Below are 288,358 nucleotides of genomic sequence, written 5' to 3'. Positions count from 1 at the left end.
TGGTCAGCACAGTGTGTGGGCGCCATCTGGGGCACGCCTTAAAAATCCGGGGCTGCCCTGGTCGCCGTCTCAGAGTGACACGCAGCAGTGGCTGCAGATCGACCTGAAGAGGGAGAAGAGGATCACAGGTACACAAAGACTACACAAAGACACACACTCTCTGTAGTTCACACACTCGTCTATTGGCTGCTGCACCCCCCCCCCCCCCCCCCTTCAGAATAAAATCACAGAAAGATTACACTAGGGCTTTCACTTTTCTCTTACTAGCAATGTCCCTTAGCTTCTGATAGCTAAGCATCCTAGCGCTTTGAGGCTAACATTAGTCAGTATGCTACTGATGATGGACAATGATGCTGACACTTTCCCATTTGATCAAGGGGGGTGGTCACTTTAATATGACGAAATAAATGCACATCGTGTGTGTGTGTGTGTGTGTGTGTGTGTGTGTGTGTGTGTGCCAACTGGTATTTTCAAATGTTGCAATGAGATTAGAGAGAAGCAAATCTGTGAAATTGTCTGTGTGATGCAACATGATGTGAAACCCGGTGAGTATTCTGTAACACCCCCCCCCCCCCCCCGTGCTGCTGCCTCTGTCTCCAGGTATCGTCACCACCGGCTCCACCTTAAGGGAATACCAGTACTATGTTTCAGCGTACCGGCTTCTGTACAGCAACGATGGACAGCAGTGGAGCGTTTACAAAGGAGCTAGTTCTGCACAGGACAAGGTAACGCAACAACCCCCCCCCCCCCAATGACATCACTGGCTTTTATGTTTCCCTTTCCTTCAAATTAGTGCAAATGGCTAGAAATGTCACCCGAGAAGACTGCAGGGACAGATACTCAGACCAGTTTCCATGGCAACTGGTATCGATGAAGAGACATTTATGGCAGGAAGTGAGGCCAGTCAGTGGTTTGAGTTGAGTGCTGTGGTAGTCATTAATAATGAATGGCTATGGATTGGCAGCCGGGGTCGTTCCACTGGAGACGCTGCCTGCGATTCTCCCAGGATCTTATCACGGGAAGGAAAATCGTTATTAGCAGGCCCGGCTGGAATGTAATCCGCTTCTGGGCTGCTAATGCATTTGTAGGGTCTGAAAGGAGAATGGCTCTGGTGACGTTTTCCCTTCTGAACCACTGCTGCTGGGCTAATGGTTTTCATTTTGTGACAGGTTTTCCAAGGCAACATCCACTACACGAATGAGGTGAGGAATAACTTTATTCCTCCAATCGAGGCCCGCTTCCTAAGGATTAATCCAACACTATGGCAACAGAGGATCGCACTCAAGTTGGAGTTACTTGGCTGTCAGATTGCAGGTCGGTATTTTCAAATCTAGGATTGCATACATTCCGTAAAATAGAGCGGCTCTTGTAGAAAATGTGCTTTTTTTGTTTTTGACAGCGAGGCGGCGACCAGAGCCGAGGCCCAGGATGTTACCCCCCCCTCGTCAGACTCCACCTCCTGCAGGTACAAAACGTCCACCCCACCTTGGCCAAACTACTCACACCCCAGACATCCGGAACACGACTATGCCTCCTCACACTGGCAAAGGTACTTCGGCGTTTCTGTTCCAAGATAATTGAATCCGTAACGATTGCCGCTCGTCCTCCGGTGCTTATGGCGCTGTCTTTGATCCTAGATGTGGCTCTGGCAGCTGCTCTGGTGCCGGTGCTGGTCATTGTTCTGACTGGCCTCATCCTGCTCGTGGTTTGCACCTGGCACCGGAGGAACAGGTATGAGCCCTTTGCACCACGTGGGAAAATAAACAAAAAAATAAAATGTCCTATTTTCATCGTCTTTTTGTCTGTTGCAGGAACAAGAGCTCCGACGGGACGTACGATCTGCCCCAATGGGACCGTCCAGGTACGAGGTCTCCTGCTGCGTGTGCTCTGAGAGGATTATCGCTGCATCTCTTTGTGCGTTCCGTTTTCTGCTGCAGACTGGTGGAAGAACATGAAACAGCTGCTGCCCTCCAAGATGGTGGAGGCAGAGGACTCTGTTCGCTACAGCAGCAGCGAGGTGGGCCGGCTAGCAGGGCGAGGCGCCGTACCCAGACTGCATGCCGAACCTGCAGGTAGCAATCGTCCAAATCGAAAGATTTACAACAAGAATGAGGAGCATTTTTTGTGAAACTGTGAAATGCTCTTTTCAGAATATGCTCAGCCCCTGGTGAGCGGCGTCACGACGCTAGGCGCCCGGTCAACCTTCAAACCAGATGAGGGTCCTGAGCCGGGATATTCCGATCCGGACCTGTACGACGCTCCCATCTCACCGGATGTATACCACGCCTATGCAGAACCCTTGCCAGCTTCGGGAGCTGAATATGCCACACCCATTGTTGTTGATATGGGCTGCCACCCATCAGGGGGCTCCAACCTCAACCAGACCGCCGCGGTAAGCGGCTTCATGGGGGCCGGGCCGGCCTCTGTGCTCACGCAGACAGACGGGAGCCCTTCAGCGTACGATACCCCCAAGAACGCCACTGGCCAGGCCACGCCCACTGAGGATCAGACCTATCAGGTGCCTCAGACTAATACTCAGAAGCCAGCGGAGCAAAGCTGAAGCGTGTGGACTCACACGGCCTTCATCTTCCTCTCACTTTCAACGAGATGAGACGGGGAGGTGTGCCGAGGCGGCGTTTGTGCTCCGAGGACCGGGCTGGAGTCTCGAACGAACGCGACCTTAGCTTTAGATGAATCTGGAGATGTCTGTATTGCCTAAATGTTTCTGCATGGCTGCGATCTGCTTGCGTAGTGCCATTACAGTCCTATCACTGAAACCACAACAATGAATGTGCGCGTGCCAGACGTGAAAGCTGGAGACGAATGGGAGGATGGAACGCCGACTACTATTTGATAAAGACTTTGTCCCGGTTCCGTGATCCTTAGTAGTTCTTGCAAACTGTGATTTCCATTATTTGTTGTGTTCTGTTACATACCACCAGGTCCAACTGAAATGCACCTGATGATTCGGAGCTCTCCGGGTTCTCTGGCTTGAATCATCCACATCCAAGGTCAAAGGATCCCTGCTTCCTCGAGAAGCTCTCGTTTACCGCGGTACGTTTAGTCTTTGTTTGAACGCGTGACTTGAAACTGTATAGTTCTGGTAAGTCCATTACTGCTAACCTGTTTAAAAACCTTCCGATGATTTACTGATATTTATTTTTTTCCAAACCTGCTGATGAGAATCTTTAAAAATAAATTGCCCGCCGTGAACCACCACCGATTACACGCCAAAGGAGGCGACCACTGAACGTAGTTTGATGATCAGACATGTCGCACGTTAACTTGAAAGGGTCAATCGGGAGAATCGATCCGGTTGACTCGGACCAAAATCCGCCTTTTTTCTTCTTTTAAAGTACGACTGTGATTTGAATTCACAACCGAGCCAGATTTTACAGTTGTGACGAAAACTCGAGACGGAAATGAAAGCAAGTCTTAATGTAGGGATTCCGAGTTCGATGTTCTCCTGGCCAAAAGGTACAGACGAACAGGTTTGGACGGGCGAATCTGTCCCAGATGGGTTCAGAGTTTCCTGCGTGTGTCTCGCGTTGTTTTGATTTGTGCATTATGGGGACTGTCTCGTGTTGAAATGGGTGTTTGATCTCTCTTAATGTATTCCAGTGTGATTTGTGTCTCCCTCATCTGGATGTGTCGTATGTGTTGGGACACTTCAGACCTCTGCATCCATCTTTTTTGTTTTTTTGGGGGGATTTGATGATCCTGATGTAGTGAGATGAGGTTAGTTATTGTTTGTAGCACCAGTAGAAGGCATTCCTCTTCTGCACAAACGTGGTACTGAGCTGAGCAAATACAGGACAGACAGACGGGGGGGTTATTCAAACGCCTGAGCCACCAATCAAGTTTTAATTATACTCAAACAATGCAATCTACATAGAGATTTGGTGCTCACTGATCACACAGCGACTGTGGCTCTCACTGATTGTATATAGGAAAATAAAGTTTTCAAAGAATTCTACTACAGTCTCCAGTTTTCATTGAAGTAACGTCGATGCAAAGGAACAAAGATGGTACCAAATGTCTTGGTCTTTTAACAATCGGCTCATAGTTACGCTTCAAACACAGGAACATACTGCATGAAGCATCTTTAGCCATGTTAGCACACATTTAGCATCTGTGGCTCGGAGTGTAAGGATATCAAAGGATACCGATGGCACCCCCGAGAGTCTCGGCCGCACTTTCTGTTTGCAGGATTCAGTAAATATTAGTGTGCCGACCTGGTGAATAGGAGTACGGTAGCATACAGATGCTAACATGTACTTTTCAGCCTTGCAAGCTTCTCATCTTGCTACATGGCAATTTTCACTGCCAAGTCTCCACGTAAGAGCAAATCATTGTTTGTTTCGAAGAAGGCGCCCACATTACACCTTCATGCAACCCTATGAATTAACATAACACCTGAGCATAGCTCTCAGTGCGTTGGCACAATAAAAGCTGCAACACATTGAGTCACGGTCTTTCTCCATATGTTTAAACGAATCGTTTGCCGCCGCCCCAGTTAAGGTCATTCCTCCATGTTCTTCCCAAACTTCAACCAGACCACGGTGAGAACGACGGCCGTCAGCAGGATCAAGCTGCTGGTTACGAGGTAAGCGATGGGCAGGAAATGGTTCTGACCTCCAAACCAGGTCAGGGTGGTCAGCACCACTTCCTTTCTGCCTTGGAAGTGCTGCACAGGGAAGTCTGGAACGCCAGAAGTCAAGGCAATCACAAAGAAGAAGCTGAGACGAAAACTGCCGTCCTGCAGTCTTAAAATATCCCCGGTCCATGCGCTTGTGTTTGACAGATACGACCAAGCAAAGAAATTAAGACAACAGTGAAAGGATACTGTAGGAAATGTCGATGCTGTAGTCCCCTGCAGGCAGACCCTGGGTAAAGGGCTCGTTGGCTCGGTTCAACACCCCATAGAGCTTCTTGAAGTTGGGGAACGCCGCCTCCCTCATCCATATGATCAGGTCATCATTGAGGAAGCCGTTGTTGCTCGGCTCAGACAGATCGAGGCTGTAAACGGGCTTCTGCCAGTACAGAGGCTTAGCTGTACCTAGGGAGCGACCACCAATCAGATGCCATGAATATACCGGTATGTGGAGTACTGCAGGACCCATTCCGTGTCTCTGGTGCGCTCTTACCTTCGAACACCTGAGCCAGCGTCAAGTTTCCCGTTTTTGGGTTGCGGAACTTGACGTTTTTGTCTGTGTACCAGGTGATGCCCGTCTGGAGGAGAGGGGCCCGAACCGGACGACCAACGGAGCCGTGGTAGGTCAGGATGAAGGTGTCTGAGGGGCAGGCGCGAGGTAGAAGGCCAGTGAGAGGAAGGTGGAGGGCAGCCATCAGACAGGCTGTGAGTGGTGCTTACCGTTAAAGATGCTGTTGGCCACGGCGCCACAGGGAGCAATGGGGCGGCCATCCTGGTCTTTATCGAAAGGCTTGCAGTACGTACTGGGCTTCTGATGTCAGGACAAAGTTAATCAGTGTGATCATTTTATACATAAGAATAAATGTATCTGTTTTTAGTTAATGCTTTCAGTGGAAATATTTAATTCTGTTCACCCTGTAATACCACCAAACAGTATATTAGGGGGTTAAAAGACCCCCACCATCTAAAACCATGAAAACAAAAACTGATGAAGCTCCACAGAAACAAAATAGAAAAGCACTCAGAACGCAGACCTCCTCCAAGGATAAAAGGATAAAAATAAAACAAGCCTCCATTACAAGTAAATGGGAAAATCCAGATTCTTTTTTTTTTAATCCCGATCCGGATCGCTGTCAGAATTTAGTGGGATCCAAGTAAGACCCAGACCCATTGTCAGATTTTTTTCCATCAAGATCCATCCAGCAGTTTTTCCATAATCTTGCTGACAGACAGACAAACAAACAAAAACAGCGTTATAAACATAACCTCCTTGTTGGAATTGACTCCCAAGTCAACGCTTGTCAGAAATCTCCAATATTAAAATGCACGGTCGGCCAAAACGCAGTGCGTACCCCCAATTTTGAAAAATCTCGACAATATCCGCAATCCAGATCCGATCCGGATGGAATTCAGTGGTGAGATAGAGATACCCACCCTACACGACTGTGTCAAATTCCATAAATATCAGAAAAGTAAGAAGAATCTGAGTACTTCATTATTTGTCAGAGTAGTTTTACATTGTGTTTAAACCACCGACATTTTGACCATCACAAGGTGAACACAGCAGAGATCCATTTCATTTTCAAATAACCATCCAGAGACAAATAGAGTCATAGCAGTGCTGCTGTCAGAAATGAATCTGAAATATTGTGGAACAACCTTCAAGCTTTTGTTCCTGCCAACCATCTGCGCATCATCTCTGGAGTTCATGTATCTGCGGAGGTTTTGGTGGAAGTTTCGGAGGCCATAGTAGAAAAAGACATCTCCCTAGAAGAGCAGCAGGAAATATCTCAACACAGGTGCCGGAACAGAGACTTTACAGCAAGGACAGGAAATCACAAGTCATAACGGGGCACGTCCAAGTTCTGGAATGAAGTAACCGTAACTGGAGGTGCACCTTATGCGTCTTACAGGCGTCGGCAGGATAACTTTAGTTTTTCAGTGTTGTTACCTTGAACGCTTTCCCGATGGAAAGCACCACAATGCAGCTGCAGTTTAGAGCTGCGTTGGCCACATCTTTACGCTTTTCGAAACATCTGTCACACGTCCCGGCCTCTGTGTAGTCCAGCTGAGAAGACAGGACATTTAACTCCCTTTTTTTTTAATTGCACCCAAGGCCATCTGATCCCTCGATCCCCTTTGTGCTTTTCAGAATCAATTTTGATGCATAAAAAGAGACTAAATAAGAAGAACAATCAGGATCCCTCACCTTTATTTCCTGCGTACTTTGCACAGTGAGAAGCAGCCACACTCCCAGCAGCATGCATATCAGAGCCATCAGGTAAAAGAACGGCAACACAGTGCTAGCTGTTAGCATGGGAGACCAGGCAGGTAGCCGCTGCTGTTTGAAAGCAGAGTTGTCCGGCCGCCGAGCCGAGGGCCCGATCTTGGCCTGCGCTTCACCCATCAGACGGATCCTCGGTTGGGGGCACACGAAGAATGAAGGAAGCTGGAGAGCCGGAAGGTCCTCTCAGAGAGTTCTCTATGTCAGCGCTAACTCTTTGTCGGCACACTGTCTGCTCGATAAGAGGGATTCCCAGCAGACCTTGCAGGGCTAGGTCTGCCGTGTCGGTTACTTATTAACCACAATCCTTTGCCTAACTACCTCTTTCTGTTTCCTGCAACTTCTCTTTTCAGGTTTTCTTCAATTACACCAAAATGGATCAGAAGTGTTTTTGGCTTACTGACGTAGATTTTCTGCAGAATTTATTCTGTTAGTTCTGCGGCCCCCTCCGTACTGCTTTAAACTGAGTCGTCACAAGGATGTTATGATAGATGGGACTTCCTAGTGGACGCACACACTCATGACCTCGGATTCTCAGTGAGAGGGACTTCCCTGGGTCGGACTAAACAAACAGAAGGATGCCGGTTTCATTCCGAGTCCGTTTATTCAATCCGTCACACAGGAACGCTGCACTGGTCAAAGGGTGCACATATAACTCGGGCCCCAATAAGAGTAAAAGCACAGACACAAAGGGAAAACTAGCAGGATGAGGCCCGGGTAGCGGAGCATCAGTGTGGCTTCAGACATCAGAGCATCGTGGGGATTATCAGCACAGAAATCTGGACGTTAATGTGCAGTTAAAAAAGCCCGAGTTTGACTTTGTCTTCTTTGCAACCTTTCAGGATGCCACTCTGCAGCAGCTTCATCAAGTCCAGTTTGACCTGGAATAGAGATTAGTGCATTATTTAGAACCAAACTGTGACACTCGCCAGACAATTATTAAATACAAACTTAAAGAAATTATTTTTAAAGAAATGTAAAGAAAAACAGAAGGCAAACTGAAACATAAAAGTATTCAAATGTCCCACTTCACTGCAAAGTTTAACAGTTTATTTTGACATTCACCCACTGCTGGTCTCCAACTGATGCCGTAACCCTTTCCTTATGCAAACGTGCATTATTGAATTGAGAGGTGAGCTCAGAAAAAAACGGACTCATGATTCACATGATTGGTTCTGCACAGCGAGCATTCGAGTGCAGCAAGCTTGACCTGAGGATGTCTTTAATCATCCTTAAAAATATTAAGTATGTGATTAAAAACCATGAAGCTGAAACAAGAAAATTCTTCTCAAACCCAGCAGGGGGCACTAGCTCACCTCAGGAATGTCCACCATCCTCCGAAGCTTCTGGTCCCTCCAGTTCCAGTCCAGAACCACATATTTCAACGGCCGCAAGTTGAGACCCTCTGGAAAAAAAAATCATGACTTTCAAATAAAAGCCTCACGTACTGTAAAATGAAAGAATATAAATGCTCCAGCCCACCTTTCTCCACAAGAGCACTGATCCTGCCAGGAGTTCCCACTCCTATGTGGGCGACGCCCTTCTGCAGCAGCTTCACCTGCTCCTCCATCTGCACAGGGAAGATGTTCATTGACAAAACCTGGCAATGTGCACACACATCGCAATGTGAATCCTAACCATCAATCCTATTACCTTGATGTGCTTTGCAAAGAGTTTCATTACTTTGGCTGCACCCTTGAAGGTCGTCAGCTGCCTGGGGATATCGAACAAAAAAAAAAAGCACTCGCACACAAAAATAAAGCTTCAAACACGAGAGCCGGAACAAAAGCCAGCGCCGTTTCTCTTACTTGATAAGCTCAATGGTTCGCAGAGCGGAGCCGCAGACGAGGAGCAGAACGACGGAACTCTTTTCTGTGTGCTGCTTTTGAACCTTGGCCCATTTGGGACAAACTAGGAATAAGAGGAGAAACGGGGGGGATGAAGATGTGTTCAAAAGCAACGAACTGGGAGAAAACGTTGGGTCAGCATGCAGTTCACCTTGTTTCAGATAGGAGGAGAGGGTGTGTGTCATGTCATTACTGGACAGGAAGCAGGAGTCTGGTAGAATGCAGGAGGAGATGATGAACCCATCAGCGGATTAGGAATAAACCTGTGACTTATGGGCGCGGGGGGGTCATGTATCCGGACTCACCCTCCAATCTGAGCTCCTCCTGCTCAATCACAGACAGCCTGTCTGAGAAGTATTGGGCCACCAGGTTCTGAAAGTCCGCCGGACAGCCAGGCTTGGGCTCCGAAGACGACAAGACATCTGTAATCGTCTTCTTCTTCTGGTCAACAAAATGCAGTCGTGTGAATATTCAGGCTTGCTGTACCTCTCATGACCAGCGGGTGTCACCGCACTCACCTTCCTCTTTTTCTTCGGTTTAGTTGCCTTGTCGTTCTCGGCCTCCTCCTGAGGAAGAACACGCTGAGAACACCGAACACAAACTGTTAGAGACAATTCTATACAATCACAAGTACTTACGTGGGATGTATTGATACTAATGTTTAATACGAACACGAGCCAATCGATAAATATTGTATTCGTTAATCACTTTATGAAACACACAGATGCCATTTTTTCCGACCGACAGTCCAAACATCAAAAGCTATTTTGATTAAAACCAGAAAACGTCAGTAAATCATTGAAATGGACAGGCTGGGAGGCTTTTATTTTCTGCTCGGGATGATTCAAATAATAATTAAAAGGGCCGTCATGAAGCAAACACAACATTTTGGTGAGCGTCTCATCGATGGATGTTCTTACTGGTGACACTCAGCATTACAGGAAGACTTTGTGGCGTCACTTTGATGCATGTCCTGATCTATTTCATCTAACAGAACAACATCCTTGTAGCTTTATCAGAGCCGCAGGAAACAGCTTTCACATCTTGTTTAATTGAACACCCCCCCCCCCCGAAGGCCGCAACATTAAATTACCTGCTCACTCTTGCTCTTCTTTCTGGCCTTGAGTGTTTTCTCTGTTACAGCTTTCCTCTTTGTCTGTGTGTTCGCTTTTTCTGTTGGCTGCTTCGCTTGAGTCTCCTCTCCTTCAGATGGATCTGGGGGGGGGGGGGGGGAGGTGGAATTATCCTCATGAGTTGATAACACATTTCAGATTAGCCATAATCAGTCTTCCGAAGCATCGTGCAGCCTCAGACCTCAGAGTCTGCTCCTACAGTGTGACAGTGTGAACCACAGAACCGATGTGTGCGTGACCTCGCCGCCTGAGGCAGGTCGGAGTCAGGTGTGTGCGTGGCCTCGCCGCCTGAGGCAGGTAGGAGTCAGGTGTGGGAGTGGCCGGCCGCTGATGTCGGTCCACACAGAAAGAAAACACACAGACATTCCCTGAGATAACAAGAACGCAGCAGGGCTCAATCCTCGCAGCTCTGCATAACTCCACTCCGGCTTTGAGGTCACGCTCAGACCACAGCAGAGAAGCGAGACGACTCAAGAGGCCGACGACAAAGAGAACTTGACGGAACATCTAGTTTCATGACAGAGTGCTTTCAGAAAGCACATTCAGAAAGGACTCTGTCATGAAACTAGATGTTCCGTCAAGTTCTCTTTTTTGTTCAGTAGACTTTCAGTTTTTTTTAAACACAGAGGCTGACATTTCTGTTTCATTTATTAAAGCACGGTGCATATTTGCGAGTTAATTATTGCACAAATCATTCCAAATCAGCCCCTCCTCCCCGGCTCACATGCTGACAGAGAGCATTAATGCAGAGCGAGCAGGCGGCTCTTTATCCTGTCCTGCTTCGCCCTGCTAACTGTTACTGCCACGAACATCCACAAACACCGAAACACAGCGGGGACGTAACACAAACACAGGCCGAGAGCAGGTATCGCCACTGGGCTTGTTTGGGCGAGCCTGCGGAGTATCAGCTTAACAGTTATCACCAGCATCTACGCAGCTGAAGTTAGAACGGTGGCTTCTGATGAGAACGGCAGCTCATCTTATCTCGCATAACGTCAGGCAGAAATCTCAAACGCGATGTAACGCGCTCCCTCGCTCCTCTCCGGCGTCAGTCAGACCGTCTGTGCAATAATGCCATCGCTGGCAGGGGGGAAATGAAAATAGACACTTTCAATAGCTTAGCACGTACGCTAGCGCTTCCTGGCCACGTCTGCAGTGCACCTCGTGTTGTAGCCACCAGTATCAGCCCCTGTGTTGCTTGGGGTCGCCTATAGAACCTGGACCTCAGTGGCCCGTTGGTAACGGACACACCAGTAAAGTCATAGAATCCTGCTGACCGTTGTCTTTGCACTAACAGAGAAACACCGACATTTATTTGGTCAGCAGTCACACCATGAGCACAGTAACTTCTGCGTGTGCCCTAAAACGTAAGCGTGCTAAACAACCTAAAAGTAAGGATGAGGCATCCGGTGAGCCCGATTACTGGGCTCCAGTTAAAGAATGTAATAATCCAGAGGCACAAGAGGGATTTCAAACGACATTAAAAGCTCATTTTATTGATTCGGATCAAAGACGGGTCAGCGGCACCGTCACTTACAAAGTAGGACGAAGCAAGCATTGACGTGTACCAGAGCTAAAAGCTGCCGTCGGTTCAAAAGGACATGAAACCAAGAACGCGAGCGACACGCTGCTCAGACCTCGTTTCCACTTCACCAGTTTGCTCAACTGATAAATAAAAAAAATGTCTCTGATGGAATCGGAGGGTTTAGAAACAGCCCGAACCTCGAATGTCGGCCTAGTTTAAAATGACAGTAAAGGCTTTGTGATTCTGTACAGGCGGTCTGAAGGACCACCCCCCCCACCACCAATGGACCAGAGCAACCTTTCCCTCCCTCCCTCCATCCATCCCTCCCTCCATCCATCCCTCCCTCCCTCCCCCCTCTGCCTGCACTCAACCCATCCTCACATCATGCCGGAGGAAAGCGAGGACACACCGGAGCCGAAGACGCGGAACCAGAACGCGAGGACAAGACTCCTTTCAAAAGGTGAGGTTATCACACAGTGATGTCAGAGAGGCGTAGATGCTCATCAAAGCAGGCTGCAGCTCATGTGAGCTTCTTCCCCGTTGGTGTTTTATCAGTAGGACCTAGCTCTGTGTTTCTGTGTTCACCAATGAGGAACGAGGAAGTCACCTGAAACCGTTTTCACTTCACAGATCAGCTGTGTCAAGGCTGATCTGTGACCCTTCTAAATGGGACTCGACCCCATTAAGAAGGCGAGGAAACCTTTGAATGAGAAGGTGTGTCCAGAGAGAGAGAGAGAGAGAGAGAACGTGAAACAGATCGACACCACAAGACCAGACGTTACGAGGAGTGAAATATGCTAACGGTTCCCTGCGAACATTTTCTTCTGAAATAACTGAAGAGGACTTCAGGAATTAGATTCCTGTTAAAGAGTCAGACGACTGAAGGAAGCGTCAAAGCTAATTATCTACAGCTAGCAGCACTAAAGCAACAATCAGGAACTAAACCTTCCTTCATGGAGGTCATAATGTTCCGTTGAGTTATATTGAGAAGTGTCTCTAATACACAACGTAGCCTGATATATAATCCGCCTGGGCTTCATATTAGAAACATCTCTCAGTATGATGCAGCATAATTTAACAGGAGCGGAAATTATAGCCTCCAAAATGACCATAAAGTTGAATTAACACCTTGCTAAAATGGGAACAAGCCAAAACCGAGCTTTAGGACTGTTCCGGGGGGGGGGGGGGGTAGTGTTTGATACAACATGTTCAGTGGATCATCAACAGCAATGAGGATGTTGCTTCTAATAAAACAAATACTGCTAATTCATTTTTAGAATGACAGTTTCCTGTGTTGTGAGGCAAATGAACAAAAATTCCATTAACTCTGCTTATAATGGAGAAGCAAACATGAGAATCTGGCCAGATTAAAACTATTTTCTGCAATTTGTCATCCCCTTCCAGTGATGCATGAAATCACTGGAAGGTGCATTCAGTGCAGTCGGTACTCTCGATGCGTGGGAAAGATAATATTATGCACCTCATAATACTTTGCAATATCCTGTAATTTTGCATTCACAGATTGATGCAAAATGAGATACCTCTGGCAATGTAAAAATCAATGCGCTCCATTTGAAGCTCAATATGAAGGACTAACGGGGATTTTAGTCATTCTTAGTGCTACTAAGCAAAGAAAAGAACCCGGCATACATTGCATTAGCTGAGAATAGCTATGTGACAGAGGTTGATTCGGTGCATGCCAGACGCACGGCCATCTCTGTAAGGAGTGTTTCTACAGCGAGTTGTTTCAGCATCTTTGATGAATTTGCATCAGCTTCCTCGTGAAGACGCAAAGCAGCGTGGCGCTTCCTCTGACACAATATTAATCATCTTCCAAACTAGTTTAGAACCTGATTATACAAAAGATAATCTGTGAGAAAAAATACAATTATTCTTGTGAATATTTTAGGTGACCGTGATCCAATTCGACTGCAAAAAGTCTGTTAGGGATGGAAAAAGTCCTTTAGCCCCCCCCCCAGTAACTCCAGATGGCGGCGTCTGGAGGAGGGAGAGGGTATGCTTTCAGACACACACAGGTCAATGATCTTAAGGATCAAATAACTAACGATCAATGAATGTCAGCAGCTCTGCAGCTCAGGACTCGGATCCAGGGAAATGGGGCTGGGCGGTCATCTTTAATTTGTGATCAATAAAAGGTGACTGGCTTTAATGGCTGCTGACTGGACGTAATGGGGATCAATCGACTGATTCCAGGAAACACTAGATTGCTACACTTGCAGACAAAGGGCACTCCTTTTAAGTTATTGGTTGCTAAGGGCGATGTGCTCACTCATGTATCCTGGCGCCGTTCCTGCAGAACTGCTTAAAACTAAATCTGCAGAGACCTCGGGAGAGGTCTTCATTAGCATCACTTCACTCCATCAGTGTGATCAAAGACAACGTTTCGGCCCGTTAAGAGGATGACAAACCAATTAGGCTTAAATCTACTACAAGTAAGATGTGCTTCTTGTGTACTTCTATAAAAGCAGTGGTATTTTTCTGCAAAAATCTATTTGATGCTTGGTTATACAATCAATACCTCATCTCAAGACGTGGATTATTTTTACCTGATTATAGTGGGGGTGGGTGGGTGGGTGCGTGTAGCAGTTATTGGTTTTGGAAGCCTGAAGCTTCCTCTCTAAAGCCACAATTTGAGCATGTTATTGTTAAATCAATGGGGACTTAAGGCTGAACAAGGAGTCTACGGAGCAGAACGAAATACCGGTCTGATTACAAATACGTTGGCTTTCAACACTTGGCCTGCAAACCAATTCACATCATCGCTCCTATATTTCAGATTAGTCTTCTAGCACTTGTTTCTAACCGGGTTGCTGTGGCGCTAATCCAGAAACCTTTTGATGGCTTCATCTTTCACAAACTCATTTAAGGGGGGGGGGGGGATAAAGCAATACAAAGTTTTTCTAAAAGATTGTTCAGACATTGAACCTTTTTAAATTAAACAAATCTTAATTTGAGGTATGACAGTTAGCGGGATTAAACTACTCTCACTGAAGGAAATTGGTCTGATTTAATGTTAACTCAATCTTTCCCAAACTATTGATATAATCTGATCTGCTGCTTCGGTTGGTGCTCATGTTCAAACCAGATTATCTGATAGTTTGTTTACAGATTTTATAATTCTGATCTGTTTGCAGATAATTGGAGCATTTTCTTATTTTAGCATACTACTGTTGACAGATATCAAACTAAATCCCGCATCCAGTTCTCAAAAAGATGGACTGCCCAGGCTCCCAAATAATTTCCTCAGTTGCACTCCCTTGCTTTCAGAGAACACAGATTGCTATGGCAACGGATTCTGTCATCTAGTTCACGTTCACTAAGCTGCTTGATTAGAGCTCACATGAGATCAGATGCATTCACGTCCCCCTCCGATGTTTGAAATTGAAGAGAACGATCCGTGGAGATTCTTGTCATGCTGATGGCAGCAGATTTAAAAATCGGTTTGAACTTTAAAACTCCTGCATCCGGAGCACAGCATTAGAGTGTGACCTAAAGGAGTGGGGTCGATTCCTACAACCATGAGATGAGTAGATGTAACACTAAATCAAGTTCGCCGCAGGAACACAGCCCCACTCCTACAGTCCTGCTCTCCCTCCGTGCATTTTATTTCCAGACCTTCCCTTCATTATGTTCATTCCTCTCTTACTCTCCAAAACACTCACAGATATTTGCAGTACTGATCCCATCCTTTGTCTCATTGACCAATATGAGCCTCTGAGTCAGTTTGTGTGGAATGTACCACCTGTTATCAGAGTGAGATGGGGGGGGGGGGGGTCCAAATGCACATCAGGAATACGAGGAGAAAAAAAAACACTCAAATGACTTGAGGAATTCTTGCTCAACAAACAAAAGTTCTAAGGAAAGAAGCTAACATCATAACAAAACAATGTAGGCCACATTTAATTACATCACTGGCCGCAAAATGCTTGTTCTTTTCCACAGCTTGCTTGCTGTAAATATGGTTACGATTTCATTTACAGGCAGGGGAAGAAAAAAGAAAACGTTTCTGGATCTGCTGCTTTATCGGAATCTCCTCCAAATGTTAATGGGTTCTTGCCTTTCACATGCCCAACCATCCGTTCCAGGTCTCCTGAAAATCCATCCATGCAGTCTTTCAAACAGAAAGACAAGGAAAACAACAGCAGCAAAGACACGACTACCTTGGAAGAGCGCGAGAGAGAAAACTGTACAGTACTGCTCGCGTGCTTAGGATTGGAGAAAATAATACCCAATAATTAAACGTTTTGGGTGACGATCAATAATAAAAAATATATTTTCTTTCAATAAGCAGCAGTGACTTATGTCTGGCTTCACAGACATATTGTAATATATGGCACTAAAATGAGCTCTTCCAGAATGAAAATGTTCAAGCATAAATAATTCCACAGCAATCTCAATCACGCAAAATAAAATAAAAATAAAATAATCTGTTTGTCATCAACCCTAAACCAACATCCAATAGTCCTGAAAGTGCTGAGCACTTAAAGCAGCCCAAACAGCAGGAACAGCGCCGCATCTGGGCCTTAAAACGTATCAATGGCAGTAAAAAGGGAAAGGGAGCCATGCTGGAACATTTAGCACCTTCTGTCAGGCACTTTAAACGAAGCACACAAATAACAAAAGGGAATTAAGTTTAAGGCAGGGGAAAAAAAACAACAACTTGGAGAGTGTACCTTTCCATTCTTTTTACTGACGGTGCTAAACAAATTCCTTTAATTCCAATGTTACATACCCAAAGGTGAAAGTTCTTAGTTTTTGTTAGTGCTATCTTTTTTACCTTTGGGGGAATTGTCTGAAAGACATTCACGACTGCAAAGAAGTTCTAGAAGCAGTAGTTTTTACATACTTTTTCTGGTAACAGCGGTTAAGGGTGTTTTAAAACTGTACAAGAATTAAAGCATTGTGGTAAAACATAAGTTGCGTTGTCATAGAGACACACGGGTCCTACTTTTCGCTTCCTGATACCACCAGCCAATCAAGTTGCAACATCTTCTCTTTGTGCGGTTGAGTCCATTGTTGTGATGGTCCATTAGTCTGGAGAATGGTATTTCAGGAAGTTGCGTTAAAACAACAAGGATGACCGTTTCCTTAACTATCTTTAAGGTAAACTCCCAGTGTGAAGCACTAGAGCCTAAACACACTGAGAATGATCCAGAACAGCCTGGAAAACGATATTTTTTGGCTGTGTAATACTTATCGCTGGCTCTGTCTGGCTCGTGAACGATGTCATTTTCTCCATTACAACACTCTTAACACTCTCGTGCCAAAACATACATCAGTCATGTAGAATGCAGAACACAGAGTGCAGTGCCAAATGTTAAGCTGCAGACTATAGGACTCTATAGCAAAGATTGAACTGGCCGCCCAGGACAAGGGGGATACAAAAAGGATACGAGCTGCTTTTGGGAACAAATAACACAAGCAGTGGGGGCTCAGATTAAATTACCTGGGGAGGAAAGAAGACGTTCTACTGCTCGGTATGTTGAGCATATGTTGAGCATATCGCTGAAGAGGTGGCTATAATTAGGTTTTCCGCTACCGGTATATCGCGGGATTCTGTGCTATTTATAAATGTTAACATTTCCATTATTTTATTGATAAAAATAAGCATTTTAGTCTATTCATTGTCTCTATTCATTCATTTTCTTCCACTTTTCCGCTTTGTGGGTCACAGGCTTGCCTATCCCAGCTTGCTATGAGCGAGAGGCGGGGTACACCCCAGATGCATCGCCAGTGCATCGCGGCGCCACACAAACTAACTTTTTGAGTTATTTCTAACAGACAAACAGACACAACAACGCCGGTGATTACATAACCCCCCATAAGTTTTGTTAAGTAAAGTAAAATATACACTACTGTTACTGTATTAAAATACAAAAAGCATTTGTAGGTGTGTGGGAAAGGGAACTACAGTAGTACATTTCCTGCTAAGACACCACCTACTGGTGGAAACCAGCTTCAACTGGGAGGAAGTCCAGTGAGCAAGATTATTTTTGGAAAGCATAATGGTTTATTCTCTGGACAGCCAGTGCCTTTTGAGTCGACATGCAGGAAGGCTGCAGACTTGCTCCCCCCTGGCTAGTGTTCATTTAAGCAAAGGCAGCCAAGCCACGTGCACGACTGCCAACCTGCCAGTCCTCAGTGGGGCAACCCTGGCAACAATTAGCACACTTTAACTTTAGAGGTATTTTCACACGCCTGCCATCATGTGGGAGTGTGCGCGCGCGTGTGCTCGTTTGCATACCGTGAGCAAACTAAAGAACACACTTTGAGTGGTATCCAGTGTGCGGCTGTGAGTGGGAAACACCGTGACTGATTAGACACAAAGGCACAGGAGAACGCGTCTTAGTTTGACTGTTCGCATTAATAACATTAGATGAGCAAAGAAAATAAATATATAGCATTCCAATGAAAACAGGCTCCAGGCCACTGCAGCAAATATGAGCCAAAGATCACTAACTAGCAACAGAACCGCTGCATGTTGCCATCTTGGAAAAAAACAAAAAACCTTGGGCTAAAGCTTTTCAAGCCGATAAATGCTCTCTTACAGCAAAACCTCAACCATTTTTATTTATTTATTTAACTATGGGCTGAGTTCTAATCCAAAACCCCACTGAAACAGACATTTAGAACATCTCAATGACTTACCGGTAATCTTTCTCACGTGGATTCTTTTGATTAATATTGTCACGAGAAAAAAGAAAAAAGCTTTACGTTTAAGTCGTGCGGCTCCACCCTGTTAAACTAACTGCGTCTGTCATCTGCTGAAACGGAGCAAACGAAGAAGCCTCAATGACAGGCTTATTGTTAAAAAGAACGTTGTGCCCATCATCTAGGCAAGTCTTCAATGAACGCTGAACAAGTGTCCTAGCTTTAATAGTTCAGCGTATTTACAACGCAGACCCGGTCAGAGTGTAGAAATGTTTCTTATAATAATACCAGTAATCATAAAAAAAAAAAAAAACTTTAATCACAATGATGGCGACTTGGAGAAATGTTTCCCAGCCCTGACTGCGCATATAAACTTAGTAAAGTCTTGACATTTTCAAAGTGATCTAATGAAAAAAACCATCATAATTTCCTGTTGTTGGAAACGGGACGGCAGGCACAGTTGAGAGATTCATCCATCTTCCTGATTGATATTCGGGGGGGTATGGAGTGGGAATAGGGAGTTCGAGATGTTCACTCTTTCCACACAAAGGCCCAGAGAAATACTTCTATGCAGGCAGCTATTAAGGGCATCCTAAGCCTGGGAAAAATATTCAGTATAGGGAACATGCCTTGGGCTCCACTTTGCATCAGCTTAAAGTGCTTGCTTTCCGTTTTGTGCTTTCTGACTCAGTTCATCGTCTCTTCTCTTTTCATCATTATTTAGAGAAAGTTAAGGCTGCTTTCAGGTCTTGGTGACAACAATCAGATGCTCTCTCTTTGTGCGTTTGTGTTAAAGACAGTACAACTGTGGAAAAATACAGAGGGGGTGAAGAGCGACTCACTGCTGTTCTGTTCAACAGCACACACACACACAAAAAGCGCTACCAGTAAAAAGGCCTGAAGAGTCCTTAATCACAGTCTTAAGATGACTGCAGAGATGAAAAACAGACTTCTAGATATATTTTATAATTCAAGTGCTTTTTAACATTTCAGAGATGCAAAATATAGGCCTTTAGTCTCTTACAATAAAACACTTTGATGAACAACTAGGGAACAACAGGCGTTCCTGGTCGCTGTGACAGCTTGGACCAGAGAGGCAAAGCAGAAGAACTGAATCCCATCATCTTTCTGTAATATAAACATTCCCGTTTACCATAAGATTAGCTTCAATAACCTGTTGAAATACACACACTGTAGCACGTCTCACTCATTTGGCCTGCAATACAGAGGCTTCCATCTGCCAAGCTGACGGACTGGTGTCAGCGTGCTCAGAGAAAGGATTTATTTTACAGGAAGGAATATGTACAACCAGCATACAAGCCATTCTGTATAAAGAAAGCATAATTCACAATGAATAACTCCCTGTTATTCATGTCACATCATTGTCAGTTTAGTGGCAGGAAATGGGCTACTAGTGTTAGCAATCTGCAGGTTTTCCATCTATGAAAAAAATATATTTCATGATTTACAACAACTTGAGATTAGGTGCTGCTCGCAGCGAGACAGGCAAGGGAGCAAGACGCGACACATCATGCACTGTGCACTCAATGACTTATACACCACGTAGGTGATTAGACACGATAGCTGCGCATCCTCCCTTACACACAATTAGTTTGGTACAAATGCTTCACTGTGCTGATCCAGCATTTTTAAATGCAAAATCAAAATTTTCCAAGGAATCAACTAAACCAAAATCTCTGCACAATTCCATCAGAATCGGTGTCTCGGAACAGGTCCTAGTTTGGAACAGTTTATCGATGCCCTATCCTGCTTGTGACGCCAAGACACAATATAAGACCTCATTTAACCTCCTGTATAACACTCCCCATGCCCTTTTGTTCCCATGCTTAACTGCCACATCCAGTAATTTCTTATTCTGTTGTTAACCCAAGGTCGATTTCAAGCCATGCACCCCACTTGGTAAAACTGGCAGACGTGCTTCTTTAGATCATCTTCCAAGAAAGCAAACTCCAATCCACCCTATCCAGCTGCCAACCTCCCCTAATGGGAGCCAACATGCGGATCAAGAAAAAGGAGAGGGAGGGCAGACACAAAGGAGGAGACCTGTCCCGTGATGACTTGTTGTTTCTGCTCAGTATTCTGGAAGGAGAGCTCCAGGTACAATTTTGCTCACATCATGTGTACACATTCATTTTTATATTGGATCCAGGTCAAGTCAGATCCTATGATGTACTGTGACTGTGATAAACTATCATAAGGTACTGAGGTTCAAAGCAGCACGCCGCTGCAATGTTTGTCACACTAGGCCAGAGATGAAGTAATCGCCGTGCTGAAATCAGAGAAGACAGATTCGACACTGCTGGGTGCCAAATACGGGTTCAGAAGACCAGAAGAAGTGCTTCGTGCACTGCATAGAGACTCTCTCTGGGACCAGCAACATGACCTGGAGAATGTGCACGGTGATCCACTTGCTGAGGTACCAAAAGCCAGTGTGAGAAACCGCACACCACATGGAGCTGATAACGAAATGCAACTACGTGAAAGCATTACTGTCTGACTTTGGAGGGGTCGCTTGAGCTAGATTTATTCTCAAGTTCCATAAACCGAAGAATAAATAAAAAATATAATCGGTATGCTGTTTTCATTTAATTCAATCAGCCCCAAGAAAATATTTTAATTCTGAATTCTCATAACAATAAAAATAAATTAAGGTGGCTATGCACCTCTGTGGTTCAATGAGAGAAATCAATCCACCAGAAAGTACTACAATACCCAAGCATGTTATGTAGGCTTATTCCTCACTATTGTCAAACCTTTTGCAGGTTAAAGAACACCAATTCCTTGTGTTGTTTTCTTCACATCATCTCAGCTCAACCACATGGTGGAGGCCCAGAAGCGCTCACTGGAACAGATCCAGGAGCAGCTCCTGCAGGAGTCCCAGTCGCACAACGGTGCTCTACACAGACTAGAGCAACAGGAGAGGAGCCACCAGGCCTTTATCCATCAAAGCAACTGTCTTACCACTCTACTGGAGCAGGACAGAGAGAGGTTCGTGTACCAAACATTCATATAACTACACTTTGCATTAAATTGGTGTTCTGTGCTGGAGCTACTTGTTGAAACATCGTCTTAAGACGAGGATTTACAGTTATCGTAAAAAAGGCCAAGGGATTTAAATATACTGGAACACGCCAAATCAGAGCTCTGTGATGTATACGCTTAGATCCCTTCAGTCTTTGTTGGCCTGCAATGCTCTTCATGGCTGAGTAAAAGAGCAAAGGCGCTGTTGGCTGCCATATTCCTACCACCCCAGTATGTGTGACCTCAAGATTGTACATAAAAGTTGCTCCACTCAGACACAGTCCATTACATCTTGAAAACGGTTAGACCTTGTGGACAGTCTGGCTCGGTTCATTCTCCCTTAAGCACATAAACATGCACTCACATGTAATTACATGTACAAATCGGCATGTATAAACTGGCATCATGTTGCCCGATTCCACAGTCCCAACTGGATGGATAAAGTCTTAAAGTAAATGGGTTCAGGCTTTTCTGGTCCACCCGCCACACCCCCAAACTGGCACAAATCAGACCACAACACCACATAAGATTTTTTTATTATTATTACAGAGAGTGTATGAAACTGTAATAAGGGCACAAGAACTGAAACAAAGACATTTGTTTGTGTCTGAGGGTACAGATACACCCGCTAACGGAAAAACTCAGCTTGTGCTGATCAACGATACTCTACATCATCTGAATATGAGTAATCTGACGTCTAAATAGCCCAAACTCAGATATGTGGAAAAATAAGTACCAAAAAAAAAAAAAAAAGTATTATGAGATGCATGTCTTTAAGACTTGCCCAGTGGTGTTTCAGGGGATGCAGACAGATTGGGTCCTGTTACATACTACTGGACAAGGAAACCCTACATGCCGCAGTTGGCAGGGGTATAAACAAACTAACTTCATTATTTATGGATGAATTATAGGGGAAAAAGTTATTCCTTAGTCATTTTATGGCGGACACTCAGGAACCCCCTCAAGGGCGTCCCCTGACCACATGATGAAATTCAGCCTGCTGACGGGCAGAGTATTTCCCTTCTCAAATAGATGTAGCCTGTGGTTCTAACTCTGTCCAACATGAGGACAGAGACTGGTTCTCCGCTGGCCCATGACAGGCTGGGTCGTTGGTCTCTGGTTGTACCATCCACTCTGTAATCTAGCTGCGAAAAAACTTGGCTGGCACTGGGCTCGTAGATTTTTGAGGAGGCTAGTTGTCTGCATTTGTGTGCCAAAGTAAAAACACACTACTAATCCACCACAGGCTTACGTACAATTAAAGATCAGAGTCAACCCAGTAGAGCAAAATTAACTTCTCTAGAATTTTGTCCGTTCCATTGAATTGTGGAAACCCCAAATGTACAAACATGAAATCCTTGCAGCTCTTCTTGGGTTAACGATGATTAATGCATATGTCGTATGTGGTCGAGTGTGAACCCTGAGTGGCCTGAAATCCTCAGATTGCTTAAGCATAGATCATTTTATGTCTCTTCTAGCCTTTCTTTCTGGATTCCTTCTCAGAAGAAGGATCTAAAATATCACATCAAATGAAGTGTGCATGATAAAACTGTGATGATTCAATGTTAGCGTGGACATTTTTTATCCTTTCTCATCAATCTTTTGGTGACCTTTTATCAAGGCTTGAAATAATTAGATTATAAAAGCATTAGCTGATCATCAGGACAGACACTTTGCCTGGCTGGGTGCCATGTGCTGAACAGATGAGTAGTTTCAGCTGGGAACTACAGTAATACCTAAACATAGGAGTATAATTCGTTCCTGGACCGAGCTTGTACCCCAAATCTCTTTGGAAGGCGTTGTGTTCTTGATAGCATCCTTCTGTGTGAGGATTGTACAGATCGTCGATGGACTCCGCTCGTGCTGGCGGCTGTGGCTCAGTTGGTAGAGTGGGTCGTCCAGTGATCAGAAGGTCGGTGGTTCGAATCCCAGCTCTGACTGTCTGCATGTCGAAGTGTCCTTGGGCAAGACGCTGAACCCCAAATTGCTCCCAGTGGGTCTGGCAGCACCTTGCATGGCAGCAGTCGCCCACTGGTGTGTGAATGTGTGTGTGAATGGGTGAATGTGAGGCCTCATGTAAAGCGCTTTGAGCACCGCGAAGCGGTGGAAAAAGCGCTATATAAGTGCAGTCCATTTACCATTTACCAAAAAACTTACGGACACCACGGTCATGTTAATCGATGATTTAATGCTTCATCTCCATCGTCATCATCATGCATCTATTCTTCTCACTGCCATCCTTACCAATTATAAAGAATATTCACAGATACAGCCAAAATCACGGAACCGAGTGAAGCGCGCTCGGAGCGATCGGCCACCTAACATCAGTATCTGGAGGCGTGCTCGTGTCTCAAGTTTATACTCGCATCTCAAAGCAAAACTGTGCTCGCATGTCGGTTCGTATCTCGGAATGCTGGTATGCCAAAGCGCTCGTATCTCGAGGTATTAATGTATGTGGTAAATTCTACCGACAGGATCGTTATATGTCAGTATGATCACAATGTGGACACCTGATGCTCCCACCATAAGCCATCACAGAATGTATGTGTCCTACGGTCTGTCAGTGGGCCATTCAGAAACATCTCAGTGGTTCGACACAACATTCACACTTTTCAACTTAACCATGTTGTTCCTCCCCAATTCATGGGGGCTGCAGCTCATCCCAGCAGACGGTGCGTGAGGCAGGGTCCCACCCTGTGATTGGCATACCGTTTCATTTTGCCCACCGCCCCCCCCCCCCCCCCCCCCCCCCCCAAGTTATTTTTAAAGCAGAAGTGCAGCAGAGATGAGTCTCAGTGTGAACATTAGCTGCAAGCCGACTTGCTCGACTGACAGATTATTTTCTCAACAGACTCTACACGCAACATTCGACATCCAGCAGCTGAAAGACAATCTTGTGGCACAGATGTTGCACCCCCCCGCCCGAGGAAGTTGCCTTCATGCCAGCGCAGCTTTAGAAAAGGCAGCTTAGCCAGCCTTCATTCACCTTCTCTCACGACAGGTAGCGCTGTAGTGGCGGCTGAGCCAGACCAATGTAGCTCACCTTCGCCAAACGACTCCCTGCAAAGCCTTTTGTTTGTTTACACTGAACAAGACAACAAACAAAATGACGCACCTCTGGAAGCAACAGAGAAGGTGACATTCAACAAATCACTATGTCCTACATGTGAATTGGAGTAGCTCCCAGACGTTGTACCGACTCCCCAATTTTGTACGAACCTCTGAGTTGGAACAAAATAGACCTCACACCTTCGTGGGGTTTATGCAGAATGTCAGCCCCACCTTGAAAAGGCTGTAAAAATAAGGCTAGAATCCCACAAGCTGTCAGAGCCAGGTGTCGCTTTAAGAATGATCACTTTAGTCATTTCCATAATTTCAGTAAAGGGACAATAAATGAAGATCAGGACAAACTACATGTTCAGCTCCTTTTTTTTCTTTAAGCTTCTTCTATTTGCATTCAACATGCTCCAATATGGCGCTCAGTCCAACTGGAGGATTTGTCAAAGGCAGCTGCTTAAAATGTTTTTTTTTTTTCTTAATTTCACCCCTGGATGAAAATAAGCGAAATGTCAACAGAGTACTTGCTCCTCTAACATAAATGATTGAGGGTTTTCTTGGAAAAGTCTTTGAGGGAATGGATCATGCTTGTAATTGAGGACAGACGATGCAATGCCAACCCCTCCTCTAAGAGAAACAAGAACTCTGAACTCTGGTTTGGGAGTTGGTCTCCGAATAGGAATGGCAAAGAATGCAGAATAATTATCTCGACCGTTCCACAGAAAGAAAGAAAAAAGTTTCATCTTACTGAGGCAATATTGTGTTTAGAGCCGCAATTAAAAAAAGGGACATGGGCCTTCGTAGAGGCAAGGGCTCTGCAAAGTGCCCTTCTCTAGTAGTACGAAATGAAAAAGAGCAGTCACACCCGATAGAGCGATGCAATAAAAGATGAGAATCTTTATGTTACAAATGGTTCAAAAGTGTTCTATATAGAGCTGCTGGAGCTGGCAGACACTTGCAATAACCATTGTGACATTGTTTAATATGAGGAAATCTACAAGAATTGCTACACAGATGCTCGGCACGCGGGCTGCCACGGTAACTACATTCATTACTGCACTAATTGTAGTCGTGTGTGCCTCCACTGAGTAAGGTTCATTACCTTCATCGCCATTGCTTTGTGTTTCTTTGCTGGTGAAAGCTACAGGAGTGCATATGATGTGTTATTGGAAAGCTGAACGCAGTCATTGTTGTTTTGTCGTTTCCATTAACTGCCTTCCATCCTGAGTTCAAGGTGAAAGCAAAACTTCTCAGTTGCTGGTCTCCTCAGATTGACAAGTCGGGTGGAAAACAGCCCATTAAACAGACCTACGGGAGATTTTTTTTTGTTTGTTCAAATTATTTCTAGGCTTGTGAAAACTACAGTCAAGACTAAATTAATTATTTAAACGCATGCTATACAGACTTAAAGGTCATAGAGAATACAGCTGATGGTAGACTTCAGTTACATGAACAGACATGGTTAATGTAGCCTCATAGGTAGCACGGGTAGCACGCTTAGATTAGTGTCTATATCGGTAGAAGGATGCTGAGGATGGAACTGCCGGGGAACAAGGCTAGAGGACGACCCAGGAGAAGATACATGGACGTAGCGAGGGAGGACATGAGAGTGGCTGGTGTTGGGGAGGACGATGCAAAGGACAGGGTGAAGTGGAGAAAGTTTGCTGTTGCAACCACTCATGGGATGAGCCCAAACTACAGTAGTAGTAGTAGTAACAGACATCGTTATTTCCACACGGTAAACAAACCGTACACTGACAATATGGGTACATTTTGGGCTCCAGCCCAATGAAAAGGCGGAGACGGTGAACCTGAACAAGGCACTATGCTCCGTTTGAGTAGGAAGTAGATGATCTACAATACTAGGAAATTCATCTCATTATAGATCACAGCTTAAAATGATTCATCGTGCCCCAGGCTTTAGATAAGACCTAACCCAAACCCATCTCCTCCGTGATAAAGCAACTTGAGTCCTGCTCCTAAGCTTCTCGCCTTGCTTCCCTTCCACCTGGTCTCCTGGACACACATCAAGCTTTCTCCTCATCACCATGTCCACCAGCTCTCCAGCTTTTCCTGTCATCGTCCCAACGTTCAAAGTCCCTAGTCTCAGTCCGAAACTCTTCTTTCCCTCTTCTTCATCTCTGTCTTCGACACAGTGCTTTTCTAGTTCAACACTGTTATTTTATAGGCATTTATAGTATTATAAATGTGCAATTAATTGTGATTAATCACAACCTATTTTCTATTACAAAGAAATGCAACTTTCGCCTTCTTTTTTTTATTAATTAACAACACTATAATCGATTTAACTGGAACAGCTTAACTGTTTGGAGGTAAGACAAATCCATACCACCACAACCCTCATCTGCTCTGCTGCACAAACCTTCACTGCTTTTTTGGAAATACGACCATCGGCATGGATATTCATGCCTCCTGTAATAAAGTTTGAAAACATAAATGTCTAAGTTTAAGTGCATCTTTAAGGCTGTAAATTCTTGTTCGATGACAACATGACACAAGGAAAATAGTTCTCCTTTAATTGGAAACTTGACAGAAATACCACCAAATGTATATTTCCAAAGCGACAGCTGGAATCAAGAGCCATCATGCTACTTATTACTCCTGAAAGGGAACGTGCATCACATACTGGAGCTATATGTTTGTTTTATCCTTCAGAACTAGGAGCATTATCATCGAGACATCTAGCAAGGTAAAATGTGATTCATATTCCATTATGATGTTGTCACATATTGTGACAGTTGAGACTAGCAGTGACAATAATGAGTTATAATATATCATCCCTGCCTGCTCTACTGAGCGTGGGGATTTGACTTGAATAATAGCGTAAGACAACACAGGGATGCTGAAGGAAGTGATGATGACAAGATCAAGGAAAAACACTGCAATTATGCCTGAATGAAATCAGGTAAGAGGCAGAATAAAATTATCGAAAAAGAAAGATGCAGCAGAGGTGGAGAGGAGAAAGAGAGCGAGAAGAGAGGGGAGAAGAGGGACGAACATATGGATGCAATTGAGGGCCGATGAGCTGATGATGTCATCTCACAGTTGGGTTATCAGGCCCCAGGCAAAGCAGCTACAATTCACAAAACATGCCTGTCTCCTAAAAACATATGGCAACAAAACACACAACATCCATCCATCCACTTCCTTCACCGCTTTTATCCATAACCGGGGCGCGGGGCCGCGCTGGAGCCCATCAACAAATAACAAATTATGCTAGCTTCTCAGCAAAGCAAAGTTCGCTGCAGCACTTTTGTTTCATTGTTAAGCCTTTTCAGCTTTAGATTCCGCTTTCTTCATGCAGGCATATAAAGCACAGCTACACAATGACCTCATCTATTGAGGGCTGAACTCCAATCATAACACAGTCACACAAACTCGCGCACACATGAGCATGGACTCGCCCACACACCCGCCCACACACACACACACACACACAGTAGACCCTGCACAGTCCCATATAAGGACTTGCGGATGAGGTAATGGGCGGCACTGACGGCGAGCAAGCCTCAGTGTGCAAAGCACTTCTCATAATGTTTGGTTTTCCGGATGGAACACGCACATTACTGGGATCTCCGGGAAAGGAAGAAATGACAGCACGGAGGCATTTTAGTCTCTGAGGATTTTACAGGCGAGAGAGTAGCAGCACAGCACAGGTAGGAACAGTCAAAAGACGGCCTATAGATGTTATTTACCGTTTGAAATATCTGTCGCTTCTAACCTTACTTTTTAGACTTAAGATGATCCCAATACATTTCTTCACTGGCAGACAATTTCAAATTATTGATGTTGTGCATAAAACGTTGCTCTGAAACTTTCACAATGAAAATCTGTGCCATTTAATTGCACCCGTCAAACTTGGTATGAATGTCACAACTTGTGACATTCATTTTTCAGAAGAGCTGTTAATTTCATCTGGAACACCATGTCTTTGTTAATTAATTCCACCTCACATACACGAAAACATCATGGACAGTGACATGCATGTTAATAATGAAAATACAAAAGTTGTAAATGTGGTGTTATCATTTGATGTTTTTAATGAAATAAAGCACACTGTCATATTTTGAATTTCACATTAACCACCTTAAAATATGTTAGACCAACAAAATCCTCCATGTGCTAACAAATGAAAAGGAAATAGCTTGGGAACATTTTCAACATGGTCACATCATTAAGCCATTCATCCACACATTCTGAAAAAACTAAAGTCAAGTCAGAGAGACCACTTTGAAGAATTATGGCACTTGCAATAACATATGATATAATGTACTAAACCTTTTGTATATTATTATGCATTTGGAGAAATATGAGCAATAACTTATGAAATCAGGACAAATGTGCTCCTCTTTCAGCAGGATATGTAGTAGCATTCAATGTGCACATAAGGAGGGTAATTGTGCCTCGTGTTGAGGGTACTCAAGGGTAGAGCAACTTCTTAATTAACTAATACTTCCTGACAAGGGACCATCTGCTATAATAGGCAATGTCCTAAACAAATCACGCTCCCTGGAGAGAGGGGAAAACAACATGGAAACCATGGATACAGCTACATGTTTTTGGATTTAATGCTACACACACATGGAAACAAATTAGACATATGCAAACATTTTACATTTGGTATTTTGCATCCAGTCCTACTATTCTCTTCGATATTGGACTTCTGTTCTCTCTGTAATGAAAGGAATACTTCAGTTCAAAACTCCCTCAGAGGATAAAAGGAGCCGTTGGGTACCGGTACCGAATTCTAGATACCAGGACTGCTCCACATGTGAAATGTTATCTTTTCCCATGTAGAACTCATTTCAATTGATGTTTTCCATTCTGCTTCATTAAATAATGCATATTTAGGTGCCTTCATAGCACAAAACAATGTACAGTAATAGTAATGATGTGATGTTTTTACAGACTCAAGCTCCTCAGTGTTAAAGAGAGAGAATACCAAGAGATAAAGGAGAAGAAACATGAAAAAGAAGTATCAACTCTAAAGGACGAGCTGACAAAGCTGAACTCTTTTGCACAGCTAGTTGTAAAGGAGCAAAATTTACTGAGCGAGCTGCTGGACGAACAGAGACATCGTATGAAAGAACTGACCGCCTTCACCGACCAAATTAAGCAGGACATCAGTGCAGCTCACCCCAGTGCAGAAAAGGAGGAGCTCACATACCTGCATCTTGACGTGGGGCACCACAAAGTTTCCATCTTCAACCAAAACAAGAACTCCATGACTGCCCCAAGCCTGCTATCAGAGGTTGAGGTGCTGAGGAGACAGGTTGTGGAAATGGAGGGAAAAGATGAGGAATTGCTACGGATGTGGGACCAGTGTAGAGACCTGGAGCACAGACTAGCACATAGCACCAGGCAATGTCATAGTTTAAGGGCTGAGGTAGATAAGATCAATCGGAGAATTAGTGATTTGGACAAGATAGAACAAGCTTTGGGCAAGAGCAAGCAGGACTGTAGTATTCTGAAGGGAAGCTTTGAGCAAGAGAGAGAAGTTAACAAAACTCTGTCTAGTGAGCTTGACACTTTGAAAGTTAGAGTGAGAGAGCTTGAGGCAAGCGAAAGCCAACTTGAACAGAGTGAAGCAGTGATTAGACAAAGCCTGGCCAAGCTCAGGTCATTGACTGCAGTTTTGGTGGAGGACAGAAAGACTATGGCCGAGCGGCTTCAACAGGCAGAAGAGAAACTCAACAGAAAGGAGGAAAAAATAAATGAGCAGAGCTATTTGGCAAAAATGACAGAAAGACTGAGAGAAGACAGGCAGCAAACACTGAGGTCGAAGGCAAATTTAGCAGAACGGATTAAGGGGATAGCAAAGGAAAAAGAAGAACTTCAAGACAGATTGCAAAAAGAGGAGGAAAGGAATAGAGAGCTACATAGCAAAATAACCACAATGAAAAAAAGATTACAGGTTTTGGAAAACCAAGAAGAAAAAGAGGGCAAACTCACAAACACTTCTACTCCAAGCAACCCCAACCATCGCTGGCAAACAGAGGACAACAAAGTCAAAGAACTGACCAAGGAGTTGGATAGGCTGCAAAAGAGACTACAAGACAAAGGTGTGGTAGAGATAGAACTAATGAAAGTAGAAGAGGATCTCAAGTCCCTGGAAAAGAGGTTCGAGGATGAACAGAAGAGGTCCAAGGCTCTAACAGAGGAACTAGAAATGGCAAAGCGGGAGCTTTCCAGGTATGACCAGGCAGAGAAGCAGGAAGTCAACCAGGAACACCTTCTCCTTTGCCATCTTCAGAAAGAACAGGTCAAGTCCAGACTGTTAAGCAGAGAGATAGATACCTTGAAGGAAAAGCTACAGAAGTTGATGGGAACTGAGGAATCTATCAGCAGGGTTCAAACCGATCACTCAACATTGCAGAGGAAATTGGCCCATCAGGAAGCCAGGAATAGAGAACTGGCAAGGGAGATGAAAGAACTGAATTGTGAGCTACACAGCTATAAACAAACCCCAAATCATACAACTGGTGTAACAGGACAACGCTTTTCAGACCATCACCAAAGCTCCAAACAGGTTCAGACTGAGAAGGGTTGTCTGCTTGCTGACAATAGTGAGCGCAGTGTGAAACTAGATGACGAATATCAGCACAATGCAGTAGTCAAAAACAGAATAGTCTCTCCTGTAAACAATCTTAACTGCTTGAACAATGCAAATAACAACATGAGCCAATACAGCAGGCATTCAACCAACGGCATGGATATGCACCAAACAGTTAACGGAGAGGTGATGATGCTAACACACACATCAGGGCAGCCTTTGCATATCAAAGTAACTCCACACCATATGCTCAACACAGCCACGCTTGAGATTAGCAGCGCCACTGGAGATGCCGCTACATCCTACACCAGTGCAGCCGCCATTCCAGCAAGCGGAGCTTCACCTAAACAGAGAATTACCATCATCCAGAATTCAGCATTATCGACAGTCAATAAAACCCCTCCTTCAAGCCCTGACCGTACCATTTCCCCACTTAATGGAACACTCTCTCGTGTGTTCAGTCCAAATTCATCACGCTCTGGGACGCCTGATGACAACAACCCCTCCATTCAGACTGGAACAGTCAGGACCTGCTCCCCAGAGCCAACAGAGTTTGCAAATCAGACCATCTTCTGCAAGTCTTTGGAGCATCAGAATGTTTGGCAAAATCAGAAGTTCAACAACACAGAAACAAGCCCCAGCATCATCACCACAGAGGATAGCAAGATCCATATACATGTCGGAAGCCCATATATCCAGTCTCTGAATGGAATGACCCAAAGCATCCCACAGCCTGCAGGGGCATACTACCTCCGACATGAGCAAAGAACTCAAGTCCTAGGCAATAGTTGTCATGTAAAAGGTATTGGCAAGATTACAAGTAGCATTACTATATCACCTGATGCCTCTTCAGTTTCACATTCCTCAAATATTACAGTGAGCGGACTCTGTGATTAGGATCAGATGAAAATATTCAAAATGAAGACTATGATGTTGTCAGTAACATTCCTCGACTGCACAACTCAAAACACTACACTTCTCATGAGCACCTGGCTTGTTGTACAGTATTTTGAAACAATCAACAAATAAATCATTTTATGGTATTTGTCCCAAAAGGGTATTTGTAAAGCACCCTCAATGCAGTTAGTCTGTCCCAACCATTATGAAGGTGAAACAAGTGTGTTTAGTGCCTGTAGTAAAAATTAAATCACATCTAACTGCAAACAAATATGATGATAACATGTTTCATACATATATTAATTTACGATACAATGTGTTTCTTTCTTTTCAATAAAAATGTTATGTTTTTTATTTCTTTTCTTTTATTCCTTTTTTGGGATGGGGGGATAAACAGATTCATGTGTTTACTGAATTAGAATTGTGAATAGAACCATCCATGCATTTGTCAGTGTAACATGTTTCAAATGGGCATAATTACATTAAAACATTGCCTTGGCTTTTTCCTCATTCACTATAAAAACTTTATTAGTAACCTTTTTACACTCAAAAGGTGAACCAACTGTAGTATTGGCGTACGAATGCTGTTCAATTCCATTCGAGCATACATATATCGGCCCTGTAAAATAATCCCAATGCAATTAAAGGAGTTTCTTGAAGCAACATCATCACTTCGTACAGCTGTCAGAAACATCTGAATATATTTTACCAAATGTATGAACATTTCCTGTTTTCTGTGTGACCAGTGTTGGTCAGTGGTAAGTACTGTATCACCAAAATGGTTTTCCCATACAAACACTCAATTGTCTTTTAGACAGATTTATTGGGATATATGTTTCCATTGCTCAAGCTGCTCTGCGAGGCATGCAGAGGAAAAAAATGACCTATTTTGAATATTTAAAAAGCATGTTGTCACATGGGTTTACATCACTGAATGTTTAATGTACCGGTATTCTCCCTCTCTCTCTCTCAACGACAGAATATATTTGTAGTTTAGTAGCTGTCCAGCTACTATAATTTGTAATGGAATTATATTAATTTACTTGTATCCGGATAATTTATGTGGTTTCAGTTCTTTCTAATAATCAATAAAAGAATGACAACCCTTTCTAAAGCATTGCTTAAATTTGTTAACCTTGTTTTTAAAAGCGCCCCAATTATTAACTTGACAAAAAGCGCTGCTTAGGAGAGCTCCTTCTTTTACATACACTGGATACCGTAAAATGTTAATCACAGTAACCATGGCTGCAAGTAAACACAAAAAGCATCAGAATTGCAATCTTAACATAACAAAATATTTGGTCACATAGCGGCTTTGATTCCATCTGTTTAATTTATTTAAGTTGGGATGAGTTATGTCTTAAAACTAGCCTCCTGTGGCAGGAGAGGCTGCTATTGGACTTCCACTACTTCACTGGTCGTCACGGCGGCAACCATTTAATGAGACTATTGTGTGTCAGGAGTCTCATGAGAGTGTTAGTCAGTTGTGTGAGTATTAAGCCACAAGACACAACACCATAAGTCACAGTGCTACTCACGAGTCCCCTGTTCATTCTTAATCCCATGTTTCTGTGTTTGCTGCACAGCCTTTTATCTCAAACGTCTCTGTGCTACATTCGACAAAGAATAAAAAGTCATTCAGAGCAGAGCAGCCAAACAACAAAAACAAAAAGCCCTTTAAAACAGAACCCCCACTGTTCCGCTATAAAGAAGGTCTTTTTTTATATCTAGAACTAACAGTATCGTACAGCATGTCCCACCCTGCCGGCTCATGTTGAAATGGATCTTTGACTACCTCGACTGTGGGTCTTAACAGTGGCCCTGCTAAAAACCTGCAACGGTGCAGTAAAATGCAAGCATGCTGCAACACCATAGCTGGTACATGGGAGACCTTCTATTGACTAGGATGTGTGATTTATTTTAATCACTGTTCCCTCCCATATAAACACGCACAGATACTGAGATACGCGAGTACCGGTAATGATTGTGAATGTGTTTGCGTGCGCAAATGAGACGAAGAAGGACTGGGATTTATGAGATGTACACATGTATGCCTGACCTAAAAACGCTTCACTTTGATGCCTCCTACAACATTCTTTTTTCTTCTAAGCAACGCATAACGCACGGCTGCCCTTATCAATCAGGTCATTATCCGTGACTGCCCTCTATTGGTCATCAGGGTGCATGAAAGCTATGCTAGGAAGCGGCTAGCTGAGGGTGTCTACTCTACACTGATAATACGTGAGGACGGGACAAGCAGAAGGAACGTGGACAGATATGTGTTGAAGATACCTAAACGTCAAGATGAAAGGAAGGCAGCGTGACAATTTCAGGTGAACCTAAACGCACCACACGCGCTGTCTCTGCGCCCGCACGCACGCACACACACGTGTTCACACGCTTTCTGTTTGCAACACTACCTTCCCCTGACTAAACAAGGTCAGGCTCAAGGGCTATAGAAACGAAATGGTACTATCATCCCCTGGTCGTTATGGCAACTGGCGGTGCTGTTCACAGAATGGAGCCAAAGCAACCCGCGCACCATTGCTGGCTCGCTAACTTTAGCTTAGCTTGAGCAACTGCGTAAGTTACAAGCTAACGCCAAGAGTTGCCGAAACATCCCGGACTGCAACTCTCGCGAACTTTAAGAGTTAAGCATACTGGAGTTGAACAGGACGTTACCTGAATTAGCGCCGTGCGCCCACCACTCGTCTCCCAAATCGTCCCCCATGTTCCTCGCCTATCCGAAATCTACCGCTGGGAGAACACGCTGTGGTGTGTTCAAAGACAGCATGTAAAAAAGAAATATAAACAAATGGACAAAAGCGAATAAAAGGAAGAAACTCGCCGCGTCATCATTTAACCTCAGGCTATGCTCGATGTGGTGTTGTCACAAAATAAATACTATTCGTTGTTTTTATGATATGTTGAAGGAGTGCATTTATTTATGCATTTATTTGGCTTCTGCTCTCCATTGAACGCTTCTCCTGAACTGTCACGTGATCGCAAAGACGACGTGTTCGTGAGGAAGATGAATTCAAAAGATACGTGCGGAACTAATTATTTTATTTGAAAGGGACGCCATGAGCAGTTGCATATTACAGATCATTATGTGGCTCCATAATATTTTCGATTGAATTGGACTGGATTTATAGGGTAGAAATTCATAAGCATGATAAGTGGAGAATAACACAAAGTGCAACACTTATTTCCAATAAGAACCAGTAAGACATATGTCTTATGTCTTATTGTGGACATTTTTTTGTTTGTATTTTTGCTTATTTGTGTGTTTCTGATTAATTTTGATAGTAATTCATCTTCAGGCAAGAAGACCGCATCCGTCTTGTCTTCAGGACGATTACAATCGTCTTCAGTGGATGTAACCATGGTTTTCTCATGACGCAACCTTGTTAATGTTTTTTTCCAATGCACAAAAGAAAGGACAGGATGAGACAGAGAGAAAGAAAGAAGAGGATGTGTTTGGAACAGTGTCCTCCTTTCTGCAGCTGTAGCAGAAAGGAGGGACAGGTCCTCTGGGTGTAATTGCATGCTTTTTTGTGTTTCTATCCAAATAACACATTTCTGGCTGCAGGGTCTATGAAATGTTTGATTAAAGCCGTGTTACAAAAAATAGAACAAACTGATTATGGTGGCAATTACAACAAGTTCAAAATGGTTATTCTGTGTAACCCTCAAAATGGGGAGAACAACAAATCAGGAAAGAGAAAGAAATGATGCTGTCAACACATTGTGGCGAGGTCTGCCAGCAGTCAGGCAGCACAATGGACTCTAAATGGCAGCTTTGTTTGTAATTGAGCATCGTCCCTGTATAGCGCAGGCCTATTCCTTATTTGTCATTTTCTCTGTTCATTGTTTAGCTGCATTTTCACTGGGAACAATATGCGGCACAAAAACACAATCATTTTCTCAAGACCCAACAGGAAAGTTGGGAAATTATGAACCATAAAGAGGATGTAATGAGAAGGTGAAGATCTTTTGTTGAGGGGGTTGTCGTTGGGGGATGCAATGATGTGCATTTACTGATAGAAAATAAAATATGGAATATGACAGCGTTTTTGTTTTTTTTCAAATATACTTTGAAATTTGGTTTTACAAACACAGGATATGGTGTTATCACCCAAAGTGCACTGGACTCTGCACGGCAGGGGCATCCTCATCCCTGAGCCAAACTTGTCTGACTGCATACCGGAATGGGACTGGATGTTACAATCCTTTTTTACCTTGATAAATGGGTAGGGATTATAGTCATCACAGGGCAGGATAGAAGGGGCTAAGGGTTTCATTGGGGTCATCAGGTGGGCACCCTCCATCATAGGTGTTTCACTGAACAGGCCCACGACACCTCAAGAGGGTTCAGCAGCAACACCTGGCGTCCCGGGTGTGCCCCCCTCTGCCTTACCCCCTTCTATACCCCCTGATGTTGTCTCTGTCATTTTGGGGCCCAGCTGTTGTCTCTTCTCCTGATCCAGAGCCACTGGCTTGCTCGTTCAGCAGCACTGGACAGGGCTTTGATGATTTGCCGTTGGGCCTGGCCCCGGATTCCCATGCCCCTGAGGAGACTAGTAGCAGTCCTGCCTACAAAGCCTCTGCAGCCCACTTCTACAGGGAGGACTGTGGTCTTCCAGCCCCGTTGTTCAGCATCCGCTGCCAGCTCAGCATACCGAAGCTTCTTCCGCTCAAAGGCCTCGCCTATATTATCCTCCCATGGCACTGTGAGCTCTATGATGTAAACACTTCGAATTGAGGTAGACCACAACACAAGATCTGGCCTGAGGTTGGTCGTGGCGATCTCCACTGGAAAGCAGAGTCTCTGCTCCAGATCAACAAGGAGCTCCCAGTCCCGTGCTGCTCCCATCTGTCCTACCTCTGATTTTGGAATACATCTTTTTTGTTGTTTTTCCCCTTCACGGACAAAATGTCCTAATGATGTAAGATGGGAGGAAAGGGGGGGCAGGGCATTGACGACCATTCTTCTATTCTCCAGTGCAGCTGCCAGACACTTCAGGACTTGATTGTGCCGCCAGGTGTAACGGCCTTGTGTAAGGCTTGTCTTGCAGCCAACTAGAATGTGCTTCAAGTTTGCTGGAGATGGACAGAGGGGGCATGTAGGATCTTCTCCGTACCATTGGTTGAGGTTCTGTGGTGATGGTAGCACATCATATGTCGCTCGCAGGATAAAGCTGGTTCGATAAGCTTCCATGTCCCACATCTCTCTCCAAGAGAGCTTGCGCTTCTCGACATCTTCCCAACGCATCCATTGACCTTGCTTTCCTTGTGAGACAGCCTTTGCACACCTTGCAGCCTGCTCCTCTCGGCGAACCTCCTCGACCACCAGCCCACGTCGCTGAGCTGGAGATGCCTTGCACCAGGATGGTTTACCCTCCTCTAGGCCAATGCCTCCTCTTCCCATTTGCACGTGGCCGACAATATCCCGGTGCTTAAGGGCTGATTTAGCCTGGTGTATAGCTACAGTTGGAGTCCACTTCCTCCCAGTTGCAATTGCAGGAGCGGTTTGAGCTACACAGGGGTCTCGAGAATCTGTCAGCATCATCTCCAGCCTGACTTTGCTGCTCTTGTATTCCTCTGTGAGGCTACATAGAGGAAGCTCCAGGATGCCTTTACCATACAGTGCTATGTTGGTAAGGCACCTGGGAAGCCCAAGCCATTTCCTGGCAAAAGAGCTGACGACCCTCTCCAGCTTCTCAACCTTCGAGCACGGTACCTCATAAATGGTCAGAGGCCACATCAGCCGAGGTATGAGACCAAACTGAAGACACCAAAGCTTCAGCCTCCCAGGGAGCATGGTCCTGTCAATGCTCTGAAGACCGCTGATGGCATCCCGTCTAAGCTGCTCCACTTGAACCATATCCTTAAGGGTTGCATCGTACCAACGCCCGAGGCTCTTGATTGGCTTCTCTAACACAGTTGGTATGGGCTCCTCGCCGATGTTAAAGCGCTGGTCTGATAGCTTCCCTTTCACCACAGATAAGCTCCTGGACTTGCTCGGTTTAAACCTCATCCGGGCCCATTCGATGTTCTCCTGCAACTTCTTCAGCAGCCGTCTTGTGCATGGAATGGTTGAGGTTAGAGTGGTCATATCATCCATGTATGCCCTAATGGGAGGGAGGCGCAAGCCTGGTTTTAGCCGCTCTCCTCCCACCACCCATCGAGATGCACGGATAATGACTTCCATGGCCATGGTGAAGACAAGTGGGGAAATGGTGCATCCTGCCATGATGCCCACCTCCAGATGCTGCCAAGCCGTGGTGTACTCTGCTGTTGACAGGCATATCTGCACATCTCGGAAGTAGGCCCTGACGAGGGCAGTGATAGCATCTGGAACTTGAAAATAGCTAAATGCCGACCATAAGATGTTGTGTGGAACCGAGCCAAAGGCATTGGCCAAATCAAGGAAAACAACATGGAGGTCTCTTCCATCCCTTTTTGCAGCCTGGACTTGGTGCCATATCATGCTCAGGTGCTCCATGCACCCGGGAAAGCCTGGCATCCCCGCTTTCTGCACTGATGTGTCAATGAAGTTGTTCACTTCCAGATAGTTAGTCAGCCTGTGAGCCACTACACTGAAGAAGATTTTACCCTCTACATTCAGGAGACTGATTTGGCGGAACTGGCTAATATCAGTAGAGTCCTTTTCCTTTGGGATCAGGATGCTCCCTGCCCTTCGCCAGGCTGTTGGTATCGTCTGCTTCAGCCATACCAGCCTCATCAGTCGCCATAGGAAACGCAGGACATCTGGTGCATACTTATAGAGTTTGTATGGCACCCCGTTGATCCCGGGGGAGGATGCTGCTCTTGCTCGGCGTACAGTTCTTTCTACTTCACTCCACTTGGGAGGGCTGACGTCTAGCTGATGTTTTGGAGGATGTAACGGTGGCATGTCATGTGGTAGTGAGACCTGTTCATGTCGGCGGCTGTCGGAGTATATTTGTGATAGGTGGGCTTCGAGGTCTTCCCTTGTTGTTTGGAGATTTCCATTTTTCTCCTTCGTGAACAGACCCTTTACAAACTTGAAAGGGTCTTTGAAGAAGTTAGCTCTTGCCCATTCCTTCTTTCTACGCCTCTTTCTCAGGTTTTCAGCTCTTCTCAGTACTGATAGCCGGTTCTTAATTTCTGCCTGCAGCACGTTTATGCCCTCCTTCTCTTCCTCTGTGGTTTTCCTCCACTGTTTCTTCAGCTGCCTTCTTTCTTTGACCAGTTGAATTATTTCCTGCTGTCTCCTGGATTGAATAGGGACGGATGGTGTTTTCTTCCTTTTGCTTGCAGCGCCGAAGCGTTCAGCTCCATAGTTGTAAATGAGCTCTCCCATTCTATCCAGTTTCTTCACTGCATTTCCACGAAGCTGCTCCAACAGCAATATGAGGTCTGTGTTGACTGTTTCCCATACCTTTTTGTCACAGGATTTTGGCCAGTTAATGGGTGACTTCCGCTCCTGGGTCTTCGTTTCTGTTGCATGATGTTGTATGCTAGGCTCATGGTACTCTGCTGTGCTTGATTCCTCCTCCTCTTGGACAGGGGGATTGATGTCCTGCGGACTATGGTTTACGTCCTGCCGCTGAACTTCACTTGACTGACTCGACTTGCTTCTTAAGAAGTAGTGGTCGATGCGAGATCCCTGCGCCACTTTCTTCAAACATTTTTTCCTGCCTTGATGTATCTTTAGGCCTGCAGCAGATGTAACCTTCGCCCAGCCACAAATGCAACTCTGGAGCGTTTTTCCTGGAGTTGATGTTGTTTTCTCAGGTAAAGTGCTGATCATCATGTTCATTGTCGAGTTCGTTCCAGGGTCAATTACCGTGTGGTCTGCCATTGAATCATCATAGATATGTTAGATACGTTCACCTTATTGCCAAACATTAGATAGGAAGACCATTCTTTAACTCTGAGGTCAACCATCTAATATTTTGGGCAGGAATATAGAGCAATGCTTAAAATAAACTGTCTGAGATGCAGATCCGACTGCATCTGTGTGCCTCATTTGAAAATTCTTTCCATATAAATGAAACAATTATGTGTATTACACTATGGCAACTCAGGATAATCAGCAGCCTCATAAGAATATTGAAGAAAGATGTGAGAATACTCACAGAGAAGATGAGAGCAATTGTCATGAAAGCTGGACATCTGTCTCTCTGGGTCTCCGTCATTGCATGCTGCGGAGCATTGGTGGTAATGTGTTTATTTTTGTGTAAGCAGCTGTTCATTTTAATGATCGCAAAAGTGTTTTTTTTGTAAATTGCGATTCTCTTTTTTTCTCCTTTGAACATGCAGGAAGATGCAGACGATAAAGGAAGTGGGAAGGGACACAGACCAATTATGTCTTTAGAAAATTCCACTGCTAATTACGACACATCCACCAGAGAAACAATCCGCCTCTTGTCTTCTGCTGCACCGTAAGAAACTTTTTTGTTTTTTCTACTGAGATCTAGACAATTACCCTCTGAATTTGTCTCTGTTGTTTTACTTATTGATGAAGATAGAAATTTCTGGGCAGCTTTCATAGTGTTAGCCTTGTTCTTTCTAAATCTGCGAGCAGATTGCAGTTATCGAAGGACTGAGGAAGACCAGTCGCACTGTATTCTCAGTCTGTAAGGATTAAACAATTAATTAGATGCCAGTAAAGGATTTTATTATCTGCCTAATTGTGCGACAGTTTTGTCTAATTAGTGGACTACAATGGAAGTAGAATTCACCATTTTGAGTTCACTTGAATAAATAGCCCTCTCAACGTTAATCAGGGCTGGGAACTGAAATGCTGTCGTGTTGATATGTGGCAGCTAGGATACAGGGTCGGGGGAATAATCAGCAGCTTGACAGCAAGTGTGTGTCCAAGAGCAAAGAAACACAAAGTGACCCTAAGCCTAAACTTCACCACACGCAAACTTTCCATGCAGGTAGAACTGTATTCATGAGCATCTGGCTGAGCCTGACCTAATTGGAGATGTGCTGCATGTTAAACATTAAAACGAATTTTCACAAATTGTAATTTGTTGTCATTGCTTTCTATCATTTTAGGCACAAAAATATTCATATATACACCAATTTTATATATACTGTATATATATATATAAAGCAGCACGCTGACGCAGTGGTAAGCGCTGTTCCATCACAGCGAGAAGGTCACAGGTTCGAATTCAACATGCAGCCCTTCTGTGAGGGGTTTGCATGTTCTCCCCGTGTCTGCGTGGGTTCTCTGGCTTCCTCCCACCACCAAAATCATGCAACTTAGGTGAAGTGGTTGCCCTAAATTGTGTGAATGATCGTCTGTCTTTGTGTGACCCTGCGATGAACTGGCGGCTTGTCCAGGGTGTTAGCTGCTGGGATAGGCTCCAGCACGACCCGCGACCCGGTAACAGACAAAGCGGTCCAGAAGATGGATGAATGAATATATATATATATAACAATAATTTGGGTCTAGCATTCATTATAAACATCAGTCTGTGGCAGTGTGTACCTAGCGTGTAGCGTGACCACAGATGACATGGATGAGTAAATGTATTCCTGTAGATGTATCATAAGGTTGAGGTAAGGCAGAGGGTACGACAGAGCAGACATCACTATGGCGAAGGTCTGAGCTACTGTCAACCTCGCCAACTGTCCAACCACATGGGTAAGGCTGCACCTTTATGACATTAACAACATGTCGTAAAGCATCCTCTCAGCTGTCAAGAGGTTACATCATAACATGTGGTGCAGTCAAAGCTCAAACTAATGCACTAGCCTTTCCATTTATCATAGGGTTAGTTTTAGCTTGGTATGATTCATTTATCTAAATATATGAACGTGCTGAACATGAAATACATAAACAGAATTTTCTTATCAGATAAATTCTGCTTTTTCTCAGATATGAGGCCTGATGCAATGTTGATGGGGCAAATGGGGCAAGCATGAAGGTGCAGCAAGTTTACCTAAATCTTGTACAAAGTACATTTAACATTTTGTCAGGCTCCTGGAGAAAAGGGAACAATATGTCTTTGTGGAGAGCTGCTGTATTGTAAAGCTTTTTGAGGCTTCATGGACAGCTGAGCAAAAATCTGATAATCTGCCATTATTATTCTATGGAAAAATAACATTCCCGACTTGTGGCCTGGCATGCATACTGCAGCATTTTCAACCAGTGTTGTGATCCATGAGCCGAAGGATCATTTTCACAACTGTTTTTTTTTTTTTTCACAACTAGTCTAACAACTGTAGGGCTTCAGTGCTCATGCAAACATTATAGATGATGAAAACGGACTAGACTGGCATCATATATTTGAACATTTAATCTGTCTTCTTAGTCGCCACATCTCTTTCAGCAGATGGAAAAGAATATACTGTGTGTTGTGATCAATGCTAAGACCTGACCAAACACCGTTAAAGCTGCAACAATCTGCCAGAGAATGACTGGAGAGCCGGGATATTTGAACTGAGTGGATGATTAGGTGACCTGCTATGCGTCTTGCAGCTACTGCCTGCACTGTTTCTAGTAATGAGAAGCATGAAGGAGGGGGAACAAACACAGCACCTCCAGGGTGCATATCACACTGCATGGCCCCATGTAGGAGACACTCTGAATTCAGGGACAGCTTGGACAGGAGAGATTTTGCAGTGTGGGCAGGGAGACATGACATCCCGTCACCTCTCTAATTATGGTTAGTGACAAGAGTGATTGTTGGTTAGCTGCAGACGTCACGTCATTTAAGGGCTGAGAGCCACCCACACAGCTGCGAGCTGAGTGGCCCATACAGATATTTTGGCTCAACCTGCACAGACATGGGTCAAATCAAGGTTGAAGGTTCTTTCTGAGTAATGCCCCCCATCATGTAGGACCCTCCTGTTAATGCGCCATTCTGTGATCCTGCAGAGGAAGGCTAGGAAAGTTGGACAACGAATGAACAGCAATGGTATTGCCTAAGTGAGATGTGCATTCTATAATACACACTGCTTGTGAAGTGGCGGCAACTTCTTTAAATGCAGACAAGCGTAATCTAATTGATTAATGATTGACTAAGGTTGAATCTGAAAATGCAAAGATGCGCATCTTTTCTGATAAGGTGGGACTTTCTGCTGCAAGGCTGCAAGGCAGCAAACAGGAGCATCTATGACTCTAAAATGCCTGTAGGTGTGAATGTGAGGGCGAACGGTTGCTTTCAGCACCCTTTCCAAGGTGCACTCATCCGATGTCAGCAGGGATGGGATCCAGCCCTCCACAGCCACGCAAAGGATGAGTGGTTCTAGGAAATGAATGAAGGATACAATGCCCAGCCAAAACCCACGCTTTATTAACAGCCCACAATAACAAAGCCAGTAATAAACTCGTGGCCTTCATCCATAATTACCACCTCTGATGACAGCCATCAAATATCGCAGTGAAAACAAAGCCGTGACCTTTTATTTAAATGTTTGAGTGCATGCCCAATGCAACCTCAATAAAGCAGCACACTTACTATATTCCATTCAATTACACTAACAACATCTACTGACAAAAATGATGTACCGTAATAATAAGCAACCTAAAACAACAACTGCGTTATTGATTTGCTTGAGGAGCAACAAATCTACAGATGAGTCCAATGCGAGCCTTTTGTCAGGCTATCAGTAGCCATTGATAGCACATACTGCTGGAACTCAGTGTGAACATTATTGAAGTACACTTAGGCCTTGACAAACGCTCATGCCTGCATTTATTGATTGCCTGTCAGCAACAGAAGGTTGACATTTAGCTAAATGTATCTGATTTACTTTGAATTCACCTTTTCTGCTATGAGCCGAGCCTACCCATGCACTGCAGCAGGATAAATAGGACATGCTGCAGCTCATAATCGGAGTCTGATGTTATTTTAATGGACCAAATAAATGGAAAAACGGGTGATTACACGGACACGCTCTCGTCATCGCATTTCCTCTTCAGTGTCGACCTTGTTTGCCTATACAGAGGAAATTTGATGGGTGTTTCAGGGAATGCTGTGAAATCTGAGCCGAGCAAAATGGTCTATGAAGTCTGCCGAGATGCTTGCCTTAAAGCGTCGTACATCAATCCCATCATTTCATAGGGAGGAACGCTCTAAAGTTCATGGCCATTCATTAAACATAACACTGAGAATAAAATATAATGGCAAAAAAAGGAACAGAATCACTTGTGAGAAAAGTGGCACTTTTGGCAGCGTGCTGTTCAGCAGGCCAGCTGTGAGCTCAGGACTCCTGGAGGGCTTTCACTGTGATCATACTGCTGACAGTTCACATTCAAATGTGTCATTTCTTTCGTATAATATATGCTCGAAGGATGTGTAAGGTACGGAGGCAGGGATGTACAGATAACTTTGAACCACCCACAGCGCCAGATCGATCGTTTGATAGCAAGGAAAGGAAGCAATCAGCTGTCTGTTACTAACAGCACAGCTCTCTGTCAGTGAGGGCTTTTGTTATTTATGTTGTATGGCCACGCGATGCGCTGGCGACGCATCCGAGGTGTACCCAGACTCTCGCCCATAGCAAGTTGGGACAGGCTCCAGCAACCCCCCCCCCCCCCCCCGGAACCCGCAAAGCGGAAAAGCGGCTGCAGATGAGACGATAGTTTCATCTACGAGAAAACGGATGGATGGATGTTGATCTAAAAGCGTCTCCATATGGTCATATGACTTTTAAATGAGAGTAAATGGTTGATATAGTTCACGCAATGACTCCATGGGCCATTGATTGTTGATTTTAACTTGATAGCTGTGCATAAAACACACGTGTGCAAATAAATTAGCATGAAAAATACAACATTTCAGGTTTTAAGTGTAGCCTAGATGTCAAAATGTCCTGAAAATGAGCAATAAAGAAGATCCTTTGCGGAGGAAGTTTGGAAAAGCCCTGGGTTTGAAACGAGTTTGAAGGCTAAACTTGGCGAGACCTGACTAAATATGTTTCCATGGTAACGAATGTTAGGCCACCACACCTAAATTGTTGAAGTTTCCCCAAATAGCCCAAAAGTCGGTTCATTGTCTGACTAATTTTTAATCCCAAGGTCAAGTAGGTCAAGTATATCAAGTACATCAGGAATGCATTAGAGTCCAGTTCAAATTTACCAATGCCATTACAAAATGTCCCAGTATGAATGGTTGTGTGGGGCGTCAAGTTCAACTTAAACTCACACAAAGAGGCAGTCATGTCATGTGATCGGAGTTGCCCCTTCTATTCATGAAATAAATAAATAAAAAATCACTGGAAACCATCATCATTTAAAAACAGACCATGCGGGTGCTGCTCTTTACCCTTATCCACAACACTGCTCTAATTCTTTTCTGTAATCATCTCTAACAGATGCAGGCTGTAGTGAGATGCCTGATCATACATGGAGATGACAAGACGGCTGATGAAAGGATGAGGAAAATGCAGGAGAGGAGAGGAGAGGAGAGGATAGGGATCCAGTTTGACAGGTGAACCTGTTAAGAGGGTGAGTCGGGATGTCCCACCGGGAGTTAATAACATGAAAAGAATGTTCTGGGAATTTTGCTGCCTGCAGAATGTCACGGTTTGGATATCAATGAGACTTAGTCTCGTCTCTCTCCTTCTTTCGTACACAGTTTTTTTTATTGTTCTCTTTTTTCTTTGCACACACACACACAGACACACACACACACACACAGCATGCATACGCTGTTATTTCCCCCCCCTGAAGTCACAGGCACACATTAAAGATACACATATTTAAATGGCTTTCTTGCAGGTGCAGTTCCACTGGGAATTTGCACGCTGAAAAAAACCCCATACCCATTTGCACATAAATAAACTTACTCCGACAAGCACAATACGCTGGAATGAACATTGGTGCCTGTTGTGTTGTAGCTCTATATTTCATTCAGAACAAAGACGACAAGTATGCTGCTTTACACCTTTACAGCAGCAATTCATTTCCTGATCTAGCTGGAGATAGTGGCGACGAAGGGCCGTGTTGTGGTTTCTAAAAAGATGTCCCGAAGAGGAAGATTTGTCGTGTCACTGTTCTCTGCAGGTCCGCGCAGCTTATTACCATTTTGCAATCAGTCCTTGAGCAGCTGTTCCCGTTGATAACAAAATGATGGATTTGTCTGTAATTGCAGGATGATGGGAGAATCTTAATTCACGCAGACACAGAGCGACCATTATATGCTGATTCAGGGAGTTATCTTTACCTGTATAAATCCATGAATACCGTGCAATATTTTACCACATCGACTAAAATCTTAATGTTAGGAAATGGCCCACGAGCTCCTGCTGTTGGGAGCGGAATTTTACTAATAACTACATAATGGAATAAATTACTGTGGTGCTCTGCAACGATAAGAATAGGAAAAGCACACCACCAACAGAATCCAAGCAGAACTGGTCCTACAGCTGCACAGTGTTGATGCAGCCACGTAGCATTGCTTAGTCTAAAGTGCATTTAGCGCATTGATCGCTTAAATGGCAATAATCAATTTATGTGATCTCCGATGCCATTTCAAGATCACTTTACGACCTCTCCTCAAAGACTGTCACTAAATGTTTAGAATTTCAGACATGATTATATTGACCTCATAGTGAACAGTAAAAAACTAATACATTTGTTTGGATTAATTAAGTTGAGCCAGCGTTATCGTCGTCTTCAAGGGCACGTTACAGTGATTTTCACTTGAAATAATACTTTAATATATAACTGTGTGTGCATTACCTTTACAAAAACATTATTCAGATTTAGTTAGTTTCTGTGCTTTCTTGTCTCTAGATGGATGATAATGCTGCACTTTACCTGCTGGAAGTGTCATACAATAAGATATACGTAAAAGATCCTGAAGCAATAAGGACCCATCGAGTTTTTGGAGAGGCGTAGGTGAAAACAGGAGGAGAAGATTCGCAAAGATGGAAACTGAGTAGCTCGTTCACTAGGCCACCAGTAGATGTCGCTGAAATCCTCACAATGCTCCAGGGGTAGCTCTTGAGCGTGTGTGTAGGTGTGTGTGATGACTAACACCATTATTTTGGAGAGGTCTGGGTTGTGTTGTTTCTTTGTTCCAATGGGCTGTCTGTCTTCTCACTGGAATGGGCGTGGCTCTCGTCTTTGAGCTGTTTCCTTCGTTGGAGTTCAGCGTGGGGCGGGACCTGATGCTCAGAAGCAGGCTACTTAGAGCGGCATCTCTGCAGGGCCCTGCGGTTAGCTGGCACTTCAGACGCTGGGTTCTGGGCCTGAGTTAAGGGGTTAGTTCTGCACAGTGGGACCCGAGATGGCTTCTGGGGCAGGCTAAGCGTGCCTCGCTTCCCTTTGCCTCGCCCTCATTTTATCTTCCTCTCTCGTGGTTGCCCTCATGCATCTTCTGAACTCTTTATGCCCCTCTTAAGTTTGCCTATTAGCCCTCTGGGCCCCAAGGAGCATCTGCACCCCTCCTCATGCCCCGTATGGCATATGCCTTTAAGCATCGTCCCCAATGCCAGAGCCAATCACTTATTCATCAGCAACATGAATTAACAATCCACTATTTTCCATCGAACCCACAACCTGATGGCGCATCTTTTACTGCTGACCTGCTTCCGGTTTTCCTCTTCGTTCACATAAACACGGACGGAACATAGAAGTGAGACCTCAGCCTGAGAGACGTGCCATCAGTAGGCTTGGATACGGCTCGATTGAAGGCGATCAACCAAAGTTGTGCTGCTTACATCTTATAAAAAACATACAGTAAACGTCCCACTGGATCAGCTGACTGACGTTTTACTTTCTCCCCCCCATGTTGCTGTCAGTCTAAATCTGATCGCTGGCTTGCTGCTGCTGCCTGCCTTTTCACTGTCACGACCCTGAAACCCAATTTCCGACCAGAACCAGCTGTATAACGGATCCATCCATCCGTATCTGCTCACTTGTTTTCTTCACTCTTTCACCACCACCCTTGACTCGATTCCCCGGGAAGCAACTTGTGCGGCTCTTAGCGCGGATCCCCACTTTAGTTTGAAGCACCAAGTTGAAGCAGACACTCGGGGAACTGGTTTCATGCGTCCCACGTGCGCGGCTTTGAATAAACGGGAGGCTGTAACCTAGAAAAATGTGATAATGATAATTGGCTGATTGCCCTCCTCGGTATCGCAATGATCTTGCTGACGATTGCAACATGTTGCCAGGAGGAAGTTATTGCTCATTTGGAAGAAGATAAGATCCTTGTTACTCCCATTAGTCCTGCTGTAGCTGCAGTAGAGAAGAGTATGTGTGTGTGTTGGTTCCATCTGAGTACATTGTGATATGTAAGGTTTCTACGTGGAGTGATTGCCTTTCTGTATGACGGACCAAGAACATGGAGTTTATCAAAGTATCGCCATAATTGCATTCAGCAGCTCAACTTGACTTCTGTTAAGGGCGAGGGGACATTTCATGTCTCGTGTTTCGGATTCAACCTTCAACAATTGCCACTCACTGAATGAATGAGGATCCAGATCAACACACTGAAGACGATCGCTGTTGAATCATGTTGCACAACTCAGACTTTGCTGCACCAGGACTACGTGTTCCAGGAGTCCATCCGCACTGACTGAATGGTTGTAAAGAGTTAAAGAGCTGTCTGACATTTTGGCGTCGATCTGCATTACCTGTGGAGCTGACAGATTATGTCTTATAACACAACAGTGGAAGTCCACGTTCATTAGACAAAGTGCTGTAACCGTTTCAGAATATTTGCTGATTGGCCACGTGTCATGTCCAGGAAAATGTGCTAGGTCACGTTTATTTTTTGTCTTGTGTCTGTGTTTTTCCCCACTTCCCGTTTTATTTTGGCACTCACCCCTCCTCTCTCCTTTCTGACCTTGACTTCCTGCCTTTGTGTGATTGTCAATCCCGTTCTTGATTTGTTACTTTGTTTTTTATCACGGTCGTAATTGTATTTCTCGGGGAGAGTGATTTCTGTTGCATTAAAACGTCGTTGAATTGGACATTGCTTCTGGAGTCGTGCATTTGGGTTCAATTCATCGTTCGGGTCGTGACACCACGGGCCTGGCGTTAGTCCAATCCTTTTTCCTCCTCCACCATTCTCAGTGATTGGAAAGAGGAGAATAGGAGCAGGTTGCTTGGGCGTTGTTTGCATTTGGCTATTCATTGAGCAGTGTCTTATCTCGCTGGAAATTAAACAGCTGCTCTTACATCTCGCAGCCTCTCTCTGCCCAATCCTTCATACAAACCATGCAATGTGCTATTAACCTCTGAAAACAACGCCCGTTTCCCTCTAGCGCCCCACAAAGCACTCCACACACCTCCATCACAGCACTTTAAGGGACGGGTAGTGGCGCCTCGAGTCACATTAGCATGGCAAACTCAGCGTGACAGCAGTTTTGCTACAGTGCTGTTATGATGGAGTGAATATGCTCACAGTTTTGGCTGCTCTGGGGGAAAGTGGTTCCCTCCAAAGTGTGTTATCATGTAGCCCCGAGTAGAGCTGGAGGGGGGGGGGGTTATAAGTTTGGGAAGAGGGTGGGGGGGGGGAGTGGGAAAGGACTGAAGGGTGGAGGCTGGAGGTGAGCTGATTTGAAGTTCAAAGCAACAAAATGTGACTGGGAGCCGTGGAGGAGCCGTGATGCAGACAGAGAGGGAGGTTGGCTGTGTGAGATCTGGAGTGAATGTGTGTTGGTGGGCCGGTGGTCACTCCACACATGAATGTGATTCAAAGGGGAGTGGACAGCGCTTATAGGACAAGAGAGGGACAATTAGCTCATCCCCTCCTGTGTGTGTGTGTGTGTGTGTGTGTGTGGGGGGGGGGGGGGGGGGTGCAGTTTCCCATGAAACAAATAGAGAGCGTTAAAAATGATGCCACAGGAGGTTTCATTCCTGTGAAATCATTACACAGAATACCCGCTACTCCTGTAGCATAATTTATGTTATTTAGCATAACTGACACACATTCGTCCAGGTTTTTACTTATTTATTTAAAAGTTTCTTGGAATATGACTACCGGTAATTGGATTTCAGCCTTCGATGATAGAATTAGCTTTTTTTTCTTCTTTAATTGTTAGTTAAAAGTAGGACACACTATTCGGATGTGTGTGTGTGTAGGTGTGTGTGTGTGTGTGTGTGTGCCAGCAGGTATAGAGGGATGCACATGAAGAAAACTCATTCTGTTTCTGCCCAAACTATTGTAAAAAATGATCAGCCATTTCTCGTATTGGCTTGTTTATCATTCTCCCTCTGAAGTACAGCAGCTCCAAAAGTTTCAGTAATAAAATCCGGCCTGCTTGTCTTTCCACACTGAAAGCATAATTAGATTTTCCCTTTTTGCTTTCTGTGGCTGCAAACAAGTATACACAGCAAAATTAAATCCTCAGCAATATTATGTGTGGAATTTTATGGGTCTCACTAGGAGGGGGAGGGGGGGAGGGGGGGGGGGATTCTATTATTTCAACTTTCCTTCAAATGTTATCCACTCTATCCCCAAACCACACTAGAAATATGGCATGGCTGTGTAATTACCACCTAAAATAGCCACTATAATGTCTTTAATTAAATATGTCATCCCTTTATGGCCATGCAGGAGATTTACAAGATTATAAAGTCTACCAGCACTAACTAGTCTATGAAATGTAGTTCACGTAGACGATTAATTTCTCCAATCCTGAAATAATGATTTTCTCCTGAAGCATACTGATAGCATTCATTTAGTTTCATTTACTATTCTGTAATTATTTCCTCAACGTAGAAGTGCAGAGGGGAAAATGGCACCCTTCCACAGATGGAAGACGAGGAAGGAGACGCATCCAATAAACTGTCTAATCAATTTCAGCAATTAAAGACGGTTGTAGCCTTTAGAAGATATTTATTAATTTGTGGGCTAAATACAGCTCCAGTACAGCTGCGGCCTTATTTTAATCTCTTGGTTATTATAGCAACAAGCAAAGAGCCAGGTGTTCATTCTCTCAGGGAGCAGGAGTAAGAGGCTTCGCAGCAATAAAGAATAATTACTAGCAGCTCCACTCAACTTCAAAGTTCTCTCTACATCATTAAAAGAGATGGTGCAATCTGCATTTAATATTGTGAGCTACCGGGGTGAAGGTGAGCCCTATTCTCTCCTTGGTTTACATGGCCCGCTGTCGTTTGGTAGTGGTAGTTTATTTGTAGCTCGCACTACCTTGGAGAACATTGTATGAACTTAAAAGAATCAACTATTTCATTATTTTATCTGCTGCATGTCTAAAATGTAGAGCGGCACGGTGGCGCTGTGGGTAGCGCTGCTGCTGCCTCATTGAAAGAAGGTTCCGGGTATGATTCCTTTCTGTCCGGAGTTTGTATGTTCTCCCCTTTTCTGCATGGGTTCTTCCCGGGTTCTCCGGCTTCTTCCCACTTCCATAAACATGCAGCTTAGGGGAATTGATCACTTCAAGTTGTCCGTAGGCGCGAGTGTCTGTTTGTCTTTCATATGGCCCCGTGATGAGCTGGCGTCTCATCCGGGGTGTACACCGCCTCTATCCCGTAGTCAGCTGGAATAGGCTCCAGCAACACCCGTGACCCACAAGGAGGATAGAACGGCTTTAGACGAGGCGATTGAGGTCGTGGATGGATGGACGAATAAAATGTTGTCTTGGAAATGCAATTTAAATGAATGCTTGAAACTTTTTTTTCAGTCTAGCCTGAATAAATGGCAAAAATAATTCTCACCTGCAAATCATTAAAAAAAAAAAACACCTGCTATGTTGTTAATAGCTGAACTACAATATGTGACGATATGTTATGTATTTCCCAAAGCATGTGCCAGAACTAGTTTCAGACTAGTGTTGTAGAGCTGAAGAACTTTCACACGTATGTTCACGCAGACCTTCATACGTTGAAAGAGATGGATGCCAACTTCTGATGACTTCAGTGGAATCCAGAGAAACCCTTTATCAATGAACAATCCATAACAGCAAATGTTTAATTCTTCTCAGGGGATGTCCCTTTGGAATGTGTTCTGAAATAGTGTAACCAGTAATTCGCAATTCTAGGTAACCAAGACCGCCAAAAAAAAAACCCACCCCCAAAAAAAGATTCTCTCAGACTATCTGGTGCTTGGACTCTAGAGCGATTGAGATTAGCAGCAGCTAATCCTTGGAGTCCAGATGCTAGTGGCGGTGGCCGATGACCCTGTGAAGCCGATGAATGGAAGAAGCTGGTGAATCTTTGCAGGCTCGGTGGTGATGGGAAGGAGGAGGAGGAGGGTAGCATGGAAGAGACTAAGAGAGACGGTCATATATAAATACATGGCAGCAAGATGATAGGCTGACAATGACATGTCCTGCTGCTATGGGTCCTTGTGGTTGATTGATGAAATCAGCTGATAGCTCAATTGGCAGCCTTGGATTTTGATAGTAGGAGAAAAAAAAGTCATTAAATAAAGTGTGAAAATGTTTTTTTCTGATTGAACATACACTCGAGCTTCAATTCACAAAATGATTAGGTTTAATCTAAACTTTACGGCACTGACAATCAAAAAAAATAACAATGCATGATGTCTTAGTATCAAAACGTATTCCGGTAATGGGAGGCAACCGATTAATACAGTGTTAAAATATGATAGTGCCATGATAAAATAAGATGATGATAAAGGATTATTGATGGTGTTTCTACTGAGGACCCGATGGACCTAGATAAACAACACACCATTCCACTGGAGTTATGAAGTGACCCCTCAGGGGTCACATTTTTTGCCCTTCTGTATCATAATTGTTTACTGTGACCATTCACATAAAAAATGAAAATAAACTCATAATAAAATGCCAGACAGACAGATGGGCAGTGAAATAGAAAATTTGGTTATGCACAATTCTAAGTCTTCAAATATCTTTTTTTTTTTGGACACCAGTTTTAATGAAGCCTTCTCAGAAGGGAGCAAGCAGTGAGACTCTCTTTATTAAAGCGTAGCCGCTAAGAGCCCCCAATGGACCAACATAACAAAGTGTGTCATTAAAAATTAACTCTGGGTGGAAGAAGCTTAGTCACCGAGGAGGGAAGGAGCACAAGCTGAGATCAGCAAGGCCTGCAGTTCTCAGGCCTGGGGAGTGACCAGTGCGGCATGAATAAAGCTCTCGCTTCTATGACACCACTTTCTTGCCCTTTTCCTGCCGCGGCAGTTCCAGCACTCATTAGGAGGCCAGTGTCTAAAAGGAACCTGCTTGTAGTGCTCAAAAGGTGAACATCATATCAATTGAATTAGTATTTTTGCATGTGGCCGAGCAGGTAAGAACAGGCTGCCTGGATTGCAGTGTTAGAACCGGTTAGCTTACTTTGATTACTCATTACTGCCATAGTGCCAACAGAATAAGAGCTACATTTTAAATAATTTGAATGAAAGTGTGTAACTACATTATGATTTGTAAACGTTTCTTTTTTGGTGACATTGCATTGCTTTACTCTCTAATTTCCACCATGAAGAGTTTATACTAATAATAATACAAAAGAGACGATTGTACTGTATTGTTTTCTATTCTATTTCTCATAGTCTATATAGCATATGTTACATTTTGAGTTATAACGTATGCAGAGTAAATCCTGGAGATGCATCACATGAACATTGCATGAGCAGAATCATTGTTTCCAGCGATGCATTATAGGCGTAGAGCTGACTGCTCTTTCTGTCCTAAAATGTTGGACAAAAAATATATTTTGGCTGCAATTTCTTTTTATATTTCTGGACGTCCAGCCAGAAGTCCAGAGTTTTGTGTTGTTATAAAAAACTTTGAACTTTTATTTGCCTCCATTGCCGCATATTGGGGTCCTCTTGCCTGCCAGCCCCTTTTTGAAACCTGATATGAAATATCAAATATTTTGTTGTTCTACTTCATCCGTTGATGACGTACAACGCATTGAGATGTGTCATAAATTGGCTTGAGTATATTTTTTTCCAATGAGATATCTAGGCACAAAATGAATAAAATTAAGGCAATTATCTTTTACAAATAAATTAATATAGTTTGAAAACCTGACATAGAAGGAAAACGGTTTCTGTTTGATAATTTAAGAACTCTGGAATAATATTAAGATATTTGTAGTATTAACTGAACTATATAATCTCCACATATGCTGAAAAGCTACCGTCTCCCATGCGGTTTTCTCCCGCTGACACAGCTCCTTCTTTCTCACTGAAGCACATCTTTTTATGCATATATTGCTCGAAGACAACCCTTTCAACAACAAGCGTCCAACCGGAGGCAGAAGCATGCCCTCCTGTGTATGCCTCACCGTTGGTACAATATTGCACAGATCTGGAATCAACTCTATCTGATCCTGCAGGAAAAATAAATTCTGATTGACTAAGACGTGTCTTTATCAAAGTTCTCATCACAGAAAAGTACATAATTTTGCACAAAATACATAGAAAATATAGATTATAAATATATTCTTTCAGGCGTCTGTGTGGGTTCTCTCCGGGTTCTCCGGCTGTCACGGGGCGGGGCAGGAGAGAACCCAAGCGCACGACAGATCTGAAGGGGCAGGCAGAGGGAAGGTCCAAACAACAGGCGGGGGTCAACAACCAGGAAATCCAAACAGGCCAGCAGACAGATCCCAAGGGGCAGGCAGAGAGGCAGGGTCCAGGAAACAAGCAGGGTCGGTATACGGGAAGTCGGTTTGGAGTGCTGGAAAGTAGGACGCATCGCTGACAATCTGGCAGGGGTGTGGTGTGTGAGTAGAGTAGAAGTAGTGTCCGGGCTGATTGCTGATGTGGTGCAGGTGGTGGTGGGAGCACAGGTGATGGGAATGAGTTGATTAGCAGGAGCACAGGAGAGGAGAAGACAGGGAGAGATTGTGGGGAGTGAGGCCGGCCCGCCTCAAGGTGTGTCACCGGCTTTTTCCCAAGACCATCTGCATAAGTATTTTATTTTCAATAGTGATGTCTGGATCCCCAAAGCCACTCAGTGAGCTCTGACTGGTCAAGTGTTTCTGCAGCTACTGAGAAAAGGCGTCTCTTCCTAGCGGCTGCCAAACCTCTTTCAATTGCTGCACCAATCTGAGCAATCAGTGGATATTCAGAGGCCTGAAGGAGAATGCATCAAGCCCCCACCAGGGGGTTTAATCATCTCCAGTGTTTACACTTCTGTTTGGACTGAGACAGTAGGCAGACTAGCAGATGTGTTCCCATGTCACCTCTACCAAATCAAAGTCAGGCATGGCCTCTCACACTGTCACTTCAGACCACGGGGGACCAAACAAAGAGGGCCGCTTGGCTGGATGGAGGCCATGCATAGGCGAAGGATGATGATATGCTGCTTGCTCTCTTTGCTGTCATCCTCATACATTTCTCATCCACGCAATGACAATGAGGAGGAAGGGTTAGAACACCTGTCACTTTGATGTCTCCATGCCTTATCATGAGGAGCTCATAATGATTCTCTCTCTCTCTCTCTCTCTCTCTCTCTCTCTCTCTCTGTCAAGCAGGCCGGTCTTCATCAGCCACATGTGGGATTGCTGGTAAACAGATACACTAAGGCTGAGGGGAAACTGTAATGGGCTTTTACAAGTGTTACAAGTGTTTCCTAACGTTATTACATGGATTTGTAATCCCGTTCCCTTAACCCTTTTGCTACCCCTGGATGTTTTTGTCCATTTCAGAAATTCACAAACTCCCTCACCGACAATCACCCTCCTCACGGGAGTTGATTTTTGGTGAGGCGGTGTCATTCTGGGTGAAATTTCAAAAATCTCAACTTTCAGCACAAAAATCCTTTATTTGTCCACATCATCCATGTCAATGACCCTTTGGACAAAAATGTCCACTTCTTCTAGAAAGTGTCCAACAGAAGGTCACGGAGGGGTGATTTTTTTGGGTTCAATTTGAAAATCCTATCTTTCAGCATGAAGATCCATAATTTGACCCTGTAATGCATTTTTTTATTTTATCCATGACCCATCAGCACCCAGATGCGTGAAAAATGGCAAAGAATGGTAGGTTAAAATCCTGAAACCAAAGTCAAAGGTGATGTAGTGGAACTCCAGATGAGTCACCTCAAATATCTTGAGAATAATAAGTTCAAAGAGTGACATTTATAAATGGCTAAATGGCCAGGTTGGCCACTTGAAGGGTAATGAATGGAAGTTTGTTTTGAAGGGTAACATCAGGGTTAAAAGTGAATGTCCTAAACAAACTTATTTCAGTATGTAAATGATCCTTGCCCCTTGCGGCTCTAGCTGGATTCAAAAGCTGAACGGTCATCTATTTAACCCTTCGCTGATCTGCATCATCTGCTGCCTAACATATAGAGCTCTTTTCCTGACATTCCAAGACAGATGAGCAGAGTGACGTGTTTAACTTTATCATTTTTACACACAATGATTTCACTCAAATTCATTCCTCTGGATCTGCACATATATTGGAACCATTACAGGCAAAACAAGAAATAAAGTCAGACGTTATGGGTAGCATTAAGGTCGCTGAAGATAGCATAAGCCTAAAGGATTCCTTATTCTGCCAAACAGATGTGGCTTCTTGGTCTATCGCAGAGAGAGCGCTGGTTTGTCACAAACAGACAATTGGAGAGAAAGAGGCTATTTGGATCCTCATTAAATTTTCAAAGTCCTGATGGTCCTCTGAAAATTGAACCAACTGTTCCAATGCAACCCTAATTTTATGCTAGAGTAAGTGCAAATTAGCTTCACAAAAATAATTTTAATCACACTGTGTTGGGCTAATATGCTGTGTGGTAATTTTCCATGCTCCCTGTTAGCATCTCGCATAGCGATCAGCCTCGATGACTTGTAAGATCAATACTCAGACCAGCCTTTGCTTTATGGTGTTTTCACAATGACTTCATTCGGTCTGGATTTTCAGACTTTTCATCTGGAGCCAAATTAAATGTCAGATCCCCCCATTGGACAAAGTTCTGGATCAAACAGCTGGACTTTAGTCTTACAAAAAGGGTCTGGATCTAATTGAACCATGATTATTTTTCGTTTACAGTGTAAAAGCACTTATTTGGATGTCAAGAAGAGCAAAAAAGAATCAACTGGACTTATTTAAGTTTGTTTGAAGACATTTCACGTCTCATTTATGAGGATTATTCTGTTCGAACTAACTGGTGGAGAGTCCTGAAAAGAAACAAAAGACCAAAACCACCAGGACAATAAGACTCCCCAGGACTTCTGACTGAATTTATTCTTTCCATTACTAGAAAATGTCTTTACCACATAATAATTAGCCACAGAATTAGCATGGTAATATGATCTGTCCTCAGCTGGCTTGCAAAATGTGCATTAAATGTAATGTTATTCTTGCTGCTGCAGTGGAAGTCCATCATAGTTTATTAATGCTTATAAACCAGATATTTGATCACCATCAGGAGATTTTCATGAAGAAATAATACAGCACAATACTGTTAGAACTCGAAAATGCAGCTCTGCGTTATTCTCATTATTACCGTTGCAGGTATCTGGCAGCAATCTGAGACTTTCAGCTTCATCTTTCTGGGAATTAAACCAAAATGTGAGGATGTGGACAAATACAAAAAAAACTACAACACAAACAAAAATGCATTAAATCCTCCTCGGCTGCTGTATAGAATTGCCTTACCTGCTGACAGACAGTACGCTAATTTTTCATAAGCCTTCCTTTGTGCTGCATCACTTCTCGGGGTTCAGGTGTAAAACCATGCCAACAATAATTGGCGGCAACAGAGGAGATTGTGTTGTATCCTGTGTTATGAAGGCAATGAATCCAAGCTTGTCCATTAAAACAGAAGGGCCGACGGAACAATAAATATGCCATATTTCAAAAGTTGGCCCTTTTATATGAGATTTTTCTCATCCTCCTCAAAGCACATATGTTCCCCGGGGCAAGTTGGTTGGCTCTGCCTGGGAGAATAGCGAGGAAGGGAGGTAGAGAGAACACACGTCCATCTGTGTGTGGTTCTGGGGGACAAACAGAATGCTAGGTCTCCCCTTGGACAAGAAGTGGGTCTTAGCAGATAGCACAGATTCCATTTCTCAGTTTCCTGGCCTTGCGCTCCACGGCGACAGTCGGCGTATGCCAATGATGGGGACGCCCAAGAAAACCCACAAAAGTGCCACAAAAGACACATTAGCTTAAATTAATTTACATGGCTACTCCAATCAGCAGCTAGACTGGACATACTTTACCTACGCTTTACTACTTGGTCAGTGCACCTTTTGCTAAGCATGTTTAACACAGAAGTGTTATGTGTGTGTGTGTGTGTGTGTGCTATTCACATGTTAATCAGGGGGATTGTGATCTCCCTGGCATACACTGGCCATCTGGCCATGGGCTTTGGAGACAGACGTGGTCTGTTCTAAACCATGACCCTCATCTTCATGCCATGTCTCCATGCCCCTGCCACTCTCCTGGGTCTCCCGTCACACTGGACCCACAAGACCCACTCCGAAATGGGCAACAGATGACAGATGGCAGACGTACAGCACGGATTGGGATTAAAGAGAAAGTGAGAAAGGGCCAAATCACTGTTGGCCAAACTAAGCAGACACATGTCATCGCTCTGGTTAGTGAGAATCCAAATCGATATCTTGTCAGTGACAAAGCTTGTAGGGCCGATCTGTGCTGCTGTTGCTTGATCGCACTTCACCGTCGTTTGTGAGGTGTGAGCATCCACGGAAACATTAGAGGTGACAAAGTGAGTCCGGCGGGGCTAGGAATGTGTGCCGCTTCACTGACTGTAGGGATCCACCCTTTGGAATCAAAATAAGGCAGGTTGCGTCGGAGATGTGGAGATGCTGTATTGGCTTGGATTACGCATTTGGTGCAGAGATATTAGAGCAATATCTATAAAGAGACTACAGAAGGATGCTAAACTTTGTTGATGAAAATGAGGAATAAAAAAAACCCCACATTGGTCAGATTTGGAAAGAGCACAAGCCCTGCAAATTCAATATAAATACAGGGCTGCAGGACTATTGTGTGCCGTCGTGTGGCTTGGCCAGTAAATATCTCCAAACTGTGGGTGGGCAGCTTGTTAAACCACAGCGTGCTGTTTTCTCTTTGTTTAGATGTTAGACATAAAGATGTGCTGTGTGGGCGCAGAAACTTTAGATTTCATGTGAAATACCTGTGGAAAGAAACGCGACTGTGTTATATAATTATAACGAGCAACTTATTGTTTCTGCTGTTTAGTAATTTGCATACAGCAAGTATCACCTGCAGCTGTAAATTCAAAGTTACACATCCTGCTTGTTGCACCGATGCGACCTCTGTCGCCTCTGAAATCCTCCACTCCATCCACTCTAATGCTGAAATCCAAAGAATAGACTCATGCACAATGAATGCTCTTCTGTTCAACAATCTCAGTGCAATGATTTCCAAATCCTCTTTAAAGTAAAAGCAAGCCGAATACGATCTAAAAACGAGATATTCATATACTTTCAAGCTGCTCAACTTTATTGTTCCTTACAAATAGACAGTCATTCTGACTATGACGCCTGCAGCGCCGCGCCAGATTTACCACTGTGTTACATCACATTTTCTTTTATCAACACTCAGTGAGCTTTTGGGAAATGAGGACACTAATTGTTGAAGTTTTAAAGTAGAATTCTATGGCAGTCTTAGTTGGAATATGACTGATCCGTGTTTCCGATGCTGTAGTTGGCGCTCCATGGTGCGCCACACCTTTTGGCTCAGCCTTGCCTCCTTGGAATAAGCAGAGGAAGAATAGAAAAAGATGTCATCCGGTTTCACAATCCTTGCTTGTCAGGATTCCCCCATCATCCTCACTCATGATACTGTCATCTTTTGCTATCCATGTCCCAGCGTTAATGAAATATATTGTTGACGCAAAAATTAGAATAATCATTCATTTACAAAATTAATGAATGTGATGAGGCACACCTTAAAGATCCCATAACATGAAAAACTCACTTTTCCAATGTTTCTACATGACTAAGTTGGTCAGTTTGGGTCATTATCAACCCCAAAACAGCTAAATAAACCATCCAGTCAATCCTGCATAGATTGTGTAGTTCTGTAATCAAGTACAGAAACGCTTCTGGAAGAAATCTCTCTTACTGTGACGTCACAGTATGAAAACGTGCACAAGATTTGTGTGCACATGCAATTAGTTTTGTCTTTGTTTTCAGAGGCTTTTCTGACAGAGCTCTTTGAGACAGAAAAGAGGGGCGCTGTCCTGCAGCATCTGTTTGCTATTTTGACCAAAGACTGACACAGATATTTCATATAAGTGTCTGGGAAATGCGTTAACTTGTGGAAAAAGGGGATACAATATGGGGCCTTTAAGACATACTGTTTTCTTACTGTCAGCCTCGATAAGGAAATGATGAGAGTGTCCTGTCTGTTTGGAATCAGCGTAATTCAGGTAATAAATCCGCTTTACAACAGCAGTTACAGATCCAAAGGTCATGTTAGCGAATTACATTACACACACACACACACACAGTCCAGGAGGTCCACCCACACATCATCCTGTAATAATAAGGCAGCAGAGTTCTTTCTGTTTGCCCATAAGTGTGAGTGTGCATATGACTAAGCCCACCTGTATGAACCTTAGGCATATAACAGACTCTGTGCACGACCCTCTCTGAATTAATCTCTGACTTGTTCTGTGCCTAAAAGTGAATAAAAGTTCGGCTTAAATTTTTAAACGCACAGTGGGAGGGGACGAAGATACGAGATGTTGAACAGACAGAAGGTATCAGAGTGTATAATTGATGACTCAGGAAAGAATAGGGACGTCGGCTCCTTCCCTTTGAATCACACATTTCATCTGAGCTGCATGTTGGCCGTGATTTCCCAGCCCTGACTGCGACAGAACTCATAAACCTCAGGCAGCTCCGTACATGGAAACACGCTGCCCAGAATAAGTCGCTGCTGTGTCAGCTGGCAAGAGCTTGAGAGCATCAGCTTCAAGAACACACTGTTATTAATAACTCGTACGCATGGGCATGGCGCCGTGGAGCTGCGTCGCCTAAAACAACACTGCACACACAAAGGCTAGTGTTTTGAATATCACTCTGACATGCTGAAGTGAACGTTCTATTGCAGAGTGCTCTCTGTCTCCAGTATAGATCACCTATCAGTCCTTGTGGGCGGAGAGTGAACATGCTGCCCACTCTGCAGTAGAACTCGTCCGGAGGCTGCAGCAGAATATGAATGTATGGGGTTTTAATGCAGTAGCCATTTTATTTTTTTTGTAGATAATATGTCAACAACTGTGAAAAATTACTGTTTAAAGACTAACTTAATTGCTCCATCTTCTGGTGTAGGAATTAAAAATGTATTAATTCCAGATCATTGTTTGGATTAAATCAAATGGTGGAAAATGTATCCAGAGTCACAATACATGTTAAAGATCAGAAATAAGAATGTTTTTCCAATAAAGGAGTCATGCAACAGGTAATTGGGAAAGGTAAAACAAAATCAACATTAGGATCTTTATATATATATATATATAGTATATAATGTACATGACCTGAAAGGTTCAGTAAATAGGAAGACGTTACACAGATGATGGAGATGATGTAATGATGATGGAGTTTTCTTTTTAGCTTTACATTATTAATGCGATCAGAATGCTAAAATGAACCTTGCATGCTACAAGTCGAGGTTTTCCAGGACTGAACTTGACAAACCTTTTGTGGCTTGGCCGAGACATTACTTATCATTTTGTTGATAAACTCAGGCTCCATTATTTTCTGATGCTCCCATGGGCTGCGTGCAGCTGCAATGAAGTGTAGACGCCCTGCTGCGTCTTTCTATTGTAAGTAATTAATTATTAGTCCAGCTTTTTGGTGGACAATACTGTCAATACTGCGTCTACTTGCAGCAATCAATGATCACATTATTTATTATTTTATATCTAACAGACCCTCCCCAACCCCCTCCCTTACAGTGAGCAGTCCATTAGTAAATGCCGATGAGCCCTCTGTTGCATGACAGCATGTTCTCAAACAAATTAGAAGTCTAAAGACAACAGGAATATTATTCTTTCCAATCCTCCATCACGTGTTCATTTATCTTCATTTGGACTAGATGAGGGTGGCAATCAAATGAAATTATATCCTTTTTTTTTGGCCTCTTGTGGATACCCCCCCCCCCCCCCCACACACACACAGAGACGCTCCTGTCTAGCAGATTCCCACAAGCTACTGGAACGTAACGAAACTTCCAAATGACTTTAGATTAATTTGATCTGATTAGCAGCTAAACATATCACCAAGCTCTTTCAAGTCATTAACAGTGACAACAGCAGCAGCAAAACAGAGTCAACGCACAAGCAGATTTAGGACCTCGACTCATCGGAGGATACACATCATACAGAAGCTTGATTATGCAGAAATGCTAAACCTGCTGTGGTTGCAGGGGAATCTGAGCTCTTGCCTGATAATTAGAAGGTATATGGTCAGAGCCTGGGTTTATCGCTTTAAATCACTGTAATTGCCCCTGATCTCCTCTTAAAACATCACCATTCTCTCCCCGTAATTACCGGCACATCTGTGAGTGCACACGTGTCTCTGTCTTTCTGACATCACTCTGCAGTGTGCCTGGACTGCATGAGTCGAGCCATCTGTCAGGGGTCTGTTAGTGTGGAGCAAAAACACCATTACATGACATGGCCTTTTGATTAAAACGTTAGGACTTTATGACCCATACTTCACTCCTTCCTTGGCTCCTTAAGTCTGCACATTACTGTTCAGCAGCGGTGTCGCCTTTTCAACGAAATCAGCTACGCACCCCGCTGCTCTGGTGCCGCAGTCGATTTCAAACCACTATTTTATTATATAAATGTCACAAAATGTGAGAAAAAAGGGTGATGACAAAATTTCAGAGCTCCAGTGGAGTTTTTGATGGGACTCAGCAGTGTGTTTTTAGTTAATTAGTCTGGAGTGCTTACCGGTTTCTTTGAAAATGGACGTTTTTTAGCCTCCAGAACTATTCAGCTACAAAATGAATGTTAAGCGCCGTTTGTATGTTCGCTCCCGTTGGTCTGCATTTTACAGACAATCTTAGAATAACGCCGACTGAAGAAACGTTTGTGCATAGTTTGATTCTTCCCTTTCCATGATCCCTGGCGTTGTGGCCTATTTTCCGTTCACAACACCCATTAGCCTCTGGATGATATCTGGTAGGAAAGCATCCAGAGCTGCCGGGAGTATAGCTGCTGAGTCTGAGGAGGATCTTCCTGCTGTTGCACTCAGTCAGGCAGCAAACAATCCTGGAGATGGTTTCCGTCAGAGCAGTTCAGTAGCCAGGCTGCATCATGCCTCAGATGATTTGTTGCTGTGGTGTGGTGAAGCCTGTCACCTCTGCCAGTGCTGCTGCAGCAGGGGCCGGTCAGAACCTCGTCCTGAAGTGCAGCAGACGATGCTGACTCCGTTGTTGTTGTTCTTCTTCTTGCCCTTTCAGCCCACCTCCAGCGTGGCTTTGACCCCGATCACGTTGCCTCAGACTTCTTGCAGATGTCATTTTCTGCAAAAATGCCCTACCTTTTTGTAGTGGTGATAAATGGCTTTTAAAAAAAACTCAAAACTCAAATGTGACTCAACCTTGTAGAGGAGAGAACGATCACAAAAAAATGAATACAAAATATATGTATTGGTATATGAATACGAATACATGCACATAGAAAACACTGGCATGACTACATCCTCCATGTGCAGTATATACTATATAAAGTATACAGTAGCAGTTGCTGTGGTATATCACAGACAACAGTTTACTTTTTTTTTTTACTATGAGGATTTTAAATGTAGGACATTTTCCTAAGTATTTTTTGGGGGGTGGGGGGTATGTAATCTGACATACTCGGACGCAACTGTCATTGCGCATCAAAAGCGCAGTACGTACAGCAGAAATGCCAATGAATTTCCAGCGATTGCATCCAATAACTTCTAACAAATGTGATTCAACATTCGTCTTGAGCAAAGGACGCGCCTATAATGGACGCCACAGGAGAATAGAATACATCACACCTTCCCTGATGAAACAGAGGAACATTTCGGCTTTGTGTCATCGTACTCATTATGAAATATCCATTTTTAGATCTTAGAAGGTGTCCTCACATCCTTAGAATAGCCATGAGGTCAAATTGAGAAGGGTTTTATTTTTAACAGAAGTGTGCCAGGCTTCACACAGTATTCGGAATACACTGTCTTTTCTTTTTGTACCATCCTTTGATACCTTTTTCTCCACTTCCTGAAGGTACTTTGACGTGTGTCTCCTGGATCTGTGAATGCAACCAGCTGTATTGTTTAAACTCACAATCTATTATTGCAACGCAAAACCACCTGCTTTGTTCGTCTTAAAGAAAAACACAACTTCAAAAATGTGAATTAACATTCGTTTCACTATTTTATATGATTGGAATAAGAATAAATCTGAAGTTCGGATGAAGCAAACTATTTGGAGAGAGAAGCAGCTGATCCCCCCCATATGGACAACATTTGATTGGCAAAGCAATTAAGAGGGAAATTATTTCAAGAAGAGACAGAATCCATTGGACTTCTTTGCAGTGGCGAGATGTGTAGCGCAGACACATGAAAACTCAAGGAATAAAGTATCTACTTATTGTGCCACTGTCTTCATGTGTAAAAGATCAAACCATTTATAGCCAACCATAAGGCTTCATCTTCGCAAAGAGAAGTGTTTCGCTGCATTCGTTCAGACATGCTCTCAGTAGTCAGTACGAGATGTAGTCTGAACACAACTTAAATCAGACGAGGGATGAAATATTAATTGCAGCTGAGTAGATGTATAAAACAAGAGCTTTTCCGAAGCTACAAAGAAACGTTAACATTAAAGGGAAGTGAGAAGCGAGTGTCCGGTGAAACAATGTCTGCATGTAGAACACACTCGCTCTCCTGGGGTGTCTGGATCTCTGCCGAGAGAATAATAACACGATCCGGCATTTAAAAAGCGTGCCGGATCGTGCACTAGTGTCAAAGGGGCCGTTCATCCACCCGCTGGGCAGTCACCCAACTGCCTTCTCTAACCCTTACGAAGACCAGGAAGCCCGTTCCTCACTCATTCCAAAGTGGATATAAGTATTCCTGTATTAGTGTGGAAGAATACATTAACCGGTGCGCGTGCAATGGGCTCATTTCAAGGAGGGCAGATGAGGTGATTGGAGATGGCCCTGCCGTCATGTGTCACATGACCTCTGCATTAGACTCCTCGGTGACAGATGGATCGCATAGATAGGATAGATCAACACATTTTCTCTTCTGACTGTGTCCTTGGCTACAGCAGAAATATTCATGGGACTGAAAAAATGATGCCGGGAAGAATTGTTTGGTATTTAGAAAAGACAACATGGACCAGAGGATCCGTCGACACTGCTGATAATCTGTGCAAATATGCAATAGCGTGTGAACAAGCTGCTAAAGTATCACTCTGTCAAGCTGGCTGAGGAGGTGGAAGCAATCCCTTTGCAACCAGTTATTCAGTCAAAATGTTATTCTGAGAGAGAGAGAGATAGATAGAGAGAGAGAGGGCAAGCTTATGTGGTTTAGAAGGAGTGCGAGAATATTCACAGGCATGTGACAAAAACTCTTACTTTACTCATGAAGCCTAATTTTACGCCGTTCTCTGCTTTATCAGTCGAGTGTGTTCGGGTTCTAAGAGCCCAAACACAGCTTCTGTTCTATCATCTCTGAACCGTCTGGATCCTCCCTGAGCCTCGCTGGTTTCTGAGCTCGGAACTGGTTTTTAAACATCTCCTGCCTGTGTCCACTCGTCGGTTCCTGCTTGGTGACAGGGACGTTACTGTGGCAACATGCAGTATGAACTGAATCACAAATTACAGTGTAAATAATAATAATAATAATAATAATAGGGATAATTAAACATTTTCTTGATTTATCGCTCTCAGTTCTAAACCAACTCTGTGAAAACTAGTTAAATTACTTAGTGATGTAACAATACTGATACATTTTTAGTAGGTTCACATTTGGAATGTGTGGCATTTTATAATGGAGCACATTTTATTTGTCGATTTAGAGCAGTACGGCTTGCTTTTGTATGCTTTAGGGTGTATTAAAAACACACCCAGTGCAGGCATTCCAAGCAGTGAAAAAGAGAGAGGCTCTGAAGGATGGAGACTGTTCATCCAGTCACTATCATCCCAGTGACGGATTATGATAAAGCTTGCAGGCATTAAAGGACTTATTAAGCATATGGCAACCCTCAAAGGACTCTTTGAAATCCATTCCTTCCATTCTCCCCTGAAGCATTGCCCAGTTTATATTCGCAGCACAGAGCTGTGTGGGTCTCAGCCTCTGCTTGGCTGGATGGACCCAGCAGGGTGATCGGTTTGGGTCGAGCCACTATTTAACCCTCCGTAGCCCCAGGTGCCTTTCTTCATCCCCGACACCTGTTGTTCTTTCTGGCACAAGAGATGTGGGAGAGATGTGTCTGGAAAAAAGAAGAGAGAGACAAAAAAGAGAAAAGTCAGACCAATCAGGACCCTCGGGATTGGAAGCTGCTTCACTGCGAACACGGATCTCCTTCACACGTGCACATTTAGATGCTGCATGAAATGCTTGTGAGTGTTGAGGAGCATCTGTGCTTGTGTCTCTGAACAATAGGAACTGGTTGTACAGAAACATATACGTGTATGTATAAGGAGCCAGTCCTCTGCCAGGAAGACAGACTGAGAGAAAACAGCAGTGGGAGCCAAGAGGGAGGGTCCAATAGGATTTGGGTCATAGATTGCCAAGAGGGACTTGCATTGTGCATGTTGCCGTGTTTGTGCGTGTGTGTGTGTGTGTTTGAATATGTATATTTTTCTCTCTGTATCTATGCGTTGTGGTGAATGTCTGTAAGTCACACTCTGCAGGAAGTAAATGTGGGTTCATGTTTAAACACCATAGCTGACATTTTAGCGTGTTAGAATTTAGCTTCAATTGCAGCATTTTGGTTGTTTATTACCGGCAAAGAATAATTTTGTGCATTCTTGAATTTTCTGGTGAATCAAGTAGCACAGCAACCCGAGGAAGCAATGATATCTCAGCACGCACACTGCTTCTGAATCGCATGCTACATGGACACTGTGCACAGGGTCAGCCAAAAACCACTGTGACTGGACCGCGGATCTGTCGCTCCTCAGGGCTGGGGACAAAGGACCGCTTTTGGCAGAGGCTCTAGGTGTTGTGGGTAAAATGCCGGCCTGTCTCTGAGCCCTGGCCTCCATCCAACAAACACTCTCCCATGAGGCTGTGGGTGATTGGACCATTGACCTCCAGAGCGATGATCGGCCTTAAACTACGCAGCTAATGAGGCATCTATTTGCAAATAATATTCTGTGCACATTGAACCCAATTAAGTAATAACTAATGTCTGCAGCTTTTAGGATATATTCATGTGTTCGATGAAGAGTTTCATGTTTTAGCGACAGTTATTAATCAACCGGTAGCCTCCATCGTTTCACTAACGGGTCATCACATGACCTCACGGTGACATCATTCAGGGAGATACGCCTGCATGCTCAGCATATCTGCACCCATCTCCCATCAATCTTATCAACTGGGAGGGGGATGCGTAAATGGTTTGTCTGTCAGCGGAGCTGCTGAATGATGTAAATATTGTTTTCACACGACAAGAGAACATTTGAGTCGTTTAGCGGTCGAGATGAATCAAGGATTCTTCACTCCCTCATATATTTCAAGGGAAGAAAGCAGATTAATCTCAGATAATAGCTTGTAAAAAGCACATCAGCAAAGCTTATTTGCCCCCAGAGGACTGTTTAAGACCTGTAGAGATTTTAAAAAGAATGTTGTGCTTCCTGGAGCGATGGTGTCAGAGGACCTTTCGTTGTGAAAGAAACCTCATATCAGAGTTTATTAACGGGAAGAATAAAGCATGAGACTAAACTAAAACTTTCAGCAATTCAGTTTCACTTCTTTGATCAGTTAGCAGATGGTAATCTGCGGATCATCCTGACTTGAACTTTCTTCCTCTCTCCCTAGCAATGTGTTGGAATGATTGGAATCTGGGAATTATTTGCATGTAATTGCTGAATTGCGTTGGAGATTTAGGGGAGAAGATTGAGGAGCCGACTCTTCGAAGTCCGACATTATCCAGACATTTCCCAGGCTGAGATTTGGTTACGGACGGGCTTGTGCTTCATTAGCACAGAATGAAGCTGCTGATCAGATTCTGGGACAGAAAAGGGATTGGGAGAAAGTGTGTGTTTGGATTTTGAACTGAAGTGCATTCACTGGGCTTAAGCTTAAACAAAGGATGAAAAAGAAATGCAGAAGAACCTATAAAGTGTCGCATGCATACCGGCTGCAGCGAATCGCTCTTGCTCAGGGTTTCGCAGCGCTATTCAGGCCTACCTTGTGATTTTTGATTGTTCGGAACGCAACAGTCATGGCTGCGAATCAGCATCTGAGAGTTTAGGCTAATGTTTTAATTGGTTCCTGAGAACAGAGGGCGAACCAATTTGCTTTAATGTCCCAGAGGCTTTCTCCCTTAATGAGATACCCTTCCCTCTCAGGATCAGAGGGGGGAGGGGGGGGTCCTGATCCGCGTGTCGTCACCGGGATATTGTTGCAGCATATCTCTCCTCCCTCTAATGGAGCACAGTTAATGACAGTAGAGTCAAACAGGCATCTTTAAATGGAAAGGAAGTACCGCAACCCAGTGTTGTACAAGAGCATAGAGAGACAGATTATATCGCTTTCTTTTTGCAAACAAAGTCTAAAGTATTTTGGGTTCTTTTCAAAGCCGACAAGAACACAAAATTAGACTTCAAATGAAGGTTTTAGAAGATCAGTTAATAAGAAAGAAGAAAAAGAAGCTGCGATGTGTGTGGACCATGGATGCAGAGTATTTATATTTTTTGGTTGTTTTTTTTTGGACACTTCACAGTGTCAACCATAATGAAAGAAAAGAAAAGAGAATGAGAAGAAAGGAAGAAGGTGGTTAAATGGCCTTTGGGACATTTTAGTATTTTTTTTTTTATAACACAGAGATATCAGCGATACGGGAGCAGTCCTCCTGATAACAGCATAGCACCTTCCTCCTTCCCGCCAGGGAGGCAGAGATATAGCAGATACCCAGCGCTGTGATCTCACTCTGTCTGCTTCAGGCCCCACAGTGTCACCTCTTTCTTGTTCAGTCTTACCTGAATCAATCTGATACGCCTCCCCAGCCCCCTTTAGGCTCCGTGAGGTTAGGAGTCAGCTGGGAGGCATCCAATCCAAGGTTTTAATCCAATGATTACCTAATGCCACAGTTAGAAAGTAGATGCTGCTGCTATTTACAGCAACAACAGTTACTGGATTTGACCGTCACCATTCAGAATGCTGTGTGTGTGTGCAGTTTGATACAAGATACTTTCATTATACTTACATCGTATACTTCTGTTCAATCAAGGACCCTGAACATATCATTAATGACCAGCTCGAGCTGTTCATTTTGTTTGCCAACCTTTATTGTGTCTAATCAATATTTGAAATTCTTTGTGTTCGACCCACCTGACTGTGAAGATGGACACGATCCTCGTTTATGCATTTACTGTTTTCATTCCAGTCAGGCAACTCACGAGTCTGAAACATTTATCATCGCAGCAGCAGAACATATAGAGCAGGAATATGTTAACGTCAAGGAATGAAGGGAGGGAACGTCTTGAACCGGAGCCGAAAGGCAGCAGGAACACACGTGGAGCAGCAGCAGCTCTGGAGAGGCAGATGGAGAGTTCAAATGGTCCAGCAAACTGAGAGGATGCGTTGAGGAGATGAGGACTGTAGTGAGACTTGTGAATGCAGACCAGCTCATGTTTTCCACCTGAACCAGCATGAAAAGCTGTGTTGCATTTACATCATAATAAAGACCTGGATGAGAATTGTTCTTATTCAGTGTGTAACAACTTCATAACTAGTCTGGAAGTCTGGAAGTTAAACCTTCCTCGCACACATATTTGGGTATTGGATTGGAATGAATGAATGATGCATTCTTTTTCATCCTTTCCGCTCCAACACTTGTGCTGCTCTCTTTGCTGTTGTAGCGGAGCTCGCTGTGCCTGAGCAGCGGCAGGTCCCCACTTTGACTGACAGGCTGATCTGCTGCATTCTCCATTGTGGTTCCTCTCCAGCAAGCTGAGAAAATTAGATCTATAGTCGGCGCGCTAATGTCTGTCAAACTTCCCTGTTACCTCAATTACACCGCTGAGGCTGTGTTTGTGTGTCGCGATTCTTTGCGACGTGTTTGTGTGCAAGCGTTGAGAAGAAAGGCAGAAAGGGGTGCAGTGACCTGCAAAGGCGAAGCCTTTCTGAAGCCTGCTCTGCTACAATGCGGTTTAGAGACGGCTGTTTTGGTTACTTCCCCATGCTACTAATCGAATAGAGTTTATTCATGCCGAGTCTGATTGAGAGGTGAAACCTGAGGGGAAGAAGGAATCATTGTTGTTGCTGACTCTGAGAATTCTTCTTGTGGTATTTGAGGGAAACAAATCCGACGTGCAGAGAGGGAGTAAACGCAGATCGTCATGGCTGCGGCAGCGTCAGCTAGCCTGATTGCTGTCTCCTAACCTGGCGTGGCTTCGTGCCTAATTGGCTGCATATTCCAGCGTTTCATGGCGAGAGGTGAGTGTGTGCATTGATGAGCGAGTTTAAATTATTTTCTAAATTTGTAGGACTTTTAAGCGAGACTCTTATCGTCGAATAGATCCTTGTTTGAGTCTTACTTGAATTACTGTAATCTTATTTGGAATAGTACTTACCTTACTTATGCTACACAATGTTTGATATTACAAAAGAAGAAAAGAAAGGTACAATGTGTTTATATTTGTTTATTTATTTTTTGGCTGTATGAGCTATTTTGGTGTAGCAGGCTGGTGACGGTCGGACGGTGTTTTTACGCTTTCAGCTTCCTTTGTGTGTCCATATCCACAATGGGACATGTGCAGTACATGATGTAATCAAGTACTTCATTGATCTCACAGATGGTCAAACGATTACATGCATAATTGTGAAACGAACAAACAAACAAACTTGGGAGTGCGCGTGACAGATTATTCTAATCCTGATTGCTGCACGTGGCTCCTTCATGTGTCACACTTTGCCAAATAGATGGTAGCCTATCTCGTGATACCGTGGGAACAGCGAGCAGCACAGAACCACAGAGAAACGCTCGGTGCTGCAACACACAGCTTTGACCCAGATCCCAGACGGAGCTGGTTTTCATCTGCTTTCTCTCTCTCTTTAGAACAAAGGCTCAGCTCGCCCTCAGATATGAGCCTCCATCACACCATCTTATGCATCCGGTTTTAGCGTGCTCCCTAATTAAGAAAAAGTTACATGGCCAAACTAATTAAAAATAAATAAATATGCTTTTTTAGTGTGGCTTTAGAACCTGAAGTTTCTTAACCTGAAAGTTTTCATCCTTCTGTAACTTTTACCTGCTTTGCTAGTGTAAAGCTGCACTGTGTGAACCCCACAGTGAATTCTAACAGTGCTGACCCGGCACAGATTCTACACAGAGACGCGATTCCGGCAACGCCATTGGAAGGTCTTTATAAATAATCCTATAACAAGAAGAAACAGCAGAGGAATTTAGCTGTTTTCTACAATGTTGGATCCATTTTTCTGAGGTGTTTCTATCGTAGCTCTATCGTAGCTCTTCCTGCAGACTCGCAGGAGCTCTGCATTGAACTGCACGATGCCTCTCAGTGTGACATGATGTGATTGTCTGTTCTCACGTGGGCCAGGATGGAATCAAACAGTTTTTCTTATATTTCTCCCCATATATAGCTCTCCATATTTGCTTTGCCATAATATTTTACTTGTTTGTCGCCGGTTTATTTTACTAATTACAACAGGTGTAGTTTATTCAAATCTATTATTTTCACACTGCAATAAAACATTTATTCAGGTAGTAGTTGTAGTAGTAAATAAATAATTTCTGCATAAAGCATGTTCCATTTTTAAATTTCTAATTTCTTTTTAAAATAAAATCTCAAAGAATGTCAACATTATTATTGTATACAGTACATTGATATCACACCCATACCACGAGGTGAGCCCTCCAAATCACCCCCGATTTATTCTGTCAAGATCCTTTTCAGTTCTTGGAAAATTAATTTAACATAAAACCAATTAATTAATGCATTAATTAGTCTTCTTTAATTACACTAACTGTGGAGTAGTTTTTGCTTTTAATAATTTATTCCATAATTAATAGGCTGTAATTAGTGCAGCTGATATCAATTTTAAAGGGGATGATAATCCCACTGAGTGAAGTGGACATCTGAGGCTCATTAACAAATTGTCTGCACCAATTGGAGATCTGGCGACTCCTTGCGAAGCCAATACTATGACAAAGGCTTCACTTTGAAATCTTCTGCTAATAAGGGGCACGGCCTGTCATTTTCCGTACAGTCTGCTGTGTGATGATTTTTAGCAGGATAATCATGTAATCATTTTACATTCTTGTGAAAAGAGATTTTCTTCAATTTATTGTGAATCTGGAAGAAAATAACTGTGCAAATGTCTCATTATAGACACGTTGAGCTAAAGTCAAAATCATGGTTGAAGACATGAAGTTACTAACATTATTAAAGGTTAGGCCAGGATGATCAGAATTGGAGGCATTGTTCCATTCCCTGTCTCCGCTGCTGGGGCTGCAGCTCAAGGTGTTATGGCAGCCAATTAGCAGAATTATCAGTGACCCCATTAACAAGCTTGTCATTTGAACGTGTGCCTCCCCTCTGAGAGTCCAACACGTCCGCCTGGAGCACAGAGGGCTGCGGCGTAACAGAGACCTCCACAGACACAGAGACGGAATGACAAACCCGCAGAGAAAGATGTGAAAAATAGTCGGCACATGGAGATGTGATGGATGGTAGGGAGAGGCTAGGAGGAGAAAGACGTGGCACGGAGATGCAGAAGCAGCTGTGACTTGACGTTTGACGGGTTGAATACCGTGCCAAGAGGACGGAGGGGTGTTGAGACACCGTAGAAGAGAAAGAGCAGTTTAGAGTTGATGGCTTCATCTTTCAGAGCATTTTCCAGGGAATAGAGCACAGAGGCAAAGAAGGCCGGAGCAATGATCTGAGTGTAAATGAGGATGGACAGCCGTGCTCCTCCTGCGCTGCCCTTACCTCTGTGTCTCATACATACAGATGGCAAAGCTAATTAGACATAGCAAAGGGAGAGCTGGGGCAGCTCCTGCTTCCCAACTTCACACAATCAAAATCTAGTTTGTGTGTGTGTGTGTGTGGTTTCTTGCTGACATGAGTCTTTTTAGTTCCTAAAATGGGCTTCTTCACATCTACGTGATAAAGAAGGAAGCATTTAAAGATGTCTTTCACAGCCAGACATCTCATTAGTGGCCAAACAAAGAGACAAAAACACACACAGATGCATGCAAATACTTTGTGTCCACCTGCATAACAGTGTGTGCATGTGTTTGTGTGGGTGTGTGCGTGCACGTGCAAATGAATAGTTCTGAATTTTAACGAGTACACTCTCTTGCAGCTATCACTCTGGAACAACTGACACTACTCTGGACGTAGTCATGTACTTTATAAGTACCAAGTATTCTTGTCCTGCTGGATCTGACCGCTGGTTTTGACACAGTGCACCACAAAATACTATTATCTCGGTTGCAGCAACTTCTAAACTCCACTTCATGCCAAGATGATGTGGCTCCCCCAAAAGAAATCCTCCAGAATGAACCCCCATAAAATCTCAACATGTAATTTTCACATTTTAATAATTTGATATATAACTTTATGGTTAGTTAATTTTAAAGGGTAACTTTTTAATTTTGCTGCTAACCCCCTATGATAGCACAACATGGAAAAAATAGGTACAAAAAATAAGACAGAAACAAAAGAAGGAAAAATAAAAATGGGGATGATGGCTGAGTATCAAATAGAAATTATTCATGTACCAGTAACCCATTTAGTTGTATAACACCAGTGATTATATATGCATGATTGCACCATCAGAGCTGAGAGACATAGGGAATATTTACAGTGAGAGGACGTGTGCTGACTAATAGGACAACGTTTCTTTTCTTTTTAACTCTCCCTTTTCACTTCTGAATGGTAAATGCGCTGACTTTTATGAAGCACCTTCTAATGCACGGTCTCAGAGCACTGTACACTTGCTACTCGCACACATTACACTGATGACAGGGACAACTGTGTCCATGCTCCCTCTGCTAATAGAACAGGACTCCCACTTCCAGCCGTCCATCCTGAAACATGTTGTCAGAGTCGCTCAGTGTGTCGCTCAGCTGTAAACATGATCTGAGATCATGCTTGCTTTGTTGCGATGGGAGGCTCACCCATCTGTCTTAGTTGTAAGTGGCATGCTGTGATGGGGAGAAGACTCATGAAAGGATTACGCCGAGTTGAAGGAGAATCAGCCTTTTCGTGCCAGACTCCTTCACATGTGGTAGTAACAACATGAACGAAGCCTCCGTTGCATCAAACCCCGACAGTAAATTAGCGAGCTCAGCATCAGGGCGCTGGAACTGGCTCAGCTAAATGAAATGCAGTCATCATTAGTGTTATTAATTCTTCCTGCGTGTTTCCTGCAACGCAAAAGAGAGAGAAGAGGCTGCAGAGAGTTGGGCAAATTGCGAGCCACATCAGCAGAGACAGTGAAATCGCTCATTTGTCCCTGCTGGACTATTTGTTCCAGGGTTGCATTTGAACGTCTCAGAGGCAAGGCCTTCAGTTATTAATTATCAACCAGTGCTCCTTCAGTCATTTAGTGTGAAACTGATAATTAGACCTTTGCTGTTCAACATAAAGCAAAAACAATTTTTCAAGGAAACATTTTTATTGTTGTCTAAAATTTTAATTATTGTTCATTGGAAATAAAACAGGATAAAGCCTCTTATGTTCATGGCGATGAGTTTCAGATTTTTATCAGTCTGTGGACAAGATTATAAATTATGACATAATGGTTGAATTCAATCAATCAATCAATCAACACTTGATCTAAATTGCACATTTCAAAAGGATTTGTATTCACAATAATGCATGCTACAAGTGAAACAGATGCTGAAATTAATTTCGACAGTGAAGAACAACGTTTAGAGACAAAGCAACAATAAAAGAGCATACAAAATCAGTAAAACAAAATAACTGCAGTAATCAATAAGGTGACTGTGTGGGTTCTCTCCGGGTTCTTCTGCTTCCTCCCACCTCCAATTCTCCACCAGTTTAGGTGAATCGGACACGCTCGTTGTGAGTATGTGCTTGTGAATGGTTGTTTGTCTATGTGTGGCCCTGGGGTGAACCGGCAGCGTGTCCAGGGTGTAACCTCCCTCCCGCTCGTCGACAGCTGGGATAGGCTCCACCAACAACTGCGACCTGTATTTCGGAAAAAGCGGGTAGGCAAATGTATGAATGAATGAATATACATAATTTTTAAAATTCTAATATGATATGAATTTGAATAGTAATGTGGATTACTAAATAACAGATGCAATAAAAAGAAACAATAGTAAAATGTTCGTCCCTATTAGATATAAATATAGCTTCATGTCTAGTTTGAATCCAGCTGGAATCAATTTCACACAACAATAATAATCAAATTGGATAAACAGGGACGATGCTCATGTTCTTGTTTCTCAATGAGCAAATTCACCAACGGGACGATCGAGGTTCCCTCCTGCTGCTGTTGAAGGGGATACTAGAGTAGTGTGTGACAAATTGGCAGGCTAAAGTTGGAGGTTGTGTTCAAGAGGGACGGGCTGGGTATTGAAGTGCAGCTCAGTAATGGTATTTGGACTGAGAGGCTGGAAACACGGAATTATCCTCTTGTGCAAGTAGAGATCGGGAAATTGGGAACAGGAGTTTGGACACTGGAAGCCAGGATGTAGTAATAATTAAGGATGTAGTGTGTGTGTGGGACTGTGGGAGTGCGTGTGCATCACAGTTGACCTGGAGTCGGGCTTCATCAGTTAAAACCAACATAAGTAGCCCAACACGGACTTGGTGGTGCTCCACGGGAAATAAGACTCCCGTTTCGCTGTTGTCCTGGTGGACTGTGTTTCTCAGTGTCTCTCAGTCAAGTATCAACGTAATCAGCGCTCTGAACAACAACCAGGACTAAACAGGACAACTACGCACCATGTGCAATAACAAATGTATGCTATTACCGTATGCAAAGTACTGGACAATCTCACTGCACGCACTGTTTTATCACTTTAAATTTGTGTTATAGCCTGCAATTACTTTAATTTTCTGTTGTTATTAGATACCAGATGGAGCAGCACTCATAATCTCATTGTGTAGCCACTATGCAAGGACAATAAAGGCTTTCTATTCTATTTCTATTCTATTCTATTCTAGTTAATGTGCTTGCTGTTGTTGTTGTTGATGATGAAGACACCGTGAATCCTGCAGGCAGCGGTGTATGGGGAGCATAAAAATCAAATACGCTTTCTCACTTAAGATAGTCGCGTGATTCACGTGGCACAAATGTTAAAAAAGACATACAACTTTTTCTCCCTCCAATCACTGGATTAAAATCCTTTCATACTGAGCATGGTGACCGCAGTTATTATTATTAGTTTAATAATAAATTCTTCAGATGATAAATTGCAATGAGAAAGGGTCACTAGTTCAGAGAATTAGCTCCTGATCCCGCAGCGCTCTTCTGCTTTATCTGTAACGGCCACAATATTCTGGGTTTAGTTCACTCTGATTCTCTTATAACAAGAAAACGAAAAAAGAACCAGACTCCCACTATACATACCACTTAGTATGTGGGCATTCCCTGGTTACATGGTGTGTGTCTGTGTGTGTTTAACCGCATGTAAGACACTGTCCTTCTTGCCATCTGATGCATGCCTGCCACATTAAGACAAAACCTTCACAGCACTCTGGCAGAAGCCAATAACAGGAACATGTCTTTGCAGAATTCATGGTACCAAAGCTGCACAAGGGGAGTGGCTGTCGCTCCCCTGGGTCATGTGACACACTTCTGCAGTCACCTTGACTATTTGGATCAATTAACATAAAGAGGCAGGAGTGCGTCCTTATTTTCTGTCCTTTTCTGATTCATGTTCACACATATGAGCGCATGGTGTACTGCACATAGCATGAATATTACAAGCTGCATCTGACGCAACGGTTGGAAATGCAAAGTTGCAGTACACAATGATGATGCAGTTAGAGCTATAAATTAAATGTGTTTTATCATCATGTAAAAACACGAGTGCAGCATTTGGGAAAAAACAAAAAAAGAATCACAGAAAAAGAAAACTACATAACGCAGTTAACAATGCATATTTTTCCTGCACAAAGTAAATGCCTCTTCTGTTCAACTCACACACCAGAGCAGCATGAATGTGAACAGAGCCCTGACAGTCATTTCTCTGCAGCTTTTGCCGTTTTTACATTTGTCAGTAGCACAAGGAGGCTTATGGACAGCAAAAAAAAAAAAGAAAGACATTTACCATCCAACAATATAAAGGAATTTATTTGCTCTGCAGCGCTTGAGGGATGACATTAAGACGTCTGTTACTCAGCACAGAGCAAAGTGTTGATCTGTTCTTCATTTATTTATCACATCAGACAATAAATTCTTTGAGTGTCCATACATTCTTTGTCTTTGCGACTTTCATTCTAAGCACCAACTAGAATGATCTTTACTCAGAAGGCATTAAGTCACAAAAGCACACTAAATAATCCAGCGCTGCCTCATTTAGCTGCCTCAGCCTGCAGCTGCTGGTGCTGTTCATGCTGGCTCTCTGTCAGGTGTTGAATAGAACAGAAACATTATGATGCTATTTTAACTGTGCTTTTATTACTTCTGCAGAGCAAGACAAATTGTCCACTGCTCCTTTTGAATGACGTTTGGATCCTGGAGGTCTTTAAAGTGTTTTAAGTGGTAGCAACAAGTGCTGACATTTCATTTCAGACTACAATCTAATTTCAGGGTCGTGTTCTGCTCCTCTAGAGGTCAGCCAGCAGGGTTTATGACCGCGTCACTGTCGCTGATTTATAAGGTTTATGTTCTCCCGGTGAAATATGCCTTACTTCTGGTAATCTGTAGCAATCTGTTTACTAAGTGTTGAGTCTCATCAGAATCAATCATTGAGCATTTGCTTGCTGTTGCATAACAAGACACCGCAGCTCTTATTGGATGTCTTCCCATGGAATTGATCTAACACACATCCTGAAGTTTGTCTCAGATAATCTTTTACAGATATTAAACCATCCATAATTACAGTAATTAATTTTCATGTATTCATTCATGAATGTAATTCATTTTATCCAATAATATTTGGCACTAAAATCCTCTCATTTTCCTTTGGTTGCTTTTTGCTCTAATTTACTGTTTCTCATGGCTGCATCTCGGTGGCGCCCGGCCATCGAGCCACACTTCCTCATTTGACTTGAACCGGTGATCCTCTGGTTCAGCAACCCACTTAGTCACCGCCGCAGCCGCAGCCACAGTCGACATCACCTCCACGGTCACATTCAGCACTGCTTCAGCTCACTGGAATCTCCACAGAGGTGATACAACAACAAAAAAAGCACCAGGTACCAGGTTTGCCAATGTAAATGCAAAAAGCATACAGAGTAGAGGACAGGTGAGGTGAAACGATACTGTTGGTGGAAGAGAAGATAATAATAAAGCGTTCAAGTACACAGACGTGCAGAATTACTAGTATATATGTTTGCACGTGTATATATATATATAGACTCCCAACAGATGGGTCATGTTGCTCCTCAACCCAAATATCATCTTTACTCTTCAGTCTTTTGTCTTATCTTCACAGGAGTCCCATAGATAACAATCCAAAGTGTAGCGGTAAATACATTTCACCTTGAACCCACCAAGATGAATGAATGGTGTTTAGTATGCGTCGTGTTTGAAACAAACATATAAAATATATACAACAAATATGATCAAATGTCAATATTAAACTGACAGCCCCCCTGTGCAGACTTTACATCTTGTTCCCAGTGTACAGTATGCGTCCTCTAATTATGGAAATTCACAACCTCCTCTTCCTCTCGTTGAAGCTCAGTCCTCCTCAGTCCCCTGACTCCCCGTAGAACACAGACACACACACACACAGACACACACACACACATTCCACCATGTGGAGTGTGTGCACCTGACAAAGCCTTTGTTTTGTGCGTCTCATCTTGTCGGACTATCAGAGGTAGTTTATTGCACTGCTGCATCGCCAGCAGATGCCCATTTACCATACTGTATCGGCTTCAACAAAAGGCACAGCATTTTCGGCCACACAGTAACACTGCGATATCCGCGCTCTCCCTAACAGCCATCATGAAGAAGTGTAAATGTTCTCGCTACTGCGGTAAAAAGACATTTATCGTTCTTTGCTATTTATGAGCCAACAACTTTAGAGCCTGTTCCTTCGGAAAACACTTCTTCAGCCTCAAAAGCTGTCAGCTGCACTGCTGAACTCGGATTGAAGGGATTGAACCCCCTTTAAGAGCTCGTATTCATCTCTTTGATCCCATAGCAACGGGTTGATGAAAACAGGTGAAACTTTGACACATCTTGCTCCGGGAGTTGGCGGCATATAACAGAGAAAGAGGGCGAGAAGAGGCATAAAAAGGGACGTGTACCAGAAAGGAAACAATGGAAGAGAACACAAGCTTCTCAGACGAGAAGAAGCCCACAAGAACGTGCTGCCGAAAGCATGAATGTGTTAAAATATATTCGCATGATCCGTGTCTCTGTGCTTGGAAAAGGGGAACAACATTAACATGCCTCCGAACAATCCTGCTCTCAGAGAGCCAGTTGCAGAGATACTGGGCGGCTGACCAGGCCACAGATGGTGTGGCACAAACACACACACACACACACACACACACGCAAACTGCCTGAAGAAAACACATCACAGGCACCATATGACTCCTCTTCAAGCTCACCCCGCCCTCTTAAACTGCAAAAAAAGATCCAGATATTACTACTTTGGTCTGATGGGGTTGGCGGTAACACTCATTTCATCATCAGAGGTTCTGCTCTTTGGCATCTCTGCGTATCTCTAATTTGTTGTGACACTTCTGCACAGCCGCAGCGCTCTAAGGGCCTGAATTTGAGGAGGTTATGTGTGAAACGGTCTGCTGCTTCCTGCATCTGTCTTTAGCTTTCTTTCTTCAGTGATAGCAGTTTCTGACACTCAAAGCGTGGACAGCCTTTTTCCTCTTCTAAAATTGGTCGCGCAGCTACGTAAAGGAAAAAGGCGCTGTGACGATTTAACACCGACGATTCAGCCTAACTTGAGTCTGCAAATGCAACGTTTGGAGAGAATAATCCAATATGATCATTCTTTTTTTTGTTAAACTAACCCACCACTATAAATAATACAGAGATTATAAAGTCAATGACATCTGCAAAGATGCAGTGACTTCGGGCAACATGGGGACGAGGAGAGTGCCTTGAGCTCCAGCTTTTGTTCCAGCCAAATAACTACACTTAAATAAATATATATATATATATATATTTTATTGAATTCCTTTAAAGTCTTCATTGAATTTATGAGCCTTGATTTCCTTCATAGTGTGCATGCAAAGAAAACTTTATTCCGTAGGCAGCAAAGGACTCCACATATGAAGCATCATTATTACGTAAAATGATTATGCATTCTTCTGAATGAAATTCAGACTTTGGAATCAAACAGTGCAAGTCCTTGTGCTAAATGTTGTTTTTGCTAATGCAAAATCACTTTTACTGGATAACCCAAATTGAGATTACATTGATTATACGTCAAAATATGTTGTTTTTGTCCTGTATTTAGATATTTGAGCCTTTTTTTTTGCCGAATGATGCATTTGCAGGAGGCTTTTTCACAAAGTCATTACCTCAGAGTGGAAACTTTCTCTGTGCTCTGATTAAAATCTGATTTCTACCAGGATGATTTATGATATCATAACTTAAAGTACAGAAATAAAAACTGTGTCCCACACAGTAACTTCCACTATTCCCACCCGGGGTCTAATCTGATTTGGTCAGTCTGAGGTCAGGCTGAACATCATTGCCTCTGTGTGTTGTAATGTCACTCAGCATCATGAGCAAACAGAGACCCAGAGAGTGTCACCCTGCACGCTCTGACAGATGGGACGCACGTTACGCATTTGTGTTTAACTCATTTTAAAAATAATTTTAAAGAGAATTTCGCAGCAAATTCAATTTATCAAGCTTGAGTCGTGATTTTTCTTGGACCGAAGCAGCTGAAATATCACTTCGACCACTGTTAGCATAAGACAAAATATAACATTGATTGTTGTCTGGGATGAAATTATCAGCATTGTGTCCTCTCACAGTTGTTTAATGCAGCAGCCCTTCTGTCCAATGCGTGACAGCCTAATTGGTGTAAGTTCAGTTTGTGATTCAAACATTCTCTGGAAATGTATTTATGATATATTAAAATATTTATGTGTGTGTGTGTGGGTGTCAGAGCGAGAGAGAGAGAGAGAGCGCATGTGCATCTGTGTGAGAGTAAATGTGGATGGAGGGGGAGATGAGGTGTGAAATGAAGTCACTGGGGCTGCGTTCAAGTTGAACATGGGATGAATTTGGGAAGTTAGCCCGAGTCATCTTGGGGCCGCTGTAATGGTTATTGGTTTCCATCTGCAGCGGGTGAGAATGACTTTCCTTTTAGACACTCGGAAGCACCAGTATTCCTCCGTCAATGTACAGTAGGAACAGAACCAGTAGTCTGAGGAGATGGAGGAAACCAACAATGTTCCCACAGCAAAGAAACCATCTCCCAAAATCCTTGAAAGGATGGTGAAAGCAAGCTGGAATCCATCCCTAAGAAACATTCTCATCCCCTCCATAACCTGAGCTGAGTGGTGATTCCACATCCCAGCATCTCTCTCACAGCGGCTAATCCTGGATTACATCTTAGTTTTATTATCTCTCTTAGATATTGGTGCTGTACGGAACTTTTCGGGAATGCTTCGTACCGTGTTTCCTATCCTTTGCTTTTTAACATCCACTCAGCTGATTCTTCATGGAGCACCTGTTTGCTTTGGCGGTGATGATGATCAATAATGGAAATTCTATATAGGATCTCTGTGAGTTAATATTCAGGTCTGTATCTTCTGCAATCCTCAGAGGTGCAAAGGCTTTCTCTCTCTGACTCTCTCTTTCTAAGTCCCCCCTCTCCCCACGCCTCCACCTTGAAATTCTTGCATTCATCTTTTCATGTAACTTCAAGTTCTTCTCCATGAGATTCTCTCGTCAAATCTTACACAGGCCTGCTGACACAAAGGAAAATCAATGCATGAGTGCAACATACGGATGAACACTCACACAACTCCTAGTTTGAGTTCTTTTTTTTAACAACGTTCTCCCTCACCTACCGTCTCCCTTCCCTTTAGAGAATAGCCGCGGCCTAAATATGGAGATCTCAGAAAATATGGCGGCCTCTGTTCGTACACTTTCCTACTTTCTCTACTCCAGAAAAGCTGGATTTCAAACAGGCTGGTGTGTTATAGTGATATGATATAATATGATTTGCTGTTTGTTCTGCACAGAAGTCAAGACCGCACCTTTCGCCCATCCATGCACTCCAACGGCTTATCCTGTGTCGGATCTTTTGGTTCTGGGGGGGGGATTCCACTGCACAGGAATCAGTTCATCACAGGGCAAACAACTAGAGAGACACACACATGGGCAATTTGGAGGCATCGATTCATCACCAATATTGTGGGGCCCCAGGTCCATATCGATCTTCTCTCCGTGAGATGACAGTGCTAAGGCTACACGCTAGTGGAAACTACACTTCTAGCATAGTAGTAAAGTGTCTGACTATTAAATGCTGCAGTTTGTTCATGAGAGACGTGCGTTTGCCATTTTGGTGCTGGGCGAGTCACAAGTGAATTTAGTTCATTATTATTTATCACCACCGAAAAAGAACGAGCAACTGGTGAACGTATTGCTTGACAAAACCCGGTAAAGCTGAAATAAAGGCATGGCAGCGTCGCGCCTGTTGCCTGTGGCAGATGGGGTTTGGCTCGAGCTCAGCATCAGGTGAGAGAGAGCATGGCAGCAGTTCAGGGAATGGTGTCAGGGGGAGAACTTATTATAACATGTGTTTTTGGTGGGTTCGGGTTAGGGAGATCCAGCATGGGCACCATCACTGAGCAGAACCCTAGATCAGAGTTTCCTGCTCCATAATTTGATCCCATCCCTAAAAAAATCAGTAAAGTAGTGGATAGGAAAGGATCAGGAATCGTAAAACTGGCTTTGAAGCTGCGCTGAAATGTTTTTTCGCTGGGATTTCTTTTAGATAAATTAGGTGATGCAATGGCCAACCAGCTGAATCGGGATTGAAACAGAAGTCTAATGAAATTCCATTTTCAAGCTCTTTGTAATTGGTCTTCGGTGCTCACCTCATGGTTACGTGGTTTTTCTCCGTCGTGTAATTCTCTTTCTGCGAATGTGACCCTCTGAAGGAATCCTCTTTACTAAAGGCTCCCACTCTGCTTTATGTGCCTGCATGTTGAATATCTCTGTATTTGTTTTCATGGCATCGGAGAGTGAACCCTCTCTCTTGCGTCTCTCCTCCCTGAATGATTTGCCAGAAGAGCTTTGCGTAGCGATGAGAAGTCTCTCGCGACCTAACGCTATAATTACATCTCAATTTGCCCGTAATGCCATCCACTCCTGTCGCTGATACAAAGGGGCTGTTTGAGTTCCGATATGAAAAACATTGTCAGAGGAGATGCGAAGTCACTTGAGAGAGGCAACTCCTCCCGCTGGATTTCTTTGAAGTCAGTTTGGCAAATCATCCTCAGAAACATAAAAGGATGCTATTACTCAGTCATCGTGTAACATTTGTTATTTTTATATTTGTTTTGTTTTTTTATTCATTTATCAAAAAGCCGAAAAAGGTTGCTTGGAAACAAGTTAAAATAATACAAAAGCAAAATATTTAACAAAAAAAATCTAGTCTTTTCTCTGAATAGTGAGACTAATAATAAATAGATAGGACTATCTATCTATCTATCTATCTGTCTGTCTGTCTGTCTGTCTGTCTGTCCGTCCATCCCTTCTTGAGGCGAGATGAACAATAATTGTCTCGTCTCCAGCTGCTTATCCAGATCCGGATATGATGTTTTTGTTGGTAGGAGGACGCTGGAGAACCCTGAGAGAACCCACCCAGATACGGGCAGAACATGCAAACGCCACACAGAAAGGCCCCAGGCACAGTGGATAGCCTCAAACCAAGGGCCTTCTTGCTGTGAGGCTATCTAGTGTTCTACACTACACATGTAGCATAGTATTATAGTTGACACCGGTCTATTTTTTCCCCTTCCTCCCGTTCGTGGAAGCAGCTCATCTTTCTGTGAAGATGCTTTACACACAGCCAGAGCAACACGCTGTTCAATCACTGTTACTCAGAATCAGATGGAATTCATCCCTTGGAAACAGAGGAACTTGGATGCAGTGCATTGAGTGACAGTAATAAAATCCTATTATAGTTTCAGACCTCCTAATAGCTGTTCTGTGTCTGTTCATCTCATTAAGACTGAAGAAACAATGAAACCCAGCTGCAGCTCAAGGAGAAGGTGAACCTGTGATGTTCGTGCTGACAAAGCTTGAAAATGGCCTGTTGCCTTTTACAGGAGTTTTGGATAATGTCTCTATTTTGAAGTGTAGAAACCTGAAACCAAACAGAGGGTAGTGATTTTCTAATCCTTTCTGACATACAATCAGTTCAAATAAATGCAAAAAGATTCAGCTGGACTGTAAGGTCCAATCCTATAGTTCTTCCTTGCACTCCTATCACTGGCAACAGGAGGTTTCAGTGATCCCCCCTCAAACCCTCAAACAAAATCATAAATCTAAATATTCAAAGTTATTTTTCACAGAGCCTTTATCTAAAGATGACAGGTCAATGCCTAGACTCTACCAAAGACTCTGGAAGCTCCCGTCATGTTGTCTCGTCATCTCAGAGCTTGCCATGGTGCATTAACAAGGCTGCGAGAGCTGTGTATGGCGGATTACCAGGGAAAGGTCTTCATCTCCAGGATGATTTTGCAAAGATGACAAATTGAATGCAAACAATAAATTGTCCCAGAGCTGCTCGTCAACTTCATTTATCTGTAACCAGACCAAAAGGAAGTCTTTCCTACATCCAGGCTGACTGTAGTAGAGCTTAAATGACAACATGGAAAATATCAAATAGTATTACACCCTATCATTTTAGGGTTTGGTTTGTCTTTACAAAGGAATGAGTATATAGATCCGTATCAAAGGAAGGGTCGAGAAATAGGTCCAAAAAGTTTGGACCTATTTCCAGTGCGGGTCGGACTCCGCCAAGGCTGACCTTTGTCACCGATTCTGTTCGTAACTTTTACGGACAGAATTTCTAGGTGCAGCCAGGGCGTTGAGGGGGTTCGGTTTGGTGACCTCAGGATTGGGTCGCAGCTTTTTGCAGATGACGTGATCCTGTTGGCGTCATCAGGCCGTGCCCTCCAGCTCTCACTGGATCGGTTCGCAGCCGCATGTAAAGCGGCCGGGATGAGAATCAGCACCTCTAAATATGAGGCCATGTTTCTCAGCCGGAAAAGGGTGGGGGGGAGATCCTGCCCCAAGTGGAGGAGTTCAAGTACCTCGGGGGTCTTGTTCACGAGTGAGGGAAGGATGGAGCGGGAGATCGACTGACGGATCGGTGCAGCGTCAGCAGTAATGCGGACCCTGCACATAGGATCATAGGACGACCCGCTCAACCACCCGGGGACATTAACATTGCGTTAAGCAAGTTTAAATTTGGATGTGACACAAGGGAGATCTGTGAATAAAATCAGTAAAGATATATTATTAAAATAATAACTTCAATAGTTTGGATTCATTCAGTCATTCATTTCCTAACGCTTTTTCTGCTTTAGCGAGTCACGGGATTTGCCGGAGTCTGTCTCAGCTGGCGAGAGCCGGAGCAACAGAGACAAACAACCGTTCATGCACACAAACTCAATGCGGACATTAGTGTATAGAAAATACCAATATATCCTGATGTAAGGAACGAATACTTACCGTGGATTGCTTCAGAAATAACACGGAGCTGCGCAGTAGCTGCCACACAGACACCAAACACAACAACCTAATCTAGAGTCCTCCCAGCGATTTACATCTCTGTTTTCATCGCTTGTTTCTTCTTCACTCACTTCTGCTCTTTGCTGACGCTGTGATTCAATCTGAAATGGCTGAACAGAGGAGCTCATCGCTGCTAAAACAAATTGCTGCCAAATTATGTCACACCCAGAATGCCTTGGGATGTAAACAACATTGGCGACCCCCAAACAAAATGGATTTTGTAGTTTATAAGAAATAATTATAATTTGTTGTACATGTATTTACGTAGTAGAGGTAAATTCTTGTGTTTTTAGACCCATTTGTCAAAACAGTCATGGGTCAATTTAAGTAAATACACACTGTCGTGTGTGTGTGTGTGTGTGAGTGTGTTCTCTAGCTCAAGAGGATCATCAAGGATATTTTTGGTCACTCTAATAATCGGTGATGTAGTGGTCTAAAGCTGAACAGAGCAGAATGAACATTAACACAGTCCAAGCAGGATTTCTACTTTCAGCGCAGAACACACAGAATGTGACATTTAATCATCTGGAATGAGCATGAACCACTGAAAGATTATCTTCCCTCTCCACCATTAACCTCCCAAGAGCTGAACTCTTGCATGCCATGCATTTTTAATTTCCATTGTCTATTTGGGCTGATTGGGACCTGATGAGAATTCTATTCTCTTTTATCATCATGTAGTCTCTGAAAAAATTGATGCTCACATATAAGAACATTCGTTTAGAATTCCGATAGAAATAATAGTCACAATTGAGTAATGATGTTCAAAAGCCAAAAAATGTGATGTCCACACATGAGGACGGCAGGTCTTTGCTCCCCCCCCACACCATTCCTGAGACGTGAAGCATGTTGAAAAGAGACACAGGACAGGACTGAGAGATACCGGCACATGTTCATGATGCTAGACCGTTAGGTCTGCATGCTTCTGAGTATAGGGTTTATCATGATAGCTATATATTAGCATTAAAAATGATCTTAATCGTATGTTTCCTCTTAAAAAGAAGACGTTGTGAAAATGAAATTACAGGGAGAATTCTGTTTCTTGGTGGAATCTTTTTTCTAAAAACAAGCATTCAGTGGCTGCTGTTGGAATCCAAGGGCACGTGTGGCAGTGATAAAATGAAATGTGGGCTGACTGCTGCCATCCTCTGTCATGATTCTTTTGTTTTGCCCCAGAGTTTTTGTTTTCTCCACCCTCACATGTCTGCCTTGGTTTTGAGGAGGGAGGAAAGGCTCTGTAGGCAATGTCAAGTTTAATTAGATGGTGCAGCATTGTTTTGTCAAGAAATACTTTGATTTTGAGTTCTCAGATAAAAGCAAAAGCACATGTTGCACCTTCTTCACAAGCCTATTAGACATATATAGTTTATATTCTTTTTCATATTTTAAAACATGTAATCCCAGACATGAGACACACTGATGTTGACAGCAGTAATGATGTCATACATGATCAAAAGAGTCCAGACATAATAATTAGTAACCAGTAAGGCTACATTGAACACCAGCAGGAGGCGGGGTCACGTTTGTAGTCATTAGTGGAGGGGCGACTGTGTCCGTTTCCACTAGTCATCAAATACCAGAATAAAACTGTAGAGGCCTTATCACAAGCTAATTCAGTAACAATGGATTAGGACTATTTGTGAGTGTTTGTGCTTTTGGGCAGTGTTGCCATCCAGTGTGATCAATATTAGTGATGAGGAGCATCATATGAGTAATGTGAATAGGCAAGTTGGGCAAACAAACACCATCTGCTCAGTCGACGGTCCGTTCCAGCCCTTGCCTACGGGTGCAGGATTTAGGTAGTGACCAAAAAAAGGATATCATGACACACATATGACATAACCCCCTTTTTTTGCCGAGGGATTGCGCAACTGTGTTACAATGAAACACAACTATCTATGTCATACATTGTCACAGTGCTGGGTTTGAAATAGCAAAGGAGAAGAATGGATTAACATTAACATCAACCTTTCTGTGACAAGTTTGCTTATTTTTTATTGTACTTTGAGTTAGCTGCGAGCTGCTACAAGCTCGGACGATTTCACCGCCCTGTACAGCCGTTCCTCCCCATGTTCACACAGATGCACATTTTAGGTCTGTTTCTACATCTGCAGCCGTGATGGAGGCAGAATCAAACACTGGACCTTCGGTATGTTCATGTTGCGGTGGAATAAAGTCTCCTTGAAAACCTTGTAATTTGCGCTGTCGGGTCAGTAGGTGTGTATAGCGGAGCCTGAATTAATTTATCGATGGAGGTTTTGAGCAAATCTTGCATATTTAATTGGAAGGCTCAGTAGTGAGTGTTTCTTGGCGAACGCTGCAGAAGCGGTACCGAGCTGCAGTGAACTTGTTGCTGGCCTCCACCCACACCATCTCTCCCCATGTTGTCAGATCAGGAGGTGGAGAACAGAGAGAATAGAATAAATTAGACCTCAACAACACTTAGAACAAAGTTTTAGCCGACTGAGAAACATATTCATGGGCATCAGACAAATGCGAGCCGCTCACTCAGACGAAAAGTGTTTAATGACCGATAAAGGTTTCTAGGTTCATGCTATATTTCTGATTGTGTAACTTTATATGGATTCCAAATGTTTTAGTGTATCAATGCATGAATAAACATGAATAGGACATTGTACATCGTTACACATGCACCCTATCCATGGTTTCAAAGATGCCTGTTTTATTATTGATTTAAATGGAGAGAAAGTTTCTTTTGGAGCCAAATTTTCATTTTGTAACAATGTCTCAATTTAATAATAGTACAAGCGATAATAAACTTGTTACCCTGGATCCCCATAGACTCGTCGGTGCAAATTACAATAATGTGCAGCAATCCTCTAGTCTAAAAAAAACATTAACTTTAAGACATGTCCACCTTGACAAGACTCTTTTACTCACACATACACTTTCCAAAATCATTTTTAGAATTTAAAGATCCATACAGTTCCTTTGTACACCTTTTCAACAATTAAACAACAGCTATAAGTGGAGGCTGCTGCATGATAATATATCAGTAAAAATTGATTAAAAACAGTGTAAATCAATAAATATGTCCTTGTGTCATCATGCAGCTGCAAGTATGTATATGCATTCAATATTTAACACAGGATGTATAAATGTTATATAAGGAGATGTGGTGAAGGGCTAACAGACATAAAAAATATAAGGAGTATGTTGCATTAATTTACCAGAGGACTGTAGATATTATTCTATATGAAAATACCATGATAATGTGATGATTACTAATTCATCTAATAGTGAAGGCATTACATTTTCAATTTTGTAATCATTTGGGGAAATACTATGGGTGTATTTTAGAGAATGGTAAGTATGATGCATCGGACAGAAATCTCTCTGTTCCAGTTCTGCCCTGCAGATGTTATAGTTCAGTTCCTTCACTAAAGACTTTTTATTCCGCGTCTTTGCACTGTTATAAGGCAAACTTCTGAGGGGGGGGGGTCAAACTTCTGAAGTAGGAGTCTCAAAATCTTGAAAGGCCATGTGTATCAAATATGATACGTTTGGCAATAAAGGGTTACATGTTCTCTTGTCTGTATCTATAATCTTAGAATCAGTAGAACCACATAGTAGTATTGCGGAGATTGTAGATCCATCATGTACAAAGTGATTAACATCACATAAAAGCTTCATTAAGGGGCAAATATAACAAATTGCTGTTACCACACATGCTGAGGTCTTGGACATCCCGTGTCCGGGGGTAAGACCGAGACGTTGGTTATTGATTATGCAGAATATCAGGTACCGTGGCTCTTTCTTAGTACAGTACCAATACTGGATATTTATCATTTCAAATTAGCTTTTCTCGCAAATGCTGTTGGGACTATCTCTAGCCAGAAGAGCTATAAAGCAGACTTTAAAACCAGGGGCGGGCAGTCCTGTGTGTGTGTGTGCGTGTGGGGGGGGGGGGGTGTTTGAGCGACTGCAGTGGAAACGGTGGAAGAAAGTTTTCTGTGAAGCTGAGCTGAATGACTTTAAACCGTCCAGACTTGGGTTTGAGTTTCTTGCTGCCAGGGGAATGTTGTTGGAATCATCATGGGACGCGTGAAAAGGAACTGCTGGAATGATCCAAAAGTTGAAGTTGGAAAAGTTTTTCCGGAGTTGTGCTGTAGCACACAGTTTTTGCATTTTGGAAAAAGATTGAAGTAGAAAAGCACTCGGAGAGCGCAGACCTCCGCCAAGCTTCTCAGTCTCTATTGTGATTTACACCAAGAATAATGGCCCTGCATTTATTACATCCGCCAAGACGGAGGTTATGTAATCAACGGCGTTTGTTTGTCTGTCCGACCGTCCGTCTGTTAGCAAGATAACTCAAAATGTTCTGGACGGATCTGAATTCCCGAATGCGTCGCCAGTGCACCTTGAGCGCCAAACACACAGACTTAAACATCATTTGAGATGTGGCTCCTTTGACAGGCCTGAAGATGCTTCGGTTAACATGCAAGCAAACAATGTATTTACAGCTTCAGCAGACGGCGAACAGCATGAGCTGTTTTTTAGAGTCGTGCTTCTGATCTCTGGACAAATATAATGCCAATATTCATTGTCTTCACAAAGGTTTGATGAGACTGCTGAGACTATAAAACAAAGTAAATGTGCTGCAAACAATAAGCTAAAAGCGGCTGAGCATCGCTACAGGGATGGGCGATAATTTATTTGTGTAATTATTGGTAGCATAATGTACCTGTCACTTGTTGTTTCTGGGCATGAAAGGGAGGTTTTTTTCCCCTAAGTCCTTTCAATCACTTATTTTTCCTTCTCTTCCAACTGTCAGAATAGTTCTTCCCTTTTCAGAGCTGCCAGGCTTGAGAATGAAATGCTGTCGGATGAGTGGTTACTCCACCAGATCAAGTGTAAGGCCTGAGCCTCCCATAATGTTGCAGACAGTGACACTCTGGACACACACAAATCTGCCGTGATGTGTCTCGAGTACACACTTACTTTACCGATATGGTCCTCAGAGTGATTGGCTCAATGATTGTTAGGGATACAGAGAGAGCCACAGCACTGGGCAAAAAAAAAGCTGTACGAGCGATGAGAAAAATGGCGTCCGTTGAGACAGTCCAACGCTTGTTCAACAAGCCACCATGGAGACTTGAAGTAAAATAGCACACCAGGAATTTTCTCATCCTGACCCTCATCCGATACACGGCCTTTTTTCCTGTTCCACATAATTTATATGTCAGACTGTGTGGATTATATCTAACACTTCTGAACTTGCATTTAATACATGCATGGTATCTGTTACCTTGAGTGTGAGACGCTTCGCCTCATATTCTCCTGAGACCCAGCCCGTTGACATGCGTCCTCTGTAATGGACAAATGTGTTCACTACAGAGGACATGCTAACAGGCTTGGGTCTCAGGAGGATATGGCACAATATATTCCTCTTTTTAATGTTATCGAGCCACAGACATTTTTCTGTGCGGATACAATGCATGAGTGAAACTACAGGCGTCTCCTATTTCATTCTTTTAAGAACACAATCCAAATCGATTTGACAACAAATTAACACATACCCAGCATTCAGAGAAGATGCTGCAAATACCACGCAACATCACACAACACACAAAAACATGCCGAATGAATTGGTTAAGTCAGTGCTTTAAAGTATGCTCTACAAAATACTTCCATTGTGTGGTGGTATTTGCAACATGTTTGCCTCTACATCGATCACAATTTAAATACATAAAAATTGCATATATATTTTTTGTTGCAAAGGTACAAGTTATTTCTGCCTCTGCAGGCCCAGATTGTTGCAGGAGCTGGTGGAGCATAACATTTAATGTATGTTTTGGTTCAGAGAGATTCTTCTGTATGAGTTGCTCTTGGTATCAGCCTGTTATTACCTCCGCCGAGGCGGGGGTCATGCAATCACCCGTTAACCTGGTGGAGGTGAAAAACCAAGCAAAGAAACATTAGACACAGCTGAATTTAATTTTTTACATTTGATCTAACCCTAAAACAAAGCAAAACAAATATTTCTTTTGTTTTTACAAGTTGATATTTTACCATTGAAATGCTTATCGATTCCAGTAAGATATGAAAATGGCTACAGATTAACAGGCATTGATACTCGTACATTCTAGTCTAACTCATAACTCAGTAATGGTGGACAAACCCAAATGCTGCAAACCCGTGAGTAAACATGGTGGGGACCAGTAACTAAAGTAACTTGTAATAAGTAATATATTGCTGATCTTGAGTAACTTGCCCAACACTGGTGGACCTCTGTCTCACCACCGAATTTCATGTCGATCCGCTCCAGAATCCCCTTAGGAAAAAAAAGATTAAATTTTTCATCATTGAATATATATTTTTACTTTTCTAAATATCATAAACATAATAAGGATTGGTTAAACAAAATAAAAACTGCCCAGGCATGGAGAGCTCTTGATATTCCACCATAAACATGTATATAAATGATAAGATAAGAATAGGATAAACAATTGTTACCTCTGCCGAGCAGGTTTTGTTTTCGCCTGCATTGGACTGTTTGTTTGTTTGCCTGTTAGCAAGGTAACTCAAAAAGGTCTTGATGAAATTTCCAGAAAAAAATAAAAACATTCAAGATATCCTGGGACTGATAGATAAACAAATGAACAATCAATGTAACATTTTCATTTAATGTATAACTACGATAAAGAGCATTAACATAAGCAGAGAATAGCAACAGGAAAGATCAATTTTAAATTCCAGTATTGTGTTATTCTGAATTAGTAGAGTCAAATTATTTTTTTTAATTAAAGAAAAAATAGTTCTGAAAGAACATTATCGCCCCACTCCCTGGAGCTCTAGAGTGTATATATAATATCTTTACCTTTCCTTACTTCTGCTTGATTTGTGGTAATATTCGGGACGAACGGAGTTAAGATGAGGTTTCATCAGATAGGTTTGGTGCAGTTGAGTGATTAAAATAACAATCTTCTTTAATCGGGGCTGTAGGATGCTGCAGCAACACACGGCCAAGCGCTGTCCCTCCAAGATGATGTGTCTCGAGCGCATCGGGGGTGAGCATGTTGGGGTTCGGGGTTGTTTTTGGTTTTATTTGTTCTTCCCTCTCCCTCTCTCGACAGTGGGCGTGGCAGAGAACGGAGCGGCAGTAACAGACGCACCTGAAACCCATCATCCCCATTACCCCACTGCTTAAAATCCCTCCGTCTCCACCGTCAGTTACCAGGTCACCCGGATGCCTCCCGTACGTGTTTCTTGGTCCGGTTCCCGTTCCAGTCCCTGCGTTTTTGGAGAAGCCGTTCCGTTCTCTGCCAGTTTCCGAAACCAGCTGGGTATTTTGGATTTTGTTTGTTGCAGTTGGTTTCCCGACCAGCTGTTGTTTCTGCACTTTTGTTTGGCTGCGATTTTGTGTTGGTTTCTTACTGGACGTTCCAGCCCGTCCACCCCTCAGTACAGTTTGAACTGAGTGTTTTGTGTTTTGGGAACAATTAAAGACTCTATTTTGGTTTCCCAACTCTGTCTCTGCATTTTTGGGGTCTTGCTCTGCTCCTTGGCCCTACGGGACACAACAGAGCAGCTGTTAAAGCGCTGCTCAGAAACAGCTACTTTTAGCCTCCCTGCTCTTCACTGCCATGCGTATACTTTTGTCACAAGTAAAGGTCAGCTATTGAAGCTGCGGTGGTTGAACGGGGCCTGTGGAGTGCAGCTCACAGCATATCTTCACCTCCCTTGTTCTCACCTCACTCTGCTGGGTGTCAGCAGGCACACACATATCAGTGAAGGGAGTGGGCCGCTGAGTTACGGTGGTGGAATCAGACCAGGCAAAATGGAGAGACAATTTCCCCTCCATAGGGTCCATGATGAGACTGAAACAGAGGGGGGTCTACAATGTCTGAATGTGTGGGAAAAGGTACCTTGCCAATTCTAGGCACAAACTCATCGGTCAGCGTGTGACATGATGGCAGGGACAGCTTCCAATTGCACCGATACCTGGCCTTCAGCATGCGTTGTAACTGACATAAGATCTATACAGCAGGAAATGAATGCGTGTTTGCTCGTGGGAGGTTGAACTTTCTCTCACGCAGCAACCTTTATAAACCACATAGTGCATGATCTGAAGTGTTATGCGTTTTTTTTTTGGCATTTTAAGATCCTTTTTTTCCCCGAGTTAATTGACACAATCTGCCGCGCGGCTATTTAAACGGCACCATTCAGCGCTCATGCGGTCCTCAGGTCATGAATCCTCTGCCTCAGCCTTCCCCCAGTCATCTGTCGCAACAACAATACCATTTAACACCACATGGTGGATGGCCAGACAGACGGCCGTCCACCATGAGCCTAGGTTCTGTCCAAGGTTTCTGCCCGTTAAAGGGAAGTTTTTCCTTGCCTCCGTTGCTCTTGTGGGTCAAGTTGGGTTCTGTGTTTCCCTGCAGGTCTTTCCCTGCTAATCTTGTAAAGTGCCTTGAGATGACTTTATGTTGTGATCTGGCGCTATATAAATAAAACTGAATTTAATTGAAATGAATAGAGATGTGATGAGAGTGCGTGAAATAATTCCTCATTAATGAGGGCAACAGTTATTACTGGCCATTCCCAGTCTCCCGGGAGCAGAAGCAGTGAACGTGCGTCCCTATTAATGCAGATACCGTGATCATTTACTGACTGGGCATAGCAGTTTCATTTCATTGGTGATTTAACCCCCCCCCCCCCCCCCCATCATCAATGGGACAGGATTAATCAGGATCCACCACTATTGAGGTTTTTTTTCACTTTTTTTTTTCACTGTCACTTTACACGCAGTCCGGGTTCACACAATGAAATTGTTTGGAATTTAGCAGCTGTCTTCAAATTCAATGACACGTGCCACGTGTAAAAAAGATTTGTAAAAATCAAATGTGTTTCCTGTAAGAGAGTTCTGAAACCGTTCCATTCATAATTCGTTTCAGTGCTTAAACGTGTCCCAGTATTTGCTGCTGTAATATGACTACGAGCATGCAAATGTTCAAACGGACTAAAGACACTGTCTCTCTGTCCTCAGTACAGACGAGGATGAGGTCAGAGCTGATCTCTGCATCATCTTGTTGTCTATGTGCACAATACTAGCTGACTAATGCAGTGGCCCAATGCTAAATAAGGTAGCAATGACCTAACAATGCTTTTAACCACACTTAGGAGCATGGATTGGCTCAAGGTCATTTGCCACACAGTGATGCTGCATCATTCAGGAGTGATAAAGACATAAAATACATGTGCCTTCATTCTCGCCTCTGTTTGAGGATCTTGCGCATCATATTCAAGTCAAACGTCACACAAACGTTTCCCCATGTCTCACTGTGCTTGTCTCGCTCTCAAAGGAACATGTCGGGCAATGCGATGTCAAAGTGCATATAGATTAATGTTGTTGTTGATAGCACGCCCTGTGGGAGTGTGTTAGTCAGGTGTTTCCAGCAGTTCGCTGTTTCATCTCAATCTTCTGAAACCGCTTACGGGCCCAGCGCGAGACAAGGAAATACTCCCTGCCAGATTTGACAAGAGACAATCACCAGTAGATTTTCATCTCATCAATCTGTAGCTAAATTTGTGTTTCCTTTCCTACTGGAGCAGAAACGGATTATTTTCTTGTCTCTGTGCCAGGAACGTCATCTGCCTCCAGTGGGCGTTCCTGCTGGGACTTTATTCTTGTCTTAGCTCATTATTTTCAGAATTTACACAAATTTAAACTGACATCAATTGTACATAATAATAATAATAATATAATAATATTTTAAATATCTCAATTGAAATAAATTGAGTTAAATACACATACGATAAAATCTTAAAAACCAAATCACTCACATCATGTTAATGCAGGTGGATGAAAACGGTGTCAGATGCTGGCTAAACCATTATAGTGCTGTGAATGCTTGTCTCTAATCGGTCTATTCAGATCTTTGCGGCTCTCTCTGGGACTGGAGGAAAAGGCTTCATAGGCAGAGAGCAGTTTGAACCTTTATTACTGCCACGATGTGTAATTCTGTTTCATGAGGTAATTTGGCATCAGTTTGTTAACAGGAGCCCCAAACTTAAACCAGTGAGAGAAATGATCTCTTTTACCCTGAGATTGCGCCAGAAATACCAAATTCACACAATTCACCAGGTCTTTGGTTTCCCTTCGTCAAGCTCTGCTTTTTTGTCTCTGTCCCTGCTTGATCTGTCCTCGAAGGGTGTTAGTTTTGATCATCGTGGGACATGCACATGGACTCGAGCTGTTAGTTCATGCGTCAGCATGTGATCGTCAAGTCTATGCTATTCAGTCTCCCACATTAAAAAATAAATTAAATGTTTGCCTCCTTGTTGTTTGTCTTTATGTTATGGCTTGCCGAGCCTACCACTTAATGAGAAAATGTGCAGCAGTCGTATGACAGAGAGAATTACAACTTGCTGGGCTAGATTTGAAATCCATAAACAATCCCTCAAGAAGCAACACGACTTCCTGTTTTCCTGACACCAAATCCAGGCTTACCCTTGAGAAGTGAACCGGAGGAACAGAACAATTTATTCACAAAGTTGTTCATTCTTTTTTCTTCTGCTCTTCTTCCACATCCCGTCTCTGTTGACTTAGACATTACCTTGAATTGCAAACATCGTGTGCTAATGCAGCGTATAATGTGACACTAAATATGCAGCTCTGTACAGCACAACACCTGATTTCACATCTGAGTGTCAAAATGCCATCTGCGGGGTCACCTGGTGGCCCTGCTCTGATGTCACGGCGAACTCCAGACAGAAACATGCAACAGAAGGGTGAGGAAAGAAGAGACCGAAGAAACGGGGGGGGGGAGGTCAAAACTCTCACCCCGATGTGTTTGCTTATGAAAGGTGCCAACTTTTCATAGCACATTTAATGTTGGACATAGAGTGGAAATACACAAACTTTGGCATTTGGACGGGTGGATGGATAGAGAAGAGCTTTTGAAATTACCGAAAAAACTATTTCCAGCAGTGCCTTCGCCAGATCGTTTTTCCTCATCTTATCAGTATTTTATCCAGTTTGAAGTTAATACTTGCAGCCAGTACCCACTGGCAATGAGCTTTCGAACGCCTGCTTTTTGTGCACACAGATTCCCTTCCGTCTTGTTGCGTCCTCCAACCTCCTGACAGGGGACGTAGGTCTGCATTCCAAACACCTGAGTAATTGGACTTGTGAAGGAGCTGGATTCACGAGCTCATAGCAAGAACCCATCTGTGGAAATATACGAGTTCACTGCCGACAACAGTAAGGAGAACAAGAATTAAGCCGAGGGAAAGTGCTAAAACAACAAGAAAATCAATGCATCAGTGGCTATACATGAAAAGCAGTGATGCACGATTGCTTATTATGGTACAATCTGAAAATATACATGCCATATGAGAGGGATGTGTTAGCAAGATATGCGTATGAATGTTGAATGTGACTTTTTAGAACCATCGCTCTGAATATTCCATCTGCTTCTCTGCATTTCTGTCAAGAATTACAACAGAAATGGAAGCCAAGAAAAGAATCAAACACAAGAGGAAAGAGTGGGAAGACCGGCATCCAAGCAAATGTTTAAGATATGCCACATCTGTGTGTGTGTGTGTGTGTGTGTGTGTGTGTGTGTTTGTGTGTGTGTGTCTTGTGTTTGTTTGGGGAATCGGATGACAGCACGTTTGTCAATACCGTCGCACTCCACTACTTTTGAGTAGCACTGCAGATGGACGTCTCTCAAACGCCTCAGCCAATTCGCCAACTCAAACAGATGCTTAATGCAGAAATAAGCTCTAACTGTCTCTGTCTAACTTTGGTGATCTTCCTCAAGGATTCTCGTCATTAGGAAGCATCGGCCCTATCGGGCTGTCACCGGATCAATCGTCCATGCTGAATGTCTTTGCCTGTGTCGATTCCGTGTGGGTATCGTTGTCCTCTTTCGTTCTGAGATTTGTTTTGACACCTTTTAGCACAGTAAACTAATCCTCGCCGTTATCTCTCTCAGTCATGGGGAATAAGGCCAAGCTGTCTAAAACTAGGCTTGGTATTCCACGAAGGATGCTAGTAACTTTCTTGCTACCAGATGCTGGATTCCATTACAAACCCAGTAAGTGGTTTTGACACTTGTTTTTGTCCTCGCTGGTCCCTCCAGGCCCGACGCATCGCCCAGAATCCTTATTTCACTAGCAAAGGCCTCTGCATCGCTCTTCTGACCCACCACATCTATCGATCTGGTCTCCATGTTATTATTATTTCGTCCAATCCTTCATTGGTTAGAATAATAATGTGGCTAGAATATTATTTTGCTAGTGTATGTACTTTTATACTATTTATTTTCAGTTACTTTCTGAAAATGTTTTACATTTTTAAATAAAGACAATGCTGTACATATAATGTTGTATACATAAGTAAAAGGTCTGGTTTCCTGATTACATTTTGTGTAATCTTAAATTCAGTTATTTGTAGCTCATGTGTGAAACAGTTTTTGATTCATTTAATGTCAGTCTTTGATGATGCAAATTCTATATTTTAGCCTGGCAATTGGTTTATTTTTTTTAAACCTTTGATTCAATCATATTTTGATGCGTGGATGAGTCTGTTCATGGCTGAATGCTGTTCAGAGGTGATTTCTCTAAGACATACGTGTCAAACTCAAGGCCCGGGGGCCAATGTGGCCCGCCACGTCATTTTTTATGGCCCGCAAGAGCTTTGTGCAGACATTTGTTTTTGTGAAATGCTGAAAAGTAAAAGTGAATCAGAGTTGATGTGTATTTGTAACTGATTTTTAATCTGTAAATGGGGTTTTAATGTTAAAATTCAATATTTGTTGCTGACTCCATTCTGGATCCAACCCAGATGATAATTCAGTGTTGAGATAGAGACCCTCACCCTACATGACTGTGTTAAATTCCCTAAATATCGGTCAATAATCAATGGAGATATTGAAGAACAAATTACAGACAGACGCCGGCGATTACATAACCTCGGTGGATATTATTACAGTAGTAAGGTATCGATATATTTTTAGAACTATGCAATTGCATATGTAATATTTATCATTTAATTAAGTATGTAGTAGTAAATACAGTTATTTAGCAGCATGTTAAGGAGTAGTTACATTTTATTTACATTACATTTTATTTACATTACATTACATTTTGTTACATTTACACGATATTACATTTACAACTGGCCCTTTGAGGGCAACCGTAATGCTGATGTGGCCCTCGGAGAAAATGAGTTTGACACCCCTGCTCTAAGACGACAATGGAAGCTCAGTTTCCCCTAAGATGTGAAACATCAAACGGTCCAGTATGTACTGCCGTGTTAACATTTCATGGGCTACAAATGCGTTAGAACCGGTTCATCTCAAAGCGAGTTCATTCAGAATCATCTACCAATCAAAAGACTTGATTTGGTTAACTTCTCATACATTCCCGTAGCATCGAGGCATTTCCCCTCGATGCCGAGCCTCAATTCACTTTAATGGGACTGCATGGACTACTCATTGAAAGACCGCTGATGCTGTGGGTGTATGCTGGAGTCTCAGTTTTTTTTAATTTTTCGCTTGTTTCAAATTATTTGAATAATAATAGTTGATTGAAACATTGTAAATAACATATTATGCCTCTTTCACGTCAACAGAATAAGGTGCTACCATTTAGTACAGCATTATTTAAGTGAAGTTAACTAAACTCCAAGTTTCAACACAAAATTGAAAGAAAGACATGAGTGTAATGGCTGTAAGCTGCTTGTATTTACTGTTTTCCTGGGCAGCCATTGGCTGTTCGAACCCCAGCATGCTCCAAAGCTGGCTGTGGCCACATCACTGGGATAAATGTCACACCTGGTTTATGTGATCTGTGTCGTTGGAGTGACCTCTCATGGCCGATGTCCACTGCAGATGCCTTAACACGTGTGCTTTCAGAAAGCGTCACTTTGTGACTTCTGAGACTGAACACATATGTGCCACATTTCCAATGCACACATGTAGGCTACTGGTAACCTCAACTCGGCACAGCCACGTTCTTTCAGACCCTGATGGTGTTCAGGATAAGTAACACACAGCATGGCTGAGCCGATAGGAAATGAATGCAGCCACACTTGATACAAACATGCCACTTCCTCGCTTCGTCACACCCCCTTAAAACCCCTCTAGACAATGATGGCATTCCTGAGTTGCCATCTTAATCTGACTAAGTGAGCCTTGGAAAGCCCTTCTCCCAGCGCTCCACCCCCCAAAAGACACACACATACCCAGATACAACACTAATCTCCCTTCACAGATTCTAATGGGAAGGATTCAGCCCGAGCTTCAAGAAAACAAATCGAGGTGTTATGTGAGAGAGCAGAGAAGGAAGGTGGAATGTTCACGGAGAGACGCAAAGGGAACAATGAATGGAATCTATACGTCAAAGATCTCCTGCCCAAAGGAGACAGAAGCCAGGAGTTTGGGTTTGACAAATGAGCAGAAAATGGCAGTCTTCTTGAACGCCGTCACATTTCCTTGTCCTCGTCAGTCTGTGCCTGTGAGTCTGCATGCATTTGACGGACTTCAGCGCCGCCCCATCTCCTCCTCTGTGTGTGTGTGTGTGGACACGCCATACTGTATTCAGGAGTGTGTGTGGGTTTGGGCAGAGCAGAGAAGGTCACTGATAAAATGTAAATGAGTTGGATGAATCAGCCGATCTAAATGTGGGCTGTGCATTAAGTTATATAAAGGCCCTGTTCCAACAAAAGAGGAGATGCCAGTGTGGCTCTCTCTGCTCAAGAGTGAGCTCACTGTGTTTAGCCAGGCGCTAAAAGAAATAGCTGGTAATGATTTTATAAATACAAATTGGAAAATAGGTCATTTAAAACATGAAGAACTTATGAGTCACTTTGGAAATATTGCATTTCTTCTGGCAGACAGTTAAACTTTAAAGCAAGAACATGCATGAATTTTGCCATGTAGTTTTCTTTGTGCAATATGCACCGTTTTAATACTGAGAGCTGGATAAGGTCTCACAGCCTTGCTGCCAGCTGGCCATAGCAGGAACAGCAATACAGGTTTCTCCAATATCCACAGTAATAAAACCGTCTGAAATCTGCATTTTAAACTCAGAACTTTTTGTGTAGAGAATAATCTGTGAATTAAATATGTTCCAAGTGCATGGGCGGTGAAGGTACGGTTGGTAAGTGCAGCTGGCCACATATTATATTTAGAAGCTAACCTGGAATATCGCTTTGCGTGACGTGGTTGTTGAACATGTCGGATAAACAACATCAATTATTTTATTTTATTTAAACAAGAGCCTGGGCTGTCACAACGACTGTGTCTGGTTAAATAAGAAGCAAGGAAGTTTTCTTAAAAACGCTTTGTCAGTATAATTTGCAGCATTTTCTGTAATCAGTAGTAGTCAAAGGTAGCTTGTGGATTCATTCTGGATAACTTGTGTCGTGGGCTCCTGTGTGATTTGCTTTTTTTTATGTCTTGCAGTGTGAGGTGGGCGTGGCCGTGGGAGCTTTGGCTGGACACCTGGACACACACCTGCCATTTATTTGCCACTTAGAAGTTTTTGCTCTATAATATCCGCCCTGCTGATGTGCCGGTGCCAGATTATGATAATATGTGCTGACTCGTGTTCACTCTTGTCCAAGTGTTTTCCTCCAGCGAGTTTTTGCCTTCTCTCCCACGACTGTAAGATTTATGTATTTTGTTTTTGGCAGTATTTTTTATTTGCGTCCTCTTCCAGTGCCTGCCTGCTGTGTAGTTTGTAGTTTGTAGTGTGTTTTTTGTTTTTCTGGGATCTCAGCCAGTCCAAGCCTTCGTTCTTGTACTATAGTGAGTTTGCTAATTTCTGTTGTTCTGAATTTACCTTTTGGATTAAATGAGTAAAGTGTTTCTGTTGAGCTTTTATTTTCGCCTCTGTCTCTGCATTATGGGTTCCACCAGTTTGATCATTCAAGCTTGTGATACCTTGAGTGCTTTGGATGTTTTATTTACTCTTTGATTAACAAAAAAATACTCTCTGGGTGACAACCCACATACACACGCTTAAAACCCCACCAAAAACAACTGCATCAGAGCCAGCGGATCATAACACGGCAATATGATCGGTTTTGAGCAGTGAGTGCTTTTATGTGTATGTGTGTTTGTCTGCAGCTGCACAACATGTGGGTTTCATGCTCCTGCTCGGGTCTGCAGATGTTCACACGTGTCTGATATGACTCACACAGGCTCACACAGATTAGATCTGACTTGAGGGATGTCCTTGTCTTGTTTTAATATGGGAAATATTGACTGCCATGAGGAGGATCAAGATGAACACAGTTTATCAATCTGTCCTGCATGAGAGAGAGAGAGAGAGAGAGAGAGAGAGAGAGAGAGAGAGAGAGCGGAGGGAGAATCTCACAGCATGTTTCAATTACCGGTGAATCATTACCACTGTCAAACATCATTTGAGGATAGGCCGACAGCATCTTATGACAGGAAGTGAGGAAAACAATCATTGGGAAATTATTTGAGATGAGTGCAGCAGTGAAATCATGTCGCTGTACCTGACCACACATGTATGTGCTGATTGATCATCTTCTGTTCTTCTATCTGTGCATCACTATGATGGTAAAAACAGGACAAAATTAAAGGAATGAACACTCCTGGATGACTTCTTTAACGTGTATTTTATAGGAGTCAGAGTCCTATAGCAGTGAGTGAATAACAGAGAACACGGAGGGCAGATGGCTCGGAAGGTCTGGCACGGCATTTTAGCAGCTCATTGATTTATATTTAATTAGGCTCTTAACACAAAGCACATCAAAGATTTTTCAAATTAATTGATTAATCTTTTAGAAAATGATCTTGCCCTTAATGATCATGATATTTACGTAGGATAGAATGGTTTTATGAATGTCACAAAATAAACGACATGGAAATAAAAACGACATTCATCCAAAATATTATTTGAATAGAACAAATAGATTGTGCGACATCACCATTTTACTAGAGAATACATATTAATAGTGCCAAGAAGTCGCATGAATTAGCAAAGAAAATTAAATTACATTCACATTTATCAGTTGCCTTACTTTTTTTATTTATGTCCTCGCTTGGCTCTACTTACTCAGCCCCCCTCTAACGCTCTCAAGTCAAACCACTCAGCCTTAAGTCTTTTCAACCACTTGCAGGCACCGTGGGCATGAATGCAAGTGGGGAAATTCATTTCTCTCTCTTCCTCTTGATATTGGTCTGAATATCTTTATTTGACTACCTCGTGTTGGAGCATAGTTGAGATCTCACGCAGGTGATTTGATTTGATTTCTTTTTTTTTTACTGAACTTCCTTGTTCTTCTGCATGAAGAAGAAATAATGCTTAATGAAATAGAATTTATAGCGATAAGAAATGGCAAAGATCACACCCAGTGCTTATTAATTCTGCTTAAAGCTGAAGTCTTTCTCCACATCTTTATTGATTAACATATCAGTCTGTGACAGTGAGCTCTATGAAGGCGACGAAAGCCTACAGAGCAAATAGCAGGTGGCCAAACACAGTTCCCTTTACCCCAAAAACTTACTCAAGTGTAAAACACAATTACACGTCCAAGAAGCGCTCACTGCACTGGTCGTGTGTCTCTTCGTGTAGGCATCCCAGGATGGCAAAGTGTCCCTGATTCTAAGTACGCAGCTCATCATGAGTATATCCGGACGATGAAATCCCCTTTGCAGATAGTGTATGATTGAAATTTCACTGTAAACAACACTTAGACTTACAAGTTATTACATCAGAGAGATACACACACACACGCACACATGATATGAAATGACATCCTAGCTGATTCACCCTGAGCTGATGAGGACTAGATTTCTAAGATGTTTTACAGGCTAATAACTAAATATATAATCGTTGAACCATGAGACAACACGTAAGATGAGGCTTTGATGAAGTTGCAGTTCTCTCCTTCGTGTCCTCTTGATCCTGCATACCTTGTCTTTATGCAATATTCTCATCTGCTATGAAATTTTCAGCTCTCCTCCCATTCTTTATAAAAAAACAACAACTTCACTGTCTCCTGTGAGTGCTGTGTTTTCTGGCTCCCCTCCCGTCTGCTCGCACTCTTCAAAGACTATTATAATATCCCACACACGTGCGCACACAGCTACCCTGCAATGGGAAAAGCCCCAAGGGGTAAGAACAAAGTGGATGGTGTTAATTGAACCTGGTGAGTAGTGAGGGAGAGACGTGGGGAGATAGAACGGGTGTACCGGGTCATCCTGGCTGAGCCACGCTGCAGCTCCTGAGATTCTGTATTCAACAAAATATATTAAAAACTGCTGCTTTGTGCAGGAATACTCTCTTTGTCATAGCATGAGTAGGATCAGTATTTTTTCATGTGGCAACCACTCCTGTCTTCCCAGATCCTCCTACTCCTGCAATCAGCTCATTCCTGTCACCTGCGTTTCTGGGACCATCTGCTGCTGCTCCTGCACTACTTGCACTCAGTTCAGCCAGCTCGCTCCTGCCAGATAGTTAGTGACTTGTTCCTACTCTGCAGCACTCATATTCTGATTTTGCCTCATGTGTTCCTGCCCTGCTCGTTTTCTGGATTTTGTCTGTTTTCCTGCACCTGTCCGGCTTTGTTCACCTGATTGGATTGATTACCTGCTTTGTGAACTTTGCTGCTGGTTTGGACCCACCACCTGTGTTCAAACACAGGGCAGGTCCAGCCTGTAAGGACAGGCCACCAGGAGGGACCCCGACCTGCCAACCCTATTTTGCATGACGCAGGGAGTGCTGTGCGCAGCGCGCGTGAAAACTGCCGCTCGTACCGGTAATCTCGGCAGCTATCCTTTTTTTTGTGTGATTACAACCTGGGAACCTACAGAGTGACGTTGAACCTGATCTTGCGATGATTGGTCGGCGAACAAGCGTGGAAGCAAGCAATGCATGACGCAAACAGCGGCCTGCGGTCGTCACTCGTCCTCACGTCAAAGAGAATTTGTCCGTCAGGTGACAAAGAAGAAGGTAGAAAGTTGCAAGGTAAATATTTAATGTTTTTTTGAGGGGACCATGCTGTGACTACGTTGTTGGGACTGTTATTTGTGCTCATGCTCGGTTGTGACTTTTTCAACCGAGACCGATACAAGGATAGCTGCTGACTGTCGACCTTGAGCAAGGGAACCCTTGTACTTATTTTGCTTAGGGCCCCAGAGTAACCTGGGACCCTGTCCGATCGTGGGTAGTACTGGAGCCAATCCCAGTAATCTACGGGTGAGAGGCAGCGTACACCCTGGACAAGCCGCCAGTTCATTGCAGGGGTGCCTTAATTGCATTGAATTTTAAGTTGCATGATCTTTTTCTATTGTTCTGATCCTCTCTATATACACTGATTTTTTTAATTGCATGTGCTTCAGTATTTTACGTTTTGGACTCTTTTTTTGCAGAGCTGAGAAGCTGGTTCAGCTGTGAAATGTGCACTTGTCCATGATGATTTTAAAATAAAGCTTCTGTCTTCTGCAAAACCGTAAACAGGAATGAGAGGAACGGCTTTGGTTCTGGAATTAAATGTCAAATAAAATCAGTTTTAGACATTCGACCTGGAAAATTCCAAGTTTAATGAAGCAAAATCAAGAAACCAAAGTGACTGCTTAACTGTGAATAATGCTTGTAATAGTTTTGTCTTTATAAAATCTAATTAAAAACAAATATAAAGTTTTACTCTCCAGCAGCTTAAAGGTGCTATTCTAATCCCTGTCCCATCGAGTCCGAGCTGGACCTGCAGAGCTTTATGCTCAAAGGGGAAACTAAATCGTCCGTTTCACGCTGTTTTTTATCGTGTTGATAGTCAACAGGCATCGTGCTGCTCGGGGATCAATGCAAAAGGTTGAGCGCTTCAGATGTTGGTTTTTCAAAGGCATTCATCTGGCCTGTCATCTCAGAGGCTTTCATCTGTTAACAGACAATGGCATTATTACCAATTAGTGTTGAGGCCTGAACTGAATGATGAAGGTCTAAAAGAGGACCAAACGGTGCGGTTCAGATTCTACAAGGCAGTGTGAGTGGCAGCTGCTGTGTATTGATGCTAGTATCGCCTTTGTGATCGTCCCTAAGACATCAATAACAAGGCATCGCATCATTATCCTATCAGCATGATATTCGTCATCACTATTCGTTTCCGATATTGCCTCGAATGGACAAATTATTGCGTAAGGTGAACGTTAATCTCTTACTGCATCCCAACTAAAACATATCTGCTGGCTGATGCCACTCCTCTTTATCCACGTGGAAGCATTCAAAACGTACTTGCAGTAGTATTCAGTATTTACACCACAGTGGCTTTGTTGTTCTTGCAGTGTGTACATTTAGTTTGTGCTCTCTACATTTGAGACTGAGCTAAAGAAACGAGGACTCGGTACAAAGCGGGGTGTGTTTTATGTAGCGGTGTGGAGTAGATCAGAGAGAAGAGCATGACCTATTTTTAGGGCTCCATGGAGACGAGGTTTCTGTTCTATACACTGGAAACCATGACTCCTGCTCTTCATAAGCACTTTACACAGCATACAGAGAATTAGAGGGTTGAGTTGTGGAGAACTATCAACCGACCTCTCATGCATATAGTCAGTGGATCCACTTGTATATCAGATTCAGCATGTGTGCTCGGCCTGGCCGCACACACAGTGCCCTCTGACACTTCCTGTTACTGTGTAGGATGGTATGCCCCTATGTCGGATGCTATCTCCTTCTTTTACTGTCCAAGGTCTTTTCCTTTGCTCTACATCAGGGGTCTCAAATTCCAATTACCTGGGGGCCGCAGGAGGCAAAGTATGGGTGAAGTCGGGCCACATCAGGTATTCCACAAAAAATACTAATGCGTCGTAAACTCTCGCCCATAACGAGCATATCTTACTTTAAAGATCTTTTGAAAAAAGTGACTAAGTAAATATGGCATTTTTAACAATTGAAAACTCAAGACATTCTTGATGTATTCATTCACTGAATTAAAATTTAAAAAATCATATAGAACTTGCAGGCCGCATTAACCTTAAACTTCCGTATCGTCCTGCGGGCCACGAGTTTCAGATCCCTGCTCCACATGCATGTAACAGGGATGTGGTGATGAACAAAACGAGTCAACGTTATCAAGTACATGGTAAAACATGACGGAATACCCTTCAGGGTGGCCCAGTATGCAGGATAGAGTGATAAATGCTGACAGGCGCAGTTGTCATTTTCTACAATTCCCCGCATTCTGTAAACTGGCATGTTGGTCTTCAGATGAAGTGTGATCAGGCACATTGGTCTGTCAACAACTGAGCAAAAATGAAAACCCTGTCTGAAGTCAATGGGACAATAACGCACCTTCAGCGTTCTGTGGTCAGGCTGAAGAAGACAACGGTCTCCTCGCAGGCCTTCACTCTGAGAGCGAGCCATCAGATCTTCATTTGAATAGCGATGCCTGCACCCAGCTTGGAAGGGAAGGGGAGATGGTGCTGATTTGTTTCATTCATGTCACTCAGATTGTGTAGTTTTATTCACAAAGGTGGACTTTGGCTTTTAATGCGCTTGATCTGCCGGTTCTTTTTTAGTTGAGGCTTTAGACCGGCAGATAACACGTTTCATCACGTGTAACATTATCTTTAAATGATCTTTCTCTTTCCTGACGATGGATTTCAACATCCAGGTTCAGTTATTACAGTTAATGATATCCGTAAAACAATTGCTGAAGTTTTCCACCATAAATAACCGGGCACGCCAAATGTATTCTGCTGATGGATAACCCGCGTAGCCCAACTCCGACGGTCTTTTTACTTCTTCGCTGAGACTTTAAACAGTAATGACCTATCAAGTTGAACTAGTTTAAGACCTGTGATGCGCCAAGAATGTATTAGCCTGCAGCTGAAAATAGTTCCCAACTCATGCTTTCCTTTCTCCTCTCCGAATACATTTTTGAGACTCTACAGTGCCCAGCTGGCGCCAACATTTGTCATCCTTTCTAAAAAGAAAGAAATAAAACCACATTTTTGTGCCATTTTTAAGTTTCACAGTTTTATTGGAAACAAATGGATTACGAGTCACGTATTGAATCCATCTTTCTCTATGTATTTTTGTCTGCTTTTCCGTATGACTCCATCGTGTCCTCCTCCTACCTCTCTCTGTCTCCGAGCCTCTCTTGCTGCCTCTCTTCTTCTTCTCCTTCTCGTTCATGGTTATGTAAGTGGTGTGAAGGCCTGGCTGTGTGGGCAGAGTGGAGGAGGACCCCGCAACTTTCTGAACTTTCATTCACTGACGAGTTTCCAAGTTCAAACCTCCTCAGTCAGCTCATTGTGTCAGTGTACACGAATGCCTCCATCCATCGCCGCCTTAACACCCCAACGACCTTTCCCTTTTAAAAATCTGCCCTTCAGAAATATACATTTCAGTTCTTGAAGTTATGGATGCTCCTCCGTTTCTCCCTTTCATAGCATCGTAACATTCTGCATCCCTCTGTGACTTGTTTCATATCAGTATTTATTAATCTAGTAATGGTTCGGTCTCCAACCAAAATAAGGCCATCTTTCTCACATTGCAATCGCATCATCTGTAACTTTAATGTGCAATTATACATTATTATTATCCTTGACGTCACACGATGGGACGGCGCACAGCAGCACGAGCACCACGGGGTCAGTCGGTGGTTTCAAGATGTCAGTCGAGTCGTTGATCCTCGTGCATCAAACGTCTTTCCCTGTCGTCGTATGAGACGCCGCACAGACATGAATAACTGATGTCTGAACGGAGGGCGGCAGGTTCTGGTTTCAATTTCCGCCGGTGTTGATCGTGGAGACGCTGCCCAGTCCATGTGAAGACTGAGTGTCATTTCATAATGTCGATAGATGCGATTAGCATCAGCACTTAACAAATGAAGAACATCCTTCATACTAATCTTCTGGCTGTCAGACATCGGTGAGCCAGGGGAGACTCCTACCCACTCCCTCCAGATCGGTTTACCGCTAATGACACACCCACCGCAGCCTCCCAGACCGCCATAATGAACACAGCGATGACAGCATGTCTAACCAGACGGGTCTTTGCTCTGAACAAATACATTTTGTCCACTGAGGAGATATTTTTCATAAATGTAAGTGGGGAATTTTTCTGAGGTATAGTTACGACCTCTTACTTCAGAGGTCGTTCACATGGTAGATTGTTTTGTTTATTATTTCTCTAATTGAATCCATTATAGCATATCGTGTGACTCATCCCACAAATACATGCAAAATCATTCACAGCAGCATGAAGAGTGGCAAGCGTTTAACAGTTCTTTTGTCACTTTAGGCCAATAGTGCTCTCCTTCTGTCCGTCCCTCTTCCCCCATCTGTCTAATGACCTTCAATAACGTCCTACCGATGTGAGGAGCGATCTAAAGGATGACATGGCGAGATGTATTTCAGCAGCCCCATGGGGAGTAATGTTTGTTGGCAGAGTTCAACAAACATCTGGTCAATCCTACATAGTCTTACTAGACTTGTCTCGTCTCAGCTGTACGCTTGTCCTGGAAATGTCACTCATCTATTCAGAAACGTCTTCTCTCCTGATTGATGACTCCCTCCCTCCATCCATCCATCGGCTGGATGCAGCTCCTCACCCTGTCTGTCTCAGGGTGAGCCCAGCCACCCTGTGGAGGAAACTCAATTCGACCGCTTGTATCCAGGATCTTGTCCTTTCGGTCATGACCCAGAGCTCATGACTAGAGGTGAGAGTAGGAACGTAGATTAACTGGAAAATGGCTCAGCTCCTTCACCACAACAGACGGGCACAACGACTGCATCCCTGCAGCCGCTGCACCGATCCATCTGTCAATCTCACGCTCCATCCTTGTATTCCCTGTACTTGCCTCCGTCAACACAACCACTCGGTATTTCTATACTTAAGGGTGTTTTGATTCTGAATGCAGTGTGCAAGTACAATAAATTGAATCCACCGAGATCTTGATCTCACGATGAAAATGAGACCATTTAAAAAAAGAAAAAAGACTTTCTCTGTATTGAAAGTGGACAAAACGAGAGGCAGAGAAGATGCAAAGGAGGAGGTAGAGGAGTGTGACGAACAACAGTCTGTGGTTGTAATCAAAACATGCATGTGGTGAGCCCCTGATTCGGTTTCCATGGTGCCCTAAGTATGAAATCGGATTACATCCTTTTTATGTACCTTTTCGTAATTAGGTTTGCGGATAAGAAATGTTGATCACGTGGTTTTAGTGGTCTAAACATTAAGTTTTAGGTTGGGCTTGGTTAAGTCCGTATTTCATCAAGTGGGGATTGTTGGAGCAAAACAGAGCTGCACTGCAACAGCAGTAGATGTTACATAAATGCAGTACAATGATTAGTCGATACTAGCGGCTGTAGTAAAATCACAAGTTTAAGATGCCAGCAGCCTCCCCCGTGTTTTTTATTTTTTTATTTATTACAAGATCTAATGTTTGAACAACTAGAGGTCAGAAGTTTTTATGAGGGAAAATGTGTTTGTACTGTGTAGAATTTCCATTTCCCATCTAAATAATTCATGCTTGTCCATCCTTCACGATGGTGAGGGTCAGAGTGGACTGACTTCATAATAAGAATATTTTGACAGGCGAAGCAAGTGAGTCCCTGGAACTTAAAGCTAAATTAATGAAGACATATGGTATGAAATCTTCCAGTTGCATGCGCATATCCTGACATCAACCAGCTGTCGGACCGCAAAGCTGGAAAATGGGTGTAATGCAGGAGAAAAGGGGGAAAGCAGCAAAGGGATCTCCTGTCTACACCTCAGCTTGACTCGACCACATGCAGGAGGGTGTCTGCTATATAATGGAGTTAAACACAATGAATAAATCATTTCATTGCTGCACTCTTTTTGTTTTAACTATTTAAATGCTGTCATAGCACTTAAATGTGAGAGTAAAGGATAGAGAGACACAGTTAGAGGGGAAGGTAAATCAAGGGTGGAGCTTTAGTAGCTTTAGCTTTTCCCTTTCGGACCAAATTGGGCTTGACGTCATGGCTACTTGATGCCATCAGAAACCAGACCTTGTGCTGACTGAGAAAATCGGCTGTTGACTTCCTGTTTCTTTGAACATGCAGTAAGTGAGCTCCTTTATAGCTTCTCCGGGACCTTCCACGCCATTAGACGGAATGTTTCTCCATTAAAATGGTTGTGTATGAAAGCTTTGCAGTGATACAAGCGATATGGGCCTTTGTGCCTCTCAAAAGGCTTGACGTGAGGCAGCAGGAGGCAAGGAGACACTTTCACCCTTGCCTGATGAGTCTGTAATTGTTTTGCATGCTAAATGTGGATGTCCTGCAGGCCTAACTGGGAAAGATGGATTTTATTGCTATTCCCAGTTCTATGTGGGTGAATTCTTGCCCTTACTATAGGAAGATCGGCAACACTTTAAAGTCTAGATTAATTACTGATTCTTGGCTGACCTTGCAATCTGAACTTTGCTTTAGAGCATCAATTGTGTCTTGTCAATTTCTATGTTAATGAACACTAGCGGCGATGGGGAGGGACGGGCAGGGGACAATTGTTTCCAGGCAAAGTTGATGTTCTGAGCAGAGTTGCATGATTAAAAGACTACCAAGTAGCTTTGTATCAAAGGAGAACAAGAAATAAAAGGCATAAGTTAAATACCTTCCAAAGCTTTTAGCAGTATAATTTTACATGGTGTCATATGTTCTGAGTAACAGTGATGTCATATCCATCCATCATTAGCATATTTAAAACCCACTATAAAATATGCTGGTCAAAGGTCGCTCTGGTATATTTGGTGCATAGAAGTGCGTAATATCTAGAGAACTCACTTCCTGAGCCTCCTACAGATTAATATCTCTGCGGATCACAAGTAAGCAGAGCACCGGGTGTTCTTTGCAAAGCATACATTTCCTTGAGCTGTGTGTGGGAGGGCAGGCTTGTGCTCACAATGCCAAAATAGACACTCTTTTCAAGATCCTTGAGCATGAATTTATAGTTTTCTTGTTGGCAAGTACTTGAACCATCTGATTAATTTTAGTCGGCAGTTGATCAGCAGATGACAATACATAATCATGTTAGGATGCTCTTTAAAAAAACAAACATGTAATGCATAAAGATCATTTAGATAACAAGCCCAGGAGGCTATACAATACCCCATCTGTGGGGTTCATGAACCCTCCGTACTCATGATTCTTCGTCCTCCTCCCTCTATTTTTAACTGAATTCCTTTGGCTAAAGAAGTGCTGAATCTGCTCTAGTCTTCTCAATGAAAGGGAAAGCCTCACCTGGGAATCTTCAGGAACCTTCGAATGACCGCAGGTTGCATGATGCACGTTATCAAATTCAGGTTAGGTGAATAATAACAGGCATCTTAGCTTTGATGAAACACACTTGATCCATGCGTCAAATACATTTGGACACTAATCAGACCTTTTGCCAAGGTCAAAACATGTTTTTTTTCTACATTCACACAATATCAAAATCTTTTGCAAAAAAAATGTATTTATCGTGCAGCTGCCTGCTAAAACAGTTGCTTTTACCTCAGAATAGAAAGCGCAGAGGATCTGTTTTACTAAAACAAATGATTTAAGTAGATTTAGTGTAAAGAGGCAATAGCCACGTGCAAACTGGCCGAGGTTTATAATAAATACACAAATCTAAATGGGAACCATGTCCGAATGCCGAATGTTATTTATTTAGAAAAAAATAGAAATTAAATTTTATTGAGATTTCTGACATTTGGTACCAATATCATCATCCACATGATAGTCAAGGTACAGTTTTCTTATACAATGGATCCAATGAAACTTAATTACACTAGTGACACAACCAGAAATACGAGACCCCATTATCCTTTTGATTAGTTTTCTTTTTTTTTTTTTACATTAAAAAGCCTTCTGCTGGACGCCATCACTTTTTGAAGATGTGTGATTGCAGTAGTAATAAGTTATCTTTTCAATTTGGTGAAGTTTCTTCACTTTTAGTCCCCAAAAATTAAGCGATGTGGGATCTGTCTTCATCCAAGAAATTGCGATGCATTTCAAAGCTGCTGTAAAAAGAGTAGTTAAAAGGTCGGTTGCAGATCTTCCATGCAGCCCAGGTGGAGCGATACCAAGAACGTGTCTTTCGGCTGTAATTTTCAGATTGACTTTCCAAAGCTGCATTTGTAATCATTAAACATATTTTTAATCAAATAATGATCTTGGATCAAATAAGTGCAGCCTTGCCGTAGGCAGCGACCTGAAAAGACGGTATTCTGTTTGGCTGCTTGTACATCACGTTCCCCTTTGTTCCGTTTTGCACACACTGTCCAAAATCATGCCCTTATTGTTGGCCTGTGTCATTGTACATGGGATGGAGATAGGTTTCATGTTGCGTTGTACTGCTATATGGTGGAAATGACAATTAAGCGCTTGCCTTCATGTTTAAGATTTTATTTGACTAGATTAAGACGAAAAGAAACGGAGTATGGTTAAAAGGTAATGAAGAGCTTCCACTTCCACCTGGCAAGAAACACAAAATCCCGTTTCTAGTAGATATTTAAATAATCAACTGTTTATTCAAAACAAATCAACACAAGAAACTAACTTCTCATTTCTCATAATTAGTTCCAATGTCTACAAGTGGTTGAAAAAAAATGTTGAATCAGGTTTTATGTACATTAATGCCTTTAATTTGTCTTTGGATGTTTTTCCCTTTTTTATGCATTCAACTGCACGTCTCACTTGAATAATTTTAGTTTGAATTTCTCATGGCGTATTAAATTAATGCATGGTTTGAGAGTTCTATCACTCTATGGGGTTTATGTGGTGTAATTGCTGCTGTCATCACACAGAAGATTTGGTAACCAAAGCGGCATGATTTTAGGCTTTATGTAACCTTACAGGAACATCAATGAGGTCACAGAGGCCTCTTGAGAGTGCTACTCACTGATTCCTCCTCTCTCCCGTGGTGGTGTGAGCTATTGTGCCTTCACACTTTTATTTTATTATTTAGTTGGATTATATTTCTGGGCTGGAGATGGTTTGTTTCTGAGCGGCAGAGGGAGAAAATCCACTTTCCTGTTTCAAAATGCAGTACTCAGCATGTGGAGAGACCCTCAATTGTGTTGTAAATGTTCCTCTGGTTTCTCAGAAACTCTCGGCACGAACTAAAAGGCTCTGACTAATGCAGGGGTTACACCTGCGGGGTCCTGTTCCAGAACCCATTTAGATGTGAGAAGAGGGGGAGCGAGTGACTAACGTCTGAAGGAAAATAGCATTTTATATTCAGGAATATTGTCTCCCTATGCAGAGACATTATTGTAAAAGCCCAGAGAAGATGGTGGGACTTTACCGGCCCTGTGTGTCACGCTCATCAGCTTCCCCTGAACGCTCTCCTCCCTTGTTCTGTATTTTAAAATTAGACCACGTTTGATTTATTCCCAGCGGTGCGGCCGGTCGGTTTCACATGAAACACTAAAAGGCCGTCAGTCTCAAAGGTCAAGCTGGTGATCACAACGCAAAGAGGCTCAAAATGCCAGAGGAATAATAATTAAGAACAAGTAGATATGTCATAGATGTTTGGCTTACAACATTGTGTTTCAAAGGTCAAAGGCATTATTGCTTGCTTGTTGACAGTATCTATATTGATTATGTGTGCGGCAAATATTTAGGAGAATAAACCTCTGAGGGACTGATAACAAACTGATTCTCATTCTGGTGTGTTTTCTTTTCCATTGTGTGCTCTGGCTGTCACGCTTTTTTATATTTTATTTTTTTGCTGGCGCGGATGTGCTTGCCAGATGAGCAGGGGAAATGGCATCATCCCTACGATTACAGGAAGGTCGCGACCTGCTCTCAGAGCAGCCGCTTGGCATCCGATTGGAAACTGCTTGGCACCCGCAACCTGCAGATTTCATAAACCTGCAATTAGACACCGGGCATGTATCTGTCGGCACACTCGGTGAAACATCTGCTTGTGTGTGTGTGTGTGTGTGTGTGTGTGTGTGTGTCACACTGAAGGTGATTAGAGGGGAATCAGACAAATGGCAGGCAGAAAGCAAACAGATTGCTGAGAGACAGAGGTTCGCGTTGTAATGCTGAGATGATAGATTATAGATGACATGTCCTTTCTTCTAGACATAGATAAAAAGAAAGATTTCTGTCTTCGTCCTTCACTGTGAGGTTCCTTCTATCACCTCTAGATCCCTCCTCCATCTGTACAAGTACCCCTGCCTACCCACCCAATGTTTTAGTTCCAGACTACTCTCTTCCAAAATGCTCCAGAATCCACAGTGCACTTTATTCAGTTAGCATTAGCCAGCGTAGCTGTTGAACAAAGTAGATCATTTAACGGCTAATGAGAGAGGAAAAAGCAGAACGTAAAACATGTCACGCCAGACAGGTCTGTCAGCTCGACAGCAGTAGAACCCCGGTGGAGGGTGATGCAGCACAGTGTCTGCTTCACAAGGTGATGAGCAACTGTGTGCGTACGTATTTCAGCATCCTCATGCAGGATCTCTTCTAGGACTGAGTGGCGTGATGCAAATTCAAAATGTTGTTCATTGAAGTTATTATACATGTGACTGTGTTGTCAAAGGAGTTGCAGCAATGAACCATTAAGTAGGATGAGAATGGACAATGCAGGAATAAGCAGCAGGAATAAACTAGGGGGGGGGGGGGGGGGGGGGAGTGTAAGATGTGATACCAAAATAAATGATGATTTCACATATGAAACATGCTATGAGCTCAAACGGTGATGCATGATTAGATGCATGTTAGAAAACAATCACAATGTGTTCTACTTCATGTATATGCAACAAAATAAATATGCATAAAGCTGGTATCAGCAAATGGGGCTTTTGTGGTGTTAAGAATCCAGTACCAACAGAGGTTCTCTGCCCAGAGTCACACTACCTCCAGGTCTTCCAGGTCCTCCAGACTCGTCAGCTCCTCAAACAGTTCAGAAAATGTATATTTTCTCAATCCGCTATTACGTTACATCATTGGCTTGTATTCATTGTAAACTGCTGATTTTATATTAAATCCCACTGATGAATTTCTATATATTGTGTTTTTTTCTGTCGTGCATTTGCTGTTTTGTGGCACCGCAGCCATAAAATTGAATGCAAGCTAAATGTGGTGCAATTACAGATAATTGGTCTCTGTAAAAAAAATAAACAATCAAAACAAACCCACACACCTGTTTGTTTTTAAATGCATCTCTTCCAGAAGCATAACTGATGGAGGTAGCTTGCTATTGTGTACATTTCTTGCAGTGTTTATTGAATTGGGATTTGTATTGAAGCAAGTCAGTGACCATGAAAATCAGCTGACTCATGTAAGGAGCAAAATGTAATATCCGGATGTTAAAAGAAGCTGGCTGGTTTATGGAGGCAATTTTAACCATTTGACTCGAAAAAATGAATAAATAGTGGGTTTTTTTACATTTAAAATTAGAAATTAAATATTGCTCTTTAATAAATGCTGTACATTATACTGTATTTCTCTCGTATATTTCTCTAATAAGTTGTCATACAAAGATCAAATACACGATAGTGAGTGAGACACAGGAGGTGTCAATCATGATGAGTTCACCTTTATCAGAGAGCGATTTGGAACGTACACCTGCCCATGATCTCTGATGACTTATGATATTTCACATTTAATGGTGGATTCATAAATTCATAATATGGACCATTGCTCTGTTGCCTGACGGCCCACATTGCTCAGTTAAAACCGGTGGAGTCATCATGTGATTAATGTGATCCGTCTTTGGAGTTTAGGATTGAAGCCAGCCGGTTCCTATGATGACGGAACTACATCCTTTCACACCCACTTCAGAATGTTGCTTCAGGTGGTCTGTGAACACAGGGTGAGGTCCAGTGGGTGAGACGTGGATTCACTTTGTGAAACACCACAATCAACTCTTGCAGGCTCACATCGTCCCTTCCTCACTTTGATGACTCCGAGTCAAACTGCTTCATTTCCTTAATGCTCATGATGTCAGTTGCTTCATTTCAAAAGGTTGATGCTATTCAATGGGACCACTTTCTCACTGGCACTGAACCATTTCCTTTGCAAGGACATTTATATTAATAAGATTCTGAAATTGGACTTTATTTTAAGCTCTAGCCTCATATGGAGTGTTGCACTCTCTTTTAAAACGAATCCCTCTATCGTGTGGTCTTGTGCTATCTCTCCCCCTTTACCCAATCTTTCTGCTCTGTTATCTTCCTCACCCCTCATCCCTCTTCGAGCAAGTTAGGAGCCTTTCTTGCGCATCCCGGTCTGTTTAACGTTGAGGCTTTGAGCTGCGTTATATAGGAGTCTGCTGGAATTCATTTCCCCCTCATTCATTTCACTGTATAATCGATGTAAATGACGGAGTGCAGGTGCGCTCGCAGCGCGTCATAGAGCCAGCTTGGACGGCGCGGGGCGCACTAGGACCGGGGAGAGAACCTTGTTGTCGTGAGCACTGCAACTCCAGCGCGGAGGAAACCCCCCATCGGATCTGGCCATTATAGCCATACATTTTTCCCCGTCTCCGCCGCGGCGCTGCTGAGTGGGGACCAACCAGTGAGGTTGGAGAGAAGATTACTCAGAGAGCACGATTTGCGTAAAAGTCGGTTATCAGAATTTGACAGGGGGTTGCCATGTAAAGCTTCGTCCCACTCGTTTTAATATTTTTTTTTAAATTGGTTATAGTCATTTTAAAAATCATTATTTGTACCCGCAGCCTCTTTTTTTTTTATTTAAAGCGCGCAAAGTCAGATTTGCTCTGGGAAGGGCTTGGCGCACTGCTTCCCCAAGAGGACAAGATCTCCATTATTGTTTGGATTTAAACTGGGCGATTGTCTGAATGGGCGACCTCGCTGCAACACAGACTGTCACTCCGTTTAATGGAAACGTGTGTTCTCCATTGGCCTGGAGTTGTGATGTCCAAAGCTTTGCTCGCTAACTGACGAACGGCTTCGTACCATTTTTTGGAGTAGATTTGAAGGTAGGCCAGTTTTCCTCTTGGCTTGCTTGACATAAGCTGTTTTTTTTTTTTTTTCCTGGGCATTTGATGAAGTTCGCAAACCTGCATTCCTCTGCTTCTCCGGCTGCTGCGGCCGTGAATTGATCACCTGCGACTCTTCGCTTCTGTCGGACAGGTGCAGTAAGTGGTTCGTCCGAGGAGAGAAGCGCGGCTCCCGTGTGGATATGGGATGCGCATTAGTTTGAAACGCGCGTCTGTGGAGAAGTTCGGCACCTGCCGCTGTTGAGACCGTGAGATGAGGTCGGATGGAGATCGTTAGAGACTCTCGGGATTAAACTGATGGCGCGTACTGCAGTGTCGGATGGAATCTCGGCGTCTCGTTGTTCAGAATAGGCGCTTCTCGGTATTTGGATTATGTAATATCTACAATTGAAGTCAATTACGGAGATTCCGAGGAGCCCTCTGCACTGCAGTCCCCCCCCCCCCCCCCCCCCCCCCCGGGGGGCCACTGGAAGAAAGGTGTAAACGAAGCCGCAGCTTTCCGTCCATCAGTAAAACCTGCTATAAGAATAATCTGATCTTTATGGATCTTTATCTTTACCGTCAGCACCGCGGAGACGGCTCAACCGAGAAATAGACCCAAGTTGATCAGTGGTCGCACCGCAGAAAAAAGAAGCCTCTCTCTCTATTTCTCGCTCTAACTCTCTCTCTCTCTCATACACGCGCGCACACACACACACACGCTGATTGATTGCAGTTAAGTCTAAATTCGTGACACGCTGAACGCTCTTATCGACACGATTCCACTCCTTTCACTGTATTGAAACGCAGCCGTGCGCCTCATCCGCGTGGCTGTAACACTCGTGCGTTTCCACATGCGCCCATACCAGTGAGCCGCAGGGATAAACATCGCGGTCCCTTTGGGTGGAACCGAGCGAATACCGACGCATGACGCACGAATCTGACCGGTGATTGATGATGATCCTCTTTATGGAAATGAGCCTCTTCCACAAATGTGTGGCGGAAACTGACAGCAACAGTCAGTCTTATTTATGTTTGTGTTCTGGCTGTTTGCCGATACATGTCGCATTCACGGGAGAGTGTTGGTGGTCTGTCAGTCAGAGCGTTGCCCCCCCCCCCCTCTTTATTTATATATATACATACAGGAGAGGCTGAACATTCTAAATGTGCTGCCAGAGATCAGGAGGTGATCCACATCCCCAATCCAAGTCCCTTAAAAAATATTTCTGTGCGTCCCTTTCGATTTCCAGTATAATTTCTAGGAGCCTGGCATCAGTGAATTAGTCACGTCACTTGTCTGATGGTCAGTTTTGCGGCAGATGAAGCCGCCGCTTCCACCAAGCGCGCCTCACCACGGGGAAGATGACAGGAACTATCCGTGGTGCTGAAACAGCCGGCCCCTTTGTTCGGCGGGACGATAATGTGATTTGAAATGTTCAGTAGCTGCAGCAACTCTCTTCGGTCTGACTTTTGTCTTTCAATATTTGAGCGGCTGCTGAGCCACACGTACATATGCCATTCTGAGCATGCATCAAGTAAACGTTTTGCATTAGCGAGCTCAAAATGGGCTCGAACCATTTCAAAGTAATTGGAAATGGCTCTGAGAATCCAAAGCTGCTGGATCTTCGCTTCATGTTTGTGAGCCCATGCTTAAAGTCCCATTGTTACACTGCTCAGTGTTTGCTTCTATCGTCCTTATGAAGAACTGCTTGGCCACATAAGAGTCAGCTTTACCACAAAAACAGCTCAAGGTAGTCTTAAATTTTTGCATCATGACAAAATTCAAATGTCAGGATTAGTTATGGTTCATACTTAATTATCATGTACGCTTATGGAAAAAATGGAAATACAATCACAAAAACATGTCATTTCATAGTTGTGTGGAAGGTATTGAGATAAGGAGCTCAAATCAGAAATGGAACATAGAGCTTTGAACGCTGTTGGAGTTTTATTACCTTGAGGCAGAGGTTATGTTTTCGCTGGCGTTTGTTTGTCCCTCCTTCTCCTGCAAGATAACTTGAAATCTTCTGGACAGATCAAGATGAAATTGTCAGCTAATGTTGGGAATGTTACCAGAAACACGATGATTATATTTTCGTGATGATCCAGAAGAGATTCTGGATCAGATTGAAATGTTCAGTAACATTGCAGTCGACGCAGCTTCAAAATTTGTTCCTCTATCTCGGTTGACTATTGACCAATGTTTATGGAATTTGACACACTCGTGTAGGGTGGGGGCTTCCATCTCAAGACCGAATTTAAACTGGATCGGATGCAGAATTTTCTTTTTTTAATTTTAACATTGAAAAACCCATTTATGGATTCCAAAATCTGTTAAAAAATACAAATCCACTCCGATTCACTTTTACTTTTCATGGCTGGTGTATAAAGATACCAAGAACAATGTATAACCTTTTAGTGATGATCCAGATCACCATGTGGATGGTGTAAATCTAATTGGGAGGGGAATGAGCTGCTCGGTGGAGGTCTGTGCTCTCTGAGTGCTTTTCTAGTTGGCACTTTCATTGAGTCCTTTTTTATTCTGTCAGCCACAATATTCTTGGCACATTAAAACGGTCACACATCAAATTCACTGTTGCCTTTTCTAAATACGCCTTTGAGTAAAGTGCCGTTGAGACGCAAGATTTGAAATGGTGAATATTGCGCATCGTAGAGCGTACTTACTGGAGTTAAATATCCAATAGGGCCTCTTATAATACACCGGGTGCACACCATGCCTGCTATAAACGCAGTTGGCAAAACGATATACAGCCCAAGAGGAAATCAAATAAATCCAAGGGGAGCCATGACTACTACTGCATACCTACGGTAATAATTGCCTGAATTATTTTTTTGTGATGACTTTGCTCAGTATCCATGCAAGTATGTGCACGGTCCAGCGGCCGTAAAAACCTTTTTTGTAATGTATAATACATATAATGGCATTTACTCGGAGCTCAGTGGGGCCATATTGAAAAGCAAGAGTCATCCAGGACTGGTCCCAAGTTGGTGATGAATGATGTGTGTGTTGGCCCCTAACATTGATTGAATTAGACTGCCCAGCAGACCTATTGCTTTCCCAAGGAGCACTTGAAGGCGATCCTGCGGTGAAGGGTATCGTTAAGTGGGTGGCTGGGATGTAAGTGGTGGGGATGCCACAGGCAGACAGCCAGTGATGAGGAGGGGGCTCTGAATCCAGATCAGTTTAACTGTTATTTTCGATTTGTTGTCACGGTTTTTCCATATCAAACTGCTTCTGCCGACCGGAAGTCCCTCGCTATACAATTTATCTGGTCAATTCAGCAGAACGGATCAGGAGATGAACGGGGCTGCCTCGGAGCGAAGCATCTAGCAAGCGCAGCACTTCTGACGTATTGTTTTGGAGCTTTGATGAGGGCCCCCCCCCATGAGGCCACTGGCAGCTGAGCTCCCACAGTGGCAGATTGGTATTTGTAATTTAAAGGAAGCTGCCACACACGGCATCCTACAGATGCAGAATGCCGCAGAGACGCGGTCGCAGTTTGTTTAGGAATAATCATTCTGATTCATTCTAGGCATGCCGGATCAAGGGTTCAAGATGTGCAAGACACACAAGCACTCACAATCAAATAGCAATAACACAGTGATGTAGAATATAAGGCTGTGTGTAGACGCTTTGAAATCACTGCAGAAAGGACAGGTCAGTGATTTACGTCCCTGTTACAGAAAAGGTTGAGGATAGGCTGATGAGAGCTAATTAATACAGGCACACACACACACACACATTCATGCTGCTTTCACCACCATTAGAAATTATATTGGGTCATGTTTTAAAAGGCCATCTCCTCCTTGTCACATTGATCGACAATAAAGGGACAGTAAGCAGCACGGAGCCAGAGAGAATACTACTAACACTACTATTAACTGAACTTCATAGAACATGTGCAATAAATTCATCTGACAAAGTGGGGATGGTGTCATTTATATGCTGGTTAGAAGACCTTCAGGCTTGAACTCTTAAGACATTGATACCTAAAGGTGTAAATATATAGTTGAGCTGCTGGATGACACTGAGGGCTGGACCACCTGCAGCACAGATGAGAAGGAGGCAGAGTCGGGGTGAAGGGGAGGAAATTACAACGGTGGGCGCTTGATTCGTGTGACTGCAATGTTTAAAATAAGCCATAAGTATAGGGTTAACTTTTGCATTCCATTTTTTAAATTCCACATTCCATTTTTTCCATTAACTTTTATTGTGGCATGATTACGGTAAATGCACATGTATAAAAACCCGCCATTTAGAACCAATCACCACTTAATTTTATTTATTGGTTCATTTGTTTACTAGTTTGTGTATCTTGTTCACATGCCCCCCTCCCCATTCAGTTTCAACTCGTTCATGCTAACTGAGATAAATGAGCATGCAAAGCAGTGCGGATGACACCAGAGACAACAAACGGGTCCGTCACACAGGAGCTTATACAAAGTGCCGTGTCCATTTTGGCATTCGTGAAGAATGCATATATTTATATTTAATCCAACTTTAATACTTTTACTACAGTCAAAAAAAAACCCCAACACATCTCCCGTGGATGAGTGCTGGGTTTGGCTTGTCCAACTACCTCTACCGCCTCCAAGTTTGGACTTCTCTCATTCTTTATCCTCCTACACTCCATGCCGGCATCCAGAGTTGACACTATAAGAGTAACTGCTGCTGAATAACGGGAGAGCGGCAGGAAACGGTGTCAAAGAGGCAAATAAAAACACAATATGATGAGCGGAGTTTAAAAGGGCAGACATTAATGCAGGTATCCATTGGATGCTTGATGATGGGTGCTTGAACCTGTCTCCACTGACATCCCCTTACTGCTAACCTCTCTGCACAGCGTGGCTGCCGCTGCACGTGGCAGAGATCCCACTCCGCTGATACCTCTCTCTAAATGTCTTTTCACGTCTGTTCTCTCTGCCTGAAGTTACCTGGAGCACTTTGTCAGAAACTTCCCTTCCTCCTTCAGTTGTTCTTGAACAGCTGTCACTCCAGAGGGCATGGATCTACAACATATTGTAAGGCTTTCATTTGGAGGACTTGTTGATGTAGACGTGCCAATATTAAACGGGAAAATGTCAGGACATTCAGAAGTACTGGCAGATTCGTCTGTCTGTTTTTTTTTTTTTTTTTGTGTCTGTATTTTGTACCAAAGCATCCAGCCAAATTTCCAGTGTGGGCTTGGAGCCTGTCTTCACCAGAGAAGTCATATTGTTCAAAAGGAAACATATTTTCTTAAGCTGCTTCTTATTATGGACACTTTCCTGCCAGCATTAGAAGAGATTTGGCTCTGTCGTGAAATCTTTTTGCATTTATGCTGTGTCTTGGAACTCTACTTTGGATAAGGGCCATGTTGAGTTCTTCTGTGCATGAGTTTAGCAATATTTGAGTAAAAAAATATATATTACGTTGACAGCTGTGGGATTCAATGCTTCTTATTAACCAACCATTGCCAAATGGTTTTAGTTGCCGTAGCCAAGACACCTTTATCAGAAATATTTGGTCATTTTAGAAAAAGAATAACCTCTGATGTGGATTTGGATAATATGGTTTGGATTAAATCCCTCTGTTAACAACCTGCCATTGGTTTTGCCCTGACAAATAGTGAACCACGGCATCAGATTCCTAAAGGACTCCCTCGCTCGGTTGTCACTTTTGGTTCCGGAAAAATCTTGTCCACGTCTCATGAGCGAGGGAGTAAGAAGTGCAATACATGCATGTATACATGCAGTGAACAGAGAAACCTATTCTCCCTTGTCTGCTTCCTTGACACACAAACACACACACACAAGATTACTCTTGGCAAATTGCCTTGTCTTACAGGATAAAATTGCATTTAGAGGTGTAATTTAATAATTCCCCTTTTCATAAAATTCCATCGGAAAGCGAGTCGTCGTTGCAGCGCTCCTTGGAGTCAGTCGTTGAAAATCTCTGAGCTACCAGTTACTTGTGAGACAGAACGTCCGGGATCAGATTTGCTCACAACGGTGAAATTGTAAGCTGTGATCTCTAGACGGATTTGGACCACAAAGGAACAGGGCGAGGGAGAGGGCGAGCGCGGGGGGGTGGGGGGGTCTCTATCTCAATGCTCTGCTGCTTGGCTTGTCAACTTGTCTCTGAGCCATAAAGATGAAGACAAAAACACTGAGGTCACGCAAAAATTGTCAAGGGAGAGAAGACGTAAGAGGCGACGGGAGAATGAGGTGTTTCTGCTGTTTCCTAAAAGAACACTCTGCCCTGTTATTTTGTCGGCAGCAGTGGTCTGTGTAATTGTGCGATGAGTCTTCAGCGAGGAGGGACTTCCAGAAATATTAAACTCTGTGAAGAGGCATAACGCGATGCTGGCCCTTAGTGTCACTGGCCGGTAACCAGCGGCTGCTGAACGCCTGTTTCAAGACTTTAAAGCGTCTTCTGGAGTCCACAGAGAGACGCGCATAGCAAACACATAGACGGCAGACGTCCTTCTTGTTCGAGGGTCAGATGAACTTTGACACTCTTGGATGCAGAGTTCCTAATAAGAACACACGCAACCAACAGAGTGTGAAGAATGGTGGATCTTCCCAATGTGATCGGTACGTGTTTCAGTTCGTCAGAGCTGTGACATTGCAGTGGGTTTACCGAAGGTCAGTGACAGCTCTGTGTCTCTTCATCCTGCATATTCTGAGTGTGTGTGTGTGTGTGTGTGTGTTCTGCTCAGACACACAGGCCCAGTCAGTCCTGTTCTTGGCTCCAGCAGTGATCTGGCACTTCTCCTATAGGCTTGCTGCCTCTGCCATGCCTCCCTCCTCCCCTGCTGGCTCTCCTCTTCCTCCTCCTCCTCCTCCTCGTCCCCCTCTCTCTTCTCTCCCTCCATCCACACACCAGTTCAGATCAGCCCGTCCGGACGGCGCAATGGTGTCAGAAAATGAAAGAAAAAGAGAGCCGATTGCACTTTCACCCACGCTGTCCCCGTATGTCTGCTTATTTTTGGCTCGCGGCGCGACGCGGCGCTTTGCTCCCATATCGCCATCATATGACAGTAATATGGCAGAATTGTAGCCCTAATTATAATGCATCACACAAAAGAGGCAGAACACATGGCGTGTGAAGAGCTGTGGCCGATCACTGGCTGGGTTTGTAATTGACAAAACCGTCTCTATATATATTCCTTCTACAAAATCCTGGATAACCTCACAGCAGGGATACGCACGCACACACACGCACACACACACACACTGTCTTGCAGTTATTTTTGTAATGCGGTTCCACCTGAGATTACTGGACAGTGTCCCGTGGGCCCTGTCCTCTCTCTGAGGCTCTCAGCAGCTGCTCTGTAGAAAGGGAGCAACAGTGTCTGGATCAATGATGCCGAGTGTCTGTTTAAAACAAAATGTTCAACACGCATCTAATTGGATTTTGGACATAAAAGTTTAATGAAGTTCGGAGTGTAACCTATTTACACGTGAAAAGGTAGAAACTCCTGCATTATGGAGCAAAACAATATCATTTTCCTCATTTACAAACATAAATAATGAGAACAAAGGAAATCACCCTTTCCATGTCTTTCACATCATTTTAATAGTATAGCATCTCTGTTGCACGCACCCAACAACTTGTTGTTCTGCCAATATGACGTATAGTTACGTATGGCCATTGGATTTGTATTATCTCCAAAACATTTGTCAGTTTAGCATCCCATCACCAACTTATTTGGGTCCTTGTTTGTGCCTGAACGTTATTTGTGCAGAGAATGGGGACATCTAAAGCATCGTCTCCCTGTGGCGTAGCCCTCGTTTGTCCCGAGGCCTTAGTGGTAGCGTATTCTGAGTCCCACCGTGTCGGGCTGAGGCCCAACGCTGCAGACGGAGGGAATGGTTGAAGGTCACCTGTAATTTGCTGTGGTTCACACAGCGGAGGTGCGGTGTAAATAAGATCCAGATGCAGAAGGAAGCACACGTTAAATTAAACACTCCCTTGCTCCGACTCCTTCCCATCCACACCCGCACCTCCCTGTCCTGTAGCTGTTGTTCTCCTGCACCTACAAGATTCTGTCGTTGGTCCGGCTGCTTATAAAGCCTTGGACATCGTTCACTAACATAATGTTTTGTAGGCAATGAAATGGGAGAGATTTTATAACCTCACTGAAGTCCTGATGTTTTGAGGTTCTCTTCGGTAAGTTGTTATGCTGTGTCTTTAGGGGGGGGGGTGCATTAACTTGTATTAAATTACCATGCATGAAAAAAGATGTGCCGTATGATTTTCTGGATTTAAATTAAAGAAACAAGTTCCTTGAATTATCATTTCAGCCCTAGTTTACGCACATTTTGATATTTAATCTTTAATCTCACTGGTATTTCCAGAGCGGGTTTTATGAAACTCCTGCTCCAAATAACAAAAACACCCATTATCAACGTGACAGCTTTTGTGCACAAAGTTCTCATCATTGCGTTGTAGTATTGTTCAACATCACAATAGAGTTTAGATGAAATTTTAGACAGAGATTAATGTCTATCCCCCAACTGCTTTCTACAGGCATTAGAATCACTTAAATTCAGATCTGTATAATAGCATCTGGATGACAGAGCGTCTCCATTGTTTCATCCTGCTTGACTCTTGTTAATGATGTCAGCTGGTTGGTTTATTCTACTAGCAGCGGATAATTAAATAAGCCATCAACTGTTTATATCTCATGTTGCACAACGAGCATCTAATGTGCCTCTATTGACACATTTTGGTTTGAAGCCAAATGTAAAAGGAGAGCCCCAATTAGGAGCTCATTTGTCCAATTAACAGCAAAGAAAAGGTTGCATTCAAGACCCCCAAACATCGCAAAGTGAAAACCCTCACCAGAATCACTGAACTGCAGCAGTTACGAGTCAGAATATACGCATGGCAGTTCCTTTACTTCACAAGGTGCGTTTGTGTTATTAAACTGTGATTTTGTTGGTAGTTTTGCGGTAAAATCAACAGAGCACAATAAATTTGGTTGTAATTATTTAAAATGAAAATTGGCCTGTTACTCGTTCGCACATTTAAATCCAGTCTTAGCTTCCAATAAGTATTCCAAAAAACAATAATATAGTTTCTATAAAAACACATCAAACACAAAAATCTATTTTTCATGACGAGACTTGAAGTCATGAAATAGATAAACAACAACTGGACAAATGTTAGTTAAATAATCAGGATACTGCTGAGAACTTCCTGTCTGCGTCTTCCAGTTTTCTTCATTCCCAGTCCATCCCCATTCCGACGGAGAATACATTGTTAACCGGACAAGAGTCTGGGGACCGACCAGAGAACCATTATCGGGCTCATTTAGGCCCCATTCCCACTACGACGACTCCGTCACACTATAGAATAGACTCTGTTATGGATGCCGAAGCGTAAATGCACTTTCGAGCTAAAAACTGTCGTAGCCAGCATTTCCTTTCTTCAGGGAGCTTTTTCTTAAAGGACCCACTGCCAGCTGGAAGGGATGGGCTGCAGAGTCCCTCCACACACGACAACGTAGGATCATCCAGCGCATTTCGCAGCTACCAATTACATAGAAGAGGGATATAGAAAATGCATTTGTTTCTCTGCATATACTGCTGACTCCCTTTTTTTTCATCAGAGCAATAGATTCATACACAGTCAGAAACATATGGCGATGTGTTTCAATCTAACAGGGTGGCAGCTGATTCCTCATCAGGGGACCGCGCTCCTCCACAGCAGCTATCTGTCTGTCAGGGAGCTCAAGCGAACAAAGACAATCAGTCTGTTATAAATAGAGCATTTGAATGTAATGATTATGTAAAATATAGAAAAACATTAGACGCTTTCAAATGGAACAACATGTTCACACAAAGGCAGAGCACACCTGACTCAGCCTGTGTACTGGGGGGGGGGGGGGGGGGGGGTTCCTAGTGTGCGTCCGGGTCTCTGGCTGCCCCCAGCGGAGTGTGGAGAAAGTGTTGGCCCCAGCTCTCCATCAAAGGCAGTATTGACTGGAAGCATGAGGATGTCTCTGCAGCCAGTCATCCTTGGACATCTCACAATCGGCCTGGGCATGGGGGGGGGGGGGATTTAGCTGAAAGCGATCAACGCTGCAGGAAAATGCTCCACTGCTGGTGGAATGCGTAGAAATCAAGCAGTAGCTTGCTGCTCTCTGATCGATCCTGTCCATACAGCTCCAGTTTCCCCGCAAGCTCCTCTAATTAATTAACTGTACACACTTTTGCATTGTGTGCACTCGGATGTGCTTTTTAAGTGCGTGTACTGTATCTCAGTGTCTACTCGCAGGGCTATCTGGGATTTGGCCCGGGAAGGTGTAGTCATTAATCTCACTCAGTAAAGAAGCACATGTTGGGACTGAGAGGACTGAGGCAGGGCATAGCTCAGCGCACCTTGCTCGTTAACTCAAACCACCTATAGCCACCCTCTGGAGATTAAAGAGGGTTGCCCATGGTCAAAAGCAGTAAAATGTGTGTTAACAAAAGCTCCCTCAGCCTGCCACCAGGCTCAATTCTCTATTCTGAGGCAGTGATGTGCATTACTGCTGCAGGATAACACTCGTGGGACGCAGCTCACGCTGTGCCACATCTGACAAACAGCAGAGCAAACACTTGCATGATGGAGGTATACACACACACACACACACACACACACACACAGGTAGATGTACCGTGAGTGTATAGCAGTGAGCGGTGCCTTTTAGAAATAATATGAATTAACGATTTAATAATTCTGTAGCTCATTTGATGTCGTATGTCTGGACTCTGCTTAAAGCTCCTTTTATGTTCAATGTCACATGTGTGAAACCAACAGCCCAGCCAAATCATCAATCTATTTTATTGAGGAAAAAGTTGTTGCTGTCTTTTCAAATTGAACTTTTTAGGTCAAAATATTTGCCTGCATCATAATCTGCCTTCTATAATTCGGCCCCTCGTGTGATCGAGTTTGACACCCCTGCTCTACAATGACGGATCTGTCTTTTTTTGGTGCCGATTAGTGCTTGCTACATCGTTACTTTTGACAATGTCAGCATATTTGTCCGTGAAACCTTTCAAATTTCACTGCGGTTGAATGTCTACATAAAGAATGTGCAGATCTAGCACTGAGGGCGGGCCATCGAATGGTTCAGTCATACAGACACAATTGTTTAAGGTATGAAAGTCCACTTGACTTGCAATATTTTAAAGTCCAATATGTGTTTTATTCTGATAGATAAAATTATGACACTTATTGTGTACAATTGTGTTAACAAAAATGTGTAACAGCAAAAGTACTGTAACATATCGTTATACTGATATACTGGGATATTTTTTTAGGGCCATATCACCCACCCCTACTACGTACTATACAGACATATTACAGACACACGCATACATATCTCTACACAGAGGGAGCATAAACGGGCTTTTCCAATGTAAATGCACCTTCTGATGAAGAGCATATTATTAACACTCAAAGATGCAGTAATTTCCATTTCTTCAGCAGACCTGTGCATTTGGCGATCTGTCCAAGTTGAATAATGATGATGAGGATATATAATAAGCGAGATGGGACTGTGTTGGTCATGCTCTTGATGATGGCATCGCAAACATTCAGAAAGCCAAACGTAATTGAGCTGAGTTTCTGAGGCTCACAGACATGCAGTACTTCCACTTTGCAGTTATTCAGCGTTTTCCCTCTAATTGCTGTGTTTTTCCTCTAGTGTTGAAACCGCAGTCACTTTATGTCTCTCGGCATGTAGCTTCAAAGGTTTGTCTCAACAGTCTGGAGCTCAGGTATATAAATAATACTTTATCTCATAGAATTGTGGATGGTGTAGATGTATACGGTAGTGTATCAATACATATTCTCATTTCATGGCACCAGGACTGATCTTAATGCAGCTGAAGCATATTTGTTTTCCACTTTCTGAGTTCTCATTTAAGATTTAGCAGTTGTTACTCATGCAGTATTGATCAAGACCCACTACTGCTCTTGTAATGTGCATGTGAGAGAAAGGTTAATTCCTGGTGTTTGCTCTACACAAGCAGGGGCTCTGCTGTTTTGGTGGAACACAGAACCTCATGCTGTCGCCTAAAAGTGCCATAGCTTGGTATTAAAGCCATGAATCTATTTTCATTTGGAGATATGCAGTACCAATGAACTCAACTCGTGTTTGGCAGTAAGAACACTAAGATTACCATCCGTAATGTTAACCGCATGAATTCCGCAGCAGCATGGCTCCAAGGAAACACTGAAGTGCTTCAGGTCAATCCTTTCCATATTCACATTGCCAGAGTTTGCAGTTCTGTTGCCTTCAGGGCACACAGCCATGTCTAGTTAAAAACTATGAAGACGTCCTCAACCTGGGAACACAGTGCAGGCTGCAGTCAGGTTACATTAAGTCTCTAAATCACATGATCGATCATGCACAACTTGCTTCCCCAAGATGGCGGAGGATTTGTTCTGCCTTAAAATGGCATGTCTGCATCCTGTAGCAACAGAGCAACGCAAGGCTTTAGGCTTCTGCTTGTAGCTTCTGAGTCTGTGTGCCCTGCTCTGTTGAGAGATTTGAATATGAGAGTAATGAGACACACCACACACACAGCTGAGGAGGAGCGTTAGCAACAAATAGTGTGAGGTTATAATTGAATTTGGGAGACATTAAAGGAAGATGGGAGGAGGAGATACTGCTGTCCTGGGAGATCCAGTCCCACAATATATGCCCAGAGACTGCAAATTCCTCTGCTCCTTTTGTCGGGGTGAGTCAGCAGGCGGTGCAGGGCTCATTCCTCTTGTCCTTCAGTTGTCCATGCTGCATTTGTCATAGAATCCTGGGGCAAAACGCCAGGCCGGTGTGAATTCCTCCTGAAACGCACCTCCTCCGGAATTTTTGTAACGTTCATTCGATGTTAACCGTATCAGCAAATATTACAATCTTGCATGAAAATCATTAGAGTGAGAAGATTTGCTAGTCCGACTTTTTTTCTTTATCTGTACGGGGCACTCACATTTGCATGCAAAGATTCTGAGAGGAGGAATGCTTTTCAATGAAAAATGCAACCCAGCATTATTGAGTTCTTTTCATGTTGCCCTGGAAACAGCTGCATTATACCCAGAAGCCTTCCAAGGTGAATGATTTAAGCTCGAAATATATATTTTTTGATGTTCAAATAAAATCACTACAACCTTCTGATTTGAGGGGCTAACTGGCCCTTTGGGGGAATTAATCTATAGCATGCAAGGAGTTTGCAGAGTGAAAAAAAGTGATGTGAGAACCTCCAAAGAAGGGCGGAGTGACTCATGTTTAATTTTGTCCTACACTTACTACAAATCCATACATTTCAGGGGATGAAATGGAGTGTGTGTGTGCTTTCTCCCCGGATGTCCATCAACAAGCACTCCACCCCATGGAGCACACTGATGAGTCATGCTGACCTGCGAGTCGACTTGTCTCGGCTGTTGAGTGCTTTTGAGGTGCAGTTTCAACACATTTGCAGTGAGAATGTAGGGACGAAAGGAGGAGCAGAAAGGGGGAGGAGGGGAGAGGAGGTGTGTCTGGTGTCTGTGGGGGGCCGTGCAAGGCCCACAATGCCCCTCGGTATATGAGGTGATGTCATGGCTGCAGGAATGAAATGTTCTCTGAGTGAAGGCATGGTGTTCCTTTCAACAAACTGTGACGAAGGGCAGCTCCGTACCGGCTGCTGCAAAGAAGCAACCTGCCAGTCATGCTTTATGTTCAGTACGTCTCTTCATACCAGTACCCTGACCTTTTGGTGAAACGCTTGCCTTCATTGGACAGCTGACAGTGTAGATATAAGCTCGGTTCAGGGCCTTCCTTCTAAGACTGGGCTTTACAAACATGCAAATTAATAAATCTTATTACTAAGAGAGACGCTTTCCCTTCACACCTCAGCTGCTGAGACTCCATTATTCAGGCCTGCGCAGTATGCATCACAGGTGTGCTGAGAATCTTGGGTTAAAGTGGAGCCAGAATTAAAAACACCTTAAAGACACAGTGCAGCCTACCAGCAGCCTGCAGCTGAACTTTTCAAATTGACATGATGGCAGCTGCAATGGTTGAAGGTAACAGGAAAAGAACACGTCTGGCAGCACCCAGCCTTCCTCATAGGTAATGTTAAAGATGACAGAATAAATCTGAAGGAGCAGCAGCTGAGGATCACTCGATTCAGTCCCGGTGACTGTCCCTTTTCTGGCCTAGGTTGTCTTAACAAAAGGTTTGAGCTCTGGTTGGAAATTCCTCCTCGTTTTGAATTTTGTTGAGGGGGATGCTAAATTCCAGTTCAACTCAATTTATTTATATCGTGCCAAATCTCACCATAAGTTATATCAAAGCACTTAGCAAGAAGAGCCACCTTATATTCCACACAGACTGAACGAGCCACCGTGAGCAACAGCATGTGGCGAGGAAAGCCTGCCTTTCTCTATATAGATTAACCCTAATCCATTGCAACATTCTTCAAAATTTGCAAGGATGCTACAAAGATGCTGTCTCTCTCCTACTTGGGAGCGTATGATCATGCACCCATTAAAATCTTCATCATTCATCCTCCTGCTCTATAAATGGCTGCATTAGGTTCCGTTCAGTGCCAGTCGTAGGATGTGTGATGTTTATGAACATCTAGGCTCAAAGACATTAAGAAAATCTCAACTGCTGTAAAGGTCTTTCAGGTGAACAAAGGGGAGCCGATCCTCTCGATGCTGAATCAGGCAGAACGTTTTTGGCAGGGCGGTTTTAATCGACTGTCTGTTGTTTCATAGTCGAATGTGATGGAGGAGGAGAGAGAGGCTTCTTTTCACGGCAGGCCTTGCAAGTATCGTGTAAACACACAGCGAGAGAGGCTTCTTTCATTAGCTATGCTAATCTGGAGCGCACGTGACCCGCCACAGATTCAAGAGTCCAATCCTGGCTTTGAATCTCCCGAAAGGACAGGGTCCTAGTCTTCTCCTTTCTGGTTCATTGGGTTAATTTGCTGTGAGTTGTGTTCTCCTCTCTTTGGACTGACAGAAAATGGATGGCTATTGGTGATTCTGCTCCTCTGACACGTACCCAATTTAAAAAAAAAAAGTTCCAAGACCTGGATTAAAAGCATGAATAAGAAAAAAAGAAATGGGAAGTGTTTTGATTGCAAAGCGACAGCCATGTAGCTTATTTTAAAGACTGGAGAAATGTGTGTGTGTGTCTATCAATGAGTCACAAGGTGATTTTTCCCTTGAAGGTCTCTTATATTTTTAATGAAACGAATGATTAAAAGGGTTGGTTCTAACATGTACTTATTTCTTTATTGATTGGTCAGCATCTCCGGGAATGGCTTCTCATGAAATACATCCCTGCTATGATAACCTGTCTCAATCAGGAGAGAAAATCATTACGACAAAGATCCCCTGAGGGAATGAGCAGGATGATATGTTGATGTGACTATCTGTGTGTGTGTGTGTGTGTGTGTGTGTGTGTGTGTGTACAACAGCGTGCATGCCTACCTGATGTAGCGTTTGATCCATTTCAGGGCATCCCTCCGCACTGTCACTCTTGTCTACAGTGACAAGGAGGTACTTGATCTCCTGTGCAGGCGGTGACTGAATACTGTCTTCTTCTCTCTCCCACTGCCCCCCCCCCCCCCCCCCCTTCTCCCTGCCTTGTCTCCTGTCCTTCAGGCTGCGAGGACGGGGGTAAGATGAGACCTCCCAGCCCTCTGCTGATCCTCCTGTTCATCACGCTGTCCGAGAGTGTAAAGGTGGTCTCTAAGAGAGGCTCAGGTATTTCACACACTTGTTTTCTCCTTGCTTGTGTGACTTGTTGAAAGCACGTGCATGCCCCCCCCCCCCCGATGAGTTAGTAATATATGAGCATGACATGGTAGCCTCAAACCATCATTGGATGGTGCCATCACTCATGTCATGTAGAGGCTTTTGATCAATTTCTCTGACACCAATCAATCATTTCTGTGCTGATGATTTACGAACGAGTCTTTTCCTAATGCATGTTTTAAGCAGTTAATAACTATTAACGCAGACGGCACATTAAACACCATGTTAGAACACTGGAATATAATGTGGGTTACACACATTATAAAAAAACTTGTTTCAGGAGACAGGTCATGGCAAAAGTTGATGAATCTCACATTCTGACAAAACATCACATAAGAAAATAAAATGATATTTAAAAATGCATTCAGGTGAGGAGGAAGATGTGCAACCTAGAATTAGGTAGACCACTTCCATATGCAGAGAGTGACAGCTACCAAATGGTCCAATTGCTCAGAGGCTGGGTCACCAAGGTTACCGTGAAACTCATTTTGATTCTAAATGCCAGCAAATCAAGCATCAATTGGTAACAAATGCAAAGATCAAACAAGGAAATGGAGAGGGGAAAAATGGGAGGGTGGAACCCTGTCAGGATGGGAATACATATCGGGACTCAGGAAGCCAGTTACATTCCAGAAGAGAAGATGGTCCTGTGCATTTTATTAGAAATGCAGAACTCAGAATTCAGTACTAGTACCACATGTATTAATAATACTGAAAACATAATGTTAAATAATCCTTATTTATCATTAAATCCATTATTTGCATGCACAAATATATGTTTTTGGTTGCACATGCTGGGTCTAGAAATGTCGAAATGTTTCTTTGTCCTGGGGAAGTCGGCGTTTAACGCCACACATGCATGCTGTAAATCTTTATTAATAAATCTTAGAAATGTCTGGACATGTAGAACGTTTAAAGTTACTATTAATCCCAATAGGCTGTATAAACTGGATTTATGGACATTAATGACTGATAAAAAAAACACTTAAATAACCTCAAAGCTACTAATAATTCCTGTTGACCTATAAAATCATTAATCTATATATTATATTTAACACTGCTGCTGTTATTATTATTATCCATCTCAGTGTTGGGTCATTGTGGTTAATAAAGGACTGCAGAGTTATGTGCGCACACACACACACCCATGAGAACCTGAGATGTTGAACGTCTTGGTCTGTGGAGGATTTCCTTATAGATCCGAGACAGGATAGCACATCAGTTCAATCAAGTGCTTAGGTCGAATATCAATAGCAGTAAAGTCAATATTACCTCACAACTGAGGGGTCCAAGGTGATGGAGTGTCACAGAGCAGTTTGTCAATGTAATGGCAGTTTGAAAGGCTTCTCTGTCTGGATGAAAGATAATAAATGGAGCAAGGAGGAAGATCAGACGAGCCTTAACTTGCAATCTCTGACATATGTGCTGCATGCTTGCATCAAGTCTCTCTCTCTCTCTGGGGAAGAAGTTAACGACCCAAACAATACGGGAAACAGAAATCTTCAACTTAATATTTAAATCCGAGCTGGGGAAGCACGGTGGCACAATGGGTAGTGCTGTTACATCACAGCAAGAAGGTACTGGTTTTTGATTAAACCTGGTTTCTGTTAAATTCATATTTAATTTTGATTCTAATGAGTTTCCTCTCTTTGGACAATGAGATCAGCATATGAATGTGAAAATGTGAGAGACTAAACTAAAAGAAAGGAAAGCCTTAAAAGTAAACCTAACCCTTTAAGAATGAAAAAATAATATTTTTTATCATTTACACAATATCTCCCATCTCCACTGGGTTCTTTGCACAATATTATCATTGATGTGTTATAAACTGAAAATACATCACAGTTAACTAATCAGGAAATTATATAAAAGGAATAAATGTTTCTGCCGTACTGAATCCTTCTCGCCTACTAGTCTGAAAAGTCAAGAAAAAAAATGTTGCTCTGAGTTGAATAGCTAATATGGTGGTAAAGGAGATTCATTGTCTGATAAAGTCCTTGGTGGACTTCATGTCCAGCAAATTAAGGCAATGAAGCACCTCGGATCTGACTGATATTAAATTAACTTCAAATGACCCCCTCTGCCTTTGGACACATTCCTCAGTGTCTCTATTTTAGCGTTGACCTGGCAAAGAAAGATTGAAACCGCCAGAGAGAGACGCTTGTTTGGATTCCTGCTTTATTGAATTGATTGTGGTCAATCAATTCCTGAGTCAAAGGGGACTGTACTGCTGTTTCCATGCGCCTGTGGAAAGAGTAGGAATTCGCCTACACACCCTTGAATCGTTGTGGCTGAGGGATCAGTTAGGAGGACTTGATTAGCCCTCAGGGGACGCTGGATAGCGCAACCATTAAATTGATTTTCTATCCCACCATCCGGATGGCACTCCCAGAGTTTGCGGCACACCAAAATCCTATAATCAGTCAATACGGTTTATGAGCTTTCCAAAGGATGTGGAGTTGTACCTAACCCCCCCCCCCCCCCCCCCCCCCCGTGGCACCGGTCATGGTTTTAATGACCAGATGCAGGTAGGTTGCTCTCGTTGGGTTTTGATTGTTGCTCTCTGCAGACCTCTGTTGTTATATTTGTTATGCATGTATCATGCATGGATTGTTTGACGTCCTCCTGGAGCTCCGCTGCTGCTGCTGCTCCGCATCTGACCAAGGCCTTGTTGGCGCTTTGTTAGATTCACTTCCATTGCCTCTGAGCAGGTTCCTGTCAGAGGCTAACTGTCAGGGTCCATGCATCAGACCCCAAATGGTCCTTCCTTGGTCCAGACCCGGGCAGACTCGCTGCTTGAGCTCAGTCCACAAGGGTCCAAACTTTAACAAGACAAGACAGGTTCTATTTAACCTGGGTCTCGGTCTGCTCGCAAATCCAATTACTAGTGTGCAGCCCACTTAAAGCCACTCTGAAGAATGTTAAATATCTGTGAGATCCATCAGACAGAACACGATCACAGTGTTCTGCAAGCCCCAACAAAATGCAGCATCCGTCCCAGTTAAGAACAATATGCATAAAGGATAAAGGAATTACACGGAAATAGAACCCATGAGAATTTAAAACAGGCAGCTCATCCTTAATGTCGTAGAATCCTCAGTGCATTTGACAATGACTTCTTTCCTTGATTAGATTTGAAGTGAACTGCGACCTGATGTGTATCAACCGATACTCGCAATACATTTCCGTTGAGAGGCTATGCCTTGGAAACGATAAGCGTGAGGCTTTTCTACTACGACTAGTATTGCCTTTTAGATTTCCCCACTGGAGAGGCAGTGTAACTTTCACGGCAAGACCTCTTGATCACCCACTTTTTGTTTTTGTTTTTGGAAAATGACCTGTCTCCACTATAAATCTGAAGAAAGCCTTGAGTCAAAACAAAGAGCTGAATTAGACATATCCCACTCACACATCTGTTGCCACTGCTCTGTCCAGTGAACTGAAGCAAGAAACGATCACTCTGGGAAGTTGGGATGAAGCGGCAATAGTAGCCAGTCGACAGTTCCTCTTTAAAGCCATGCCTCGGATGAACAACATTCTATTCTTTCCTCTCTAACATGCCATGCCTCTAGTGCCACCCGAAAAACACAAGCATAGATCCTGACGTTCGTGTATTTCAGGCATCAGAATATCTTCATTCATACCTCAGAAGCTGTCAAGTCCCATCGGACTATGGGGTCAGTCAATGGCGCTTCACTCCGTGGAACTGATGCTATTTCAGTAATAGACTTTTTACGCATGGCCACTCCAAAGATTGTTATAGTCATGATATATTAGCATCATATTCCTTGTCTGCTCTGGGTTGATTGTGAAAAAGAGAACGGCCCTGGATGTGTTATGATAAATGGTTGCCCTGTTGCTAAATGGCACGCTATTTTTTTTCCCCCCCAGTGAAAGTTGCTCACTGAGCACACACTCATGACGTTCTCCAGGTGCCTGTGTTTTAGTTGGTCCTTCAGCAGAGCCAGGTGACTTAACACTGACTTCCTCCACACATAATGGCGTCCAAAAGCTCCACAAGGTTTTGATTGGATCGTACGGCTGAACATTTTCTATTAGTCCTTTTGAATCTCAACACCATCAATTTCTGCTGTGGCCAATCTGCTGAAATCACCCACTTAACTTCCCTTTCATGTCCCATCATGACCTCTGCTTGCTCTTCAGCTGTCCGTCTGTGCTGATGCATTACCTGCATACTGCCATGTGACCAAAGAAAGGCCACCTGCCAATTGTGCAATAATTTTGGACTAAAAGAGAGAGAGGCTTATAAAGCTATCTTCTCACACACAGTGTTACTCTAGGCAGCGCAGTTTAAAGTTTATCAACCTAAAAGCTGCATTAGTCCAGCAGTTATACCCTCACATTATCACCAGGGAAAGGTTCCTCTGTGCGTCGTCTTCCGCCCTGGACTATTTTGCCAGGACATAAAAAAAGACAACAGTGTCCATAATGAATCGCTCACAGCTGTGACTCTCTGCTGTCCCGCAAAGAGTCAACAAAAATTAAGCTCTGCATAAACACTTTGTCCAGCGCACTCCAAATGTCATGAGAGAGCCAGACAATGCACATCACTAAACACGTCCAAGGCCTGCTGACCGGTCTGATGGCTGGGATAATGGCTTCCAAACACAGCCGGCAGGCATGAGCGAACATGCTGCAGTCGAAAACAACTCAAAATTAAGTCTCGTACTTAACCCAGTAGGGACCGAGTTTACAGCAAATCTTTCATTTCTTTTTATATGATTGAGTCCATATTAAAGCTACAGTAGAAAAAAAGTAAACATAAAATTGGAATGACTGTGCATTTCACATGAAGACTTGGTCTGAGCCATGCAAATATTTTACTTTTTTAAGGATGTAATGTTTAATATGACGGTAAAACCTGTAGATTTTCTTCGCTGGTTAGTTGAAAAACAAAATCCACGTTTTTTTGCCAGGGACTGACACTAAATATAAGTTTACATAAAATTAACATTTTCAAGTAGCAGAGTAAACCTCATTGTATTTGTGGTGGTTCTAAACATATTACAGACAGCAATTGTAATATAAACATATTACAGACAGCAATTGTAATTGAACAAAATGATATGACTTGGAACTGCAGAGGGGAACCAGCTGTGACGGCACGTTTTACGTGGTGTAATGTCCCAAAAGACGCTGCAGTCAGCTTACTGTCCCCATACTCTGATATGACAGGACATTGCTCCCCAATGATCCCAGCAGGAGGTGTCAGATTTGGAAATTTGTGTGTGTGGGGGTGTGTGGGGGTGTGTGTGTGTGAGAGAGAGAGGGAGAGAATATATTGAAACATTTTATCTCTGTGTGACTTGTGATTTCCCAACCTTGGCCTCTTGTTGTTCCTCTGAGCATGGATAAAAGATACAGCCAATATTCCAGATGACTCTGCAATGTCCCGCTCCAAATCCCTGATAAGAGCCTGTCATGGATAACTGTAAATCTGACGTGGCCCCAAGGCAGTGTGGGGGATGAAGTCCGTGGAGCTGATGCCAGAATAACCTCATAAGTGTGAAGACAGAAATGCAAACTCGGCCTGTCAGTCATCTAATTTATTTGGCGAGGCACTGTCTTATCATTTCTCTGATATGTGAAAGCTGACATGTTCCTGTCTATCTCTTCTTATTGTCAAGCAGTCAGGCTAAGTGACCTACACAAATAAGATGCAGTGAGGACTTATCTCTTTGTCATTCCTGTCCTGCGCCGCAGAGCTCCCAAGATGTTTGTGCAGGAAAAAGGTGCAAGAGTCTATTGACAGACCAGCTGTCCTCATTGACATCTCAGACGCCTGACTGCAGCAATATCATATTAAATTGAACTTTGCGTATCTAAAATTAAGCTCCTCTGCCGACAGTGTCGAGGTATTAATTTATATGGTTAAAATCCAAATGTGTTCTCCACATCGACACACTTAAGTAAAGATCCACTGATAGTTTTGGGTGAATTGCTTTAGATAACAACATTTGAATAAAGGACTGTTTAAATTTTATTTACACTACTGTCATGGTTGAAAATAAAAATAACTAATTTGTCAAAATACCCACAGGGGATTTGAAAAATAAAGTAATGCTATAATTACACTAAACACTCGCCAATATTATCACCATCACTAGTATTAATATTGGTTTTATTAATATTATAGTTGTTGTAATTCTAGTAGTTATAGTAAATAGTACACTTTATTTTTTATTATCTCTCTCACTTTACCAGTCTCCCAATCTTACTTCCCCATCTCTCCACCGATCGGTCTTCACATCTTCTCTTTCTATCTCTCTCACGCCAACGGGCCAAAGCAGAGCAGCTTAAATCTAAAAAAGCATCACCACTGTCGATTGACCGTCGTGATTTGTAATATTAATCACATTATTTAAAAAATACAATGTCTCCATCTATCTATACTCTATAGAGTAAAGCTTTGTTGATGGGGCTAATAATTGACATTAACTGTGATGATAATGAACATTCCAATATTGTAGACATTCTGTTTAAGCAGAAAATGCCAAAATCCGTTTAGTTGTTGTTTGCGTTGTCTTTCAGATGGTTTGGAGATTGGGTAACGATGCTAATTGTCATTTCACACGGGTTCATTGTATTCACCACGAATTAAAACATAAATAGGCTATTTTTCAGGTGTTGGTACATTGGTACATGAAAAAGTAACGTCACTGTAGCGTGTTACTTTGTTAAGATGTTTATTCCACCACAGCAGGTTTTTAGAATTGAACATGGTTGCCTGCATAAACCTGAACACATGACTGTCAGAAAAGCACCAAGAATACAAAAAAAGACCATTTAATTTCCCCTCTTTCTTCTCTAGAACATACTGTACACACACTCGCCTTTCATGACCATGCATTCATGCACTTACTCACCAGTAATGTGCAGATAAATACACACAGGATGTATTGAAGAGACTGGACAGTTTTGTTCATTCTTTACCGCTGGCTCACAACACACAAATACATTATGGAGGCTTTGCCGGCCTGGTCAATACCTTTCTCTCTAAATGATGAGGAATGGCCTGTGCTGCAGTAACACTGTGCTGGGAGATTGATCACATGCAGACTACTGGAGATTAAATGGCTTTCTTTGAGGAGGGCCAGGCTGTCCCTGCATGGTGCATTGTGCCGACAGGAAGCCTGCTTTCGTTGTTTGTTTCACAGCAGCTGCAGAGCCCGAGGTTAGGACGTAGCATATGAAGTCAATCAAGCTATAATGCATTCATTTTTAGTGGTTGGTAGGGGGGGGGGGTTATGTTTCATTATTATGTTGACTGAAGAACAAGAGGACAAGTTCAAAGTAGAAGCGTTGTCTATCAGACAGTAGAATTGTTTCATTGTTTTGTGCCATCAGCATCTAAAACTGTAGAGGCAAGCATTTTTCACAGCAGTATGAAGGATGTCTGAATCATCCTGGTGATGCACAGCAAGATTTAGGCCTGTGGGGTGAGACCGGAGAAAACCGTATGAGGTGCAACGACTTCCATTTAAAGACCATCATCCCTTGGGATGCTGCTGCCACGGCTTTCCCTGTGTTCAGGGGAATTTCATGTGTGTGTTTGTGCGTGTCTGTGTGTGATGGGTGCGGTGCATGGTGGAGGGAGACTATATATATCCCGAAGTGAACAGATAAGAGAAATGTTTGCTGGTCTTCACTGATAATAAACTAATGCTGCTGAATCGTTCATGTTGTTAAATACCTATAATGTGGTACTCTCAGTATGTGCCAGCGTAAGAGAGAGAGACATGGTGTGTATGTTTAAGCAGTTTTTTGTGTGCTACTGAAACGGACGACCAGGTAATTAAATGTTGTTAAATGAGAAGGGCCACTGGAGGCTTTTGTAGACCTGAAAGCAATTTAGTTCACAATAAAAGTGTATTTGCAAGTGTGTTGCGCTGTACTGTATAATTTACCATAAACGTGTGTGTCTCATCCATCAACAAGAATATGCTGATCCATTTTTTTTCTTTCAATGGGAATACAATTCCATCGATTTCTACTCTGGATAAAACCAGTGTTAAATATTACTTATTAAATGTTGAAACTCATCACCCTAAAAGTGTTTACAGGCGCATGCATACTAACTACTGGTCCTTATCAGCAAAATGCACCTGAAGTAGGAACAAAAATAGCTATGTTATTATGTATTATTGTTGGGATGGGACAGTGCTGCACCAGTTGCACCCATTACCATTCGGGCAACTTTATTGCATCTCAGTGTCCTGTTTGAATGTAGTGAAAGCTCGATGGGTGTCAGTTTGTTCCATGTCTATTATGCCTGAGGAGGAAGTAACGCCGTGTCTCTATGAAGGCGAGTCGGAACCAGTAGGACGTTCTAGCAATGTGTTCAGGTGCGACGCTAACTCCAGGAGAATCAAATATGCTGCAGCAGCAGACGGAGCAAACACAGAAGACAAATGCTGACCTGGGAGGGAGTGGAAATATATAGCTTAATGCTTGCTGTTGCGTTGTATGTCACGTGTTTCAACATTGTAGCATGCCAGCAGACAGTGGATGTGCGCACCGAGATTTTGTTGTGATGTTCGCCGAATTTGAACAAACAGATGGGAATTTGTTTCAGAGCAAATGTCTCATTTCTGTTTGAAGAGGTGGGTTCGGATCCTTACCTTCATGTCGAGATTGCTGGTTTCCCAGTGCCTGCAGTGATTTCCTATGTTTGTTCCAGCTTCCTGCTGTCTGTGTTGGTACTGGATGAGTCTTTGCTTTCCATCTTTGTGTCAAGTGAACTGATGACCTGGTTGTACCATGACGCTTTCACTGTCAGCTGGAGTAGGCTGCCGGCATGACCCACAAGGTGGATGAGTGCAGGCAAGATGATTACGATCAATGCACTACAGCATACAGGAGCTTTATTGACGGGAGAGAGAGAGAGATAATGTCTTTTTTTGTGGGATGCATCTGATGCCTCCCCAGAGGTTCCACCACAGGCAGCAAAACTACAAATACCAGCAATTTAGGAGCCTTCAGGCCATTTCATCTACAGATATCCAACGTCCTCTGCTGGTTCTTTCTGTCAATGTGATGTGCTTTCAGTCGTTAGCGCTTTAGAAGCACGGAGCTACAAGTGTTTTACATAGAAAGCATCAATCCATCAACCCTCATGAAGCGAAGCAGATCTCGTTGTTGAAGATGTGGGGGAGGAATGAAAGTCTGTCTCCAAATGTGAACGAGCGCAGCCTGCTTCAACATACTGCTCTGCTTTTGTGTGAATTCGTTTTAGTGTTATTTGTGTTATTTATGGCGCATTTTATTTGTGTGTGTGCGCGCTTTTGTGTGTGTGCAAAGATAGGGTCAAATCTCTGCACGGATATTTTTTACATATCATTAGTAGCCAAGTGCAGGCTCATCACCCTGACAACTTCATCCCTTCCTTTCCCTGCTTATCACCATAACAACTAATCTACCGTAAATAGCGCTGCCTCACTGTCTGCCTCCATCTCTCTTCACCACACTCTATTCCTTTCAATCTTTTCTGCATTCGTTGCTTTCATCCATTCCTCTCACTGCCCCGGTGCCTCCCTCGTCCCTCGCCACCGGCAGAGTTTCTTGAGTCTCACCGCTTCGTTTTCGACTTCATTTTTCTGTGCCACTGCAGATGTGGGTGGTTCTGGTGACTGCATAATGACCTTTCTTCGGCTTCATGTTGTCAAGAGCCTAAGCTCAGATGGCGATCGATATAAAAAGGCAGCTCTAGCAAGTTGTCCTCCAAACTCCGCTGTCCTTGTATTGATTTTGTCTTTATCTTACTTCTTTATACATACTTATAAACAAACTTTGACAGTTCATACTGCATTTAGTCCTGACTGGAAGATGGTGTGTCTTTAGAACAGGCTTACATTTGGTGACTTCATTGTTACTTATAAATGAAAATATTAAAGAGGAGAATATTTATGTGCATCTTTGAGTGTTTTGACTATTGTCCTCAGGGACTGTTGGCCCTCGGTCACGTTCACATGATCAAATCTGGCCCTCTTTGCAAAGAGTTTGGACAAAGCTGCTTTAGAAGATTGAGTTTCCTTGATGCCTTTGTGTTTGACCTGAAAGTTGTATTGATGGTGCTCCCAGCCTGACAACTTGATTGGCCTGCTACGCTCCAGGATTAATTTGCCAGCCTGGTGGGTTTTTACATTCAAAGGTCAAGCCAATGCTCGGTTAGGCTGAGTAGTTCTGGGATTGACTTAACAGCCTGTTGTGCTCATGCAAAGTTATCCCAAGGTTGAGTAGCATAGCAAGGACACACGTGTTGTTCCGAGGTGCTGCTGAATCTAGGATTTTAAGATGGACTTTTATGAAGGGGACAATAAGATAAGAAGTTCAGTTCAACCTTTCTCTGCCCCCCCCCCACCCGCCACATTAATTAATTTATTCATTAATTTTCCGTCTCCAGTTGCTTTTCCGAATGCTGGAATCTATCACAGCTGACATTGGGCAGGGGGTAGGCTACACCCTGAATAAATTGCCAATTCATCGCAGGGCCACACATGGACAAACACCCGCTCACATAAACACTCAGTCAGTTTAGAGTGGCAAGTTCTCCTAAGATGCATGATTTTGGAGGTGGGATGTCGCTGGAGAACCCTGAGAGAACCCACACAGACACGGCGAGAACATGTAAACTCCCCACAGAGAGGCCTCCAGGTGGAATCGAAACAAGGACCTTCTTGATGTGAGGCAACAGCGCAAGCCACTGCGCCACCCTCCCCCTGTTTCAGTTTGAAATCACTCATTAATCTGGTTTATTCTGGCCCCTCCCCTTTCCTTTTCATGACTCAATATTTTCATCAGATATGAGAAGTCACCTTTGCTCTTTCTTTTCACTTTCCCAATGGAAGCCCTCCCGGATCCTTCCTTACATAAGCACCAACCCCTCATGCTCCTGAGTGTGCCTGTGGCGCAAGTACAAATCAGTGGGAAAATGACTGTCATCAGTATTGACAAAATAGTTTTATTCCCCTAATGGACAGCCACCTCAGATGGAAGCAAAAGGAAAGTTTGGTCAAAACCTTCTCAAATTATAGCCTGGGATTTTTTCTTGAAGTCTGACTGGCAACCAGAAGAAAAGATGGACAGAACTACAAGAAAGCGAGAATTGAGTGTTGTTGAGAACAAACCACTTGAAATCATCTGAAAAGGTTTTCCCGCTTTTCTCGAAGGCACCTCGTAGCACAAATCTTACATTTCTATAATGCCTGTTTTCTATCTGGTTCCCAGATGCACGGCTCAGCTGCTTTCTGCATGTGATGCTGTCTCCTGTGTTGTTGGCACCTCTCTCTCTCTCGCTCTCTCTCTGCCTTCATTAAGAGGTTGTCTGTTGCAACCCAGCTTAACGCTATTTACATTTTCATTATTCTACCGTTACCGGAAAGAAATGCCATGAAATCCAGTAGTGTTCAGCACATTAGACGAGCTTCATTCTCACAACAAATGGATTTACATACATAAGGAGGCTGATATGGGGGGGAAGATTGGGGAAGAACTGTACAAGCAAAAGGAAGCAGAAACGAATGGACCAGGAGGACATTTTGGGATGTAGAAGCAGACGGGTGGGGGGGGGTGAGGCGGTAAATGAGCGGGAGTTGAGTTGGGTTCTCTGGCTGTATAAAGTGGGCTCTGAGGGACTGACAGAGGTCCTGCAATCCACCGCATGTGATCAATACTGCTCTGGGTTCCCTCATTACTGGAACAGACCTCATTGTGTTTGCCGTACGATAGACTAGTGAGATCGAACTCTGCGTATGTGCATTTATCAGTCTGAGTGTTTGCTTCCACATGATAAGTTGTCTTAGCTTAAGGCCTTTTTTCTATGCATAATATTAATTTACCAACTGAATATAATTATTCTTGGTTTAATGAATATTATTTGAAATCCGGCTACAATTAATAATGGATTTTTTTTCATTATTAACATTTGGCATTGAAACGGGTCAGTGAAAACTACCCATCAGCATTTCCTGCAGCAGCGTGGTTTACTTCAAATCAATATCACAATTATTTCAAACTCGACAAACAAGACACTTGATTGGCTACACACAATTATAAAAACAGTACAATCTTGTAGAAGTTTTTCCTGCATTTGACCCATGTCAAATTCCCTGTGTGTGTGTGTGTGCGTACAAATCCCAGTAGTTCATTTAGAATGCTAATGATAGATTAGCCTCAGAGGATCCCTCAAGCTGCACTAAGTTTTCCTCTGGGAATCTCCGCCAATCACAGATGGCATTTCTCCTTTTCAACCCTCTCAGTGCACATTCCCACTGCGCTGACCTCAAGACCCTTCCTTCAAACGGGGGAAAAAGACCAAACAATAACAGGTTTTCTTCTTTTTATTCCCTCTGCTTCCTTTCTTTGAAACGTTCTCAGGAATGTTCTATTCCAAAACCGATCTGGCTCTCGCGTTGATTCCGGGTGTTGGGTCAACGGCCCTCTCGCTGGTTTGGAGCGGCGATGGAAGGAAGCCATTGTGGAGGAACTTGGTGAACACATCTGAAACGGCTCACTTAGTTTTAACCAGCTGCTACACAATGATGCCATCAAGTGATGCAATGAAGGACCGTTGTATTATGACTAATGAACGGATTCTTATTTTCCGTTCATCTTTTAAACTACAGATATGTTGTCCCCCCCCCCCCCCCCCCCCTCCCTCTCCCGTTCTCCACACACCACCCACTCTTGCAGCTTTCATTAATCAATAATTAAACACCGGCTTCAGCAAAATTATCTGAATTATTTTGAAGTAGCTGAATGCCTGCTTTTTGCTAATTGGATGATGCTTTCGGGCAGATGTTTTATTGAAAAGGAAGAGGTTTTAATTCACTTTACATTTTTGATAAGTGGTGTTATACTTACATTGTAAGCAAACTGATTTTCCTTCCGTAATGGATGGAAGAGCTGTTTGAACAACTTCACAACAAACATCAAATGTGCTGCAGCTTAAGAACGTTCCCAGCCTCCCAGAGAATAGGAAATGTATTTTACATACAGATTGTGGAGGACAGTAATGGCGTATTTACTGTACATCCACACCTCAATAAGCAAATGGCTTTATCTGCTTTCCAGATGTCTATCCTCAATTTCCCTCATTCTTTCTGCCTCATTTACTTGCCACAGCCCCCCCTGTCTGATTGAATTAGTTCTCCAAAGACCTCCATGTTCCTGACCTGCAACCTGCAGCCAGTATCTTCTGTTCTTTTGGGTCACGCAGTAAAAACACCTTTTTCCCTGCCTCTCCTGTCCAGCACATATCATTTCCTGCAGTGCTGGCCATATCTCAATGTATCCCTGTACTTCCTCTTAATGCATCCAGCCCTCCCACCAACAGCCAGACTGGTCCGTTTCTGTGATACTGATGCGTTACTTGCATGAATGGACAAGGCACAGCTGTTACCGAGTCGGGCAGAGCGGCTACAGCAGCGGTTTGGGCTTGCCAACAGCTGGATTAGCAGTACAGTCATTAGCATCTGAACTCCTGTAATATGACAATATGACAGGGATTAAGCCGTCTGAGGGTGAGTGGTAGGTGTTGACAGGGAGAGGGGGGCGAACTGGGAAGCAGCAATGAAGACAATGTATTGGAGCATATTTGGATGCTGGAGAGAAAAGAATAGTAGGAAAAGAGAAGAATGTGCGCACCTTAGAAGAGAAGATATCGGTGGATAGCTTCTTCAGAAACTCCTGAATGCAATCAACCATCCTTGGCACGCCTGTGCAGGTTCACTCCTGCAATGGAAGAGGTTTGATTCTTGATTCTACGGTTCTAGAGAGACAGAGAATGGAGGGATGGGAGAGGCATTTCTACAACCCTAACTACTCCTTCAACATCATCTCCCTCGAGTGAGGGCGGTAACCACTGACCTCCCAGACAGGACCAGTATGTTGTTGCCGTGGTAACCAATTTGACTGTTGACCTCCTTGTCCTCTGTTAAGTGGTTTAGATGGACTTTAAATGGCCTAAAGTCATTTCAGGCCTAAAGTCCAGAGAGGCGTTTCAGTTCAGCTCGTAAGTGATCAGAAACGGGAACAGAATTCCGGCAACAGTTCCAGGAATACCTCAAGAAAGGGATCAGGGGATGCTTTTTGTCAGCCCATTTTGAGTAGAAGCGATCATGATTGCCGTTTAATTTTCTTTCAGATGATAAAAGATAAAGAAAATATTTCGAACAGATCCAGAGTGCCAGGATGTTTTATTTGCGTACGCCGAACTTTTAAATATCAAATTTTTCCAAAATTTATTTCGTCATCCTTAAATCGGGCAGTCATTAGTTACCAGTGAGAGACGCACTGTACGATAGATACAAGCAATAAGAAAGAAAGGGCACATGTGAGAACACTAAACTAATTACTGTTGTCAATCACTTTGCATTTGCTTTGGGTGATTAAAAACATTGCTAATTAAATAAGGATCAGACGGTGGCAGCTCATCGGTTACCGTAGCCCTGCTGTACCTCAGAGGCACAGAGACGCTGTCCTTTACTGCGAATCCTCTCGGACACGTTTAACTCTTTCTGCATCAACCTGTGAATGACCTCCGGGAGGCAGACTGATCTGACATCCTCTGTTCTTTGGCATGTCTCGAATTACCCTACTCTTTATCATTTAACATCACAATCGCAATGTGATTAATTCAGACCCTTTCAATTTCTTTGACAGCGCTTCACAGATAAAGAATCATAAAGTTGTCTTGATTTTTCTTTAATTCCATGCATCCTGGTCAAAATCCGGTACCGACTAACATTCAATCTTGCCAACCTTTTTTTGTTTTTATTCAGGAGGGTTATTTTAGTTAGTTTAGGCCTCAAGCGAATATATAGGCTTCATTACCCTCGCCGAAGCGGAAGCGAGGGTATTGCAATTGGGTGCGTTTGTCTGTCTGTTTGTCTGTCCGAGCGCATAAGTCAAAAACTAGTAACCCAATCGACTTGAAAATTTTACACAAGCAAGGTTCTGTCCGTGGCTTGGTCCTCCCCGAGAATGGCGTTGATCCGGATCTGGATCCAGATTCTAGAATTATTTTTACATCTGGAATTGTGCCTGTGCTGTAAACTGCCACTTTAAGAGGGAGGGGCACAAATGGCATGATGGGAAAAAGAGTCCAGAAGATGGCTTGTAGTACATTCCGGAGCAGCAAGCTAGAGCAGGTTTGGCCTTTCTGATCCGGAAGCCCTGTTTACTGTCTCACAAGATCGAATAGTCTATTGGGGGCGAGGTCTGCAATCTCTGATTGTCGTTTTCTAGTTCTTAAATGCAGCTTTTACAGTTGTTGTTGTTGCAACTTCTTCAGATGTGTTTCATCGCTGGTGCACCCAAGTGCGATTTAGGCATCTGCGGCGCAAGATAAAAAAAGAAAAAAGCATTTTATTTTGCAGATGATGAGCACTCAGTGAATGTAGCACTCAATTAACTCTCGCTCAAATGAAGGGAAATCAGTTAAATACCTGAAAATCTATGAACAAAGTAATTTAAAGTTGCAAGGGTTGTAAAGGAGAATATAACTTCAGCTCATCTCACATTTTGGAAACGAAGGAACAAATTCAGGTTGAGCATCAAACTGATCATCCATTAATTTAGTTTTTAACTTATTTTCTTTATTTTACTGGTGGTGAATATACTTCTTTTCAGGTTCTTCCTCTGTATATTCTTCTTGTCTGACCTAAAACATATGGAATATCTACAGTACAGCGGCCTTTGACACTGAGCTGTATCCCATATATGAAACTGTCTTGGAATTGTACAAATGAAGCGAGAGCTCTTTGCACAGATATATGTGCCAGGCCGAGTCCGAGCCTGAGATAACAACCTGCACATTCATCCATCCATCCGTCTACCCACCGACTCACCCGGAGAGCAAACTCCGAACTCAGCAGGAGCTTGCGGGCCTTGGCCTCCTTCCCTGGGTCCCTCTGGGACCCGAGTGCTTGTCACAGACGGAGCTGCATTTGGATACAATGCTCCATTACATAAATAATAGATAGGAGGAGGACCAAATAGGAGGGGACGGCTCACTCAACAGGAGATGACAAGTTGTAATGGTGGGGAAAGCTATGTGTTTGTATGCACACGTGTGTAGTATGCTAGTGTGCATGTGGGAGGTAGATGGCAAGTGACTGAGAGACTGTGGGACACTGAGGGATAGTGACTTTGTGCGTTTCTGCTACGATGGCACCGTTTAAGATGGGACTGACCCAGTTTCCACAGAGCCCATACATTTTAAATAATCCCTCCAGGACTGGGGTTTGCAGTCCCCCCCCCCATGGTTTTGCATTGTAGCATAAACCAGGTAGAGGCATGGGCACTAAATTAAGCCCATAAATGTGCATGCTGAATCATGCACAGCTGTGTTAAAGAGAAGATATTCATTTCCTCCCTCTTCCACCACCTTCCTTTACTCCCCCGCCCTCCCATTTCGTTTTTCACCAGCTGACGTGGTTATGTGGCTTTATGCAGCAGCCATTTAAATCATTACCTTTCTCACATTGATCCAGGCAGAAGGTAATTGGCTCAATCAAGAGAATTAAAAGCCCGGGTAAAATGGAATAATTCAGCTCACAGATCAAAAGAGGACGGGAAGAAGAGATGAGGGCGATGGGGGCTGGGGAATTAAAGGAATGCCGATATTAACTCTGCAGATGAAAAGAGAGCAGAGCGAGTAAAAGGGAGGGCATGGGGAAATTAAATAAGTTTAATGGGTATGAATATGAGGAAATATACTCTGTTAAAGAAATTATAAAAAAGTAATGTCAAAATAAAACAAAAAATGACGTGAGCACTACGATTGCAAAAAGAGAGAATATTTCAGAGGCTTCACGTATTTAATGTTGAGACACATTCTGATGTTAGTTAATCACAAACTTAAGTCTAAATGGGTATTTCAGACTTTTGATGATTCAGTTCTTCTAGATCCATCTAAGTGATTTGGTTCCAAGCTGAAACTAAGCAGATTCGTCTAAACGTTTATCTTATTTGCTGTTATCTCACTGACATTGACCAGCAACCTTCACCCCTTGTGTGTGTGTGTGTGTGTGATGGGCGGTGGTGGGCTTTTGGGGTCCCAGCAGTTCCCTTGATGAGTTGGGGGGGGGGGGGGGGGGGGGGTCGGTGCCTTGCTCAAGGGCAGCTCGATAGTGCTCTGGAGGTAGACTGGTTTTTGTGACTGGCTCACAGCTAAATGTGAGACAGAAAAGTATAAACCTTTGTGTCCATGGTGGTAAGAGTCATCTGCTTTAAGATCCTGGAGGTGTTCATATCCTGAAGGGCTTGCAGATTGCAGCCGATCACCTTCTCAGGTGCGTTGCGGTTAGCTTGTGTCCTTAGCGGTGGCAGCAATGTACCAGGTGGTGAGGGAGGAGTCAAGGATGGACTCAATGGAGGTGTGGACCGACACACCATTGACCTCGTCACCCAACATTTAAATCAAGGTCACCTCCACAAGAGTCAACTGGCATAACCAACATAACACCGATTCACTCGATACCACCCAGTGACTAAAACAATGTTTTATATTCTGCATTCAATGCACAGATGCAGACAAAGGAATCAATTCTGACTGCGCAGATGCCTTCGTAGAATTCACTCCTATATTCCTCCAGGAATGTCTGCAGTAGCCTCAAAGGAGTCCTGCCTGTCGACTTAACAGCAGTCCCATTTGTGCGTGCCAGCCTGTCAGCTTTCTGCCTCTTTCTCACCAATAGTCAAATGAGCCCAGTCCCCCTGCTGCATTCCCCTGGCTGCTGTGCACGCTGCTGCAGACTGGCTCCAGAGGAGACGCCTGCGCCTTGAAATCACATTACAGCCGGGTTGGGGGGAGGAACACAACGGAGAGATGAATACGTAAACAGCTGCTAATACACACACTGTATATATGAGCCCTGATCAGATGTGCGGCTACAGACAGCAGATTGTATAGTTTAGTATGACACACAAAGGCTTGTTTGTGGATGGGTTATAATTAATGCTTGTGTTCACCCCATGCTTAAATGCATCATCAGAATGTTTGTTTTTAATTTGAATCATTTGACTAGTGTATTGCACACTAGTTGTCACTAATTCTAAGTAAAGCCAGCATTGGTACAAAGTTTTGCTCAGACATAAACGCAACTTGCCACTGGGCAGTGGGGTTTATGATACAAGGCCACGATTCCGATGGCACCCTTATGTTCACGCTGCACCATACGAAAATTCACCCATTAGATTAGAAAAAGCTGCTTGACCTCTAATTAAGGTCATGAAGGGTGGCGGAGGAACGTGATGAGAGAGATGAAGCACTAAAATACGAGTCAATTTTCTGTGGGGCTTATCAGAGCTGTTTGACGGCATGTGAGCAGCGAGCGTCTGTTGGGTGTCAGGATTTAAACTTGGGGAGGAAATGAGACACGGGTGTGCTGTGAATATCCTACAATGATTGAGTAAAAGTGAGAGAGATGAGATAGTAAATCTATATCCCAAACACTTATTGCAGGAAGGAATAAATGCTTCAGTGGTATGGCTAGCATTTACAAACACTCTTAATAAGAGCGGATGCTTAATCTGTGGCTCCTCGGATAGCGTATTAGCGCATCTCTTTGAGGGGTGTGTTTTGAATAGAGCCAGCTTTTCACTGGCCGTGGCGGCTGCATCAGTCTGTCTGGCTGACAGACACATCTTCCTCCCTTCATTAATCTCCATTTAGTTCTGCACTAGAGAGGAGAGACAAAGGGAGGGAGGGTGGCAAGGGAGCACTGGGCAGGGGGGAAGCGCAAGATTAAAGATATGGCTGGCCATGAAATCGAAAAAGAGAAGGGAGATGGGAGGAGAGGGAACCGGAATGGAGTGAAATGAGGAGGTAGAAATGAATATTGAAAGTGACGGTGTAGTCCCCTCATAGAAGAGTGAGGGACGAAGAGAAGAAGATGGAGCACGGGCGAGTTGAGGAATGTAGGTGTAAATTTAAGAGAAATTGAACCATCAGAGAAAGCCAGGAGGAGGAGAGAGGGAGCCTGCTGTTTGATCTTTAACAGGATTATTTTCTCTGCCCCCCCATATTTATTTATATGCTAATGATGGCTGTGCACCAGCAGGGAGACGTACCAGAGTTGTGTGTGTTCGCCGAGCCCACCCTGAGACGGTGCATCACATACACACACAGCCAAACAGGGTAGTCCTAAAGGGCTTCCTGTGGATGTACCCTGCAGTAGAGGTGGACATGGGGAGGGATGCAGCCCAATCCAGTGGCCACAGACTCGACATGGGCTGTAATTTAGTGAGTTCCTTCGTCTCAACAACTCGACCTTTAGAGAATGAAGTTTGACTATATGGCCATCTGTTTGTTTGCTAGCTTTGTTTGGTGTGGAGGGGGGGGGGGGGGGGTATGCTGGCCAAACATCCGCTCTCTCCACTAACCATCAGCCCACAGTGAAAGGCACAAAAACAAAGCCAAGACCGAGCCAGTGCCCTGATAATTATTTTGGGATTTCCTAGTTACAATTTCGGGCTCGGAATTTGTCTGGGAATTGAGCTTGTACAAATGTCGCTCTGCCAGCTGTCCATAAGGCCATCAATAAAATGCTATTCTTAATCTGCAGGATTCAGCTGTCTTTGTGCGACGTTGTGCTTGAATCAGTTCTAGTTCTTGGAGCAGAGTGAATCCTTTGCGACTGCAATGCTGGCATGAAAGTGCATAAAGAGCATCTCTGTTTATGTGTTTGTATGTGCCTATGTTTAACCCGCCAGCCCTCTCATGCAAGATTCACAAGGCCATTCTGCTCAATAAGCAGAAGTAGAAGGGGTGTGCTCCATCCTCTGTGGCACAACTGTATGAGAGGCCGCTGCAGTAGTTCAAGAGTGTCGATGTGTGATAGCTTCACAGAAACCAGATTGTGTGTGTGTGTGTGTGTGTGTGTGTAAACCCCATACTGAGGAGCATCACCATTAGAAAAGTATTGTAGATTGTCTGGTAGGGCGCTCAGGGCCACAAAATGCAATTAGATCCTAGTATAAAATATTTATTTCCACAACACCCACTGTGCAGCAGAGGAGCCTTTTACCCACTGTGTGCTTAAATAGGAATAGTGTATAAAGTGCATGCCCCAGAGAGCAGCAAATACAATTTGTGCATGCTGGTGTGCTGGCAGCAGGCACCGATGAGCACATGCACATGAATGTGTGGGCAGAGTATACTAATAGATGACTAATGGTTGTATTGCTTTCTTGTATATTTGAAAAGAGTGCATTATATTGCACTTGAAAGGAAAGGATCATATTACACAGGGCTGCATCTTCTACTATATATTTCCCATATATGTGTGATTGGTTTCGGTTCCGCCGGGATTACTGAGCATCTAGATGTAAAAGAGGGGTGGATCTGAGGTTGGATTAATGCATGTGGATGGTTCAAAATCCTATTACAGTTTCTACAATTTGAAAACCTTTTCATTTCCACGTTATTCTATTTAGACTTCACTCCATTAAATTTAACTAACAACTTCATACACAGATTTAACAGTGTTTAGACTGTAGCTTCGGCGCTCAGCAGCTAAACAGACAGCCGTATACCCCCCCAGGAGCTGGTGGAGACTATGGGATAATTACCTAACATTGTTTTTGCCATCCCCCTGGTGACCATCAATACCTTGCAGATTTAGGTCAAATTTGAGCTTCTTGCATTCACACTCAACTTTTAGTTCTGATCAACCAACTGTTGCTTGACCTTTTTCTCATTAGCACTCCCTGCAGAGAAATGTGTCGGCTGCTGACACAATTTAAGAAGTTTCAGAGACCGAATCAGGACTTTTCTGTGTCAGATGGGGATGCTCATTGAGCTCCAATCCCTTAAGGGCAGAGATTAATGGAATGTAGCTTTTATTCCTGTATGGTGAACTGGGAGCATACATGCTGCCCCTCCTCTCCTCTCTAGTGTAGCTAAAGAATTTATAAACCTTAGCTGATCTTTTGTGCCAAGAGCGAGGCCGTTCTCAAATGGGCGCTGGATTCACAAATATGTACAGAGCGCAGAAAGGTGAACCCTGACCGCTGGAATCTTACACCAGATATAGTCAGCAAGCTCATTGTGCCCGCTAACTGTCTCTCACCGACTGTGTGTCTATGTATTTGTGTGGGTGGATGAGTGGGTGGAGGCCAAATGTTGAGCAATGTGTAGTAAGGATCGCAGTTAGAATGGTTACAGTCTGATAAATTATACTAACACAAGAAACAAACTTGGAATTTGGATCTGAATAATATTTCCACACTGATTTATATTGTTTATAAAGGTCAATCGCTTGAGGTGTTTCTAAGATCTGACGGTTTAATACATTTATTTTTTCCATCAGAAAGAATGTTTTTGTGCATGTGTGTGTATGAACAACATTCATGTGTGTTTTTTTTCTGGCCAGCATTGGGAGGATTACCATATATTTACAAGCCGTGGTAACAATGAGCAGACCCACCCCAGAGACCCATACTCAATCAGTATCACAATGAAATGCTGCTAATTCCTATTTAAAGCTGCCACGCAGGAGCTGGCCTCCCTCCTCTCCGGGCCAAGGCAGAGCAGGAAGCTCAGAGACGGCAGCCGGCGTGAATGCGTGTTAAATTAGTCAGTATAATTTCTGTTAAATTCAGTTTCGGAGTTCGTCTCTTCGGTCTCCATGAATCAGGCTTCTCCCATTGTTCCCTGGATGTTTATGAGGTACCTTTTATGAGACTAATATGTGGGCCACCGGGGAGCAGTGCACGTTATGATCTGTGCCATTTGTCTTGGAAGTTCTCACCCAAAGGGCCCCGTCCGCTCTACCTCCACCTCTCACTGGTAAGCTGCTGAATAATTCAGTGGTTTCAGGCGTAAAGCGGATTGCTTTAATTCCTGGTGAGTATGTTAATGTTGGGACTTTCCTGTTGTGTTGAGTGCAGGAAACACTTTATAATGTTAGCGCAGGCGTAGCCAGGAAGCATGTGATGTTGTCTGGATAGTGTGGTGCGTTCCCAGAGGAAGGCGCCGCACTGATGTATTATGCTCACTGCATCCAGTTTACGGTACAAATGTACCAATATGGCGTTAAGAAATACAGTCTGTACAGAAGCAGCATCGCATTGATGTCCTTTGCTGCTGGTGCAGACTGCTGTCGCCCCTCAGCTCCTGCCCAAACACATTCGTTTAGGGAAGAGCTTTAATTGGACTCAAAATCAAGCACAGAAATCTCCAGCGGGATAAATATTTTAGGAGAATTCATTTGGCCAGTCTGACCTGATCTCACTGTCGTCTTTCACGCTTTCACTTTGCACTCCTCCGTCTCCTCACACACAGGCAGCACCAAAGCATGCACTGTAAGGAGTGCATGCATTTATACACAAACTGCATGTTTCCGAGAAGCTGTCAGATTAATTATAGGCACCAAATCATTTGTGGAAATTCTTTTTTTTTTTTTTTCCCCGCTAGATGCACACTCCCGTGCAAAACACTGACAGGAAAACACAAATGCACATATACTGTCTAATAACTGGGGCACTATTGTAATGGGGGTAATTATTTTTACATTAATGAAGCTGGCTTCATGCTCATCTTAATTGAAAATGCTCTTTCATCTTCAGCACACGCTCATTTATCAGGTCAAAACAAGTGGTGTATTACGTGGACTATATATAGTTCTCATGGTGATCATATTTATAAGGAGCACACAGCCGGTGCATACGTGCATGTACACGCACACACATCTCTCTGGTCCTCTGATGTCCAGCTTCCAATCAGCCTTCGTCTCTGTCCGCACATTATTGCTTGACGTGGTCGTAGCATCCACTCTGAAATGGTTGAGATGTGGAAATGGCATGAGAGCTATGAGATGGAGGGCTGTGAGTGAAAGAGTAGTACGAGGGGATGAACATAGGATCGAATGAGAATGAGAATCCATAATGGCATGGGTATGAACAAAAAAAAGTGTTTGAGAAATGGACCCGGGGAATGGAACTCAGCAGGGACGTCAAACAGTAGCTCCAGAACTATGTCCCCCCCTCCCTCCATGGCTCCTGTAATGAGAGCAGGAGGTATGGCAGCAGCACAGGAGATGGTGTTTTTTAAAGAGCGGTGGCTATAATAAAATGTAGTTATCAAATCAACTTCAGACTGCGTGCACTGAAATGCACATGATTATGCATACGTGTGTCTCTACATGGCGTCAATGAGGGCAGCAGTTCATCTTCCTCCCGACATCTGGCCTCATTCACATGAGGATAACTCTTCTGTAACAACAGAGAAAAAAACTTAGTAGCTCGTACTCCTGCTGGAGTACACGCCAACAGGAGTATGAGTATCTGGACTCTCTACCAGTCATAGAACTGAAGGCCATTATTATTATTCGTTTTTTGCTCTTTGGGGTTTACCTCAACCTGGATGCCTGAGAAACCCACACAGATGTTCCCACTTAGGTTTATGCTTTTGGCTAATTTAAAATTACTAGATTAGCTCTACTGCATATTTTTGGTGGTGGAAGGAAGCCAGACAACCCGGAGGAAGCCACGGGGAGAACATCCTAACTCGGAACAGAACAGTCCCAGCTCCTCGGGTGATGATTTGATGCATGCAGTCATTTAAAAAAAATGCAAATTTCTCTTATTGGGTTCTGCTTGTGTGAGGGATAATTAAAAACTGTGGTAAGAGTGGATTCTTCCCCCAATTACCCACCAAGGCATCGCACTGTCATGCCACGTTTTAATTAATGTCTTTAATTAGCTAAATGAAACGAGCGCACCTAAACACAGCATCCTGTTGTCCAGACAAACGGGTTGCAGAGACAAAACATTTGTCCTTAGAGATGACATATTCCCTACTTAAAGCTTAATGTGCCAAGTGAACAAATCATCCGGATGTACCATAAAAGGAGATAAATAGTTTAAATGATGACCAAGGTAATAGCCGTTTCTCTTTGAAGTAGCCTGACAGCCAAGGCTGTACATTATACGTGAGCATTGAAGGCTGCCTTGCATCACAATGCCTCTCACACACACCCACGACTGTTCAGAACCATGGATAGCTCCATGAACAGAGCAGAGCCTGAGCACGCCTCTCCAGGCGCTCTATCTCTATCTCGCTCAAGTCTAAATGAGGTGAGAAATTATTTTTTAACAAACTCTGAGTATATATATTCTACTGGGCCAGTAACAGTTTTGAGAGCTTTAGAGTTTTAGAGAGTTTTTTGTTTTTTCCTCTTGACTGAGCGCCTTTGTCTGTTAAACTAAAAAAAAAAAAAAAAAAACAGATTGGATCAGACTCAGACTGGCCTGTCAGTGGTGTCTAGAGGGCACAGACTTATGTCTCTGTTGTTTGACTTGCAAACTTGTTTTATATGTCCTATATTGAATTCCCGCTGTATTGTAGTCCTCTGCTAACTCCATTCTGGGCCTGGGGGGTGAGAGCCGTGTACTTGTCCTTCGCGTTTGCAGCCACCAGATCCTGCTTTTTTTTTTTTTTTTTTGCAAGAAAAGTCTTTCTTAGGTTGTATGCATTTTCTAAGCGAATTAATCTAAAATGAAAATGCATTTTGAAATGAATGCGGATTAAGAGACAACTGAAGCAGCCCTATATAAATGAATTACGAGAAGCACTGTGCCCGAGGTGTTACCTGATTATTGAGAGTACAATTGTGTCAGTTGTGTGAGTGAAATTGAATGCCTTTGTTTTATCTCGCCCCCGTACTCCTCCCCTCTTCAGCATTGTGTCTCAGGCCACAAGAGGGAGGGACGGAGGGAGAGGAGAATGGGTGATAATGACTTGTCAAATTAGAAGCGACGGAACCTGTAGCAAGCGTAAACACACTTCGGAATGTTCAGATGACATTTTCCAGGCTGAATTTCTACTGGGGGAGATTAGCGAAGTGACAGCTCAGCCTGAGTCTGGTGGATCGCAGCTGCACAATGCAGAGGACCAACATACACACACACACATACTCAAGAATAAAGAAAGAGAGAGAGGGGAGAAATTATAGCAGTTTGATACCACACAACAGCATGCATAGGCAAACACAGATGTCCTCACAGAAAAAAACGCATACACACACTTGGAGGTTTTCTTGATTTGTGCTGCTTCACTTCCTTCAGGCCCTCAGCCAGTCAGGCTGCGTATGGATTCGTGTCTCTGTAGCCTGCCCACGTGCCGTCACCATGATTGATGATGTTCACATACAGCTTTGATTTGATAACTTCAGGACTTTATTTCCATGTTCCCACCGCTAGTAAAACTGTACATGATGTGGGAAAGCTCTGGACTTAGTTGTTAATATATGAGGGAGTGCCTTTTTCTTAGTGTTCTATTTTACGCATGGCTGCCTTACAGTAGCAGCCGTGAACAGTGTTGCTCATTTTGCAACTTCGCCTATGAAATAAAGAGCCATTTATGGGGAACAATGTCCTGGGCACCACGCCTCCCTCCATCCTGCCCCCACTATTGGAGAGATACCATTGAAAGTCCCTAGCGCATCAATTTGGGCCTCAAATGACTTTCCCCAGCTGGCCAAATCCTGACAAGCGTTCTGTTCTCCTTAAAAAGAGCCCTTTATCGTCAAGAGAAAGGAAGAAAGGGTTGAGAGAGAGAGAGAGGGAGAGAGAGAGAGAGGGTAAGTCTAAATCTAATGTCTTGGTGACACCCTTTTGCTCACAACAGGGGACATTTCTGTTCTATAACGGGCTCTGGTTCATTTGAAATAATTTGGAGCGTTATTAAAAGGATCTCAGTGAGCTGTGCTGAACTTGGTCAAGGGCAACAAACGCACCCTGGTTTCTATAGAAACAATAGAAACAGGAGTCGCCTCCAGGCAAACTCAGAAGTTTGTAAGATCTTCCTATAAATTATTAATACTGTATGTGTGGATCTTCCACATCTCTCCTGGATTTTACATTTGTAGTTATTTTAACATCAACTTTCTTTGCCAGAGCTTTCTTTCTTAACACCTGCTTTAGTGTCTATGGGGTAAATCCCATGGATAAGGATTTAAAACAACAATTTATAAGGTATTGTTTTTGGTTTCTCTCAAATCTTCACATTTTCCTTGGAAATTGCTCTGCCAATATCTATGCAAATGGAAACATCTGCTGTCAGAAATTAGATTTACTTCCTCTCCCTGTTGGTCCTGCAGCCCCTCAGTGGTCTGCAGGTTCAGTAGTTTAATGTAACATTGCTGCACATTACAACACAATTTGCATTGCATGCACCACAAGCACTGTCAGCAACAAAAAGTAATAAGCCAAGATGCAGAGAAATGGAAGCACTGATTTAATTAATGTCGAGCAGGATGCTTATCAAAGTAATGTGGGTGGATGCACACACAGGTGTGGCCAGTGGTTCTGGCCTAACCCTAACCCGAACACACATGAATGAGGGGTGATGGCTTCAAATAGGAAACATGGGAAATGATTGGTTCGCAATGATATTGAACAGCAACCTGGATGAAATTCAAAGTATATGGGGTAAAGGGAGGAAGAGGGGCGGGCAAGAAAATGGAATACAGCTGTTGGAGCATAGCAGCCACGATTTCACACATTAAGTATGTTCTTCATCCGTCCCGGTCTGCCTCAATATTACGCAAAAACACAAACCTGGTCAATATTTGGTTAAATGTTCCAGAACAGAAGTGGAGGTTGTAACCATGGTGTGAGAATGAATTTATTACATTGACATTGAAATTGTGTTGATTGTAAAGATTGGCTTTGCTGCAGGATTTAAAATGTGTGCACAGCACCCACGTGGAATGAATCTGAGCACACGCACATTATATGTGCGGAGAATTTTGAATGGACATGCAACATCAATCTGCAATGAATCCGTATGACGAGTCACTTTTCTAATTCTAAGACCATTTCTGAAGTTGCAAGCTGTGTCTTTTTGTGCTATTTCTGCACCATATTACGGGTGTTCATTCACTATGGGCATTCGGGGCAATCAGGGAAGTGTATGTCACTCTATCTCTAAATGTAACCATCCTGTCTGTGTGTGTTGTGACTTTCTGAAAGAACTTACAGCAATCGGGGAGCTAAAGAGCTAAAGGAATTCAAATACCTTGATTGCCTTGATGAGCTGTGTCCCAGCTGGTGCTGCAGCTGCAGACAGAGTCAGCAGACAGGCCGACTCAGCAGCCCAACGAGAGTAACTCACTTATTGTTGTTTGTAGAACACCAACTCACACCTGCACCTTTCACCTCACGCTTGGTCTCATGGTCCTACATACCAAGGAGGAGTGTATTTTTATTTATTTTTAATCTATAATGAAAGAAAGTGGTGATGTAGGAGACCAGACAACTTTTTACAAAGGCTGTAAAAAACATCCAATAATTGACAAAACTGTATTAATTCATTCATTTTCTTAAAAATGAGACAATAAGTCGCCAGTTTATCGTAAATAACACCCACTCACTCTCATACCTATGGTCAATTGAGAATTAACAGTCCAAGCTGCATGTTTTTGCGGTGCGAGGAAACCGGAGAACCCAGAAAGAACCCACGCAGACACGGGGAGAACTTACAAGGCCCCAGGTAGAATTGAACCAAGGACCTTCTTGTTTCTTGCGCTATCCACTGCGCCACCGTGCTGCCCATTGACGAACCGGAGTAAAGGCAATACTTCTACGAGTCAGAGTTCGTGTGTCTTCAACAGTTTCTGATTCACAGTTTTAATAGAAGGACATTAGTGCAAGAATTACAAATACTTTGATTAAATATTGGGTGGCACAGTGGCGTAGTGGGTAGCGCCGTTGCCTCAGGAGGTTCCAGTTTCGATTATTTTTTGTGTGTGGAGTTTCTTTGTTCTCCAGCTTCTTAGGTGAACTGGTCACACCAAATTGCCCATGCGTGTGAAAGAAGGTTCGTCGGTTTGTTGAAGTTGACAATATATGTAATTTCACAGATACTTTAAAGTTAGATCTATGCCTGTATGTCTATAATTATTATTCAGTTAAGAAAGAGCAACTAATAATAATACAAGGTAGAGTGCCAGTTGGTGTCAAACTGTTTCGAAGATGGACAGCCAAGTTAGCGCACTACCTTCTAGAGAGAGGATTTATCAGCATCGCTCTGCATTTGCATATAAATGAACAATGATGAGCTGTCAGGGAGAGAGAATGGGTTTGAAACAGAAATATGACGTGACCCAGCACAGAGGGAGAGATTAAGAAGATGGATATCAAGTTACTTATAGAGGAACAAAAGTGAAAAGGGAGTTAAATACAAACTCATGCACTACCATATTTAAAATGCTATTCACGTATGGTATATGTAATTTAGATTTAGTGTTTCTCACATACAGAAAACCTCTGGTTTTGTGGCCATGACACTTCCTGGTAAACCAGATGTTGTCTTTAGAGGACCCATAAAAGGTTGGCTGGGATTTGAACAAAGACGTGCTACAGAAGTATTTTTGGTGTGTGCAGCGATGGAAAAAACCCCAACAAGCATCAGGTTTGCAGTTTGTTGTATTTTTTTATATGATGGCATTTCAACCTCAAAAGCCAGGTATGATTCTATCTGTGCTGAATCAGTCGACAGTTATCAAGACGTTTCCATAAATGGATCTGATGTGGTGTCCTGTTCATTCTTAATACCAGCCACCAAGCGTTTGATTATTTTCATGAGCTTCATAAAACGTTTTCGTAGGACTAATCAAGAAGAGGGTAAAATGATCCACGGAGCAGCATTAGTACTGATTGCACTTGTTCATGCTTCACATTTGAACCACTAGCATGCAGTACTATCATGTTCGTGTAGGAGTAAAGAGCAAGGACAACTATAACCGTCGTCTGCCCCACCATCCTGATGTCCTTTGTAGTCTGGACTTGATGTGCAGCACTCTCGAATGAACTCGCTCAAAGACAACAGCCTATAAATGCTCAAGACCTGAATGAGTTTTTGACTGCATTACAAATCAAGTCTCCATTCCAAATCCACATGAATTCCAAATGTGCACATTATTCTAAGAATATATGAAATCATTTAAATTTCTGATCGCTGATTTTGAGATGTGAAACCGTTTGTATGTATGCGTTTACTTAACTACTGAAGATGAAGGTGATGATGAACAAGATGTCATTAAAAGAGCACTGAGAACTGTTGACCCATGATGGAATCACAGTATCTATATCTGCCTCAACTGTTCATCATGACAGTCTCTGTCTGGAGTATTCTTCAACCGCAACTTTCCGGTTGTATAGAAGATTGGCTTCATTAATGCAACGGTGTAATCACATGGAGTGTGGCTCTATTTCACTTATATGATTGTCTACAATCAGATGCTCTTATGCACAAAGTGAACATGTGTATAGAAATGATTAGAAACTGCTGCAGGTTTTTTTTTCTAATTGATGTGCAGCTCTAGTAAAATCGCACTAAACGTAGCAGCGGATTTATCCGGGTGACATGGTCGTAGCACCTACCTCTGCTTTAAGGCCCATTAAGTTTTAGCTGTGAAGAAAGATTCTCGGTGGAATTGTTGGCCGTGAAGTCGGTGATTTATGGGGGCGACCATTATTGTACAACTTCAGGTTAACGGGCAGGTTGTGTTTGACCAGTTGTTACATTTTTCAGGGATAAGAGGGAAATTCCAAACGGATACTATAATACCCAAAAAGCACAGCTTGGGACTCGCATCTAAGAACAAGATTTTAAGCGACTATTAAACCCAAGTTTGTATTTTTTGTATTTTACTCAGATGAAATGTTACTTTCCACATTCATTGCTAGTTCTAGTCATCTATTATCTCCTTGGAGGAAGAATAAAAGGTAACTTGAATTCTTTTTGAGGATTTCAAACACAAATATTTGGAAATCTTTGAAATGGAGGTCCAGCATCTTTTGTGTTTAACGTCTCTGGATTATCACGGCCTAAATGAGCTATAATTTATCGTAACATTGAACTGGCACGTTTAATCTCAGCAGAGAGGAAGTATAAATGTCTGCTGCAAATTATTTTATCTTCACTACAGTGCCACAGAGTGCAACACGAAAACTATGGAGATATATTGTATGGAGTTAGAGATTCACCCATGTTGATAAAGTCTATGAGTTGCATTATTTCCAAGTAGTTACAGGTTTTTCATGATATGGGGGGGGGGGGGGGGGAATCCGATGTGTTTGTTTGCATGAGATACATTCAAGTACAGAAGAAGTACAAAGAAGGAATTATTCATGATTGTTTTAACGATGAGTTGGAAATACCTAAATAGGCGATGGAGGAGGGAGACCATCAACGCCAAGCTAGAAAGGAGTCAGCTGGCTGTGGAGATGGAGACAGTCATGTGAGCAGAGTGGGCGTAAACCGAGTAGGAGAGAAAGAGAATGGGAGAGACAAAGTTATTAAGAGTACTTATCCACATATAGATCATTAAATGTCTTCCTGGCCTGTGCGAACCCCGCCGCCCACCCAACAGCTGATAATTACACTTCATTAGGAGAGCAGGTAGTGATGAGCGAGGCCGACAGGCCGACATCAGATCCAGTGAGAGGCATGCGAGTGGGAGAGTGAGGCACACTCAGTTGAAACACTGTTGTGAAAGGATAATGAGGGTTTGATTGTGGAGGAAAGCAACGCAGGAGTTGGATGATTGTGTGCAGCTGGGGGTGAGGTCGCTGTCAGCCACCCTCTCCCTCGGTGGTGTGACTGAGTGTTTTATGCATGGATCTGGGTACAAATTTAGAAGCTGAAGAATCTGTACATGTTATCATGTTGGACAGCTCTTCACTTTCTGCCTCCTTGCGCCAGTCATGCCTGCCCCCTGTAAAGGCCACGTGTTTGGACACTGGAGGCAGCGTGCAGGAGCCTGTCTGAAACCGCTGTGGGAACAGGTCCATTCCAGAGACATCCTTTACGGGGCTTTTCTGAAAGTAGCTGAACAGAATCGCTACTTAAGGTGTGCTGTCCCAGGAGCTGTAAAGAGATGGGCTATATTGTGTATTTTCCAGTCTAGATATGCATGTGCTGTCAGCACAGAGATCGAGGGTTGAGGACTGCAGTATTCCTCCGGTGGGAGGCATTGATTTTCTGACGAAACGTGGGAATGTGGGAAATGTCAGCCTCTAATTGAGTTGATAAAGCCGTTTTGAGTTTCAGACATAAATATGGTTTCCACCACAAAAGGCCACTGCTTCAGACAACTCCCTGTGGGGAGTCCACGGCGAATGAAATCGCTCCTTTTCATGTGTTTACTTGTGCATACCCTTTAGAGTCGGGAGATTATTTCTCATGCACAAATTGTATGTAAATCCGCACAGAGGAAGCAAATGACAGGTGAATAATGAGCTCTCTTTCAGCGCAATGCAGGATGCGAGCTTGTTAGACTGAGCTGTTTTTGTTGGCCAGAGATGGAGAGAGTGAGATAAAGGCAGAGGTCACTTCCATTAGAGGTGTAGCGTGCGAATAAAGTAAAGGCTGAATGAGGCCTGTGCTGTCTCTACTGATTAGCAGATTGGTATGCAGCGAGGGCAGAGGACTCACCCGCTGCCTTCAGGTGAGTTTCACTCTTCCGCCAGCAGGTTTTGTGTGTCTGTTGTTGTGTTGCTGTGATACCCAAACATTCACACGGTGTAGATCCACAAAACAGAGCTTGTTTCTGGATGATGATTGAACAAAAACATTCAATGTAACTCAAATGAATCTAATGGCAGTTTATGTGACTTATTTTATAGCAATCATTACAATCAAGCGTACAAAATGTTGACAACACAAGTGGTGGCATGAACAGTTCAAGGACTGATGATCAGATATATGGCATCAGGCATATGGGTAGCAAAAAAATCCACGCAATAATTCCAAATCTAGAAAACAGAAATCCAAAGTCATGTAAATGAATACGAATTTATGAGATACCAGATTTACAGGGATCACACAAGGAGAACACGAGAAGCTCCGGGCAACCAGGAAATCATCACAAGGCGAAATAAACTAGCCAAAGAACAAACCCAGTGACTGTTTGACTGGCGACACAACGGGAACAGGGGATAACGTAAAGCACACAAGAAAAATAAACCTCTGAAATAACAAACCAAATGCAATCCACAACCGTCAGTTAACACTTGTATACTCCAGATTAAAACGACGAGTATAGCATGTGAACACATAGAGATTGTACGTGTGCTTCTATCATAATTAGGAGTGATAATGAGGCAGGGTTTCACACATTAAACCTTAAACACCCCCCCCCCCCCCCCCCCATCATATTCATATGCAAGTGCACACAGTAACAGCTAAGCCTCCTGGTAATTAACATATATAATTGGGCAGACAACCATTCATATATGTAACACACACTCATGCAAACACACAAAAGGACACACACTACTTCTCTAGCAATTAGGGGTATTAATTACAGCCGCAGCTTTACCCATGAGGCTCCGTATTGCTCCCAGTTTGGAACACAGCATGGTTCCCACTTTATCTCATCATCTGATCGCTGTTCTCCCTCTCCGTCAATCTCCCTGGTTACACATGCACTGAAACACACCTGCTGGAGAAACACATTGCGGTTAATTAGTCCAGACTGCAATAGGTTAACCTCCTGTAGCTTAGAAAGCAAAAGCACTGTTCTGTCTAGAAGTAGAAAGGATCTGTTTTCCCAAGGGAGCGCCCGTGTCTTTAATGTTCACCAAATGTCCTCCCGGCTGCTGAACTGTGCAGTTTGTGCTTTACGTACGGTAAAGTCATCGACTCTGATTCCATCTTTCGTGAAGAGCAAGCTTTTAGCGGGCAGACTAGCCTAACTGGACAATCTCACGGTCAAACGATGCTCTAGCGTCTTTGTTGAATGGCATGTATAACGTGTGATGATTGGATGACGCCCAGTGGGAACCTGCAGAGGAGCCTGAAATCCTCGATGGAGATCTTTTAAAGTTTATTACCAATTTCACAGTGGTTACATGTTTGGATTCTGTAGAAGCCAATGAAAACATTTTATACATGTTATATTACATATTATAATCCTGCTGTGCACTGTAATCATGCTGCAACCAGTTAATTTTTTTAATGATGAATCACTTGTTATTAACACCCCTCTCTCTCTGGTTCTCTGCAGTGGACGGCTGTACAGACTGGTCAGTGGACTACCTCAAGTATCGGGCTCTGCAAGGCGAGCCCGTGCGGCTAAAGTGCGCTCTGTTCTACGGTTACATCCGGGCCAATTACAGTCAGGCTCAGAGTGTCGGACTCAGCCTCATGTGGTACCGCAGCTCGGGCCTGGGCCACAGCGACTTCGAAGAGCCAATTTCTTTTGATGGTGTACGCATGAGCAAGGAGGAGGACGCCATCTGGTTCAGGCCTGCCGAGCTCCAGGACGCGGGCCACTACTCCTGCGTCTTACGGTAGGTTAATGCCGGGAATTGTGCATTTAAATGTTTGTTATAACAAGTTGTTTTTCCTCTATGATAAATGTATTTTGGTGTTTATAGAAAATAACTGTTATTTTCTTTATTGCAAAGAAGATGAATATAATAAATAAGTAGAAAAGATATACTATTAAATATATATTATGTTTCAAGTCCGGACCAATCACAACAGCCCATTTTACATCGTGAAGGCCTGGCCAGGTCTGCTATGGTACAGTAGATCATTCAGCTGCAAGATATTATATAAAAAATTGTTTAGATGCATTTTCACAGAGACAAACACCTTGTGTCTTTCAGCCTTTTACACTAAAAGGGTAGTTTTCTGCCTCACCAGCATGTTGCTTGCAGCCACACATACATATATCCTGTGCATACATCAACGGCAGCTTATGATGCAACGACTGCTCTGGTGGACGTTTCTACAGCCATTATTCCATTTGCACAGTACCTCAAATCTTCCATCAATCCATCCATTTTCTTGCCGCTTTTCCGCTTTGCGGATCACGGGTTGCTATGGGTGAGAGGCGGGGTACACCTTGGAAGCGTCGCCAGCGCGTTGCGGGACATCAAACTTGTGTGTTGTATTTGCGCAGGCTGCACATTGCAGAGTGCTCTTTTATTGTCAGCATCCCAACACAGATTTATAATAATAATTTTGTCAGATTAGCATCATAAGACTGTGTGTTACACCTGTCAGGACCACGGGCTATCTCGATCAAGGGCAAATGCTCACAATCAATAACAGGAATAACTCATTTTTCTCCCTAGACAAAGTTTTAGATATTTTATTTCAATTTAAAAAAAAAACCATATGCTGTATTGTGCTACAATTAGTTAAACTTTAATGCATTTGTCTGAGATTTGTAAACAGTTTTATAAACCTGACTATTTCATTGCACCAGTCAGTCTCGGTTTTTCACATTTTGAATCGAACATATGCACTGTATTATAAATGAGACCCCTGAAGTGCCTGAGGGCTCTCATTAAAAATTCCCTCAATCATTGGTGCGTGCATGGGTGTGCGTGTGTGTGTGTGAGGGGTGTAGAAAAGGACCAAAATATATTCTGAATATAGACAGTAGTGACATGCAGTCAGGAGAGGCAGGTGAAGTCGTGCCTTGACTGCTATCATGCAAAAAAAACATCCAATAGTTATATTATTCAGAGATTTGTTCTAAAAAGTTATTTGCAATTTAAATTCATCAGTTTTAGATTTTTTTTCACTTAAAATATTTGAATTTTGACATTTATCATTTAAACACTGAGAAGAGACATGTGGTGAGGCTGCAACCAGCTGATCCTCACCATGGATTGATCAGTCGCTCAGCTAACTGTGCTACATGCTCTGCTGTGAGACCGTATTGCTGTCTGTTTGTCACTATTTACAATAGCTATATGAACTAAATTACCATAGTTCAGCTAATGTATATAATATAGTGTGTTTTTTTGTCAACTGTATATGTTTAACGTGTTTCTTGTGCTGAACGATCATAAACCGGTTGAAAAAAGAGGCACTGGTTGAGGTATGTAGCTTTCCTGCCTTATGGTAGGGGGCGCTGTGATCCCAGGGATTCTATTTCTGACTTGTCAACTAGTAAATTACGGCTACCTCCAGTCGCTACCGGTAACTTACTTCAATTGTCTTTTAAAACTGAAAGAATATAAGGAAAACTTCTATCGTTATCGATGCTTTTGTTCAGAAAGAGCCGTGCATGGACTTCATTTAGAAGTAAAGGCAAGACCATAATAATAAAATAAGAATGAAATGTGCTTTTTTGTGTGCTACAGTTTGTATGTCTAAAGGGTGCTGATAGGAGATTTTTAACATAACAATTTAACTGCTACAAATCAAATGGGGAATAAGCCACTCTGTAGGGTTCATTAGTTTGTAAAGCGGATTGTGATGAAGTCGGTGCCTCACCTGACATGAACCTCACCAAACGTTACTGATAGACAGACTAACTAATTTCTCAACACTAGGACAACCACCAACACCTACACACACTTCAGTTGGAACTTCGCTGGGAGACTGTTCGCAATAAAAGACGCATAATTTTGTGACAGTGAGTTATTAACCTTTGCGTTGGAGAATATCCTTCATTTAATATCTCATTGCAGTGCCTCGTTTCAGCGAGATTTGATGAACCCAGTTAAAGGCCACTGTGACCCGCAGGAGTGTGTTTGTGTGCAATGACACCCCAGCCTACACTTAATTTCATTACAACACTTTGTAGGCCTAATCGGGCACAAGCACTTTCCTCTGCCTTTATATTTAGTTCATTTGTCTTTGAGTATTGACTATTTCTTCTAACAAGCCTTTAATGCTGCTTTATATTTATGAGAGACAATTAGTCTGTTTTTTTTTGGCGGGGGGGGGTTACCCTGTTACATTTATCTCAATTGTATTTGCTAATTAGTACTGGTTAAGGTCATTAAACGGTAGACGTAGAGCTAAAATTACACTCGCCTTTACCAACTTCCACATTAAAATGATTAACAATTATAAGATCTCAAATTAAATTATCAATATTTTATGTATGGTTTTATGTAATGGGGACTCCTCTTATAATGAATAATTTTACTTTTAAGCACATTTTGATGCTGATGCTCTCTTGCATTTTCTCTTAGATAAATGTTTGAATGCTTTGTATGTCTACACCTTCATACGTTGCTGCATTTCAAAGGTAACGTATATAATCACATCTTCCATCGAGTGCCACAGTTTCAGCTTTGCAGCTATTCAGCCTCACATGTGTGATGATGATGTGCATTAATTAGCGCTTATGTCACACATCGTGAGAGGCTCCTCTGAAATATGCCTTCATCTCTTCTTCACCCCATTTGGGTTTACAGTACATGCAGGTAACGCTCATTTATCCCAAACTCAGTCATTTGAGTGACACCTCATAATAAAATGACCCCCAGTGATTTTACCGAGGGTGGACAAATATTAAAAGGCCATCTGGCTGTGGAACTGAGTCAGATTTCTACATAGGAAGCTTCATAAAGGGAGGCTTTATTACTGTATATGAATTCTTTAACAGTGTTAGTCATGTTTCACACATGGTATTTTAATGTAAATTAGTCCCGAGACATAGTATGATTCACTTTAATATTTGTCATTGTTATAGATGGTTTGTATTTATTTAAATTTGTGTTGAAAGATCTAGATTTTTTTTGTTTTACAGTTTTTTTGGGATGTCATTATCCATCCATCCATCCATTTTCTTGTAGAAGACAAAGAAAGAAAAAAACCTACATCATCATTATTTTATTTAAAATTATCCATGCTGGATTGCACGCCTTGTCTTATCTATTCTACAAAGTCAATTAATGCAAGTGTAGTTGTCTGATTTTTTTCTGAATCTGTATTGCTGTTCACAGACCGTTATGTTTGGTGATAAAATTGTTTAATCTTGTTAGAAATATTTTCTCTAGAATATTTGAGAATTGTGATAATAATGAATTCGGCCTATAATTGGAAAAGACTCAATTTACAACATCTCCATTTACGTTCTCCGGTTCCATTCATGCAATCATCCCCTGCCTCTCTCCCCACTGCATGACATCTAACATAAAGTTCATTGATTTAGATCAATCAGTCTGATTGGATATATCTAGTAATGTGTCTGTGCTCTGGAGTGGGTAAAAAAATGTGTGTTTCCCTCAATAATTACATTATCCAACATGTAGGACAGTAATTACAGCTAATGTGAGTCACATGCTAATAACCAAATCTGCTTCACTTCACTTCAACGTGACAGACGTGCATCAAGCCCTGGCTGATCATCAATCAGACAATGCCACTGATATCTTCCCACAATCCCACAGGGTGCATTGTGTGGATATTTAATATGAGATATATCTGTTTGGCTCCCTGAGGACTTCAGTGGGTCATTTCTCATCATCTTCTCCTTACATCAATTTTGTTAGTTTTAAAGACCTGTCATTTGCACATATATGCATGTTTGAGTCCACATGTCTGTTTGTGTTGTTCTCTCCGTATACACATACTGTATCTTATCTCATCCTACTCTGCCAGCTTACATCATTGCACTTCCCACTCTATACCATCTAGATTGTAGGCACGGAGTCGATAATATTAGATTTCACTGTGAAGGAATATGTTTTGTGATATATTGTGTCTTATATTTGCACCCTACAGTATTTTGCGCATCAACCTTTTGTGATCTTTAGTGTTATAGATGTAAACAGTATCTTTTTTATCTTTCCCACACTGTTGTGCTTCTGCTCTCGAGATCTACCCACTCTTCCATAGCTGCATGTAGTCACATTTATCTTTTGTGTGTGAGGGTGTTATATTTGTGTGTGTGGGTTTTATATTCCCTGGGGGTCACAGGTGTTTAAACGACAGAGGTGACTCCCTTATTGCTTTCATAACCTGAGTAGATCATGTGACATCCTGTCATTTACAGTGAATGGAAGCATCTGGTGAGCTGTAAATTTAATTTAATGAAAGCATATATGGCTGCATGCCTATTCGACCAACAGTCTGATCCGAGTCAGGCTTGGCCAGGCAGCAGGATGAAGGTGCAGGCAGGTAGACTTTAGTGTGCAGCTCCTTGGGCTTCATTCACTAACCTGAAAAGCACTTGGAAACCAAGACACAAAAAGATAAATGAAAAATAACCATGCCATATATTTAAAAATTCCTGGATCCAGATGGTGATCTGGATCATCATCAAAGTGTTATAGATTTCTATTGGAATTTTGACACACCAACCATTCAAAGTAGAAGTCAATCGGAGTTTATGTGTATTTTTATCTGATCTTTGAATCAGTAAATGGGGTTTTCAATGTTAAACACACAGTTTGTGAATGAGACCCCTGATGATCTGGACCAGGCCACTTACTGCAAATGAAGGAGAACCATGATGCTAAAGCTAATCACATTTTAGATTACAGTGTGCTACCATTTGCTCACTCCATTCCCCTCTTCTGCTCTTGGTGAGAGCCCGACATATGCTTTCATTACCTCCCGACTGCCCCATCAACCCGGCCTCAAAGCACCTTTGCAGGCATCTTTCTCCGCCTCCTCATTACCCAGACACCTGCTCTTAATAATTCTCTAAACGCCGGACCTAGGATGACCAGGCCTTATCAAAGGGGCCTCATCCCTCTAGAACGCTTTCTCTCCAAACACAACTATGACTTTACCAAAATTCTTAACTAAGTAGTAAGTAACTAAAATGCCACTAAAGGGAGCAAACCATGGTATGATAAGGGAGCTCCCACATTCAGGCAAGTAAAGATTTGCCTCAAAATGCATTGCTGTTCTCTGTCCGCAGGAACTCCACATACTGCATGAAGGTGTCCATGTCCCTCAGTGTGGCCGAGAATGACACAGACCTGTGTTACAACTCCGACATGAGAAGGACCGAAAAGGCTGAACTCAGCAAGAGTAAAGACATCCTCTGTCCCGACATAGATGACTACGTTGAACCCGGCAAGGAGCCGGACATCAGCTGGTACAAGGTGAGCTAACTCTCCTACTGAGAGATTATAGTGTGTGAATCTATACAGGTATGTGCATCATCTCTACAACTGCCTGGAGGTTCATAGAGGGTTTTTGTTTTCCTTGAACACTCTCATTTGTTAATGAGAAAAGGAATGAGGAGGTGAGACTGACTTCGTGATCGAACTACCCAAGAATGTTCTTGAATGGTTAAGCGGTTTGTTTTCATCTATTTTCCGAGTTGATTATGTTTAAAAGACGAGTTGGAAACATGGCTCTGGATCACTTAAGGCAGATAATGCGTGCAATTATCATGTTGAATTGTATTGGTGCGTTTTGCACTGTGAGAAACCAGAAAAGAGAGCAAGGACTGAGCAGAGGGCATCCAGAGAGATGGATTTTATAATGAACACAAAACTAGTATGAGTAGAAAATTGGGCAATGTCACTCTCTGCCCTGAGGAATGCGTGTATGTCCTCCAAATGCGCTCAGTCCCTGATCTTTATTCAGCACTCACCCTCTCCTCTCTCACCTGGGTTCTCTCCTTTCCCGGGTCAGGCAGGGCCTGCGGACAACAAGTGCGTCCCAGAGAATGGCAAGGGCTCTGACTAATCACAGGCAGATCAGCGGTAGATTACCTCAGCTGTGCTCAACCCCTGGGTTTGTCCACAATTCAATTACATTGGGGGTAATGACTGGGAGTGCTGGAACCCAGAGTCATTTGGACCACCGTGGAGCCACAGTGATTGAATTTGAAGGTTGTCAGGCACAAAGGGGGAAATAGCCTGCTGAGCCATCATTGTCAGAGGATGGGCATGGGATCATGGCATGGAGTCACTGATTGGTGCTGCTTAAACATATGCTCACACCAATGCTGCACAAATGCAGGGGAGACCACCGTAAATAACAATGGTTCAGCTGCATGGAGTATTGGATCGGGCATTTATTTCAGTGCAATAAATCATAGACATCAGATAAGTAGGATAATGTCTTATCATTTTGCTGCATAAAGTTTTTATGTCACAGTGCCAAGCTCTGTATCTTCATCTCTTCATCCACTTTGATAATGCTGCTCTGTGATGTTTGAAAGCTTTTGTATCCAGCTAAGATCACTTTAGGTCTGATGGATCTAATTCATTTTGAAGCGGAGTAAAGGTCTTAAATTTCATAATGCCAGGTTTGCCCTGCAGCACACAGTGCCTCACTATTTGTCTACTACCAGGCACTTTGTATTTTCACTTCTCAAGTGACTTACAAACTTCCAGGCTTGAAGTTTGACCTGCCCTTCCTTCTCAAATGTGCAGGAGTGCCGTCCAAAGCAGTGGCGGACCAGTATCATCCACAAGAGAGACATTCTGTCCATCCAGGATGTCAAGGAAGATGACATTGGGAATTACACCTGTGAAGTCCAGTTTGGTGGCTTTGTGGTTAGGAGGACAACTGAGCTCATGGTAACAGGTAAGTCTCCAGATACCATCAGCGTTAAAGCGACTTTTTGTGTATGAGCTAGGGGTACGTTTTGGCACGGTTAGCAGGAGCTAGCGTCCCAAGCAGAGGGTTGCGTCAGGAATGGCATGCGGCGTAAAGCTTTGCCAGAATTGAATATGCAATCAACCTTAAATCTGAATGTCATACTGGATCGCTCAAAGCCTGGGTTAACGACAACTGACATCAGCGATGTTAACTCAAAGGACGCTGGTGGAGATAGGATTACTGCAGGTCGAAGACGGAGACGAAGAAGAGGAGGAGGAAAGGTGCATCAGTAGAGGGAATGGAAGTGGTTGGGATTTAGAGCAGGGACATTGAATGTGGGGGCGTAGTGAGGGAGGACATGAGAGTGGCTGGTGTTGGGGAGGACAATGCAAAGGACAGGGTGAAGTGGAGAAGGTTGATTTGCTGTGGCGAAAGTGCAGTAGTAGTACAGTTAGAGTAACAGTGACAAACAGTCACCCAAGACTGATAATGAATGAATATTAACGAACACACACTGTATAGAAATACACCACTGAGCAGTGGAGAGATGGCCTGGCGCTGTGTGAGTCCCTGGGGGGGGTTGAACGCTGGCCTCTGTTCCTTCTTCTAACTCAGCACTTTCCAGCTGACCAAGCAGTGTTGAAATATTTAAGGCTATGGGCCGAACCCTTCACACGGAGAGCTACAGCGCCAGGACCAAGGTCAGGAGATTTACAGCGCTCTTACTCCACTCCCTCTGTTTCTATCAATCGTTCTCTCTCTCTCTCTCTCTCATACACACACACACACACACACTTTTTGTCTGCTGCAAGGTGAGCACATGACAAATAAATGAACTCATTTGTTGTTTCTAAATGCGAGTGGACTCCAGGGTGAGACCGCAGGATAAGGTGCTCTGAGCTTGCGTGTGCTGCCTCGTCCACTGCTCTGATTCATGTGGATGAAAAGGTCATAGGCAGTTTTTTTTTTCTTTGTGTCATATTAGTGTGAATAGTTCAGTGTTCACTACAGTTATTCGTTCTTTATGTGTTTCAGTGAGTTTCCTAGTAATTGGTTGTTATTATTTTGTACGAATGGTCGATGTCCCTGTCGGCAGATACGTCCGGCAATCGAAATAATGATTCAAAGGAATTGAGGCGAATTCAGAGCAGTATGTGGACTACATGGCGCCATATCTGTTCTGTGGTATTGTTGCTAATGATACATCCAGCAGCATACATGCAGTGAATGCAAGTAAAGGCAGGCTGCAGGAGTAAGTGAGGTCAAGCTGCATCCCTGTTCTGCAGAGAGCTTTTATCTCTTATTCTAAATAGACTTGTATTGAGTGTGTAACCAGATTGGATCCTGCTCTTGCTTCCTAACACCTTACTTTCATTATAATTAGACCATCCCAGTGCCGATGCTGGGCCAGGTGGGCTGGATCCTTTGACCTTACCCTCTGCTGTGGTTTTATCCCCCTTTATTGAAGAAAGCATCAAGAAAACTGTTCAGTATCTGTGTTCTCGGTAGTGGAAGCATTTGATAAGCATCTTGTTTGGTGTTTATGTAGTTGACCATTGCTGCTTGCAGTTTGACAGTGAAAATAGTGTGCGATACACAGCTCAAATATTATCTATGCGAAAAGAAGGTACAAACCTGGACCTCCGTGTTATTGGATGGGACTCCGATGTGATCCGCGAGATACTGTATGTCTCCCAGATTTGTTGCTCTTATGATTGATAGCCCACATTTTATTAGTGTGGCTCAATAAATATGAAGCAGACAATAGGAAGATGTGCTGGATTTGCCATCATATTGGAGAACTCCAAGGGCCTAGCTTTTCCATGACTCCGCGTAGAGTACTGGAAATATAAGTGGTTTTCAGGAAAACCCCAAAACTTCAAATTACATCAATAACAAACTCAAAATTCCAGATACTGACGCAGTTTTGGGATCCACTGCCATAAAACATTCAGTTGAAATGTATATCCCATATATTTCAATTCTTTAAATCCCTCTCCGAGTTTGCATGTCCTCTGATTCCAGCCTACAACCCAAACACACACACACACAGTACCGCATAGGTGAGTTGGATATTCAAGGGCTGGTTGTGTGTCTCCAAACTTGGCAACCTCTTGATGAACTGGCAGCCTTTTCTGGGCTTTAGCCAGTTTGCTGGGATAGTCTCCACCCCTGAATGACCTTGTCAAGGATATGTATTTACAGAAAATGGATTGATGAATATTACATCTGCAAAATGGTTTACAGTGCGTATGTTTGGCTGGTGAAGTCCATGCTGGCTTCTGGCTGTATGTACTTTGGCTTTATCATCTTATTTGTCAGCAAACACTCAAGGAAAGTTTTTTCATTGTTAAGCTCAAAGTTCTATAATCATAACAGTTATAAAAATAAACTTTATTGGGGACGCACAGTTCACATTAATGCCATCGCAGAGGGTACGAAGGAGGATGGGGAAAGGGATAAGTAGAGAGCAAGAAAGAGAATGAAACTCAAACTATTGGCTGCAGTTTGAGTTTCAAAAAATGCTGGTTTCATTATGTTTCAAACAATTCAAGAAAAGAAAAGCAGAGACCTGAGAGATGCAGCTCAACATTTAATGAAAACCCAAAATAAAGTGAGAATGCAATCACAGGCACACAATGTCCATAGAACACAAACAAACCAGGGAAGCTCCAACAATACGAAAATATAAAAATTGCAAATCCAATTTAAAAAAATAAATAAATAAATTTAAAAAAAGACAGAATTCAGAAACAAAAGTTACAGCAGGCAAGAGTGAAATGGAAACACAGACAGGAACTGCCAGAAACACAGACTTAAACAACACTGAGTGATGAGACAATGACACAGGAGGCATGTAGGGACAAGAACACAATGGGTGGCGGGTAGGAATGATCAGACAGAAATACAGGACAGCACAAAACTACATGTAGACCTTCAAAATAAAGCAGAAATCAGCAGGCAAAATACAGAACCATGACAGTTTTATTTGTTATATCGAAACCACCTTGCACACACACACACATACATGCAAGAGCGGAAGCACCCACAGGACACATGGGGAAAATCAGGCATCAAAACACACCTTTGATGCACGGGAGTTGAGAGTGAGAGACCCGTTGTCCTACATTTATCACAGCGCACACCTGTGTAAGCCATTAAATGTGTGGCGAAATCAGAACTGTGTTGCTTCTGCTGTGAGAACATCCATTGCCTCCACATTAAAGCTGCACTCTGTGATCAGCGTCTCATATCTTTTAAGAAATTTACAATTGCATCCACTCAAGTGGGTGTGAGATTATCCATGTTTTATCACATCCTATTAAAAACGACATTGCCTGGACAACAAGGATAAAAAAAAGCCAAAGTGAGAACGGTGGGCTAATGTTGTACTATATTTGATGGGACAATTGGGTGAAGGAGATCATTAAATATAACTGATCTTAAATATTGCGCAGAGCTTTGCTTCAATCCTGTCTTGCTGAAAATTGTGTGCATGCATGTGTGTTTGTGAGTATGCATGTGTGCTGCTGACCCTGCTGAACGGTTTGTATAGGAAGCAGCACAGAAACTGGTGTCTGAGCTGAGGTTATTAATAATAGAGGTTAAATAGAGCTCATCCAGATCAGGGCTGATGCAAGAGCTTCTTAAGCTAGCACTGATGCTCCTCAGGTTAATAGAAATGTAAAAGACGCAGTGACCCTCTTGCCTCATTTTATGTTCTCTTCTACTCGTGTCAGGGTGCATTTAAATGTTCTTATCTGAGTATCTGTGGGTACGTTCGGACACAGCCTGTGTAGCGCTGCGGTGCGTTCTGAGACTAAAAACCATTATCAACAGATGGAAAGATTTTGTTTTCTTGTTCTCCTCTGTAGCCCTTCACCTCATCCTCGCATCTGTAAGAGAGTGCCTTTGTGTGTTGCTCTCATTGATTCATAACAGTAGCAGGTATGTTTTTTTAATGGATCCTCTGAGGAACATCAGATAAGTCTACTCTTATGTTTAGCTTTTTTTTCTGCTAGAAAGGACAGAGAAGCACGTCTTCAGATGAAACAATCCAGCTAGGATTCATTTGTGAATGCAGATGTGCCTGCTTGTGTATAAGTTATGCATGCATGCCTGCATGGCACGGTGCATGTCTGTTTTTTTTATAGTCCGTTAGATTAATTTCTATTAGAGCTTTTTATGGTTCTCCAAGGCCTCATTCCAGCGTCGGTGACGGTAATGCTACAATAGCGTCCAGATGAAAGGCACCGTTCAGCTGCTGCATGCAGCCCCCTCTGAATTCTATAGGACGGACAGTGTTATACAGAGAGACTGAAAAAAGATAGAGAGCGAGGGAGTGGGAGTGATTGATAACTGCTAAAAAAGAGAGAGGAGAAGAGCTAGAAAGAATGAAATAGACAGAGTGGTTGCTGCTCCTGTGTCTTATCTGTATTCCTTGCCAGTGTCTCCCAGCAGAAACGGTGTGTCCGAGACTATAAACAGACTATTATCCCAGTGTTTATCACAGTGCACATTACCGTTTACCTCTGTCCGACTTACAGTAATGGAGTCGTTTGGCTTGATGGATGCCCCGGGCATGTGTTCCTATCTATTGCTCCCATTATGCCTCTGTCTGCATCCCTTCACTGTCGAAATGTCTGACTGCACATTCAGCATCGCCTGCGAGCATGGTGATTGAGGTTATGACCAATGTAAATGTACCATTTGGCACAGTGCACTGAAAGCACAGAGGGCAAGAGGAAAATCGGGGGGGTGAAAGGAACCGTACTTTTTTGTTACCGTTAGGATTGTACACAATGAGAGGGGTGGAGCCTGGGCTGCTCGTTTCATGTGATGTGAAGGAGGAATAAAGTGTTTCAGGTGCTTTGTGTGCAATGCTTCTTTCCTTCCCTACTCACGATACTGAAATGTATCCTGGCATTTTTAATTTCTGCTAGTGCCATTAGATCGAATTGGATCTTTGACTTCAGTGTTTAGCTGGACCTTACATGACGACATGCTGATTGTGTGTGTGTGGTTCATGTGCCTGATCCCGGACATTGTCTCATTGCAGTAAAAGGTTCCTTCGCGTTCCTTAGCGTTCCTCTGCTGCCAGGGTCACCTTCAACAGAGATGAACACTTCTCAGCCTTGTAAGATGTTACTGCCTGTGTGAACACGTGTGCGCAGGAATTTATTTATCTATCTATACTGGTGATAGCTTGAGTTTTACCTGCCCAGCTGAGCGCAATCTCACCACAGTGGATGTTGTGACTGCAGGACAGGATGGAGGCAGGAGCAGTCAGAAAAGACACGAGGAAGGAGCTGCACCTCCATCTGCTTTCTTTCCCCATTGAAAGGTGGAGATATGGATGGAGGGGCAGCGGTTAGTGCTGATATTATCCTCTACGGCATTGACAAGGATGGAATGAGGGAGGTGAGATAAGAGCAAGAAAATGAAATGGGCCTCCCCGTGTCTGGACCCTTCTCCATTCCTCAGCCCATATGTCCGTCTTGTGTTCGAGGACATTGTGCCTGAGCCGCCTGCAGCGAGCCTGGCCTGTTCTGGTCTTGCTAAACACTCCACCTCAGCCCCATGTCCTCGGGGAGGAGAATAGAAAATCACACCTGAGATAAGTGTTACTGCAGCAGTTGACTTTTCCCGACGGCGCCGACACACGCGTGTGCAGCTGCCCGCACACACAGACGTTCATCAATCACAAGTGTGCAGGGGTCGATGCGCATAATCTAAAATCATTTTATATGTCGGACACGTGTAGAATGGAGTTGCTGCTTGTCGAGCCGACTGATATTTGCTTAGCGTCAGAATCCTGCTTCAGGACGACGTTGCGGTCCATTTTCAGTGCATTGAAATGAAGCCGAGCAGCTCCTCGTGAAACGCTGGTGTCGCCGGTGGAGCGGAACGGCTCATTAATGTATGTATCAACGATCACTCTCGTCATTAACCAAGCTCTCACCCCTAACCTCTCCAGCCCCTCCCTTCTTCTTGCCCCTCCCTTCTCCTCACCCCTCTTTCAACTCCAACTCACCTCATCGCTATTCACCAGCCATCCTCCGAGACTGCGAGCGAACCAGGGTTCATACTGTTTTTAATTCAATTAAAATTGACATCAATCTACATGTGACGAATGAAATTTGCATCCCCCACAATTAATCTCGACTGACCTACCCCCCTCCCTTCACATACACACACACATTCAATCAGTCTCTGATTATTATCATTAGGATTCTTTGGTCGGTGTCAGAGCGTGAGAGGTGGCATTAAAATGAAAGATCATAATGAATCTGTCTGTTTTCTAAAGGTTTCTGAAGTGTGGGCTCAATAATTAAACCATAAATAAATTATAAGCAGTTTTTCGTCTGACTTCCAACACGCAACAAGAGAATACACATGTAAGTGGTTGTATTTTAGAGCCTGGCGAACTTGTCTCCTTGCAGTAAAAGCCCTGTTACAATATACTGTTATTAAGCGATGCACATTTTCAAGCGTGCTTGAGATGACTTATCTTACCCATGAGGATGACGCACATCTCTGCAGTCTGGTCTGTTTATAGCTGCTTAAAGACTGTCAGTTAAATATCTCAGTTTGCTGCACGCTGAATCAGAAGAACCGGCCCCTTTTTTTACTGGTGCTGAATCTAATTTTTGTTTATAATCATTATAATATCCTTCCACAACAATCATGTTTCAGAAATATGCTGCTTTCTGTGCCAGTATCTGTCAGGTCAGCCATGCAATGCTTTCAGCTCATCTGAATTTCGACAATGACTACAATGATACTCTTGAATATCTCCAGCAGCTACCAGATTGTCACACAACTGTCTTTGAGATTCTGCTCACTGCCTGTAAATGTCTTGCAGGAATGGGCACACATTTGTTTTTATTCCACTTTTTGCTTTTATGCCAGAATCAGAAGTCCAATAAATCACCACCAGGTCCCCAAATGACCCCCCCCCCCCCCCCCCCCCAGTTGTGGCTTTAATTAGTGTATCAGACGTGCTTGAATTTCATCAGAGGAAGGCTGTCTCCTTCAGATTCCCAGAATTTATTCAAAGAACAAGACATTATTTTTGTATGGATGTATGTGTGCTTCGGTTTAACTTTGAACTGAAATCAATTATTCATTAGTTTTTCAGCATAATTCCCTCTCCTGTGTGTCCTTTAATATTTATTGTGCCAAAAGGCTTACTTGAAGAGGACTCCAAGATTGCACCTCTGTGTTATATGTAGCAGCTTAAGATACATTTTGACAATCTTAGGTTAATGGTAGTTATAGTTTCTAATGATCCCTTGGATCTCAAAACCTCTAAATAAGTGTTGCTGCTTAAATTGAACGCATCTCTCTGGGAACGTCAAGTGTCAGATATAATTGCGCCTTTATTAAAGAAGCCCTGACATAGATTTTCCTGCCTTGCTCTTCAATGCTCATCAATGTTGTGAAGAGAGAAATAAAGCTTTGTTGGCTTAGGAGACGACACACAAAGTCAAATCTGTTTCTACGGAATAATTTTGAAAACCAGAAACACAAGTGGCATTAAAATCTGATTTCATTTCCTGATTAGGAAAGACGTTTTGCAGGTGAACCTGTTTCTTACATTACAGTAACTCATATGGCCGTTGGTGGGTTTACTTTCATTTCTAAGCTCATCTTCCTCATGTTTATGTGTTCATTAATGAAGTAACAATAATACGTTGGGATCGTGTTCTGGCCTTTCCTTCTCTGATCTCCCTGCATCCCCTGTTCTCCTTGCCAGCAGTCTTGCAGTAATTGGACCCCTCGCATCCTGATGCGTTTCCCCCTGCAGACATTTGTCGCTCCTGTCCTCTCTCTCCTCCGGTGGCCACCTAACTTTAGGTCTGTAGCTGCTGTCTCAACAGAATCTTGCAGTTGTGTCATCATCAGAACAGTGTCATCTGCAATATGGTTCACATGGCATGATAAGAAAAAAAGTGAAGGTCAATTAGAGGTCCCTGAATATCCTGCTCATTATGCAGTGTCCTTAAGAATTCTCTAGAAAGATCTCCATCCAATTAAAAGATAAGAAGGTGGCCATTAACAACCACAGGGAAGGGTGACAGAAAAAGAGAGAGATTGTCATACATTTGATCTCGGAGCACAGCAATGATTGATGCGATTCAGGAAGCCCTGAAGGGTCCAAATTACAGTTACAATGCTCACAACTGCAGTATGTGAACCGATGGGCAAACTTTATGAATATAAATAGTTGTGACGTTGCATGAAGTTGATGCAACCCACAACCTCGCAACTCTACTCTACAGATTACATGATGTAGAAAAGCTCTCCCATCATAATACTGTTCAGGCTTGTGTGGACGTTGGTGCACACGTATGCGTTATCGTACTGCTTTGGCGCTCTATGAATGGCACACTCTGCATCCTCCTACCACATAATTATTTTCATCCCAACAGCGGTGTCTTAAAAAAATGTCAGTTCCGACAAAATGAGGGTTGTTGTTGTTGCTTTTTCTGTTGCTTCCAGTAAGTCCGTGACTAAACGCTTTAACTGTCATTACCATTTTGTCTTGCCACCACTTTCTCCGGTACACAATGGAAATGATGTCTTTACAGCCGCTTCTTTTGCTCTCCCTTTCTCTCGTCCTCCAGCATCTCTGCACGGTTAGAAGCTGTCAGGAAGCCCAGCGTCAGCATTTACCATTTCTGTTTCTGTGCGTGAGTGGTTTAAAATGTGCATTTATATATGGTGTAAATGTAAATTTAAAGTAAGCTAACTGTATTTAATGATAATTAAAGGATACTGCTGTGATTTTGAGACTGTAGTTTAAGTATGCAGTATGAAAAATACTGCAATTTTTCCACTAAAATGTGTGTGGCTACTGGTATAGCTACACAAATAGGTGGTTCACTGAAAAGATGGATTGGATGATGATGTGACCCTTCAGATCAGGGGTGGGCAAACGTTTTGACTCGCGGGCCACTATGGGTTCTAAAATTTGACAGATGGATGGATTATTTGTGTGAGCTCATATAAATGACATGTAAAGGACATTACATGAAAGGATTTGTCCTTTGACAGGTAGCATTACAGGAAAAAGGCTAAATGAATGAGGTTTAATTAGAATAAAATGTAATTTCATTTTATAAATTGGACAAGTTTGGCAGGCTGGATTAAAAAGCCCAATGGGCCGTATATGGCCCCCGGGCCTTACTTTGCCCATGCCTGCTTCAGATGCAAGGAGTTTGATCTGCTGTGGTCGTGTTCAGGTGACAGATGCTGATTAATGTTTTTCTGATGACCACATTCTCCTTGCTGGCATCGAGGCTTTATCCCACCAGACACTGCTGTGCGCTGCCAGAGCAGATTACAGGCCTTCTACATAATGCTTGTTATTCCACAACATTTAAGAAATGTGCCGGAAGTGTCTCTTGACTCTCTGCTCCAGTTTCAATGCGTGCCTCGTCAGGGATAAGCCACCTCAATCTGCGCAGAGTCGATCTATAGGCGGGCTGGATGTCAGAAACAAGAACGATGGCGAGTGTGGTCATCTTCCCAACCAAAACACTGCTGCAGAAATTCAGTCTTACAAAGGCATAAGAAGCAAACCTTCTTACCAAGATGTCTATATACTCACCTTGAGCCAGTCGATAGTATTTGGCAGGACAAATACTTGAGAAACACTTCCAGTGTGTGTGTGTGTGTGTGGCACCATGTGAACAGCGGAATAAAACCCACGTCATAGAGCTGTGCCCAGTGGAATAAAGTCACACGTTGGCTTAATCCCATGAAGTGGAAAACAAAACGGGGAGGAGGTGCATTGCTGGAGGAGGCTGAGTCAGCCTTTATAACTGACTTGCCAGTTTGATGCAGAGGTGTAGGTGTCAGGAATGGCACACCACGTTTTCTCTCCCTGCATATGCTCGTCTGTTTCTCCAGTCCTCCTCTCCTCCGCTCCTCCAAGAGCTCTGTCCTCTTTACATTCTCCACCACAAGCCTTTCTTTCTTTCCCCATAATGCGTCTTCTCCACCCATGTGTGTAGTTATTTTTAATTCATCTTTAATTACTCATTTTTAAAGAGAATGGAGGAAGTACAAGGTGTTCCTCTTAACGTTCCAGAGAATACAGCATACACGTTTCCTCTTGTCTGCATGCCTGTGTGTGTCCGAGCCCCGGTGTGGGTGCAGTTGTTGTTTAGCGGTGCACTGGAGCAGGCTTTATGCTGATTAACTGCATCGCATCTGATGGATTCCCAGCGACCTCTCCACCCTTCAATATAGCTCTGGGAGTCTTTCAGGGGGAAGAGGTTTCCCGTTTTAATTACACAAGAACAGGAAATCTATCAGTGAATGCAGAGAAGGCTCGGCTTTCAATGAGGAATTGCTGAGTTCGGTTGCTGTGGAGCTAACTAACTGCCTCCCCTGTCGGTTCTGAATCCACGAGAAAACATCTCCCGTTCGCTCTGTCACCTCTCAGGAGAAAAGTCGGTTCCTATGTGAATGTCTTCTAACCTGCAGCCATCAGGAGGCTGGTATTACAAGTGTAAATCATTTTAATGATGTGGCCCATTCAATGTTTGTTTCACTTGTAAGTGATGACAGTGTAACAATGAGTCAGCGTGTTCCGTACCAAGTCATTCTAATTCTAAAGTCAAGTGTGTGGGTGTCCGTGAGTCTGTGTGGGTTCCCCGTGTCCACAGCCCAAATAACCGGCCTCAGGAGTAACATACTACAGGAAACTGTTACACAAGTAGGATGCAAAATAATTAAGCTTTACTCAAAAAAAATTACATTTTGAGATACATCTACTAAAAATTAGGATTATCGGAAGGATTGCGGGCGGGGGGGGGTTTCTATTTATTTAGAGTAAAGAAAGATATGCTACCAGTACTAGTCCCAGAGGAGAATGTCTGCCACCCCTATCATCACCATCCCATCACCCTCAACCTGCACAAACAGCCTACTTCATTTTAATACGATGAGTCAGCAATAATCACTCCAGATTCCTGTTTATTCAACACATATGCTGCACCCTCCCTCACACACACACATACACACACACAGCCCTCTACCATGCACTCAAGTGGAGTTGGATAGACATTCACAGATTCATCTCCCACCAAGTGAACCCTGATGGCTGTTCTGAATTTCATGCGCCTTGCTGAGATGAAAATGAGATTGCAGCTCGCTCTCTATCTCATTATAGTATAAAGAGGCTTTGTTGATGTTTTGACCACAATTCCCTAATGAGTTATTGATCTTGGAATTTCACAAAGGCCCTATGCCTTCCAGTGTCTTAAGTCACACTATCTCACTGCCAGAATGAAAGGAGCACCAGTGCTCATAAAACAATCTGCGTCACACATGACGCAGAAAGGAATCAGAATTCTTTAACATTGTGATATTTGTTTAACAGTGAATACAATTGTTTGTCAATTATAGCGCAATACATTTATATCCATTCATTTAGAACAAAAAACTGGACAGCCATTGGATATGGCTCCATAACTGGATTATTTTGAGTACGCATGCACCTCGATGCCAAATGTGTCTTCATGTCTGAATTCAGGAAGACGATGCAGGCTGTTCTTCCCGTTCCACACTCCTGTGACGCATGACATCTGGGGCGCCTCGCTGGGATAGCATGTTACATAATTAGCACCAAATTAACAGTCAATTAGGCAACTGGCGTTAAGAGGGTGGGGACGGACTGCCTTCAGAGACTTCAGATGTCAAGTCAGAGCATCAGACATCAGCTGGTCTAATGAGAACATGCTTTATGGCATTTGCATGTAAACAACGATGTAGGCTACGTGTCTGTTCTACGAGAACGTAGGGAGCGTTTCTGCTTGTCTGCAGTAGCCAGGAATCCCCAGCAGAAGAAGGTGTACGGGTTCAGATAAGATGCATTTTGTATTCTTAAGAAACTGAGCTGGTACAAATATTGGGAGTTAGTACTCCCTACTACTGTTTTTCTTCAGTCTAAGGTGACCAAATTCAGTCTGAGAGTATTCTTGAGCAGAACCATCTGTGATGGGCCGAGAGTCGCCTGTTAACCGCATCAAGGAGAAATAAGACTTCTCGGAAGGCTGCCTCTCTGACGAGGAAAATGCCCATGAATAGCTGCTTTTCCTTTTATGTGACTAACTTCTTCTTTGTAGGTGAATATTTCATTTTTCACTGCAGTGTTTTCTTTATTCTCTGGAATCCCTAAAGCAAAAGGGTCCAATAAGAGAGAAATAAAATCCTTGTTTTCATAGAATATTCCTGTGTTACGCAGTCCTGACCAATCGAATCTATATTCCATTACTCTGGTGTAAATGTAAGGATATTATTATTTATTATTAATTATTATCCAATCTACAAAGGAATTGTATGTTTTTTACTCGTGCTTCTTGCTCACCCTTCCAGCTTTCCTCTGCATCTTCCTTTTTCTGTGATAAACTGAAGCATCTCCCGCAGCATCCCCCAACTTCCTCAGTCTCACCCACTCTCTACGACAATGGTTACACACTCCAGCGCACACGCGTTCACACCTCTGGTGGGGTGGGGGTTCTTTATTTCATTAACAGCCGGTAGCACGCCAAAATTCATTATGCCAACCTTCTGTTCTCGGGCATCCAAGCATGCCAGGTAACGTGCGGAACAAATCCCCCACCCCCCCACCCTCCCACACCCACTTTCCTCCCCCCACTTGTGCTAATAAGTATGTTTAGCATGTGATTCACCTGCATCAAAGGCTCCCTCTGAAGAGGCCTGCTTTGCACTTAGTCATCGCTGACAGCCCCCACTTCTGTGCTTTGAAGCCGTCAGGTGGTTGCATCCGAAATGCAAATAACACACGTCATTACATCCTCTCTCGTGGCAGAGCAGTGCTGATGATGCCTCTTTGAGAAACTTAAGTGCATGAGTAGCTGCTTGGGATTTGTTATTTCATTTCCTTGTTTGAATGTTGGGGAAAGGTTGGGACAAGTTAAACGCATGGTAAGAGGATCATAACTGTGGAAGATATTATGTTAAGATGGCTATTTATTATGTATTTAAAAAGTAAAGGTGAAAAGAGAAAATTAGAGTCTGGGGATTTGGGCTGTGAAGTATGTAATACTTTTGTTAGTTTTACTTATTTGACATATAATACGTTATTACACATGTGCTATTAAGATGTGATCAAAGATGGATGATATTGTGCCGTATGCAGACTCTGCATTAACGAATGCATTATGCAAAAATATACGTTCAACCTGCTACCAGGTGTCCTGCTGTGGTTTTTAGAGAGACAGAGAACTAGAGCCAGAGAGATGTCAATATGCAGATTCAATATGACTCTCAGATATTTTGGGATGTGTAAGGGCAGTATTCCAAAATGAATGGTGTCCAGACAAAGACCCAAAATGTAACATTTATGCCCATTTTCATAATGTTAACATAATGGAAAGAGACTACACATAATTCCACTGCATCATTTTTGTAACTTCAATTATTGTGAAGTACCTTTCTGTAAGTAGTTGTGACATTCAAGCACTGGAAGCACTTGTGGCAGGTCACATGACTGCATCCGAGGTTGTTGGAATATCTCAGCCAGATCTACATTTAGCTGTCCAATATGACGCCCCACCTCATCCACCCTGTCGGACGCATTTCATTAATTTCAAAAACTCCTGTTTTCTGACCTTGAGGCTGTTGAATCAGTCGTGAATCTGACAATCATCATTTACCCTCGCCGAAGGGGAGGCGAGGGTATTGCAATTGGGTCCGTTTGTTTGTTTGTGTGTCCGCGCGCATAACTCAAAAACTAGTAACCAAATCAACTTGAAATTTTTACACAAGCAAGGTTCTGTCCGTGGCTCGGTCCTCTCCGAGAATGGCGTTGATCCGGATCTAGATCCAGATTCTAGAATTATTTTTACATCTGGAATTGTGCCTGTGCTGTAACATGGGAGTGTCACTTTAAGAGGGGGTGACACGAATGGCGTGATGGGAGAAAGAGTCCAGAAGGCGTGTTGTAATACGCAGGAGACAAGAATATTAGTTGAAGTTACTGAACCGAGGACTGTGATTAAAAGTTGCCAAACGAAGATGAACGTGAGTCCAGTCGTACATTTCAGGGGTGCAACATAAAAGTTGTATCTTTTCCCGTTCCGGAGCAGCAAGCTAGAGCAGGTTTGGCCCCTCTGATCCGGAAGCCCTGTTTACTGTCTCACAAGATCCAATAGTCTATTGGAGGTGAGGGTCTGCAATCTCTGATTGCCTTTCTAGTTCATTAGTGGAATACTGGCATTCCTTTGTCAAAATCACCTCCCCTTTTCTGAAAAGGAAATAACAGCATGTTTTGGAGTTTCAAGAATCTGTTGTTTTTTTTATGTTTCTGTTTCTCTCAGGTTGATTATGCATGCAAGATGAAAACTATTCATTATTACTACAGTGACGCTTCATTCTTGTTACACACACATAAAGTGAAGACTTTTTACCCATATTCTATTATTAAATACCATTGTACAGTATACCAAAGCTAATTTTGAAGGTTAATTATTTATACAGTTTGTTTGTTTGTTTGTGTTTATACCTGTATTTTATTATTTTATTTTTAATAGTGGTCAAGTTTACAGTAAATGTAGCCTATTCTGAAAGATCTATTTCAGTAATTTTTAATTTGTGGTAGGAAGAGTTTTGGAAGAGAAATTATTTGTTTGGTTGAGAAATAGAACTTAAAAAATGTAAATACGTTACAGATGTATGCAAGTGTTTTTTCCATTTATCTGCCCACTGTTTTCAATTTCAGTCTTCCTGCTGCTCTAGAAATTGATACCAAACAGCTGTGGTTCATTAGGTGGTTCCAAACTGCAAGAACTCCTTTCATTCATGCGACCTTAGTGAACACACTATCAAACAACCTAACGTGACTGCCACTCATGAACCACATGAGTGTGTTTGTGTGGATGATGTCAGTAATGTGACTATTACTTTATTTTTTGTTATGCAGTGTCCCAGGCATAGGTCCATGTTGCAATTGTTAGAGACGGCACATTTCTGAGGTTTCATAATGAAAGTGTTGGGGCCAAAGGTGACAGTAAAAGTCAAAGCAAAGCGACAGCTACAACTTGGCCTCATATAACCTTCTATTTGTTAGTGTTTCCCGTTTGCATCTCATACTCGGGACTCCATCCTCATATTTTCTCTATTCTCTCTACTTGCCATTCCAACCTGCAATACTTTCCCTGATATTACACTTAACCTTTTGCACAAATAAACTGCCATGCACTTTTGTTTTTCTTTCTGGTCCATGCAGCACGGCTGGCCAGGCTGTGTGTGTGTGGGTGTATGTGTGTGTGTGTCAGCGCGTTTCTGTAGGGCTGTAATTGCTGCTTGATTTGTGGTCGGTCAGGGTCAGGCATCCTGCAGGGAACATGTCTTGCATTGAAAGCAGAGAAAAAGCACCCAGCCTTGAACCCGTTTAACCTAGAGCGCCTCCAGGATGGTCGAAGCACTCAATCAGCACCTCTGCTTTTATTAGCTCATGATTCAATATAAAATACGAGCAATATTGTTGCTGGTGGTCTATACAAGGTGTGGCACCACTGAGGGGTGCATACATAAAAATGTACAAAAGCCTGTATTCCACTATTACGGGTAACCTGAACAAAATCAGTCAAATGGGGGTAAATTATGCCTGATAAGTCAATATTCCTGAATAAAAAGAAAACTGACTACATCACAACTTTCATCAATGGATTTTCATTTATTTTTGTTTCAAAAACTGTTGACACATTTTCAAAATAGCAGCCCCTGATTGGTTCTTACACAGGATGGAGACAGACAGACACACACACACACACACACACACCATTCACAGCCCTGTATAAAGCTGGAATATAAGAGGACAAGGGTTCAGAAATTACTTCATAATACACATCAACTCAGATTCACTTTTACTTTTCATGGTTGGTGTATAAAGATACAAAGAACAATTTAGAACCTTTGATGATGATCCGGATCATCATGTGGATGGTGTAAATCCAATTAGGAGGGGACTGAGCTTCTTGGTGGAGCTCTGCGTGCTCTGAGTGCTTTTCTAGTTCTTGCTTCCATTGAAGTTACATAATTGTGTTTCATAGAGACGAAGTCTGGAACAGAATACTTTTATGCGTGCATAAATTTGTGGTGCAATCCGGTATTTGCCTTGCAGGCTCTTGTTCAGTGTATTAAGATGATCAGTAAGATCGACAAGAGCTGCCAGGTCTCAACAAAAAAAACCACAGAGGCTCACTTATTTTGTGAACAGGTCTGTACTTCTCCTTCGAAAACTGATCTCAGAGTAGGAAACAGCTTCAGCACAGAGCCAGTTGAGCCAGCACGCTTCAGAACGGTAAAGTGCATCCCCGTATTCAGCCTCAACATCAGAGAGGAAGGCTTGAAGGTCTCTGCGGTTGAGCAATGAATTCATGATGATGACAAGTAAATAATACTGTTGTTGGGGTTTCAGGCGAGCTGCCCTTTGTTTAGCTTTCTCTGTTCGCTCAGCGCCACTGTTGGAGAGGTAGGCCTGATATTTTGTTGCATACTGCCGATGTACATTAAGAACAGTAGCATTGCAAATCAAACATACACACTGACCCTTGACTTCTATAAAGAAACATTCTTTTTTTTTTTTTTTTTGCACTCACTTTCCGTCTCGCGTTGCGAGGAGTTCAAATACCTCGGGGTCTTGTTCACGAGTGAGGGAAGGATGGAGCGGGAGATCGACAGGCGGATTGGTGCAGCGTCTGCAGTAATGCGGACTCGGCACAGATCCGTCATGGTGCAGAGAGAGCTGAGCCGAAAGGCAAAGCTCTCCATTTACCGGTTGATCTCTGTTCCTACCCTCACCTGTGGTCACGAGCTTTGGGTAGTTACCGAAAGAACAAGATCGTGGTTACAAGCGGCCGAAATGAGCTTCCTCCTTAGGGTGGCTGGGCTCTCCCTTAGAGATACGGTGAGAAGCTTGGTCATCCGGGAGGAGCTCGGAGTTGAGCCACTGCTCCTCCGCGTTGAGAGGAGCCAGATGAGGTGGCTCGGGCATCTATGCAGGATGCCTCCTGAACGCCTCCCTGGTGAGGTGTTCAGGGCACATCCCACCGGGAGGAGACCGCGGGGAAGACCCAGGACACGCTGGAGAGACTGTCTCTCGGCTGGCCTGGGAACGCCTCGGGATCCCCCCCGGAAGAGCTGGAATAAGTGGCCGGGGAGAGGGAAGTCTGGGCTTCCCTGCTTAGGCTGCTGCCCCCGCGACCCGGCCCCGGATAAGCGGTTGAAGATGGATGGATGGATGGGTTTCATTAACAGATATTGGATTCAAGAATGTGCATAACAGCATGACACACTATACTTTCTTTACACACTTGCCGCTACAGGGTGTCTGTGAAAGCAGCGGCGCCATCTAACACGAGTCTTAAGAGTAACATCAACCAGTACAGGAATGCACTGCGGTGACAGAGGCTGTCCCGTTTTCTCCGGGGCCAGCACAGTCTAATGGATTCTCATCAATTCCTCCTGTCTGGGGAAGTGCGTGTCATGACTCCTGTAACTGCATCTGACAGGAGTGATGAAAGACTTCTTCAAGTTGTAAGATTGTGCTGGAGTTTGAAACCTTTAGATATAAAGCTGTGCAGAGGGACATGGACACACAGCTGATGTGGGTGGGGGGGGTGAGGGTTGAACAGAGGGAGGAGATGAGTGAAAAGGCAAGACAAAGAGCAGCGATGGTTGAGACGTGACAGATGGGTGAGAGTGGAGAGGGAAGGTGGGGTGAGAGAAGCTAACGATCTCCATCTGTCACAGATAGCTGGGTGAGAAGAGCCTCGTTAGGCTTTTGGAATAAAAGGGAAGCAAACAAACCGGATTTGCTGATCTCACCGTGGCACTATATGCGACTGGCTTTGTTTGTGTCGGCATGTGAAACGCTGCTCGGGGATGCTTTGGATCTTAGTTTGTGTCATGCTAATGATCTCTGCTCTTCACACAGAGGGCTTATGCAACAATGTGTTTCGTGTTTGTGTGAGGGTCTGCTTTATCTCTGTGCAGCTTCTATGTCCATGTGTGTGTCTGCGTCTCTATTTGAGGGTTCAGTCCATGCATCATTATAGAACAGATAAAACCAATCTATACTTACAAGTACTGTACACAAGCAAGTAATAGTAGTAGTAAAGAGGATTGGGAAAACAGCTGTAGCAATTTGACAACAGTAATTTGGAAGCACTACAAAATGTTTAACATTTGGTGTAAATCTCGAGTGAAATCTGAATAGTATTCTGTTGCATTAATGGTGACATGATGTAAACTGCCGTTCTGCCATGCAGAAATAATCCAAGGCTATAAGACAAACCCTTTATTTACAAGACTGTACTGTAAACATCGTGTTGAGTAGTACGGCATCACAGGAATGTGAAAGAACGGTGGGTGAACAGCATTTTCATAGTAAGGCAAAAATGCTGCAACATGCGTCGCCTTTTAACACAGCTGTCAAGTTCTGCATTGTCATGGCAACCGCCACTGAGTAACATGAGTCACTTTATTTAATATGGGGTCTATCCACATCTCCTCAACAACAGAATGAGAAAATTTATTCAAATGTCACGCAATTTTATGATTGTGTGAGCCAATGAATCGATTTGACCGAGTTTATCACAATAACAGACATAACTTAATCACCATTATTCACATGTTGTATATATAAGATCATTGATAAAGGCTGGGCTGTTCATAGAATGCAGAGGGCATATTCATGGAAGGTTGGCTGGAAGGGCAAAGTGGAAGGAGAAGGTGCAGAAACAATCGGAATGACAGCAGCCTTGAGATGATTGTCATATAAAGTTTGACTTTTTTGTATTATAAATTCTTCTTTGGCTGACCTTATGAAATAGTTTGAGGGTTTTTTTTCCTGAGATGTAAGCCATTGAAAATGATGGAAATATTTCAAGATACAGTATGTGTAATAAACATATGAAAGATTTATTGTTTGAATGAAATCTTATTTTTTTTAAATGCACTTGCCTTGTCTGTACTGAATAGACATTTATGACGACTCGTATAAAGGAACAGTGGATTATGTGAACTGCTGGTTTGTGGGGGGGGGGGCATCAATGGGATCTGAAGGAGCAGATGGCAGAGAAGTGAAACTGCAAGCCGCCTATCTATTCCCTGTTACTCCACATAAATCCCTTCCTGGAGGAGTCTCTACACGTGAAGCTTGCTGACATTGAGTTTGCACACCTGGACAGACCCAAGACTGATCCACTCATTCACACCCCTCCAGTGGGAGTGTACAGTAGTAATGTGCCAAGACTGTGTAAATCCTGTCCCTCAGGTACGAAACACCTGCTCTGTCTCTCCCCTTCAGTTCACCGTGTCAGCCTCGTTCCCCTGCTCCGATGCCCTGACTGAGTAACAGGATGGACAGCCATGCCAGCAGCATAGCTCTGAATAGCCCACTGTGATCTGCACTGATTGGCGAGCTGATCCTCTTTCACGGCACATTGCTGAATGGCTTGCTGGTCGGAGTCGGCCTTGTCTGAAAATGGTTTTTGCCTCTCTGTCAGGTGTCGAGTCTCCTTCCGACTATCAGAATAAGCTCTGCGCGCATTTATTTAGCGTCTAATCACCACTCCGCCATGAGTTGTCTGAGGCCGACTGGCAGGTCTGTGTGTTATGAGTGTTGGATATACTGCTTTTGTAAGGATCAGCCACCTAGATGTGATCTGGGACCACATTCAAATGTTTTCATGTATGCTTTGTGTGTGGTGCATGTATTTGCATTCCATTGGGTTACCAATGGGTGTACAGTAATTTGCACACTGGTAGATGCTAACCACCGGCGTGCATTATTGAAAGTCTACATGCTGTCTGAGCCGAGCTCTAATGGAGGAAAGGTGTAGTGTACACTCGACCCACTGGGGAGCAAAAGTTCCATGCAGTGCACACATGCATGCTGCCAGGGAGAGTGCTGAGACATTAGCCATGTTGAAAAACAATTGGAGCGGTTTACTTAAAGATAAAATTAGTGAATCACAACCAGTTATGGGACAATGACAGAAAGCTATAAAGATGGAGGACAAAGGGGACACTTTTGATAGAATTAAAGAACATATTGGTGTGCTTCTGACCGATGAAAGTGAGCCCTTGACCAGAGAGATGACTCAAAGCAGGCTACGCTACACCCACATAGGCTGTTGTGTCGATACTTCATCATTGCCATGGTTGAAGCTGCGGATTGTCTTTCTATCAAGTGCTCTTTATTTCCCTCACTCCTTCCAAATATCTCTCTATCACTCCTAGCCTGTGCTTCCTCTTCATTTTTGTTTCTTTACATTTCATATCCCTCCAAGGTCTCAGACACAGGGGTGTTGAGCGCTCGCTCAGAAAACAAACACGGACCTTCTCTCCCATTTATTCATTCTCATTTGAACTTTGAGTCGCAGCAAAGGTGCACCCATTCTCATAGGCTCCACATTTATGTGTCCCCACTGGGACATAATCCTGCTCTATGACCACTGTAGTCTTTGCTTCCAAAACATCTGCATAACCACGCATGTCCAATGTCCCAATCACGCGCATTCAGTAAAATTATGCACACATGGCATGGTCCCACACACAGACACGGTTCTCTCTTCACATTACAGTAGACATGTGCTTTGTGAATTCTGCAGCAAGTCATGCTATAACGCTACAGAATTCAGCCAGCGATGAGCTGTACTCCTAAAGCTTAGTATTTTCCTGCAGAGTGCGTGGTACACGGGTTCGTGATGATGATAAAAAAATATATATGTGTTAAGTTCAATAAAGTTTTGAAGATTCCCATATCCATCCCTATATCCCCATCTAATTCAACCCACTCATCACATTTCAAGATGCTTTTGTGTAATCCTGCAGAAGACCAACAGACAAACCAAAAGTGCTGCATGGATGACACAAGCTCAAACACAGAGGCAACATGTGCAGATCCATACTCCCCTTCCCTCTGACGCTCAGAGTATAGTGCTTGGCATTTAAAATAGTCAATGCAACCCTGCATACCTGACTAAACACCTTCAAAGATTTAGTGACACTCACAGCCACAATACTAGATGGAGCACAAACAACAACCTTATTACACCCTCCTATAAGACAACATGGGTAAATCCTCCTTTTACAATACTTACTGCCACCCAAGGGTGGAACGGTTTGACTCCCGCCCTCAAAACATGCACCTCTTTGGCCTCCTTCAAAACAGCTCTGAAAATTCACCTTTCAGAAATGGAGATAGTCATCACGACTCTCTCCGGATTAATTACTTCCTTTTTTTGTCCACCTACGTTGTACATATTATGAGCAATTTATTTTAATTTTTATTGGTATTGTTAAATATCGATGATTTATGCACTAAGGACTTTCAACTGAAATGCTCCTCTTAGACAGGGTGTTTGACTGTACTTGTACTCTAACATTCTATCTAATAAATATATTCATCATCAGTGCCTGCTATATAAAATACCAGCTGGGATGGACTTAACATTCAAGGCTGAAGGATGTGCATTAATCATTGGATCATACGCACAGCTGCTGGGTTCACTGTTGACATGAAGTTTAACAGTTGTGAGTGGGAGAAATTGCCTAACAGGCGCCTCACCAACCCGTGATAATAATACATATGAAGCGTGACTCCAGTATTCAAATGAAAGGAGAAACCGTTTTCTTGACATAACACAGAGTTCCCCGCTGTGAAACATTTTGCACATTTACTTTTACTTGACGCCAATGGTAACAGCTGTGCTTGTAGATATCGTCACATTCAGCACTCCTAAAAACACCAGGAAATAGAGTTTAAGCTGATTACGAAGCAAAGAGTGAGAATGAGGACATGGTCTTAGTATTAAAGAAAAAATGTATTCCTGCAGAACGGTCAAGTGGATCGGCGTGGCTTTATTAACCATGTGTTTTCCAACACGGACATGCGCGCAGCCTGAAAGACTTGCACCGCTGCAGGATGAGTTGCACGTAAAGCTGTGAATCTGTCGGCAAGGAATTTGTTGACCGTTTTTAATTTCACTGTTCATCTCTGGTGTGAGCCATCTGTTTCCCCCGCATTCTGCTCACGATTCCGCAAACAATAGACCCACAACAATGTCACTCATTCATGTCAAAGACTCTTCATATTCCATAACTGCTTAATTGAACATCTTCGTATGAGCGCAATCCAAGTATTTCTATGATCCTGGGTAAAAGTTAATCCTTTTTGAGAGTCTGAAAAAAATAATAATTAAGAGAGCCTTAATGAGGTTTCGCTTTAAGTCAAGGATATACATTATCATATTGTCTGGATGCACAAACCTCCAGAGGCTTAATTTTGCAGTCAGACAAGCCTGAATTAAGAAGATGACTTTGCTAATTGATGTTGACTCGGATAAAAGGCCTGGTGAAGTGTGGAAGCAGGGGAACCCAGAGAATTGTTCTCCTGTAGGAGGAGAAGCCTGTAAAATTACTGGACGCACACACACACACACACCTGCAGAGAGGGCAGAACCTGCAATCAATAAACCATTTTTATGTTGCTTTCCTTCACTGTGTCTCTGTTCATATCTGCTCTATGTTGCTCTTCTTTCTTAAATCCACCTTTTAATTTTGTACTTATTTGGTAAATAATTGTTAAAAGCCTTTCCCTTTAGTTAGTCAACATGTTCTGTGAGGAACAGACATGCAGGCATCGGTTTTAAATGTCTTTTTCTCCCGTAGATACCACAGGAGCTGTGCTCAAAACCATCTGATTGCTGCCACGTTTCTTCATAAGACACGATCTGAAACGCTTGACTCTGATCCAGAACCCTGTCTAGCCGTATTTATCTCATAGGCTCATAGCAGTCCTCCTCATGTTTGGTTCATTGTGTGTCACCATTGCCAGAGGCAAATCTCTTGGATCGAGAGCACAAAAGCGGTGGACAGCGGGCTCAGGATGAATAGAACTGGTTTTATTAGCTTTCTCTGGATGACACCATTCAGCTCCCTGTGATTCTGCTCTCATGTGTGGAAAGTTTAGGTCTGGAACTGATTCCAGTATTCGGTTGACTTCATGGGGAATCATGCAGGATGGTTATTGCACCATCAGAAATATAGTGAGAGTGGCTCAAAGGTGAAGAATGTACAGGCGAAGGTCACCATCCATCAGGGCCTTGCTTTCCACCTCTTCCATATACAAGTTGGCTGCTATCGGAGATACAGGTGAAGCCATGGCAACTATGTTTCTGCCTGTAGTAGTTTTCTCTGTTACTGGAAGGAGGTGGTGGTCAGGCAGCGATCCAGCAGCATGCAGGAAATAAAACTGGACCCGGAAGAAACCATGGTCTCATATGACATCACATCACTCTTCCCCTGCAGTCCAACCACAGAAGCAGTTAAAGCAGTGGAAAGAAAACTTCTGCAAGACCAAACTCTACCGAACAGAACATCTCAACCCCAGACCACATTTGCATGCTGCTGGATCTCTGTTAATCTGGAGAAACCATCCCTGAACAGAGGAGGAGGATTAAGACACTGCCTTAATCAGCAACATACAATGCAGTATTGACCTCTGTCTCAGAACTGAAGACGCCTCTCGGATGAGAGGTGAAATGTCTTCAATCACACTTGAACAAGTGCAGTTGATTCTTCTTTTTTGCTTTCCGTGATTTACCATGACCTGGATGACTGAGAGCCTACGCAGACATGTCACCATTAATATATGGTGATCTTCTGCAGTTTAAAAGGGGAGTCTCCCGACTGTAGAAGAGAGCAGCAGGACTTGTAAGCATAGTGGAGTTTAGCATCCATCCTTTGTTATTTCTGCTTCTTCAGCTCGACTGCCTTTGTTGGTAAAATACTTAAAACATTTGGGAGCCAGTTTCCATCACTGTGACAGCATGCTGTAAATTCTATGTCCATTCTGTGTTTCCCTGTGCAACTACCTACATGCTCACACATGCACTTTACATGTTACTGATCGTGCACATGCTTTGGTCTTATTTTTACCTTTGTTGCCAATTTTCTAACAGCATATTTCTCTCTTGCAAATCCCAGTTCAGGCAAACACAAAAAGCCCAGTGATCCAAGTACCACAGCTCCATCCTTAATTCATTAATTTACTGTTTCCCCACAGTCAGTCACCCAGAATAATCCATCTGGAAAGTCCAGTGAGCTTTTCTGCCACCAAGCAGAAATGGGATTGTGGATGACTGATCACAAAGCTTATATCCACGGAGTCCCATTCTGTTACAGAAATACACCAACATGCATACATACACACATGCATGCAAAAATTGATTTGGGGTGAAATACTCAATAGCACTTAAAGCCTATATGTGTCATCTCAGGCTTTGAAAATGCTCAACACATGCTTACAATTGCTTTGGGCAAAAACGCCCGACATTGTTCACAAAATCCTCCATGTTCTCATTTCATCCGTTACAAGCGTCTTAAAGTTGGGAGCACAATATGCAACTTAGGTTTAAGGGATGTTCACCAACTAGCGTGTTGAAGATTTTGCAGAGGTTTTTTTTTTTTTGGTCGCCTTCCAAAATGTATTCAGCCTGGTTTGCTTGACGCCAGTGTTTTAAAGCTGAATTATTGATCCCAGAAGAAAATATTTGCACAAGGATGTCATTTTCTGCCCTGCCCCTCAGACAGCTTCAGTCCAACACTACTCCTGGCAATAATGATCCGTTAAACACAGACTCCCACAGAAGAATGATTGCAACCATGTCACAAAGCAGGCGACGTGTCACACCAATGCGCTAACATTGAGGAGGCACACACATCAGCCATTTTCCCCATTTAATTGACTTCTGCAGCATTAATGGGAGTTTATAACTCGTCCTCAGACTTTGGGGTTAGGGGTCAATGTGCTGGAGAGAGTCACCAATTAATTGGAGATTTACTTATTCTCTCCCCATCACCTCCTGTCCACGTGTCAAAGTGTCCTTTATTGAACGTCTAATGGCATTGGATTGGGAGGACAATGTCTTTCCAAGTACAGACCTGCAAGTAAAACTGAACACTATGACAAACACCACTTGATATTGTCACAACACAGACCTGAGGAAAGTGTAATCAGATTAGCCTTGAGTTGAATTTAATGAGGATTTTTCTTGAAGTAGCAAAGACACAGCTGTGAAACAATATTCTGACCTTGAATATAGAGTGTCACATAATCATATTATGTTTTAAAAAACATATTTCTTTTTTTCATAAGGCTCTCACAAACTTTAATTAAGTTAACATCTTGCTAGATAGTCTTGCATGTTTAATTACCCATTTATGTCTATGGCAGCTTAATTCTAGACTTTGCCTGGTAATGGCAATCAGAGACTCTTCCCTTTGTTAGGAGGTGCTCCCAATCCTCCATATTTTAAATGGTGCCCCTCCCCTCTCCCCTCCACCCCCACTCCCCAGAATGGTAATTAAGATAATGAGATTTTCAGGAGCTAGCATAGCATGTGAAAGTGAGTGGGAGCATCCTTCTTGACTAGTTCACTTTAGCATTTATAAATGTTCCTCATTTATTCTCTTCATTTCACCAGGTCCACTTTTCCTTTCCTGGAGCCTCCCTCCTTTCTGTGATCTCCTCACCACATCTGCCTCCCCTCTCATCTCCCGCACACAGCGTGTCCTCATTTGTTTGCCCATGTATAATTGTATATAGGATCACCCATTGTGTAATTACATATAGCAGTTTGATGTGTAATTAAAATGGTATCAGTATCCAGTGTAATTTGTGCTGTGTGATTACCTACTAACGGTGCGAACAGTTGTGCCTAAAAGCCCATGACCGCCCCTCTCGTCGGTGACATCGTGCATCTCTATGTAGCAGCGGCCGTGCTAATTCTGAACAAAATCTTTGTTCGTATCAGCAACTCTTCTTCATCACCTCACTCAAACACTTCTTCATCATGGCTTTGAGTAACGGTTTAATATTTCCTCTGGTTGCCGTCTTAAACCAAACTCCTTTTCAATGCCATGCATTGAACTCTGCGTCATGCTAACGTGTTAGTTCACTCACAAAATTGTATGACTTGTTCCTTCCAAATAAAGACACAAATAAGAGCAAGATCTTTCAGGCTGCTCTTAAAAAGGGCCATGAAGAGGCTTTATTTCCTTACAAATCTCCACTGAACAATGTTTTATTCAATGATGTTATTCAAATTTAATCTCAGATACTTCAGAATTAAAGATGGTGCCTTGGATTTTATATCCAATATGTGGGCTTGTTACTGTATGTCTGTGTCATGTGCTACAACACATATGGCCAAAGGTCATTCCCTTCTCTGAAATACCATAAAATGGTAATGTATAAAATTATTATCATAAATGCACAGAGGTCAGTGTGCTCAGGGACATACAAGCAGCTCTATGGCTCCATGCCAAATGGTTTTTATTCCTGTAAACTCCATTTTATGCCTCATGCAGCATCTTATAATTGGCCTTTAAAAAAGAATGTGTCTTGACTCGCTGTTAGAGTATTACTGAAGATTTATCCTGTGAATTTTATTCTCCTCATTTTGCTCCTATTTCCAAGTAGCAATGGGTTTTAAAACACATGACTGACTTACTGGCACAACATGTCACTGTAATGGCTTCGTGCTGTTTGTGGTTGGCCAAGAGTGAATGCACTGACAGGAAGAGACATCTTTAACACTGTGGGGACATTCAACCACACTGCCAGCATTCACTCATACGTAAGGAAAGATATGATTATATTAAAATGTGAAGTTTTCTCTGAAGTTTTTTCTGTGACACAGCAAAACTTTGTGTTATTTATATATATATATATATATATATATAATTACGACGTGCAGAAAAGGAATACCTTTTGATGTGATCATAAGAGTATGTTGGTTGTGCTGGAAATGCTTTAAAACATTTTCTATGTCAGAAAGTATTTGCCTCTCGGGTGGCTGCAGGTCGTTTCTTAGAGCGAGTCGTCCAGTGACCAAAAGGCCGGCGGTTCGAGTCTCAGCGCCAATCGTCCACATGTCAAAGTGTCCTCCGACACTAGACTCTAAATCGCTCCCAGCGGTCCTGACAGCAGCTTGTAAGGCAGCAACCGCCCACTGTTGCATGAATGTGTGTGTGAATGTGAGGCTTTGTAAAGTGCTGTGGGCTCCATGAAGGTGTAGAAAGCGCTATACAAGTCCAGTCCATTTACTATTTATAGACTCCACAGAGATATTAAGATTGAAGGGCGTCTGTCCTGAGTAGCGATGAGATACGTATCCGTCCTGGAGTCCAGACACTGGTGGTGGTGGTGGCGGCTGACCCTGTGAAACTCATGAATGATGAAGCTGGTGAAGTGATGGGGAGATGGACGGTGTAGAAAAAAGTAACATGAAAGAGGACAGAATCACATGTGAATAACTAGCAACAAGGTGACTGGCTAACAAGATGGTTTCTTGGATGACAGTCCTTGATCATGATGAAGGCATATGACAGTAGGAAAATTAAAAACTGAACTAGCTCTTCATTTGTTCCTTTGCACCAGTGTCATAAAACTGTTCCTTTACCGGGCAGCACCTGCCTTAGAATATGTGTGGCTGCTCGAGTGCAAAAAGAAAAAACACAACCCGAACGGTTTGTGCGCTGTCTGACTCTCACCGTAGTCAATAACCTCTGATCAACACATCCGGCAAATAGACACAAGCATCTTCTTCTCTTTGTCCTCGTGTCTCTTTGGTGAACAATACACAGCCATCTTTCTGTTCTCTTAAACTCTTGGCGCTGAAGTGCAAAGTGTTTCCTGAAGAACGCACGAACGCTTTTAACAACAAAACGTCAACGTGTTCTGGCATTTCCTCCAGGGAGGGACTGCCGCACCATGTCTGACATCTACCGTATGGATGATTAGCATCATTAGAGCATCAGCTGCTCCCTCTCTCACACACACACACACACACACACACACACACTGCAGCGGCTATTCAAATCCCTACAATCATGCAGATCTCAAAAATAACAACTATCATCATACATGTTATTGTTATCCTTTATGTGTGATGTGTCATCAGACTTGCGTTACAGTGCATTGCTTAGCATAAGCAGTTAAACGGCACAGACAGCCAGTACCTACAGACACTTTACTGTATTCCTATAATTGTATTTTTGAGATAACAGATTGTTGTTGTTTTAGTACTTCTGTTCATTCTTTTGTTAATCATTGTCTTACATTCTAAAGAGAAGGGATGGCAATAACTCTCACCCATGTACTAGGATAGATAATTACAAGTCTAAATGAGGTAGAGGGGGATGCACTGAAAAATGTAATACGTACGGAGGAAACTTGGAAAAAAATAGCCACAAATCCTAAAGAATGATAAAAAAAAAAAAAACTAATCCTAAAACTGTCCTGTGTCATCGTGTATTTAAATATATTTTCTCCTTTTCAGCTCCTTTGACCGACAAGCCGCCAAAGATCCTGTTTCCCTCTGAAAACAAGATGAGCAACATGGAGCTGCAGCTCGGTAAGACCATTGTGGGATTTCCTTCGGTTGCTATCTTAGTCATTTCCAAATGACAAGGAATGGATGACTTTGCAAATGCTCTCCAACACGCACACACGTCCAGCTGCTAAACACAGATTGGTGATGGCACTTTGATTTGCTAACAGTCAAAAAGGAGTACAATTTCCAAAGTGTTTTCCATGTATGCAAATGGTGGATGCTAATATCCCCAAGGCTGCTTTGTCAACAATGAAGAGCCCATATGGTGACAGGGATCTCTGCGCTGGCTCGCGGCATGGAAATGTGGAAGCATTTTCAGCTGCCACTGTTTGTCTTCTGTGACGTCGGGTCACTATGGGCCTAGTGTGTGTGCACGAGCTGAGCGCATGTATGCAATGTTGTTGTGTTTACTTGTTTAGTTTTTTTTTTCTGTCGCAGCATATTACTTGCTTTCTGGGCACAGTCCGCCATCCACATGGTACTTGCAGATTGAGTAATGGCTCCTATCTCTATCATGATGATGATGATTAGACAAGACTGAGAGGTCTGGGAAAACAGAAAATAATGCGATAAGCATGTAACAGGATGAGAGGGGGCGAGGAGGAAACAAAGACGGTGCAGGGACACACTAAGAGGGTGCCTCTGCTCCTCTTTGTGATGCTGTCGCTGTCCAGGTATTTAAATGTCTCCACAGTTGACTGATCAGGAGTGGCACCGTTGCTAAACTGAAAAGGACGGCCTGTGTGCCAACACACTCACACCCCCGCGTGACGAGGTTGCACAACGCCGCTCTTTGTGCTGTTTTGCTCGGTTTCAGTTAGGTTTTCAAAGAAAGGGTGGGCTTGTCCTTTACAGCTTTCTTGCCGTAACTTAAAGCCGCCGTATCAGGTCCGTCTCATGGATGCAGTGTTGGCGTGAGCTCATGTGTTGTTCAATGTCTGTTTAAATCAGCGCACGCATTTAGCTCAGCTCCAGCTTTGGTGTCTGTTAAATGCTCTCCTTTGTACATGAGTGTGTTTCCTTACTCTAAACCTCCGATTTGTGTCGCAGTGAGCCAAAACGGCACAGGTGAGATCGGTGGGTTTATTTTATTTTTTACTTCACAAAACCTCCTGTAGATCCATAAAGTTGGTTACAACAACAAGTATTTAGTACTAACCAGGATATCTAAGATGATTGTGATGTGTAAATCAATGGAGTTCACAGATACACAAGAGTTTAGCACTATAATGTCAACACAAGAGACATAAGCGTGGCAGAGGACAGGAAGAAATGTGGTGACCACCCCGACAACTAAGGTACGTAGCTATTTTAAGGCCTGGCTCCATTTTGTGTTTCTCCCCCAAGTTTCTATTTTATTCATCTTTATCCGTTTATTTCTCTCTTCCTTAATATTTTTCGAGTCATGCCCTGAGCAACTTTATGGTGCAAGACGGCTGATTTACGGTTTCCAGAACACGCAGAGAGAGAGTGAGAGAGAGATGGATGGATGGATGGATGGGTGGATAGGTCCTGTGGAGGTTTGTGTATGGATGGTAAAATCAGAGCCGTAAGCAGAGATAAATCTGCAACACTGCCAGGAAACACAGCCCCACTTTATCTCCTCTGTTACTGCAACCAGTGCAGGTCTGCAGCATCACAGCCAGTTTTACACAACACACACACATACATAACACGAATATGTTACATAAACTCTCAGGGACGACGCTCAGCAGGGATGTTGTGGATAGTCAAAGAGAATCTCACAAAGTGGCCATGAAAATGAATGAACTTGAGCGAGAGGCAAGTGTTGTTATAGAAGCAGAGAGCGATGTCAGAGGAGAGATTAATGAAAGGAAAGGATGATGAGAAAAAGGAGCTCTTGTCATGGGAGGCAGTTTATTTGTCTCGGGAGAGGACGGTCTTGTCAGAATGTCGCTTTGCTTGCTTCACAATGGTCGCATTGCATTCCAGAGTTCCTGTTTTCCGAATGATCATGATTCTGTCAGTCCGGATTGAACACATTATGCCACAATACCGCCCACAAACGCCATCATCACAAATCTTCAAGGCATCTGGGCTTCAGGAGTCCTCAGGGATGCCTGACTACAAATACTGTAAGCAGGCCTATCTATTTAGTATGTTTCAAATATTACTCCTCAGGCATGCTCATATCGTCCATGTGCTTTTTAAATGCTGACAAAATCAAGGTTGTGGAGCATGGGAGAATTTCTCCGGCAGCTGACTGTTTACTCTTTTGCAAGATTTATTGCTGTCCCCCAGTGGTGAGTTGGTGCAGAACACTTGCACCTCTCCAGAACCGGGGGATGAATCATATTGTAGGGCTTGGATTTGTGTGTGCGTGTTGCAGTTGGTGAGAGAGAGCTACACAATGTACTCACCCACTTTGTGTGTGTGTGTGTGTGTGTGTGTGACACATAAAGTTGTGAATTTAAAAGACACACGCCTCCACACAGACTCACTGGGTGTTGATTCCCTCAGGATGATTTATCATAGATCTGCTGTCCCAAAAGGATGCGGTGTAAGGATGTCTCTTTCACACTAGCCCTTCCACTTTATCGTGTACTCGCAGGGCTATCCGCGCTAGCCCCAACACCACCTGGAGCGGGCAGGTCAGACTCACACACTTGCAGTGCAGTCCTGTAACTGTGGGATATTTGTAAGTCATTGCTGTTACCCCAAAGCCAGCAGATGGCTGCACTCTAGTGGAAAGAAGTTAGAATCAATTATTTTTAAAGGATCCAACAGCTCAGGATGGGCAAGGGGTGGAAAATGACTCATACCTCTACTTTATTTCAGCACGCGTGTATGTGAGCACACACACGGACATACAGCACATCCTCACAGGGGTACTAAGGGAGGAAAGGGGTGGACTGAGGTCCGTATATGGAAGGGAGGTTATGTTTTGGTTTAGGTCCATTTTGTCATTGGTTGTTTTCTCTGCAGGATTTATTACAAGTTAGAGATTTCTCTGAAACGTATTAGGAAGGTGGATCTTGGGGTGGAATAGATCTATTTACATTTGGCTGTTGGTCTGGTTAAAGGTGAAAATCCAGGTTATTAGGCCCGAGCGCCTATTCTAGGCGTAAGGGGCTATTGCTTTTGCAACGCAGAAGACGACAAGTTGACGAGCGTAGCGAGTCAACCCTCGACAAAGTTGACGCAGCTCGTCAACCCTCGGCATCCAACTTTGCCATGCTGTTGAGGACGACCAACACACTCACGCACACACACACCGACACTCAACAGCACACACACACACCCCGACACTAAACAACACACACGCACACACACAGACATCGACAAACACGAGTTGACGAGCGCAGCGAGTCAACTCGTGTTTGTAACTGTCTTCCGATGGTTGACGAGCGCAGCGAGTCAACCATCGGGCGACCAACACACCCACGCCCACACCCACGACACTCAACAGCACACACACACACACCCCGACACTAAACAACACAGACACACAGACACACACACACACACACAAACACGAGTTGACGAGCGAAGCTCGTCAACTCGTGTTTGTGTGCCCCCACAGGCGCGTAGCCCTCGTCGATACCATTCCAAAAACGTATTTTGTGTAGAAATCGCATACTCAGAAAAAAAGTTATATTGTTTTTGCAAAAATTCTTTATTAGGCCCGAGCGCCTATTCTAGGCGTAAGGGGCTATTGCTTTTGCAACGCAGAAGACGACAAGTTGACGAGCGCAGCTCGTCAACCCTCGACAAAGTTGACGAGCGCAGCTCGTCAACCCTCGGCATCCAACACACTCACGCACACACACACCGACACTCAACAGCACACACACACACCGACACTAAACAACACAAACGCACACACACAGAGATCCACAAACACGAGTTGACGAGCGCAGCGAGTCAACTCGTGTTTGTAACTGTCTTCCGATGGTTGACGAGCGCAGCGAGTCAACCATCGGGCGACCAACACACCCACGCCCACACCCACGACACTCAACAGCACACACACACACACCCCGACACTAAACAACACAGACACACAGACACAGACACACACACACAAACACGAGTTGACGAGCGAAGCTCGTCAACTCGTGTTTGTGTGCCCCCACAGACGCGTAGCCCTCGTCGAGACCATTCCGAAAATGTATTTTGTGTAGAAATCGCATACTCAGAAAAAAAGTTATATTGTTTTTGCAAAAATTCTTTATTAGGCCCGAGCGCCTATACTAGGCGTAAGGGGCTATTGCTTTTGCAACGCAGAAGACGACAAGTTGACGAGCGCAGCTCGTCAACTCTCGACAAAGTTGACGAGCGCAGCTCGTCAACCCTCGACAAAGTTGACGAGCGCAGCTCGTCAACCCTCGGCATCCAACACACTCACGCACACACACACCGACACTCAACAGCACACACACACACACACCGACACTCAACAACACACACGCACACACACAGACATCGACAAACACAGTTGACGAGCGCAGCGAGTCAACTGTGTTTGTAACTGTCTTCCGATGGTTGACGAGCGCAGCGAGTCAACCATCGGGCGACCAACACACCCACGCCCACACCCACGACACTCAACAGCACACACACACACACCCCGACACTAAACAACACAGACACACAGACACACACACACACACACAAACACGAGTTGACGAGCGAAGCTCGTCAACTCGTGTTTGTGTGCCCCCACAGGCGCGTAGCCCTCGTCGAGACCATTCCAAAAACGTATTTTGTGTAGAAATCGCATACTCAGAAAAAAAGTTATATTGTTTTTGCAAAAATTCTTTATTAGGCCCGAGCGCCTATTCTAGGCGTAAGGGGCTATTGCTTTTGCAACGCAGAAGACGACAAGTTGACGAGCGCAGCTCGTCAACTCTCGACAAAGTTGACGAGCGCAGCTCGTCAACCCTCGACAAAGTTGACGAGCGCAGCTCGTCAACCCTCGGCATCCAACACACTCACGCACACACACACCGACACTCAACAGCACACACACACACACACCGACACTCAACAACACAAATGCACACACACAGAGATCCACAAACACGAGTTGACGAGCGCAGCGAGTCAACTCGTGTTTGTAACTGTCTTCCGATGGTTGACGAGCGCAGCGAGTCAACCATCGGGCGACCAACACACCCACGCCCACACCCACGACACTCAACAGCACACACACACACACCCTGACACTAAACAACACAGACACACAGACACACACACACACACACAAACACGAGTTGACGAGCGAAGCTCGTCAACTCGTGTTTGTGTGCCCCCACAGGCGCGTAGCCCTCGTCGAGACCATTCCAAAAACGTATTTTGTGTAGAAATCGCATACTCAGAAAAAAAGTTATATTGTTTTTGCAAAAATTCTTTATTAGGCCCGAGCGCCTATTCTAGGCGTAAGGGGCTATTGCTTTTGCAACGCAGAAGATGACAAGTTGACGAGCGCAGCTCGTCAACTCTCGACAAAGTTGACGAGCGCAGCTCGTCAACCCTCGACAAAGTTGACGAGCGCAGCTCGTCAACCCTCGGCATCCAACACACTCACGCACACACACACCGACACTCAACAGCACACACACACACCGACACTAAACAACACAAACGCACACACACAGAGATCCACAAACACGAGTTGACGAGCGCAGCGAGTCAACTCGTGTTTGTAACTGTCTTCCGATGGTTGACGAGCGCAGCGAGTCAACCATCGGGCGACCAACACACCCACGCCCACACCCACGACACTCAACAGCACACACACACACACCCCGACACTAAACAACACAGACACACAGACACACACAGACACACACAAACACGAGTTGACGAGCGAAGCTCGTCAACTCGTGTTTGTGTGCCCCCACAGGCGCGTAGCCCTCGTCGAGACCATTCCAAAAACGTATTTTGTGTAGAAATCGCACACTCAGAAAAAAAGTTATATTGTTTTTGCAAAAATTCTTTATTCTTTTTCTTTTTCTTTTTCTTTTTCTTTTTCTTTTTAGGCCCGAGCGCCTATTCTAGGCGTAAGGGGCTATTGCTTTTGCAACGCAGAAGATGACAAGTTGACGAGCGCAGCTCGTCAACTCTCGACAAAGTTGACGAGCGCAGCTCGTCAACCCTCGACAAAGTTGACGAGCGCAGCTCGTCAACCCTCGGCATCCAACACACTCACGCACACACACACCGACACTAAACAACACAAACGCACACACACAGAGATCCACAAACACGAGTTGACGAGCGCAGCGAGTCAACTCGTGTTTGTAACTGTCTTCCGATGGTTGACGAGCGCAGCGAGTCAACCATCGGGCGACCAACACACCCACGCCCACACCCACGACACTCAACAGCACACACACACACACCCCGACACTAAACAACACAGACACACAGACACACAGACACACACACAAACACGAGTTGACGAGCGAAGCTCGTCAACTCGTGTTTGTGTGCCCCCACAGGCGCGTAGCCCTCGTCGAGACCATTCCAAAAACGTATTTTGTGTAGAAATCGCACACTCAGAAAAAAAGTTATATTGTTTTTGCAAAAATTCTTTATTCTTTTTCTTTTTCTTTTTCTTTTTCTTTTTCTTTTTCTTTGTTCTGCTGTTTAAACGGCAATTTGACCCCCTGAACATGCTCGAAAACTCACCAAACTTTGAACCAAGCTCAGAACCGGCGAAAAATTAATTATTTTATGTGTTTTGAAATTGGGCATGAAAAAGTGGCGCGCTAGCGCCACCTACAAAAATCACAATGCATTGTGCCTATGGGGGGTCCGACGCCAACTTTGTCGGACAGCCACGAAATTCGGTACACACATGCGTCAAGTCAGGGCAAAAAAAAAAAGTATTATGGCCACGCCCCCAGACACACAGGAAGGCGGCCATATTGGATATAATTTTAAAAACTGCTGAGTCAGCGTTTGCACACACACACACTCCAATCCAAACCAAATTTTAAACACTTATTGACCCTTCCTACCTGGACACTTTAAAAGGGAAACTTTGACAATCAGCCTTACAGCGCCCCCTAGAGAACGATAACAAAAATTGAATGGGAATTAAAAAAACACTTTGCCAGAAATGATTGAAACTTACCAGAAAAGTCCCTCATGTGGTCCCGATCAAAAAACACAATCGTAACCACGTTGTTGTTTTTACGCTGTTGCCATGGCGATGGAAACCCCTCCTATGGGGAAGGGTCCGACGCCAACTTTGTCGGACAGCCACGAAATTCGGTACAGACATGCGTCATGTCAGGGCAAAAAAAAAATGTATTGTGGCCACGCCCCCAGACACACAGGAAGGCGGCCATATTGGATTGAAACTCCTGATGGCAGATGGCCATATAATCCAAATAACGATTTGACTAAACTGTGAGCTACTCATGCAGCTCAAATCTAAACACTTGCGAAGCACTCAGGACAAAAGCGGCGTGCGTCGGCGGGTCAGCTCAACGGCCTGTCGGCCGGCGAGGGCCTACAACGCCGCTTGCGGCTTTAATTCTTCTTTATTCTTTATTTTTCTTCTTTGTTCTGCTGTTTAAACGGCAATTTGACCCCCTGAACATGCTCGAAAACTCACCAAACTTTGAACCAAGCTCAGAACCGGCGAAAAATTAATTATTTTATGTGTTTTAAAATTGGGCATGAAAAAGTGGCGCGCTAGCGCCACCTACAAAAATCACAATGCATTGTGCCTATGGGGGGTCCGACGCCAACTTTGTCGGACAGCCACGAAATTCGGTACACACATGCGTCAAGTCAGGGCAAAAAAAAAAAAAAATTATGGCCACGCCCCCAAACACACAGGAAGGCGGCCATATTGGATATAATTTTAAAAACTGCAGAGTCAGCGTTTGCACACACACACACACACACACTCCAATCCAAACCAAATTTTAAACACTTATTGACCCTTCCTACCTGGACACTTTAAAAGTGAAACTTTGACAATCAGCCTTACAGCGCCCCCTAGAGAACGATAACAAAAATTGAATGGGAATTAAAAAAATACTTTGCCAGAAATGATTGAAACTTACCAGAAAAGTCCCTCATGTGGTCCCGATCAAAAAACACAATCGTAACCATGTTGTTTTTACGCTGTTGCCATGGCGATGGCAACCCCTCCTATGGGGAGGGGTCCGACGCCAACTTTGTCGGACAGCCACGAAATTCGGTACAGACATGCGTCATGTCAGGGCAAAAAAAAATGTATTATGGCCACGCCCCCAGACACACAGGAAGGCGGCCATATTGGATTGAAACTCCTGACGGCAGATGGCCATATAATCCAAATAACGATTTGACTAAACTGTGAGCTACTCATGCAGCTCAAATCTAAACACTTGCGAAGCACTCAGGACAAAAGCGGCGTGCGTCGGCGGGTCAGCTCAACGGCCTGTCGGCCGGCGAGGGCCTACAACGCCGCTTGCGGCTTTATTCTTTATTAGGCCCGAGCGCCTATTCTAGGTGTAAGGGGCTATTGCTTTTGCAACGCAGAAGACAAGTTGACGAGCGTAGCGAGTCAACCCTCGACAAAGTTGACGAGCGCGACAAAGTTGACGAGCGCCGAGGGTTGACGAGCGCAGCTCGTCAACCCTCGGCATCCAACTTTGCCATGCTGTTGAGGACGACCAACACACCCGTGCACACACACACCGACACTCAACAGCACACACACACACCCCGACACTAAACAACACAAATGCACACACACAGAGATCCACAAACACGAGTTGACGAGCGCAGCGAGTCAACTCGTGTTTGTAACTGTCTTCCGATGGTTGACGAGCGCAGCGAGTCAACCATCGGGCGACCAACACACCCACGCCCAGACCCACGACACTCAACAGCACACACACACACACCCCGACACTAAACAACACAGACACACAGACACACACACACACACACACACACACACAAACACGAGTTGACGAGCGAAGCTCGTCAACTCGTTCTTTATTTCTTTATTCTTTATTTTTTTATTCTTTGTTCTGCTGTTTAAACGGCAATTTGACCCCCTGAACATGCTCGAAAACTCACCAAACTTTGAACCAAGCTCAGAACCGGCGAAAAATTAATTATTTTATGTGTTTCAAAATTGGGCATGAAAAAGTGGCGCGCCAGCGCCACCTACAAAAATCACAATGCATTGTGCCTATGGGGGGTCCGACTCCAACTTTGTCAGACAGCCACGAAATTCGGTACACACATGCGTCAAATTATGTCACATATCACCTCAATGCAGATTTGACTGAGCATGGCTCCTGTTTGCACATACAGACTCCAATCTAAATCAAATTTTAAAAACGTATTGACACTTGTCTCTGCTTCTTACTGTTGCCATAGCAATGGCTGAAATACTGACATGACTTCAGATACACTTCTGAGCAATGCAAATTGTTGAAAGTTACTCAAAACTAAAGCGTCGCAGAGTAATCTGTACCGATGCTGTCCTTCACCATAGTATTATGGTCAGGAGCCTTGCAGAGTGATGATTACCGGTGCTGTCCTTCAACATAGTATTATGGTCAGGAGCCTCGCAGAGTGATACGTACCGATGCTGTCCTTCACCATAGTATTATGGTCAGTAGCCTTGCAGAGTGATACGTACCATTGCTGTCCTTCACCATAGTATTATGTTCAGAAGCCTTGCAGAGTGATGATTACCGGTGCTGTCCTTCACCATAGTATTATGGTCAGGAGCCTCGCAGAGTGATACGTACCGATGCTGTCCTTCACCATAGTATTATGGTCAGGAGCCTTGCAGAGTGATGATTGCCGGTGCTGTCCTTCAACATAGTATTATGGTCAGGAGCCTCGCAGAGTAATTTGTACCGGTGCTGTCCTTCACCATAGTATTATGGTCAGGAGCCTTGCAGAGTGATGATTACCGGTGCTGTCCTTCAACATAGTATTATGGTCAGGAGCCTCGCAGAGTGATACGTACCGATGCTGTCCTTCACCATAGTATTATGGTCAGGAGCCTCGCAGAGTAATTTGTACCGATGCTGTCCTTCAACATAGTATTATGGTCAGGAGCCTCGCAGAGTGATACGTACCGATGCTGTCCTTCACCATAGTATTATGGTCAGGAGCCTCGCAGAGTGATACGTACCGTTGCTGTCCTTCACCATAGTATTATGGTCAGAAGCCATGCAGAGTGATGATTACCGGTGCTGTCCTTCAACATAGTATTATGGTCAGGAGCCTCGCAGAGTGATACGTACCGTTGCTGTCCTTCACCATAGTATTATGGTCAGGAGCCTTGCAGAATGATGATTACCGGTGCTGTCTTTCAACATAGTATTATGGTCAGGAGCCTCGCAGAGTGATGCGTACCGTTGCTGTCCTTCACCATAGTATTATGGTCAGGAGCCTTGCAGAGTGATATGTACCGATGCTGTCCTCCAACATAGTATTATGGTCAGGAGCCTTGTGGAGTGATACGTACCTGTGCTGTCCTCCAACATAGTATTATGGTCAGGAGCCTTGTGGAGTGATACGTACCTGTGCTGTCCTCCAACATAGTATTATGGCGTGCTGACCAAGCCGATTTCCAACTCAAGGCTGTCGGTCCCACAGCAGAACACGGGAATAGAGCAGCGGCGAGAAAATCCAGCATTAATGAATCAATGGAGGAATTGGAGGAAGCAAGAAGAAGACCTGCAGCAACTCTTCTCCTGCGATCTGCAACTACGTGCTCCGCTCACCAATACTGTCTAAACCCAAGTGAATCAAACTAACTCAGAGCTTGTCATCATCATCCCAGGTGGATTAACCAAAGAACTCCAACTGTTCAACGTTAAACTGTGAGCTGCGTGGGAGCGTTGAATGACAGAAGGCAAACACATTCACCAAGACAGGGAGGCGATGCCGGGCGAGTTTTATCTTGAGAATAAGTCGACTTATGACTGTTTTATTTCGCTTAATGCACCTTAAAACCCGGTGCGCCTTTTGTATGGAAAAAAAACACGTTCACTGATGTTGCGCGAAGTTGAGCCTTATAATAAGGTGCACCCTACGGTCTGAAGAATACGGTATATATATAATGTTATGCTATTAAAGTGACAAAGAGGTGTGGTCCTTGAGGAAGACGTCTCTCATAATTATGGTGCACTGTGATTCGGCCAACTTGGACTGCTGCCGCCACGACCTAGCAATGGAAAAGCGGCATTGACGGCCCTTTGAGTCTGTTCGATGCCACTGGGTCTTGGTTCTCCTGGTTTTTGAGCACAAATTTGAATCACCGAGACCACCAGCACAGAATTTTTAAATTGATTTTGAAATAATGTATTTTGGGGAGAATAGGCCGCCTTCATATTCTAGAATTGAATGTCATAATTTCAAATGGAGGTCAAGTATCAATACAACTCTATGGTGGAAATGTAAATGAGAACATTCTCAAATGCTGCACCTGATGATTAGACCTTGGATATAAAAATATTTATTAATTTGGTTTCAAGTCCTTTCACCTGACCACAATCATGTTTGTATTTTTTAAAATTCTCTCCACTTTTGAACATCTTTGAGAAAATAATATATACTTAGGATCAGCACTGGAATTAGAGATATTAGCCATGAACCAAGCAACATAAATTGCCATTTTGACAGTTACCATAGTTATGCTATAGACTTTCTACCTGCTCAAACTGTTGAGCAGCGAATTTACCTTACTTTAGAATGTTGCAATGTCACACGAACGCAACAAATTCCCACTTTGATACCAAAATATGGCAGACGCCTTTTAACTGTGATGTACTTATATGGAGATACTGTATACCTGCTTTATGGAGTGTATCTCATATTTTGCAGAATAATGCCAACTCAATCTTATAAATAAAATTAAAACCCACAGTACAATACAATATCAATTCCAGTACAACTCAATTATTTAACTCAATTCAATTTTATTTACATAGCACAAGAACATAACAGAACATTATGTCAAGGCACTTTAGAGGATGAACAGGGAAAGACCTGCAGAGAAAGACAGAACCCAACTTGACCCACAAGAGCAACGGAGGCAAGGAAAAACTTCCCTTTAACAGGCAGAAACCTTGGACAGAACCTAGGCTCATGGTGGACGGCCATCTGTCTGGACCGGCTGGGTTGAGAGAGACAGAGACAGACAGAGAGACCAGACAGAGAGAAAGACAGAGAGAGACAGACAGACAGACAGAGACAGACACAGAGAGACCAGCCAGAGAGAGAGACAGAGAGAGACAGACAGACAGAGACAGAGAGACACAGACACAGAGACAGACAGACAGACACAGAGAGACAGGCAGACAGACAGAGACAGAGACACAGAGACAGGCAGACACAGATGGACAGACACAGACAGAGAGACAGACAGACAGAGAGACAGACACAGACAGACAGAGACAGAGACAGAGAGACACAGACACAGAGAGACACAGACACAGAGAAACAGGCAGACAGACAGAGACAGACAGACACAGAGAGACAGGCAGACACAGACGGACAGACAGAGACAGACAGACAGACAGACAGACAGAGACAGAGAGACACAGACACAGAGAGACAGGCAGACAGACAGACAGACACAGAGACAGACAGACAGGCAGACAGACACAGACAGACAGAGAGAGAGACACAGAGAGACAGGCAGAGAGACAGACAGACACAGAGACAGACAGACAGACACAGAGAAACAGGCAGACAGACAGAGACAGGCAGACACAGAGAGACAGACAGACACAGAGACAGACAGACAGACACAGAGAAACAGGCAGACAGACAGAGACAGGCAGACACAGAGAGACAGACAGACAGACAGACAGAGACAGGCAGACACAGACACAGAGAGACAGACAGACAGAGACACAGAGAGACAGGCAGACAGACACAGACAGACAGACAGAGACAGAGAGACACAGACACAGAGAGACAGGCAGAGAGACAGACAGACACAGAGACAGACAGACAGACACAGAGAAACAGGCAGACAGACAGAGACAGACAGACACAGAAAGACAGGCAGACACAGAGACAGACAGACAGAGAGACAGAAACAGACAGACACAGAGAAACAGGCAGACACAAAGAGACAGGCAGACAGACAGACACAGAGACAGAGACAGACAGAGACACAGAGACAGGCAGACACAGGCAGACAGACAGACAGAGACACAGAGACAGGCAGACACAGACAGACACAGAGACAGACAGACAGAGAGACAGAGACAGACAGACACAGGCAGACAGACAGACACAGGCAGACAGACAGAGACAGGCAGACAGACAGACACAGACACAGAGAGACAGGCAGACAGACAGACACAGGCAGACAGACAGACAGACAGAGACACAGAGACAGGCAGACAGACAGAGACAGACAGACACAGGCAGACAGACAGACAGAGACACAGAGACAGGCAGACAGACAGACAGACAGACACAGACAGACACAGACAGACAGCACGAGAGCGGCATCAGGTGCAGACAAAAACATAATATATAAAATACATGCTGCTGAACAAGATACTGAGTAACGATAACTGCATCATAACAAATCATAATCATAACTTACATACAAGTATATTAATAGACATTGTTAGAAAAATTACGATGAATGTTATAAAATAATACATTTGCTGTTAAAGGACACTTTGTACAAATACATTGCAATATTGACATCGTTCCAGTGGACCTGTTGTACCAGTCATGGGCATCTTAACAGGGACATAAGACTTTAAAGACAACAAACCCTACAGTATGTGTGCACGCATCACTGTAGGGCACAAACATCCACAACCACTAATAAAACCACAACCACTGAAAAAACCACAACCACTAAAAAACCACAAACTCATTAAGACCAAAACTCGATGCAATAAATATCTAAAAATGTGAATAAACTGAAATTCCATGATCCATATTCCAACCAGACACACACACTTAAAATGTACAATATAACCACATTAAAATACATGATCAAAGTCAATTAATAAATAAACTATATACCATGTTGGCAAAGGGTGACAAACCTGAATGCTCAAGAATTGTCAGAGAAATCGATGCTTTGAAGGTCATGATGAAGAAGCATGGGAATGACAAAATTGTGACTGACCAGCCATTTATAAGAAAACCCATGTGATGAGTCTGCACAACAACACTTTCCATTTGATTAAAACGCAGCTAATCTAAGGACGCCATTTCTACGCATTTCCCCTTAAAAGAACAAACAATCCCTTCATGGTCGCTAAAGTAGGTTGGCATGACTGAACAGTCTATCTCATATTGACTGGAATTTAGGTAGCAATGATCAATTAATGTCCCCCTCTCAGTTGTGGGAGATGTGACATATTGAACATAACCTCTTTCTAACATGAAATTGCAGAGACTTGTAGATTTCAATATGTCATCATTAAAATCTCCCATCACAGCCACAGTGGCACAATGTGAACTCAGCCAAATCAAAAATCTGTCTAAATTATACTTGAATAGAGACATGGGATACGACGATGGGCGGTAAACTACTGCGATGATGATTTGGTGCTCTGCAAAACAATTGACTATACATTCTAAATCCATATCTTGTACTGTGATTTCATAGTTAAGCCTTTCATCACAGTACATGCCAACTCCACCGTACTGTTGGCCACGGAGACTAACCAGTGCTGCGTTGTCGTTGCACTGGTACGAAACACTGCGGGGACGACTGTGGAAATTATAGCCTTCAATGTGGCAACTTTGAAATGAAGAATCTTCAGATAACCATGTCTCTACCACAGCAACACAGTCAGGCTGCAAATGCTGCGTGTGTGAAGCCAAATCTGGCACATGCCGTACTAAACCTTGTACATTCATGACAAATACTGTCAAAACATGTGCCTCTTGTCTCTGCCAAAGTAAACTGTCAACCATGAAGGGAGGCAAGCTCTCCAACGCACCTTTAATTTTGTCATTGCAATATATGGCCTTGTCGGAATAGTCTTGAATCACTAGACCCTCTAAACTCCGAACGCGGCTCAAGGCCACATACGCCTGACCCGGGGCAAACACTTTTTTAAGGGACACCACAGCTTGATCAACGGTTACACCCTGTACTTTATGAATTGTACACGCCCACGCTAGTTTGAATGGAAATTGACGACGAATTTCACCGCGCTTATTAGCCTGTTCTTCCTCTGGTCCTATGCGGGTAGAACCAGTTAGGTCTGCAGGGGTACGGGTCTGCTTCCTTCTGTTGGTACCTACTCTGTCGTCGTCAAATTTAACCCAAATTGCTGAAGGAAGCTTTTTGTTTTGAGGGTCTTCTACTATGTGTGTAACGATGCCACATACCCCATTTACTAGGCCATCAGAAACGTCTATATTTTTAGACAGCATCACGCGTGCATTAACGCCAATATATAGTGACTCCACCAAACTGGCTTTTTCAGATTTATGGAGACACAGATGACCTGGTATTTCTTTTAATTTACCTGTGTTCTTATCAATACCAAAATCACGGGCATCAACGTTGATGACATCAGAACACACACTATGAAGTTTCCTCAAATTATAAGTCTGCACGTAATCCCTCCTTGAAAAAATGTGCAGCACGTCGGGCTCTTCGCCTGTTTCACGACGCTTCAAAATATCTCTGTCATTTTGGAGCATGGGTGTCCCTTTTGAACGCACTCTCAACCGATTTAAGAGCTCTGCAAAACAACTGTCCTGTTGCCGAACAATCTTTTTTAACTCTGCAACTTTGAACAGATCTCTAAAAAAATTAATGCCCACTGTTTCTTTGAGCAAAATCTCACCCTTCACTGGAGGTAGCTGATAAAAATCCCCAACCACAATCACGCAAATGTTTCCAAATTTTACTGATTTAGGTGTCTGTTTAATTTGACACAACCGACCCTCAATGTGCATAAAAATCTTTTGGTCAACCATCGAAATTTCATCAACAACTAAGATGTGAACGTCTATGTATTTTGCGCGCAGCGTATTTAGCCTATCTTCTCTCAGGTTTTTATACTGTTTTGTTGGATTTATGGGAATGCCAAATGTCGAGTAGATAGTAGCCGCCTGTAAATTGTATGCTGCGATCCCTGTTGGAGCCGTTAATAAAACACTAACATTATCAGGACCGTGGCAAATAGGGGCCAACAACCGCGATGCCTCATACTGAATGGCCCTGATGAGGTGACTTTTCCCGGTGCCTGCGCCTCCTGTAATAAATACGTGCAAAGGCTCAGGATTATTACCAGCTACCTCTTCTAAGCACCATTGACGTATTTTGTAAAAAATGGACAGCTGTTGCTCATTCAGGGTTCGCACGAGTGCGAGACCGTCAGCACGACTCATCACATTTGTTCTCTCAAAATGACTGATTTCTTCACGTTTTAAAGCCAAGTCAGGGATGGGCTCTTGGTCATGCTCAGAGAGGACCTCCTGTAACACCTGTTTAAACTCCTCCTTCGACTCCAACCTTTCAACTTCCAGCTCTGGGCAGAGATGTGCCCATGCTTCTTCCAAAATGTCTTCACAGCCCATTTTCTCTTGGATCTCATCCAGATCCTCACGCTCCACTTCATAACGAAGCCTATTTGAAACAACGATCGCCTTAACAGAATGTACAGACCCATCACTAAAACGCACCTCCCCGTTTTCATAGAATTGTTCATATGTTTCAAATGGAGCCGGCTTAAGGTCGTCTTTAATGCGATATGGTAAAAACAATTGTAGGATGCTCAGATGGAATAACTCTGGATCTTTCGTCTCAGAAAACCGCGCATATCTAACTATCGCTGGCTTGGTCCGTATTCTTTTAGCTATCGCGCCTAATGAATTTTGTAACCGAATTGAATTTTTGCACTGTTCCGTTTGACTAAGAACGCGGTACTCTGATACAAAAGTAGCGATGCACATATCGTTAAATGTACGGTTATCAGGCCTACTCTGATACCTATCTATGATGTTTGTCATCCATATATTGTCTGATGACTCGTCCTGTATCTGACCTATGGGTTTGCTCAATCTAACTATGTTATTTCCTGTTGGAATAAATTCTACTTTCCGCGAAAACTCTTTTAGGTGCATGTTTGTGGCGCGATAGACTGCTTCCTGCGCAGAGACATCCCGATTATGCAAATAGACGCTCCCTAACTTTTTCAATGCCTCTTGTGCACTCAGATTTCCTTTGGACGCTTCTTTTTGTGCATTACCCAAGAGCAAACCCATCTCCCGCTCTGACTTGGATATGTACGAAACAATATAAACTATGCAGGCCCATGCATCAACCACAAACTGAATATCCATATTCGCATTCCAAGCATCCAACAATTTCGCATTGTAATTATTAATCCAAATTTCTTTAATTTCCCTTTTTAGCACTACATGTTTGTGACCACCTAACGCCTGATAGACCAATTCAAATGTGTCCTGATTTAAGCCAATAGCTTGAAACAATGATTCCACACTATCAAAAGAAAGATCTTCATCTAGCGTAGCTTTTTTAATTGAACTCAAGATGGCGACGGCTTGCTCCCTCTCCATTATCTGTGGTTTTTCCGGGTCTTTTTCCTTTTTGAGAAACGTACGCATGGACGGAGGACGTGGGAAATTAAAGCGACACGTCTTGCTGCCTTTTTTGCATGTTTTGGAGTGACGTTTGGAATGCTGCTGCACCGAAGAAACTTTCTCTAATAAATTTGGGTCTGAGGGTAGTTCGCAGGAAACGTATTTATCCACAAATACAACTACCTCTTCGTCTTTATTCACACCAATCTTTGGAGCGTCTTTTATCCAAAAGAGGGCGTGTACGTGTGGTGATCCACGCTGCTGAAATTCTACACGATAAAAAAGATCAATAATTTCGCCAATTGGATGATCAGAGGATTTAAGGATTTTGTTCAAGAATTTATGCCAACGCATGTCAAACATTCGCGCCGCAGTTACGGGGTTATGACGTAAAAGATCACACCTCTCTGCCCAATTTAAATCTTCAACTCTCCTGGTACTACCTTCTATTTTTAATAACGCTTTCATGAGATTTTGCCAACGCAGATCTGCTGAACTAAAGGAACAAAACCACGTTGGAATACCTAACTGGCGCACCATTGCGATTAAGTCCTTTAGTGTGGCTTGCCAGAATGGGGGCGTGCCTCTAATAGGCTTCATGAAACGAAAACCATCATCAAATTGTAACAGATTTTCCAAGTTTTCTTTATCTGCAGCAGCATTACCCGAGCCCTGACCCGCATGTCCCTTTCGCAAAGCTATGGAGACCTTTGACACGACCTGCTCCACTTCCAGCATGTACAGAGCCATGAACAGAAATTTGAGATTCCGCGCAAATCTCCCATCTGCATGCAAAAGCCTGTTAATAAAATATCGACGCAAAGTAATACGAACAGGCCTTTGCATGTGAAATGTGTTACGCCCAAAGGGGAACTCTCTGGGGAAGCATTTTGCTTCATTCTCCTCATCTGTGAGCAATCTAACTGGACTGTTCCCTTCCGCCGGAGCCAAATTTAATACACCCTGGAAGAAGTGGTCAAGGGCCTCTTGAGCTATATCTATCGGCATAAAACATGTATCCTGGAACATGCAATGACGCTGCCTATCATGGAGATGCTCATCATCTAAGTCTTCTTGTTCCCGTTCCCCCTGTCCTTGTTCTCCCCCTTCCTCCCCTGCATTGACTTTACCTGTTTGCTTCCCCCCCATCTTGCCCTGCGCCGCCTGTTCTTTTCCTTGTCCAGACACACCTGTATTTGAAGCTTCATCTTCTTGCCTGGTGAACTCATTGACCCACTCCTCATCAAATTCAATATCTAAGTAATACCGATTATTAGCTTTTAGAAACGCAATCGCTCTCCGAATCCGATATGTGTCTACAAATTGATACTCATAATGGCCTTTATAAGTAAGTTTACGCTTTAATTTCACAGGCAATAACCAACCGTCCATGTTACGACGTGGCAACAACTTTGTAGACTCTACAACGTTGGCAGGTACACAGGTCACAGGACCGTGCACCCCCCCTTGACCCCCTTTTGGCAAAGCATGCATTTGCAAAAACACCATATTAAGCGCGACTATATGTTGTTCGACGGTGTTCAAACATGCAAGTTCAGGAGGAATGTCGTCTAATTGTAAATTGTTCATTGAGCATTCAGCTGGCATGTCACCCTTTTTCACTTTGGAGTTGCATGTGTAGCAGATCCACAAACTCCCCCTACAATGAGACAGCGGGCACGGTGATGGACAGCCACTGTCACACGTATGCAAATAGGCCTCTGAGATACAAACATCCGCAACAGCAGCAGATTTGGGATCAACCATAAAGTCATCCTTTCTACACGGTAAGACTTGGTTGAGAAACAATAATTTAAAGCAAACACAACAGATGTACTCTGGACCGTTTTCAACATCCCTCAAAAATTGCTCCTTAAACAAATCAAAGTTATCTGCTTGTTTTTGTTTATGTTCTAAATCATTTTTAGATTTCTTGATACTTATTGCCCTTTTGTTTTTTCGATATTCCACATTGTCTCGATATTTCTGCTTACTTGCTGCCTTTATTACCATCTTCTGTTTATGTCTGAATTTCAAATTGTCCCTGTATCTCAGTTTGAGCGCAACTCTCTTATTTTTTCGATACTCTGAATTGTCCCTGTATTTCAATTTGAGCGCAGCCCTCTTATTTTTTCGATACTCTACACTGTCTCGATATTTCTGCTTACTTGTTGCCTTCATTACCGTCTTCTGTCTCTGTCTGTATTTCAAATTGTCCCTGTATTTCAATTTGAGCGCGGCTCTCTTATTTTTTCGATACTCTACACTGTCTCGATATTTCTGCTTACTTGTTGCCTTCATTACCGTCTTCTGTCTCTGTCTGTATTTCAAATTGTCCCTGTATTTCAGTTTGCGCGCAGCTCTGTAATTTTTTCCATACTCTGTATTATCTCTATATTTTAGTTTGCATGCAGTGCTCTTATTTTTTCGATACTCTGAATTATCTCTATATTTCAGTTTGAGCGCACCCTTCTTTCTCTTTCGATACTCTAAATCCTCTTGATATTTCAGTTTTAGTGTGGTACTGGTTAGAATCTTTATTTTTTGTCTATAATTTACATTTTCTTTGTATTTCTTGTTACGTGTTTCAAGCACCGTCTCTTTAAGTGCGTCATATTTAGTTGAAATATATTTTCGTTTTTTCTTTTGAATGTACTTGGAATCCCTATTACCTTGCACATTACTTTTTTGCTTTGGACTACTCTCAGCTGAGGCATTTATCTGTCTAGATCTAGTGTTGTAACCCACAAGCTCATCACTAATTTGGCAGCATCCATAACAGCTGTGGGTCACAGGGTTTTTGACGCAAGTGACTACTTCATAATGAGTATTGTTAATATTTTCCAGATAAATGCCATGCGTAGATAAAGACCTGTTAGTACAGCCAAATTTAAGCCAACGTCCATCCATTAATGTATAGATATCAATGCCTAAAAGATCTGCTGTCGCTTGGATCTCAACCTCAGTGGCCCATGTGTTTACTTTACGCATATTTGTATCGCTAATATATTGGACCACAGATGAGTAGTCATTGCGCAAAAGTGTTTTGTATTGTAAAGGATTATTTTCCAGATGTTTAACGACGGCAAGTCTAATTTTCCTATGATTTTTTTGCGTGCCACTAATAGCCTGTGAAATCGAGCGAAAGTAACAATTACCGTCGGGAACAATTTTGTCATTTGTACACGGCGCACCTAACGGTCCAATAAGACCAATTGTTTGTGGTTCTGCTACAGCAAATCTCTCGTAGTCAATTTTAAGATTTTTACACAGTGCCCTCCAAACAGTTTCCCCAAGTGTGCCAAAATTATGGGTTGTAGTGCTGGCGCTGGAAAACACTACATCAAAATCCACATCAGATTCACAGTCGTGCTTTGCCTTTTTAAGTGTGTGTGCTTGATTGGAAACAGATGATGGTTCAACCTCAACTGACCTTTCACACCCTGCCCTTTGGGCAGAAGTATCACGAGTCTGAGGTTTAATTGCCTCAGATGCATCACACTTCTGACCAACAACTGTAATGACCACACCTGTAATTTCAAATTCCTTATATTTATCATGAAAACATCCCGCTAGCTTGCAGAAATGACCGTACAAATCATCTATGCAGCTAAAATACACCACCACACTTTGACCATATTCTGGATCTACCATCCCTGTAGCACTACGCATATGTGAATCTACAACTGCGTATCTGCCTTTGTCTTTAATGACAGCAACAGTGTTGCCACACATTGTAAATAGACATGTGTTGTAGTGCCCCAACATCTGTTCTAACCCTGCATTTAATGTAACCCAAGTACCCGATTCAATGAACTCATGCTCAACTACACTTGCAGCCCCATTAACTGGCTGACTGAACTCAAACTCATACAGCTGACCTTCGATAACTGACTCTTTGGGCAAATCGGTAGCAAGCAAAAACTCATGCCCATGAGTCAAGTTGTTATCCCTAAGCTCGGTGTACATTGCATCACCAACTTCCAAAGTCCTGTCTAAATCCCCTTGTCTCCATGCAAACACACTAGAAGCCATATGCCTACCCAAAGCAACTAAAGCTATCGCTGCACACTGCACACCACTGTATCTAAACTTCTCATGACCTTGATGGAAGCTACCCCTAAGGCAACTCGGAATAGAAACTACCTCCCTGTCCTCCCTCAAAACGTTGCTTGCTACAACGGGACTATCAATCTCCATCATTTCAGCATCACGGCCACAAAATGTCACTAAACTCTCATTATCGCTACCATCAGACAGTGCACAACAAATGTAAGACCTATCTTTGTCCCCGTTGTCAGAAGCTCGCTCCTCATGGGCAGTCGGTTGAATTCTGCGACACGGCGAAGGCTGACTGGTCGACGAGGCCACGCTGGTCACCTGCATGATGCAAAAACACATGAGAATCAGTCAACTCTCAAAGGTAACTTAATCTGACACTTTTGAGTAGTTGCGCTTTTAAAACTGCTACATAACAAGTAAAGACAACTCACCTGGTCCACGACGACCACTGGCGACGGTCCCGATGTCAGCTCCACATCACCGAACTGCAGCTGCATGAAAAAATGGCCTGTGTTACACATAATTCTACAAAAGCTCATAGTATGATGATATTTCTAACAAAAAATGTGTGCACAAACCTCGTCCTCCAGGAAGCTGTCCCGGATGACGACGCCAGAAGTGGGAATATTTCGTGTCAGCTCCAAAACCTAACATACAATATTTATTAACACTCAAATATTAAAATGTACCATATTGGCCCGAATATAAGAGTGTTTTTTGCATTTAAATCAGACTGAAAAAGCGGGGGTCGTCTTACATTCGCAGTCTAGACACACTAGATGGCGCCAGACATCTTTAAAGCGAATGCTGAACTTCACTGTTGAGGCCGAGGAACGAGCCTCTTGGAGTGCAAAAGAACAAATATTCTACTCTGCTTTCTTGAGCCTCTCGTGGGCTTCTTTATTGAAGGACTTACAGTGCGCACAGCAGAAAAGAAAAGAGAAGAGATAACGAAAAATGGAGAAAGGTAGCAACAATCTGGAGAAAAGTGGGTCGAAGATCGGCCAGGTTAACCGGCAGCTGAAGAGAAGTTATGATGGAAACTTCAAGATGGTGATAAATGAGGCAGTCTTCAAACAATTGCAAAGCAGCTCTGAAATATGGTGTTGTTATAATCACTTGTTTCAGATGTAATTATTTTCTGTATAAAAATTGAATTTGGTTTTCAAAAAGTCTTTTTTCAAACTTGAGTCTTGAAAATGGGGGGGGTCATCTTATATTCGGGCCAATACGGTAAACACTTATTCAGCGGGAATAAAACTGCACAAACCAGGTCCTCCTCAGTAGGCATGAAGCTGCCAGTTGACCTGCGTCTCAGTCGGCGTCTCATTGGGCCAGCATGTTGGCGACGCCTCCGCTTAGACGTCTAAAGACAATAAATCACCAAAGCAGGTTACATTCTCTGCTCAAAAGAGAAAAGGTACATTTATTATAAGATAATTACCCTCTTTCCCGAAGGAAAGGAGGCCAAGCCCTCGACACAGCCGCCGTGAGATGGAGAGATGCGCTCCATTGCCTCCAGTATCCCAGGGGAGAACCTGCGAGGTGACAGGGGAAAGGAGAAAGCAGTCTCCACCTCACTGACCTTATGTGCCCCCAGCAGTTCCTTGGCACGCGCAGGGGAAAGCCGATGCTGAGTGGCACCATGTAACACAATGAATTAGTCAATATAATGCAACTCAAACAACAATACTTTAATATAAAATGGTACCGGTTGCTTACCTTGAAGTCCTTTCCAACCGCTGTCCACTCAACTGGCGGCGGGGGCGGCGGCGGGGGCGGCTGGAATGCAGTTGGAATACGACGTCGCTTCCTCTGCGGCTTCGGTGTCTCCTCCTCGGACCGGGCCATCCACCGGCAGGGTTTTTCCTTGGTTGGTGCTGACCGGAGCCGGCGAGGAGACACCGTGGGAGTGGAAGCAACAGCGCCAGTGAGGGCAACGGCAGCATATTCCGCCTGCATGTCAAATGCAGTCGGAATACGACGTCGCTGCCTCTGCGGCTTCGGTGTCTCCTCCTCGGACCGGGCCATCCACCGACAGGGTTTTTCCTTGGTTGGTGCTGACCGGAGCCGGCGAGGAGACACCAGAGCAGCAGGTGCAACAGGGGCAATGGGGGCAACAGGGGCAATGGGGGCAACGGCGGCGTATTCCACCTGCATGTCGCAAGCCTGCCCCAGCAGCCGGACAAGGATGCCCATTCCAGAACTGTCACTAAGATGTGTCTGAAACACACCATTCACCCACGGTAAATTAAACAACTTTCACAAAATGATGTACTTTTAGAAGATAGTGTACTTACGCCATCCCTGGCCCACAGCTCCCTGCGGGTCAGAGGGAAGTGCTCAGCTACAGTGATGTAGCGGAGTCCTAAAATAAATAGACACCCCCCCACACACAAAAAAGAACAAGTTAAAGTATGTAATATCCTCAGAGAGACAAGTGAACACAGTAACTTTACGTTCACATACCCCTGGCAGCCGAGACACGGCGGTACTCATCCCGAAGAAGCGACTGGATCTCTGCGTCAACACTCAGCCGAGGTGGAAAATCCAGGACACAAACCTATAAACAAAACAAGCGCAACCATGTATAACTTGTAAACAAAGCACCATTAACACAAGGAGAATGTAAAACACGCACCGTAGGCCAGCGACGACAAACGTGGTCCAGGAGTTGGCCAAACTCCTCGGCAGCCTGGTGGACCGTCTGGTGAGCCGTGAGCCCGTTGCCAGTGGCCATGACAACCACTACATCGGGCACTGCCAACCACAAAAAGGTCAGAGGTTAAATGTGTTGATAAACATGATCAAGTTAAATATGTTGCTAGCACGGTGGCTGCTACTGTACCCACCTCGGTCAAGCTCGGTCGCTGCCAGCTCTGTCCGGATGTCGCGAGCACGTCCTCCAGGCGTCGCACTGATCCCGAAGGAAAAGCGGCTCTCCGGCATCGGCACGTACCCATCCACGACAGCACGCAGGTGAGAGTTCCCGATGAGCAGAGCAAACTAGAAAAAGAAACAACCATTGGTGGCTAGTGTCCTTCATAGCTTCCAGAACAATACATTTTATTTATGAAAATTAAGAACTTGCCTGCTTGTTGGGACTCTCCACGGGGATGACCAGTCGGTGCTGCCGTCCGGACTTCCCAATTGGCCAGGTACGGACCCGGTGCCGAGTTCCAGTGCCATGACCTGCGTAGACACAAGTGAAAACATTCACTGTATAACAAACAGAATTCATCTTACAAAAATAGGTCACAAAAATAAACTAAGATTAACTTACAGGAACCAGCCTCGACAGGTGCTTGGCTAGGAGGAGGAGCCACGGGAACAACTGCTCCCTCGAAAGAGCAGGCATCGGAGAGTGAAGGCCACTCCCCGAGCTGCTCCACAGAGGGAGTAGACTGTCCCGTCGGCAGCTTGGCCCTCCGCGCCGCAGCAAAACGCCTGCCCCGCTTTCCACGCGCCACCTGAAAAGAAAAAAGCTGACTGATTATCATGATCAAACCTAAAAAAAATCAGTTAGTCACCATCTAGCCACAGAAAGAAGGCTTCAGAAAACACACCAACATAGTCGCCTCAGTCATGTGAATGGACACTGTATACCGTAATTCAGTCCACGTTGAACAGCTAAAACGATTTCTGAAAGATTATTTTTTCCGTTCATGAAGCAGAACAGCCAGACCAGACCAATACTAAACCAAGTGTGGCACATAAGCATTGAAAATTTCGACTAAAAACAGATGTTTAAAGATAGATTTGGACACATCGATGTGGGAATGCAATGCAAGCCCTCAAACGTACATTAATATCACACTGTTGAGTTGACACGCTTTTGAAACTGCTACATAAGACATCAATATGAAAATATGTACCGTATTTTCACACCCATAGGACGCGCCTAAAAGTCTTCGATTTTTTTCAAAATGTGCAGCGCGTCCATTGGTCCGCGCGGCCTATTTGTTGTTGTAAGGCGGACTCAGTCAGGCGCCTGGCGGAGTGATACGCTCCGACGCGCATCACCACAGTAACTATTATGGCGTGTTGACGGAAGTGGCTGCCGAGGCTGCCGGTCCCGCAGCAGAACACGGGAATAGAGCAGCGGAGAGAGAATCCAGCATTAATGAATCCATGGAGGAAGCGGAGGAAGCAAGAAGAAGACCTGCAGAAACTCGGTTCCTGCAATCTGCGACTCCGTGCGGGCCGATCTCACCGATACGGTCTAAACCGGAGTGAAGCTAGCTAACGCGCTAACGCGCTAACGGGCTAACGGGCTAACTAGCAAGCTAGCTTAACATCGTCATCCCCGGTGGATTAACCAAAGAACTCCAACCGTTCAACGTTAAACTGCGGGCTGCGTGGGAGCGCTGGACGACAGAAGGAGACCACAGTTCCACTCAGAGTGGAAGGCAGCGCAGCGCCACCGTTTGACTGGATTGTAGCTGCTTCGGCTAACTGTCTGCTAGCATTGTTGTTCGCATCATTTCCGAGGCGCCGACGCCGCTGCACGTAAAGTGACTGGCAATGAAGAAAGAAGCCGGCATGTTTGACGGAGATCTAGCGCTGCTGTTCACTACAGAAACAGAGGACGAGGACTTTGATGGGTTTGATTAATGACTCTGTTTTGCTCCGGCTCTATTTCTTAAAACGCGCACTAGTATGCTTGTTTGATTGATGACGATTAAAGATGTGAGTACCAAACTCAGTTTTGCTCCTGCTTTATTTTGTGCACCTATCATGCCGGCGCCTTTTGATCCGCGCGCCCTTTATATGTCTGAAATACTGAAAAATCAGCTGTTAATGAGACTGCGGCGAATCAGCAGGTGCGTCATAAGGTCGTGAAAATACGGTATTGCGTAATACAGATGTATTAAGATGGCTATAGAAATATAGAAACCTGGGCTTCTGCAATAGGAGACACGGAGCTGGTCGCTTCGGTCCTCCTCCGTGCCACAGCAGAATGCTTGCGCCCTTTTCTTCGCGGCTTCTGAAAATAAATAAGGTGAATGCTGAATGATTATCATGGTCAAACTAAATACATTAAGTTAGTCACCGTCTCGAAGCACAAAGACAGAAACCATAGAAAACGCACCAACATTGTGGCCTCAGTCATGTAATGGACACAGCGTCGCCATGAAAGGATTCAGTCCACATTCAAAATCAGTGCCATAGCACGATGAAAAAACTTACAATTCATCAAGATGTATTAAGTAGCCATAGAAATATACCTGGTCCGCCGCACCAGCAGGCAGAGGGCTGGTAAGTGATCCGGATGTCACCCCCACATCAGCCTGTTCCAACTTGGAAAAATAAAAATACATGCATAAATGTCTTTGAAAGTTTCAAAAATATTTGCGCAACATCTTTGAAACACCCACCGGGCCTTTCAGCCACTCTCCAAGCTGCAGTGTCCTTTTCTGCGCAGCAAGAGACCGGTTATACCCCTTCCCGCGCGGCATCTGAAAAGACAGAAGCTGAATGACAATCTTGATCAAACCTAAATTTAGTTCGTTGTTGTCTACACAAATTTGAGTTCTAGCATGCTAACATGCTAAGTATTAGCACACACATGTATACACAGCAAATTCAGTCTGACAGTCCATTTCATAACCTTTGGCAAGAAGTAGCATGCTAGCATTAGCATACTAATAATTAGCATGTTGCATATGAAAAATCTAATTAGATAACTCCGGTATTGTCAGTATTTCTTTCCTTTGTATCTACAAATACTTTTATATGTTTTTTTATACATGTTCGAAAACAAAATTCATTCATTCATTCATGTGGAACTCCTCGTCTGCAAAATACAGTATATAACCAAATTTGTCCTGTGTCCTTCTCACGTTGACGGTTGGACACGTTGTCCAGGTTGACGTCCTTGCCTGCCTGCGGCTTTGACTGGTCCAAACACTTCAGGAGCATTTCTGGATGCTATTTTAATACGCTTCATTAAACTAAGTTCTCTTTCACATTCTGCTCTGGATGCTTGAGATGCAGCACAAACAGCTGAGACGTTTGAGCTCCTAGATTTTAGTGCTGCAGAACCACGTCTGAGAAGGTTCTGATTGACCCACGTTTGAGTTCTAGCCTCATTATGGACTTGAATTCAACACATTCACTAGAAATGACCTCCAGAATGTGGGTTCTGCAGAACAGCCTCACACAGTAATGACCTCCAGAATGTGGGTTCTGCAGAACAGCCTCACACTTTAATGACCTCCAGAATGTGGGTTCTGCAGAACAGCCTCACACTTTAATGACCTCCAGAATGTGGGTTCTGCAGAACAGCCTCACACTTTAATGACCTCCAGAATGTGGGTTCTGCAGAACAGCCTCACACAGTAATGACCTCCAGAATGTGGGTTCTACAGAACAGCCTCACAGTAATGACCTCCAGAATGTGGGTCCTGCAGAACAGCCTCACAGTAATGACCTCCAGAATGTGGGCTCTGCAGAACAGCCTCACTTTAATGACCTCCAGAATGTGGGTTCTGCAGAACAACCTCACATTAATGACCTCCAGAATGTGGGTTCTGCAGAACAGCCTCACTTTGACCTCCAGAATGTGGGTTCTGCAGAACAGCCTCACACAGTAATGACCTCCAGAATGTGGGTTCTGCAGAACAGCCTCACTTTAATGACCTCCAGAACGTGGGTTCTGCAGAACAGCCTCACACTTTAATGACCCCCAGAATGTGGGTTCTACAGAACAGCCTCACACAGTAATGACCTCCAGAATGTGGGTTCTGCAGAACAGCCTCACACTTTAATGACCTCCAGAATGTGGGTTCTGCAGAACAGCCTCACACTTTAATGACCTCCAGAATGTGGGTTCTGCAGAACAGCCTCACACAGTAATGACCTCCAGAATGTGGGTTCTACAGAACAGCCTCACAGTATTGACCTCCAGAATGTGGGTTCTGCAGAACAGCCTCACAGTAATGACCTCCAGAATGTGGGTCCTGCAGAACAGCCTCACAGTAATGACCTCCAGAATGTGGGCTCTGCAGAACAGCCTCACTTTAATGACCTCCAGAACGTGGGTTCTGCAGAACAGCCTCACACTTTAATGACCCCCAGAATGTGGGTTCTACAGAACAGCCTCACACAGTAATGACCTCCAGAATGTGGGTTCTGCAGAACAGCCTCACACTTTAATGACCTCCAGAATGTGGGTTCTGCAGAACAGCCTCACACTTTAATGACCTCCAGAATGTGGGTTCTGCAGAACAGCCTCACAGTAATGACCTCCAGAATGTGGGTTCTACAGAACAGCCTCACAGTAATGACCTCCAGAATGTGGGTCCTGCAGAACAGCCTCACAGTAATGACCTCCAGAATGTGGGCTCTGCAGAACAGCCTCACACTTTAATGACCTCCAGAATGTGGGTTCTGCAGAACAGCCTCACACTTTAATGACCTCCAGAATGTGGGTTCTGCAGAACAGCCTCACACAGTAATGACCTCCAGAATGTGGGTTCTACAGAACAGCCTCACACAGTAATGACCTCCAGAATGTGGGTTCTACAGAACAGCCTCACAGTAATGACCTCCAGAATGTGGGTTCTGCAGAACAGCCTCACAGTAATGACCTCCAGAATGTGGGTTCTGCAGAACAACCTCACATTAATGACCTCCAGAATGTGGGTTCTGCAGAACAGCCTCACTTTGACCTCCAGAATGTGGGTTCTGCAGAACAGCCTCACACAGTAATGACCTCCAGAATGTGGGTTCTGCAGAACAGCCTCACTTTAATGACCTCCAGAACGTGGGTTCTGCAGAACAGCCTCACACTTTAATGACCTCCAGAATGTGGGTCCTGCAGAACAGCCTCACAGTAATGACCTCCAGAATGTGGGTTCTGCAGAACAGCCTCACAGTAATGACCTCCAGAATGTGGGCTCTGCAGAACAGCCTCACTTTAATGACCTCCAGAATGTGGGTTCTGCAGAACAACCTCACATTAATGACCTCCAGAATGTGGGTTCTGCAGAACAGCCTCACTTTGACCTCCAGAATGTGGGTTCTGCAGAACAGCCTCACACAGTAATGACCTCCAGAATGTGGGTTCTGCAGAACAGCCTCACTTTAATGACCTCCAGAACGTGGGTTCTGCAGAACAGCCTCACACTTTAATGACCTCCAGAATGTGGGTCCTGCAGAACAGCCTCACAGTAATGACCTCCAGAATGTGGGCTCTGCAGAACAGCCTCACAGTAATGACCTCCAGAATGTGGGTCCTGCAGAACAGCCTCACTTTAATGACCTCCAGAACGTGGGTTCTGCAGAACAGCCTCACACTTTAATGACCCCCAGAATGTGGGTCCTGCAGAACAGCCTCACACTTCTGCCAGTGCAGCAAAAGGAAAACTTATCCTCCAGTCTTGCCATTTCAGAGAGAGAGAGAGACGGAGCGAGAGAGACAGAGACAGAGACAGAGAGACAGAGAGACAGAGAGACAGACAGAGACAGACAGAGACAGACAGAGACAGACAGAGACAGAGACAGAGACAGAGAGACAGAGACAGACACAGAGAGAGAGAGACAGAGAGAGACAGAGAGAGAGACAGAGACAGAGAGACAGAGACAGAGAGAGAGACAGAGACAGACAGAGAGACAGAGAGAGAGACAGAGAGACAGAGAGAGAGACAGAGAGAGACAGAGCTTTATCGAGGAAAAGGGACTTTATTATTAAGTGCAAGTGGAATAAAGCAGCTTCATCCATCCAGCTTGTCTGGCGTGTCCCTTTAGCTTTAGCATTGCTGCACTTTAGCTTCGTTCACCAGCGTGAAGGGAGTTAACCCCGGAGGAGAGGAGCGATCTCCCCGGTGTCACCTAAGCACGGTCCCGAGACCAGAACCGGAAAGGGTTTACAACATATTCATTCGACCACTTTCTTTTTTTGCTCCACATAGTTAGTCTGGATTAAAATCACACGACGCACGACCACGACAGTCCCACGTTGAATACCGGGCGCACTAAATTCCCTGCAGCCAGCGACGGCCAAGAGGGGACATGTCATCACGAATTGACACGATGAGTCGGGGGCGTCTGGACCTCCGCGGCTCCGCCGAACCCCGGTTAAGAACCACTGAGCTCAAAAGAATCGCGTCTCCTTTCCACTCTGGCGTGCTGAGACGACGTCACCGCCCGTTCGCGTTGTCATTATTATTAAGCGTCTTCCATCCACATCGGCCACGCCGCTTCGTTCACTCAAACACCTGTGGACGCCGATTAGCTGCGTAAAGACGCACGTAACTCTCATCGTTAGCTGCAGCACCGGGCACCGGTACCGGTCACGGTAGCAGTGCGCAATTGTGCACGCGCGCAGCTTAGAGGGAACTAGCTTCCTTGTTCACTATGCTAAACTTTGCAACCACGCCCGGTTAGCATGTTAGCATACAAGCTGATGCCACATAGTTGGTTTTATGTCTCCAAATAATGCCACACATTAACAGCAAAGGGAGAAAATCACCCGGTCTCATATTGAAATAAATCAATAAAGCCTGTTGAACAGAGCTCATGGCTGCTCAAAATCTCATACTGAAGATCACACAAACCTAAATAATTTTACCTACATTTCACATAAACAGCATTAATAAGATATAATTCTTACCTTTCCACCAATAGAATCGGTGATGAAGAAATTACTGGCCAAGTTTTCAAAGCTGCTTCCATACGAAATCGGATGGAAATTGCTCTGGAGGGGCCTGCCCCGGGGCAGGTGCCTATATATATTCATGGTAAAAAAAAAATCACACGATGGATTTTGACCAATCAGGGTTAAAGGTTGCTGTTGCTGTGAGAAAATGTGTTCTGCCACTCCCCTAGCCCCTGACAAGATCATACAATGTATCTGTTTATGTCTGGGTTTGTGTGGGATTGTTTATCCAGGTGTGCATTGTACTGGCCTGTGTGTGTGTGTTTGTGAGTGTGCACATATGAACTTTGATTGAACCACATGTGACCTACAGAGCTAGCCATGGCATTTCTATGAAGCAAACTGATGTCTACATTCATTTTTCTATAATAAATGAATAAAGCATATAGGTAAAAAAGCAAGCAGAGCTTCCAGACTGGCTGTGTCAGCAAAATATATATCCAGCACAAACTATTAAACTCATTTAGCAGACCCGAGCTCCACATTAGTATGCATGCTGCATTGGACAGATACATGGTGAGGAAGTGATAGTTATTTGACTGTCCAGACCATGAAAAAGAGAAATCATGGCACACTGAAAAGTAATGCAAACTGTTTCAATTCCTTTGTGCGAGCAAATGTTTTTTCCTCCCTTTAACAAGCAAAGGAGGTACAATTTATTTTTCTCAACAAGTACAGTATACGGAAGAGGAATTATTTTTTAAATTAGTATTCCACTTCTTCCAACTCCTTTTTCAAACTATGTGCTGCATTTTGTTATGTCTTTTGTTTTTTAATTAATTTTCTATGTACAAATACTTACATATTATTTATACATGTTCGAAAATAAAATTCATTCATTCATTCATTCACGTGTGAAAAGCAAACGACCCGCCCGGGGTCATTGCTATGGGCGGGACCTTTGCTTTACCTCGCCGTCTTCAGATATCAAGCTGTCTCAGAAAAGCAAAAGCCCTTATTCTCACCGTCTTGGCTGAAATAATTATAGATCAAATTATAGATACATTACAGATTAACAAAAATGCAGCAAATGCCTTCTAAACTGTTCCCTTGTCAAACAACAGAGACAGAGACAGAGACAGAGACACAGACAGAGACAGAGACAGAGACAGAGACAGAGACAGAGACAGAGAGAGACAGAGACAGAGACAGAGCTTTATCGAGGAAAAGGGACTTTATTATTAAGTGCAAGTGGAATAAAGCAGCTTCATCCATCCAGCTTGTCTGGCGTGTCCCTTTAGCTTTAGCATTGCTGCACTTTAGCTTCGTTGTACAAATACTTACATATTATTTATACATGTTCGAAAATAAAATTAATTCATTCATTCATTCACGTGTGAAAAGCAAACGACCCGCCCGGGGTCATTGCTATGGGCGGGACTTTTGCTTTACCTCGCCGTCTTCAGATATCAAGCTGTCTCAGAAAAGCAAAAGCCCTTATTCTCACCGTCTTGGCTGAAATAATTATAGATCAAATTATAGATACATTACAGATTAACAAAAATGCAGCAAATGCCTTCTAAACTGTTCCCTTGTCAAACAACACTGTGTCTCGTTGGATCACTGATATGTCCATTAATATTGGGGAACAGGTGGTTTCTAAAATGAACAGCGGGGGGCAGTTTGCTCTACAGTTGGATGAAATGACAGATGTCAGCGGAGAGGGTCAGCTCTTGGTATTTGTACATTACAATATTGAATCGGATATCAATGAGCATGTTTTATTTTGCTAAACACTGCCAGGAAAAACTTTGGCTGAAGAAATATTCCAGGTTATTGACAGTTTTTTTTCAAGGAGAACAATTTGGTGTGGAAATCCTGAATGTACATCTGCACAGACGGAGTAAAGGGACTGTTCGGACACTTGAAAAAGGAAAACAAAACAAATATCTAATGGAAGCACTGTATTATCCATCACAATTCCCTGGCCAGTAAAAGAGTGAGCCCTGAGTCGAGTGCTGTTTTGTTTGATGTGGTAAAAGTTACCAATTTTATTAATTCTTGTACAGTCAACTGCAGACTTTTTAAAATGCTGTGTCAGGAAAGCGGCCCACAGCACGAGTGGCTCCTGGGGGCCGCATCTGCATGTCGCAAGCCTGCCGCAACAGCCGGACAAGGATTGTCATCCCTGCACTGTCACTGAGATGCGTCTGAAACACACCATTCACCCACGTTAAATAAAACAACTTTCACAAAATAATGTACTTTTAGAAGACAAGTGTACTTACGCCATCCCAGGCCCACAGCTCCCTGCGGGTCAGAGGGAAGTGCTCAGCTACAGTGATGTAGCGGAGTCCTGAAATAAATATCCACCCCCCCCCCACAAAAAAGAACAAGTTAAAGTATGTAATATCCTCAGAGAGACAGGTGAACACAGTAACTTTACGTTCACATACCCCTGGCAGCCGAGACACGGCGGTACTGATGCCGAAGAAGCGACTGGATCTCTGCGTCAACACTCAGCCGAGGTGGAAAATCCAGGACACAAACCTATAAACAAAACAAGCGCAACCATGTATAACTTGTAAACAAAGCACCATTAACACAAGGAGAATGTAAAACACGCACCGTAGGCCAGCGACAACAAACGTGGTCCAGGAGTTGGCCAAACTCCTTGGCAGCCTGGTGGACCGTCTGGTGAGCCGTGAGCCCGTTGCCAGTGGCCATGACAACCACTACATCGGGCACTGTCAACCACAAAAAGGTCAGAGGTTAAATGTGTTGATAAACATGATCAAGTTAAATATGTTGCTAGCACGGTGGCTGCTACTGTACCCACCTCGGTCAAGCTCGGTCGCTGCCAGCTCCGTCCGGATGTCGCGAGCACGTCCTCCAGGCGTCGCACTGATCCCGAAGGAAAAGCGGCTCTCCGGCATCGGCACGTACCCATCCACGACAGCACGCAGGTGAGAGTTCCCGATGAGCAGAGCAAACTAGGAAAAAGAAACAACCATTGGTGGCTAGTGTACGTCATAGCTTCCAGAACAATACATTTTATTTATGAAAATTAAGAACTTGCCTGCTTGTTCGGGGACTCCACGGGAATGACCAGTTGGTGCTGCCGTCCGGACTTCCCAATTGGCCAGGTCCGGACCCGGTGCCGAGTTCCAGTGCCATGACCTGCGTAGACACAAGTGAAAACATACACTGTATAACAAACAGAATTCAGCTTACAAAAATAGGTCACAAAAATATACGGTACTGAGATTAACTTACATGAACCGGGAGGAAACTGTCCCGCGGGCGACTCGGCCCTCCTCCGCGCCGCAGCAAAACGCCTGCCCCCCTTTCCACGTGGCATCTAAAAAGAAAGAAGCTGAATGATAATCATTATCAAACCTAAATTTAGTTAGTTGCTGTCTACACAAATTTGAGTTATGACATGATAACATGCTAATTATGAGCACAATAATGCTCACATGCTACCTTTTGCCAAAAAGGTGCTAAATGCTTTAACTGAGCTCTCTTTGCAGCCACGCCCGGTTAGCATGTTAGCATACAAGCTGATGCCACATAGTCGGTTTTATGTCTCCAAATAATGCCACACATTAACAGCAAAGGGAGAAAATCACCCGGTCTCATATTGAAATAAATCAATAAAGCCTGTTGAACAGAGCTCATGGCTGCTCAAAATCTCATACTGAAGATCACACAAACCTAAATAATTTTACCTACATTTCACATAAACAGCATTAATAAGATATAATTCTTACCTTTCAACCTATAGAATCGGTGATGAAGAAATTACTGGCCAAGTTTTCAAAGCTGCTTCCATACGACTCTGGATGAAAAGTGCTCTGGAGGGGGCTGCCCCCAGGGCAGGTGCCTATATATATTCATGGTAAAAAAAAATCACATGATGGATTTTGACCAATCAGGGCTAAAGGTTGCCGGCTTTTTGTTGTTGGTTTTTTTTCAAACTCACGTCTGCAGGTGTGTAGTAGAATGTCTGGGCAGTTTGTAAACACATGATGGTGGGGACATTTTGACCCAGACACTTTAATGTGGGTAAGTAGCTGTTCAGATCTAAAATAAACATTGATGTATTTGATGCCCTTTATTTAGATTGCCCACGACATCTTCTTATCCTTTGAGATGAAGTTCTTCGTCATCATCATCATCATCCAGCTCCTCCTCTTCTTCATTGGATGACTCTTCATCATGTTCTGGATTATACTCTTCATCATCCTCATCTTCAGACACCTCCTCTATTTCAGGCTCCACCACGTCAGCATGAGCATTTTGACCAGACATGAGATTGTCCAGGTACTCAAGGGCAGAGTATTCTCTGTTGCTCATGATTAGTCAGGTAGACAAGACAGAAACTGCTGCGGGAATCCAAGCCTTCTTCTTGTTGCTGTGAGAAAATGTGTTCTGCCACTCCCCTAGCCCCTGACAAGATCATACAATGTATCTGTTTATGTCTGGGTTTGTGTGGGATTGTTTATCCAGGTGTGCATTGTACTGGCCTGTGTGTGTGTGTTTGTGAGTGTGCACATATGAACTTTGATTGAACCACATGTGACCTACAGAGCTAGCCATGGCATTTCTATGAAGCAAACTGATGTCTACATTCATTTTTCTATAATCAATCAATAAAGCATATAGGTAAAAAAGCAAGCAGAGCTTCCAGACTGGCTGTGTCAGCAAAATATATATCCAGCACAAACTATTAAACTCATTTAGCAGACCCGAGCTCCACATTAGTATGCATGCTGCATTGGACAGATACATGGTGAGGAAGTGATAGTTATTTGACTGTCCAGACCATGAAAAAGAGAAATAATGGCACACTGAAAAGTAATGCAAACTGTTTCAATTCCTTTGTGCGAGCAAATGTTTTTTCCTCCCTTTAAACACTTACTGACCCTTCCTATCTGGACACTTTAAAAGTGAAGCTTTGACAATCGGTCTTACAGCGCCCCATACAGAACAAGAAAAAGATTTAATGGGAATTTCAAAAATTGTTTGCCAGAAATTATTGAAATTTACCAGAAAATTCCCTCATGTGGTCCCGATCAAAAAACCATGTCGTTGTTTTTACAGTGTTGCCATGGCAATGGCCAAAATGTCCCATATTATTGCATGACAGTTTTGACTGAACTCAACAGCGGTGTGCGTCGGCGGGTCAGCTCAACGGCCTGTCGGCCGGCGAGGGCCTACAACGCCGCTTGCGGCTTTAATTAGGCCCGAGCGCCTATACTAGGCGTAAGGGGCTATTGCTTTTGCAACGCAGAAGACAAGTCTTCTCGACAAACCCTCGACCCTCGACAAAGTTGACGAGCGCAGCTCGTCAACCCTCGGCATCCAACTTTGCCATGCTGTTGAGGACGACCAACACACTCACGCACACACACACCGACACTCAACAGCACACACACACACACCGACACTAAACAACACAAATGCACACACACAGAGATCCACAAACACGAGTTGACGAGCGCAGCGAGTCAACTCGTGTTTGTAACTGTCTTCCGATGGTTGACGAGCGCAGCGAGTCAACCATCGGGCGACCAACACACCCACGCCCACACCCACGACACTCAACAGCACACACACACACACCCCGACACTAAACAACACAGACACACAGACACACAGACACACACACAAACACGAGTTGACGAGCGAAGCTCGTCAACTCGTGTTTGTGTGCCCCCACAGACGCGTAGCCCTCGTCGAGACCATTCCGAAAATGTATTTTGTGTAGAAATCGCACACTCAGAAAAAAAGTTATATTGTTTTTGCAAAAATTCTTTATTAGGCCCGAGCGCCTATTCTAGGCGTAAGGGGCTATTGCTTTTGCAACGCAGAAGACGACAAGTTGACGAGCGCAGCTCGTCAACCCTCGACAAAGTTGACGAGCGCAGCTCGTCAACCCTCGGCATCCAACACACTCACGCACACACACACCGACACTCAACAGCACACACACACACACACCGACACTCAACAACACACACGCACACACACAGACATCGACAAACACAGTTGACGAGCGCAGCGAGTCAACTGTGTTTGTAACTGTCTTCCGATGGTTGACGAGCGCAGCGAGTCAACCATCGGGCGACCAACACACCCACGCCCACACCCACGACACTCAACAGCACACACACACACGCCCCGACACTAAACAACACAGACACACAGACACACAGACACACACACAAACACGAGTTGACGAGCGAAGCTCGTCAACTCGTGTTTGTGTGCCCCCACAGACGCGTGGCCTTCGTCGAGACCATTCCGAAAATGTATTTTGTGTAAAAATCGCATACTCAGAAAAAAAGTTATATTGTTTTTGCAAAAATTCTTTATTCTTTATTCTTTATTCTTCTTTATTCTTCTTTGTTCTGCTGTTTAAACGGCAATTTGACCCCCTGAACATGCTCGAAAACTCACCAAACTTTGAACCAAGGTCAGAACCGGCGAAAAATTAATTATTTTATGTGTTTTAAAATTGGGCATGAAAAAGTGGCGCGCTAGCGCCACCTACAAAAATCACAATGCATTGTGCCTATGGGGGGTCCGACGCCAACTTTGTCGGACAGCCACGAAATTCGGTACACACATGCGTCAAGTCAGGGCAAAAAAAAAAAAAAATTATGGCCACGCCCCCAAACACACAGGAAGGCGGCCATATTGGATATAATTTTAAAAACTTTAGAGTCAGCGTTTGCACACACACACACTCCAATCCAAACCAGATTTTAAACACTTATTGACCCTTCCTACCTGGACACTTTAAAAGGGAAACTTTGACAATCAGCCTTACAGCGCCCCCTAGAGAACGATAACAAAAATTGAATGGGAATTAAAAAAATACTTTGCCAGAAATGATTGAAACTTACCAGAAAAGTCCCTCATGTGGTCCCGATCAAAAAACACAATCGTAACCATGTTGTTGTTTTTACGCTGTTCCCGTGGCGATGGCAACCCCTCCTATGGGGAGGGGTCCGACGCCAACTTTGTCGGACAGCCACGAAATTCGGTACAGACATGCGTCAAGTCAGGGCAAAAAAAAAAAAAAATTATGGCCACGCCCCCAAACACACAGGAAGGCGGCCATATTGGATATAATTTTAAAAACTTTAGAGTCAGCGTTTGCACACACACACACTCCAATCCAAACCAGATTTTAAACACTTATTGACCCTTCCTACCTGGACACTTTAAAAGGGAAACTTTGACAATCAGCCTTACAGCGCCCCCTAGAGAACGATAACAAAAATTGAATGGGAATTAAAAAAATACTTTGCCAGAAATGATTGAAACTTACCAGAAAAGTCCCTCATGTGGTCCCGATCAAAAAACACAATCGTAACCATGTTGTTGTTTTTACGCTGTTCCCGTGGCGATGGCAACCCCTCCTATGGGGAGGGGTCCGACGCCAACTTTGTCGGACAGCCACGAAATTCGGTACACACATGCGTCAAGTCAGGGCAAAAAAAAAAAAAAATTATGGCCACGCCCCCAAACACACAGGAAGGCGGCCATATTGGATATAATTTTAAAAACTTTAGAGTCAGCGTTTGCACACACACACACTCCAATCCAAACCAGATTTTAAACACTTATTGACCCTTCCTACCTGGACACTTTAAAAGGGAAACTTTGACAATCAGCCTTACAGCGCCCCCTAGAGAACGATAACAAAAATTGAATGGGAATTAAAAAAATACTTTGCCAGAAATGATTGAAACTTACCAGAAAAGTCCCTCATGTGGTCCCGATCAAAAAACACAATCGTAACCATGTTGTTGTTTTTACGCTGTTCCCGTGGCGATGGCAACCCCTCCTATGGGGAGGGGTCCGACGCCAACTTTGTCGGACAGCCACGAAATTCGGTACAGACATGCGTCATGTCAGGGCAAAAAAAAAATGTATTGTGGCCACGCCCCCAGACACACAGGAAGGCGGCCATATTGGATTGAAACTCCTGATGGCAGATGGCCATATAATCCAAATAACGATTTGACTAAACTGTGAGCTACTCATGCAGCTCAAATCTAAACACTTGCGAAGCACTCAGGACAAAAGCGGCGTGCGTCGGCGGGTCAGCTCAACGGCCTGTCGGCCGGCGAGGGCCTACAACGCCGCTTGCGGCTTTAATTCTTCTTTATTCTTTATTTTTCTTCTTTGTTCTGCTGTTTAAACGGCAATTTGACCCCCTGAACATGCTCGAAAACTCACCAAACTTTGAACCAAGCTCAGAACCGGCGAAAAATTAATTATTTTATGTGTTTCAAAATTGGGAATGAAAAAGTGGCGCGCTAGCGCCACCTACAAAAATCACAATGCATTGTGCCTATGGGGGGTCCGACGCCAACTTTGTCGGACAGCCACGAAATTCGGTACACACATGCGTCAAGTCAGGGCAAAAAAAAAAAAGAATTATGGCCACGCCCCCAAACACACAGGAAGGCGGCCATATTGGATATAATTTTAAAAACTGCAGAGTCAGCGTTTGCACACACACACACTCCAATCCAAACCAAATTTTAAACACTTATTGACCCTTCCTACCTGGACACTTTAAAAGGGACACTTTGACAATCAGCCTTACGGCGCCCCCTAGAGAACAATAACAAAATTGAATGGGAATTAAAAAAATACTTTGCCAGAAATGATTGAAACTTACCAGAAAAGTCCCTCATGTGGTCCCGATCAAAAAACACAATTGTAACCTTGTTGTTGTTTTTACGGTGTTGCCGTGGCGATGGCAACCCCTCCTATGGGGAGGGGTCCGACGCCAACTTTGTCGGACAGCCACGAAATTCGGTACAGACATGCGTCATGTCAGGGCAAAAAAAAAATGTATTGTGGCCACGCCCCCAGACACACAGGAAGGCGGCCATATTGGATTGAAACTCCTGATGGCAGATGGTCATATAATCCAAATAACGATTTGACTAAACTGTGAGCTACTCATGCAGCTAAAATCTAAACACTTGCGAAGCACTCAGGACAAAAGCGGCGTGCGTCGGCGGGTCAGCTCAACGGCCTGTCGGCCGGCGAGGGCCTACAACGCCGCTTGCGGCTTTAATTCTTCTTTATTCTTCTTTATTTTTCTTTTTCTTCTTTGTTCTGCTGTTTAAACGGCAATTTGACCCCCTGAACATGCTCGAAAACTCACCAAACTTTGAACCAAGCTCAGAACCGGCGAAAAATTAATTATTTTATGTGTTTTAAAATTGGGCATGAAAAAGTGGCGCGCTAGCGCCACCTACAAAAATCCCAATGCATTGTGCCTATGGGGGGTCCAACGCCAACTTTGTCGGACAGCCACGAAATTCGGTACACACATGCGTCAAGTCAGGGCAAAAAAAAAAAAAAATTATGGCCACGCCCCCAAACACACAGGAAGGCGGCCATATTGGATTGAAACTTAAAAACTGCTGAGTCAGCGTTTGCACACACACACACTCCAATCCAAACCAAATTTTAAACACTTATTGACCCTTCCTATCTGGACACTTTAAAAGGGAAACTTTGACAATCAGCCTTACAGCGCCCCCTAGAGAACGATAACAAAAATTGAATGGGAATTAAAAAAATACTTTGCCAGAAATGATTGAAACTGACCAGAAAAGTCCCTCATGTGGTCCCGATCAAAAAACACAATCGTAACCATGTTGTTGTTTTTACGCTGTTGCCATGGCGATGGCAACCCCTCCTATGGGGAGGGGTCCGACGCCAACTTTGTCGGACAGCCACGAAATTCGGTACAGACATGCGTCATGTCAGGGCAAAAAAAAAAAGTATTGTGGCCACGCCCCCAGACACACAGGAAGGCGGCCATATTGGATTGAAACTCCTGACGGCAGATGGCCATATAATCCAAATAACGATTTGACTAAACTGTGAGCTACTCATGCAGCTCAAATCTAAACACTTGTGAAGCACTCAGGACAAAAGCGGCGTGCGTCGGCGGGTCAGCTCAACGGCCTGTCGGCCGGCGAGGGCCTACAACGCCGCTTGCGGCTTTAATTAGGCCCGAGCGCCTATACTAGGCGTAAGGGGCTATTGCTTTTGCAACGCAGAAGATGACAAGTTGACGAGCGCAGCTCGTCAACTCTCGACAAAGTTGACGAGCGCAGCTCGTCAACCCTTGACAAAGTTGACGAGCGCAGCTCGTCAACCCTCGGCATCCAACACACTCACGCACACACACACCGACACTCAACAGCACATACACACACCGACACTAAACAACACAAACGCACACACACAGAGATCCACAAACACGAGTTGACGAGCGCAGCGAGTCAACTCGTGTTTGTAACTGTCTTCCGATGGTTGACGAGCGCAGCGAGTCAACCATCGGGCGACCAACACACCCACGCCCACACCCACGACATTCAACAGCACACACACACACACCCCGACACTAAACAACACAGACACACAGACACACACAGACACACACAAACACGAGTTGACGAGCGAAGCTCGTCAACTCGTGTTTGTGTGCCCCCACAGGCGCGTAGCCCTCGTCGAGACCATTCCAAAAACGTATTTTGTGTAGAAATCGCACACTCAGAAAAAAAGTTATATTGTTTTTGCAAAAATTCTTTATTAGGCCCGAGCGCCTATTCTAGGCGTAAGGGGCTATTGCTTTTGCAACGCAGAAGACAAGTTGACGAGCGTAGCGAGTCAACCCTCGACAAAGTTGACGAGCGCAGCTCGTCAACCCTCGGCATCCAACTTTGCCATGCTGTTGAGGACGACCAACACACTCACGCACACACACACCGACACTCAACAGCACACACACACACCGACACTAAACAACACAAATGCACACACACAGAGATCCACAAACACGAGTTGACGAGCGCAGCGAGTCAACTCGTGTTTGTAACTGTCTTCCGATGGTTGACGAGCGCAGCGAGTCAACCATCGGGCGACCAACACACCCACGCCCACACCCACGACACTCAACAGCACACACACACACACCCCGACACTAAACAACACAGACACACGGACAGACACACACACACACAAACACGAGTTGACGAGCGAAGCTCGTCAACTCGTGTTTGTGTGCCCCCACAGACGCGTAGCCCTCGTCGAGACCATTCCGAAAATGTATTTTGTGTAGAAATCGCACACTCAGAAAAAAAGTTATATTGTTTTTGCAAAAATTCTTTATTAGGCCCGAGCGCCTATTCTAGGCGTAAGGGGCTATTGCTTTTGCAACGCAGAAGACAAGTTGACGAGCGTAGCGAGTCAACCCTCGACAAAGTTGACGAGCGCAGCTCGTCAACCCTCGGCATCCAACTTTGCCATGCTGTTGAGGACGACCAACACACTCACGCACACACACACCGACACTCAACAGCACACACACACACACCGACACTAAACAACACAAATGCACACACACACAGAGATCCACAAACACGAGTTGACGAGCGCAGCGAGTCAACTCGTGTTTGTAACTGTCTTCCGATGGTTGACGAGCGCAGCGAGTCAACCATCGGGCGACCAACACACCCACGCCCACACCCACGACACTCAACAGCACACACACACACACCCCGACACTAAACAACACAGACACACAGACACACACACACACACACAAACACGAGTTGACGAGCGAAGCTCGTCAACTCGTGTTTGTGTGCCCCCACAGACGCGTAGCCCTCGTCGAGACCATTCCGAAAATGTATTTTGTGTAGAAATCGCACACTCAGAAAAAAAGTTATATTGTTTTTGCAAAAATTCTTTATTAGGCCCGAGCGCCTATTCTAGGCGTAAGGGGCTATTGCTTTTGCAACGCAGAAGATGACAAGTTGACGAGCGCAGCTCGTCAACTCTTGACAAAGTTGACGAGCGCAGCTCGTCAACCCTCGACAAAGTTGACGAGCGCAGCTCGTCAACCCTCGGCATCCAACACACTCACGCACACACACACCGACACTCAACAGCACACACACACACCGACACTAAACAACACAAACGCACACACACAGAGATCCACAAACACGAGTTGACGAGCGCAGCGAGTCAACTCGTGTTTGTAACTGTCTTCCGATGGTTGACGAGCGCAGCGAGTCAACCATCGGGCGACCAACACACCCACGCCCACACCCACGACACTCAACAGCACACACACACACACCCCGACACTAAACAACACAGACACACAGACACACACACACACACAAACACGAGTTGACGAGCGAAGCTCGTCAACTCGTGTTTGTGTGCCCCCACAGACGCGTGGCCCTCGTCGAGACCATTCCAAAAATGTATTTTGTGTAGAAATCGCACACTCAGAAAAAAAGTTATATTGTTTTTGCAAAAATTCTTTATTCTTTTTCTTTTTCTTCTTTGTTCTGCTGTTTAAACGGCAATTTCACCCCCTGAACATGCTCGAAAACTCACCAAACTTTGAACCAAGCTCAGAACCGGCGAAAAATTAATTATTTTATGTGTTTCAAAATTGGGCATGAAAAAGTGGCGCGCTAGCGCCACCTACAAAAATCACAATGCATTGTGCCTATGGGGGGTCCGACGCCAACTTTGTCGGACAGCCACGAAATTCGGTACACACATGCGTCAAGTCAGGGCAAAAAAAAAAAAAAATTATGGCCACGCCCCCAAACACACAGGAAGGCGGCCATATTGGATTGAAACTTAAAAACTGCTGAGTCAGCGTTTGCACACACACACACTCCAATCCAAACCAAATTTTAAACACTTTTTGACCCTTCCTACCTGGACATTTTAAAAGTGAAACTTTGACAATCAGCCTTACAGCGCCCCCTAGAGAACGATAACAAAAATTGAATGGGAATTAAAAAAACACTTTGCCAGAAATGATTGAAACTTACCAGAAAAGTCCCTCATGTGGTCCCGATCAAAAAACACAATCGTAACCATGTTGTTGGTTTTACGGTGTTGCCGTGGCGATGGCAACCCCTCCTATGGGGAAGGGTCCGACGCCAACTTTGTCGGACAGCCACGAAATTCGGTACAGACATGCGTCATGTCAGGGCAAAAAAAAAAAGTATTGTGGCCACGCCCCCAGACACACAGGAAGGCGGCCATATTGGATTGAAACTCCTGATGGCAGATGGCCATATAATCCAAATAACGATTTGACTAAACTGTGAGCTACTCATGCAGCTAAAATCTAAACACTTGCGAAGCACTCAGGACAAAAGCGGCGTGCGTCGGCGGGTCAGCTCAACGGCCTGTCGGCCGGCGAGGGCCTACAACGCCGCTTGCGGCTTTAATTCTTTATTCTTTATTCTTTATTCTGCTGTTTAAACGGCAATTTGACCCCCTGAACATGCTCGAAAACTCACCAAACTTTGAACCAAGCTCAGAACCGGCGAAAAATTAATTATTTTATGTGTTTTAAAATTGGGAATGAAAAAGTGGCGCGCTAGCGCCACCTACAAAAATCACAATGCATTGTGCCTATGGGGGGTCCGACGCCAACTTTGTCGGATAGCCACGAAATTCGGTACACACATGCGTCAAGTCAGGGCAAAAAAAAAAAAAAATTATGGCCACGCCCCCAAACACACAGGAAGGCGGCCATATTGGATATAATTTTAAAAACTGCAGAGTCAGCGTTTGCACACACACACACTCCAATCCAAACCAAATTTTAAACACTTATTGACCCTTCCTACCTGGACACTTTAAAAGGGAAACTTTGACAATCAGCCTTACAGCGCCCCCTAGAGAACGATAACAAAAATTGAATGGGAATTAAAAAAATACTTTGCCAGAAATGATTGAAACTTACCAGAAAAGTCCCTCATGTGGTCCCGATCAAAAAACACAATCGTAACCATGTTGTTTTTACGCTGTTGCCATGGCGATGGCAACCCCTCCTATGGGGAGGGGTCCGACGCCAACTTTGTCGGACAGCCACGAAATTCGGTACAGACATGCGTCATGTCAGGGCAAAAAAAAAATGTATTGTGGCCACGCCCCCAGACACACAGGAAGGCGGCCATATTGGATTGAAACTCCTGATGGCAGATGGCCATATAATCCAAATAACGATTTGACTAAACTGTGACCTACTCATGCAGCTCAAATCTAAACACTTGCGAAGCACTCAGGACAAAAGCGGCGCGCGTCGGCGGGTCAGCTCAACGGCCTGTCGGCCGGCGAGGGCCTACAACGCCGCTTGCGGCTTTAATTCTTCTTTATTTTTCTTTTTCTTTTTCTTCTTTGTTCTGCTGTTTAAACGGCAATTTGACCCCCTGAACATGCTCGAAAACTCACCAAACTTTGAACCAAGCTCAGAACCGGCGAAAAATTAATTATTTTATGTGTTTTAAAATTGGGCATGAAAAAGTGGCGCGCTAGCGCCACCTACAAAAATCACAATGCATTGTGCCTATGGGGGGTCCGACGCAAACTTTGTCGGACAGCCACGAAATTCGGTACACACATGCGTCAAGTCAGGGCAAAAAAAAAAAAAAATTATGGCCACGCCCCCAAACACACAGTAAGGCGGCCATATTGGATATAATTTTAAAAACTGCAGAGTCAGCGTTTGCACACACACACACTCCAATCCAAACCAAATTTTAAACACTTATTGACCCTTCCTACCTCGACACTTTAAAAGGGAAACTTTGACAATCAGCCTTACAGCGCCCCCTAGAGAACGATAACAAAAATTGAATGGGAATTAAAAAAATACTTTGCCAGAAATGATTGAAACTTACCAGAAAAGTCCCTCATGTGGTCCCGATCAAAAAACACAATCGTAACCATGTTGTTTTTACGCTGTTGCCATGGCGATGGCAACCCCTCCTATGGGGAGGGGTCCGACGCCAACTTTGTCGGACAGCCACGAAATTCGGTACAGACATGCGTCATGTCAGGGGAAAAAAAAAATGTATTGTGGCCACGCCCCCAGACACACAGGAAGGCGGCCATATTGGATTGAATCTCCTGATGGCAGATGGCCATATAATCCAAATAACGATTTGACTAAACTGTGAGCTACTCATGCAGCTCAAATCTAAACACTTGCGAAGCACTCAGGACAAAAGCGGCGTGCGTCGGCGGGTCAGCTCAACGGCCTGTCGGCCGGCGAGGGCCTACAACGCCGCTTGCGGCTTTAATTCTTTTTCTTTTTCTTTTTCTTTGTTCTGCTGTTTAAACGGCAATTTGACCCCCTGAACATGCTCGAAAACTCACCAAACTTTGAACCAAGCTCAGAACCGGCGAAAAATTAATTATTTTATGTGTTTTGAAATTGGGCATGAAAAAGTGGCGCGCTAGCGCCACCTACAAAAATCACAATGCATTGTGCCTATGGGGGGTCCGACGCCAACTTTGTCGGACAGCCACGAAATTTGGTACACACATGCGTCAAGTCAGGGCAAAAAAAAAAAAAAATTATGGCCACGCCCCCAAACACACAGGAAGGCGGCCATATTGGATATAATTTTAAAAACTGCAGAGTCAGCGTTTGCACACACACACACTCCAATCCAAACCAAATTTTAAACACTTATTGACCCTTCCTACCTGGACACTTTAAAAGGGAAACTTTGACAATCAACCTTACAGCGCCCCCTAGAGAACGATAACAAAAATTGAATGGGAATTAAAAAAATACTTTGCCAGAAATGATTGAAACTTACCAGAAAAGTCCCTCATGTGGTCCCGATCAAAAAACACAATCGTAACCATGTTGTTTTTACGCTGTTGCCATGGCGATGGCAACCCCTCCTATGGGGAGGGGTCCGACGCCAACTTTGTCGGACAGCCACGAAATTCGGTACAGACATGCGTCATGTCAGGGAAAAAAAAAATGTATTGTGGCCACGCCCCCAGACACACAGGAAGGCGGCCATATTGGATTGAAACTTGAAAACGGCAGATGGCCATATAATCCAAATAACAATTTGACTAAACTGTGAGCTACTAATGCAGCTAAAATCTAAACACTTGCGAAGCACTCAGGACAAAAGCGTCGTGCGTCGGCGGGTCAGCTCAACGGCCTGTCGGCCGGCGAGGGCCTACAACGCCGCTTGCGGCTTTAATTCTTTTTCTTTTTCTTTGTTCTGCTGTTTAAACGGCAATTTGACCCCCTGAACATGCTCGAAAACTCACCAAACTTTGAACCAAGCTCAGAACCGGCGAAAAATTAATTATTTTATGTGTTTTAAAATTGGGCATGAAAAAGTGGCGCGCTAGCGCCACCTACAAAAATCACAATGCATTGTGCCTATGGGGGGTCCGACGCAAACTTTGTCGGACAGCCACGAAATTCGGTACACACATGCGTCAAGTCAGGGCAAAAAAAAAAAAAAATTATGGCCACGCCCCCAAACACACAGTAAGGCGGCCATATTGGATATAATTTTAAAAACTGCAGAGTCAGCGTTTGCACACACACACACTCCAATCCAAACCAAATTTTAAACACTTATTGACCCTTCCTACCTCGACACTTTAAAAGGGAAACTTTGACAATCAGCCTTACAGCGCCCCCTAGAGAACGATAACAAAAATTGAATGGGAATTAAAAAAATACTTTGCCAGAAATGATTGAAACTTACCAGAAAAGTCCCTCATGTGGTCCCGATCAAAAAACACAATCGTAACCATGTTGTTTTTACGCTGTTGCCATGGCGATGGCAACCCCTCCTATGGGGAGGGGTCCGACGCCAACTTTGTCGGACAGCCACGAAATTCGGTACAGACATGCGTCATGTCAGGGGAAAAAAAAAATGTATTGTGGCCACGCCCCCAGACACACAGGAAGGCGGCCATATTGGATTGAAACTCCTGATGGCAGATGGCCATATAATCCAAATAACGATTTGACTAAACTGTGAGCTACCAATGCAGCTCAAATCTAAACACTTGCGAAGCACTCAGGACAAAAGCGGCGTGCGTCGGCGGGTCAGCTCAACGGCCTGTCGGCCGGCGAGGGCCTACAACGCCGCTTGCGGCTTTAATTTATTTCTTGTTTTACCTTTCATGGACATTACAATATTATACTTTGACACTATAATTTGTTAGGGCATCATGTATGGATTGTGATGTGAGAAATCAGGCATATTTTGGGGGTCGGTATCTATTAGTGTGGTTCCAAATAAAATCAGGATTCATCAGAGGTACGAGTTGGTTTTGCGCATATTCGATTGGATTTAAAGTGCTGATCCTCAGCGGAGCTGTGTTCACTAATGCATGACATCCTGGTTGATTAGATTCGTTCAGCCATCAATATTGTTTCAAGAATAAAAAGTAAAAACAACAATGCTAAATGACAAGTAGCTATAATAGCTATTGAGCTATAGCAGCCAGCCAGTTCTCACATCTATTTCAGAGGGATTATTTATTTTCATGCCTCTTTTTCTGTCTCATCTCAGAAGCACTGAGACATCAAAGGCTGACACATTGTATTTGTTGTCACTCTTACTTTGACTTCCAATATACCGGCACTAGTTGCTATGACGACAGTCACCAGTATTATTTAGATTTCCAGGCTCTTATTTGACTGAAAGGCAGCTGTATAAACGTTATTCCTTTATCGACAGCAGGTATGTGACGATCGTATTGTGACATGAATGCACAGCAGTCAGGTGTACCAGTAAATACCCACAGGCCATCATTCTATCGGCATACTTTGTAAAAGCCAACATTCACTTTGACTTTTGTCACATCAGTTGCGGATATACAGCTCAAGGCTGAAGCACAATCTATTATCCTACTCAGACATACTCCAGTTTCCCTTCTTCTGATTCTCCATACCAAAGTATGGTCTGGTAGACTGCTTAAACTGAATTGCCCCTTGGGATAAATAAAGTTGTCTGAATCTGAATCAAAGCCCAGCTCCAGGTTCTGGTGCTCTATTTATCTTATTTCATCACTTGCCTCTCTTCTATCCTCACTGCCTCACTTCACCAGTTTTCCTCTTCTCCTGTCCATAGAGATGAATGACATTGACATTGGTCCAAGTCTGGAGAGTTGCTAAAAGTCACCAAATTATTCTATATCTTTCCATGTTACACAATTCTTCTCTCACTCTTTCTCTCTGAAAGATGCAGAAGTATGCATATACATCCATCCATCAATTTACTTATAAACAAGACAACCTCAATCCTCTCGTCTACAACTGCTTCATCGTCCTTGCGGGTCACGGTGTTGTTGAGAGAGGTGGGGTACACTCCTGGCACGTCGCCAGCAGATAGATAGGTGTGTGTGTGTGTGGTGATGTTACAGTAATAGTGTGAATGGAAAGGATTTTAATCTCAGACGCCAGATTGAAGACATGTTGTCCAGCTGGATCCTTAATGCTTTATGCTTTGAAGGGGTCACTTAATGAGATTGGTGGGGATGTTGCTTATCGAGTGCATGCAAGAAAACTTTAAGGGAGGACTGGCAAGAGAGAGATATTTTACCAGTTGGCTGTGTCTGTGTAGATACTGTATGGGAAGTTGTTTGTGATAAATAACTCATTATATTCACACGTGCAGAGAAAGATTCCAAAGAATAGCAGCCCTTAAAGGCCAAACTGCAGATTTGGGGGACATTCGCTTTCAGTCCCACAGAGAGCCAGTCTTAAGTAACCCACAGTGACTGGTATGGCAACGAGTGTGTCAGCAGCACAAAGCTAAATGTTTAAGTGTCTGAACGGTCGCCATTAATCACTGCGTTTGGGACTGAGAGCAGGAGTCTGCGGTATGATAAATGACTAGCCACACCTCTACACACGCCTAACAGGAAGGAGAGCGAGCGAGTCAGGCAATGAGAAAACACACACAAGCGGAGAGAGAAACGGCAGCACGTCGCAGGCGATAAAGACAGAAGCAACACCCCACTGTGCACCACATACAGCTGCTTGTTTACTGCTGGCATTACTTAACACAGCCACCTAGACGATGTAAGAAAAGGAGTCAGCCCACCCACCCACGCCCACTCCTTATGAACTCGTCAGCACCTGTTGGGCCAATCCATCATGCTCAATCATAGCGAAGACACCACCTGCATCCGGCTGCACCCGGCCCGCCACTCGCCGACTTCGCCCATTCAGATGTTCTCCCACATCTCCCACAGGCAGCGCAGAAGTGCTATGCGACACAAAGCTAAATATTTAATGGTAGCAGTGCAAACGATATTTACGAGGCAAATTCTCAATTTGTATGCCGCTTAGTCGGCAAAGGATCCCAGTCCCAGATTTGTGTGTTCCATATAATTTAATCCAACATTTTGTGTATCTTAACTCGGATGCACTCATAAAGAGGCAGCATGAACATTTAATGAGGCATTTTTTGAGCAGATGTCAGCAGAATTGCCTGTTTAGGTTGTCATGAATTATCAATCTATATTCTACCACAGAGTAACAGTAAATGTATTGTTTAAATGTACTATACTGTTCAAAATGTGCAGGACACTGTTGTGTGAGTCGGTATAAGAGTGTGTGGCTCTGTTCATCATGGCACACTGGTATGAAACGGCACGCTAGTTTGTGTTCCTGTGAAATTTGTGGGAGAAAAAACAAACAAGTAGCTTGTTTCCTGTCGTACCTGTACAGAATGTGTACCCCGCTCATCACAGCATCACTCTGTTTGACAGAAGAGTGGTAGACGGGAGAAAGGAGCGTTTATAATGAGGCCCATCTCCTTCCAGACACTGCCCTGTCATCCTCTGACACCAGCCTGTTTGGACAAGGTGGCAACGGCAAGCTCAATGGATTTCCTTTAAGAGTTAGGCAGCACAGAGGAAATGCAGTGAAAGTCAAGTGATTGTCCCAACAGGCAGACGTGAATGTGCAGTAATAAGGAAATATGGAGGAAGGATGGCGAAGTGAGAAAAGAAAGATGAGGCTAGAGGGAAAGGGGTTAGGGAGCTGGCACTGGAATGACATGCATGAACGGCAAAGCGAGCAGGGGAAAAGGAGGCTTTGCCATTCTCTTTGAAGCCTGCTCCACTTCTGTCTCTCTTACATAACAGAAAATTGAAGAAAAACAAGTGCCAAAAAACTAGGCAGGGTGGAGAGAGAAAAAGAGGAGGCAAGACAAAACTTCCAAACTTCAGTCCTCTGTTGTTTCCGGCAGGCAAGTAGATGCATCTGGACGATGGTGTTAGGCAATGCACAAAGCTTGGAGAGGAGAGGAGAGGAAAGGGATCTAACTGAGCATTTGAACCCCAGAGAGCTATCAAGAGGAGCTCTTTTCTCCTTCTGTTTCTCTGTTACATAAGCTGATCTCTCCATCATCACTGCTGCGTACTTCACACATGTCTGTTCCTCATTAACCAAAGAAGACCCCCGCAGCGAGGGGCCACGGTTTCACCCAGGCGGGAAGAGCCCTGCTGCACTTCGGCTAACACCTCTCTTAAAACCACCCTATTTCTGCCGTACTGTTGCTTTTTCATGACAATCAATCTTTGTCACCCCAACCCACAGCAATGAATGGTTGCTATGGAGATCAGTAGCTCTGCACTGAATTGCTGCCTTAATGCGAGCATATGCGAGCTTAATGCATGGAACATGTGTTTGAGTGTGCATTTTCCTGCATGTATCTGTACACACGGTTTATCTTTAATTGCCATCTGCAGTCTGCATCCTGAGCATAGCCAGTAATTCCAGAGGCCCAGTGTGGGGTAAATAGCGGAGACTCATTTACAACTGTGTTAATGGCCTCTCTCTATCTTTGTCTTTCTTGTTTCCCTTCCTCTCCTCCTCTAGTCTTCCTCTGCACCCTCACTCTCCCTCCACATAGCTGCTTCACATTGTACTGTAAATTAAAGCATGCTGCAGAGCAAAGTAACAGCTGCAGCGCAGAAGAGGCTTGGCCATCATTTGCATAATTTCGTGAATAAACACTGTTTTTCGTGGCTTATCAAGTAAATTTTGTCAGCAAACATTGTTGACTGACTGTGATTGGCTGCTCAGGACTTTTTTTTTTTAAAAGATTAGAAGTTAAGAGTGTGTGTTCAAGTAAATTATTACTATTTTTTTACATGTATTGTTATTCTCACATGTTTAGAAAACTGCTCGGAATGAAAGAGAAGCGTTGGCAAATTTCAATGAAAAACAGATTAACGTTTTTATGTATGTGATTTCCTTCGGCTATTTCTGCCGCTCCTTGCAATTTCTCCAATCTCGTCGGCTCTTTTCTCCTCCCCACTCCTTTCCTTCCTCTTAACTACTCTCTTCAACCGCTGAAATGTATTATTAGTATTAAACAATGGAGTAGAAGGCATTTTAAGTACAAGCTTTACTTTTCTTAATAACTACCTTCCATGGTAATAATTAACCCCCTTTGAAGGAAAAGAAACCCTCTTCTTGGGTTACTAGGCAATAAGCATGCAGCTGTTTGTTTGCTGTTTGCATGCGAGTGCATACACACACACACACACACACACACATTTCTTTTTTTGCACACATTTTGCCAAGAAGTCTTTGCTTCCGTTTCTCCATCTTGGACTGACTGCAGTACTGCAGGTGGATGACAAATTCACCAGTCCTCATCTGGGGTGAAAATGTATGAAGTGATGTTCACAGTATGATTTAGTGAAATCAAAGACACGTGTTTGTCCTGGCAGGATGTGTTACTATAAGGAAGTTTATCTTGAAAGAGAAAACAGCATCAGGGAAACGCAGGAGGCTGGTACATTAGACACAGCTGAACTTTGAAATGCGTTTCTTCACAGAGCAGATGCATTTTATTTTTTGCCAAAAGGGGGAGTAGGTGTTGTTTTATGGCAACTGTAGAGAGGAAAACAATAACAGCTCCATAGATACATTGCCTTCTTATTTCCTAACACAGATTGCTGTACCCCAGCTCAAGGTATCTAGCAATAGTGACTATTGCACATACATTTATGCTCCTTCCTTTCTCAATGGTCTTTGTGAAATTAAACATGTCTTTGCTTCTGATTTTTTTTTATCAGTTGGGATGGGATTTTTACATGAAAAAGAAAGATATTCAATAATCAATCTTCAGTATTTCATCAATAGTCATGCTGATACTGATTGGGCACATGCAGCAGCCAATTACTATGTGGGGGCCGTTAAGTTATTATCTGTACCTGAACTCCGTCCGTCCTGTGGGCTACGTGTCACAGTGATACATCTGTAGCGCTATTAATAACCGCTTTACTGGCCAATGTTGAGCCAATATTGATATCAGGGAGTCATTAAGAATATGGATCAGCTTGAATGAAAGCCAGCTTCCTCACTGCCTCCTCTGTGCACTCCTGTATTAGGGATACTGTGACTGTGTGTGTGTGTGTGTGTGTGTGTGTGTGCGCTTCTTTCCCAGATTAGGTAAAACAACATATATCAAAGCACTCATCTTGTTGATTAGTTTTGACTCTATCGATATCACACTCCACTGCTTTGAATTTAGTTTTTTCTTTCTTACGCCTCACTTCGTCACACCAAACGCTTCACCTTTTTTTTTTAACACAATAACATTCTGAAGGAGCCAGGGGATTAGCATGGAAAGTTATGGTTGACCAATTCTAGTAGTCTAAATCGATTTTATATGGTGATGCAAGATAAGAATAAGATAGCCAGCCATAGCTGGTTGATCTGAGGACAAAATAATTGGAGTTTGTGCACAATCGCAGCAGAGGCGTGCGTTCAGCAGTGTCAGAGTTTTCCAGAGTGAGTGGCAATGGTCTCAGGGCATGAGGGGAACATTAAAGGCCGGATCCGACAGCCAACGGAGCCAGGGAGCCTGACAGAGCTTTTGTATATTCTCGGTTTAAGATAAGATGAAGATCTAATGTATAATGTTGTGTGAGTGAGTGAGCACGAGAGAGAGAGAGAGAGAGAGAGAGAGAGAGAGAGAGAGCAATATTATCTGATGGTTACCTCTTTGAATATACTCTGCAGTCAAATTTTGCTATAAGAAAATGTGAGTTTTTTTCCCAGTTACTATATTATATACTACTACAATTATGTTACTACAATTTTGATCCGTTCAGAAGATGACAACATGATTTAATTTCCTTGCGTGTTTTTCATTTATGGCTTCAATTTCAGATTGTCACAGACTTCCCTCCTGCATTCCTTCCCATCACGACTCTTGTCTTTCTGTCAACGTTCAGATGAGGTGTCCTTAAAAGCCCTGGAAGCTCTCCCTATCTGTCCAACGCCGCATGCTGGCACCATAACCTCTACTATGAGGACTCCCTTTGCTCAGCTCCGTGTATGGGCTTTACAACTCGGACTTGTCCTTTTGTTATTGTTGTTTGTTTGTTTTTAACTTGTGGCCAAATTTCCATCCATCCATCTATTTTCCTCGTACACGAGGCGACCCCAATCGTCTCATCTGCAGTCCCTTTATCCTCATTGCGGGTCACGGTGTTGCTGCAGCCTATCCCAGCTGATGACGGGAGAGAGGTGGGATTCACCCTGGATGAGACGCCAGCTCATTGCGGGGCCACACATAGGCAGACAACCGCTCAACCGCACACTCACACCTACAGACAATTTGGAGCGATCAGTTCACCCATGTTGCATGTTTATGGCGGTGGAAGGAAACTGGAGAAAAGACACGGGGAGAACAACCAAACTCCACACAGACGGAATCGAACCCGGGTCCTTCTTGCTGTGAGGTGACGGCACCAAAATGCTATTTGCGGTGCTGCGTTTTTATTCAATCCTATCTTTGTTTACATATTTTTCCATTAACTTCAAAGCACATTTTCCATTTATGCTGACTATGGTAAACATTGTCTTCTTGCACTGTCAGTGAATGAAGGCGTGCGCCAGTGTGTGCTCGTTTACGTTTGTGTCACGGTTTACAGAAGGAGTGCGACCTCCTCTGACACCAGGCTTTAGAAATGTTCCTTTCTGCTGTCTGTGTTTCACACTCTTGTCTTCACTGGGCTCTTTAGTTGTTGGCCTGAAGGTGTTCATGACAGATGCTTTATCACATGTTGGTAAACGAAGCATTACTTTTCCATTTGTTTCAGCACAGTGAGAAAAATATCAAAATGTATTAAAGCATTGTTTGACTAAATTCGTCATGTCTTGATTATGAGAATCAGAATACAGTATATGCCTCTATATTACTTGTAATGACAAAGAATCTGTTCAGCATTTCACATTTATGGTAATAAATACAATATCATCATAATGCTGTGGGTGCAGCGGAACATAAAGGCCGACTAGTAAGCATCATGTGTTGCGACGTGAAGCGGGACTGCACAAACGATAACACTTGAAGTGTCGATAGCGAGCAAACTATTTAATTCTGGGGCCTTTCTAGTGCATTGTCTCCACTTTTCCGTTCACCCAGTGGCTTATCTAATTGCGTGCGTCCCTTATTAGAGGTAGCGTGACCTTTCGTCTGTTAGCAGTTTCCTGTGTGACCTTTAAGTGTGAGCCCGGCTGAGAGCAGCTGTGGATAGAGCGGAGCATAATGTGGGCCTCGCCCGCACAGTTCAGCCAGAGTGAGCCATTACAGGTCTTTGTTCTCAAATGGAAAAGGAGGAAATTAGTCACCTTTACGTATGTGCAAGTGTAGCCAAGCTTACAAGGACTCCTCTGACCTCATCGCTTGTTCTCTTCAGAGGAACAGGTCCTCCATATCACGCCTTGTTTCACTAGTAATCTGTCACTTAACTCTCCCATGGCGTTCCCCTTCATCACACTAAATGCCACGCACCTCACCGGTTTCTCTCCGATGTATCACCCTTTTGGTCTAAGTCTGTAAATCCTCTTTCCCCTTGCTGTGGAGTGAATGTGATTATAATCGCATACATGTAAGTGTGTTTTATGTGCATCGTGTTCGTATACTGAACACATGCGTGCCCATGAAGATACAAAGGAAGCATCATTTCCCAGTTTAAGTTGTGCATCGTTTTTATCCTGCCTGTTCCGGGTTCTCTGGAGTGATGTGGTTTTCTTGGTGGGAGGAGCACAGGACGGTAAAGAAACCCTACAAAAGAAGTTCCAGCCATGCAGCGCTAATCATTTCTACAGGATTAGAGCCCACATCCGTCCAACATATTAGCATTCAGGGAGGGTGGCGCAGTGAGATTCCACGTAGACTAAATTCCTGCAGTTAATAAAATGGAAGAGAGGAAGGGGAATGCAAGGATTGAACAATGTGGGAAAGATGGAGAGTGTTTGGGATCTGTCAGGAGTTTCATGTTTACTGTGTGTTTGTGGTGTGTTTGTCAAAATGAATCATCTTGTAGGATCGTTTTTGGATTGTGGATTTATTTGCATCTTACTGTGACTCATGCATTCAGGGAGAGCGAGGTACCTGCACCACGGCGACGCCTGACGTGAAGCTTTAAAGTATAAGTGATGAAAACGTTTAACTATATGAATGCCCTTCAGGAACAAATAGTTTTTATTCTGAGCAAAAAGCGCAGACGAGTACAGGTTTCATGTTTTCTAGTCACACAGCAGCCTGTCATTTGTTTCTACCATCGGAGATGATGGCTGCTTCGATCTGTGGCGTAATCACAGACTGGAATGTTTCCTGTTGTCATTTCGGTGAGAGAAGCTGATTATAGCTTGTTATCATGACAAGGCTTTGCAAACAGCATTTCATCTTATCAATGGTTTCTAAAAAAAAAAAAAAAGAAATCCCAGAGATCCAAAAACCTATATTTTTTTCATCCATCATCACTTGAACATAGAACTGCTTTGCAAAAAAGTTAAGCAATCAGAATAGAAAGTGGATGTTGTTAACATAACGCGGTTAAAGGTGTGGATGGGTAGCAGATTGACGCTGCATTCAGTAGACCTTCGCTATACACCCGTCTCCTGCAGAATGCACATGAACGCCAGTCGGCCACTGCCATTTCAGCGCTACTTGCATTCTTCATTGGTCTCAACAAAAATTATTGTGTGTGTGTGTGTGTGGGGGGGAATACTTTAGCTGTTGTAGCTAAAGCATCAAAATGGGCCTGGATTGCAGAAGTTTCCAACTTTGAAGCGATTCTTTCAGTCTAAAAACTCATTTCAACTACAAGAACTGTCTCAGAACATTTGTTTACCCTCTAATGAAAACCGAAGCGTGCAATTATTTTCAGATGAATCCAAGGAAAGTTATGAAAGCTTGAACAAAAATCTTACCAGAAAGCCTTGTGAAATCAGCAGGTGAATAAATGCTTAAATAATTGTCAAAGAAAAGACAGGGGAAGTTATGGAATGATAAAAAAGGGAAGGATCATTAATTCATAATGAAAGAAAGGGTTAGGGTTAGGGTTAAGATTACGACTAGGATTAGGGTTAATTCCGAAAGGCAATGCTGAGACACTTTGTGCATGTCTGCCAAAAGCAGAGCCCACTGGTAGGAGGTTTGAGATTCGGGACAACTATTATGTCACATGTCCACCAATTAATTTTTAGCGAGGTTGCTACCAGGGCTTCGGGAGGAACTCTTCCCTTTTCCATCATTTAGGAAAAAACGCAGAGGCTATTCTGTCTCGGGAAGCTGCAGAATTCATTGATTGTCACACAGTATATCCTACTGTAAGCACTATTACTGCCAGATTAATAACGTAGAAACCACGAACATTTTCCTCGGCCCTGTTTTATTTGCAGTCACCTTCCTGCCTCTTGCTCTACAGAACTGCTCACTAAAGCAAAATACTTTACATTTCTATTTCTTGCTTTTTCTTCTCTGTATTTGAGAGAATATAGATGAGACTTCCTCTAACTAACCAATCACAATCTGCAGCATTTTATTGGCACGTTTTAACAGATCAGTGTGTCTGGTGCAAAAATCAGGACAAAATGCACTGGTTCTATCGCCACCATCCACAACTTTAGACGATGAAAACGCGTCCAAGTTCCTGATTTGTGTGCTGTTTCATGTTTAACTCCTAAATATTTTTGGCTTCAGCTTCAGAATAGATCCATTCTGTTTCCCCAATGTGCACAAAATCCTTTTTCTCTATCCAGCTGCAGTTTTTCATGTCGACCTGCTTCTCTGGCCAGATGGTGATCGCTAACTCCTTATTTATGTAGCATTTATCAGAGGAAAGAGATTTTAATTTGAATGAAATATGAGGCTAGTTGTCTCCCTCGTCCCAATCCACTCAGGTCATCGCTCACATCCAACAAAACAAAACTATATATTGCTTCTTTATTTCTTTCAGTTTTGCGTGTTTAATCAATTATATTAAGAGTGGCTCCTTGAAATCAGAGTGTCTTTAGAGGTGCTATTTATTTACAGTAAAACACTGTAAAATGCATTTAGCTGTCAGACACTAATGCTCTAATGGCATCTGTGCGTAATGCAGACTTTTTAGAGAAAGGAATCACTTATTGCAGACGGATGTGTTCACCTTGTATCGGTGGGAACCTGATGGAGGAAGTAGTTTCTATCAGATTTCCTTCAGTAGCTGCTTCTCCCTGCCTGAAGATCATTCATGGTGTCAGTTCAGAGACTTTAAGAAACATCCTATTTGAAAGTATGTGTATATAAGAGGGTCCTGTTGTCACGACGACAGCATCATAAAAAAAACATGAGCATTAAAAGGCACCTAACAGTCATCAGCATTTTTAAAGACTTCATGTCCATGGCAGGTGTTATATCATGATTATGACAGGGTCATATCAGTCTGTTATGAGATTATTTATAATTCCAACCTATTGACACACACACACACACAGCAACACACAAGCCATGACATTAAAAGGGCACCTCATCTTCTTTTATTAGACGGAGGACATTATGAGAGTCTCAGGGACACTCACACCAAAATGAGCGTTTGTGTGTCATCAGAGGATCATTTTGCCTCACCTGGAGACAAGAAAAATGTTAAGGAGACAAGTGCTCAAACGTGACCTAACAAAGATTGGACATGCACACACTCATGGTTGCTGGCCGTGTGTATTTACAGTGCATCTCAGGGCCACTTGTCTCAGAAATGAATTGTCACACTGGTATTACCTGTCTCTTTATGGAATCAATTAGTCCACCCTAAGGTGCAGCTTCTGTTGTCACACAGAGAATAACTGCTCTCACTTTATCTGAGCCCAAAGGACCTTGAATAAATGGAGACTACTGTGGTTTAGTGATGGAACTGACCTCATCCGTCACCGAACATTGCACACTGTATGATGTATGTGTTTGTGTGCAATAACGCATCATGTTAGCTACCGGTAGTTATTTGATGCGGGGATCAATCAGAAAGGAGCAAATGAAAATCATTAAGTTAATTCATTGTTTTCTCACTCGTAGTAATTACAATAATAGCAATGCGTGGGTAAATAATGAGACATGCATGATGGCTTGTGGTTTGCCTCTGGTGATGTTTATCTGATTTCTGAGGCTCCAGACTCGAGGGTTGGGCCGTATCTTATTTCTCCCACCGTTCTCTCGATCACCTGTCTCAAGCATTCTGCGTTTCAGATTCCTGCCATCGTGGTCAGCTGGTTGTTGAAGGCACCACGCCTTCACTGGAGTTAATATTTGGATCATCAAGATGGAGTCATGTCAGTGACATCATTAGAGAAGCAAGACAGGACCTGTAATTATGTCAAGGTGCCCCAAACTGATGAGGGGGTAAAATAAATCAGTCATTAGTTTCAGGATTTTGCCTCTGCAGTTTATTAAATCTCTTTTGGAGACACGGAGGCTTTGATTGATGGTGAACGCTCGCCCTGGTATCATTATATGAGCATATATATATTCCGTAGGTAGATATACACTCACACGTTCAAATACACACACAAATCAAATCCAACCTGCCTCTCACAGGAAATCATTGCAGTAATTAGCATCCTGCTGTGTTCCCTTGTTGCCACGCTGATTGGCTGAAAGCCATCCTAAGTAGCAGCTCCGTGCAGATCCCACAGGTATTTTGCTAGAGTGAAGTTATCCCAGTGCTTGGAGGTACCAGGGGACTTCGTGAGCCTGTATTAGTGTGTAAATACTTATTTTCCCAAAATGTTCCTGTCCCAATGTCTCCAGCCCGCTCAACAGTATAGTGGAGGAGAGGCAATGTGTGTCGAGGCCTTGTTTGAGTGAAGCTGATTTGAGGTGCTGAGATTTAAGGAGCAGGTTCCAAAAATAGAGGGTGAGACTGAGGACACTGTGTTAGAGGAAAGATAACAGGGCGGTAGGAGGTGAAGGCAAGTGGCCAGCCCTTCGTGTACTAGTGCTGAAATAAAAGTGTGCATGTGTGTGGAGGGATTTGCTGTGAGAAAGAAAAAACAAGTGAGGAGAACACAGGAAAAGTCGTTCAGGGAGGTTGGTACTAGTCAAAGCTTTGGTTGGAGGCTAGATAAACACCCACAGTGAGGCAAGCTGCACAATGGTTGGGCAACATGTCCTCGAACTAAAGAGAGGGGCTCTGTTGCAGATGAAAGGGAAACAGTAAATCAATTCCTTAGATCTGCTATTCTCAGACGTATGAATGTAAAACTGAGGGTACGTGGAAAAGTCCAGAGGGTGCAGAAAAAAAAATCTAAATATATGCATAAAATTATTTAATTTAGGATTAATGGTGTTAAAAAAAAAAAAGTCTTGTCACTGTTAAACTACAAATTAGGACATTGTGGCCGTGTTTTTAAATGGCTTTGAATATCTTATTGTCAAAGTCGATTTGCACACGGTGATTATCATTCCTTTCATTCCTATTTGTTAAGTATGCTACTGAAGTAAACTGCTGCATGAATGTTCTTTTAAAAACAATTTGACAAGTTTGGTCTACAATAGACAATAATAGAGGCATCCTGTAGCAGCTGACAGTGTTGCTACGCAACGGTAAACATTCTTGCCCCCCCCCGAATGATGTTTCCCAGCATAATGCCCCTGGTGTGGAGTGCTACAACAGACACTGGCCTTGCCGAGGCTCCTGTGCTTTTTATTTTAAATCAATTTGATGCTTTTTATTTCATGTTGACGACATTCAGCAACTGAGACGCAAGTTCAGAAATCATTTTGACATAGACCACTGGGGCATGTAGTTCCGTGTTTCACTGCATTTTTAGGTCTGCAGGCACACAAAGTACCTGCAGTCCCGGAGGATAAAGTGGTGGTCCCTGTCCCCAAATCCAACTGCATTAAAACCGTAATGAGTTTAGAATTGTTGCTCCACAATTGAATTCGATACAAACCTTTGAAAAGTTCTATCAACTATCTTGTGGGCTGCGTCTTTGACATTTTCACCGATAGAACACAAAGAGGAGTGAATGTAAATGGCATTATGTCTGACACAGTTCCCCCCCCCCCCCCCCGCTGGCTCCCCTCCACAATGTGTGCTTTCAGCCCTCCAATTTATCCTTTGCGCAAATGTCTGTCAGAGCAAATATGAAAATAGGACCATTATCAAGCAAACAGATGACTGTCATTTGGCTCCAAGACAAAGAGCTCAGTCACGGCTGAGTCACTGATGACTCTGTTGAGTGGTTTGCATCTCATCTCAAATCAAATAGATCCAAAAGCCGAGTCATGATCATTTCGATTGCATGCCCACACACATGAAGTCATTCCCATCAGTGGTCCGAATTGTGTGTGTGTGTGTGTGTGTGTGTGTGTGTGCGTGCGCAAAAAGCAACACCAGCTGACCTGATTCTTTCGCCCCTCTATTAAATCAATTTGATCATTTCCTTGGTTGTCATGGTTTTGAAAGCTATCTTTAGACAACAGGAATTCTCTGAATGAAATTAAGAGGTTCAGCAAGCTGGGTGAGTCATATGTTAACCCCCTCCCCTAGAAAGGGACTGCTGCTAACCAGCTACTTGACTCCCACCTCCTACACAGCGGTGGACGTGGGTTGCTATGTCCTGATCTTAATAAGTGAGCTCTGGTTTGGCTGTTGATTGAGTTCGTCTGACCTCAGCTGGTATTCTGGTTAGTGGGCCAGAGTCTGCTGTCAGGCCTCTCTTTGATTGTTCGTTAAAGTGATGTTCCTCGTCAAGTGTTCAAATCACATAATTTAATTGGCCTCCAACACCCTGGACAGCAGCCAATTACAGCTCCCCCTCGCTCTCTCTTATGCTCTGCATGTTGCCACTTGTCCTTCAGCTCCATTCTTTGCACCTTTTTTCCCTCTCCTATTTTACCTTTCATATCCATCATCACGGGTACTGACGTAGATTCTCGTTTGCAAAATATTTTCTTGGTCGGTAGAAAATGCTGCCCTCCGGCTGTCTTAGGGCACATTGAGGGACGTTTTTAGGAGAATGCCTCCCAATGTCATTGAGGAAAAATTGCCTTCTCTTTGGTCTAATTTTGACGATAAAAGGAGGTTTTGCACGAACCCTCAGCTGTGTGGAAAGCAGTCCCCGAACCCTCTGGCTTTAAAATGAAAGGAGCACAGAAGAAAGGGAGATTGTGGAGCCTGCGGCGATGATAAGGCGTGAGCCACAAAGACGCTTTGCAAGTGAACAAGGCACTGTAGTTTCGAAATGTCTCAATTCTCATACAGAGGACCGAAGTATCGAATGGTTATAAAGCCAAGGGTTCATAACATTAGTTAGCTGGAGTGTGTCCAGAGCTTTTTGCCCCCCCCCCCCCCTGTGCACTGTGTCCTACTGTTATTGGATTTGGACAAGGCTGGGGTTAGAGGATGAGGAAGGGCTCTGGTGCGTCTTCATTGATTCTTCAGCCACTATGAAATTGTTGTCTGTTTGCTCATTTCATCTTCCCATCCTTGCAAAGTCCATCATTGTAAAACGATCCTGCCGCCCCTCTGCCTTGGACAGGGCAGCTATAATGTCATTAATAAGGGACGATCACATAAAAGAGGAGATGAAACTTAGGATTGCAGCTCCCGGATCACGAATGCTGTAGTTTTTAAGTATAATTAAAGGATGAACTTTCCCTGGAAGAAAAGGGGGGAACAGAGCAACAGAGAGGAAAAGAAGCTGAATTCTCCTGTTAAAAGCTCTCGGGGTTGCAATGGTAATTAACAGCGTGTCTCTGGAGAGGACGTGCTATTAGAAATGAGATGCTGGGTTTGTGCAATGGGTGGGGCCCCAGTTCTTTCATGTTCTCGTTGCCCTTATTCACATCTCCACTTATTTTACCCAAACCTTCCAATCTGCTCTGTCACTGTACGGCTCAGCCCTCACCCATCAACCTCGCATCAACCCACACTTCTCTGCAATGCAGAGCAAATGTGACTCAATTCAGCCTGTCATCATTGTTCCACATCAACTCCCTGCGATGCCGAGAACAAAAAAGCCTCATTTTTGCATACGGCGTCATCTGCATGTGCAGCTACAATAAAAGCCATTTTAAAAACGGCTTGGTGAGAGAAGTATTTTCTACCTGTGTCCAGCTTGAATTTCGTTGTTGCCCTCCCACCAACTAGAGTCAACGTAAATTGCTAATTTTCACACTCGTCCACAGAGGGAGCACAACACCTGTTGTTACTGTACTTTCTGTCCTGATTGGGCCTGCAACACTGCTCCTGTCTTGCGCAGTAAGTGTTGTCATGGTAACCTGCAAGGCAGCTAAAGACTTGTACTTTTCTAAGCTCAATTCCCCGATAAGACCAGACGATGGTAAACACACCCTCCTGTCGATGCTTCATCTTACAAATCATATTTTTATCATAACGGTGGCTGAATTAAGAATTTCAATATAGAACGTTGCTGACGTGGTGTCAACCAACTGTATTTTCAATTTTACAACATTTTATTACCGGTCCTCTCCTTTGTCGATGGAGATATATGAGTTATAATATGCAACTTGCACAAGGGCCGTTCTTTGCAGAGCCATCAATTTTTAACCATGCCAATGGGTTCGCCTCCCGTTGCTGCATAAAGCAAACACCAACTTACAATCACATATTTTTTACTTTTTGAAAGAATACATGTCTCAAAACGCCACTCAATCTGAAGGCTGTTTGAAATAGGGTGTACATTTGCTGATGTGTGTTTGGTGCTTGTCTATTTCGTTCTCTTCGCCTTCCTGTGTGCAAAAAAAGGATTACGCAGAACCATGTGTACCATTTTTCTGCCTGTTTCACACCTTGTGGGGGGAAAATTATGCCTGACAGGACTTCAGATTTCTCTGCAATGATAAAAAATAAAAACATCCTGTTTCTGTCTCTCAAAAACACACACATACAGTCCATAATCATACTTCCTGCCTGGTTATTTTAAATATTGCTTCAAATATGGCTGGACAAAATATGATCACAATACATTTTTACCTTCCTAAAAAATGTTTTTGCCACAATACATAATTTGTTGCTGGTTTGAAAGAATTCTGATCAAGACTGAATCCAAACAGATCATTAGTTTGACATTAAAATATAATTGTACAAAGAGTAACTTCATAAATCATTGAATTGTGTAAATGCGACTTGTACGTGACTTAAGAACATAATAGATAATAAAGCAAACGTACTTACAATCCTTACAAAACCTCTGACTTCTGAATAAATCCATACATTTACCTCAACCAAGGCGGTTCTGCTTTCACCCAATAGGATTTGCACATACAATGGATGAAGGATGTGACAGGGATCAGGAAAAAACCTTTGCATGAACTCGATTGATTTTCATTTCACTTCATGCTTTGACATATTTCATATACAGTGTAACTGAGCAATCTTATTGAATCTGGATTGATCCATTGTGTAAACAATAATGTGCCATTCACCAGCCCTGTTTGTTGAAGTATGACGTATATTGGGAATTAAACCAGTGGGGTTATGGGTCCAACATGCAGAGAGGGAGACAGATGTACCTTTGCCACTTTGCAGGGGTTGATTAAATCGTGCATGAGAGCCATCGTAATCTGGGTGTTGTACTTTCATGTATCACTGAACATGGTAAAGGCACACAGAAATGCAAGAAAATAAAAAGAGGTTTCGTTGTGTGTGATTTCATCATAGAACCCCGGGCGTAATAACAAGGTGTGCCACACAACCGTGAAAGCTTATCTAGTAGTAGTTGTAACTGATTTACATGCAGCTGCTGACTCGCAGAGCTTCTCCTCCTCCCACCTGCACAGAGGAAAGAAAGTCAAAATAAGTGCCCCTCAGGGTAGTGCCAGCATGCAGTGTTGCTTGTGCCAGGCGTTGCCTTGCAGACAAGTGCAGGAGAGCATTTAGGTTGTGCTGTCGTGGCTTTTACACACAGAGGACCACTCAAACTAATTCCCTCCTGTTGTTTCATGTGAAAGACAAAGGGTCTACTCATCGGCTTCTAGAAGGGGGCGTTCATGTGCGTCTGCTGGTTCGTCATCCTGTTTGGATATGCTGGTTTTTTTGTTTCTTTTTTTCCTGCCTGACTGCTCATGCATCTGCCCCTCTGTCAATCTCGAAATGCCGGCTATGGATCTGGGCTGAATTTGGACAGCTTCTGCAATGTTTTCTGTGCAACGTTGGTTTTCCTCTCCTCTGGCTTGGAAACCATTCCAGTGTTAGAATCTGAGTCTGTGAAACCACATGATCCCATACACTGTGAAATCGGACAGACTTGGGTGCCAATGTAATCCTGATTACCGCTATCTTAACATTGGCCACCATTTTCAACAGTTTTCCAGTATTGTGAAAATTAATAATATAGCAGTCAAAGATTTGACATTTTCCAGTATTGAAAGTGCATGATGTTGCACTATGTGTAAATCAATCCTGATCAGGGTTAGATTGGATTCGATTATTATTATTGTCACCTAACCAGAATGCAAATAAACATTCAACAAAAGTACACGAAGTCATTTGAAGTACAGTGTAACTGTGAGAGAGAGAGACTTTGATATACATCTACTGTCTTCAACTTTGAACTTTGTGTGGATTGTGTGAGCAGTGTATAGAAGAAATCTTCTAGTCCAGAGGTTCAAGATACTTTATTATCATTATGCAAACATAATAAAATCATGTGAAGGCCCACGGCTTAAGGCACACATCATAACATAATCAAAATCAGAAACAAAAACTAAATTATCTCTCAAGAAACTATATATATATACACAAAGAGAGAGGTGTCCAAACTGTGCCATGGAGGAGGAGGTTTTCCTTCCAGCCGGTACAAGTTCAACACCTCCTTCAATTTGAGAGAAGGAGCTCATTAGTGAGATAAGCTGCTGGAGAGATGGTTGGAAAGAAAACCTGGAGTGTCTCGGCCCTCCATGGAACAGTTTAGACACCTCTGTTCTAGTCGATTGCATGCTTAGTTCTTGTCTATAGAATAAATACTGGGCAGAAGTAAGAGAATGGGTGCATCTTAAATCTCATCTCCACCAGGCGAGAGGGAGTGTGTCAATCACTCATATTACACCGATTTGTTCCACACCCACACATGCATGAAGGCGGAAACAACACACGTAGATGTGCACACAGACACTTTCATGACAACACGTAATTATGCTGCTTCGCCACGCCCTGCAATGAATGGCCCATTTATTTCTGCATTTAAAAAAAAAAAACAGGGAAATGTCGATGGACTTGAATTCTTGAGTTTTTACCAAAACAATTGAGACAAGAGAGGAGGAAGAATGGTTTGATAGTCAAATCAATTTTCAAAAAAGATCAAATTAGACATATGATTTGACTTTGCCTCATTCTTATAAGTGAGGTTTTCTTTATTTCGTGTGTACAGTGGTTCGTTCTCATAGTGGCTCCAGGGGTCCATCAGAGGATTCCAGGCCATCCCAATAGTCCATCCATGTAGCACAATGACACATTATACCACCTCTGTGGGGGTTTGAATGGTGGGAAAGAACAGAGGACTCTAAAACGATGCTTCTCCTCATCTATCACTTGATAGTGTGCAAATCATTCACCTCATTGTTCCCATCCTGGTGAATAGAGTTCCAACCATCTGCTCCGACTCCAGTCGGCTTGACATCATAGTACATTTTCTGGCTCAGAGGCTGAAGGCAGGAACATGCCTGCCATATATAAAATGACCCTATCTCCAAGTGTGTTCTTACAAACTCAGATCTTTAAGACTCTCATCAGTTGTGAATTTAAGCTGCAGCTGGACAGTCGTAGGCTGTATTAGGTATCGAGAGACTTTGGGCTAACCTTTTATGAACAGTGATCGCTGTGGCCAGAGATCATAAAAATAGTGTGGAAAGAGTAACAAGGAGTGTTTCAAGGAGTGTTGGATTAAAATGGGACAGCATGAAGCCTGAAACAATTTCCTGCGCTTCCTGGGGAGCTCAGTGGAGACGTCCTCTCCAGGCAGCAGCTGACGTGTGTAATTGATCTGTGGGATAAACTAACAGCACGGAAGCAGAGGAAGGAAGAGCTGTATCTGCCTCTCACACAGAGAGCCACAGCTCTGCAGTGTGTAATTTGCACAGTGTGGCTACTTTGAACACTCTCTCCACAAGTATAACATTCCAGCAAAAGCAGTGCAGCACCAGAAATCTGCACGCCGGGGATGTGTGTCGGTGTGTATCCTCACAGGAAGTTCCTATTATGTAGGTAAAGCGTGCAGCCTTTGTAGAGCCCGGCTGTGCACAAATACCAAGCGGCGAGTGGCTGTTGAACTTTGGAAATGTCAGCCGCTGCTCCTCGCAGACAGCACTATCGGTTTATGCCTGTGTGTCCTCCCATCCTCTGTCCCTGCATGCCTTAAAACTTTGCTTGTGCTCAGAGTGACCTACCGGAATCTTTTTGAAGCCGTGTCTGTGCGGGAAGCAAACAAACGGCACATGGCCTTATTTCATTCCCCCCCCCCCAAAGAAAAACACAAATAACCTTCCCAGCTTTTGCTGTGAGGATACGCGCGCCTCTGGTCATGGCTAGGATGTCTGATGGAAAGGTGAGTGGAGTACATGAGGTTCAAAGTTCATCATCTGGATATACCGTATTTTCACGACAATAAGGCGGACCTAAAATCCTTGAATTTTCTCAAAACTTGACCGTACGTCTTTTAACGCGGTGCGCCTTTTATGTGGCGCACGGCGCTCAAAAATCAGTCCAAATGCTTTAGTGCGACTTTGGTAAGCGACGAAGCCGCGCCGTTAGATGGATTGTTGGAGCGTTACGGCTGCCGTCGTCAGGAGCCTCGCGGAGTGATACGTACCGGTGCTGTCCTTCAACATAGTATTATTGCGTGCTGATGAAGCGGAGTTCCAACTCGAGGCTGTCAGTCCCGCAGCAGAACACGGGAATAGAGCAGCGGCGAGCGAATCCAGCATTAATGAATGGAGGAAGTGGAGGAAGCAAGAAGAAGACCTGCAGCAACCCATCTCCTGCGATCTGCGACTCCGTGCGCGCCGATCTCACCGATACTGTCTAAACCCAAGTGAAGCAAACTAACTCGGAGCTTGCCATCATCCCGGGTGGATTAGCCAAAGAACTCCAACCGTTCAACGTTAAACTGCGAGCTGCGTGGGAGCGCTGGATGACAGAAGGCGAACACACATTCACCAAGACAGGGAGGTGACGCTGGGAGAGTTTCATCTTGAGAATAAGTTGAATAAAGTTGAACTTATCTTACTGTTTCGTTTCGCTTAATGCGCCTTAAAACCCGGTGCGCCTTTTGTATGAAAAGAGATGCGTTCATTGAAGTTGCGCGAAGTTGTGCCTTATAACCAGGTACGCCCTATGGTCGTGAAAATACGGTAAATGGAAAGTATAGTGTAACACGATCCACTGGAGAGGATTTGCCTCTAGAATGGAGTACAAGTGCTATAGGGTTGGATTCCATTTCAGCACCATGGACAGCTCCATTTCTGGAGCCGTCCATGGTGCTGTCACATGCGAAACAGGATTACAATTTACCTTACATCCCTGTTCCTAATTCCGCCTGTGAAAGCCGGAAACGGCATTTCTTCGTGCCTTTCTCAGCGCTGGAGGTATGGCTGGAGTGGTGGAACATGGCTGTCTTTGTGCCAGCCCGCATCAGCTCACGCCGGCGCTTCATGGTCAGGTTTGCATCATTCTTCCTCCAACCGGAGCTGTTGAATCGCAAAAATCACACCATTATACCGTTATCATCATCAGCTCTTCCTCCGCTCTCAATGCAACTCCCCTCCAAGAAGTGATCAATCAATTCATGGCCCTATTGGCTCCTCAGTGGCAAACTGCAGTCGTTGACTCTTGACCTTCCTTCATAACAACAGCTCTAAATAAAATGGCGTTACTTGTCAGCCCCTTCTCTTATTCTTTTGCCGTCTCTTCTCTCATAGACGCCGTCTCGGGGGGGGGGGGGGGCTTTAGCTGGCTCTTGGGTGCCCTCATGTGTTTGTTACTGTTTGCTTGCCTTCAGATGAATGTGCTCTACAGTCATGGAAAATGAATAGGACACCCCGTTTAATAAGTCAGTAATGACAAATCGCATTTTTCTCCATCGCTGGAAAATGAAGTGATTTAAATAATATGCAGGTGAACAACCAAAGTGTGCCTTGTTTTAGTCATTAAATGAGAGCTATCGACAAGAAAAATGCCCTAAGGAGAATGTTTGCACACGCTGCACCCTGATAGCTAGTGTTACGCCCACATTAGTAGCTGTGTGGAAAGTTTGCCTCACTCCTCAAACACACAATTCTTTCCGCTGTGAGATGTTGGGGTTTCTTTCATGTACAGTTTTGAGTTGCTGCACGGCATCTAAAATGAATTAAGCTCTTTGATTTGACTCCATTCCAGGACTCAACATTTCTACGCCAGTCCATAGAGGCTTCACTTGCACGTTTTGAGTTATTGTCATGTTGCAGGGTTCAGTCCCGCTTCAGCGTTCATGTTTTTACTGATGGTCTCATGTGTTCCTCAAGCATCTTCTGATATACAGTAGAATACGTGATGGATTCTATGATGGTGCTGCAGCAAAGCATCCCAAAGGACCGCATTTCCACCTCACAGCTGCCATTTTTCTGGAAGGCTGTAATGGGTGTAATATTAATCAAACTATCCTGGTGTCCAAATAATTCAGTGTTAAGCTTGTGCATTCTCTTTCTGATTCTGGAGGCAGTTTTTATATGAAAGCTAGAGCCTGCAGTAGGTCCCGTGGCGACGTTTTGGGGTTTTTGGAGACCTTTTTTAGCATCCTGCCGTCTCCTCGCAGGGGGAACTTTCTTGGATGGCCAGACCCGGATATATAAACATGCTGACTATTTTCCAGACTGTGGAACGGCTGAATTTATATTCTTTATTGAACTTTTTTTAATCCTTTTTAGATTCATAAGCTTCTACAATCTTCTTTCTGAAGGTCTCAGAGAGCTGTTTCTCGTGTGTGTGTGTGTGTGCGCGTGTGTGTGTCCTCTCACATTTGTGGATAAACTACGCAAAATGTCATTGAACTTGTCTCCAACAAATAACATGTGCTACTTTGACTATCGCTGACTTTAAAGGTGACAAATTAAATAGTAAAATATGTTTGGGGGGGGGGGCGTTCTTTCCACACAGCAGAACAATGAAGTGTGACGGTGTGTCATCGCTCTGTTTTTGCAGGAAGTGCTTTGAACCTGACTTGCCGGGCGTTCTTTGGTTACGGCGGCGATGTCAGCCCAGTCGTCTACTGGATGAAGGGGGAGAAGTTCATCGAGGACCTGGATGAGGAGCGAGTCCAGGAAAGCGACATCAAGTAGGGATTGCTGCCAGACTCAAAGTCATTTAATTAATACACCACAGATGAATATATTAGATAGAATGTTGGAGTACAAGTACAGTCAAACATCCTGTCTAAGAGGAGCATTTCAAAAAAGCTCTTGCGGTCTTGTTTCCGTTGAAAGTCCTTAGTACATAAATCATCGACATTTTAGAATACAAATAAAAATAAAACCAATATTAAATTACTCAATTGATGCAAAATAACAATAAAATAAAAAAAATTACACCACAGATGCAAAATAACAATAAATTACAAAGACACATAATATGTGTCTTTGATTAATAACACATGTAGATAAACTCACTGGAACATAATAAAGCGCAATAGCAATGGCTGTGCATGGTTTAGCCCATTGACTCTAAAGTGTAAACACTAGAGCTGCCATTTATTTGCAACTGCTGCTTTCTGGTTTTTGCAGATATTTGAAGCTTATTTCAAATGATTGCACCACTTTTCTTTTTTGTTTAGTTGTTTGTCTGCAGTACATTAACACCTTGTGCAAATAGCAAACATGATTACACTTTATATACTGTGCACAGTAACAACAGACTTGCATACTTCGAAAGCAAAAGATAATCCTAATTTTATTTTAGTTTTTGTCACGTGTGAATGATGAGCCCTGAAATGGGAAATTCATATTAAAACCACAGGAGAGATACTTTATAGTTATAAATTGCTCTCTGCTCGCATCCACAAAACAATTGAAGCTGTTTAATATGCAAAAATGTGCAGCATATTGACATAATTCAAAGGATTGACAGCCTTTACCCGACAAAGAGCAAAAGCTGCTCAGGAGACTGAACACTGTGCCACCAGTAAGGCTTCATCACAGCTTAATAGGCCATCGGATTGAGTGTATTGGGTTTTGCCACAGTTGTAAGTAGAGCATTCGGTATTGGCCCTTATCCACCGACCACACACACACAAAGACAAAAAAACACATCCCTGCACAATGAGAACGTAAAACTGTGTTCTTCGGTGGTTGCTTGCTTTTTAACGTTGTTTGTTCTGCAGCTGGCTCGGATCGGGGACGTTGGGGTGTCCACGAGGGTCGCAGCAAAGAGAGTTATTGTGTGCAACTGCATCATCAGCACCAAGATAATAGAGTGAATCATCCTTAACTCTCAAACGCAAGCAAATTTCACATCTCTGGAATGTGATTTCACACCGAAAGTGGTAGATAATATGGCTATTATGTAAGGTACATCACTGCCCTTTAAGTTAATGGCATTAATTAATTACATTAATGGCTGTCTTTACTGTCTACTGGGCTACTGAAGTGTAAAAGACTGAAGCTCCAACAATGAAAGATTATAAAAGGAACCATTTGTGAAATTCTGAAACTGTTTTTAAGAGTTTAACTTCATAGGTTACAGTTGCAGACAAGATATTGTTTTTTCCTCCTGCCATTTATAAAAGTTCTTTCGAGTTCAGTTGTTCATTTTGTCAAAGTGCTACAGCTTTGTTTTGTTTTTTAAAAAGAAAATAGGTTGTCACATGGGATCCAATTTGCTTTTTCTTTGGTTCATTTCACTCTCAGCTTTCCTTTAAAAGCAAGCATCTCTATGCTTCAGTCTATTCTAAAGTTCGGTGTAGCTGTAAAGTGACGTGCACTCTTGCTGCTTTATGCCTTTGCACGGTATGAAAATGTGAAATATCAGTTTCACAAAAGAAAGGTGTCCATTCTGCACCAGGAATTAATGTCTCTGGCCAATCCTCTCTTTTTATTTCCTCATAAAGGTTCCCCAACATTCTTTACTTTTGTTGCTTAAAGTACTTTCAACACCAGCTCGGCTCTTCGTCTCCCTTCTGGTGGTGAACCACATTTTTACACACCTTGATGGGAAGCGAGGGTGCAGACGGGGAGGAAGCGGACCGAGTGAGAAACATGGCAGGAGTCACCGAGATGAAAAATAAAGAGACATCTGTGACAGCGAGAAGCAAATCAGAAACAAAACTCACTTTATCCGCCATTCTCTGTGACGCCAGGCTTCCATCGCTCAAAGGCTGAGGGTTTAACCTTTCAATAATTCACACCAATATTTCATGTGGCCGATCAATAATGGATTTGGCCGTGCACTCTCTGCCGCTGACACTGCTGCCATAAGCTTTTTCACATACTGCCAGCGCCCTCATCTCACTCGCATAAAGGCAGCCGGACATAGAGGAAGCAGTGGTGGAAAAGAGAGAGGAGAAATAGCACTTGAACAATTCTGCGCTCACCTCGCAGCCAAATCTCCTGCAGCGGATTCAAAGGGCGTGTTTCTATGGGTTACCGCTTGTCTTCAGCCTGGCACGCACACACTTTATCACGAAAGCATCCACTGGCAAACTTGAGCTCAGAGATGAACACTCATATATCAGGCTCTGAGATTCTGCAGGCGTTCATTTACCCGAATCTGCAACTATTGATCCAGAGGAGTTCATTGCTATGGTAACCCCATCTCATAAATTCTAATTTGCAACCCCGGGACGGGCCTGTTGTCGTTAACGTAGCACGGATGGCTTGACATTAGCATAACATGCAGAGATTAATAAATTAGCCGAACAAATGTTGCTCAGCATTATAATGAGGTTGATCGATACGCCATCGATCAATTCAGTTGGTGTTTTGCAGGTGTAGGTGAGAACTGAATGCATAAAATGAAATTGATTGGTAAATGAGCAAACACAAGAGAGAGAGAGGGAGAGAGAGAGTCGAGAGAAAATATGCCTGCAGCCGGGTTTAGGGCACGTTTGTGAGTCACTCATTCGACGAGCTCCGTATCAATCAACTTAATCAGCAGACTGAACGGCAGAAGGAGTTTTAGATTGATTAGCAGTAGATGCTGCTCTATAGTCTGAAATGAGGATTCACATTAGCCTCACTCCTTGTGATATTATTCCCTTCTCATCTGTATATTGGAGCCTCACCTGGACCTTGAAACCGCAGGTCCCTCATCATCTCCATTTGAGGCCTGTTGTTGGATACTTCTCATCGGGCTGTGTGGCAGGGAGCTGTGTCGGCTCACAGAGCGAGATCATTTGAAACTGGAGGCTTCAAAGTGGCCTCCACTACCCCCCCGCAAAGACATGAATTATTCCCATGGTTCCTCCCCCGCTACACTCCCCACTGCACAACAAACTCGGCTGAAAGCGCAACGATCATCAGCTCTGCCTCGGCCCCTCCATGCCGAGTGAATGACGCTCCCTCCGCTGACGACAAGTCTCCCCAACAAGATTTCCTTATGTGGAGTTTATCGACTGGACATCCAGGGAGGAGGTGGATCCTCATCCCACTCCTCCTCAGCTCATAACCATTAATAGCACATACTGTAGATGATTCACACACACACATGCAAATAGAGGAGAGCACTTTCTCATTTCCACTTGTTTTCTCCAAAGTGTCGTTTGTGCCGGAGGTGCTGTAAAAGTGGGCTAAGTGGTGTGTCTAAGGTATGAGGGAACATTATCTCCCCATTCTCTCCTCCTCCATCAGGCTCAACCAGCCCAGCGGGGGGGGACACTCATTTACTTTATGGAATATTACTTTCGCTCCTTCTCTGTTACCATGGCATCCGCTATAAAAAGATTTTCTGATTGCCAGTATTTGACCCCCTGCCGCACATTCGTAGGACGAGTCCTTATTGATTTTCATTTTTCATGCGTTTAGACTGCAGAGAATTAAATTAACGTACAAGGAAGTGTTTCCCTTTAGCACAAGTGAAGCCTCGAGCACACGGGTGCTTTAAACTCTGCGAACTGACAGGATGGGTCGAAATTTAGTGAACTTTGCTCTCACAAACAATCTCATCATTGCATACTTTGTATGCTAGATTCTGAATATGAATTCAAAGGTGTTCAGTGTTTGGTCCTTGTCTTGCAGGGTTGTGAGGGAGCACCTTGGTGAGCAGGAGGTGGCCATCTCTTTGACTATTGGCTCTTTGGAGGAGGACGATCTGGGGAACTATTCTTGTTATGCTGAGAATGGCAACGGCCGTCGCCAGGCTACCATCCAGCTCCTCAGGCAGGGTAAGGGCTCTGTGACATCACTCCCTCTAACTGCTTTAAAAAATAAAAATATTCATCCATGTCTGACACGGTTCTGTATTATCTGTGAATGAAGTATGCAAATGTTGGGAGCATCACTTCATCAAAAGGACATGTATTGGACACCAGTCTCTGGTTTGACTCCCGTGGGGTTGATGAACCATAGTGGGTTGAAGCCAATAATGGTTCAAATGTCCCTGTGTAATGCAAAATGGGTCGTTTGTCCCGTATCGTCATACGACTTCACAGTTTCCTCTGCTTGAGTCGTGCAGCTCGTTATTTTTTGATGGCCCACAACTCTTTTTTCTCTTTCAACCTTTGATCGTTTCCAGAGACAGGAGGCAGCATTCCAGAGGTAGCGCTCTAATAAACCTGTATCTGCAGCCCAGCCACATCCAAACGGAACAACCAGACAAAATTAGAGCAAAATAGTTCCTTCAAAGCATGCTGAACATTAAATCGGTGACAAAAGGAAAGAAAATGCTGGTCTTAAATTCCACAGGTAGCCCAAAATAAATGGGCCGAAATCAGGAACTGCTGGTGTGACACGTTCTCCACAAACGAAACAAAGCAACGTAATGTCTCTCCAGCAAGTGGCTTTAGATTTCACAAGTAAACGTGTTGTGCAGCTTCTCATCTTGTGTTAACCTGCATTTTGAGCTCTGTTTGGTTGTGTCGCTTCTTCCTACGCCTCTTTTCATGCACTGGCTGTCACCCTGCAACGAGAGGTAATTTAATGCCTGTTTAAACAGCAAATTGGTCCTTTTCCCAACAGGCCAGTGCGTTCAGCATACAATTACATTTTAAATCTTCAGCTGTCTGTCTCCCTGCTTTAATCTTTGTCTCTATGACCATCTTTTGCGGCTGCCCCAATTACTTTTGTCTTGTAGACTCTCGACGGTTCCATTTAACGCGCTCTGTCAAAAACGGCGCTTGAAAGGCAAGGGATGCTATAAACGACTCGAGCGCCATCGCTCTCTGTCTTCCGCATTATTCTGCTGTTTATATCACGTTTCACGTCTCATAATATCGCCAGCGGGTCTTTGAATATCTCTTTACCCATCTCAGAAGGAAGAGAGAACTTGAAAGCGAGAAGACAGAGAGGAAGCGGTGACCGATGAAGCACCCGCCTGTCGACAGAGTGCAGATTGAATAGCAGATATTACATTTTACAGGGCCTGTAAGCCTGTCGTTGATGAGCTAAGACAACAGCAGCTATCTCTAGCGTCATATTTACCATACAGGCTTTAATAAAACTTGTTTGAACCAAAATACATGTTCAATTATGTGAGTCAAAATCACCTCGGCTCCATCCATCCATCGTTTCTCGTGGTCTGATGGAAGGGACACATTTTCTTTTGAGATTTTCTTCAAATGAAATAAATGATTGAAATGTGGGCGTTAAATCCACTAACATTACATTTTGTCAGAATGTCTCATGTCCTTGTATCTGAACTGTTTTATGACTCAGTGACATCATCCTCCAGGGGGGAGTGTCTCTCCTCAGTATATGTAGTCTTTGATGGACAATGCATTGTGGTTGACGTGGCGGCTGCACGGCCTTCCAGGCCGCAATGGCACAGATAAAAGCCGAGCAGGTAAATGCTGCTTTCATGTACAACATAACTCATCCTTCCCTCAAGCTGGGCCTCTGGGGAGATGAAGGGGAGATAATAAAGACGGGAAGTTAATGGAGACGGAGGAAGAGAATAAGGAGGAGACGCGAGGGAAGACCGATGGGAGAGAGAGGTGGGGGGTGCAATGTAGAAGGGAGTAACTGATGGGCGTAAACGGAGGCATCTTGTTTTGAAAATGCCTCCGTCCATGTCCATGCTTGTCACAGGTCCCACCGTGGACGGCGGCCAACGTGCACAGCTGTGTCATTGCTGCGCTGCTCCATAGAAATGAACCCAATTTCTCATCTCCCTTTTCCCCGTGTGTCTCGCTGCATTGTGCCCTCTCATTTTTCCCAAAGTCATTATGAGCCTCATGTCTCTTTGCGAAGATTGATGTTGCTCCTCTCTAAGCTGAGCTCTTGTAAAAATTTTGATTTTTTTTCCAGCCCTTTAGCCAATGTAAATGTGTCCCATAAGTGTCTCACGCTGTGAGCTGAAGAGGAAAACAGCGAGCATAAAAAGGAAAAACCTGAAGTCCAACCTGGTGCAGGAATCAATTCTGTTTTTGACTAAACTTTTGTTCATCTGGACTTCTTTACATATTTTCTGTGTGTGTGTCGCCCACAGCAGAGCTCATGTACACCGTGGAGCTGGCAGGAGGGCTGGGAGCGATTCTGCTGCTTCTCATCTTCTTCATTTCCCTCTACAAATGCTACAAGATCGAGCTGATGCTTTTCTATAGGAGGCACTTTGGCAGCGAGGACATGGACGGCGGTAAATCATCTCTGTCTCTGCCTGAAGCCTTTTATTCCTGAACTTTTTAACCACTTCTTATCCAAAACACACTCTCAATCAAGCAAAGACGTTATCAGTAGCAGCCTGTGTGAGATTAGCTTGATGGATTCACAGGGATTACATGTGCTTTCTCTCTCCATCTCTCTTTCTCTCTCTCCGCGACCCAAGATTGCATTTGTTTTCACAGTCCTGCAGTGGCTGTACAGGAAGAGAGAAGGCAGAATTTCAATTTGCTGCCCATTTAAAAAGCGATCAGTCTTATTTTGTCATGGGATGTTGGCCACCCCCTGCTGACGAAGGCCAGATCGTGGAACATGGGGAACGACTGGGCTCAGAGCTCATTAGAGGTGTAAGAAGCCTGAAACGGCGCCCCCACTTTGTCTTTTCTCTACCGAACATAGTTAACTTTTCCTTCAGTAAAGGATTTGTCTGTTTCTGTCCCAGCGTCTTTCCTTTTTTGCTTTGCAGTTTCACTCTTCTCTGTTTTCTTTCCGACACTTCTGGAATGACTGACTTCGCATTTGAATCAATGGCCTGTTTCTCCAGTAGCATGAATTATCTATTACGCACTGTTTTGTTGACTCAAACTTCCACATGATTAAGTCATACCGCCGGGGACCCGCCAGTACAAGCTGTTTTTGATTTTCCAAGTTTGCCAGGCAGTTAATTTGCAAGGTTGGTTGCTAATTTGAAAGCCTTGTTTGATGTTTGGAGCCTTTTGAGAGCAACCCTGGCCGTTCCAGTGAGTTTCAAAGCTGTGTGTGCTCCTCAAAGAGTCTGCGGAGGAAGCGCCTCTTCCCTTTTTGGATGGCCCACTCTCCAGTTTCTATGGAGCATAATGACTAGGATTCACTCAGTATGTCACCAGTACGGCTTTTTTTTCTCTCTCTCTCTTCTGTTTTCTGCCTTTTCAGTTATTCCTATTGCCTTCTGGGAAATTATCTGAGGTAGGGAGAAGTGGTTATTCTTGAATCTGGATTGGGGTATTTTTGTATCTACGTCAATTTATTTCTTATATACTCAGACACAATGCAGTATTGCCAAATATAAATGACTTTTCTGTCCAAATACTTGATTATTACTTCTGCCAAGGAGGTTAGGGAAGTTTTTGTGTGCGTTTATCTGTCTGTCTGTTAGCGAGACAACTCAAACATTTAACGACTGATCTTGAAGAAATGTTCATGAAATGTTGGGAATGTTACCAGGAACAGATGATTACATTTCGGTGATGATCCAGAAGAGATCCTGGATCCTGAAATGTTCATGAACATTGAAGTCAATGGAGTTTCAAAATGTGTTTGTCAATATCTCGGTTGATTATTAATCGATGTTTATGGAATTTGACACATTCATGTAGGGTGGGAACCTCTATCTTTCCACCGAATTCCATCCGGATTTGATCCGGATTGGGGATATTATCGAGATTTTTGGCTCGCTTATTACTACCTCTACAAAGGAGGTTCTGTTTTTGCTGGAGGTTGTATTTTTGTTGTCTTCAAAAGCTATGGATCTAGGTCCAGAAGACATCACCATTACTGTGCTTTTTATGAATAACACTAAACTAATAGTGATATCAATGTGAATCAAATTGCTAAAGGTTTGTTTTCATGGTTAAGGAATCTAAAAATAGAGATAAGATAAATATAGGGACATTATTTATAGGGGGGACTGATTATGCAATTTGAACGGAAATTATCATGACCAACATATTTAACACAGTAATCAAATTATTATTTGATATTAGTTCCTTTTGTAGGTGAATGGAAGTTAATAATAAAATATGAAGGTATTGCAATATTTCATTATTTGACATTTCCGTTTTGATGTAGCACATTCATGGTTTGAGACTCACATCATCTCTACACATCTGGCTGCACTGTCCATATAATTTGAACTATTTAGAGATTTTACTATCGGGATTGAAGGGATTTTTTTTTTCCAACGGGATGCATGAGCCACTCCCTTCTGTTTATCACTGTTTTGCAGACAACAAAGACTACGACGCGTACCTGTCCTACACCAAAGTGGATCCGGACCAGTGGAGTCAGGAGACCAAAGAGGAGGAACGCTTTGCCCTGGAAATCCTCCCTGATGTGCTGGAGAAGCATTATGGCTACAAACTCTTCATCCCAGATCGAGACCTTATTCCAACTGGAAGTAAGTCTGAGTGTAAACATTCACCCCCTCACATTTGTACTGTAGTGGGGAGGGATTTTGTTTTTTAGTTGTTTCTGTTCTGTAGTTGCTGCACTGGCCATGCCACAACAACATTTAAATGTTCTGGATGTGAAGATGTACAGAGCATGGAAGAGACTGCAAAGTTCCATCCATCTTATCGGTTCAGCTTCAAAAGGCCAAAGAAAATCAACAGAGTGACGTTGATGGGGATCTGCATGATTGTTGCAGAAAGCTGTAGCAAAACATCTGAGGTCACCGGGGACTGAGGACTTGGACAGTTTTCAACTATTTTGTGCTGAAGATAAGTCAGAAATATCGGGGACTTGTGAGATGTTTGTCAAACCTGAATCTCACCACCTTTCTCTCTGAGAAAGAATGAGGCTTGGGGTGAGTTTTCAGGAGCATGTTGGATGTGTTTTTGTCATTGAAGTGTTCAAGTTGAGATGGATGGAAAAGTTTGAGGGATGAGGTTGCCAGGTAGCCATCACCAGACTCTGAAGATGAGTCAGAAGTATGAAGGGCAATTACAAACTAAATGGGAGGACAAGAAGGACTTTAGGTAGATTGGGTATTTGAAGTGCTACAAAATGCAGAAAAAAGCTAGCATGGATGGCCGTTAGATTTAAAGTCACCTTGAGGGATGAGTACAGTGAACGTGGAGAATGGATGTAGAGGCTAAAAGCATTTGAAGAAAGCGTTTAACTTTGAGAGAGGGCTTCTGTTTTCAGCTACCTTTTAGTGGGGGGTAAGAGGGCAACGGCTGCAGATAACTAGTTTGATGAAGAAGCTCCGAAGGAAGGAAGGAAGGAAGGAAGGCTTTATTCTTACACTTGTTCTGTTTAGGAATATAATAAACTGTAAAAACAATTATGCAATTAAATAAGTCTATGCTGCAATAACTGCTCATGTTTGACATCAAATAGAAATTTACAAATATAAGGTAGTTGTGAAAGCATGTCACCCATGAGTCTCACCTTCATGATGTCACCTGTGTCTCATGATGATGTCATCACTGTGAGTCTCACCTATGTCAGACGTGTTAAGATGTCAGTCAGGAATATTATGAATCTGTCAGTGGCAAAATTAAAACATTACTTGCACTATTTCATTACATTTTATGGCTTTGTTGAAAATGTTTCCATCTAAATTGATCATAAAATATTTGCTCATAATAATTTTTCCTCATCCCTGCAGCGACAGTCGAATAGTCTATCTGCTCAACAAATCCCACCTCAAGTTAAATCCTAATAGAAATTCATTACTTTTTTATGACATGTTTAATTTTACTTTGAATTTCTTTTCAAACAGGAGATATAACTTTATTATTTTTTCTTTTCATTTTCCAGAAGGGAAGCATTTTTATCACACTTCCACTTAAAGAATACATTCCAGATTCCACTATAATAAAGCAGCATTCTGTTACAATATAATACATCAATATTATTATATAATACAAAATATAAACTATATTTTACCCAACTTAAATCACTCTTTTATGGATCATTGGGAATGCCATAACTGCACTATTGCACACTGTAATATGATAACAGTGAAATGCACATTGGGGTTTTCTCCTGAAGCTGACCTCGTCTCATTTTAATGAAGAAACTTAGTTTAACAGTTTTGTTCATTCTTCTTTGGTGTGGCCATGTTGTCTGTTACACATAATGGCAATCGGTGGTGCAGGCCTCGCATAATTTAATAAGATGGTTTGAGGGACTACGTGGGAGCGTGGATGTGTGTTTGTTTGTGACATGTGTGGCAGACAGACAGACGGGGAGTTCGTACTGGTGGTCGACTATGTAATAAGTTTAGAAGTATGCAAATGATGTGTCTAATACAATGATACCGGATGCTGTAATGGCTTTTTGGTGACATCACCTGTATGATGGCGCGCGTGTGTCTCACCTGTATGATATCACCTGACTGAGTCACACACATCACAGGGAGGGTGCTAAAGCGTGAAGCAAGGGTTGAGGGCTAGGCTGATTGAAGGAAGAGTCAGCCAACGACGGCACGGTTGTGTACAGCCCAGGTAAGGGAGTTCAGATTCCAAGCGAGGAGGACTCGCTCGTTGTGGGTTTGCCACACTGGATTCCTGCATGGAAACAGGAAGCTGGATAGATCGTAGGTGTTTATTTCACCACAGAGAACAGGTGCATACGAGAACATTTGTCCATGTTCTGCTTGATGCGGGGGGAATACCATAGCTCGAGGTGAGAAAGCATATTTGCCTAAATGTGATGGATTGATCTGCTATTCAGAGCCACGGTAAGTCAATCTCTTGTGGTCAAGATATGCATTCATCCGGTTAGAAACTTGGACAAACCTTACAGAATGCATTAAATGCTCCTGAACCTACAGCTAACACATAGTTGAAAGTGTGTGTTATGTGATGGTTTTTTTCCCTCTGTGAATGAAAATTAAACATAACAGAGTTTCACCTTGGGTTTTCTTGTAATACTTTCCACATGCATGGGAATAATCTATGCAGGGCGCTCTTGGAGCTGATGGATTGAACAAATTAATCATCCATCGTGGTTCTCATCCATGCATTAATAAGTCTATGAAAATTCTGTCTGAACAGAGTCTCCAATGATGCTTAGTAGTCCGTCTGAGCCAGCGGTCCACAGTGTGCTCCGGTTAGCAGGGATGCTCTGTGTTTGTTCTAATCTATAGGCTTCATGTTGAAAAGATAAGACACAGCCTGGTCCACACAGACTCAAACATCACTAAGAAACTCTGCAAGGCTTCTGAGCTCTGCCTCTTTGCTTTCATCAAAAGAAAATTGCCAGAAGCGTCAGTGCCAAGTGAAATCATGATAGATGATGGTGTGATCAGGGAAATCAGGAAACGCGATTAATCAGAAGTGAAAGATCAAGATGGGCTCGGGGAGATGTTTCTGTGTCTGTACTGTGTCGTTCTTCCCGTGATCTGAATGTGAAAATGTCTGTTTAGGTTTCACCAGTGAACATTACCAGGATGACACACGACTCTTTGGAGGTACTCGCCCTCAGTCTTTTTCCTACTGCATCAGAGGCTGTTGTGTGATCTGGCAACCAATAGCAGCTCAGCCTAGAGACTGTCTTTAGATGCAGCACTTCATAGCCTGACATCCACAGTACTGATTGCATTGGTTAGTTAGAATAACGATTTACAACGCAGCATGACAAAAAGACACACATCCAGCTGGACAAATGCGTAGCTTTACATACACACACACATATATATAAGGTTCCAATATCTTTCTCTACACATTATAAACTCTATTCAGCACATTTAGACCAGACTCTGGATGTGGACAGCAGATTATCTCCCCGTCATTGTCGTGTGTTGCGTGTCTGTTGCTGTTTGTTCATCCATCATGGTTAAGTGTGGCGGTCCTGTTCTAATTACATCACATCTGAAGCTCAGAATAAATTGTCGCTCACGCATTCTCGTTCTCTTTGTCTTGACCGCGTGCTCTCTGCAGCCTACATAGAGGACGTGGCGCGATGCGTGGACCAGAGCAAGCGCCTCATTATAGTGATGACGCCCAACTATGTGGTGCGTCGAGGCTGGAGCATCTTTGAGCTGGAGACGCGGCTGCGCAACATGATGGCGACCGGCGAGATCAAGGTCATCCTGATCGAGTGCGCCGAGTTGCGAGGCATCATGAACTACCAGGAGGTGGAGGCTCTCAAGCATACCATTAAAACCCTCACCGTCATCAAGTGGCACGGCGCCAAGAGCAACAAGCTCAACTCCAAGTTCTGGAAGCAGCTGCAGTACGAGATGCCCTTCAGACGCACCGAGCCCATGCTCACGCATGAGCCGGCGCTGGACGCCAGCGAGCAGGGCCCCTTTGGGGAGTTGCAGACCGTTTCCGCCATCTCCATGGCGGCGGCCACCTCCACCGCCATGGCCACTGCCCACCCTGAGCTGCGCTCCTCGTTCCACAACACCTACCACACCACCATGAGGCAGAAACACTACTACCGCAGCTACGAGTATGACCTACCGCCCGGAGGGACCCTGCCGCCGCTCTCCTCTCTGGGAAGCCAGCACACCTACTGCAACATCCCACTGACACTGCTGAATGGGCAGAGGCCTCCAGGGAAGAGCCGCGAGCATAGCCTGGAAGAGGCGCACGCTAACAACGCCATGCTCCCGCTACTGCCGAGAGAAACCAGTATCTCCAGCGTCATCTGGTAATGATGGAGCGACTCGGAAGGGGCTGACGGGATGCCAGTCAGGATCAGGCATCACTTGGCTACGTCTGGTGACTCTTGGGAACACAGCGTAAGGGTGTGATGAAGGTGAAAAGTGTTCTGGATCTGCTCGGTTCCAGCGGATGTTACCTGGCAGGGACTGATGACGATGCTCCAGGATTCTGGACACTTCTATTCCAGAGGATGTTTTCTATGTGGAGCTGCAGGAGATGCAATGAAAGGAGTTTCGTGAACTCGCAAGTCTCACAAGAACCGCATTAGAAGAACCAACACACTATGGCAATTGTTCACAAACCTGCATACACTTACACACACCGAAATGTGTGTACATACAAACAAAAGGAAAACAGGGTCCTGTACATATATTTGGATTTCTTTGTAGCATCAGTGTTTTCCTGTTTTGTTCTTTTTTTTTTTTTTTTTTCTGTTTTATTTTTTTTCCTTTTTCACTTTAGGACTTCACTTTTGTACACAGGGTTGCATATTTGTATTATTTTATTTTATTTCTGCGCCGCATTGAGAGGAGCCGGATGAGGTGGCTCGGGCATCTATTTAGGATGCCTCCCGGACGCCTCCCTGGAGAGGCGTTCAGGCCACGTCCCACCGGGAGGGGACGCAGGACACGCTGGAGAGACTGTCTCTTGGCTGGCCTGGGAACGGCCCGGGATCCCCCCTGGAAAAGCTGGAAGAAGTGGCCGGGGAGAGGGATGTCTGGGCTTCCCTGCTTAGGCTGCTGCCCCGGCGTCCCGGCCCCGGATAAGCGGTTGAAAATGGATGGATGGACGGATATTCTTTCGGATATTTCTTTTTTTTCCACTGATTTCAATACGCTTGTTTGGAAAGCCAGTATTTCGTGTACCTGCGCTGTTGTGTTTTTGTTTGTTTTTAAACCTTTGTGTAATTTTAAGAACATTTTTAACCCTTTTTTTGGAATTACCCGGACATTTCAGGAACTTAAAGGAAGTGAAACTTCTTTTTGTTTACCTGTGAAAGGGTGTAATCTAGTTTAAAAGAAAATTATCTTTATAAAAAAAACAAAAATCATAGAATATGCAAAAAGTAGGAGGAGCTGACTAAAATAAACCGACATGAGGAGCCGAGGAGGAGGAGCAGTTGGGGAGTCATGCTAGTCTTGTCCAATCAGATCGACCCAGACTGGCTGGTCTCCCTCTTAGGCTTCATGTTTTCTATTGAAACAAGCAACCTTGCTGTTCGAGTGTGATCTAGGGAAATGCCTCACCTTAAAATAAATCTGTAGATTATTTTCAAATGAATTCTATTTTTATAACAGAAAAGAGTTTGCTTGAGAAGTCATACTTATTTGCATTTCATCTACCATAGGAGGGGATTTGTGTATTCGTGTTATGCTGGTTTTGTACACTTGCAATGTGGTTCCTGGTTTTTTGGGAGATTAAGGTGACTTTTGACTATGGGGGGGAGGAAAAAAAACATTCATCCTCTACTGTTCCAGATTCAAAAGTGAAGCATTTTCAGCATTTTGGTTTTTCAAACAATATTATTCCCATCCTGATAATTACTTTGGCTCACACGGATAGTTTAAGGAAAGAAAAGAGTCCACTTGTGTTCTGAAAGACTTTTTAAATATATTTGAAGGTGTGATTTCTGAGTATGCATAGCAAATAGATATGTATTCGATATATATATATAATATAGATATTTATATAAATATATAAACACAATTTTCACTTGGGAAGAGATGTCTATCTTTATAGAAACACAATCATTATCAGTTTCCCTTACTTTCTCACTACACATTAAAAACACTGATTTCCTCTTGATGTTTTTTTTTCCTTTTGTGTCTGCACCTGATCATTTTTCAGCATCTGCCTCACACACTGACCACATTAATGAAATCGACATTAGTATAGTCACTTTATAACGTTCATCTCTCTCTCTCTCTCTCTCTCTCTCTCTCTCTCTCTCTCTCTCTTTGACTTCACTGGCATCAAACGGTGATTAGTAGGGAAAAGGGTGGCTTTCAGTCAATGGCCTACTTAAAGTCTTGTCCGTCAGCGTTTCCATAAATTGCTGAAATGCCTCAAAACAGTAAAGAAATAAACTCATTGTGGTCACAACAGGACTATCGTAAAGGCGGAGCTAAAGCACTGCATGCATGTGTGTGTGAACGTTTCTTCTCTCCCTGTGCTCTTTCTGGCTATTCTAACTAACTGCAGGTTATTAAATGATTCCTCTCATCTTTAGGGCATGGGTACTGGCCGTTAAGAGATCCATACTTGGCATTTTTCCTTCTTCCTGTGATGTGAAGGTTGTAACTCAACCAAGCTATTTCCTACTAAAATAACAGTAATTTATTAAATTATTGCTTTGTTTCAGGGAGATTATTGACATTTGATATTAGCTTTCATTCAAATTGAAAACTGTGGCCTTTTCCGCTCATCCGTTATTAGGCACATTAGAGGATCTTGTCATGTAATGTATGTCATGGGCCAGCAGGGCTTGGAAAAAATACCGAACTTGCCCTTTAAGTTACAATCAGCCATCCAATGTAAGCCTCTAAGGGTTTCTTTGATTTGTGAACAGCTGTGAGAGAACTTGTACTATAAGAACACAGATAAACATCATGTAGAGCATAATTTCAGTTCAACGTACAACAGGAGCTTAAAATGA

General features: G+C 43.6%; 5 protein-coding genes across 5 annotated transcripts in view; 3 read left to right on the top strand and 2 right to left on the bottom strand.

Annotated features, from left to right (window-relative positions):
- The window catches only part of dcbld2 (discoidin, CUB and LCCL domain containing 2), a 7,363-nt gene extending 3,397 nt beyond the window's left edge, over nt 1–3,966 (top strand). The window contains exons 6-13 of the mRNA XM_068746482.1: nt 1–128; nt 601–725; nt 1,170–1,314; nt 1,400–1,549; nt 1,638–1,731; nt 1,812–1,861; nt 1,938–2,072; nt 2,151–3,966. The exon at nt 1–128 is cut by the window's left edge and continues 88 nt beyond it. Coding sequence (XP_068602583.1) covers nt 1–128; nt 601–725; nt 1,170–1,314; nt 1,400–1,549; nt 1,638–1,731; nt 1,812–1,861; nt 1,938–2,072; nt 2,151–2,560 — 1,237 coding nt within the window. The 3' untranslated portion in view covers nt 2,561–3,966. The remainder of the gene's footprint in view (nt 129–600; nt 726–1,169; nt 1,315–1,399; nt 1,550–1,637; nt 1,732–1,811; nt 1,862–1,937; nt 2,073–2,150) is intronic.
- A 556-nt stretch (nt 3,967–4,522) lies between these two features.
- Nucleotides 4,523–7,061, bottom strand: tmem30c (transmembrane protein 30C). Its single transcript, XM_068746301.1, has 7 exons — nt 6,864–7,061; nt 6,606–6,722; nt 6,314–6,421; nt 5,375–5,465; nt 5,148–5,294; nt 4,847–5,059; nt 4,523–4,701 (listed from the first exon to the last, which is right to left on the bottom strand). The coding sequence occupies exons 1-7, from the start codon at nt 7,059–7,061 to the stop codon at nt 4,523–4,525; spliced, it is 1,053 nt and encodes a 350-aa protein (XP_068602402.1).
- A 475-nt stretch (nt 7,062–7,536) lies between these two features.
- On the bottom strand, nt 7,537–34,435 carry cmss1 (cms1 ribosomal small subunit homolog). Its single transcript, XM_068746657.1, has 10 exons — nt 34,368–34,435; nt 9,879–10,000; nt 9,304–9,366; nt 9,091–9,226; nt 8,937–8,996; nt 8,747–8,849; nt 8,592–8,652; nt 8,421–8,508; nt 8,255–8,343; nt 7,537–7,819 (listed from the first exon to the last, which is right to left on the bottom strand). Exons 1-10 carry the CDS (start codon nt 34,414–34,416, stop codon nt 7,736–7,738), a joined length of 855 nt encoding a protein of 284 aa, XP_068602758.1. The 5' UTR covers nt 34,417–34,435; the 3' UTR covers nt 7,537–7,735.
- LOC137902342 (filamin A-interacting protein 1-like) lies at nt 20,112–32,744 on the top strand. The gene is made up of 4 exons (XM_068746427.1): nt 20,112–20,233; nt 20,382–20,552; nt 20,946–21,124; nt 29,144–32,744. The coding sequence occupies exons 1-4, from the start codon at nt 20,120–20,122 to the stop codon at nt 31,683–31,685; spliced, it is 3,006 nt and encodes a 1,001-aa protein (XP_068602528.1). The 5' UTR covers nt 20,112–20,119; the 3' UTR covers nt 31,686–32,744.
- A 98,831-nt stretch (nt 34,436–133,266) lies between the features above and the next one.
- On the top strand, nt 133,267–285,692 carry il1rapl1a (interleukin 1 receptor accessory protein-like 1a). Its single transcript, XM_068746073.1, has 11 exons — nt 133,267–133,348; nt 166,441–166,726; nt 172,060–172,246; nt 173,531–173,684; nt 202,094–202,168; nt 272,721–272,853; nt 276,746–276,891; nt 279,153–279,299; nt 281,307–281,477; nt 284,457–284,501; nt 284,971–285,692. Exons 1-11 carry the CDS (start codon nt 133,267–133,269, stop codon nt 285,690–285,692), a joined length of 2,148 nt encoding a protein of 715 aa, XP_068602174.1.
- Nucleotides 285,693–288,358: the final 2,666 nt, after the last annotated feature.

Source organism: Brachionichthys hirsutus, chromosome 12 (genome assembly GCF_040956055.1).
Source record: "Brachionichthys hirsutus isolate HB-005 chromosome 12, CSIRO-AGI_Bhir_v1, whole genome shotgun sequence".
NCBI lineage: Eukaryota > Metazoa > Chordata > Actinopteri > Lophiiformes > Brachionichthyidae > Brachionichthys > Brachionichthys hirsutus.
This window is presented reverse-complemented; position numbering and strand designations above follow the sequence as displayed.

What these genes read in the sequence shown, in the direction of transcription:
- tmem30c (XM_068746301.1), bottom strand. Translation starts at nt 7,061, where the DNA reads ATGGGTGAAGCGCAGGCCAAGATCGGGCCCTCGGCTCGGCGGCCGGAC. An exon ending in GGCCAACAGCATCTTTAACG is followed by an intron (nt 5,295 to 5,374) that starts GTAAGCACCACT and finishes CCTGCCCCTCAG; the next exon opens with ACACCTTCATCCTGACCTAC. An exon ending in CAGCATCGACATTTCCTACA is followed by an intron (nt 4,702 to 4,846) that starts GTATCCTTTCAC and finishes CTGGCGTTCCAG; the next exon opens with ACTTCCCTGTGCAGCACTTC.
- LOC137902342 (XM_068746427.1), top strand. Translation starts at nt 20,120, where the DNA reads ATGGGAGCCAACATGCGGATCAAGAAAAAGGAGAGGGAGGGCAGACAC. An exon ending in TTCTGGAAGGAGAGCTCCAG is followed by an intron (nt 20,234 to 20,381) that starts GTACAATTTTGC and finishes TTGTCACACTAG; the next exon opens with GCCAGAGATGAAGTAATCGC. An exon ending in CTGGAGCAGGACAGAGAGAG is followed by an intron (nt 21,125 to 29,143) that starts GTTCGTGTACCA and finishes ATGTTTTTACAG; the next exon opens with ACTCAAGCTCCTCAGTGTTA.
- cmss1 (XM_068746657.1), bottom strand. Translation starts at nt 34,416, where the DNA reads ATGGGGGACGATTTGGGAGACGAGTGGTGGGCGCACGGCGCTAATTCA. An exon ending in GGCGCACGGCGCTAATTCAG is followed by an intron (nt 10,001 to 34,367) that starts GTAACGTCCTGT and finishes CCCCCCCCCCAG; the next exon opens with ATCCATCTGAAGGAGAGGAG. An exon ending in AGAAGAGCAAGAGTGAGCAG is followed by an intron (nt 9,367 to 9,878) that starts GTAATTTAATGT and finishes CGGTGTTCTCAG; the next exon opens with CGTGTTCTTCCTCAGGAGGA.
- il1rapl1a (XM_068746073.1), top strand. Translation starts at nt 133,267, where the DNA reads ATGAGACCTCCCAGCCCTCTGCTGATCCTCCTGTTCATCACGCTGTCC. An exon ending in CAGCGAGGACATGGACGGCG is followed by an intron (nt 279,300 to 281,306) that starts GTAAATCATCTC and finishes ACTGTTTTGCAG; the next exon opens with ACAACAAAGACTACGACGCG. An exon ending in TGACACACGACTCTTTGGAG is followed by an intron (nt 284,502 to 284,970) that starts GTACTCGCCCTC and finishes TGCTCTCTGCAG; the next exon opens with CCTACATAGAGGACGTGGCG.